General features: G+C 42.1%; 10 protein-coding genes across 22 annotated transcripts; 6 read left to right on the top strand and 4 right to left on the bottom strand.

Moving 5' to 3' along the window:
- Positions 1–1,069: 1,069 nt before the first annotated feature.
- On the bottom strand, positions 1,070–27,005 carry LOC147204847 (dynein axonemal heavy chain 10-like). Its single transcript, XM_086110843.1, has 74 exons — positions 26,888–27,005; positions 26,699–26,817; positions 26,038–26,248; positions 24,764–25,152; positions 24,507–24,697; positions 24,235–24,433; positions 23,938–24,132; positions 23,641–23,811; positions 23,275–23,451; positions 23,015–23,167; positions 22,735–22,904; positions 22,264–22,655; positions 21,979–22,186; positions 21,683–21,839; positions 21,107–21,583; positions 20,842–21,000; positions 20,630–20,746; positions 20,409–20,511; positions 20,132–20,310; positions 19,834–20,045; positions 18,192–18,348; positions 17,873–18,106; positions 17,675–17,797; positions 17,314–17,547; positions 16,999–17,222; positions 16,646–16,915; positions 16,371–16,554; positions 16,168–16,302; positions 15,902–16,054; positions 15,601–15,789; positions 15,319–15,465; positions 14,889–15,080; positions 14,645–14,763; positions 14,404–14,562; positions 14,172–14,307; positions 13,960–14,082; positions 13,743–13,874; positions 13,408–13,624; positions 13,095–13,214; positions 12,581–12,726; positions 12,360–12,512; positions 12,025–12,285; positions 11,769–11,941; positions 11,561–11,654; positions 11,287–11,454; positions 11,027–11,215; positions 9,757–9,928; positions 9,448–9,651; positions 9,276–9,356; positions 8,553–8,750; positions 8,323–8,484; positions 8,057–8,231; positions 7,757–7,938; positions 7,487–7,623; positions 7,202–7,419; positions 6,895–7,116; positions 6,658–6,805; positions 6,273–6,552; positions 5,965–6,194; positions 5,594–5,867; positions 5,413–5,517; positions 5,168–5,322; positions 4,934–5,088; positions 4,657–4,837; positions 4,140–4,340; positions 3,810–4,019; positions 3,638–3,733; positions 3,379–3,550; positions 3,158–3,289; positions 2,859–3,070; positions 2,618–2,785; positions 2,354–2,534; positions 1,321–1,466; positions 1,070–1,225 (listed from the first exon to the last, which is right to left on the bottom strand). The coding sequence occupies exons 1-74, from the start codon at positions 27,003–27,005 to the stop codon at positions 1,079–1,081; spliced, it is 13,473 nt and encodes a 4,490-aa protein (XP_085966969.1). The 3' UTR covers positions 1,070–1,078.
- Positions 27,006–28,881: 1,876 nt separating this feature from the next.
- On the bottom strand, positions 28,882–34,437 carry tctn2 (tectonic family member 2). The gene is made up of 18 exons (XM_086112506.1): positions 34,042–34,437; positions 33,817–33,930; positions 33,660–33,730; positions 33,320–33,515; positions 33,128–33,228; positions 32,839–33,035; positions 32,628–32,745; positions 32,374–32,527; positions 32,217–32,294; positions 32,021–32,143; positions 31,845–31,919; positions 31,659–31,754; positions 31,430–31,547; positions 31,258–31,361; positions 30,996–31,137; positions 30,766–30,909; positions 29,523–29,611; positions 28,882–29,339 (listed from the first exon to the last, which is right to left on the bottom strand). The coding sequence occupies exons 1-18, from the start codon at positions 34,103–34,105 to the stop codon at positions 29,200–29,202; spliced, it is 2,124 nt and encodes a 707-aa protein (XP_085968632.1). The 5' UTR covers positions 34,106–34,437; the 3' UTR covers positions 28,882–29,199.
- A 714-nt stretch (positions 34,438–35,151) lies between these two features.
- atp6v0a2b (ATPase H+ transporting V0 subunit a2b) lies at positions 35,152–44,976 on the top strand. Its single transcript, XM_086111774.1, has 20 exons — positions 35,152–35,674; positions 35,855–35,933; positions 36,341–36,438; positions 36,516–36,653; positions 36,814–36,911; positions 37,277–37,403; positions 37,867–37,949; positions 38,034–38,127; positions 38,924–39,136; positions 39,788–39,938; positions 40,125–40,264; positions 40,346–40,503; positions 40,608–40,698; positions 41,034–41,152; positions 41,239–41,449; positions 41,840–41,959; positions 42,048–42,167; positions 42,251–42,368; positions 43,739–43,910; positions 43,999–44,976. The coding sequence occupies exons 1-20, from the start codon at positions 35,558–35,560 to the stop codon at positions 44,099–44,101; spliced, it is 2,550 nt and encodes an 849-aa protein (XP_085967900.1). The 5' UTR covers positions 35,152–35,557; the 3' UTR covers positions 44,102–44,976.
- A 1,868-nt stretch (positions 44,977–46,844) lies between these two features.
- LOC147204844 (dynein axonemal heavy chain 10-like) lies at positions 46,845–70,877 on the top strand. Of its 2 annotated transcripts, none has more exons than XM_086111410.1 (77): positions 46,845–47,070; positions 47,154–47,242; positions 47,321–47,426; positions 47,499–47,614; positions 47,712–47,922; positions 48,237–48,625; positions 48,750–48,940; positions 49,017–49,215; positions 49,294–49,488; positions 49,584–49,754; positions 50,438–50,614; positions 50,715–50,873; positions 50,958–51,127; positions 51,203–51,354; positions 51,452–51,616; positions 51,708–51,915; positions 51,997–52,153; positions 52,255–52,731; positions 52,833–52,991; positions 53,103–53,219; positions 53,346–53,448; positions 53,538–53,716; positions 53,812–54,023; positions 54,321–54,477; positions 54,565–54,798; positions 54,876–54,998; positions 55,070–55,303; positions 55,403–55,626; positions 55,710–55,979; positions 56,082–56,265; positions 56,334–56,468; positions 56,582–56,734; positions 56,832–57,020; positions 57,148–57,294; positions 57,647–57,838; positions 57,976–58,094; positions 58,186–58,344; positions 58,473–58,608; positions 58,698–58,820; positions 58,906–59,037; positions 59,156–59,372; positions 59,507–59,626; positions 59,715–59,860; positions 59,937–60,089; positions 60,191–60,451; positions 60,532–60,704; positions 60,801–60,894; positions 61,075–61,242; positions 61,327–61,515; positions 61,935–62,106; positions 62,208–62,411; positions 62,486–62,566; positions 63,440–63,637; positions 63,701–63,862; positions 63,934–64,108; positions 64,247–64,428; positions 64,526–64,662; positions 64,745–64,962; positions 65,049–65,270; positions 65,360–65,507; positions 65,613–65,892; positions 65,971–66,200; positions 66,298–66,571; positions 66,644–66,748; positions 66,827–66,981; positions 67,061–67,215; positions 67,326–67,506; positions 68,229–68,429; positions 68,556–68,765; positions 68,842–68,937; positions 69,006–69,177; positions 69,253–69,384; positions 69,472–69,683; positions 69,757–69,924; positions 70,005–70,185; positions 70,263–70,408; positions 70,488–70,877. In XM_086111410.1, the coding sequence occupies exons 1-77, from the start codon at positions 46,845–46,847 to the stop codon at positions 70,632–70,634; spliced, it is 13,704 nt and encodes a 4,567-aa protein (XP_085967536.1). In that variant the 3' UTR covers positions 70,635–70,877. The 2 variants fall into 2 exon arrangements, with proteins under 2 accessions (XP_085967536.1, XP_085967535.1); XM_086111409.1 differs by having other exon boundaries at positions 47,145–47,242.
- A 405-nt stretch (positions 70,878–71,282) lies between these two features.
- Positions 71,283–86,536, top strand: LOC147204843 (tRNA (32-2'-O)-methyltransferase regulator THADA). 7 transcript variants are annotated; one of them, XR_015101024.1, is made up of 32 exons: positions 71,283–71,491; positions 71,571–71,742; positions 71,821–71,907; positions 71,991–72,018; positions 72,376–72,524; positions 72,607–72,729; positions 73,152–73,272; positions 73,446–73,591; positions 73,676–73,760; positions 73,837–73,973; positions 74,611–74,808; positions 74,878–75,595; positions 76,097–76,249; positions 77,277–77,386; positions 77,460–77,620; positions 78,243–78,406; positions 78,487–78,642; positions 78,728–78,879; positions 78,967–79,104; positions 79,395–79,499; positions 79,638–79,838; positions 79,946–80,096; positions 80,173–80,419; positions 81,707–81,943; positions 82,021–82,225; positions 83,086–83,274; positions 83,477–83,706; positions 83,804–83,962; positions 84,045–84,314; positions 84,392–84,594; positions 84,742–84,854; positions 84,948–85,095. XR_015101024.1 is itself a non-coding variant. In XM_086112336.1 (32 exons), exons 1-32 carry the CDS (start codon positions 71,298–71,300, stop codon positions 86,430–86,432), a joined length of 5,622 nt encoding a protein of 1,873 aa, XP_085968462.1. In that variant the 5' UTR covers positions 71,283–71,297; the 3' UTR covers positions 86,433–86,536. The 7 variants fall into 7 exon arrangements, 6 of the variants coding, with proteins under 6 accessions (XP_085968462.1, XP_085968463.1, XP_085968464.1 ...); XM_086112336.1 differs by lacking the exon at positions 84,742–84,854 and adding an exon at positions 86,377–86,536 and having other exon boundaries at positions 84,948–85,124; XM_086112337.1 differs by lacking the exon at positions 84,742–84,854 and having other exon boundaries at positions 71,571–71,631; positions 71,698–71,742; positions 84,948–85,572.
- A 1,983-nt stretch (positions 86,537–88,519) lies between these two features.
- pik3ip1 (phosphoinositide-3-kinase interacting protein 1) lies at positions 88,520–97,387 on the top strand. Its single transcript, XM_086110977.1, has 6 exons — positions 88,520–89,162; positions 89,321–89,431; positions 90,766–90,882; positions 92,206–92,394; positions 92,474–92,552; positions 96,143–97,387. Exons 1-6 carry the CDS (start codon positions 89,060–89,062, stop codon positions 96,357–96,359), a joined length of 816 nt encoding a protein of 271 aa, XP_085967103.1. The 5' UTR covers positions 88,520–89,059; the 3' UTR covers positions 96,360–97,387.
- On the bottom strand, positions 97,378–116,482 carry limk2 (LIM domain kinase 2). 3 transcript variants are annotated; one of them, XR_015100899.1, is made up of 17 exons: positions 116,291–116,482; positions 116,096–116,192; positions 108,098–108,233; positions 105,309–105,418; positions 104,615–104,800; positions 104,277–104,451; positions 102,910–103,121; positions 102,621–102,807; positions 102,450–102,536; positions 102,079–102,210; positions 101,257–101,313; positions 100,919–100,984; positions 100,669–100,843; positions 100,531–100,586; positions 100,282–100,439; positions 98,868–99,153; positions 97,378–98,600 (listed from the first exon to the last, which is right to left on the bottom strand). XR_015100899.1 is itself a non-coding variant. In XM_086110975.1 (16 exons), exons 1-16 carry the CDS (start codon positions 116,304–116,306, stop codon positions 98,937–98,939), a joined length of 2,067 nt encoding a protein of 688 aa, XP_085967101.1. In that variant the 5' UTR covers positions 116,307–116,482; the 3' UTR covers positions 97,378–98,936. The 3 variants fall into 3 exon arrangements, 2 of the variants coding, with proteins under 2 accessions (XP_085967101.1, XP_085967102.1); XM_086110975.1 differs by having other exon boundaries at positions 97,378–99,153; XM_086110976.1 differs by having other exon boundaries at positions 97,378–99,153; positions 104,277–104,382; positions 116,291–116,481.
- A 6,368-nt stretch (positions 116,483–122,850) lies between these two features.
- LOC147204840 (sodium- and chloride-dependent GABA transporter ine) lies at positions 122,851–138,565 on the top strand. Its single transcript, XM_086111621.1, has 13 exons — positions 122,851–123,218; positions 125,044–125,178; positions 128,700–128,910; positions 130,531–130,663; positions 130,862–130,996; positions 131,476–131,579; positions 131,878–132,002; positions 132,242–132,354; positions 132,647–132,787; positions 132,900–132,999; positions 133,142–133,242; positions 133,923–134,090; positions 134,926–138,565. Exons 1-13 carry the CDS (start codon positions 123,038–123,040, stop codon positions 135,046–135,048), a joined length of 1,770 nt encoding a protein of 589 aa, XP_085967747.1. The 5' UTR covers positions 122,851–123,037; the 3' UTR covers positions 135,049–138,565.
- Positions 138,566–154,644: 16,079 nt separating this feature from the next.
- Positions 154,645–204,474, top strand: wscd2 (WSC domain sialate O sulfotransferase 2). 4 transcript variants are annotated; one of them, XM_086111864.1, is made up of 10 exons: positions 154,645–155,155; positions 185,628–185,697; positions 185,843–186,419; positions 189,861–189,975; positions 191,680–191,864; positions 193,696–193,817; positions 193,883–194,057; positions 196,280–196,444; positions 196,550–196,750; positions 202,852–204,474. In XM_086111864.1, exons 3-10 carry the CDS (start codon positions 186,038–186,040, stop codon positions 203,202–203,204), a joined length of 1,698 nt encoding a protein of 565 aa, XP_085967990.1. In that variant the 5' UTR covers positions 154,645–155,155; positions 185,628–185,697; positions 185,843–186,037; the 3' UTR covers positions 203,205–204,474. The 4 variants fall into 4 exon arrangements, with proteins under 4 accessions (XP_085967990.1, XP_085967986.1, XP_085967988.1 ...); XM_086111860.1 differs by having other exon boundaries at positions 185,520–185,697; XM_086111862.1 differs by having other exon boundaries at positions 185,520–185,697; positions 185,769–186,419.
- A 3,485-nt stretch (positions 204,475–207,959) lies between these two features.
- cmklr1 (chemokine-like receptor 1) lies at positions 207,960–210,639 on the bottom strand. The gene is made up of 2 exons (XM_086112368.1): positions 210,519–210,639; positions 207,960–210,433 (listed from the first exon to the last, which is right to left on the bottom strand). The coding sequence occupies exon 2, from the start codon at positions 210,404–210,406 to the stop codon at positions 209,369–209,371; it is 1,038 nt and encodes a 345-aa protein (XP_085968494.1). The 5' UTR covers positions 210,407–210,433; positions 210,519–210,639; the 3' UTR covers positions 207,960–209,368.
- Positions 210,640–226,995: the final 16,356 nt, after the last annotated feature.

Here is a 226,995-nt window from a genome sequence, read left to right as displayed (position 1 = left end):
TTTACTGCTCAGGTGTCACGAAACAGTCATACATGCTGATGTGGCATCGATTATTCCTGATTTGTACAATTTGGTTATTGATTGAGATAAATTAAATGTTTAGACACTCAGAAGTACTTAGTGAAGAGGGGGTGGGGGGGGGCAGATAAGGCATTCAGTGAACGCACCTGCTCTCACACAACTATAAAGGAAGTTGGTTAGGCTGATGGATGGATTGTGATCTGTGTGAATGTGTTCTTTAAATTTCAGAGCAACTTGGGCATTTTATGAGGACAGTCCATGCAAGCAGTGGCACAAATCAGGAAATGGAACAGTTTCGAGTTAAGGTCAATCCCTCCAGTCACAAGCAGCTGAAAATAATTTTGTCCTATGCGGAGAGAGATGGGGTCGACTCCGTTGAGAGAATTTTTTCCCCCCCATGTCTGTCTTGAGTAGTTGCTCTCTTGCTTTCTTAATTCCCTACTGTGCAAACACATTATCTATTGTCTGTGTAGTTGTGCATGGATGAAAGAATTGACGCAATGTAGGAACTGAGCATTCTTAAGACAAAATATTAATTTCCTTTTTATTCAGACGTCTGAATACGCACAATGTTCAAATCCTTATAGGTTCTTGTTTGATGTCCGTATAATGTCAGCGTGGGAACAAAGATAAATATATCTATTTGCATACTTAAAATCAGAAGTAAACTCATTATGTTTGGTTGTATGTATTTTTATTTACTGATGACAGCTGCTTACTGATGATGAAAATAAAATGTAAGTGTGGAGCAAATTACAACTGCTTTCCAAATGGATTGAATGCTTCAATCATTCTTATTCAAAATGGCAATTGAAAGCAACATAAACAAAAGTTGAAGTGATGCTGAAAACCAAATATAATGGTGATGCACCCAGATAGGATCAGTTTTAATTGGAGTCTGTGGTCCACTGAAACAGACCCTCCTGGTTCCTGCATCTGAGGGAGGAGCTGCCATCTAGTGAGCACAGAATGAAACAGCTTATGAATTGGACGTGTTCTGATGCACTTCACTCAAAACGCTCATTGGCTGTGTGTCACGAACCATCGAAGGCTGTCTTTAGTCAGTATTGAGGGATAAACAGACACCCTGAAGTACCCAATGGGAGAGGTGCTCGGTGGTGAATAGATCAGCCTCAAAAACCAAACCTACACCCATTGCATTCCTCCGTAACGATGTCGTGTAGACCGGAGTCCGCAATGTTTTCTGAGGAGGAGCACATCACATACAACCATTGCCAAAAACTGTTGCCGATACACAATAAAATAGTTGATGCACACAACATGGATGGTGATCCACACCTGTAACCTGAGGCGGCGGGTCTCGATAGGGATGACTCTGAGAATGGGCAGCTGAACCTCCAGAACTTTTGGTTTACTCTTCACCAGGCAGCCGACATCCATGTCCCAGTCTGCTCCCTCCAGGTACAAACCAGACACAAAACAGCCTGCAAGCAATGACTCATATGAAACAGCCTCCGGAGTTTAATGAGTGACACTCTTGTCCTCGGGTGTCAAAACCTTTTCTTCCAATACAGAAGATTCAAAGGATGTGAGGGCCACTATGATATTCTTCACCTTTAATTTATTGAACAAGCTAAAACTAATCTATCTGTTAAACTCAAGATATGCAGTATAATGATCAATCAAAGCTTATGTAGCTCTTTTCATACATTCTATTTTATCATTAGGAGAAGTCAGGTGGATGCAACCAATGTAGTACTGTTTCATGCAGGTTTACAATAGAGGCTTACATTTTTTCGGGAATCCTGCTGGATTCCCACAGAATGAGATTCAACTTTACCTTTAATCATGGGATTGGGAAGGTTTAGGATGAAAAGTTTACAGAGCAGATGGGAGCGGGAGAAAGAGTCCATGAGGAGAAAGGGGCTGACAAAATGAGTAAATGGCAATTATAGTTTATTTTGTTATTTAAATTTTTTTTATTTATTATTATTATTATTTTTTGTAGTTTACCTCCAAAATGGGAGCGGTAAAGGAGTGGCATTCATTCTGAAAAGAAGGATGGGTCGGAAGTCGTTTATTAATTTATTGTTTTGTTGTTGTTGTTGTTTTTTTCAAGACACTATGACAGTATGGTCTCAGACTGGGACAGGATGGGACTTTTTTCTGTGGGAGTTGGATAAGATGGAAGTGAAAATCCACTCCTGTGTCATCCTCTAGTGTACGACACAGGCCCCGTCTATTATTAATTTTCGTAAAATACAATACAATACAATATGTCTTGATATCTTGGGCCGCTAGAAAATGGATATTGTGCAAAAAGGGCCCACAGTTAGCATATCGTTGTTTTCAAATAGTTTCAGTTCATTACCTTGCGCAGGTCTGTCACTGACTTCCTCCTCTTCACGGAAGCGGGTCACCTCAGTGTAAAGTGTGGAAAGATCTAGAGGCCAACCATTTTTTCTGCATGCGGCTTGAACGAGGGCAGTCAGGTAAGATTCTGGGATGTGGAGCCCTGATAACCACATGACCTTTGGCTCTGCTGAATCCACCTTTTGACAAACAAAATTGTAAAAAAAAAAAAAAAAGGGTGTATAACACAAATGTACATTATGTCATGCACAACATTCCTCACCCATGATTTATATTGTTCAAATCGCCTCTTGAAATGTATCATCCAGTTGCCCAGGGACTTGAGGGTGTCAGGTGCTAACTTCTTCCAAATAGCAGGGATCTGACCATTAAAAAGGGCCCGGGCAACTTCATCCAGCTCACTGCTCATGCCCACCTCACCGGCCAAGGCCTACACACACCGGACAATAAAAACCAAAGTAAGTCAATGAAAGACACAACAACGCTGTGTCCCTCTTTCTCACCCTTTGCAGCTCAGCCAGAGACCGCTTCATGCGGACCACTAGCTTGTTGAAGCGCTCCAGTTCTTGAAGGAGCACCACTGATGTAGGGGAGATATCCGTGCCAAATTGCTTGCGGATAACATCCAGGTCAAATAATGCTGGCAGCTTGCTTTGAATGTCCTGAGCAACCTGAGTGATGTACTCATCCCTGCTGATGCCTCCACCAGACTCTCCTGAAGCAGAGGAAAGTGGTTGTGAAGCGGCAAAGCACCACAGAAAACAGCTGAGGCAAATGGAAGAAGACAACCGCGACAACATACCCGTCTGTGGTTGGAGGTCGATGAGATGCAACCACATGTCTTTAGCTGCTTGTGTGTAGTATCCTATCTCTGCATTGGAATGAAGACCCATCACCTCGGGGGTGTTTGCCAATGGCAGAGACTCAATCTCATCTGAAACAAGCCAGGCACACAAGTCGTGAATGTTGACCGCCCAACGATTAACTGTAAGCTAATCTAAAACAATGCAAATAACAACTGACCAATATATACTGTCTTAGGTCCGTTTGCTGGAACCTTGTAGTCCACATCGTTGTTTTTGAAGAAGTGAAAGCGGCAAAAGTCATAAAAGAGGAAGTCTCCAAAATACTCATCCATGTAGACATTCAGGATCCTGCGGTCAAAACTATCTATGACTCGTCCACCATACATCACCTGTGGAATGTGTGGATGTGAATTTACAGCACAATTAATGTCTATGAAAAAAGGAATACAGTATGATGTATTCAAGCTTTGCCTAACCTCGCCTACAAGGTACTTAATACTCCCCCAGGGGATGTTGATCTCTTTTTGGTTATGAGCTTTGGTCAGGTAGGTGTTCAAGATCTCCAAACACACCTGTTGAGCACAGTTGCAATTCAGAGGGAACTCGACCCAGTCCAGATGGGTCCAAAGACTTCTCCGTACCACTTACCAAGAAGTCTGATTCGCTAAAGTCATAAGGGACATTCCATCCAATTTTGCCATACTTGCGCCTCTCTTGCACCACGGCATGGAAGAAAGACAGCACGTAGACCAGGCTGCGGAAGGCAGAGTGTGGGCATCCAGTCATAGTCTCGTGGGAGATTTTCGAGTAGGTGGCTCTCATGTTGAGCTTGAGACCATTTGGAGCCTCAGTGACAACCTGCAGCGCATGGCAACAGAAAGAATCACTGAAGAGCAACCAAGTAGGAAGTAGGAAAGGACCATTGAAGCCAGTTTGTGTTTCAGATATTACGAAAAGTATAGACAGCGGGAATGCCACCTTAAGAGATTTTTGAAGAATGCCAATGGGAAAGTCATCAATCGGGTTGGTGGTCAACCAAAGGCGAAAATTGGGGTGAGGTTTGGTGACCCTCTCGATGCACTTCTCCAAATCTTTCAGCCATTTCACCAGCAGGTGGCAGTTCTGGAGCATCAGCCACTGACCGCGAGCCGCTGCCAGCTCCAGAAGGTGTAATGCAACCTTGATAAAGAAAAAATGAACGTTACATTCAATCACTTAATTAACTTCTTGAATCTAAATAGTTGACATAATTTCCTGACACAGTAAATAAAGTACAAGTTCTTCATCAGCCATTGGCGAGAAATAGCAAGATTTATTTTTATGGCACTCATTTAAAGATGATGATCATTCCGAAAGAGTTCAACACAGGTGGGTAAATTCACAATGAAGCACCAAGTGGTCTTATATTCATGAATTGATTGCCCTTCCTCGACTGATATTTTGACATAAGGCCCTTTCAGAATGACTTGAAGTACAGGAACTAAAACCATGGTACCTTCTCCTGCCCCTGGCCCATTGCAAGGAACTTGAACTTGCTCCCAAAGCCATTCCTGTCCGCGAGTTTCATAAGGTCAGCGCCAGGGTCAGAGCCAGGGCTCAGGATGAAGACAATAGGGGAGAACTGTGTGCTCTGCTCATAAATAACATCAAAACTGATCACAGGAGGTTGAACATATCTGTGAAGAAAGATTTGAAAAATGTATCTAAGAGCATGTTCCCCTATTTCTGCAATGAAATACACTTTTGTCAAATCGGTTGGACAAATGAAATACCTCTCGCCCATGGTGAGAGTGACATAGTCGGTGATGGCTCTGTAGACTCTGTCAACACGGAAACAGCGCAGCAGGAGCAGCTTCTGAAAGTCTGTCAGCTTGTCATCATATTTCATTGGCAGCGGAGCCTGTTCCGGCGCATCAAGGTCATACCACTGGGAAGAAACACAAAGACAGTCAAGTAGTTGAAAGGCAGCTTGTGAATATTATCATAAATAAGTAGCCACAACTTACTGACTGCCACTCTAATGAATTTCTGCAAACATCATCAGGCAAAGACTCAAACTGCCCAGGAAAAAGCTCAGATAGTTTCACGATATCTTCCCAGGCAGAATCAGGAAGCCAGCTACAAGTCTTTTTGCGTGAGCTCTTTTCCAGGGACAGATTACCTAGCAGAAGTGAAAGACAATCTGCTGTGAGTGCTGATGCTCACTGTGAAGTAGAGCGACCTCAGGAAAACATTTAATTATCTATATGACCTTTGATGAAAAACTCCAGTTCTTCCTGGGGGACTCGATCTTCTGCCTGCTCAATCTTGATGGTCATGTTGAATGAGAAGAGAAGCTTGTGTTTCTCAAACAGACCTGTGAAGAACAGAATCATCCCCGGTTAAGATGTGGAATTGAAAGAAAAAGTTCATGTTAAACAGATGTGGTTTACCTGTGCAGCCATAATTATAGACATTGTATGTCAGACTGTTCCTGATGTTTTTCAGTCTTTTTGGCAGAGCTGCATTTGGTGGAGACTTACGCAGGGAAAAGTCAAACACTTCCAGATAAGAGGCGAGAGAATACTGGTACATGCTGTTTACCAGAGCCATTTCTGTCAATGCAAAGAATAAGATTGCACCGCGCTTGGCAGCTGGTCGGTAGCCGTTTCGGAGCACGTCAATGTCCACGGATGTCGTCACAGCCAACTTAAGCTTCTCAAACACCTGATGATCACATAAGTAGAAAGTAGAATAAGACTCACTTGAAACGTGACATTCAAAGTGTTGTTCTCCACCCACACTTGGCGTTTGGCAAACTGACCTCACTGGATTTTGACTTTGTTTCCTCCAAAGTGTAGACCAGCTCTGTGTTATCCAACATGTTGCCGGTGGACGTGGCCAGCTCCCTTAACAGGGTGTCACCGAGGTTCTTCAGCAGCTTCTTATTGTCGCTCGTCTCCTGGATCAAAAACTCCCGCTGCTCTTCCAGCTCCTTCTTCTCAAAGCCCATGATAACACTGAGCAATTGGTCCTCCAGGCCCTTAAGGGTCACTGCGTGTAATATGATGGGTGAGAAAAGTTCATTTCTCAGGACAGAACGCACAGGAAAACGCCAGCAAACGGTCTTACCGGTATAATTGATAACCATGGCTTTTCCAAACACAGAGGGGGAAAATTTGGGGTTTCCCAGTTTAGTGTTGAGGTAAAGTCGGAAGTTGGGATCAAAGTCCACCTCTTTGTCACCTAGCATGACAACCTGCCTGCCCTCTGCTCCTTTCAAATTCTTCTCCAGGACATTGTCAATCACGGGGTCAATGTACTCATCGACATCTTGGAAAAGGAACGGGAACCCGTATTTAATGGCCATCTCAAGGTGTTTCAGGAAGTCTGGATCATTGAAGGAGGAGATCTGTGGACAAAAGAGCTTAAACTGTCATCATCTTGGGGGCTTTCTGTGCAAATTATAAAAAGGAACAATGCACCACATGTCACAGTATGAGACTTTTTCTTGTACCTTGAGGTTATTGCTTGCCTCCTTCTTCTTAATCCAGTTCAGGGCTTGTTGTTGAGGGTCAATACACATGGGGAAACGGCTGCCTCTTGTTGTAAGGATTCCATTCTGCACTGACAACTCATCTGGAGGCAAACCCTCTGACCCCCACCTGGAAATTCCCATGTGGTCAGTGGGATGGCCAGCCAACATGAAGACCACAACAGGTAGTTCTTTTCAACCATGTTCGTGGCTTCTCACCTGCTGATTTCCACCTCATCAGTTAGTAAGTTGTCCACTTTAAAAGGCTGGCTCAAGGGAATGCCTCTCTCCTTTACGTTGTCAACCCAGGTTTGGTACACCATCTCATTCCTGAAGTCCCAGCTGAAGGCTCCCTCGTAGCTCAAGAAGGCAGCAGAGAGTAGACAGTCTCCGAGGAGACGCACACGCCGTCGTTTCAACTCCTCTAAATCGTGTGTCCACCTGAAAACAGAAACCACATCAAAGAAAAAAAACGAGCGTGCATCACTCATGGAGTGTTGTTTAGTTGTCCCAATTGTCATCTCACCTCACATTCTCAGAGCTCAGGCCCGAGATAAGTTTGTCAGCAGCTATGAGTCTTCTCTCCATCAGCTCAGCCTCCTCTTGTAGTTTCTGTTTCTCCGCAATCGCAGTTTGATATTTGTCGCCAAGAGCCTTCAGTTCTCTCTGGATATTACTGAGCTCACTTTGAATGAACTCCAGCTCCTTCTTGCTCTGAAAGAAATTTCTTTCGAGACGTGCCACCTGCAAAATACAAGTCACGTTACTGTCCATTCTGTCAACCTAATTGTCTTCATTCGTTTGACATTACTTTGTCCCTTTTGGGCTTTATCTCCCTGGCAACTTCACAGTAACCGACAACAGCCTCCACAAATTTGAACATTCCTGAACCGGCTTTGCTGATGGCTTGCATTTCCTCAAGGCTGGTCCCAAGGTTCTTCAGGAAACCTAAGAAGCAGAATGCTCATAGGAAATCATTGCAACAGACAACATAGTGTACTTTGCAATGCAAATTTACCAACACGTACACGAGTATTTTTAATTCATTACCGCACTCTTCTTGATCACGAAGTTGACTGACCTTTGACAGTCTTGACCTGGTTGGGACCGATGGCATCACAGTCCATTTCCATCAGTGAACGCAAAAAGCCAGGATCTGACATCATCGCTTTCGCAGCTTGCCAGCTAATTTCCTTTTTTTTACACAGCACCAGGATGCACTCACACACCACCTGCACCTGCTTGGGTGGCTTTGCAAAGGATCTAAATGAAGCAACAACAGGAAAGAAGTCCATGGCAGGATGGAAAGCTTTAGAATGAGTGTTGACCGGTTTACAGTAGTTGGACAAGTCATTCTGTAAGTCAGCAAGAGAGAGTTTACCTGATCTCAGTGACATCAGATTTATCAAGGTCTTGTAAGGCAATGCGAGCTGCTTCTAATGCTGGCAGGGCTTCAGCCAGGGATGTTTCTGCTTCTAACTTTTCAACAGCAATCACTTTGTTTTGCTCTTCAATCTCTTTGGCTTTGTCTTCTGCAAGTGTCTTTTTCTCCTCGGCTAGAGGAAAAAGATTCACCAAACGAGTTGAAGTACAGTAGTATGCTGTTTTTCAGCCGTAACAATACTAGTTTTGCAGGTTTTCACTGACCCACTGTGGTGTTTGAGGCAATCTCTACCAGCATTGTCTCACAGGCTGCAGACTTCTCCGCGAGAACCACCTTCTGCTCTGCCAGTTTGATGTTCAGCTCATCCAGTTGAACACTGGCTTCCTTCAGCTTATCCAACCCCCCTTCAAGATGTTTACACTGCGCTGGAACGCATAACTTATTGTCACTTCTCCAATGCAAACTTCTATTTCATTATTTTCCACCCGCTTACCCAGAATATACTGGTCTTTTTCCTGCAGAAGGCTCGAATATGTGCTGATGAAGTCCAAGTAATTCTTTGGGGTGACAAAGTTAGAACGTCGAAGTTTTTGGAGGAACACAATGCTGTATTCTCCAACAGATTTATGGACCATGCAGACATGCTCGATAACAGCCGGAGCGTGTTCCTTCGGAATCATTTCACTTTCGCCTGTGCAATTGACATAAGTACATCAACGCTATTAAGATCATGTAGAACCAACAACTAAACAAGCCGTGGCACGAGAAATCAATCGACCACAATACCATATCGCCGGTCTCGACTCTCATAGTCGCCTCTACGTAGAACTAATAAGTTCAAAACAGAGGCAAACATTCATTTGTGTTCCAAAAACCCATGTTCCATTTCTCATGTTGCAACTGAAAATGGATGGATGCCTCTTGTATCATATGGAATAACAGAAATATAAAATCTGAAATCATGGTTTCAAAAAAATCTGTTGGGTGTTCCCATTTACTTTGAACAGTTTTGTGTCATACCATTATGACACTGCATACGTTTTTTGGGGCGGTAACTCATGTGATTGATTTGGTGTGAAGAACCAAAAAAAAATCATGGCTCTGTCTATTCGGAAAAAAATAATAAAATAAAATAAAATCTTGAACCCGTAGAAAGAGAAAGATTTGACAATTGGCATAAAAGCAGTGAAGGGTATAAATGTGTGACAATTCTAACCGAGAAAAGACTCAGCGACAGCAAGTAGCGCCTGCGGAGGCCATGGCAAGAACCAATCTATTACAGTGTTGTTCATCAGTCCTGGAGAAGAATCAGAACAGGTGACAATTTATTATCAACACTCTCACAGTGTGTTGAAAAAAAAAGAGACATTTTCTTCCCCCCATTTTACCTGGAAAGTTTCTGCAGCGTGTTCTCAAGGTATCTCCGACAGGAGACATGCCTAAAACTATGTGGAGGTTGCTGGCACTTTTATTGACAAAATACTGCCACACACTGTCTTTAGTAGGACCTGATCCCATTTTGAGGGCTTCTTCTCGAAGCTGGTTGAGGACCGCTTCTTTCTCATCATCGGGAAACAATGCAGGAACGATACCTATAAGAGGACAGACATCATGATCGCAGGATGACATCTCACTTTTTTTCATGAAAGAATGAAATGTAGTACAGTATGAACCCGGACGTTAAGAATATATCCAACCTGACGTAAGCATGTTGTTGATGAGTTCCAAAAAACCTTCCTCAGCAACATGAGCATCAGTGAAGAGAAACACGATCTTCTTGTTTTCAATGCCAAGTTTCAAATACAAGATTTTCAAGTCTTCACGAAAGGTTGATTCGCAATATCCTCTACTGAGTGTTATCTCAAAAACCTGAGGAAATCATGAAAAAAGACGGCTATTAGATCTTGAAAGGCCGATCCATGCATCCAGCCTCCACTTTGGGATTCGAGACAACTGCCACTGCGGGCAATGACCACCTAATTTCCACACCACAGCCAGCTGGCCCTATTTTCGCATCCAGCCAATCTCTAGTGCAAAGTGCAGACTAACTGTGCACACGAGTGGAGTTTCCCTTGTTTTGATATTTTTGTCGACAGGAGCAGATATGAAGCGGTGTTTGCGCTGTTGTGGGAGTGAACACAGCCAACTTACTTCATGGCCCATGAAAGTGGCTCCACTCATTTCCTTTCAATTCACTGCAGCAGAGGCACGGACAATTTTGTAGAAGCAGAAACAGACTCACTGGAGTCCATGCCGACGATGGAAGTGTGCAAAATACATTCATTAGGAAATGAAAGCCGACCTCCACTTTCGAATGATGTAAAAATGGCCAGGACAATCAAAGCACATCGCTCTGAAGTGGTCACTCCGTGTGTGGCCTCATCCACCAAATATAATAATTATCATGACAATAATGATACGTTCATTGATTCAGAGGGTTCACTCATGATGTTATACTTCTGAATGAAATATAAAGACCGCCACCACAGATATGACCGTAGGATTCAGGGGAGTGGGGCAGGTGATTCTGCTGTTTAAGAGGGAGGAAATTTCATCCGTGACATTTGACAATAAAGTTGTACTTGATACTTGACTTGATACTTGATAGTTGTGGTAAAAGAAAGTGCTCCCGGACGATATGGTACAGGGCGGTCTGCGAGTCAATTACATCTTGTCAGAGCCTCTTGACCTTGTACACCGGCTGAGGCTGCTTTCCTGACAGAAAGGTGATGTTTTACATCCAAGGGTCTCGCTTGTTCAACCAAAGACTAGACAGCCAGGGTCACGGCCTTTGACCATGACCCGGATCACCCGACCCCTTGTCCCTGTATCACATGTGGTGAGTCCACAGGAAATTTGAAAGGTGCCATTACAAATGGATTCTAGTAGCCATTATTGTTTACTTTGGCAACCATTCAAAAGCAAGACGTCACAAAATTTGTATTTAAAACAAAACAGTTTTACAACCTCACAGTCAGCAGTGAAGGCAGCAAGCTTGGTGATGGACTGTTTGCCTGAGCCTCCCACACCCACAAGCAGAGCATGACCTCGATCAATGCGGATGATGCGGTGCACTCGAGTCAGATGTTCCAGGGCGTCATCAAACAGTACCAGATTCATCCTCGACATTCTATCATTGTATTCCTCTAGAATCTCCTGCAGGATACAAAAATGGTCTTTCCAAGTCTTTTCAACTTTGGTTATTTGAAGTGATGCCACCATCATACCTGAAACAGAACTTTTGAAGCTTCATAGTCCTGTAAGTCCTCGTAGACTCTTGGTTCTGTCTCACTCAAGGCTGTCCTGTAGTCTCCGAAAAGAACTGGGTCTCTCATAACATCGTCTATGTTTGCCTTAAAATGCTCTTCAACTAAGGCCTTTATAAGACCTTGAACCTGTTGGGAAAAGGTGTAAAGATAAGCGCATAGATGTTACTTTTTAATGTCGATTAATTCCGCCATACATATAATTCACATTATTGTGATGAATTAATGAATTTACCAGGTTTTTGTCCTTTTCATCAATGAGTCTATCGTGAAAAATCCTCAGACACTCATTTCGCCAAACCCGTACAAATATACTGACGGTCGAAAATCTGTTATAGTGACAAAAAAGGTTAAACAAACAAGTACACACATAACGACACAACGTACAACACAACACTGTGCAACTCAAGACCCGTGGAGAGAATTCATTGTCTTTAACAGACCTTTCAGGCTCTGTGAGTGTTAGTCCATTATACACCCTTGATAGGTCTCGCAGATTGAAGATGTAGTGAAACTTTGCTGGAGTTGGCGGCAGATCTTTGACAAGGCTATTGTACAGTTCCAGTGTGCAGAAGGTGACTTTATCACAAACCTTCTGTACCACATCCTCAAAGAGCTAAAATAATCAATCAAATGCATTACACATGACATGAGGTGTATTGAGACCAGCAATGGCCTTCATGATATGATGCTACTCACTTTGGTGTGACCTTTGATAATGGATGAATAGATCAGATGGAGAGACTCCATTGCAGGGAAAGGGATACTGAAGACACTGAAGAGTGAAACAAAACGGGTATCCACCTCGTTCCTCCCACCTCCTGCTATTCCCATGGCAGCAATGAAGCCAAGGTCTTTGAGGGTTTTGTAGGTGAGCTCCTTTCCTCGGTCATAGATGCCTCCTCTGTCCAATAAGAGCTTCAACAGTGCAATTGGCTGCTGTGTGCCATAGCTATCCACCTGGACAGGAAGAAAGAATATGGCCGAATAAGAGACATTCACTTGAAACCCTGTGGTCAAAGTCGATTGAAGACCTTTGGCATATTCATGTCATCTATATAGACCAACAGTCTCTTTCCCATTGGAGGACCATATATTTCTTTGGTCCTTTTCTCTACATTGGCCTCCAGGTTCCTCTGGAGGTCCATTGATGTTGTCCTGGATGAAAGGTTGATGGTCAAAGTAATCTGGCGGCAAACATACACATCAAAAACAGCTAGAGCAGTGAATGCTGAAACCTGTCTGACTGACTTACATTTGAATCTCCACTTAGGTGTTTCAGAAAGTTACTAATGGTCGCGGTTTTGGACGTTCCAGAGTCCCCAACCAAAAGAACGGACCTCTTTATCTTCACCATCTGTTCCAATATCCAGCTGGTTCTCGTGGTATCCACAGTTGGGACTGAGGCAAATGTAGTATATCAGAGAGTCAAGGAGAAACAAAATTGGTCCACAAGCCCAGTTTAAAAAAAAAAAAAAAAAGCACTAAAAATGTGTTTATGTTTCTGTTGTAAAGGTTAGAATATCTGACCCATCAAGCCTAATTTTTCAGGGCCTTTAAAAAATAAAAACAAACTGCAGACTGTTGATTGATTGACAGAGAATTATTACAAAAACTAAAATGAAAGGAATGAGCATCGTGAACAAAGAACTGAACTGTGGCTGTCTTGTATCATTTGGTGGAAATATGAGTAAAAGTCTCCAAAGTATATACATTTGTAATTAACATACTTGGTTATCCTCAACAATTAGCTTAAAGTAAAACCTTACCAAGAATATCCGAAAACTTCATTTCAGGGTTGTGGATGTATTTGGTAACCAGGGAAGTCCAGGGAACCCACTTTTGCTTTGCGTTATCAAAATGGAAATCATACAGAGTTGGCTGCTGCCCTGTATGAATGACATCTATTAAAATTCACTGGAACCTAATCAATTACAAACAAAAAATACAAACAATTCCTGGCACAATAATGCTTCCATTATGTTTAATAATGAATGCACAGTACTATCCGCTGCAAGTGTCTGAGTGAAACTTTATAACAAATATGAAGGCACCATCATCAAGTCGAAATTTGTCTCTTACCTGGGATCTCTCCAGGTCCAGCCATTTTATTTTCATCGCACACAGTGGTTAAGCTAGAAATCCTTTTGATTAAATCATCAAATTTTTCTCTTCCATAATCCACCAGTGTTGCCCCAAGAGAGCAGTACAGCGCTTCCAAGAAGTAACACTCCAACACATCTGCACTTTGGTTCTCATTTTCCAGTAGGGCATCAAGGGTCATGCAGAGCTGGGACACCTGAACATATCACCAACGCAATATGAATCACCATCAGCTGTCTGGATCACAGATGATCCTCACTTTCTTGCATAAGTTAAGCAACAAATGTTTCAGGAGAAAACGTCACACATCCTACCATATTTAGATCAGTCTGCGGGACAACAGTCTTCAGTTTCTGCCCTTGTTTCCCATCAACAATACCTTCCACAATCATGTCAATCAAGGTGTGCACGTACTTTTCAAAAAGTTTATCGAGTTCTTCTTGTTCCTAAAAAGAAAAAAAAAGGATTCAAGTTACAAAAGACGACAACAAGTGCGCAGACTACATTTCCGATTCAATGAGGATGCTCTACTTTGACGGGTCTGGTTTTCAACCATTTCTGCCAGTATGGGGTGTAACGCAAGTTTTTGGGGTCCACAAAAACCATTCCACAGCGGGACACAGTAGCAGGGGAAGCATACTGCAAATCTCCAACCTGCAATCATGAGAAACACCCCCCAAAACATTGCATGGTATTAAAAAATAGAGCATATGTATCAATGACATCCGTAAATACATACAGACCTCAAACAGCAGCGCACAGTGACCTTGTAAACGAATTCGTTCTCCATTAGCCAGAGTAAGGAGCTTGTTGTCGTCCATTACCGAATTCATGTTCTCAACCCAGAGAGCATCCACATCCCCATCAAAAAGGATATATCTGTGAGTTCATATTTTCATGTTCGGAATTTATATCAACACTGAGAACAGTAGAAGTGACATGTTATTTAATGTCTAGCAAATGTTTTGGTCTTACCTCCTCTCTTGTTTGTCGGTCGGCTTGTTGATGTCTCGGAAGATGTTGGATAAGACCCCATCAGTCCAGTCTCGAGTGTCAGGATCCAGAATACCATACAGTTCAATGACACTCACAGCTTTAGGGTTCAGGGGATATAATTTGGTGTGAAATCCCAATCTGTTGGTGAGATATTGATGACTGGAACACATATACACGACAAAGGAACCTGACAAAAGTTTGAAGTGTCTGAAACACTGACTTGGTTTGAGCTTGACATAATGTGCTGATTACAACCGATTTCCCACCACCTGTTGGGCCCACTATCATCGTTGTGTGTCGTGTCATCATTGTTTCATACATTTGCACCACTTTATCCACCTGAAAACATTAAATGTGGAAAGGGTTTCAGAAGACTCAAATGGAAATCCATTATTTGTTGCCCTTCAGCTGCAGAAAGTGGAAGCCCGGGAACTAAACAATTCAACACAATGAATAACATGAACCTGGATAGGCAGTAAGATATATTTGTTGTCTTGCAGGTTTTCTTCTACAGCATCATTGAAGTTGGGATAACGAACACGGGGGCATTCCAGCCCCGGAAACAGGTCTGAGATCAGCCCAAGAAACAGAGGCACATCCTCAAATATAAACTTTGGAAGATTCATATCCCTCAGGGCTCGCATCAATACAACATCCTAAAGAAAAAGAGGGAACCTCTTAAAAAGCTGTTGTTGCATAAAATGCTCATCTTTCGTTTGGAAAAAAAATGTGACCCATGCATAAAATGCTAATAATACAGGAATCAATGAAAACAGAACAGAACGACAATATTTCATGTCATCCTCTAGAGGAAGTTGCCATGTAAGACAAATTATTCAGAAATATCGTATACAAACAAACACACACACACACACACACACACGACGATTATACCTCAGTGATGTCTGGTGAGCCCCTCTTCAGTTCTCCTGCCATCACAAGGACAGATTTCAAAGCGCGCAGGCCAAAGTCATAATGAGACTGCTTGGACAGCTGCTCTCGAGCCAATTTATAGAGCACAGTCATCTTTTTTGCAAGAACCTGAATGAAACAAAAGCAGACGGATGCATTCAGCTCATGAAAAGGCAAACGTGTTTAGTCAATGTTGGGGAGTGTTAAGTTGTTGTCTGGATACAAATGTCAACAGTGGGACAGAAAGGTGGGTACATTTCTCACCTTGGCCAAGAGGAATCCCTCAGAAAAGAGCATGATCTCACAAATTTGTTGCAAGTCAGGCACAATCACCACCACAGGCCTGAAGAGAGCTTTGACAGATTCTGGCAGCTCTGTGCGCCCTGCGTAGCCCGGGTTCATGGTGATGAAAATCCCAATTCGGCTGTCCAGTGTAATCTCATGACCTTCAAACTGATTTTCAAAATGATATGATGAAAGTTAGCTCGAGTTCATCAAATAGGCAACAATCAAGTGATCAAAAAAAAAGAACTTGATATGATAATATCACACTTCAAAGACTTACATTAAATATTTTAAGGTACAGAATGAGAGCATTGCGAATGGTTTGGATTTGGGAAGAGATAACTGAAAGCACTGAGGCATCAATGCGGTTGAATTCATCAAAGCAGCCCCAAGCTCCACATTGGGCCAAGCCAGAGAGGATCTTGCCCACAGCCTACACAACAAGGAAGATAATGATTCAGGAATACACACCAAAAAAGTCTCAGTGCGTGCAATTCGATTTATGAAGAGAATACAATCGTCACTATTGTTTGCCAGATTAGCTACCATGTAGTCCATGCCTTCCCCACAGTTGGTAACCACACAGAGCAGGCCCAAAGCTTTGGCCAGATCTTTGGTTGACTCTGTCTTTCCAGTACCGGCTGGCCCAGCAGGAGCTCCACCCAGGAACATGGAGAGAGCCTTCACCGCAAACACAAGCCACATCAACAACTGTGTACTTGTTTCAAGAGTTGTAAGTATTCACAAACCTGTGTGATCGTGAGGTAGATTCGGTCTGTCAGGGGAGTTATAACCAAGCGACCGTTCAACCCCATGTATTCGTAGCCGTAGCTAAAAGTTGCACTGCACTGACATACAACAAGATTGTCATCTTCTTGGACCCAGTAGAATCTTAATTGACTTTCCCACTCAAACTCCTTTGCATCTGTAATACTGCAGAGACGATCATGGGACCAATTCGGCTTAACACACAAGTAAAAAGGTTCCAACCGTTGATCGAAGCAGGGCCCGAAATAAGCTGTACCTGTTCAAGACAAAGTTGTCCACAATGTCTCTTGCGTGGACATCGATGATCAGAACAGTATTGATCTTCCGCCTGTCATTTTTCTTCATAGGCTGTGTTGAACGTGTTACCAACTCATCAATCTGCTGGTGCATTTTCGTTGCATAGTTCTTTAGAGCGTATTTATCTCCTTTTTTCAAGTTGCAAAAAACATCCTCCACCTCCCATGTCCACCACACTTGATTTGTAGCCAGTACCACCATGCCTTGGAACAGCAACATCCAGTCCACCCTGAGTGGCAAGGAGACTCATGGTGGGAAACTTTTTACTCACAGACAGAGAGAGATAAACATGCTTGCAATCCACACACACACCTGCCTCTGTCTTCACAGTAGCGAAAGATCGCCTCCTTGGTGATGAGTCGATTAGTTCTCCTCATCTCGTGTAAGACTCCTGTCATCCATTCCTCCACCCTTCCTTTGATCTGGACGGGCTTTTGAAACTCCATCACTTCACCCTCAGCAGACACCATAGCTCCTGCTGAAGTTTCCCCACTGCTTTCCGAGTCAAACCGGAGAGATGCGATGTTGTCATACATCTTGCAGAATAAGGTAGAAAAAGGGTGGACCGATTTCACACACGTTCAACAAACAATATCGGCTACAACACTCTTATAATAACACTCTTACCTTTATCATATGTTCCTGCACACAGTCGTGATGACTACTTCCCAAAATGCTGAGCAGTTCATCATCAGAGATGAAGAAGAAGCGTGGGAATGCATCCCGCTTCGAATCTAGGTAGTCATTGAGACTTTTCTGACATCTCTCTAGGTTCTCACTGAGAGTCTGCAGGTCCATTAGCCGGTTTGGAATCACGCAACAACGCTTAATGTTTGGGTTGCCCTGTGCATCATTCATTATCTACACACACACGCACATGCCCACACCCAAACCCAAACCCAAACCCACGCACACACACACACACAAAAGAATTGTACATCCTTTACAGTTTCGTCATTAACTCTCTTAATGTCTGAACAACACTCACCTCTTTAAACTTTTTGTCAATGATATCAAATTTTTTGGCTTCCTCTGGTAACTGTGAGGAAATATCACCACCAATGAATATGCTCTCCAAGTACATCCATTTCCGCTGCACCAGCAACCAAACCTGTGTGAAATATTTTGGGTTCACTTTTAAAATTTAACTCAAAAGTTGGTGGGGGATTTAGCCAAACTGTCTGACCTCTATCGTCTCACTGATAAGAGACAGGTCTTTCTCCCATTGTTGGATGGTGTTCAAGAAAGGTCCAACAAAACGACTCCCTGCCATGCTCTGCAAATTCATGGCATCGTTGTCCACAATCAAAAGGATCTCATCCACTGCGCCCAAAACGGCACACTGTTGATGGGCACCCTTACTGTAGGATTGTATAATGAATTGCATGTTCCCCCAAGTTTCTACTACCTCTTTCACACCCTGCAACACAAATACCAATATTATTTATAGACAATCCATTTTATTCTTACGACAATTATCTTCTGGTATCGAGAGAAGGGCTTACCTTTTCAATACCAAGCTCTTTCGAGGCTGAAGTAACAATCTCACCTATGACATCAGCATATTTATGAAGCTCCATTGCAAACATGTTCTCTAGCGTGAAGGTGGTCGGGTTCATCTCAAAGCTTGTACCAGTTCGATCCATCAATTCTTTCCAGTGTCTATTGGAAGAAATATTTGAATTTGTGTGTGTTTTTTTAATTCCCTCTCATTGTGTGCATTTAATGTCATGCGTCCTTTTCCATTTGAGTTTTGCTCTATTTTCTGTCAGTTGGCTCTTAACGCTCAGAAATACTGTTTCTAGTTTGACCACCGTGTTTAAGTCGAAGGATAATCATTGGTATATTTGGTAAGAGAAGACCTTAAACCAGGGGTGTCAAACTCATTTCACATTGTGGGCCACATACGGACTTGGTAGATGTCAAGTGGGCCGAACCATTAACATGATATCATACTGTGCTATGAATCACCAAAATCTCATCTCTTTCCTTTGTTTTGATCTCAAGAAGCATTGATTGGCGCGTTCATATCATTTGCTGCGTTGGGTCTATCTCGGTGACAGACTGAGACTGCTGTTTTTCCCCCCGATCAAAACAATGTTGTCTTCTACTGTGATCAAAGGTGTGCCCCCTAGCGGATAATCCAGGAATTGCATTTCATTTAAAATATTCATTCTGTGTCTTTAATGCATTTTTTGTTTGGCTGGATCGAACCTCCTTGGGGGCCGGTTCCGGCCCGCGGGCCGTATGTTTGACACTCTGCCTTAAACCACATAGGTGAAAAGAGACCTTTTGGGATGCCTTGGTGGAACAATCAACATCAGACAAAGATATGAAGGGTGGTAAGAATATATTGTCTTGGATGGCCACAAATAAATTGTGGTAAACCTCAATTTGTATATTGTTGTAATTCTGATTAAGCGGTGGAATAAACCCTGAGATACTCCGAAATCCCACACAAATGTCATCTGCCCATGCAGGAACCAGTGAGTAATGCCAAAATCCCCTCCAGGGAAATGAGAATGTTAATGTCTTCCCTTACCAATCAATTTATCAATGACACTCCACCATTCGGAAAGGGCTTTCGGAAATTACTCAAGGCAAAATGAGATAATGGATGCATGGATATTAGAAGCAGCTGAAGTAAGTGTCCTTTGCATGGTGGCTGGCCATAACTTTCAGTGGCTTAACAAATTTGAAAATCCATCAGAAGTTGAAGTACTGCTACTTCACATTGAGAAGAATCAGCGAATGTGGCTGATGCGCTTGATAAAAATGAAAAGACCCCCACAGCCCGCATTAAACAAGAAATGCTGAAATGCTTCTATTGGATATAGCCAAGGAACACAAGAAATTCCAGGAAAAGCGCTGTTGGTGTGCTGCCACTACAACTAAACTCAGAATAAGTGATGAAAAAATGAATGGCTGTCAGTCGTTTGATTTACTTAATTAATCACGTAATGGCACTTCACTCTGGCATGTTTGTGGCAAAATAAAAACAAAATAAATTACATCCAGCAGAGTGTAAGATAAAGTTCACCTCCAGAGATGATAATAAATACAAATGAAAAAGAACACTGTTAAAATAAAAGATGTATAGCTGTCATTTTTACCTCCTTCAAAACGTAGAGCAATTTGCACACTCACCTTTCTCTAAGGGCTTCATTCTTAAGGTCCAACAAAAGAGGAAGCGAATCTCTAAATTCCTTCATTCTGCCCTCTAGGAAGAAGGCCATTGGTAGTGACCGCACATCTTTGGGCAACTTTTTCAAATCTTTGATAAATCCTTCAGTACCCTCCTGGAGCAAGTGGATATTTAAGTCTGCCCATAAGGTCTGAGACCATTTGTGCTTTGCAGCCTGTGAAACAACATCAGGATCAAAAGACTAAACAGTATGAGGTGTGCCTGATTTTACCGTGTGTTTTTTTTTTCCAAGAGCGTGACCTTTTGCTCTTGATAGATGTCATATATCAACCTGTAGCCATTCATATCTTTTTGGATGCTGACAATCTCTGGATAAACAGTGATGGGAAGGTCCAACAGCTTCTCTGCATTAGCTAAGTCCTGCCGCCCCTCCACTGCCTTGGCAAGCTCTGCTTCATAGTGTTCCATTTTTGATAGGCCTGGAAGGAGTGGGGGGTGGAGAGTAACTGATAAAATGTCCTTGAAGAATACCCAAAACAATGTATTGTCATGCTGGTTATAGAATGTTTTCAAATACCTAGATCTAAATCATCACCGACAGCTCCAGGGCCATCCGTATTAAAGCTTCCAACAAAGATGGACAAATTCTGCTGAAACTCTTCAGTCATCCCCTTGGTAGTCTTTGTGCGGAGCAGAATGACAATAAAATTGTAGATGTAAAAAACAACATCAAAACGATTAATGTACAATGTTTGGTCACGGTTGAGATGAAAATGTGCAATTGCTATAGGTTTTAACCTCTTTAAATGACATCTTGACATTTGTTAAACTCCGATCTACTCGTTTGGATTCTGCAAACAGGTCACTCCATATCTGGTTAATATTTTCCATTAGTTCCTTTTCCTCCTGTACAACCTACACATTGGGATGAAACTCAGGAAATGCAAAAATCGTAAAAAATATTGACGAAATTAAATTTATAGGATTAACAAAGCCTTGGACGACATTACCTCCACTTTGTACATAGCTAGTGTTCTGTATCTTTCCTGAATATCGGTGATGCTCAGTCTCACATTAAGAGACATGTCTCTAATGTCTGAGATTGTCCCGAGGACATTCTTCAAGTTGTCAAAAGTATCAGGACTCTGTTTAAGTTTCTCTGAGAGTTGCTGTTGAATACACAACATGAAGATAATAATTTTACCAAGACCACTAAGTCAGTAACAAAATTTGCCAAATGAATCATATTCAGTGAAATATACACACACACATTACCATGAGTTCTTCTTTCAAGTTGAAGAGTTCTTCTTTCGCCGATTTGTTGAGCAAACTCCCCAGTGAAGTGATCCAGGACTCTGCAGTCTCCTGCACAGTGCGGGCCAGTGGCTCCAGGTTTAGTTGAATGATCTGTACATTCTTAAAAAGAGACTCAACTACCACCCTCTGATTTATTTGAGCATAGAATTGCAGCCTCTGGTCATACATAGCACACGATGGATTTTTATCAGCAAACTTTTCACAAACTGTGGCATTGTCTTTTTCCCATAAAGGCTGGTATTGTTTCCAGTGGCTAAGGTGCTGGTCTACAGAAAGCATCAACTGCTGAATGTTCTGGGACACAGCAAAGGCACTTTCATTAATTTGAGGAAGATGACACACGTCCTCAAAGAAGTTAAAAGTCACAAATTCATCACCATCTACATGCTGTGGTGGGCACTCAATGCAGGTTCCACTCATCCAACGCACAAATTCCTGGAAGACAAACATGGAGGTGGACAGATTTCACACACCGATGCACATTTCCAGCCAAAAATCTGCAAAGGCTCACAGAAGAGGAAATAACGGTCCTACTTTCGTGCTATCGACACACTCTCTGATACACTGTATAAGTGTCCGGGAAATCTCATTTGTCTTTGGCTGCAACAAAATTTTGGGTGGGGAAAGGATGGCATCAACACGGAAGAGAGGGATGTTCCCCATCAGCACAACATTGAAAGCCTTGATGTTCCTAACAACAACAATCAACCGAATATTTGTTACAAAGAATCAGGCACCAGTCACACACTTGTTCCAATATAAAGACTGAAACAAGAATGTAAACCATTCAAGTATTGTTCTCATATTTGTTACAGTTCACTGAATATTACCTCTGCACCATGCTAATGAGAGCCTCGTGCACCTTGCGTTCCCAGAATGCATAATAACTTGACATACTGGTGCACTTGCCAGTGTTTGTTTCCATGATCAAGTGTTCCACCTTTGAGATAACAGGTCCAATGTCAGCGTATTTGCTTCTCAACATATTCACTGTTTTGATCCGTTCTCGATCAATACATTCAAAAAACTCCCTGACACCTGAGAAATAAAATGAGTATGACTGAAATCCCGATGAGTGAGGACATTTGATTAAAATGTTGTTTTAATCAACATACTTGGTAAAATGTCAATCTTATCTGGCGCTGGGCATTTTAGGAGATCTGCCATCATTATGGATTGCAACTTGCTTTCAATATCAAGCTCATTGTTCTGTATTTGATTGACAACTGTCTCAAACTTTGACAGCTCCGGGTTGCCATTGTTGATGAAATCCGCAATCGCTAAACGTAAACATAGAAACAGCTCCCATGTAGAATTCATATGGATGAAATCATAGAAACATGACAGCACCATACCCAAGGAATTCCAGTTCAGTCTTTTGCATCCTGGAAATAACACTGTTTCTACCCTTTTTATGTTTTGAGACAACATGGTGATCTTTGAATCACTCAGACTATCGATTGTAGAGTTGTAGCGGTTGACAAGCTTGCGCAGGTCATCATTGTACCTAAATCCAATGGGAAATGCAAAGGTTAAAGTGATGCATGTTTTTGTGGCGTGTTCGAATCCTTGGTGAGTGTGACTACCTGATAAAGTTGGACTCCTGAAGAGTCACGTTTCGAGCTACCTCAGGCATGGAGAAGGACATTGAAATCAAGTTTTTAACCTCTGCAATTATTGTCATGATCTCTGGTGGAAAGTTAACACGGTATCGCCTATCTTTCTGTCCCTTGATGTCAGGTTTGGCTGGGACGGCCTCAACATTTGGAAGAAAAAAAAAAAAAAAAAAACGTAACTAATTCAGAAAAAATCTGTACAATTTGCCATGTTTTGTGATAAAATACGATCAATGGAATACATACATACCAGCTCTCGTTGGGTTTCCTTTGAAATTATGACCAAGACAGGTTTTCTCAATAAAATTGGCAAGTTGCGTTCAGTTTCAGCAATCCAGGACTTATACTTCTTAACTCCATACTCGCTTATTTTTTTGGCCATTTCCAAATATTTGCTCTTTGCCTTAGTAAAATTCACAGAAGTACAAAGAAAAGACAGTTTTCAAAATGTCCCACTGACCTTCAGGTAATTCTTGTACATGTTGTCAAAAAAAAAGTACAGTTCCTCACCAGTAGGCCCATTTCACTTTCCAGTAAATTTGGCATTCTCAGGAGAGGAAGCATGCCACCTTTTATGCGTTGAAAAAGGGAATGTGTCCACCTCACGCCTCCTGCCATGGGAGGCTCATTTTTATTAATTTGTGGTTTATCTCTCTTTTCCTCAAATATTTCATTTACACTATCCACCTGTAACAAAGATAAGTGATGTTCGTTACTATTTAAAAACAAAATAAAGCAAAAACAAACATTTTGACACCGGTTGAGATCATATACAAAAATGGCAAATTGTTTTGCCCTCCGAAAGGGGTTTTCAGCAGTGTGACAAAATACATGCACCACTTTTCAAGTGAACCTTGACAGTGACCTCAGACTAACCTCTTTGCAATATTGAGCCAAAACATCATTTGTCTTTTTCATTAAATGATTATTGATGGCTGGTCTAGATCGAATGTCTTTGTACTTGACAAGCATTTCAAAGGCAGCAGTTGAAGAGCGCAGTGTCTTGAAGGACTGGTCAATGAAGGCAATGACATCCCTCTCAATGGCCTAATCAAACACGGTAAAGATAAAATATCAACAAGTACACTGATAATGATCTTTAGGTTGAACTTAGAATGCTTCTGATTCCTTCGATCGTAGGAGGAATCAAGTCAAAATGCATCCTGAACTTACATAAACCGCACTGTTGAAGTTTTGCATAATGATTTTCCAGCTGCTAATCTTACAACTACTGAAAGGATCAAAATTGGCTTCTTCAAAAGGTAAGATAAGGTTGTCCACTTTGGCCTGCATTTCATCAAAACGTTTTGGGTCCCAAGTCACACTTTTTAACTCTGGACAGAAGATCCTGTAGAACTCTTCCAAATTCTGCAGAAAACAAAACAAGTCAACATCAACACCAAGCTTGTTTATGTGATAACCCCCCATGCAGCAGGTGCTGATGAGTGTGAATGGGTAAAAAACACTGACATGCAAAACGTTAGACAGGTCCTGGCAGATGGTGGCCATGTAATCTGTTTTCTCAAAAAGCTTTCTCCTGTCAAACTCCCAACGTTTACCAGTGCCTCCTTTTTGAATTTCTGCACGCACTTCAAAGTAAGAGGACTTCCACAATTCCAGAACTTGCTTGGCATCATCCACCTTGGATTTGGCCAACTCTCTCTTATCTCTATAAGAGACGCACAATCAGACTCTCATGACGGGGAACGGGCAACACTTACATTTCGGTTTCATTGACCTACTTGAACAGCACGTGGATATCAATGACTTGAGCCACACGCTCTGACAGTTGCCAAACAATGCGCTCCATCAAGGGGACCATGCGATCATTCCTGTTATAGTGGCAGGAGATTAACCACACAACTTGTAGGCTGTTCATCAGAGGTGGGATGGTCTCTATAATCACACTAAAGTGTGCTCCAGTAGCCAGATTCTAGAAGGGAAAACATTTGGTTTGGAGATGGACATTTACCAAACTTGGGTCAAACATATTACTCACCTTGAAATGCCTTTCCAGTGTTTTGAGGAAGCCTATATTTTCATCTGCCTCCAAACTGTATTTAACAAGTTTAGCCACCGTGGTCTCCATAGGAGTAATCACATCCGATTGCGCTTTGGTCAATACTAGCAAAATCTTCTTTACCACAGGTTGATTCAGCTTTGCTGTCAGAGCACTCAGGATGGAAGAACGCTCCTGCCAAAAAATGATTTCTGCCATCGGACGGGGTGTGTCTGGCTTCTTGCGATCTTGCTCCTCAATAACAGTAAGAAGCTGACTCTGCCAGTTTGTCACACACTGCTCCAGCTCCTCTACCAGCTCTAAATTGCCGATCAGTGTATTGACATCTGCCTCCATGTCTATCTCTGGGATGTGTAGTGCAATCTCATCTGCAATAAAATGGTTATTTGTATGATCGAAAGAGTAAGAGTTCAGTCAGCGGGCAGAAGCCAGACGGTTCACTCAACAAGGAAATCGAATTTTTGCATTGGCTTTCCATCATTTCTAATTTACCCTCAAATCAGATGCCAGCAAAAGCTGATGCTGGACAGCTTTCATGGGCTTTACCTCATTGGGGTGGAACAAAAAACGATTTGACTTGGCAAATCTGCTTTAATTCAATCGATGTGAGGACAACACATCCAACTGAATTGAATCTTTCCCCTTTAAAATATATCGAGATCAAAAGGATGGAGAAAGTGAATTTTTTCTTTACAACTCACTGACAGTCATCAACATTAACAAAGTCCCTATTTTTTTTAATCATATTGGACTGCAACTGTGCTTTAACAATAAATAACAATGTATAATTTGATGCTAATCTACAAAAAGAATAGCAATTAATAACATATAATGATAAATCAGCAAATTTACTGGTTGCGCTGGCACGAATCGACGAAAATTGTAGCTGTGCTGTTTCAAATTTTAGGAGCGAAACGCTACCATTTAGGGGCAGGCTGGAGCTCCAGTTTGAATGCACAGCCTTTAGACACAATTTACATCAATTAAATGAGGACATAGAATTTCTCTAAACATTTTCCCTCCTCAAATCCTTGATGGAATCTCTGGCGATGAGATCATATGTCAGCAGAGTACCAAGAAGGTTGGAAATACAAGATTTATCGAAATGTACTATAAAATCTTCCCATTTTCTCCATGGTGATTGGTGAATGTATAAAAATCAATTACGATGCACACATACTGGTTTCAAAACATTCAACCAAGATACAGTTACAAAGAGTGATTGGTACAGTATACATTTGTGTTGAACAAACCTTGAGCTTTAAGTTGTTGAATAGTTGTATTAACCACTCCCAAGAACTTGTGCGTGCTGTTAAGTAACTCATTGCGAATGGGTGCTTGATCACTTGGTTTGGTTGGAGACTCCTTTTCATTTTTGGACTCTTCATGAAGAGAAACTTCTTTAGCCTGATAGTTGACTTTAATTTTCTTCATCTGATGGGCAGTCATTAATGGAAGATAGATCTAAAAAGAGATACAATGGCAACCTCAATTGAGTTTTTTTTCTTGGTAAGTTTAATACCTGCACAAGAGCTTCATGGCTTTGGCTATGTTCACAGGATAGCATTAAAAAAACAACTAGTAACTAACTCATTACATTTTGTGGGTGGTTAGATAATCACTCAAGGGATATCCATGGTTAGAATACTCTGTAGGAGTTTGTTAAAAGGACTAGGTAAATCCTAAAGGGCTCAGCCTAAATTTAAGAGATCTCCTTGGCATGAGGGAAAGAAGAATCATTTAACTTTTGACGTGCATCTCGATAAAACAGTAGATCCAGGACCTGTTTATATTTTTTTCATTAAAAAAAAATCTAAAATAGACCGCTTTGGTCCCGGTCGAGTTCTATACTGCAATTCTATAGTCAGCAAAAACAAAATTCAACAGTCAGACTTGCTGGGAATGTCAACCTACATGAACAAGTTTTTTCTGCAGTAACCTCAGGATGTATTCGTTGCTCCTGACAATCTCCACGGGAGTAGGCGACAGGTATTCCTCCTCTTCAGGTTCAGGTGACGACTCATCTTTAATTTCTAAACACAGTGATCTTAGACATAAGATATCGAAGTTTATCATTTGCATAGACGATGAAATGAAACACACCTATTTCATCTGAGAGGATTTGAGAGCCCGACTCGTCTGGATACTCCTGAGGATCCGAATTCGTCACTTCTTCTTCTTGTCCTTGTTCTTGTTCTTGTCCTTGTTCTAGTTCTTCCATTTTCAACACACGTCCGCGATGCCGCTAGAATTTCATGATTTAATCGTGGGTTCTATAATGTACGACCCACCATTTTATTAGAAACGCTGACATGTAAAAACAAACTTAACATTTAAAAATTAACTTAAAATAGACCAAAGTGAATTCTGTGGATAGACGTCGACACACGAACCAAAAATATCTACGCTAGCATTACGTTGAACACTGACGTCAGACGACGTACGTGAGAGGTGACGCAAAAAGGATCCAGTTAACCTTTTTTTACTCCAACTAACCGTATTTAACACAATTTAACCCTGGAGAACCCACGGGGTCAAATTTGGCCCCTATAAATTCTGCTACTCAAATGCTACCCTTAAATCCAAAAGGGTCAAATTTGGCACTAATCCTAAATTGGGATTAAAGCATTGAATATTTGAAAAAACATATTTTGGTGTTCAGTGGACATATAGCAGTCATTTAATGTAAAATTCATCATTTTCCAAAGAAGAAAAGGGTTCTTGGGTTCTCCGGGGTTAAAGACCATCCATGCATCCATTTTCCGATCTGCTTTATCCTAACAAGGGTCGTCGGAGGTGCTGGAGCCTTTCCCAGCTGTCTTCAGGCAGGAGGCAGGGGACACCTTGAACCAGTTGCCAGCCAATCGCAAGGCCCACAGAGACGAACAACCATCCGCACTCACACTTTGGGACAATTTAGAGTGGTCAATCAGCATGCTATGCATGTTTTTTGGAATGTGGGAGGAAAACCGGAGTACCTGGAGAAAACCCACGCAGGGATGGGGAAAACATGCAAACTCCACGCAATAAGGCCAGAGCCGGGATCAAACCCAGAACCTCTGCATTGTGAGGTTGACGAGCTAACCAGTCAACCACTGGGCCGCCCAATTTAAGGACCAATAAATATCAAACGAATTAACCATAAACAAATAAACTACAACAATCAAACGCAATTATGTTTGTATAGAAGGCTCCATCTGACCTTTTTTAAAAATTCCATCCATTTTCATCACCGTTTATCTTGAAGTGGTCGTGGGGGGTGCTGGAGCCTACCCCAGCTAACTTTGGGCGAAAGGGCGGATTACCCCCTGAACTGGTCGGCAGTCAGTCGCAAAGCACATATAGAGATGAACAACCATACACACCCACATTCTCACTGTCACTGAGTGTGAACCGATCCCACGCGGCCTGCACAAGTCAGGCGAGTGTACCGCGATGCGCCACCAGCAACTTTTCTTATATTCCAACTGCCCATATTGTAAAATATATTTTTTATCAGAGATAAAACGAATGAAACTAACTTAATAGACTACTTCCGAACATTCAAACGAATGTGATTATTTTTGTACAATACAAACATGTAAGTAAACCAAAGTGTTAAATAACAGAGCAGCACATCGTATAATTGGTTAGCACATCTATATATCTATATTGCATTCTATACTGTGTACAGTTCTTTTTCTGAAACATTTATTTGTGCATGCAACACTCTTTTTTTTTCTTTTCTCAGCCGCGACCCTCGTGAGGATTAATCGGTTTCGGATGATGAATAGATAACAATACTGTAATACAAAAATAGGTTTTTGTTGGCTTGACTCAGATTGTGGAACTGTTGTCTTGAAGGGAGTAGGTCTGTATGTTTCATCCACAATTTTCACATGAAGAATACTTTACCCTTCTGATGTGCTCTGACTGTTGCAATGAACAGTCTGGTAATGACATTGTAGGAATTGGATACAAAATCCAGTCAGTCGGATGGTCATGCATGTATGCTTCTTGTTACATTAATTAAACTTGTGAGGAGAGAAATATACCCTCTACCCATTGTGAAAGGTTTGAGCCCCAGAAAATAACATTCAGGTTGGAGCCCCAGAAAATAACATTCAACTCATTTTTTATTTCATAACAAAATGTCGCACCTGCCACTATACACAATATAAACATGAACCAACAGCACAAAGAACTTTACAGTCCAAGTAAGGAAATGGGGACTGGTTGCTGGAGAACTGACCGTTCACCTCAAGCACTCTGCTATATGATAGCTCTCTAATGGTGAACGTTGACATGATTTGCTTGCACGCACGTGAATCTCTGGTCTGTGTGAACATAGCATGTTCTAGATAACACATCTAAAGAGTAAACCTACACCCAGTGTAAGAACTGTTCTTACATAACTGTATCACACAAGCATCTCTTCAGTAATCCCGTATTACAGCACGAGAAGAACTATTCCATGCCTGCCGGATTTGCCTCCAGGGAGTCCCAAGAAGTGAGGCGGCGATGAAAAAGAAGAGCAAGATTAGGCCTTTTGCCAAAGCCTGAGAATGTGGTTCACCTAATAAAAAAGAAAACGTGAATAAAAAGTGCATTGAAATTGGAATACAATGATTTTAACACTAACACTACTTTTTTTTTTAAACTGAATGTAACCGATTCTTTAACTTAGTACGCGGTCAAATATAGTGGTCAAATATTGCTTATGTAAGAAATCCAGAAACCATTGTGAGATGAGACTTACCAGTGTAATATTTGGTCAAGGGGAAGGCAAGATGAGGCCAGCATACATCATTTTTGTTACAATCATACTCTGTGAAGTTTATCTGGAACCTGAGAAACAAAAAGAGTACAGTACTGCAGTTCAGCTCACCCTTACATATCAGTGCATCACTTGCACACAAAATCACTGTATCCAAACAACAACACTGAAAAAAATACTCTACTTTTTAAGAAACTTCAAGAAATTTAGTATGGAAACCGTCTTGAGCAATTTCAATGGAGATTTGTCAGTACTAGTTCCATCATTGTGCGGTTTGGAAATTGCACAATGCAGCAGAGAAATGTGCTGCAGCCTGTGATTAAAAACTGCAGAGGACATCTGCGGTGCAACTTCCTCGTCTCGACAGGACATTTACAACAGTTGAGTCTGGATGTGGGACGGAATCCCACCACACGAACCATCTGAGGGCCAAGAATATTAGTAAGGAGCAGACACATCCTCCAAATTCACAAAATTTACATTTCTCCCCTCGGGGAGCCGCTACCGCAGTGTCAGGTCACAATGTGGCTCACAAAGTTTTTTTTCACGCAAGCCGTAAAACTTTTAAATAATCCGTGACTCTTAACAGATGCAATTGTTTAAATCAGGCGTGTCCAAAGTCCGGCCCGCAGCTCACATTGGAGCGGTCCCAGATTGATACTGTGGAGAACTCCTTTGAGTGAGCCACATGTCATTTTGGCTCTTGTCATGTTTGCTTCTGGCATAAAATTAATAATGTGTGGCCCAACAGCACTGTTGACCGCAGTAGACGTGTACAAAAAAAGCTGTTTTATATTTCGCCAGAAGATGGAAGCAGACCGAAGCAGACCTGTGGGTCTGCTTCCATCTTCTGTGCTCTCGGCGCATTCGAAAATACGTTCTGAGCACACTCCGCCTATTCAGACACGCCACTTTCCGAATCGTGTTGGGAAAAGTGAATTTGCGAACACACCCTTCGCTGCATGACTCATACGTAATTATCTTCCAGCCCATTTCTAAAATGGACGTGTAGCGATAAATACAAAGTGAAAATTGGCTTTTTTTCTCACTGAAATACAAAATCACCGTGTCTGCCTATTTGCCAAGAGATTAGCTGTTTTCAAGGAATTCACTTTTGTAGCCATAAGAACAGGATGATTGAGACCATGACCTGACCGATCATTTTAAAATGAATTGCTTCAACTAGTATCAATATTTGCAAGGGGGGGTTTGCCGTTTTAATGACCTGGTTTTTGGAGGTCCATGATGGATCGGAATCTCAATAAAGGTAACTGACGAAGTCACATGAAACATCTGGGTCTCTGTAGGATCTGCACATGGAGACAAATCCCCTCCTCCGCAGTCTAATGTCCATGTGGAGAGTGTGGACCTAAAAATAGTCCAAAAAAAGAAGAATTAGTCTTGAATTACTGTTATTTACAGTATGCAGCATGATTTGGACTTCTATACACATACCGAACTTGTATAGCTTGGATATTGCTTTGAGCAGTTCCTTCAGTCGTCTCAGTAACTAGACTCCAAATGGAGATATGGATGTGGGACGGAATCCCACCACACGAACCATCTCCATCTTCCAAAGAAGTGCTTGAGTTCATATCTAAAAATCAGTTCACACGACAGTAAAGCAGAAATGCACAGCAGTTCATTCCATGAGCTCATTAGTCATCTATACATCAAACACATGTGACTAAAAAATACATTCATCATGTGTACTTACAGCTTATTTTGACCCAGTCTGCCTCTTTTTCAGAATTTGGGTTTCCCTTGTTTGCAACATATGTGGCTGTGATCAAGTTTGTCTGCAAAGAACCAACAGTGGCTCTGGAGGAGAGAAGACATTTTACTTTGCTTGAGCACATGTACTACATTTTATATTATGAGAATCTTACCTGAGGAGATCACACTGGGTCAGGTTTTGGAGGCTGACATGTAAATGACATCCTGATGTTGAATTCATAGCGAACAGAACTGGCTGTTTCTCAGCAGTGAAACATAGCCCATCGCGCACTTTAAAGCAGAATGATGAATAGGTTCTTTGTTAATTGATTTTAGTACAAAGAACGCTAGCATTCAATTGGTGACAATCGATGATCAACCAAACAACTGTCATCGTATCACCTGGTTTCCAGAGATTGATTGATGCCCTCTGCACAGAGAAAGTAGTGTCTTGTGTGCGCTCAATTCCGGCAATGACGGGCTTTCCCACTTGATAACCTGTCATTCCAGATGCTGGTGTGTTAAGCAGGTATTTCATATTTGACTGAAACAAATCTCACAAATTTTCTCAGGATAAACTGCTCTCACCTGGATTCCCCGAGTTGGACTCTCCCACATAATCTCTCGTCAGGAAAACAGCAGAATACCTCGTAGTTAACTCCACTGCAAAGACAAACTGATTAGAGAGCAAAGCCGCCCCCCCCCCGCCTAATTTTTTTTTTTAATGATATGGATTATATAAGGGATGTGTAATGGCCTTGTACCGCTTCCTTTGAAAATGACTGTTCCGACAGAGCGTATCAGGATGACTTTTGTGATGTGATTTCTTTTCCAGTAGAATGTGTAATCCAACGCCAAGGTGACCTTGTCACAGACCAGGCTCTGATCTGAAGGGAAATAAATTCATCAGGCACAGAGGACACAAATCTGCGTGACGATGGTATGTTGTAATATTTGTACCTGGATTAACAACTGCATTTGACAGGAATTGACTCAAATCCCCTATCAATTCATCTCTAACTATGACTGTGACATCACCTAGAGGAAAGAGAAATTATTTAACCAAACCAAAATGTTTACAGGCAGTGTTTACAGTTATCTAAGTCTAAATACATACCTCCTTGTCCATTGTTCACTCGAACTCTTAAATCTGATGCAAGTGTTCGTAAAGGGAAAGCAGTTGGACAAGAGTTCAGCAGGTTTACACATTTGTGACTAAAATTCTCCAAAAAGGCTACAGGAGCATTGTCAACACAGTGTCCAATTGCCATCTGTGTACAAAACACAGCCAATGTTTTGGTTATCTTTGGCAAAATGAACACAAAAAAGACAAACCATGCCATTGTTACTCATAAATCAAACATTACTAACCTGGGGAATAGTGAACAATTGATCATCCAAAGTAAAAATGGGATTTCCTTGTCTGTAGGTATTAAAAACTGGTTCAGACAAAACAGGGATTTGGAAGGAGGGGCGAGGCTTTGGTATTCTAAACAAATCAAATGACAAAAATACAACGCATAAAGAATTTTGGCAATGAATAACATAAGAAATCCAACAAAACAACAAAATAACATTTTACATTTTGTCTCCATTGTAGAAGAGTCCCAGATATGGGTTGTTTTCAGGTGGGGAGATGACACACAGAAAGGGAAACCAATCTGGGGAGTTGTCTCTTCGCGCAGAGCAGTGATAGTCTGGAACTGGAGGGAGCTGCCCACCAAAGGGTCCTGGGTGACAGTGCGACTGGAACAGCTTCAACTCTTCAGGCGAACAGTCCTGTTGAAGCAAAGGCAAACATGACATAGAGGATAAATAGACAATATTATTATTATTATTATTGTGATACTGGTCCGTTTTCTTGCAGGTACCTTGTCACAACAACAGCGGATATCACAGGTCCTAGCAGTGAGGTCACATGGACAGGAGCCCAGAGGTTCATACACTTGGTTTGGAATGACCGTTTGATTGTCTAGAAAGGACAGGAGATTAACATTTACTGAAAATTATGACGCTCTTGTAATTCAAGTTAGAGTATAGCATAGCAGATTCAGTATAACTACCTGTTCTAGGAAAAGCAGAAATCAAATGAGCATGAATCTTGGCCTGGATCAGCAATGATGCCTGAACCGCGTTGCCCACACAGGCAGATACCTGCAGGCTCTCGAGGACACACAACGGCTTTGGACAGCAGTCGGTTTCGTTATCACCACACAAATGAAGGGTTTTATTTAACTGCAGATTAACCCGGAGTGCATTCTGTGGAATCACAAATCAAACAAAGGAGGACCATTGCATGTCAAATGAGTGCACTCGGTCATTGTTGTGTGGTTTTACATTTTTTTCGGTTTCATCTATGCATGTCGTGACGAAGTATAACGCTTTGGAAGTTGACGTTCCTACCGTTCCAACCAGTTCCTTTGTGACAATCCACAACGTTTCGTCAGCTGCACACGATGGAGGGTCAATGCTTCCTGTCAATAAACCAACAACCGACAATAGTTAGCACGTGCCTTACCCCCCTCAATTAAAAATGATAAGGAGTTCTTGTTGTATGTACCTGTTACATTAGATGGAAATACTGTGCGTACATTCAGAGAGACGTCTTTTATGTTTCCAAGTAAAAATGCTGTGATTCTCGGTCCAGTGGCAATAATGAACGATGGCTGGAAAACTGATGACAAGGACATGTATGTCTGAACACATAGCCTACTGGTCGTAGATTTATAACATTAAACTGTCGCATTTAAATGTACTAACTCAACTCAGAAATACCATTACTTACCAAGGTTTGTGCTATCTGCCCAACAAAACAGTAGGAAAGACAGGACAACCACCACTTTGACCATTTTATCCGAAGGAGCTTGCGGAGACTTTTTAAGTCATTGATCATGGAGTCAAATCCTGATTCACCAAACACATGTCTAACAGATTATGTGGTTAAAAATCACAGTAACATTCAAGATTGAAGCTTCAAGATACTTTTGAGTTACGCGTTACTTAGCGACAAACACGAAAACACACGGTGACGTAGTTATTACGCGACTTTGGCATGTTGGTGCGCCGCTAAAACGAGTTATCTTTTATTATTCTTGGTCGTTGCAAAACATTAAATATATATTTCAGAAAAAAATCTGCACACATTACAACCGTATATGGAGAATTAACAGTATCGCCACTTCCCAAAGGCAAAGTACTGTTGGATAACAAACATAGCGCGATGAAATATACGTACATCCGGTTCTCAACATCTCCCACCGTTTTAAAGTGGCGCTTAAAAAAATGGATCGAGTTAATTTCATGCGACTATTAAATTTCAAGAACAGGAAATCTTTAAGTCGGCACTTTTTACGTATCTTAAGGCGTCTAGATGTGAGTTTATTTAGACACTGCAGTTTCTTTCTGAGAAATACCAAAACGAAATTCTAAATTATGATATTGTAATAATTAACAAACAAATACATAATTAAATCTATAAATAAATAATTATGAATTAATTGGAATGAAAAACACCCCAGAAGTAGTACTTATTTCAAGATTTTTTTTGTTTAAAAATAAATAAATACACAATAAAACTACATCTAATCAGTAGATGTTTGTATAGAGTTTTAAAAGTTCTGTATTTTATCCATAACAAAACAAAAATAGTTTTATTTTGTGAAAGTGTTCTTCTAGGACATTTTTTATCGTGTTTTTAATCATTAGCTTGATTTACAATTTAAGACATTAATTAATTTTTTAATCCACAGATCCTCATTTGAATTATGTATTTCATAGCAGTCATATTTTTGCCCAAAAATAAAACTCCATTCGCATAAATTATTTTGTGTACAATTCGCCCGATCACGTGTAGCACACAATCAAGCGTAAGGGGCTCACTGCGCAGACTCCAAAACAGAGTGACGTGGAGAATAAACCAGCGACCTCCTGCTAAAACTTTATGAACTATGAAAAAATTGCATATCAAGTTGTTTGCTGGTTGATGGTGACCCTACTATTTGAGGACTTATCGTATCTATTTGATCTTTGGAAGGAGCTTTATTTTCAGCCAAGCGAAGAGCGATATAGCCTTATATATAGCTGGTACAACGATAGAAAGAACCTGTGTATGGATAGCGTTAGGACGTGAAGCAAGTCAAGTGTATTTGTACCACAGGATTCACAATATGACGCTGGATGAACTCGACGCAACTTGCGGGACACTGGCTGAAATTTAATGAACGTTATCTATCTTCGACCAGCTTGTTAGCTTGCTAACAACAGCAGTCACTCAGCAGAGAAGAAGGGATCAGCAAGCTAAAATGGGCTCTTTGCTGCGGGGTGAAGAAATGTGCTTGGCCCAACTGTTCCTTCAGTCCGGGTCAGCATACGACTGCATCGGTGATCTAGGAGAATTGGGCATTGTAGAGTTCAGAGATGTAAGTTCTGATGCAGTTTACATTTTCTTGTAGAAAATGTCTCTCACAAATGCTTTCATGACCGTTGTTACCATTCTTCGCTGAGGTTTCTAAATTAAAAAACGAAATGAAAAGTGTCGCGTTAAATTTCATTTTGCCGTGCAACAGCTGTTGACGTTTTTATGTGGCTTCCTGTTTCAGCTTAATCCCAGTGTTAATGCATTTCAACGAAAATATGTCAATGAAATCAAAAGATGTGAAGAGATGGAGAGGATCCTTGGTATGTATTTTTTGATCTGAAACAGAATACCAATGGGTTTGAGTGAAAGCCAATATGATAGGATTGTGATTAATGAATTTATGTGCGTAATTGTGTAAATTGAAAGTATGAATGCAGTGACTTAGTTCAAGGCCTGGAGAAAGCTATAATTGCATAGAGTAGTAATACAATAATGAACAGAGCGTCTTCTCATTGAATTCAATTGAAAGTCAGTGACTGTTGTTATGAGAATGCCATCCTGTGTTCATTGAGTTGAATGTGAGGGCTTTCACTCAACTGAACTTTTTTATTCAGTCAAGACGAGAGAATAACCCCCTAATGCGGTTTGAAAGGCTGGTAATAAGATTTGTTTAAAATACACAATAGCTTCATGCAGAGTTTTAAACTGCCCCATGTGCTGTCCACAGGCTATCTGTTGAGAGAAATCAAGAAAGCTGACATTTCTTTGCCAGACGGCGATGTTAATCCTGTGGCTCCTTTACCAAAACACGTGATGGGTATAATGGTATGTCCACAGCCTTTATTACACATTTTGACTCCTGGTTAGCAGCCCAGTGGTTGTGTATGCATGTGTTTGTGCAGGAGCAACTACAGAGGCTGGAAGTGGAGTTAGGGGAGGTCATGAGGAATAAGGAGAGATTGCAGAAGAATCTGTTGGAGCTCACAGAGTACACACACATGCTGCGCATCACTTGCAACTTTGTGCAGAGAAGCGCTGAGGTAAGTGAGTCATACTGTAGTAGCTGGCATTTCTTGTTGTGCATGTAACACTGAAAACGATGTGTTAACACCCAGCCTGATAATACATGAAGAGTGGAATCTGCTGTTTCATACATTTTCTTCTCTCCCGTCCCTTGATTATGTATCGCTTTCCCTCCAGAGAGAGCCGTTGCAAGTTGCATATGAGGAGTTTCCTTTCCTAGAAAAAGACACAATGATGGATTATAGCAGTATGCAGAGGCTTGGAGCCAAACTAGGGTAAAATGAAAACTCTGTTTGTTGTATGACATACAATATATCAAAGCTGAGCAACATTTGAATGGGCAATATTTGCGAATGTTTGCGAAGGTTGCGAATGTTTTTCTTGCGACAAGAAAAAAAACATTTAAACTGTTGGCAAGCATCCGAAGAACATTGGGCGAACGCTTGCAACCTTGAATGATCCCTGACGAGAACACAACATTCGCTACGTTTGCCATCACTCGCATACGTCCGCCCCTCAGTGGGATACCGGCTTTTGGGACCAGCTCTAGTCCAGTGCCAAATGGTTGGATGGATTGATAGATGAGTAAAATACATGCATGGTTGTGCTGTTTGTGAATCTTGTTTTCATTCTTTCGCAGTTTTATTTCTGGGCTCATCCAGAGGGCAAAGATCGAGGCCTTTGAGCGAATGCTGTGGAGAGTGTGTAAAGGCTTCACTATTCTCAGCTATGCTGAAATTGAGGAGTATCTCGAAGATCCTGACACTGTAGGTCTTTAAATTGGCTCTGGTTTGCCGCGTTACCTGCACATTTTGATTAGATAAATTTAAGCTATGAGTGACCCTAACATCCCAAATAACATAATCATCATTTTATTGTGGCTTTTTAAAAACTAATAACATTGGTTTGGTGACTGATTTTTGTGTGTGTTGGTGGATGGGTGGAGGGGGTATTTGTCACAGTTTACTTTGGGCATGTCAGGTAAACAGTGGTATGAGATACACCGTCTTACCATGTTACCATAACGCAGATTGCTAAAATGTTGTGTGAAAATAATACCATGTGGATGTGCTTAAAATTATGTTTTGGAATCTCTTTCTTGGCATCACGGCAGCTAAATTGTTAACACGTCTGCCTCGCAGTTGTTCATAAAAATCAATGGAATCTTTTTTTCGTCTTCATGTTGTGATGCTAATATTCTTAAATGAAGCCATTATGCCTTTTTTATAGGGTGAGCCCACCAAAAGTGTTGTGTTTCTCATCTCCTACTGGGGAGAACAAATTGGCCAGAAAGTGAAGAAGATCTGTGACTGGTAATATTCCACACTACTATATTGTATTGCTATGGAAAAGAAAGAGTCACCTTCAAGTGATATCTGTTTTCTTTCCACCCCTAGCTACCACTGTCATCTGTATCCATATCCCAGTAACAATGAGGAGAGGAACGATGTTGTGCAAGGACTAAGTACTCGCATTCAGGACCTGCACACTGTATGTCCTCTTTTTTGTTGTTGTTTTTTTTTCTTGCACTGGTTGAATTGGTGACAGAATGCAAGTTTGGTGTGTTTGTCATTGACTAACAGATATTCCTTGTAAATGTGTTTACTGTCATATTGTTAAAATGTGATATACGGAGGTTAAATATCAAAAGTGAGGCAACACAGTTAATAGCAAACCGTAGATGCACTGAAAATGTTAAGACGTAAAAAAAAGGATTTAGGCCGCATTCCAAATAATTTTAAACCATTTTAAAAACCTCTAAATAGATTATCTCCATTTCAGTTCAAGATAATATGCAAATAGATTTCAAGAAATGGATGTCATATTTGGATTTTTTTTTTTTTAACTGATGTACTGCATCCAGATCACGTGCAAATTAAGACACGTGCATACATATCCATTATCACATCATGTAACACCACAGTACAGATTGAAAAGTAGCCACAAAGAGGCTCTCCTAAATGTGTAACCAATTTCTTCTGCGTTAGCGAGCGAGGAAAGTTTCTCGACGGGTCACTGCCTCGTAAATCGTTTGTTAACTTTAACACACTGTGATTGAAAAATCCAATTGCTCTTCTTGTAGCACATGATCAGCATAAGATCCCGGCAATCTTTTTCTAAATACGGTACACCTACTTGAATTCTATCCCTTCTGAATGTGTTCTTTCAATCTCAAGTATTTGGAAATATCCACTTTGTGTTTATATCTGCATCATAAAAATACAGACCACATGTAGTATGTCGTGCTGGTAATTCTATGTAACCAATTTGTTGCTGTTGTTTGCAGGTACTTCATCGAACTGAAGATTACCTGAAGCAGGTCCTGATCAAGGCCTCTGAATCGGTCTACACTTGGGTCATCCAGGTCAAAAAGATGAAAGCTATCTACTACATTCTCAACCAGTGTAGTTTTGACGTCACCAACAAGTGTCTTATTGCTGAGGTCTGGTGTCCTGTCGATGAGCTTCCCACTCTGAGAAGAGCACTCGAAGAAGGATCGGTAAAGAAACTCTTCCACCACGACCGACTTTGTCATTAGTTTGTGAAACGAGGAAGATAATTTATTTTTCTGCCAGTTTCAGATTTTGTTTTAATGGCCATTAAAGGTTCGAAATACTCAACTTTGACATAGAGAAGCACTTTTATTGTATACGTTCTTTCCTTTAATTTTGGTTATGGGGGGGTAAAATAGTAATGTCTGTACTTCAGTTCAAACGCTGCTTTCCCTGCAAATTTAACTGGGCTCGCCATTCCCGTTTCTTTTTTTCAGTGCTCATAACTCCATACTTGTGTGAGCCAGTTGGGTCTGCATCTGCCCAACTCTCTTCCTTCTGATTGGCTTACAATGAAATTTGACTCTACCCCGCCAATCATCACTACATATGCACAAAGTAAAAGAAAAACAAAGCAAGCAAAAAAAAAACCTCCGACCTCTTAGTTTAGAGGTCCCGCTTGTCCAATGAAAACTCTTTCAGTGATTTACGAATTAAAATAATGTTGCGCTGTTTTTTTTTTTGGCAACAACAGTACCAGCGTTGAATGAAAAAGTAATTACTGTATATTCCGTATCACTGAAAGAAACATTATTCCCAATGCCGTTACTCCCATCAATGTTCATGTTGATTCTGGTGACGTGTATTTTGTTTGGCAGAGGAAAAGTGGATCAACAGTTCCATCCTTTGTCAATCGCATACCCACCAATGACACTCCCCCTACCCTGATAAGGTCCAACAAGTTCACTGTTGGCTTCCAGAACATTGTGGATGCCTATGGAGTGGGGGCATACAGAGAAGTCAACCCTGGTAAGCGGGGTATCTTTTTACTTTTTGCTGTGACCGTTTTTGTTGTAGAAATAGATGCATTTGACAATATATTTATTTATATGCTTGGAGACCTACCTCGTACATTATAATTACTGCCCCACCGTTTGGGAAATATTACAGCTCATATTGCTGTTGTTCCTCTATCTTCCCCACTCTTTATTGTAGCTCCTTTCACAATTATTACATTCCCCTTCCTGTTTGCCGTGATGTTTGGAGACATGGGTCATGGTCTTCTTATGGCTGCCTTTGCTTTTTGGATGGTGTTGTGTGAGAACAACCGCAAGCTTAAGAATACCAGGAATGAGGTAAATTGCTTTACAGCGTGTTATCGAAGTGTACCTGTTTCCTGATAAGGCTGACTTGTAACTGGATAATTTGCTGTCCAGATCTGGAACACTTTTTTTGAAGGTCGTTACATCATCCTAATGATGGGCCTTTTCTCTGTTTATACCGGCCTGATATACAATGACTGTTTCTCCAAATCCATGAACATCTTTGGTTCCGGATGGAGCGTCAAAGCCATGTTCACAGCTAATGCGTGGAAGTAAGTGTGTCCCAAAGACAAACACAAAACATCCAGGAAAGCTTGTGAAAGAGTCAAATATTCTGCTTTCAACTCACTATGGTGGTTTAATCCTCTCCAAATAGTGTTCAGGATGTCAGAGGGAATGGCTTTCTTACTCTGGATCCAAATGTCACTGGAGTGTTCAAAGGACCATACCCTCTTGGAATTGACCCAGTGAGTGGACGGTGTTGAAGTCTCGTCACATGTAAAATCACAATAAAATAACCTCTTATGATGTTTAAGGATTTGGTAATAGAGTATGTACAGTATATAATAATCCAGTCATTGCCATCTCAATGAAAACATTGTCATGCTATACAGCTTTTGTCATGCATTTGCTTAGACTGCCGCTATGGTTGACGTAGCTGAAATGTGCCTTCAATTTATAATACAAAACATGTTTTGTCCTTGATTTGTAAAACTTGAATGCATATTTCCATTAGTTCTTTAACGGCTTTGTGCTGCCTGCTATTTTTGGATAATACATGATTGTGTTTGTCTTATTCAAGATTTGGAACTTGGCTTCCAACCGTCTTACGTTTCTGAACTCCTATAAGATGAAAATGTCAGTCATATTGGGCATCGTTCACATGAGCTTTGGGGTGATCCTCAGCACTTTTAATCACTTGTAAGTATTTGATTTTTCATGGTAACATGAGATGAACGCAAACGATAGGACTTGATTGTTTATCTCACTTTTATTCATGAAAACAGGCACTTCAGGAGGAAGCACAATTTGTACTTGGTATTTCTCCCCGAGATCTTGTTCTTGCTATGCCTCTTTGGATACCTGGTCTTCATGATACTCTACAAGTGGCTCTTCTTCTCTGCCAAGAACTCCAGACAGGCTCCTAGCATCCTCATTCACTTTATAAACATGTTCCTCATGCAGGGGGACTCGGTGCAGCCCCTTTACCCTGGACAGGTGAGGAACTAAAGTGTCCCGCTTCCTACCAAATATTTGGCCCGCTGGGTAACCGTAACTGATTCTGCTGAGACTGATTTTGTTGTTTATAAAAGTCTCTGTCTGACACATGAACGGTTGTTAAACTACAGCACTTCAAAATGAGCATTGACAAACACACCCTTGGAAAAGAGACCTTGGTCTAATTTTTTGGGGGGGTCAGATGGATGGATGGATAAAGTTTTTCACTGAGTATTATGCACCTGTAAAATGAAAAGCGATCATTCTAAATTATTTAGCTCTTCTGTAATTTTAGTAGATTGTTCGTAGATATAGTAACGTTTATTTATGCGGGGGAGCGGGGGGATCACTCTGTAAATGAAGCTGGATTTTTTTTGTTTCCATTTCCAGAGCGGCTTGCAGATGTTTCTGGTAGTCATCGCTGTGCTCTCAGTGCCTGTACTGTTCCTTGGGAAACCACTCTACCTCTATTGGCTTCACCGTGGAAGTCATCGGCTTAGTTTGTACAGGGTGAGTAGAGTACTTATTTGCCAGTCAAAATGTCTCCAAGTACCGGTATGTTTAAGCAAATCTGAGTTGATGTCATATGTATTCTCAGGGTTATGAGCGTGTGCGTCATAGCAGTGAAGAGGAGCTCTTCTTGTTACGGACTCATGACATGGAGGAGGGCAGCAGTCACAGTGAGCTCTCCTCGAGTGGGGAGCAGCACACTGAGGAGGTCAGCATTGTCAGTTACTGCACTCCAGCAACATCTTGACAAAACCAATAAGCTACTTTCTTTTTTGTTTTTGTTTCTAACAGTTTGACTTTGCTGATGAGTTCCTGCACCAGGCCATCCACACTATAGAATACTGCCTAGGGTGCATATCCAATACAGCTTCTTACCTCAGGCTCTGGGCTCTGAGCCTGGCACATGCCCGTAAGTATGAAGCCTTCTTGTCCAGCCAGTGCAGGTTACCAACAACTCCTTGATGCCTGTGCAGCTTCACGGTGTAGTGGAACAAACTAGATTACCTCCGGGTAATTAAAATAAGGTTCATTTAGAAAACGACTTAAATAGCTTCTATTCTTGTTCTTTTGGTCATGACCCACACCTTGTGACCTTAGATATGGGTGGGAACCTACATCGACCGGTTAACCATTAGCTTTGCCTTTCAGTTCAGCCTCATACCACCATAATCAGATGCAGTCTATCACTGAGGAGGGTTTCAAATTATTCTCCCCACCGACTTATAACCTCTCAGTTAAGGTCGCCACCTCCCCCTCTCCACCATACACAATGTACATGGTGCATTGTGCTTTCCCTTCCTGAGGTGGACCAGAATTTCCTCGAAGAGTTCCGAAAGTTCTCTTTTGTCTCACCAAACCCCTCCCTTGGTCAAGTTTTTGCCTGAGTCACCACCAAAGTTGCATTCCAGTCGGCTCACTGGGGTCTCACATGCCAAAAAGACCCATTATGTCTCCTTCAGCTCAACAGCATCGCTCACTGTTGGTGCCTACCTGAAGTGGGCTTCTATGAACCCTGATCCAAATCTTAGTGAATGTCTGTGGAAGGAATAGAAACATTCGGTCAGTTCATGTTTCAGTGAAAGTTTCAAACAATATTTCATTGCAGTGATTGTCTCAAAAGGTTGTGAAACAAAATAACTTATTGTTTCACAAGTTTTGTTTTTAAAAATAATCCCATCTCACCACAATTCCAAAGCTACGTTTGATTTTCATTGTTAGTTTTCATAAAAATATGATGTATCATTACTTATGACAGAGTCAAGTTATTTTTGCGATCACGATGGGTTTTTCTTTCATTAGTAATGGGGTGCCATGAATTTGGTCACTCGAAATCAATTTGAATGGAAGAGCATTGCTTAGTGTATCAAATTGTATAATTCAGTTAAAATGCAGTTCAGTAAGAATAATTATTTACAAAGTGTAATTCATTAATTCATTTGTATTTTCATTTAATCCCACAAGTGTTGTCATTACACTCACCTCACATACTCACAGATCGGAACCTGCGAATTTGTATCTTGCAAATTTGTTTGTTTGGGGGCGGCGTCCCTTATTTCCCCCCCAATTTCCTCTCCACAAAACGTATATTGAATGCTTAGTGGTGCTTTTTGAATAATATGTTTTTGGTTGACATTTTTGTTTTCCTAAATGCATTTCAATGGGTATCACTCATACGGATATTCTGTATTCGCGTGATGGCTCGGTCTGTGTACCCTCATAACAGGTGTTAAATGTACACGTCATCACACTTTGTATAAGGAGGCATTTTTCTGCACACAGAGCTATCTGAAGTACTTTGGGCCATGGTGATGCGAGTAGGACTGCGAATGGAATCGATTCTTGGGGTTTTATTCTTAGTGCCGGTGTTTGGCCTGTTTGCCGTTCTCACCGTGTCCATCCTGCTGGTAATGGAGGGCCTGTCTGCTTTCCTCCACGCCCTTCGACTGCACTGGTAAGATGCCTACATAGGTGCACAAACTGCCACGGACTTTATTGAATCTTTTTGATTTAAAAAAAAAAATCTATTTTTCCTCCCTCAGGGTGGAGTTTCAGAATAAATTCTACAGTGGGACTGGAGTCAAGTTTTACCCGTTTTCCTTCTCTCTCCTGCCCTCCAGCTTTGAACAGGAAGGGTTGCTGTGAAGTAATGGACATTCGCTTGGATGATTTAAAAAGCCAAAATGTGATTATTCCAGTGATTTCATCATCGAGTTTGATTTTTTTGTGTGTGTGTGTGTGTGTGTGTGTGTGTGTGTGTTTCTGTGTGTGTGTGTCACCGCTTTACCCATTTTCCTTAGTGAGTTGAACTTTTAAGAGGACCACAACACCCTACAGCATGTAAGAACACTGCCAGTTTGAGATGTACCAAAAATGCAGATGTTATGAGAGTTTGTACAGTAAATATTGTAGGCTATTTTGTACCATAGACAGTATATGTTTCACTTTAGGGTACAGATGATGTAGTTTGTAATTTCAATTTTATCATTAGGCCCAACTTGATGTCAAGTATTACGAAGCACTTCCGCCAAGTTGGGAATTTGATAAAGTGAAGTACGTTCATGTGCACACAAACCTTGTTAGATTGGATTTGGTTATCTCTAAGGTTTTTGTTATTTATAAAAGAACCGTCTTTTCATTTTCCACCCACACATTTCTTATTTGTGCACATTACCTAATTATCCAAAACATAATTCGCCGACTTCATCTTTTTTACTTTTTCCCCCAAGTTTCAGTTTTGGCACATTTGGTTTCCGTACACTTGGTAGAAAGCAAGCCTTCATTTAATAGCTCAGCCTTTGGTTGCTTGCCTTAATACAATGAATGAACACCATAAATGCCTTCTGTTAGCCTCGCCTTCTTAATTTATGATACCAAAACACAACGTATGATCTGGTATCTTTTTATGTTTGTAAATAAAAAGTGTAAGTCAGGAAGGTGTGAGATGACATATTACTGCTTTAACAGGATTTTTTTTTCCACTTATAAAATCCTGCAGAATTAAAGATGAACGCACATTTGTTGTTTTCGTATTGTCATCTTTGTATCTGCCAGTTACTGCACGATCTTGCATTCTATGCATGGATAAGTCAATTCAGTGATTGCTGGTTAGCTGCTTACTGCATCTTCAATGAGTGATCAACAGTCACAGCACAGGTCTTTATCGAGTGTGATTATACGGTAAAGTCTGGCATCAGCGGTATGTTAAACTTGAGGTGATTATGACTGGCATCAGGAATTACTGAGGGCTAATTTTGTTTATTTTACCCTTGATTGTTGTCCCATGTTCTCTGGCAGAACAGTCATTGATGATAAGATACCACATAGTTTTGACAAGTTTTCATTCATACCAGTTGTATTGTTTAAGGCAACGCCGTTTTAACCATTAATACCAGGTTTGCTTTGCCATTTGTGGTAATATTGTGTATATGTCAACACTCCAATTTTCTCAAAATTCTTAATTGCTTGCTTATTTTGTGTCAGACTGCCACTTTTACTTTATGTAATATAAAATGTTTGGAGATGGCTGATTTCATTTAAATAATTTGTTGAGAAAGATTTAATAAAATTATTTTTGCACCCATTATAATAACAGTGTGGCTCTTTGCTAATGTATAAATCGATGTTCTGTACATCTTCTCAATAAATCAAGTTTGATATATGAGGTAAAATCTCTGGTGATGTTTGAACCAATATCTCCGTGGGAACAAGAACAAATGCCATTGTTTTATTTGCAACATACTCAACAATTGTGATATAACAACCGGACACTTGAACAGTTGGGTTTCAATAATGAAGAAACTGAATCCAATTAATAAGCCAAATGTATAGTTTGAATGCATCTATTTCTATTTACAGTACACTGAGAAAATACTTTCTACCCTCCTTCAAAGAAAGAACCACCCACAGTGGTCCCTGAGGTAACACAACTGGAACTTGACAAATGTCACAGAAAACAGCTTGAATAAAATGTTATTTACAATTTACAATTAAGGAAGTTATGAAATTTTAAAGACTTCAGAAAATAGGCAAAAATGACCTCTTGTTTCAAACTCAAAACAGCAGATTGGCCTGTAATCATTATTAATAAAAAGACATTGTCAAGCGACTGGAGCAGGGAAGGGTAAAAAGTGAAATGTGCACAGAAAGACGCCATCCTGGAAAATTCAGAATGATCAAAAGTTTATCAACCTTTTTTCCGACACGGACAGTTACATGGTCTGACTGATATTTCATGGATCGGCAACCATCTGTTCCATTTCTACCCTGGTGATATTGTACATTTGGGGCGTATATACTCTGCTGCAGGATTTTTACTTTTCAATGTATCTGTGCGGCCTAGTACAGAGTGCCGACAAACCGATACCAGGCCGCAAGCCATTGTTTGAACACCACTATTGTTGTGGGCCTGGGCTCCAGTAGAGATTTATTCCTAACAACGCCCCTGGAAACACCCTTGCATCCTGTACAGGGTACCTTGAATCTATGTAGGCAATTATGAAATGTCAAGGCTATGAAGACATTCTGGAGCGATATGTGCCTCTTAATGTCAGGAAAAAAAATTGCCATTCGCAATTTGTCCATCCATGCATGGGTCCACCAACAGGACAGAGAACCAAAACATTGAATTATATTCTGGCGAAACCTGTTACTGTGAAATGCGAGTTGACCAATGTAGGGTATTTTATGGAACATACAGTAATATGCACAGTTTTCAAAAGAAAGAAGCAGTAAGCTTTTCCGACCGCTGCGCCTTTCTCTTGTCTTGAAGCAGGAAGTCCTTCAGTTTGTTGGTTGCTGGGACGACGATTTACATGGCACTCATCCACTGCGTACGCGTACCAGAACTTGCCAAATTTACAATGTTAAGAAACATTCATTTGTAGTCATGGCTCACTACGATATACGCGTGGAATGGATACGACAACAAGTTCGTGCGCGTTTCAATTTAAGCGATAACAAATGTTTTGACGAACTTCTGAGTAGGAGAGATGGAAAAGAGGAGGAGGAACTTATTCGCTATTTAAATGTCGTTTCTGAAGAAAACACTGTGTCGTGTCTTCTCTTTATAAAAACTGTCCGACAGGAGGAGATTGATGTTCAAATTCCACAGGGTGAGTTACATTTTTTTTCATTACATTTGAATGTTTTCTTAAATATCCTCAATCTAATGTTACCATTGCACCAGTAACTTCAGAAAAGAGCAACTCCAGTGACTCTTTGGATCATGAAAAGGAATCGGTGATTCAAAGAGGAAATAAGACTCCTGAACAACCCATCAGACATGTGAGATTTAATAAAAACACATTTTTAAAAAAGCTGGTAAACATGATGCAATAAATAAATAAACCTGTGTGTTTTCAGACGATTCACAAACTAGTTTATCACACTGGGCTTCACATGGCTATAAACCAAGTTCCAGAGAGATTTGCCAAATCTCGAGTTTTATATTTCCTCAGGACCACAAAGAGTAAGAGCAATGTCAAGATGATTAAAATTGTATTGGGGAAACCAATGCATTGTTATCCGTGTTCCATTTCAGAGACCATTGTAGAACCACTTGACATAATTGAAGCCAATCAGCTGATGCCCAAGTTCTTCGAAATCAGTTTGCATAATGGACACAACCTGCAGACACTGCAGAAAAAACTTGTACATGTAAGTGAGACCCACAGTCACAGCCGTCAGCAACAAGATGACGGGGACTTGGAACAAATCTACCAAGACAAATGACAATTTATGTACTTTTTTTTAGATCTATATTCCATTAATGACTGCTCATCAGCTGAAGAAAACTAAGGCTGGCTGTCTGGCTGAAGCCGCTTCTCCATGTGAAGAATTCAGTGGTGGCAAAGAAAGCCTGACCAAGACAAGCGACGAAGCACCCATTCGTAATGAGTTACTCAACAGCACGCACACGTTTTTGGCTTTGGTCAATTCAACTATTCAACAGCTTAAAACTCAAGGTTTGTTTCGCACATTCTGTATGTCAATTTGCAGCTTTTACATTTTGGAGGGGTTGTTTTTATTTTCCCAATGAAAAAAACAACAACATTTCTCTTGGAGGTAATTATCAATACTATTAGAACGGAATTTTCCCAGACGGATTATTATAGGATAGGTCATTCTTTCTCAAATGGCAACAGATGTACTAAAAAGCAGTGTTCTGCAAATTTGAGACTGGTTCACAAAAGATTGAAAATATGAAACAATGAAAGCATACCATTTCCATGTCAGTGTTCTTCTTGACTAAAATGTGTCTGTTCCATTTTTATCGCAGATGACATTGCACTGAGCATTCCAGAGCTAGATCTGAAGCCAGATGTCAGTAACCTGCTGACCAATCCAGCAGTCGTAGAGAAGTTGGAGCAGTGTGTGATGAATTGGCAGACTCAGCTTACTGTCGTTATTGAGGAGCAAGAAAAAAAGAAGCCACAGACACCTAGTCCAATGGCAGAAATAGTTTTTTGGCAGGACCGCGTCTCCATCCTGACTGCTCTGAGAATGAGGCTTCATCAACCTGTGGTAAAAAAGATTCTGCTGGTACTGACCAAAGCAAAATCAGGTGTGATTCCCACGATGGAGGCGACAGAGGCTCAACTTGTTAAATACTGCCTGGAGGCAGACGAAAATGTATGTTTCCTCCAAACACTGGAAAGGCATTTCAAGGTGAGTTACCGGTATAATGTGTTATCAAAATTTCGGGAAATATTTATGTGTTCAGAAAAGCAGGGGAAAAAATTATTGACACGAAGAATATTAGAACTAACTCACCAAGGGTTTTCTGTCGTAGAATCTGGCCACAGGCGCAAATTTTAATGTGGTTCGGGAGACCATCCCATCACTTATGAACAGCCTACAAATTGTGTGGTTAATATCCAGCCACTATAACAAGAATGAACGCATGGTCCCTCTGATGGAGCGCATCGTTTGGCAACTGTCTGAGCGTGTGGCTCAAGTCATTGACATCCACGTGCTGTTCAAGTATGTGGATTTTATTGATACATGACGTAACTATTCTGTTTTCTGTCATGAGATTCTGATTGTGTCACTTGGACAGAGATGAAAGAAAGGTGGCAAAATCCAAGGTGAATGATGCGAAGCAAGTTCTGGATTTGTGGAAGTCGTCCTACTTTGAAGTGCGTGCCGAAATTGAACAACGAGGCACTGGTAAACGTTGGGAGTTTGACAGGAGAAAGCTCTTTGAGAAAACTGATTACATGGCTTCCATCTGCCAGGACTTGTACAATGTTTTGCAGGTCAGCGTTCATATTCTTGTGTGAGTAAGGAACATGTAACAACAGCTCCATATTTAATATTTGTATTGGTTAATGCAGAATTTGGACGAGTATTTCAACATCTTCAGCCCAGAGTTAAAAAGTGTGACTTTGGATCCAAAACGTTTTGATGAAATGCAGGCCAAAGTGGACAACCTTATCTTACCTTTTGAGGGAGTAACTTTTGATCCTTTCAATGTCTGCAAGATGAGCAGCTGGAAAATCATCATGCAAAACTTCAACAGCAGTGTTTTTGTAAGTTTGAAATTCACAGGCATTGTCAACACAGGCTATACATGTTCATTTGGATTAATGCTGTTGTTCTGTACCTTGTATTTGTTTTTGATCAGGCAATGGAAAGGGAGGTGATTGCCTTTATTGACAAGTCTTTCATGTCACTGCGCTCTTCGACTGCTGCTTTTGGAATGCTTGTGAAGTACAAAGATATTCGGTCTAGACCAGCCATCAATAATCATTTGCTGAAGAAGACTAATGACCTTCTGGCTCAGTATTGCAAAGAGGTTTGTTAATGATCACTGGTCTTGCATATGTTTAGTAGCCATACTTAAAACATTGTAAGCAAGGCAAATTAGTAGACTACCAGTTCATGTTTATGTTTTTCAGTATAGTGTGTGAAGCAAGCATCCACTGTCTAACACTCATCTGGGGTTGTGGGTCATGGGGGCAGCATCTCAAGCAGGGAAGCCCAGACTTCCTTGTCCCCAGCCACTTCGTCCAACTCTTCTCGGTCGGGGGGGAGGGGGGGGGGGGGGTCGTCAATGCTTTCCTGTGCCATTTGGGAGACATAATCTCTTCAGCTTGTCCTCGGTCAACCCTGGGCTTCCTCCCAGTGGGACATGCCCGGACCAACTCACCAGGGAGAGGTGTCCAAGACGCACTCTCATCAGGTGCCTGCACCACCTCTGGGTCTGAGTCCCTCCCAAATGACCAAGCTTCTCACCCCGTCTCTTAGGGAGAGTCTGGACACCCTGTGGAACAAACTCATTTCCGCCACTTGTATCCATGATCTTGTTCTTTTGGTCACAACTCAGAGCTCAAATGTACAGTACAGCTGCCGAGGCTTTAATCCTCCCAGATTTGAGATTCAATTTCCCGACGCAGCCTCTTTTCCAGCGCCCATGATAGACCTTATTAGTGAGCCTGAGGTGTGTGATCCCTGTATTAAGCATGATATTTTCTGTAGGTGGACATTGTGAATGAAATCTTTGAGGACAATAAAAACAAACCAAAAATAAATAAGAATGAGCCCCCTGTGGCAGGCAGCATCAGATGGACACATTCCCTTTTTCACCATGTAAAAGAAGGAATGCTTCTTCTCCTGACAATGCCGGGTTTGTTGGAGAGTGAAATGGGAAAACTGGTGAGTTATTCAATTTTTGCACAGCTGTAGTGAGCCTGGCACTTAATATTCAATTTTGACAGAATTGAAGAATCATTCAAAACTCTCATACGACTCTTAGGCAAAAAACAAATACTTGGAAATGGCAAGAAAAATGAACGAGTATGCTGTTAAAAAGTATCGGTCATGGGTGTCTGATACTGAACGCAACTTGCCATTGTTACTGAAGACACCCATTTTGGCCATCAGTGTGAATGAAAGCCATGTCCAGAACGAGCTGGTACGTATCATCGTAATAACCTCGCAGTGGTGCGACATTACTGTGTTGTATTTCTTGAGATTTATTTTGAAATGTATCATTTAGGTCATCCCTGCAAAGTCTGAAATCCATTTACAAAAGTATCGGCGATATTGTGCAAACTTTCCACCGGAGATCATGACAATAATTTCAGAGACAAAAAACTTGATTTCAATGTCCTTCTCTATGCCTGAGGTTGCTCAAAACGTGACTCTACAGGAGCTCAACTTCATAAGGTAGTCATACTCACCAAGGCCTAGAAAATACCACAAAAAACACACTTTAAATTCTGCTTTTCATATTCGACACAGCTACAGTAATGAGCTACACAAGCTTGTCAGCAGCTACAACTCTACAGTTGATAGTCTGAGTGATGCAAAGATCGCCATGTTGTCTCAAATCATCAAAAGGGTTGAAACGCTGTTGTTGTCAGGATGCAAGAGACTTAACTGGAATTCCTTAGGTATGGTGCTAAAATTATGCTTTGACATCTTGTTCCGGAAAAAATAAAAATAATAATCTCTGTGAAATGAAAGTAATGCCTTCATGTTTAAATTTAGCAATTGCAGATTTCATCAATGAGGCCAATCAGGAGCTCTCAAAGTTTGAGTCAATTGTCAGTCAAATAGAGAACAATGAGATCGATATTGAAGCCAAGTTGCAATCCATCACGATGGCAGACCTCCTGAAATGCCGTGCTCCAGACAAGATGGACCTTTTACCAAGTATATTCAACAAAAATGCTCACATTTGTAATCAAATGTCATACATCGCACCAATGACAATTTTATTGTATCTTTTTTTGTTTTATCTCAGGTGTCAGGGAGTTTTGTGAATGTGTTGATAGAGAGCAGTTCAAGACAGTGAATTTGTTGAAAAGCAAATACGCTGACATTGGACCTGTCATCTCAAAGGTGGAACACTTGATCATGGAAACAAACACTGGCAAGTGCACCAGTATGTCAAGTTATTATGCATTCTGGGAGCGCAAGGTGCACAATTCCCTCATACACATGCTTCTGAGGTAATGTCCTGTAAAGCAGGAACAATTATCAACCACAAGGACCAGCTCTTGAAGAAGGATTGTGTTGATTGCCACATTCAGGAACATCAAGGCTTTCAATGCTGCGCTGATGGGGAGCGACCCTCTCTTCCGTATCGATGCCATCCTCTCTGCCCCCAAGATTTTGTTGCAGCCTAAAATAAACGAGATCTACCAGTTACTTATGCAGCGTATCCGAGACTGTGTCGAGTCCACCAAAGTAGGACAGTTATTTCCTCTTCTGTGAGCCGTCACAGATTTTAGGCCGGGGATGTGCATCGGTGTGTGTGAAATCTGTTCACCTCCATGTTTGTGTTCCAGGAATTTGTGCGCTGGATGAATGGAACCTGCATTGAGTGCCCACCACAGCATGTAGATGGTGATGACTTGGTGACTTTTAGCTTCTATGAAGAAGTGTGTCATCATCCTCAAATCAATGAAAGTGCACTTGCAGTATCCGAGAACATTCAGCGGTTGTTGCTTTCTGTCGACCAGCACCTTAACCATTGGAAACAGTACCAGGCTCTATGGGAAAGGGACAAAGCCACAGTGTGTGAAAAGTTTGCTGCCAAAAATCCATCATGTGTCATGTATGATAAGAGGCTTCAGTTTTATGATCACATACATCAAAAGGTGGTTGTAGAGCCTTTGTTTAAGAATGTACACATTGTCCAACTAAACCTGGAGCCACTGTGCCGGACTGTGCAGGAGATGTCAGGGTACTGGATCACTTCACTGGGGAGATTGCTCAACAAATCTGCCAAAGATGAACTCTTCAACTTAAAAGATGACCTCATGGTAACATGCATGCGTGCATGCATGCCTATACATGAGTCAGAAATGTGAACAACTTTTTTTAACCAATTTTAATCATCCTTTTGATAATTTGTGTTCCGTAGCAACTTGCTGAGAAGCTGAAACAGAGTCCTGACACTTTTGAGAACTTGAAGAATGTCCTTGGGACTGTGTCAAACATTCGAGACATGTCTCTTAATGTCGAGTTGTGCATCACCGATATCCAGGAAAGATACCGAACACTGGCGATGTACAAAGTGGAGGTATTGTTGTTCAGCTTTTAATTTGTGTTGGTGTTTTTTTTCTTGTGTGTGAAATAACACATTCGGTCAATATTTTTCAGAACATTTGAGACTTTTTTTTTTTATGTGTAGGTTGAACAAGCCGAACTGGAACTGATAGAAAATATTAACCAGATTTGGAGTGACCTTTTTGCAGAATCCAGACAAGTGGATCTGAGTCTGACAGATGTAAAGATATCATTCAAAGAGGTGAGAACAACATCAGAGCGTTAACTACACTTCACGTCACATAGAACAACAACAAAAAATAAAGTCATAACATTAGAGATGTACTGCTTCAGTTCTATCTTTCCCAATCACCTGTTGTACATAAAGACTACCAAGAAGATGGCAGAAGACTTTCAAGAGGAGTTGTCCCTCTTTTTTGAAAGTTTTAACATGCATGGTCCCGGAGCTGTTGGAAATGATCTAGATAAAGGTATTTAGTCTTTTGAAATCCGTAACCAGAAAATTATGACCAATATTATTGAATGGCAGTGCATTGAACCATCTCGTTTTTCGTTGTAGGACTATCACTAATGGACTCATATGAAGCAGAGCTTGCCAAGATGGTGGCCGGACGGCAGGAGCTAGCTAATGCTGAGAAGCTATTGGACCTTCCCGTCCTTGCGTATCCAGAGATTGTCAGCATACAAAAAGACATGAATGGTTTAAGGCAGATTTATGATATCTTCCGTGATCAAAAGGTCAGGTTTAAATCACAAAAATACTATGACACATCAGATTCTTTTTTGAGAGGGGGGGACTCATCATATCTTTGGATGCTGATATTGTTTCTCAGGTTGCAAAGACCAAGTGGTCTCAGACTTTGTGGGTGGATTTAGATATCCACTTGCTTCAGGAAGGTGTTGAATTTTTTGTCCAAAATTTGAGGAAGCTGCCCAAAGATGTGCGAGCCTTGCCTGTGGCCTGCTTTGTTGAGGGCAGAATGATGGAATTCAGAGATTCTCTTCCTTTTCTACTGGACCTGAAGAATGAAGCCCTCAGAGAAAGGTCTGTCCTCAATTGACCCCCAAAAAAATTTCTCCTTCATTTTGTGATGTGATTCATCATGTAGCGACGCATCACACAGAGTACTTTTATCCGTTCATTTCCTGTCACTTATGCTGTGTAAAGCTAGAGCTTCCCATTCCCATGGTGAATGCTGATCAGGTTTCAGTTCTACCCCTCTCTTCGTGTCAAATTGTCTTTTTTAATATTCTCATTTTCTCTTTCTTTATATGACCAATTGAAAATGTTTATGTGTGTTTTTACTTGATATACTGTATATGTTTATACTTGGTGCAACAGACACTGGAAACAATTGATGAAAAGGACTGGCACAAGCTTTGAGATGAACAGATGCAGCTTTACTCTGGAGAACATGTTTGCCATGGATCTTCATAAGCATGCTGATGTGATCAATGACATTGTCACTTCGGCTGTCAAAGAGCTTGGTATTGAAAAGGTGAGCCTTTGGTCTTGATAAATCATCTTGAATTCGAGGTAGATGAAACAAATACCGTAGGTAAGAATGTCTGTGTGTGCCTCTAAGGGTGTGAAGGAGGTGGTGGAAACCTGGGAAAACATGAAATTCATTGTCCAACCCTACAGCAAAGGCACCCAGCAACAGTGTTGCATCTTGGGTGCAGTGGATGAGATCTTGTCTAATGTGGACAACGACGCCATGAATTTGCAGAGCATGGCAGGGAGCCGTTTTGTTGGACCTTTCTTAAGTACCATACAACAATGGGAGAAAGACCTGTCTCTTATCAGTGAGACGATAGAGGTCAGACAATGAGGTCAATGCTTGAACGCTTGAGCCGAATTTGAACATAATAAAGAAAAAAAAATGTTTTTGCACAGATTTGGTTGCTGGTACAACGGAAATGGATGTACTTGGAGAGCATTTTCATTGGCGGTGATATTTCCTCACAGCTACCAGAGGAAGCCAAGAAATTTGGCATCATTGACAAAAGGTTTAAAGAAGTAAGTGTTGTTCAAACATTAAGATAATTGATAACTGAAATGTAAATGATATTATATTAATGATTGTGTAGATAATGAATGAAGCACAGAGCAACCCAAACATAAAGCACTGTTGCCTGGTTCCTAACCGGCTAATGGACCTGCAGACCCTCAGTGACAACCTAGAAAGGTGCCAGAAAAGTCTCAATGACTACCTGGATTCGAAGCGGGATGCATTCCCACGCTTCTTCTTCATCTCTGATGATGAACTGCTCAGCATTTTGGGGAGTAGTCACCATGACTGTGTGCAGGAACATATGATAAAGGTAAGAGTGTTATTATAACCCAAAGCGTGTACTTTGTCAAGGTCTGTCAAATCAGATATGTCAAACGTGTTTGACACTATTTTGCCTTTGTTCCACTAGATGTACGACAATATCGCATCCCTGCGTTTTGATGCGGAGAGTAGTGGGGAGACATCAGCAGGTGCTATGGTGACTGCTGAGGGTGAAGTGATGGAGTTTCAAAAGCCCGTCCAGATCAAAGGAAGGGTGGAGGAATGGATGACTGGAGTCTTACACGAAATGAGGAGAACTAATCGACTCATCACCAAGGAGGCGATCTTTCGCTACTGTGAAGACAGAGGCAGGTGTGTGTGTGGATTGCAAGCATGTTTATCTCTCTCTGTCTGTGAGTAAAAAGTTTCCCACCATGAGTCTCCTTGCCACTCAGGGTGGACTGGATGTTGCTGTTCCAAGGCATGGTGGTACTGGCTGCAAATCAAGTGTGGTGGACATGGGAGGTGGAGGATGTTTTTTGCAACTTGAAAAAAGGAGATAAATGCGCTCTAAAGAACTGTGCGAAGAAAATGCACCAACAGATTGATGAGTTAGTGTCACGAATAACGCAGCCTATGGAGAAAAATGACAGACGGAAGATCAACACTGTCCTTATCATAGATGTCCATGCAAGAGACATTGTAGACGGCATTCTCTTGAATAGGTACAGCTCTCATAGTTTTGAGCTTCGCTACTGTCAAACATTGTAGCCTCTGGAACGCACAGGATGTGTGAAGGTGACCAAGTTGTGTTACTGTCCCTGCAGTGTAACCAATGCTGAAGAGTTTGCGTGGGAAAGCCAATTGAGATTCTACTGGGTCCAAGGGGAAGACAATCTCGTTGTACGTCAGTGCAGTGCATCTTTTTTTTATGGCTACGAATACATGGGGTTGAATGGTCGCTTGGTTATAACTCCCCTGACAGACCGGATCTACCTCACGATCACACAGGTTTGTGAATACTTACAACTCTTGAAACAAGTACACAGTTGTTGATGTGGCTTGTGTTTGCGGTGAAGGCTCTCTCCATGTTCCTGGGTGGAGCTCCTGCTGGGCCAGCCGGTACTGGAAAGACAGAGTCAACCAAAGATCTGGCCAAAGCTTTGGGCCTGCTCTGTGTGGTTACCAACTGTGGGGAAGGCATGGACTACATGGTAGCTAATCTGGCAAACAATAGTGACGATTGTATTCTCTTCATAAATCGAATTGCACGCACTGAGACTTTTTTGGTGTGTATTCCTGAATCATTATCTTCCTTGTTGTGTAGGCTGTGGGCAAGATCCTCTCTGGCTTGGCCCAATGTGGAGCTTGGGGCTGCTTTGATGAATTCAACCGCATTGATGCCTCAGTGCTTTCAGTTATCTCTTCCCAAATCCAAACCATCCGCAATGCTCTCATTCTGCATCTTAAAATATTTAACGTAAGTCTTTGCTGCATTATTATGCATGCTCAGTTCTATTTCATATGATTGTTCCCTTGGACTTTCGCTGCCTACCACCATGTCATTTTTGCATCAGTTTGAAGGTCATGAGATTACGCTGGATAGCCGAATTGGGATTTTCATCACCATGAACCCGGGCTACGCAGGGCGCACAGAGCTGCCAGAATCAGTCAAAGCTCTCTTCAGGCCTGTGGTGGTGATTGTGCCTGACTTGCAACAAATTTGTGAGATCATGCTCTTTTCTGAGGGATTCCTCATGGCCAAGGCGAGTAGTTGACCCAGATGTGGGCCTCGGTATTAATAACAAGACTACAAATTTCAACTGCAACGCATTTAATTCCACATATTCTCTTGGACAGCTGAAAACTTCTCTCAACCCTTGTCTCATTCAGATCCTTGCAAAGAAGATGACTGTGCTCTACAAATTGGCCCGAGAACAGCTGTCCAAGCAGTCTCATTATGACTTTGGCCTGCGAGCTTTGAAATCTGTCCTCGTGATGGCAGGAGAACTGAAGAGGGGCTCACCAGACATCACTGAGGTAAAATCATCAGGTGTAATCATGACAAAGAAGAACAAATTAATTATTTCTGAAGAATGTGTATCTTCAATGACAACCTCGTCCACTAGTGTGTAAATGTGAATGGTAGCTACAGTGCAGTTTATGAATACACTGCATTAACTCGAACACACCAGATGTTACATTACATTACAATTACACACACTTAAAAATTGTGTTTTAAGATTACCTAAAATAATTTACCGGTAATTAAGTTTTCCTCCCTGCAACATTGTTGGTAGTTTTTATGCAGTCATGCACTTTGGGCACCATTTGGTGTAGATAAAGCACTACTGGATACTCCATTTACCATTTATCTTTCTATTTTTTGAAGGATGTGGTATTGATGCGAACCTTGAGGGACATGAATCTACCAAAGTTTGTGTTTGAGGATGTGCCCCTGTTCCTTGGGCTGATCTCAGACCTGTTTCCGGGTCTGGAATGCCCTCGCGTTGGTTATCCTAACTTCACTGATGCTGTCGAAGAGGTCCTGCAAGAGAACAAGTACATGGTGTTGCCTGTCCAGGTATGTCGCGTTATTCACAGTGTCATATTATTCTGGGTTTGTATGCAGCTGAAACACGTCTCATTTTCAGCAACAGATAATAAATTTTAGTTGAGTCTTCTAAAACCTCATACACACTGATGCGTCTGTGCTTCCAGGTGGATAAAGTGCTGCAGATGTACGAAACAATGATGGTACGACATACAACTATGTTAGTGGGCCCAACAAGTGGAGGGAAATCGGTTGTAATCAGCACATTATGCCAAGCACAAACCAAGTCAGTGTCACTTCAGATAAGCAAATTTGAATCTGCTGTTCGGTTGTTGCATGGACTGTATGTGATCCTGTGATTGGTCGCTCACCACCAGACTGGGATTGCACACCCAATTATATCCCCTGAACCCCAAAGCTGTGAGTGTCATTGAACTTTATGGTATTCTGGATCCTGACACTCGAGACTGGACTGATGGGGTCTTATCCAACATCTTCCGTGACATCAACAAGCCGACTGACAAACAAGAGAGGAGGTAAGACCGAAACTGTTTACATACACTTAAGGTAATAAAGTACAATCCACTAAAATATACCAAATATTAGACAAAAGAAATACTCATGTACGTTTGTGCACAATGAACATATTCACTTCAACTCACAGATATGTAGTGCTTGATGGGGATGTGGATGCTCTCTGGGTTGAGAACATGAATTCGGTAATGGACGACAACAAGCTCCTTACTCTGGCTAATGGAGAACGAATTCGTTTACAAGGTCACTGTGCGCTGCTGTTTGAGGTCTGTATGTATTTACGGATGTCATTGATACATATGCTCTATTTTTTAATACCATGCAATGTTTTGGGGGGTGTTTCTCATGATTGCAGGTTGGAGATTTGCAGTATGCTTCCCCTGCTACTGTCTCCCGCTGTGGAATGGTTTTTGTGGACCCCAAAAACTTGCGTTACACCCCATACTGGCAGAAATGGTTGAAAACCAGACCCGTCAAAGTAGAGCATCCTCATTGAATCGGAAATGTCATCTTCACACTTGTTGTCGTCTTTTGTAACTTGAATCCTTTTTTTTTCTTTTTAGGAACAAGAAGAACTCGATAAACTTTTTGAAAAGTACGTGCACACCTTGATTGACATGATTGTGGAAGGTATTGTTGATGGGAAACAAGGGCAGAAACTGAAGACTGTTGTCCCGCAGACTGATCTAAATATGGTAGGATGTGTGACGTGTTCTCCTGAAACATTTGTTGCTTAACTTATGCAAGAAAGTGAGGATCATCTGTGATCCAGACAGCTGATGGTGATTCATATTGCGTTGGTGATATGTTCAGGTGTCCCAGCTCTGCATGACCCTTGATGCCCTACTGGAAAATGAGAACCAAAGTGCAGATGTGTTGGAGTGTTACTTCTTGGAAGCGCTGTACTGCTCTCTTGGGGCAACACTGGTGGATGACGGAAGAGAAAAATTTGATGATTTAACCAAAAGGATTTCTAGCTTAACCACTGTGTGCGATGAAAAAAAAATGGCTGGACCTGGAGAGATCCCAGGTAAACGAATTTGGACGTACCTTTTTTAATAATTGCTATTTGCTTATTTTAAACAAGTTCAGAACAAGTAAACTAGCTTTTGCATGGAATCAAATCCATTGTCAATATAGATGATGATTATATCATTTCTTCAGGGTACTTGCCCACTCTCTTTGATTTCCATTTCTGTGGAACACAGCTGAAGTGGGTTCCCTGGAGTTATCTGGTCCCGAAATACATTCATAATCATGAAATTAAATTTACTGACATTCTGGGTAAGACCGTCATGTATAATTAACTGCATTGAAGTGATTTTAACCAACCAAGCTTTCTCCTGTTTATATTTCAAATGTTTGGCCTCAGTCCCAACTGTGGACACCACAAAAACGAGCTGGATCCTGGAACAGATGGTGAAGGTAAAGAGGTCTGTTCTTTTGGTTGGAAACCCCGGAACCTCTAAAACAGCCACTGTTCATAACTTTTTGAAGAACCAAAATGGAGAAAAAAATGTGAGTTCCCCAGCCAGGCATTGTAACATTTATAACTGCCTTAGCCGATTTGCATGTTGTTAATATTTTCCAACAGATTTCTTTGACCATCAACCTTTCATCAAGGACAACATCAATGGACCTCCAGAAAAATTTAGAGGCTAATATAGAGAAAAGGACCAAAGATATATATGGTCCTCCAGTGGGCAAAAGACTGTTGATCTATATAGATGACATGAATATGCCAAAGGTATCTGCAGCACATCTGGATTTGGATACATTTTTACTTGACTGTTATCAGTTTAAATTTCATGAGTATGGCCTTTGGTTGTATTTTTTCATCTTGTCCAGGTGGATAGCTATGGCACACAGCAGCCAATTGCACTGCTGAAGCTCTTATTGGACAGAGGGGGCCTTTATGACAGAGGAAAGGAGCTCACCTACAAAACCCTCAAAGACCTTGGCTTCATTGCTGCCATGGGGAAGGCCGGAGGTGGGAGGAACGAGGTGGATCCCCGCTTCCTTTCCCTCTTCAGTGTCTTCAGTATTCCTTTCCCTGCTGTAGAGTCTCTCCACTTGATCTACTCCTCCATTATCAAAGGCCACACCAAAGTAAATATCTTTTCAGAACAGCTATTGCTGGTCTCCATGCATGTCGTGTCATGTATAATTCATTTGACTTACTATTTTAGCACTTTGAGGATGCGGTACAGAACGTTTGTGATAAAGTCACCTTGTGCACACTGGGACTATACAACAGCCTTGTCAAAGAACTTCCACCGACTCCAGCAAAATTCCACTACATCTTTAACCTGCGAGACCTATCGAGGGTCTACAATGGCCTCACCCTCACTCAGCCTGACAGGTTTGATCAAGTCAATTGATTCTCTTGACAGATATTACACTGTGCTTTGTATGTGTGTGCACTTAATATATGCTTGACCTCATTCCACCAAAACAGATTTTTGACGGTCTCTCTATTTGTACGGGTATGGCGAAATGAGTGTTTGAGGATCTTCCACGACAGACTCATTGATGAAAAAGACAAAAAAATGGTAAAAACTCAGTTTCAGTTGTGTTCACTATCATAATATGAATAAAGTGTGTGTGTGTGTACACCCACACTGACAGTACATTTACTGCACAGGTGCTTTCATCTGTTAACCAAGCTACAATTTCTGAAATAATATTGCTTTCAAGATTTAATTACACCAATGGATTTATTTGTTCCTCAGGTTCAAAGTCTTATAAAGAGCTTAGTTGAGGTGCATTTCAAGGCAAGCCAAGAGTATGTTATGAGAGACCCAGTTCTTTTTGGAGACTACAGGGCAGCTCTGAGCAAGACAGAACCAAGAGTATATGAGGACTTGCTGGATTATGAAGCTTCGAAAGCCCTATTTCAGGTATAGTGATGTTATGATCAATCGAGTGCTCTTTTTGCTTAGAAATTGAACAGAAGTTGGAAAGACCATTTCTGTATCCTGCAGGAGATTCTAGAGGAATACAATGATAGAATGTCGAGGATGAATCTTGTGCTGTTTGATGACGCCCTCGAACATCTGACTCGAGTGCACCGCATCATCCGCATTGATCGAGGTCATGCTCTGCTTGTGGGTGTGGGAGGCTCAGGCAAACAGTCCATCACCAAGCTTGCTGCCTTCGCTGCTGACTGTGAGGTCGTAAAACAAAGTTACATTACATTCTACCATTTATAGACTTGAAGCGGTTGCCAAAATAACCAAAATCTATTCAAGATCTACAAATTCAGATTCCAATGAATTTGGGATGTCGGGTAAAATGTTAATAAAAAGAGTATACAATGATTTGAATTTTTTTTTCCCACTACTCTTAAAAAAATGGTGTGTTGAATTTCCTCAATTTTATTACATGAAGTGATTACACAAAATAAAATGATCTGGATCCAGATACATTTTTAAGGTACAGTAGCTGTTTCGTCTACTTTAACAATGTACCCGGATCCAGATGATGCATGATACAACCACTTGTCTCAAATTCATTGAAATTGTGGTTTGTATTTTAAATGACATCTTAAAATCCTAATAGCAGGCTTTTTTTGTCATTGATGACCCCTCAGGTGTTTGAAATAACCCTCAGCAGAGGATATTGCGAATCAAACTTTTATGAAGATTTGAAAAAATTATATTTGAAGCTGGGCATCGAAAACAAGAAGACTGTGTTTCTCTTTACTGATGCTGATGTTGCCGAAGAAGGTTTTTTGGAACTCATAAACAACATGCTTACCTCAGGTTGGACAAACTGCAACTCGTGATTTCCTTCTTGATACTAAATTTAGTTCCCAAATGAAAGAAGTGACCTGTTGTCCTGGAATCATCCTGTCTTCTGCCAGGTATTGTTCCTGCACTGTTTCCTGATGATGAGAAAGAAGCGGTCCTCAACCAGCTTCGTGAAGAGGCTCTCAAAATGGGAGCCGGTCCTTCGAAAGACAGTGTGTGGCAGTATTTTGTCAATAAAAGTGCCAGCAACCTCCACATAGTTTTAGGCATGTCTCCTGTTGGAGATACCCTGAGAGCACGCTGCAGAAACTTTCCAGGTAGAAGTGAAACATTTTCAGTTTGGTTTTATTTTGTATTTAATATCATATAATTTCCTTCATGTATTTTTCAGGACTGATGAACAACACTGTGATTGACTGGTACTTATCATGGCCTCCACAAGCATTACGTGCTGTAGCTGAGTTTTTCCTAGGTTCGTAGCGCACATATTCATACCGGTACATTATGGAATCTGTTTGTCTCAGAAACCGAACATGCTTAAATTGAGCTCCTGACTCAATTCCATGTTTGGAATTGTATCTTCCTTCAGTGGCCACACCATAACTTTTTCTCCCCTTCTATCCATAGTTTCTAAAAAGCACCAATGACATGCCGCATTGTCTTGAGACTAATTAAGAAAAATGAGAATAATTTTACTGTGGAACAGATTTTTTTTTTAACCATACCAGGGAATGGTCCGTTAGAAACTCCACACATTTTCCTGAGGTTATTTTTATTTTTCTACAGGGTTAAGGGGGGGCGACCATCTAATTTCTCAAAACATAACTTAGCCACCTCCGAGTTGCGCAACCTCCCACAACCACATCCATCTGGGCCATCCAAATTAGTCAGCTTTTTCACAGCAGCTTTTTTAATATAGAACAGCCACCCTTCCTTAATACCGGAACTGACCCGTTTGGTCTCCTAGTCAGTCATCACACGCAAAATGTTGAGAAGTACGAATGATTTTCTTAAATTTATTCTGCATAGAAAAATGAATTGCTGAATAATATAGAGCAGCTTTGTTAGATATTTTTTGTTAATTAGGCTTTACTGTGAAATCGCTCTAATATTTACATCAGATAGTAGAAACTAATATTTCATTTCAATTCTACAGTACATGCATAATAATTTGGACAGTGTTGAATATTTGAGAGAATGACTTTGCATCAATAAGAATATTTAATCAGAATCCTTCATAATGAATGGCTTCGGACAAGTCTATTTGCCCCACACTAGATTGTATTGTGATGTGTGCGTGATTATCATATTGCAGCTGCGATGTTGTGCTTTGTCATTTGTGCAGGTGAAAGTGAAATGATTCCAAGGGAACATGCTCAAGCTGTGACAGAGCACGTCTGCTTGGTCCATAAGTCGGTTGGCAACTACAGTACGCTGTTCCAGCAAAAACTTAGACGTTCTAACTATGTCACCCCAAAGAACTATTTGGACTTCATTAACACATATTCGAGACTCCTGCAGGAAAAGGACCAGTATATTCTTGGTAAGAGGATGGAAAACATTTTCACAGTGGAAAGGTGACAACAAATTTGTTTATGGGTTCCAGCGCAGTGCAAACATCTTGAGGGGGGGTTGGACAAGCTAAAGGAAGCCAGTGTACAACTGGATGAGCTAAACATCAAACTGGCAGAGCAGAAAGTGGTTCTCGCGGAGAAGTCTGCAGCCTGTGAGACCATGCTGGTAGAGATTGCCTCGAGCACCACAGTAGGTCAGTGAAAACCTGCAACTCAGTACTTACATACTAATGTACTGTTGGTAACAGTGGACTTTCCCTTTTAGCCGAGGAGAAAAAGACACTAGCAGAAGACAAAGCCAAAGAAATTGAAGAGCAAAATAAAGTGATTGCTGTTGAAAAGTTAGAAGCTGAAACATCCCTGGCTGAAGCTCTGCCAGCATTAGAAGCAGCTCGCATTGCCTTACAAGACCTTGATAAATCTGATGTCACTGAGATCAGGTAAACTTTTTTTCATTCTGACTTGCAGGATTACTTGTTGTCCAAATAAACAATTGATCGACATTCTAATAATAGACTTTACCTGAATGGCAAGCTTATCCAGCTATATGGGTTTTTTTCTGGTCCTTCTTCATGCAGATCCTTTGCAAAACCACCCAAGCAGGTGCAGGTGGTGTGTGAATGTATCATGGTGCTGTGTAAAAAAAAGGAAATTAGCTGGCAAGCTGCGAAGGCGATGATGTCAGAACCTGGCTTTCTGCGTTCACTGATGGAGATGGACTGTGATGCCATCGGTGCCAACCAGGTCAAGACTGTCAAGGGTAGGTTGAGTACAGTATCAGTTACAAGAATGAAAAAATTTGCACTGCTGAGTATGCTGTCTGCTGCTTTGATTTCCTTGTGTGCTCCATTTCGCAGGCTTCCTGAAGAACCTTGGAACCAGCCTTGAGGAAATGCAAGCCATCAGCAAAGCCGGTTCAGGAATGTTCAAATTTGTGGAGGCTGTCGTTGGTTACTGTGAAGTTGCCAGGGAGATAAAGCCCAAAAGGGACAAAGTAATGTGAAGCAAGTGAAGAGAATTGTGGTGGTGTGTTTTCTTAGAAGCAAGGCAGAAACGATTGTGGCTGGTGTTTACAGGTCGCGCTCCTTGAAAGGAACTTCTTTGAGAGTAAGAGGGAGCTGGAGCTCATTCAAAGTGAACTCAGTGATATCCAGAGAGAGCTGATGGCTCTCAGAGACAAATATCAAATTGCTATTGGGGAGAAACAGAAACTACAAGAGGAGGCTGAGCTGATGGAGAGAAGACTCATAGCTGCTGACAAACTTATCTCGGGCCTGAGCTCTGAGAATGTGAGGTGAGATGACAATTGGGACAACGAAACAGAACTCCATGAGTGATGCACGCTTGTTTTTTATTCATTGATGTGGTTTCTGTTTTCAGGTGGGCACACGATTTAGAGGAGTTAAAGCGACGGCGTGTGCGTCTCCTCGGAGACTGTCTACTCTCTGCTGCCTTCTTGAGCTACGAGGGAGCCTTCAGCTGGGACTTCAGGAATGAGATGGTGTACCAAACCTGGGTTGACGACGTAAAGGAGAGAGGCATTCCCTTGAGCCAGCCTTTTAAAGTGGACAACTTACTAACTGATGAGGTGGAAATCAGCAGGTGAGAAGGCACCAACATGGTTGAAAAGAACTACCTGTTGTGGTCTTCATGTTGGCTGGCCATCCCACTGACCACATGGGAATTTCCAGGTGGGGGTCAGAGGGTTTGCCTCCAGATGAGTTGTCAGTGCAGAATGGAATCCTTACAACAAGAGGCAGCCGTTTCCCCATGTGTATTGACCCTCAACAACAAGCCCTGAACTGGATTAAGAAGAAGGAGGCAAGCAATAACCTCAAGGTACAAGAAAAAGTCTCATACTGTGACATGTGGTGCATTGTTCCTTTTTATAATTTGCACAGAAAGCCCCCAAGATGATGACAGTTTAAGCTCTTTTGTCCACAGATCTCCTCCTTCAATGATCCAGACTTCCTGAAACACCTTGAGATGGCCATTAAATACGGGTTCCCGTTCCTTTTCCAAGATGTCGATGAGTACATTGACCCCGTGATTGACAATGTCCTGGAGAAGAATTTGAAAGGAGCAGAGGGCAGGCAGGTTGTCATGCTAGGTGACAAAGAGGTGGACTTTGATCCCAACTTCCGACTTTACCTCAACACTAAACTGGGAAACCCCAAATTTTCCCCCTCTGTGTTTGGAAAAGCCATGGTTATCAATTATACCGGTAAGACCGTTTGCTGGCGTTTTCCTGTGCGTTCTGTCCTGAGAAATGAACTTTTCTCACCCATCATATTACACGCAGTGACCCTTAAGGGCCTGGAGGACCAATTGCTCAGTGTTATCATGGGCTTTGAGAAGAAGGAGCTGGAAGAGCAGCGGGAGTTTTTGATCCAGGAGACGAGCGACAATAAGAAGCTGCTGAAGAACCTCGGTGACACCCTGTTAAGGGAGCTGGCCACGTCCACCGGCAACATGTTGGATAACACAGAGCTGGTCTACACTTTGGAGGAAACAAAGTCAAAATCCAGTGAGGTCAGTTTGCCAAACGCCAAGTGTGGGTGGAGAACAACACTTTGAATGTCACGTTTCAAGTGAGTCTTATTCTACTTTCTACTTATGTGATCATCAGGTGTTTGAGAAGCTTACGTTGGCTGTGACGACATCCGTGGACATTGACGTGCTCCGAAACGGCTACCGACCAGCTGCCAAGCGCGGTGCAATCTTATTCTTTGCATTGACAGAAATGGCTCTGGTAAATAGCATGTACCAGTATTCTCTCGCCTCTTATTTGGAAGTGTTTGACTTTTCCCTGCGTAAGTCTCCACAAAGTCCTGCTCTGCCCTCAAGACTGAATAACATCATGAACAGTCTGACATATAACATATATAAGTATGGCTGCACCGGTAAGCCACATCTGTTTCACATTAACTCTTTTGAAAAATTCATACAATAATCAGGGATGATTCTTTTCACAGGTCTGTTTGAGAAACACAAGCTTCTCTTCTCATTCATCATCACCATCAAGATTGAGCAGGCAGAAGGTCGAGTACCTCAGGAGGAACTGGAGTTTTTCATCATAGGTGACGTACATAATAAACATAAGGTTGCAGTACTTCACAGTGAGCACTCACGGCAGACTGTCTTTCTCTTGTGCAAAGGTAATCTGTCCCTGGAAAAGAGCTCACGCAAAAAGACTTGTAGCTGGCTTCCTGATTCTGGATGGGAAGATGTCGTGAAACTATCTGAACTTTTTCCTGAGAGGTTTGAATCTTTGCCTGATGATATGAGTAGAAATTCATCAGACTGGCAATCAGTAAGTTGTGGCTCTTAATAGATGACATAAATCACGAGCTGTCATTCAACTACTCGACTGTCTTTGTGTTTCTTCCCAGTGGTATGACCTTGATGCGCCGGAACAGGCTCGGCTGCCAATGAAATATGATGACAAGCTGACAGACTTTCAGAAGCTGCTCCTGCTGCGCTGTTTTCGTGTTGACAGAATTTACAGAGGCATCACCGACTACGTCACTCTCACCATGGGCGAGAGGTGTCTATCTGTTTTATTTCTTCAAAAAAATTCAACCCGACTGTATTTATGCTGTTTCAACCGAAGTGACATTCTTGTTCATGAAATATGTTTCAAATCTTTCTTCACAGATATGTTCAACCTCCTGTGATCAGTTTTGATGTTATTTATGAGCAGAGCACACAGTTCTCCCCTATTGTCTTCATCCTGAGCCCTGGTTCTGACCCTGGCGCTGACCTCATGAAACTGGCTGACAGGACTGGCTTTCGGGGCAAGTTCAAGTTCCTTGCTATGGGCCAAGGCCAAGAAAAGGTAACATGGTTGTCTTTTCTATTCTTTTTATCAGTCAGGGAAGGCCTTACTGTACATGAAATGGGTGAGGGGTAGAATGGCCATCTCACAATGCAAAACATAATATGAAATTTTATGGTTGGACCTCTTTTACCTCCCAGATCATCCTTTCCAGTCCTTGTGTAAGACATTTGACGATCAGCTGGTTCCGAGATTATGAACCTCCTGTGTTATCCCTGTAAATCAGGCTGTTTCCAAGAGCATCGTGTCAATATAAGAATACGACAGAACATGTCAGAAAACACGTCTTTACCAAAATAAAGACCAAATAACAAACAAATCCGACAGCGGTTAGACTTGAAGCAGTGTAAATGGGTACAGGAAATAGGGAGGGGAAACAAAGAAAAGGCTCGAACAACCGAGACGAACCAAGTCACTATCACCAAAATAAAATAACATAACCGTTAAAATTGCGAACCAAACACACGGCATGAAGTGATGGAGATCCCAATCTATATTGGAACTAATAAGGGATCGGGAATCATGAAGATGATTACTCTTCATTCTCAGCAAATATTAAATAATCGAACATGCACCTTATTTCCAGTTTTTGGCCACAGTGTCATGTCAGCAATAGAACTCTTCAATTTTAAACTCGAGAGGTAAAAAAAGCATGTGAAAGGTAATGCTATCCCCTCTCAAACCTCCCACCAACCCCATCCCCTCCCGCCCCACCCTACAAGGTTGCATTACACCTTCTGGAGCTGGCAGCGGCTCGCGGTCAGTGGCTGATGCTCCAGAACTGCCACGTGCTGGTGAAATGGCTGAAAGATTTGGAGAAGTGCATCGAGAGGGTCACCAAACCTCACCCCAATTTTCGCCTTTGGTTGACCACCAACCCGATTGATGACTTTCCCATTGGCATTCTTCAAAAATCTCTTAAGGTGGCATTCCCGCTGTCTATACTTTTCGTAATACAGTATCTGAAACACAAACTGGCTTCAATGGTCTTTTCCCACTTCCTACTTGGTTGCACTTTAGTGATGCCTTTCTGTTGCCATGCGCTGCAGGTTGTCACTGAGGCTACAAATGGTCTGAAGCTCAACATGAGAGCCACCTACTCGAAAATCTCCCACGAGACTATGACTGGATGCCCACACTCAGCCTTCCGCAGCCTGGTCTACGTGCTGTCTTTCTTCCATGCCGTGGTGCAAGAGAGGCGCAAGTATGGCAAAATTGGATGGAATGTCCCTTATGACTTTAGCGAATCAGACTTCTTGGTAAGTATTACGAAGAAGTCTTTGGACCCATCTGGTCTGTGTCAAGTTACCTCTGTGCTGCAACTGTGCTCAACAGGTGTGTTTGGAGATCTTGAACACCTACCTGACCAAAGCTCACAACCAAAAAGAGAGCAACATCCCCTGGGAGAGTATTAAGTACCTTGTAGGCGAGGTTAGTTTGTGAGATTAAAACACATCATAGAGTCGTGCTGCAATTTCAATTCTCTACACATCTCACAGGTGATGTATGGTGGACGAGTCATAGATAGTTTTGACCGCAGGATCCTGACTGTCTACATGGATGAGTACTTTGGAGACTTCCTCTTTTATGACTTTTGCCATTTCCACTTTTTCAAAAACAATGAGGTAGACTACAGGATTCCTCTAAATGGACCCACAGATGTTTATATTGGTCAGTTTTTAATTACCTGTTTACCTTCCTATAAATAGTTTACTGTTATCCTTCATAACTTGGCATTGGTTACAGATGAGATTGAGTCTCTGCCATTGGCAAACACCCCCGAGGTGATGGGTCTTCATTCCAATGCAGAGATAGGATACTACACACAAGCAGCTAAAGACATGTGGTTGCATCTCATCGACCTCCAACCACAGACGGGTATGTAGTCACGGTTGTCTTCTTCCATTTGCCTCAGCTGTTTTCTGTGGTGCTTTGCCGCTTCACAACCACTTTCCTCTGCTTCAGGAGAGTCTGGTGGAGGCATCAGCAGGGATGAGTACATCACTCAGGTTGCTCAGGACATTCAAAGCAAGCTGCCAGCATTATTTGACCTGGATGTTATCCGCAAGCAATTTGGCACGGATATCTCCCCTACATCAGTGGTGCTCCTTCAAGAACTGGAGCGCTTCAACAAGCTAGTGGTCCGCATGAAGCGGTCTCTGGCTGAGCTGCAGAGGGTGAGAAAGAGGGACACAGCGTTGTTGTGTCTTTTATTGACTTACTTTGGTTTTTATTGTCCGGTGTGTGTAGGCCTTGGCCGGTGAGGTGGGCATGAGCAGTGAGCTGGATGAAGTTGCCCGGGCCCTTTTTAATGGTCAGATCCCTGCTATTTGGAAGAAGTTAGCACCTGACACCCTCAAGTCCCTGGGCAACTGGATGATCCATTTCAAGAGGCGATTTGAGCAATATGAATCATGGGTGAGGAATGTTGTGCATGACTTAATGTACATTTGTGTTATACACCTTTTTTTTTTTTTTACAATTTTGTTTGTCAAAAGGTGGATACAGCAGAGCCAAAGGTCATGTGGTTGTCAGGACTCCACATCCCAGAATCCTACCTGACTGCCCTCGTTCAAGCTGCATGCAGAAAAAATGGTTGGCCTCTCGATCTTTCCACACTTTACACTGAGGTGACCCGCTACCTTGAAGTGGAAGAAGTCAGTGACAGACCTGCGCAGGGTAATGAACTCAAACCATTTGGATCGAGTGCCCCTCATCAAATTGTTGAGGCTCATTCTTAGGAGTTTTACTTGCAGGTTTCTTTGTGTCTGGTTTGTACCTGGAAGGAGCAGACTGGGACATGGAAATGGGCTGCCTGGTGAAGAGTAAACCAAAAGTTCTTGCAGTTCAACTGCCTATTCTCAGAGTCATACCCATAGAGACCCAACGTCTCAGGTTACAGGTATGGACCACAGTCCATGTTGTGTGTGTCAATTCATTTGTTTTTTTCCCACCAAATGTTTGTGTGTTTTTCTTCACAGAATACATTGCGGACACCGGTGTATACTACATCATTACGGAGAAATGCAATGGGTGTGGGTTTGGTTTTTGAGGCTAATTTGTTCACCAATGAGCACCTCTCCCACTGGGTGCTTCAGGGTGTCTGTTTATCCCTCAATACTGACTAAAAACGATTATCATCATCAATATTCCCTCGAAGCTGTGCGTGTGAGCAAACCTCTCTCACTCTCTCAGCGCCCATGGTGACGCTGGTGCACACCGTGCACACACATTACATTTCTACACTCATTCCTTTGTTTCCACCCCTGTTTAATCTTCAAACAGAACACCTCTCCTTTCCCACTTACCTTACAGTTTTAGTCATGTGACCGGAGGTACACTCAGTTATTCTGTTCTAGAATAACGAGGTCGAATGCAAAATAAAAACGTTCTGCCTAAAAAAACATAATTTGCAGTTTTGCTTGAGACTCTCAAATTTAAAAGCACTTCATGAAGAAAATCTTTCTCGTTTCAGTTGCATACCTTTTCTGTTTCAGTTGAAGTTTGTAGTTCGATCTATATACTGTACTGCACAGTATTGTGGCGTATTTAAATAAGAGGCTGATACACGCGTTTCATGTTTTGTCTTACAAATCGGGAGTTGCATACATATCAAACCTAAGAGGGAACGGTAACGCGATTACAAAGTATGAATCCAAACAGTATACAAATAATCACAGTGGTTAATACACCACATGTATCGACCATTCTATCCCTGTTCCGGCTTGGTTCATGTAAGAGAACCTGCACACTCCGTCCACCAGGTGGCAGTAAGTCACTGCAAAACCAGAATGACAGCTTTCGAACTGGTAGTAGACGTACTGAGACTAAACCAGCCTCACGGTTGTCAATGCCCCATGTGTGCTGCGAATGTGACAGTTGAAATGATGTCTTTTGATGAACTTCTGACAAGTCTGCAAAACTGTGTCATCGCCGAGGACCCAAAGCTCGAGCGCGTTTTCGATAAACTTTCGGAGTGCTCCAGGTTAGTTTTTTCCTGTCGAGACTATTCGCAGACTTGGAGATGGCATTAATTGTACCCCCGATATACCCAATATGAACAGGAGCGACGTTAAAAGGACCAAGGAGCGCATTTTGGACGAGGCTGCCCAACTGTTGAAGACGGTGAATCTACATGTACTGGCGCGTGATCACCTTGAGCTTGTAGTCAGACTTCTCGTCTGCTTGCAGCTTCAGATGGTGCACATATCTACAGCCTGCAGAAAAGTGGACCAGGTCGACTCTCGCAGTATGCAGTCTGCTTGCTGTTGAAATGGAAATGTTATCTCACTCATGTTTCCTGCTTCTCTACAGATGTTGCAGTGTCTGGCGATGGTGGATCATCAGTTGGTGTTTGGAGAGATCCACGCCTGTTTGAGTTCTATAGTTCACTCAGAGCAGGTACACGCCAACATTTTCCGTTCAAACTTTGCTGACATTTCCAAAAGCTGCACAGGTTAATGCTGACCGTTCTGTTTTTCCAGATATTCTCTCATGAACACCTTCAGAGAGGTTTGTGTTCACTATGTTGATACATTTGCCTGCCATTTTATATGCAGTAGTAGTAGTGGTGGTACATAGTTTTTTTTCCATATGTAGGGATTATCAACAGAAGTTTGTCTAAAAGAAAAATCACAAATGAAGTTACCTGTGCGCTGATATATAAAGTATTTGTATTTTGTTCCTTCTCATCACTGATTCTGATCACAGAAGTTGCATCATACTGAGAGCTGTTGTTCATGTAGTCACTCAAGCTAAAATTGAACATTCTTAACAGTATCTTAGTTGAGACAGAATAATTAATAAAATTCTTCAATATCTTTAGATTGAACAAGTTGTTGTAATGTTATCATTTATTTACACTTTTAGCTTGTATGTTCCTGGAGGTTAGCTCTGTGGGCCGTGATGTGTGGCGGGAGCTTTGTCCTGCCTTTCTGGACAAATTGGCGAAGTTCTTCCCTTTAATAGTGCAACAAGAGCCACTGCGAGATGGGCAGCTATGTTACATGGCTGTCAAGGTTAGTATACTTTCGGAAATGCACAGAATCCATGACATCCATCACAGCTCGTCATCTTGTCCCCAATTTGTGATCTCCGCAGGTTTGCCTCCAGATATTTCAGCTTTTGTCTAGAGAAGTGTCTTTTGCGGGATGGGGAAAAATGGAGAGGAGCCCAGCCATGAAGAAAATCTTGCAGGTTCTCGCAGAAATAATATTTGGACAGGTTTGTGATTACCGGTAATTAATTTTGCCGTCAATTATTTAAAGCCTGAATTCACTCACTATAATGTCATTTTCTTCTTCCTTGACCCATCTTTAGTTTTGTCAAAATCTGTTATTTTTATTAGGTTTTCATTCTTGTATTTGTGGTTTGCTGTGGTGTAGCATTCATGCTAATTAGCCACATGTGAGGGGTCTTGTGTTCGAAACATTACTCAGTGGGATGCAGTCCAATTATACACCACTACAAACTTGCACCCCAGTAACAAATGGCTTGATCAAGGAATTCCTCTCTGAGTGTCAGTAAAATTGAATTAATGCAGCACTTGTTTTGGATCTCATTCGACAATGCAAGTGAAAACTAATGAAGGGTCCAATCAGTGTCCTGGTTCTTTTTCTTCCCTCCTTGTCATTACTGTCCCGCAGAGCTGCAACAGAGACACTCGTCTTTTGGCCGGGACCGCCATGGCCATGCTCATCAACACGGCATCAGAGAGCAGCGCAGGTGCAGCAGCTGCTTGGAGTCTTTTCCAGAGCTCTCATTTAGGTACGGTATCTCTGCTGACCAGCCATATCCTGTTTGGAGTAGCTGTGTAGTCTGTGAAGAGATGCTGTAAAATTCACTCCTATTTATTTTATTTTTGTATAAATCTCATCTTGAAATTCTACACCTCCATGCTCAGCGGTTTCTAACAATGTTTCAATGTTTTCTTTCCCAAGAGCCCTGGCTGCTGACTGTGGGCACCCTTCAGGTGCAGTGTTGCCCCACATCAGGAGGCGCACTGGGTCAGCTGGCAATGAGCAGGGGCCTCCTCACATGCTGTCAACCTCACATATTGCTCAGTTCCTGTGCAGAGGGCGCAGAGGTAAATCTGTAGGCCAGCATAATTCACCTAAGCCGAGAGACATGTTGACTTTATGTACCTAACGATGCTTAGTTGTCTTTGCAGGGCAGTTTACTGCTGGATGCTTTGTTTCCTCTACTTTATGATTTGTGTGAAGAGAAGCTGAATTGCCACTACCTTGCGTTTGACGGTGAGTCATAGCAAGACATTTTATTCACGTGCTTCCATGCAAAGATCACCTGTTCAAACATGACACGTGGTTGCAGTGTTCACACTGTGGCTGAAGAAGGTCAAAGAATGTATGCCTGATATCTGGAAGATGACGGGTGGCCGTTTTCTGCCCGATGACAGCAACCTGCAGCAAAAGCTCATTTCTGTTATTTGGACCAGTGCTGAAAGTCCAGTGAGTTCAACTACTTTATTGGTATAGTTTTACATTATTTGTAGTGTGCATTATGTATTTAATTTGAGTGATTACCGGTAGATGAATATTTCTTTGCTACACAAATCTATAAAATCAAGTATTTATTTATTCATTCATTCATTCATGCAGGCGCGCTAAAATCCCACAAGAAATGTACTGTGTTTGAAATGAGTACATTTGAAGCCAAACCCAATAGTCAGTCTCAGTGTATCCTACAAATAGACCCAAATTCACACACATGTACTCACTGGGTCACAACATTAGGTACTCCTGCAAAATCTAATGAGACCCAAGAACTATATCCACTGTTTTCATGCTCAACTTTGATTGACACTAGCATAAAAGTATTCTTTGTTTATAACTGTAGTTAACGTTTAGTGGTGTAGAACTGAACTGCATCATATAGATATACACTATGATATAATCTATGTCGTGACGATATTAAGCAGTAGTTCTCAAACTTTTTACACCAACTACCACCTCAAAAAACATCCACGTTTAGTCCAACGTGCTCATATGGGATCGCTGATGAAGAAGTGTGTCTGTGTATACACATTCAGGATTGTAACATATAATTTTTTTTCTTATAGACGCTTGTCTTGATGTGCCCTGATAGGTGGAAGGCGTGTCCGACTGTGCCCGTGTTACCTTTAGCTTGTTGCTGGACCTCTACGACATGGACTGTGAGCAGTTTGGTGACACGAAGAAGCCTCTTTATTTGACTCTGCTGCATCGAATTATCCAACTCCCGTGGGAATCCAAAGCCAAGTACCATCGCCTCTGCGCTCTCCTTCCGTATTTGGGGACTGACACGGTGAGCTCGAATGCTTTTCCATTGGAAACATCGCGCTGGCCTTTAATGCACAACCCTTTTATCAAGCAGGTGCTGGATCACTATGCTGAAATACCAAATCACCTCCTGAAGTGCATGTCAAACGATCACCTGTCTCCCTGCGGGTCGGAACTTTACAAGTGTCTGATCCAGCAGCAGAGAAAAGAGCTTTCTGGCGACACTCTAAAGTCACCGTCAGAGTCAGATCTGGGCAATAAGTGGGCAGAACGATGGCTTCCTGTCCTTCTTGAGGCCCTGACCTCAAATATAGATATTCTTCAAAACAACAGCTCAACGCACTTACTCCCTTGCACCTTCCAAGTCTTCCCGTCTGCTGTGGAGCGTCTGCTGGCCTCCCTGGACCCGTTCTCACCAGGCCACCTCTGTGCCTGGGCATTCATCATGAGTAGCTACCGGGCTGTGACTGGGAGTTCTCCCTGGGTTCTGCAGGGGAGCTCTACCCTGAAAATCCTCCAACTCGCCCTGGGCTCTGCTGATGACAACATTCGACTTGCCGCCCTCAACTTACTGTGTTGCAGCCTCAAGACCAAAGAGATTCCAACACCAGATGAACTGTCAATAATGAGAACCTTCATTCCTCAGAACTTAAATTCAGAGTCTTCACTTTTCCGACAACATTTTCAAGCAGCGGTGAGGAGATTTTTGGTTCGGATCAGAGATGGCTGCTTGGCGCACATCAAACAACAAAAGGGCAAAGGGAATAGCAGCCAGATGGAAAGCTCACAGGAAATACTCGCCTTGGGAATAGGTGAGATGTTTGTTGTTTGTAAGATGATGCTTAGCAGCCCAGCAATTTATACTAAGTTGCCTCGAGACTCCTTTTGACAAAGATTAACAATGTTATACTTTGGTTGAAACGTTTTAATCTTTTGGATTTTTGTCGAGTTTGATTTTACACTTTCAAAGACACTTAAGACAAATCCGGCAAAGAATATTGCGAAGACGAGATCAGAAGTCAAAAATACTGACGTCTGCCATCGAATAACAAAAATCAAAAGCTTTCATGGTCACATGAGAGTTTGATTTGAATTGTATCAATTAATTTCATTAATAATAGGAATACAAATATCTGTCACTTAAATTCCTGCAAAGTCTTGGCAAACTGACATGAATGTACCACAGTTTTAAAAGCATTTGAATGCAAATCTTACATTGTTTTGCCACAGGTCTGCCTGATCACAAAATCTCAGCGCGTTTACAATCTATCCCTTGGATTTAAACATTTTTTATTTGTTTATATTTGTCATAGGTTTTGTGGACTGGTTGAGCCAACTGGTATGCTGCAACTTGACACCAAATCACAGTTACCAGAGGAAGAAAACTGTCTTACTGTTACTGTCTGCACTGCTGGAGACCTGCACTGACACTTGGAGCCCTGACAAGAAAAAGGGACAGCCACCCGGTCAGTAATGGGCACTGTGATGTATCAATTTTATGAAATATTATTTCCCTCGCGGGATCAATAAGGTATCCATGCCGATCGATCCTTCTATCTATCGATCTGTGGTATCTGTCTGTCTGTCTAACGGCAGTACAGGGCAGTGCTCTCTCTTTCTTTCTTTCTTTCTTTTTTCCTTTCTTTCCCCCTCCCACACCCACGAGACTTAAGGGTTAAGTAATTCCCCGCTTCCCATCCACTGCAGAAATTAGTGAATACAGACTCCGTGTGTGATATTCTCTGTGAATCTATTAAGGCTACAAATTAGTTATTTTTGATAATCCATGAATGTGTTGATTAATTTTTCAATGAATCAGATAAAAAAAGATTTTAATTTCCATCCCTATGTTCTAAAACAGGACATTATTTTGAAATGATTTATGAAATTAAATTAAATTAAATTGATTAAGATTTAGTTCCTGCTTTGGTCACATGTCTGATGTCTCATATTGTTCTTCAAAGTAATGGATGGAATAATCGACAGGGGAATCGAGTACAAAAAGATTAGTGTGTCACAGCCCTAGTAGGTATCACACACAGATAGGCATAACCCGGTCCAGGGAGTCCCTCACACTTGATTGCACCCTTATTCACTACTTAGCTTGAGATAAAAGAGACAGTGCGCACAACAAAAGTAAAGATAATTCAAATGGAGTTTGCATGTTCTCCTCGTGCCTGTGTGGGTTTTCTACGGGTTTCCTCCGGTTTCCTCCCACATTCCCAAAACATGCATGGCAAGTTAATGGAATACTCTAAATTGTCCCTAGGTTTGAGTGTGAGCGCGGATGATTGTTTGTCTATGTGTGCCCTTCCATTGGCTGTCAACCAGTTCAGGGTGTACCCTGCCTCCTACCTGAAGACAGCTGGGATGGGCTCGTGAAGATGAGATCCACGGATAATGGGTGGATGAATACTAGCTGTTTAAAATGTTATTTTGGTTTATTGGGAAACTGAGTGCTTTCATCCCTATTCCTTGATTTGTTTTCTCCAGTGGACATGGGATCTCTCTTCACCTGCGCCACGTCAAGAGCACAGTGGGACTTCTTCTCCAGAGAAAAACTGCTGGTCCTCATCAGCTGTTTGGAAGATTCCACGAATGAAGTAGAGCTGCACAAGCCTCATTTGTATTCTCTTTCTCAGATTAAGAGAAGTCAATAAATGTTTCCTTTTTCAGATTCGGGAACTTTCCGCAGGATTATTGGTGAGATTTTTCCCTTCTGTTTTGCCTGCCGATGTCGCTGCGGCTCTGCTCGTTCGTACCAAGCAGCTTCTGTGCAGTCCTCGGGTCCAGCAGGCTCAGATGGGGGCGCTGATGATGAAGGTCCTGCATCACAAGTAAGCCATACCACCCAAAGGATTATTACGTAGTCCCGGTCCGTATAATGACATCCGACACAGGATATGTACCTAAATTCTGGCTGTGTAGAACTGTGCTGCATCATTATTTCGACAATGTTACCTTGCCATATCGCCAAGTACGGTGACAAAACTTCCCCAAAGGTGTCTTCTTGCGACACATAGTCCTGCTAAATGGACTTTTATGCTGTTCTAGTTAACATGTTCTAGCACACGCGTGTGTCATTTTTTTTCCTTTCCCTTCTTGGGGTGGGTTAAATCAGGGGATGACTTTAGTATTTTTCCACTGTGGGCCTCTAATGACCTTTGAGACTCATTTGCTGCTCAGGGCTTTGTAAATAAATCTGCCTGGACGTCACAATAATATTAATATTACATTGCAGTAGAGTTCCACACAGCTGCTCCAACTACAATCATAAACATAGTATAATCTGAAGTATAATTTATAAATCTCTTGTATTGGATGTTATTAGTTGGTGCAGGTTTACTGAATGTACCTCATGAGTGTGCATACCAGGTGTGCTTTTGCTTGTCCCTCCCTCAGAATGTGTAAAGCACTGAAGATACTTGGTTGGTAGTTATCAGCTCTTTTGTTTTTTAGATGGCAAGGCCTTCCTGAATGCAAAATAAACAGTGCTGGTGCCAGCAGCGTACTTAACATCAAGGCCTCCAGCTTTGCTAGATTCCTTGTGAATGAGCTGAAGGATCACTACCTCACAGCCAAAGCAGATGTAATGCTCTCTGCCAGAACCAAGCCTATGCACGGTCAGTCTAAATGTAAAAGTTGAACACCATTTCATTTGTTTTTCTTTTTTTATTTCAATCCGTCTTGACTTCGGTTTCAGGAGTTCTGAGCGCCCTGCAGAAATGTTTGTTGGATGACAGATGCAGCATCTCTGATTCACTTGGTTCTACACTAATCACTGATCTGCTGAGCCTGCTGAAGAACATTTCGCTGCTTCTGCTTGGCATGTTGCACGGACAGCAGGAAACGGAAAGTGGTAATCTTCAATTAAAAAAAGCAGGTTTGAGTTTTCACTTAACGGACAAGGCGCACTGCACAATCTGAAATGATTTCTCCTTTAGATGCTCCCCCTTCTTTCTGTGATATGGGGAATGCCATCAGCTCTCTGATAGCCCACGCATCTGAAGGAAATCTCGTAGATGGCGGCGAGGAGTGTGTCTTGTTGTCTGAAGAACACAGCCTTGTTCTCACCTGCTGCTGGGTGTCACTTAAGGTACCAACACAACCTCGTGGTAATTTAGCATGTTAATACCGTACTTCTTTTAAATGCTCATGCGTTTATTTCTGTTCTTCTCATTAGGAAACAGGGATCCTTTTAGGATCACTTGTGGAGAAAATTCTCTCTGAATCCAAGCCCGACACCTGCTTTCTCACAAAGCAACAACTAGAAACAGCATCAGCTATTTTTAGACTTATTCTCCTCAAATGCCGTCACTGGGTATGTTCAAGTGTCTCTCAAGAGCTCCTTGCGTTTTGCATGTTCTTTTCCGCAGTTGCAATCAAAATTCTTTGATTCACCCCCAAATTATTTGTTTGCACTCCAGCCATGAATTTCTCAACACAACCAATCTTTCTGTACAAACAGAAGTCTTCATCTTTGCAATGAAAATTTTAAAAAATCAATTCATAAGAAATTTGCATTGGGGTGTGAAATGTTTTTATTGTATTTATTTATTGCATGTTTAAATACCGATGTGAATTGAAGTACATCTTCTCTTTCGTTACTAGGGGGCAGTAGAGGGATGTTCTGTCGGCTTCACCAGATACTGTTCAGCTCTACTCAGCAGTAGTGAACCTGAGCTCAGGGATATACCATCTCAGATGCTCCAACAAGTGAATTGTTTGCACATTCTCACATTTCTGAATGAATGTAGAAGATGCTATCTTACACATGGGATGTGTCTCGCTCTCTCTATGGCTATCTCCCTGTCTCCCCTTTTCTCTCCCTCACACTCGCCGTAATGTCCTCAGGCGTTACAAGTTGTGCAGTCTCCCAGTTGTACTTCTGTAACCCGCCGGGCTGCAGGATTACCGATGCTCATCCTGTGCGTCGTGTCTGCAGAGGAGCCCAGTACGGCACGGCCACTCTTGGCACATAGCATGCAAACCTTACTGGACACGTCTAGAATCCCACTTCCTGAGAACTGGGACCAGACACTGGACCTCCCACAGGTGCATGGGCAGAAGTGCAACAATACTGTTTTCTGACTGAAAAGACAAATCATTTGTGAGATCCGAATGCGTTCAGATGTGTGTAACGCACCATTTGTCCATCACAGGTGTGTGCTGTTCACACGCTCCAGGCTCTGGTACGTGGCTCAAGCTTGGGTGTCGCCATTCTTCAGTTTGCACCCAGTGTAGCCATTTTGGCTCTCACTCTGCTTAGTTCTCCCTGCTGGGCCATGAGGAATGCAGCTTTGCAGCTTTTCAGTAGGATACAAGCATATTACTCTTCATCTGGATGGTGCGTGACTGTAGGCCTACTCATGCGAGATGTGTTCACCAGGTTCTCTTTGCTCACGGATGCTCGGTCAGAGGCCCAGCAGTGAGGGTGGGACTAAATATGGCATGTCCCCCCACGCCTTCTTCCACCATTACTCCACGCTCCAACTCTTCCTCCTCGAGGAGCTCCGAGAGGCAGCTAGTGACCTTCAGTGTCCACCTGAGGAGGCGAGGCTCCGCCTTCAGCCGTCACTCTTCCCGATTCTTACTCTTTTATCCCAACTCCAACCTGGCGTACAGGACTCAACAGAGTAAGGTTATACGAGCCAACATCAAAGTCTATGGCAGGCTTAGTTGTCCACTCACTGTCCGCTTCATAAGATGAACTTCCATAACCTAATGCACAAATGGGAACAAGTAGAAATCCCACCTAACATAAATACCATATAGTGATGCACCGTTTTGATTCACAGTCTTACAGAAATGTCAATTCGATTGTGTTTATTGTGGTTATAGTTGTTAGTGGTGTATGTAGAACTGCACTGAATTATACTTAGAACTCTTACGGTACTATTTTTCACCCCACTTATGCAACTAAGGTTACGTTCACATTACGGGGTGTGATGCCCAATTCAGATTTTTTTGTTAAATTAAAATTTTTGCATTTAACTCATTCACTCCCAAAGACGTTTTTAAACGTCTTTTCAGACTTGGTCCAGAATTGGCTGGTACTGAATGAGTTAATGTACTTGTTCATATTACACAAAATGAATGCGTCTATAATGTGACGCCCATGCGCACACAGCAAGACATTGAGTGGCACACGTCCCAAAAAACAACGTCACATGGCACAGTGTTTACAGAAGAAAATAAGGTCCCATTTGTAGGGGTTCATTTTATAATCTCATATCAACAGAGGACCAAGGCAGGAGAAGGTACAAGGGGATAGGTCATACTGTGTGAGTTGATGCTCCTCATTTCATGGAGGTGTCAACCAAAGATTACATCACGCCATTGCCACACGTAACTCATGAAGACTCTCTGAAGATGAATCACTACTATCACCCCAAGCATTCCTAGGGTGGATCATATTAAAGTCAAATATAAAAGCATGGACCGTTACGAAAACCCATTTACAAATGATTGTCAGTACTCTCACAAGCATTCTTCACCACCTCCGCTGTGCACATATTTGGCTTTTCTTGGCGTCTACATCGGATGTGTGGATGAGAGTTCATACAGTGGACACATCGGATACAGATACAATTCATATCCACTACTGAAAGACGACCAGGTCAGATTTGGAAAATAAAAAATGGTACTGTTCACACTGCATGAAAAAAAAATCAGACACATGCTGCATATTGGCAAAAAAAATAATAATCAAACATGAGCTGCAGTGTTCTACACCAATGTAATTTCAATATCATATCAAATGTGGCTTCGCAATTGAAATTGGTATCTTTTCTCCACCAAAAGTTTTTAAAATAGTGTTACTTTAGGCTTCACTCGCTGTGTTTGAATTGATTCGGTCAACACAAATCTTAAACATTATTTTGTGAGGCAACTTACTGTTTTCTCTCATTTTATGTGTTCAGAACCTTGGCGGACTTCCTGCCTCCTTTACTCCAGCTCTCTGCCAGTCCTATTTACAGTGTGAGAGTGATGGCCTCCAAGGCACTGGTCGCCATGACTCCCCCGTCAGAGTATGTGAACATCCTCATCAATCTGACGGCCCGGTTGCCCCGCACACCGGAGCGCTGCTGTCACAACTGGCTTCACGGGCAACTGCTGCACATTCAAGCTGTGCTGGACAGAACTCTCGGCAAAGACTGGTGAGTCATTAAATTCGGCCTGATTCATTGACCAGACCCTCCAGGCTTTGACTTGCTGGCTCGTCTTGTCTTTGCAGTGTGCCCACAGCAGAGCTTCATGCAGCGGTGAGCGCTGTGGAGGCATCGCTGTGGCTTGCCACAGATATTCAGCGCTGCCCGCTGGTGAGAGCAGCATATGTTAACGTTGTGGAGTCACTGAGAAGATTTTGCTGCGAGACTTTTCTCTCCTCGCTCTTTGACGTTCTCATACGTGAGCTTCGCACACCCAAGCAGGGGCTTCAGGTGTGTGATACCGTGGTGATGTGTTTTTAAACACACATTATGGATGATGTTGTCATGTGTTTGGAGTTTATTGCTAGCTTGCTGCTGTAGAATAGACCATCATAGATGAGTCGTTCAGAACGTAAAATGTAAATAAATAATGTGCTACAGTTTAGCCACAAAAGGTTTGCGCGGGTGCAAACCATCATGTGTGCAGGATGTCAAGCAAATCTCGAGGCTTCAGCTCAAATTGAAATTGTGTTGATAATTAGTATATGTTGAGTTATTACGTAAAATAAAACGGCTACATTTATATAAAAGCTTGGTTTATTTTAGGAATATCGGTTATCATTGAGTTGTGTACACGAAATCAATTAACCAGTTATTTAGTAAGACAATCGAATAGAATATAAATAAAGATTACATGCATTTGAAACTAAACCATTTTAAGAAAAAAAACTATGTAAATGCTTCCTGGCGTCATACCTGATTTACGGTGGCCATTAAAGTGCTTTGGGAGGGAATTTTTTATTTTTATTTTTTTAACCTCATAATTCTTCATAAAATGCTGATATGTATCCAGTACACGTTTTCCTCAAAGAATAGTGGGGAGCTAAAGGAGGGGGGGGGGGGGAGAAAAAAATGGGAACAACCAACCCCTACCACACCTTTGAAAATAAATCAGGGAAATTGCAAATTTACCGGTGTCCAACTGCAAGTATGCGAGGGTCGACTGTACTCCCAAAATGGCACGAATTCTTCTGAAAAAGACCCCAATACACACACACACACATACCCAAAAGGTTGGTGAGGAATATTTATACAGTACATAAACAAGATCTATTCACCAGTGACACTGACGGTTGTTTCCTTCATTTCAGGTTGGCTTGTTTTCCTTTCACCAACGAGCCATCCAGTTACTCGGTACCGACCCCAAGTGGGCGCCTGACCTTTTGGAAACTTTTAGAACGGCGAGCTGTGATTTGAGGCTGACATTGATCACATGGGTGGTGCAGGACCATGCTTCATTGAACACCCACTTTAAAGAATTGATCCAGAGTGTGCTGCAGGTGAGTTACAGGCTGAAAACCGTTCAAAGTCTATCTTGCCTCATAATGTGTAGTGAAGAGCACCTCCCCCGGGACCTGCAAAAGCTCTAAATATATATAACGAAAAGTGTACACACAAACACATCTTATTTTTGTACCATTCAAGCATAAAGCATATTTGACCAGATGAAGCCTGGTTTCATTCGGTGCTCTTTATTTGCAGTCCGGTCTGAGGGAGGCACTGTTGAGCCCCATTGCGGAGTACCGCAGGGCCCACGTTGCAGCCTTCGTCGGAGTGATGGCCACCGAGGATCCTCCTCCACAAGTCCCCCTTGAGGAGTCTGTTCTTTTGGAGTGTCTGGATTTGTTATTGAGAGACCTTGAGGATCAGAGAGGCGGGTCAGAGTTCTTGTCCCAAGCTCTGCATGGTGCAAGCCTCCTGCTTTCCCAGTGGTGAGAATCCAATTTTACGTCTTTCATCGTCTCCCTGCTTAGCTCTCACTTCATTCTCCAATCTTTATAAATTTCTTTTTTTTTTCCCCAAAACAAGTTCTCAGGATTCTTTAATCCAACGCTGGTGTGGTGTAATGAAGACTCACCGGTCCCCCGATGCTGCTGAAGTTCTGAGACTATCTTGTGCTGAAGCGCTGTGTGTGGCTGGCCTTCCTCTAACGAGCCACAATCTCATTCCTCCGACTCTCTTGATCAAGTGCGGTTCGAAAATGCCCACACAGTCTTTCACAAATACGAAAATGCTGCTTTGAAGCAAATGGTAACTGTATCTCTTGCAGATTGCTGAGCACAGGCCTGTACTTGCTGCAGGACCAAAGCCAACAGGTGAGGACGAAAGCCGCCCGCTTCATCTCCATGCTACATCACGCCAGAGGAGGAGGAGGAGCGCAGAGGAGGCTCTACCTCATGCAGGTCAACCTGGCTATACCGCTGCTGCTGGAATTGTTGTTGGAAGAGTGCTGGGACATACCGGGTACACTGCAGGTGCTTCTGTGCCATGTGCCCCACTCTGACCTGAGATCTGTGCTAAGTGAAATCACAGACAGTGGGTGGGTCACTTCGCTGATTCGGTATCAGAAAACACTTGACCGGGAGGTTGCTCAGCATTATGTGTCGTCTTCCTCAGGTGCGGAAGCCTCTATGAGCAGGATGACGCCAACGTGTTTGCTGAGCCTTCAGTGATGTCTGAATATGTGTTGCCTTACCTGCTGCTTATGGCTGAAAAGTACTCTGAATCTTCAGCCATGGCACAGCGCCTCAGCACATGGGCGGAAGAGAACGCTGCTCCGCTGCTCGACAACCTCACATTGTGCAAAAGCCTCCAGCCAGGTAGCACACTTGTGTGTCTAGATACAAACAGTGTTGGGCAAGTTTCTCGCAAAATGGATTATGTTTTAATATTTGTATCGATCATTTGAAGGTCATTTGTTCTATAACCGTACTATATTGTGGTGTGTTTGTGATTATTTTCATCAGCACAACTCGAAATAGGCTAGCTATGCTAAAAGATAGCATTTAACAAGACGACACTCAGCAACTCAAAACAATGCCAACATTTCAAATGCTCATCCTAATATGGCAGTATTACGGTAAATTAAACATCTGTATTTTTATTTCGCCAAGTCAAAAACCACAGTATTGGTCTTTGTAATTAACTCTGAGTTACGATGTTGTCTTTCTAGCTGAGATGCTGACACTTCTCACGGACCCCCGGTTTCACAACACCCTTAGCGGCTTGCTAACGAGAGCCACCTTCCTTCTCCACCTTTCCAAAACTTGTGACCGTCTGCAACACCTTTGTGATCCTTCAGCCCTCCAGATGACTTTAAAGGATATTTGCACTCATCTAAGTGAGCAAGGTGTGCACTTGAGATCTCCTCTAGCATCTGCAGTGGCTGGAGACCTCAGACTATCATACCACGGACTTTCGATACTAAGCAAAGATAGATGAGGCAATTTAGCGTGAATGTTTGAGGCAGGCCTCAATGTTGTATGATGCTGCTATCCACCATGTCGACATTCAGCTAATGGACTAAAAGATCACGAAAGCAGATGCGACACCTTAGGAGTATGTGATATACTATTGTTTTAGCAAAATGTAAATATAGACTTATCTAACCTTAGCTACAACACCCTGCTACTGTACGAATTTCATTCCATCCATCCATCCAGGGTCATGGATAAACTGGAGCCTCTCCCAGCTAACTTTTTACAGGAGGTAGAGGTAAACAATTGAGTGCCCAATGCACCTTACATGCATGTTTTTGGAATGTGTACGATTTAACGAATATACTGCATTCCAAACTTCTGAAAGGTTTTTCTGTCAATTACTATTTCCCTATGATGGAGCGGATATATTAAACTTGACAACATTCACCTGCACACACAATATGATAACAAAAAAAAAATGCTTGTCTTCATGGAACTGAAAACAAGTTTAAGAACAGACAAACAAAAACAGGTTTCTTAAATTGAAAATTTACCGATAAAGACAGGGTGGAGGACAAGTTCAAAGGCACATGCAAAATGTTCAATACGATTATCCAAGCAGAATATACATGATCACAATGACTCATTTACGCCCCCCCCTTAAAAAAAATAAATAAAATAAAAACTTGTGGACAGTAAAGTCATGTTAAAAAAAATAAATCAAACCAAGACAAAACATTATTTACTGGTAACCACTTACTTACACACAGTTAGCAGAGCACTGTGTGGGACGTGTAAAATGCATGTCCATCCATTGAAACAAACACAAATATCTATATATTTTTTCTTATACTTATCAATGTCCTAGTATGTGTGCAGCTTTTTGTCACTTTTATAAGACCTCATGAGTTTCCTTATTTGCTACATTTTCAAGGTGAGGGCATAAAAAGGGATTTCATTGTGATGTTGATACAATGTTACCTTCATTCCGCATCACAATGCATTGTGTTTGGTATTTATGGAAGTCTTGAAGACTTAGTCTTCAATTTGCCGGATGGTTTTAGTAGTGTACATACCAGTGCTTGCAATTTGTGAGCATCTTCAGTATCTGCAGTACGTCGGGAGAGGCTGACTACTCAGTGCCAAGCTGGGAAATACTGTGTTCTTTATGTGCTCCATTAGAGGCCTTGTGCCCGCATAAGTGGCCATTTCCCCAACCGCATGAGAGTGCAAGATGATGGACTGGCTCTGAATTGGCAGAGGATGGGTGCTCGCTTGCTGACAGCCCACACACTAGCTGAGTCTTACATCATCAAATTGCCTCCCGCTTCTTCTTGAGGTGGGTGTGATAAATGAGTCACTGACAGATACAGGCGGGTTGTTTTGTTGTTTTTTTGGGGGGGGGGTTTTCTCAAATGACATGCTATTTTTTTGACAATGACGCATAGTGATGAATCTGAATATTTTCTTTCCGGCTTTGTAAAAGTGAGTCATTCCATTTAGGAGGATTCATTATTTTTACTCCCACAACCAAAATTTAACTCGGAAGAACAATTGCAAATGATGGTTTCAACTTTGCTCCACAAGTAGGGAAGAACAAAGGAACTCAATGCGAGCGTTCACCTGTTCCTGTTGTTTGTTTTGCAGAAATGCAAAACAAATTGGCAACACTAATTCATTATTCAGCCAACAGGTTGTGTTTATGCCTACACAGTTGTGAAACTTGCAACTAGTTGAGATTCCAAAATGTCTTTGCTAAATGTGATTCTCGGACCTCTGCAACCTGCCTGCTTCCTGTTTAATTCAGAAACCGACGATGGCAACGTGGAACAATGCCAAGTAGGTGCTTGTATTGGGCTCGTGTGCACACATTGAAGCGCATGTTTACCATCTGGAATGGGAACAGAGGGAGTGTTTTTCCATTTTGTCACCAATTATCCTTCCTCTCAGGACTCCATATGCAATTACTGTACAATGCAAATTGTTTTGGAATTGTCAGGGAACTGCTGAGGTGCTATTTCTGCAAGTGACCACCGTTACTTTGTCGACACTTTGGGTGTCTAAAAATATATAGAGTATAACAATATTTTCACTGAAGGCAGAAGCAGTGGAAGTTGTATGACAGATCGAACACAATGTGTTTGACTACAGTGGTCCAAATCTGATTTGTTCCGATATAGAAACCCAAACAAGTACACTCAGATGTGCAGTGTGTAGCATCGTGTATGTACTTGATTTCCGCGGGTTGTTTGTGTTGATGGTGACATCGTTTTTCCACTGCACGTGCAGGGAAAGGGTCCAAAGACCCTCACCCCGCCAAACGGAGAGCAAACAGATGCTGCTGTGTTTGCACAACCCTGTGCCGAAAAATGTGCCTGGCTTCTGTGGCCTGATGAATTCTTGAGTGTGTCACGAGTTGGCTGCTCTCTTTTTGCGCACTGCCAACAATGCGCACCGACGAAGAAAGGGAACATACCGGTATGCACTGGAGCTGCCAGTTCTGGGACTCTGCGGGGTGCACTTTCTGGCTGAGTGGAAAAACAGCGCTCGTGAGTTGGAGGGGAAGAACACGGGACACGTGCGTGCGTACTTAGGGCCAGATAGGACTCCACTGGGATTATAAATGGAAAGCCACGAGTCAATGTGGGCCAGATGGGAAGCTATGTATAGACATGAAAAGTCATCGTACAGTTCGAATGTAATAAATGTAAACACGCAGGTTTAAGTGGCATACCCGACTGACGATTGTTTGTCAGACTGCATGTTGCTAAACGCGTGCTCGTAGATGCGTTCATGTATGCATTTAATGGTTCTCGGTTTACGACGGAGTCTGAAGCCATGCACAAATTAAAACGTATTCCATTCTTTACCAAATCTTATCGGAACTTAACGCACAAGTAAAGTCATGCCTATGGTAGATCTTTGTAGACCATAAATATAAAACAATCAGATTTGAAAACCACCACGCGCTTTTTTTCGCCTCTGCACATAGTTAATTTCGAGCAAATTCGTATACTCGAAATATTGTATTTACAGTAAATATTGATTAAAAAACTATTCCAAGCAAAACATTATAATACGTAGAAATATAATTGGTGCAAATGACGTTAGGAACACTTCCAGTTCATACGTTTAAGACTCATCCATCCATTTTCTGATATAAAATGATACACAGCAAGTATGGGGTAGGAAATTTGCGTGCTTCGTGTTAGGTGTAGTTCACTGCACGCCATTTGTATTAACCACTATATGTCAAATTTGAGTACATATCGTTTGAAACCCAAATATAGGCCATAAATATAAAACAATAACACGGAAAACATTAAGTTTGGCTGTAACTGAGCGTGTTTCTTGTGCCGCGTGACGTCCCATTGTTAGTCCGCTGCGCAAACTAGTTCTGTAGACACGTTTTGTAACCTCGAAATGTCATGATTACAATAAATAACACGGAAACACTTCTAGACCATGAAAATTTGTAATTAAAATGAAAAACAGCTGGTTTGACAGTAATCGATTCTGAGCGTGTCCTCTTCTGCTGCATGACAATATATTCGTCCGCAGCTGCGCTAAAGTGGCTCATTGCCACCGTTTGTAATCTGGAAACCGCGTATGTCGGGTAAATCGCGTGAACGTATTTGTGAACGCAGTAAAGGCTTTAGGACCTGGAGGTGTGGTTTTTTTCTGCTGCTGTTGCTGCTCGCTCCTCACGCGGCTCCTCCTCCAGCCGAAGGCTGTTTACGAAGAAAGGGGAGCTCGTCTTTTTGGCAAAAACAAGGGCTGAGACTTTCATCGAGAGGAGCAGTGTGTCTGTTGCCCTCAGCACAGGCTCTTTCTCTTTAGGCTCATAAAAAAACTATCTAGAGAAATGGATTCAGTTCGTCATCCCTGCAAGATGTTTCTTTCTTTGCACATTGTTTTCCTCAGCGCAGCCTTCGTGGACGGCAGCTTTTTAAATGCAGACCAAAAAGGTAAATAGTCGACACGTTGTTGTTTTTTTTGACACTGTTGACATTGTCTTTCATTTCTTTTTTTTCTTTTAAATCCAAATACCATTCAATCTCAGCCCAAAGCTTCTTTCCCAGCCCGTTTCAATTATAATGTCTGCCTGTTTTTTGTTATTCTGCAGAGTGCATTGATTCCAATGGAGTGAGTTACAGAGGAGATAAGGCGAGTTCCTCCTCAGGCCTGACTTGTCTAAATTGGACCGACACGTCCACACAGTATGATCCTCACACAGGTAAACGTATCTAATGTTTAATTTGGTTAAATAGATTACATGAAAATAATGCATCTGATTTTAAAGTGTTATTACCAAGACTGAAATCAGTCTGTATGCAATGCAAAGTGCATGGAGAGCCGTTTTGGCATTTATTCGATATTCTTGATCGTCATCTTAGTACATGCTAGTTTATACGACCATTCGGTGCAGTGCACCAGTAGCACGGAAAGTACAGTGTAACAACTGTGTCTCAATTGATACATGTACAGTATGTACTCGGATGTTTTCCCTCCCCACAACTGTATAACATTTCTTAACCCTAGTTGAACAACTTTGCTCTCCTACATTTGTTGTAAATCGATTCTGTTAATAGTCTGTTCCTAAACATTACTGGAAGAAGAGACCGTATACCGGGGGTCAGCAACACGCGGCTCCAGAGCCGCATGCGGCTCTTTAGCGACATCTAGTGGCTCCCTGGAGCTTTATAAAAATGTTTGAAAATGGAAAAATATTTTGATAGTAGGCTAATATAGCTCAAATAGATATAGATACATGTTGCAGCCCCGAAAAAGGAGAGCTGTGATGTTCGTTTTTTAAAACGTACACTTTATTTATGCTTTTAACAGTCTCGATAAACACAGACACGTCTGCGTCCGTCTCTCTTCTCATTCAACTCAAGAGCCGTTCAAAGACAGCCTCTGAAAAAACGGAAATTAATGATCACTTCGCTGACACTAAGAAAAGCGAAAAACAATGCACCAAAGCAAAAAATCAAGCGAGTAAATCACAAAATAAATTATATCGGGGTGTTTGTGAACACACAACAAAGAAATTAATAACAGAAACAATTCTGAGACAGTCCAGTCTCCTACATGCATACAGCATGTGTTTCCTTCATTGTACGTTTTATAGAAGGCTTTTATTTTTTTGCCGCTCCAGACATACAGGTATTTGTTTTTCGTTTTTTTTTTTTTTTTTTTTTTTTTTTTGTCCTATATGGCTCTTCCAACATTTTGGGTTGCCAACTCCTGCCGTATACTAATACATGAACCTTAAGATGGGTATCGAATAAATGCTAGAATGGCTGTCCATAACAGTATGTTTATGATTTTGCTTCTTCTTGTCTTTGTCCCCATGGCGGCTTGCTCATTGTTGTGTGATGAAGTTGTGTGAATGATTAATGAGTCCAGTGCTGGGCAGCCACAGCTGGACAAGTGTGTGTGTGTGTGTGTGTGTGTGTGTGTGTGTGTGTGTGTGTGTGTGTGTGTGTGTGTGTGTGTGTGTGTGTGTGTGTCGGTTCAAATGAGGGCCTCAGTAAGAGACCTGCGCTGTTTTACTCCTTCCTAATATAGGTGTGGGAGATCACAATTACTGCAGAAATCCGGACTCCTCAGAGCGGCCTTGGTGCTACATTGCGGCCCCTGATGGGATCGTTCAGAAGCAGTTCTGTTCCATCGAGCAATGCCAAGGTGACTTCTAACCTCCTTTCCTTGAGAACTGGAAATCATGGAAAATTCCCTAAAAACAAAAACAAAACATCAGCAACATAAAAAAAGCTTGCTCGATTTGCAAACGTGCTTCAAAGTGAGTTATGTTCTGGAGAAGCAAGATGACATTTTTGCGCAGCTCCCAAAACATTTTTGTTTGTCAGCCCAGAAAAATTGGCAGTGTGGGTTAAAACTTTGATGGATCGCTGGTTCTCGTTCCAAATAATCCAAGTGCAAGAAAATAAGATTTCCCTCCGCCCTCCTCAGTAGTAGGTCACTTGGTTAAATCTCCGTTGAGTCTAATTTACCCTTTATTTTCTTCCTGGCTCAGATAAACAATAACACAGCGACCACAGGTTTGTGTTAAAAAAGCCCACTTGCTCGACTCGTTTTCTTTTTTTTTTTTTTTTTTTCTTTGCCATGCCTCACACTGTCCCTCATTGGTAGACGGTGGCCTTCTCACCTTGGAGACAGAACCGTATAGGCTGCTCCACTTGATGATATCATACACTTCTAAAAGTCAACTTTGTAAACAGCTGACTTGTGCTTGCAAAGGAAATGGGTGATGTGGGAAAATAATGAAGCGCAGACGTGGAGGCCAAACCTTCTGTTGCTTATGAGCATGCGGAGCAGTTTTATGATCGCTGCTTCCTTTCAAAAGATCATTTTCCACATGTTTTGCCGTTGTTGCGCTCAACAAGAGCAGGATCTCTTTCTGCCCTGGCATCTGTGGTCTCAATATTGGAACAACAGTAACCAAAAAAAACACGCACATTATGATATGGCGTAACCCTCAATTCAAATTTCACACAAAGTGCCTCATTTTTCTCTACACATTATACAACAATATCAAGATGTAAACTTAAACAGTGAAGCCCAGTTTATCACAGAGGACATGTTCCAGACATATGCATAATAGGTGAGCATCTTTTTTTTTGTGGCTGTGAACAATGAACTGTGATACATTGGAGATGACAAAACTATATTTACAAAATACGAATGATACTATACGTCCTTGATACTTTTCACGTGATGATATTAGGGCAAAAAACATTTAGTGTTATGTGGGAGAAATCAAATTCTGTAAAGGCAGTCCTTGGTTCCACGGTACTTGCTTGATAATGAATTCGACAGAGCATATTCAATAAAACCCATTAAGCTGTCTCCATAAATTAACGAGATGTACCTTTCCTAACAATCTCACAAAGCAATCCCGACTGACTGTTTTGGCTAATGTGATGATACGTTGGCAAAGCTCCAAGCTTTAAAAGTCATTAACAGTGATGCTGCTTCATTGTGTTCCAGAGCTCACGTCCACCAACGCACCAGAGTCGGAGTCGGACGGCCCAACAGGGGCCACTCTTGACCCAAATACCGATCTCCCGTCAAAGACGCGCTCATCTTTGGGAGAAGCCGCCGGCGTGCAGCCAGTGATGGGAATCAGCCAGCGGGTCCACACCGGACCCAAAAAGAAAAAGGATCTGGGGACGCTTGGTATGTATATAGCCTCCTGAAAATATGCACGATGACTTTTATAGACTCTAACTTGCCGTTCGCTTGATGCGCTTTTTAGGCTACGCCCTCGGCATCATCATGATGGTGGTTATCATCGTTCTTGGGGCGGGCATCACGTTTGGCTACTTCTACAAAAGGTCAGTGCATGAACAAGCGCATCAAAAAAAAAAAAAAAAACAAGAACAGAGAGGTGGCAAAAGTACTTGCGTTCTGTACTGAAGTAGAAGTACAGATACTCAAACCAAAAAAAAAAGTGTAATCGACCGAGGAGGAAACGCCAACACTGCTGACTTTCAGTTCAAGAGTGTTGCTGTTGCGCTGTTTGCCGAGACTGAGGTCTTTCTCTGTCTCCGTTGTTGAGCGACAGAGAGCTGTAGTGAGCATGCTGTCCCTTTTGGGTGTGCGCTCTGGAATGAGATACATCTCTGGTTTCAGTAGAGCCGTAGCGACCATGACAACGGTTAGTGACTGGTAACAGGTAGTCTTATTGGGCACTCAGTATTTCGTACTTGCTCCATTGCCTGCCAGCAGAAACAGAAAATATGCGGACGAAAAAAAAAACTTCAGTCGGAGTTCAGCTTGATGAAAATACTGTGTTTATACAGCAGAGCTCTGACTTTTCATGAATTTTTTTTTAGCGAGTGTTTTGCACCCGGGCTAGCCAACTTTAGCAGTGCCACAGGTGCTAGCATGGACGTTGGACTCTCCAACCCATCAGCGTCTCATTAGTCAATTGGCCGCGTTCCATCGTTCTGATTTACTTTGTAAATGTTAACATCCAAGTGAGATCTCTTCATAGTCGTTCTTTTGAACCTCTCTATTTGGGTGAATGTTGTGAATTGATTTGCTGAGCTTAATTTTTTTTTGTTGTTTTTTATTTTCGGAGCCAATTTGGTAACATTGAAGCAATCTGTTTAAATGTACAAAATATAAGGTACAATTTTAGAAACTAACACTTCTCCAAAGCTGTGTGTGTGTGTGTGTGTGTGTGTGTGTGTGTGTGTGTGTGTGTGTGTGTGTGTGTTGTGATAACTTGACTTGTACTGTAACAGATGAAAGAGCCCTGGAAAAGTTCCCCAAAAAAGAGTGGATGCCCTGTAAATGTTGTTTAGCTGGTTTATAAAATGAAACCACTGTTCAGATGTTGGAGGTGTCACAACAGTAAAAGAAAATGTTGGCATCAATGGATTTTTCTTTTCACAAAAAGCAAAATTGCTTCGACTTTTGGGAGAAATGACTGCATGTTATCAAATCTACAGAAAAAAGTATTTTGTCGACCCCCCCCCCCCCCCCCCCCCGGTGAAAGAAGAGTGTTAAGTGTTTCATTTGTGCGTGTGTGCACATGTGAGAGTGTATTTCATTGCTAGAGGCAACAGTTCAAGTTACAGAAGTAAAATGGCTTTTTTCTTTTCTTTTTTTTTTTCAGCTTTCAGCTTTGCATTGGTCAGCGTCCATTACATTGCACACTCGCTTTAATGGTGGTGTGTGTTGCGGGGCATCATGTGTTCTTGCACATTCCACTCTAATTGTCTGTGTTGTTGCACATTTGCACGCCATTCCAGAAAGAACATGTTGCGGGGAGATGGCAGGAAATGAAATTTCTTTTTTTTTAAAGCTTTTTCATTTCAGCTTCTTAGTAAAGATGGTAATGTGGAGGAGACGTTTGTTGCCGTGAAGTCTAGAGCACAACGTGTTGCTTGTCGGATAAGCTGTGTATTTCTTTTCTAAGAGGGTGATTAATTAGGAGAAGAATGTTACATCTTGGGTTTTATGTGCAAGAACAGCATGACCCTTGTCTTTCTGATGTCACAGACACAGTGCAAATAACTCAACAACCAAGCAGGGTTGCATGCGTCTCACAGTCAAAAGTCCTGTGCAGTCTTTTTTCGCGGGTTTTCTCCTGGTACAACGGCTTCCATTTCCAATGCATGCATGTTAAGTTCATTGAACATTGAGGAGTCCACAGTTGTAAATGATTGTTTGGTTCTGCTCTGCGATTGGCTGGCGACCAGTCCAGGGTGTACCCATCCTCTTACTCAAAAGCCAGCTGGTAGAAAATGAATGGCCAGAAGAGAAACAAGTTGAGTATAACAGTACCTGTCTCGTTTTGCTATTGATCAGTACAAACATGGCTCAGTCTCAAAATAGACGACTCATGCCAGCTTGTCCCGTTCACCATCTGCCACTGTTTCCGCTCAAGCCACATCACAGCAGTTTATCTGAGGCTCACAAATAGACACATGTCTGCCTTGCCTTGGGCTGTACAGTATTTAAATGAAGCCCTTTAAAACTATCACTAATTTATATATATATATATATATATATATATACAGTATATATATATACCGTATATATACCTGTGTATATATATATATATTTTTTTTTTGCACTAATGTACAGACCAACTTTGCCCTGAGCAAGGCGGGATTTCTGGTGAGAGTTTGCAATTAAAAACAGCATAATTACTGTATGTATCAGGCGATCTACGTGCACCCCCTCCGTCTCTCTCTCTCTCTTTTCTCATACAGAGTTGTGCGGATAGCTTGGAGGCAAATTCCTCAGCTCAGACGTTTCCAACTTGTCTCTAAATCATTCCTTTTGCGAATCGTCTTTCGCAGGATTCAGCGCGATTGATTCTGCAGTGCAAACCATCGGACTTTGTCGTCATATGGCAAACAGTGTAATACGGCTCCGCCCATGGTTTGTCCATCTTTGCAGGAATTGAAGTTGCTCCTCTTTTAAAGATAGTCATAAAAACCGTTAGAAAAGTTGTGAACTTGGCAACACGGACTGCAGTTATTGTACACTAGATCCATTTTGTACACTAACATCTTGAAAAACTAGCTCAACTGGAGTGCAATTTGAACTACGTGTTTTGAAGCTGCGAAAAAGAACTACTGTACAGCGGGGCTTTGAGATATGATCATACTTCTAACTCAAAACACTCAAATGTCAGAATAATCTTTCCCTATTGAAATGAATCGAAATGCCATCAATCCTTTCCAGCTTCCTACCCCCAAAAAAATCCAACAATTAAATTTTTTTTTTTATTGGAACAATAGCACTGTACTAATAAAAAATACATTAAACCACAACCATACAGTCATGACAAATTAAAAAAAAAATTAAGATGTTTTTTGTTTTTGCTTCAATTCAGTGGAAATGGTGCTGCTCCTTCTGGTGTGTGAACTTTGTCAACTAGGGGGCAGTGTAACACAGACATACTGATCCACAGCACATGGAGGTGAATCTCAGCTCTGTTGTAAGCTGCTGCAATATTAGGTCTTCTTTGAAGAGGATGAATAATATATGCAGTATTTTTATCTTGTCAATGTGTTCCTCCACAGATTGTGTTCAAAAGCCGTTGCCTAAGTGTTATAACACCGCAACACAGGTGCTACTTGTTAGCCTATCTTTGGCATTTCCCTTCTTAGCACTAACCTGATCTATTGATGTGATTGTTTTAAATACACAATGTGTAATTCTGTTTTATATTTAGTTTGACAGTCACGTTCAGCTGAGAGTAGCAATATAACGTGTTCACTTTCTGCCAAACCGCTGCTTGTTGTGAAGTTAGTTGTGTTCAGTGCCACCAAATAGCACTTGTATGTCCATGCACCACTCAATTTGAAACAAGAACAAATGTCCTGAAAACTTGAATCGTTATCCTTGCTGTTTGAAGAAAACGGATCAAGTCAATATAATGACACTCTGTGTGCTTGTCCAGGGGCCGAGACCTGAAGAAGCAGCACGAGCAGCGAGTGTACGAGCGTGAGATGCAGAGGATCACCCTCCCCCTGTCAGCCTTCTCCAACCCCACGTGCGAGCTGGTCGACGAGAACACCATTGTGGTGACGGCCGAGCACGAGACCACCCCGGTCCAGGGGGAGGCGGAGGGCGAGGATCTCCTCATGGGCCAGCAAGCGGGCACTCCCGGTGCGTGAATCAGGATTTATGAATAATCTAGTGGACCAAAATGACCCTCATGACCGTTTGGTGTCCAGAAGCAGTTTGATCTGAAGACTGATGCCACGTCCCGTTTCCTTTTATTTTTGCCTACGTGAGACAAATAAGGACATAAGGCGAGGGAGCCGTTTGATGTGTATTTTGATATATTTGAAAGCCAAAAAATAAGCTGGTTGCCTGCCCTCTTAATTAGGAGTACCAGAGACTTTGTCAGTGTTATAACTGTGTGAGATGAGGCCGTTGACAGGAAGCATGGGCATCATTTGTAACCTTTTGTACATACTATGCGGAGAAAGTGGACTCTCTCCTGATGAATATGTGATGAATTGCAATGTGCTTTGACCCGCTGGCTGTGCCGAGGGAGAACCCTACATATAATGTATATAGATTTGTACAAACGTTGGGCATGCGTGTAAAAATAAGCATCCCCCTCAAAAGGTAGGATGAGTGGAGCAAAAAAAAAAAAAAAAAAAAAGCCCACAGAAAACAAAAAGTCTTTCCCACCCAGAAATGCCTTAGCACTCTACCTGGCGAATGCACTTTGAGAGAGAAAGATGTGCTTTAGTTCCACAGGTTAAGGAGTGGCAGGAAATACGTTTCTCTCAGGAAGCATGTGTGGCATTTGAGTTGGTCCTCTGGATGGCATAACACTGCCCGCAGCGCACGCAGCGGGCACCGGCAGAACACAAAGTCCCGCCCTTGTAAGCTCACGGCTGCTGCAGGGGCCTGCTGACATTGTACTCACATGCCGTTTGTGACATCAACACCGTCCATTCAACGTGCTCTCCCAGATGCGTGTTTGCATCATAAATACAATTCATCAACACGCCCTGTCTGCAGCATCACAGGAGTCTTTGATTACTGCTGTTCAATTGTTTTGTGTCCTGACTTATTGTCTTCACCAAACAGACATACTAAATGCAGTTGCATTGACATTAAGTGCTTGTATTTGTAAGAGTGTTTGCTTTTCAGTGAGACTGAAATAAAAAACAAAGGTGGAAACTGGTATGTTTAATTTCATTCATGGAAATTCATACAGATTGAACGATTACTCAACATGGAAACCTTGAACTCCCCCTGCTGGTCATTCTATACTAACTACACATTTGAGCCGCCCGCGAAGTCATCGCTTTTGGAGTAATCTTTTCTTTAAATTGGTAAAAAGATATGTGAAAATTTAGTACAAACACATTTATCAACAAATATACAATCATCAGAAGAATCTAGAACCACTGCAGATATTCGCCAACAAAACAGTCATTTAGTGAAACATTTCCTCATTGGTAAAGATAAATAAATACACAACTTTAGGAATGGAAACGAGTCAGCGGTCATCCCAAGTATCGCATTTAAAACTATCAATAACGACCAACACCACTGAACTAATAGGAATGTCTGATTTTTTGTGTACTCCAACATGTATAAAGCTCGAGACACAAAGAACATCACAGTATTTGCGAGTTAAATATAAAAATAGTAACACGGGTGTTAGTGTCCACATAACTTATCCAAGTCTCAAAATGTGTGTGAACACATCGTCATCGTGAGTGTTTGGGGCTCTTGTAAGAACGTTTTTATTTTGCTCATTAAAAAACACTGACTACAATGAGCTAAAATTCAATCGTCAAACTAGCGAATAGCTAAAATAATCTGTTGCGTGAGTGTTTACTTCGGAACCCCTTTTGATTCTTAAATATCAGTGGTAAAAATTAGTTGTCAGTACCTTGACGCTACTAGAACAGTTAACTAGAAAGCAAATCAACATCCACAGTGAATTGAAATGTCTAAAATCTAAAAGTTTCCTTTATAAAAAAAAAAAGACCTCTCATTGAGCAATATGTACAATATCTACATATTATTCAAATGGATGTGAAAAATTACAAAGCAATCCAGTTCTTCTGTAGAAAAACAGGTTTTTAAGATCAGTGTGTTTCAACAAGCCCTTTTTGAAAAGCAAAAGCAGCAGGTGTATGGAGAACATGACAAGGGTGAGAATTTGACAACACAAAACATGAACGCAACTTGTGAGAAATTGCTACAAAAAGGTTAAAAAGTGCAAATATCTAGCAACAACCTTGCATGTAACGTGAATGAGTAGTGAAATCAAAACAGTCCTCCTGGTCGAGGAATTCAACTGTTGCTGCCGCACCCTTTGGTCCTGCTTGCTGTTTGTTTCCTCAAGACAGGGAAAGACAGCATCAGTGGAACGAGGACGCCCTCTGCTGGGCAAACATCGAATTTTACACAATGGCAGAAAAAACAGGTATGGTTTCAACCTGACGCGAGAACCAAGGCGGAATTTCCGTTTGGAAACAGACCAAAGGAACATGTATTTAGCATTTCTGCACCGTACACATTACAAGGAGACCCGTGTGCATTAAAAAGTAAAAGGTAATAGCTGTTGAAAGGCAGCCTCCACTTGCACACTGAAACGAGAGCAGCCCAGCACGCTTTCTGGGTCCTCACGTGGCTGCGGCACAGCTTACCTCTCGCTGTTTCGTGTTATTGGTGCAGCAGGTCAGAGGGGTTACATGGCTCGAAAAAGAGGGCGGGTACTAAGTGCCATTGTCTGATGTCCCAGAGCAGTCTGGGGAGGCCACTTTGGGGGATTGCGGCTCATCTGGGCTTGGCGCTGGGGAGGAACCATCTTTGGGCCAGTGGAGTCGACTCAGACTTTGATGGAGTTCGTCTAATTCGGATGGGAGAGGGATGCCCAGCTCCTGGTTGAGGGACAGAGCTTTGAAGCAGTCCTCCAGCTTCTGGAACGGTGGACTACAAAGGGAAGCGCAAAGGGGTTAGAGGTGAAAAAGTCCAACTCGATCATATGAACAGCTCTGCTCTTTTAAAATTTCACATCGATCACATTCTCTGCTCTAGTCCACAACTAAGGTCATGATAGTTAACAAAATCGAATGAAATAACTAAAAGTACTTGTGCAATTGGGAAAAAAAAAAATTCATTCAAGAATTAAAATAAACATCAATGGTTAAAAACTAGTCCTTAAAAAATATAACTACCAATAACTGAAACTATACTTTATGTTTATAAAAGTAAAACTAACTGGTGTATAATTTTTAGTAAAAACATCATTTGTTTTGAACTTTGTCAATGAGTTTCATCAATAATTTTAAATGTTTTCATTTTGGAAATACTATTTGACGATACAGAAGAAAGAACTTTCAAACACCCAAGAGGAAATTGCAACTTACTTTACTTTTATGACACAACACAGTGATCTTTTTAATAGACCCAATTTTCCGCACTATGAGCCGTTTCAGAGTATAAGGTGCGCCTTCAACGAATGACCTACTGTATTTTAAGAGTTTTCATCTTTAGGGCGCGCCACATTCTAAGGCGCATAGAATAGTTGCTGTGGTTGCATTATGCATCCACTAGATGGAGCTACTTTAAAGGAATACAATACAATTACAACACAGCTTTGTTTATACAGAGCTTTCACAACCACTCAAGTTGGAACAAATTGCTTCCCAGAACATTTAAAATACTACGTCCATGAAATCAGAATATATTGATCCGTATATAAGGCACATCTGATTATAAGGTGCGCTGTCAGCTTTTGAAAAAATGGAATGCTATTCCGTCCGCCTTCTAGTGCGGAATATAATGTACGTAAATTGATGAATTGGTGTATTGCTCTTGCTCTCTCACTCTCTCTGTATTTTTTAGTGTTTAGAGACGTCTAGTGTTTAGAGAGTGTAAGGAAGTCTTGTAAATGCTATAAAAAACACGCGTATTAAGTAATTAAATTGGAGATTTCAGTCTTGCAGGTTACACTTATTGCGAAGGTGGTCGTAACATAACCCCCAGTGATAGAGGAGGACTATTGTATGTACTCTGTTCTTTTTGGCTGAGCATTTCAAATCACCAAAAGGGTCTCACCGGTTGTCTGGTGTGAGATCGCAGCAAGCCACAGCCAGCGGAAAGAACGCTGGCGGACAGTCTTCAGGGAGGAACTTCTCCACAAACTTTCCCACGTTCAGACCGAAGTCCAGAGTTCTGGGGAGACATTCTGGATCTGCGTAGACCTTTCCGATGATCTGGATCATAGGATATCGGAGTGAGGGTCCATAATTGACAAGTATCACAGCTTTAGGATTCTTCACTTAAACCTCAAAGTTCAATTCTTACCTCACAAAGAACAATTCCATAGGAGAAAATGTCCACCTTTTCATCATAGCGTTTACCTGAAAACCAATCAAACACGAGACTGAGCAACATCGCTTGCGCTTTCCAGACATCAGGTCAGTAGTTTGTTGCACAACGCACCATTTAGCATCTCTGGGGCCATCCAGTAGGGGTTTCCAACCACGGTATACCTTTTTTTCCGGTCGGAACGTCGGAACACCCTCTTCTTGGTGGAGTTTTTTTCAGGTGATGGCTTCACTTTCTCTTCTACGATGAGTCGCGACAGTCCAAAGTCGGCAACGACCACGGTGTTGTCCTATTGACAGATTCATTTGGAGCCAAATGCTGTGAATTTGTCACTGGAGGGTGCTTACGACACTTTGCCACTTACCAGTTTAACCAGGCAGTTGTGAGAGTTGAGGTCTCGGTGTATGATGCTCATAGAGTGAAGATAGGACTGAGACCAAGACATTTTTGGAGGGGGGGGGGGGGTCAATGAAATAACTTAAAATGTGCATATCAAGGATGTTTCTATTAAACATACAAAATGGACATGTTGAAGTAAGTTTACAATGTGTTTCAAGAATCAGTGGTTTTTATTGGCAACAGAGCTAATGGCAATGAAATGATCGCAGTGTAGTTTTAAGCGCATGGTACATTTGCATTACAATTAAGGCCTGCAAATGGTTCACTCATATCATCAGTCTGTGTAATCAGCCTACTACTCACCATGCCAGACGCGATGCTCTTTGCAAAGCTCACTCTTTGCTCCCATGGAAACGGATCCTGGTAGGACAAAAAGCAAGATCAATCAAAATACAATTACAAGGGTCGAAGATAGGCATGAACATCATCAAACTGACATTTGGACCAGAACACTAAACTCTTAAAAAATAAAAAAAATAAAAATACTGTTTTCCTCATCCAGGCCAGCCCTCTAGGGCCCATTCAAGCTTCTGACAGTTTACTTCAGGTCAGCACCCCCAACTGTTTCACTTCCTTGTTTCCGCTCTTCTACATGTTCTGAAGTGAATCAGAGCTTAAAACGAGTGCTGAACTACAATCTCAGATTTATTCTGCATAAACGTTCTGGTCTGATAGGTTAGGCATATGCTCAAAAGAAGACAAGTGAACTATTAATCAAAAGAGAGTTTATGTATTGACTTCAATTAGAATAGTCAACTCGCTAAAGACTTTGGCTTGCCAGCTTTTAAGCATTCACCACAACGACATTCTACCAAACAAGTGTGGCGGGAATCCATCAATGACAAATCAGGCCGTAACAATAATGCAAACAATTTATCACTTCAACTTTTCATGAAAACACGTGGACTGCACTTCTCAAGCACGAACTTATCTCGACACTAAATAGAGAAATAAATATACACATTTTATATGTATAACAAAAGTCCGCCAACCGACCAAAGTGAATCAGAGGTTCTTGCTTTTCTTCCCCCCGCCAAATTGCAGCCGTTGCAATGAGAACATTGAATTCTATTGCGTTGCGATCTTGATTTGAATTTGAAGTCTTCAACCCTACTTCAAACCCACAGTGTCTCTGATGAAGTCCTTCAGGGTGCCTCCCTCGATGAACTCCGTAATCAAATTGAGTCTCTTGTCCTTGTACAGTACACCGATGAACTTCAGGACGTGAGGATGCTCCAGGCTCCGCATGACTTTGACCTAAAGGTGATGATGGATCATGCGTCGTCGGTCAGCTAATGGTAAAATGTGCCCGACGAGAAAATAAACATGAAATTCCCGAACCAACACAACCGTGGATAAAGTTCTGCACACGGCAACGAAAACAAAGAGATCATTGTTGAAACATGTGGAGCTCTTTCCGCAGAAGAATAAATTACAGGTCGGCACAGTGCACCGCTTTGAACGTGAGGAAGCGCAGGCCTACTGCAACTCATTACCTCCTTGAGGAATGTTTTCTGGGTCTCCTCGTCACAGCGAAGCAGCTCTTTCATCACCATCACCTCTCCTGTGGCTTTATGAGTCACCTGCCCACCCAACAAAAGAAAAAGAGCACTTGAAACTTCATGATAGGTGGGGGTCGTTCATTCAGAGAGAGAGAGAGGCGGGACCTTGATAGCCTGTCCAAAGAAGCCTTTTCCCAAAACCTCGCCGTGGATGAGGTCACATGGCCTGAAGATGCGATGAGAGCAGCTACTGGACGACCTCAAAGATTCAGAGCGACCAATGTCTCGGGTAATGAAAAGGTGCTCGTTGGGGGAATTGGGTCCAGGGGACTTGCATATGCTGTTACTGCGCCTGAAAACGGACAAGGTGGACCAGTTCCATAAGATCTACGCGACAGCGGCGAGCTGCACACTCGTGGCTGTTTTTTTTTTTTTTTTCCTGGCCAAGACGAACCTCAAAGATCTCCTCTTCAGTGTGCCGTCTTCCACCTCAGTTCTCTCCAGGACCGCGTTTGATGGCGAGGACAGGCGCATGCGGGAGGTCGCCGGCACTCCCAGCGTGTTCCTGGACGTTTCCAGTCGGAGCCGGTCCAAACGTTGCCTCACCGGGTCATATTCGATAAGCAGCTGTAATGTTTGACTGGTGCGATGAATGAGGTCATCCACCTATATCAATCAAAAGGCTGTTCAACATTTTTGACTTTATCGATACCGGACAATGTCAGTGTGTTGGGTTATCACAATCAGAGAGGTTTTTAATTTAACTGGTGCCAGAGTAGAACCAGCAAGTTCAGCGAAATATGAGAGCCACCGTATCGTCAGCCTCTTAAAATAATGACCAAAGTCAAATTTTGGCCATTTTTTCAAAAATCCTTCAAGATTTCCTCATGACGCTAAAATCGGCTGCAACCCGAGTTAAAAAGATCACTCAGTTCTAGGCCTGAAATGAAATTATTAACATATGGAATATAATCAGAATTTGGCTTATTTTATCATGTTCTGAAAAAATAAACGACAGGTACTTATTTTAAGAAGGTGACAATATGAAAGAGTGCACATTTGCAGCAATGCAAATTACAGACTCAATAATAAACAAACAGGACTCCTCGGTTTACAATGCTCTGGAGTAAAGTCATAATTAAAGTACTTACGGTATATATTTGTATGAAAAACACTACTAGGCCAAAAACATAAAACAGGGCTGAGCGATTATTCCAATTCAAATCGACAATGCAATGCAATTTTCAAATCACAAAGTCTGCAATTTGGGGAAGAAAAAAATGCCGTCATATTGGTTGGCAAGTATGTATTAATTATTATCTAGTAATTCTGTTTTAATGGTTGTTTATTGATGTACGGGCACTTCCAACTTGAATGTATTATTATTATTATTATTATTATCATTATCATCATTATTATTACGTAATGGCAGAATTTTTCAGAAATGTTCTTGTATTGGATGTGATGGTGTGCATGTCCTGCAGATGTCTGTCAAGTGTCGAAAGAGAGCGCAGCGGAAGGAGTTGTCTGCACAGGCGGCGAGAGAAATGTTTTGATGTGACAATAATGATGCGAGAGTGAGGCTGTGAGAACTCAAAGACTCCCAAGTACTGCATTCATTTCTCATAGAATCCTCTCCCTGCTGAAGAATGCATTAATGATGGTGGAATGAATGGAATGGCAAAATTCCCAGCTGCTGTTGATGCACGAAAACAACAAAGGGAAATTCTGTGGCGGTGAGGTGGAACTCATACGTAATTAGAATTTACAGACCGCGCCTCTGACTGAACATTTTTGGGATGGGAAGATGTGCAAAATCACCTCTTCCTCCAGCAGCGTCCCCACCGGAACACCATTAATCTCAAGGATCCTGTCTCCAACGTGGATGGCATTCCGCACCTCGGGACTAATGAGCATCCCTCTGACCCTGCTCGTAAAACAACACCACATACAGGGACATGTGTTCATCACGGTGGAAATGAGCATCCCTCTGACCCTGCTGGAAACATTGTGTATGTTGATACTAGTGTAAGGCTGAGACATTATGAAGAGCGCAGATGCAAATTAAAAACAACAAAGAAATGCTGATCAGAAAGTCTGTGGAAAAACTCCCCCCAGCAGGAAGCACACAACATGCACCCAACCGGAGGGTCACTCACTCTGTGACTTGGACACTCGCCACGCCACTGACGTCACGCAGCACCGAAACGGACAGGCCTCTCTTGCCGTTGGCCGCGGAGGGCATTGAGATGAGCGTCACCGTGTGGGGGAGGGAGTCCAGGACGGAGTCATGCGAGCGCTTTTCCAACATGGGGGTGAGGATCAGCTGCTTGTAGCACTTCCCGCTGCAGACAAAAGCAGACGGGGCGAGATGACACGTGCCGACAGGCTGCTGTTTGAAGTTGCAGCACTCGGGAGCGGCGCTGAAGGAGTCATGGAAAATGACTAATAATGACGGCGAAGTCGCCTTTGAATAGAATCAATTGTTCGCAAAACATTACGAGATTACGAAATACTGCATTGTGGCACAATCCAAATGACGGCTTACGGCTTGCTGTCTCTGTGACCCAAACTTGGAGAAATGGACGATGGATGGATGGAATCCGAATTCTATTGTGCTTTTGGTGAAGGAGAACCTTCCCTTACACTCTTCTTTTAAAACTGACAGTGACATATGCACGAGGATCATTTGATATATTCATTTACCAAAATCTTTATCATTGCAGCCAAATTCGTTAGATTAGTTCAACAAAGGCAATTCACTGAAATATCCCCAATGAAAACACACAGCAAAGCAAGCATGCCAAATCACAAATATTGAGAATTTGTATGACGCGGTGGACATCGGCTTACCAGAAGAGTTTAGAGCGCTCCACTAAGGCGTACGTATCCCGGTCCTCAATCACCACCTTGCAGCTGAGACACACAAAGCACTCGGGATGATACTTGTGTTCTCCAGCCACCTAGAAACACAAACGGTGTTGTTGAATTTCTTGCTGCGTTGTATTCGTATTTCCTTTTCCTCCCTCCCAATCGAAGAAGTGTTCTCCGTCACGTCTTGGTTGAACTTCCAAGCCGGCAGTGCTGACACAGGCACAACACCTGCTTCGGTTTCAGCCAGTCTGGAATCTGCTATGATGTCACCGACACGTCGACAACTGAGATGCTCCGTCTCGTTTTCAAGCCCCCGAAAGCGATCGCTCACGTGCACGATCTTGTTCACGTTGTTATCTTTCTGGAATTGAGGCTGCGCCCTTCGGTGTTCATTGCTCTCGGGCGAGATGAACAAATGCATCTGTGTTCACTTCAAAAGGACGATCATCGCATACTCGAGCGTTTGGAAGTACGCTTTCTTGTCAAAATAGGAAATATGGTTGCGAGACGGTCATGTCAAGAGTCGCTCAGTGAAAAGTTTGCGGCTGCTTTGGAACACAACAAAACAAAGCAGCATGGGGAAGAAATTGCGTTTACAGTGAGGAAAAAAAACCCAGACTCTATACCGCTGAAGCTCAAGGCAATCTGTCCATAAAGACTAGCAAGTTTCTGCATGAAGCAGGTCTTTTTTTTTTCTTCATATGACCAGGATTTAACTTTTTCATTTTTTTTTTTTACTTAACAAGCAACAAATGCAGAAAGTAGCTTTTCATTTCATCTTTAGTTTTTCCAACCTTAAGGAGCAGCAGGCAGCAACGGGTTAATACTTTTTAATGTAGAAGACACAACACTGCAAGTGCAAAATGAAGTTTAAAGTTATGGACGTGGAAGTGCTCGTGGGGGATAAACGTGTCAGTGAGTTTTAGAAAAGAAAAGCCATATTCTGGCATGACTCCTTCTTGTGACTGGCTACAAATCACATTTAAGAAGATTATTTTTGTTTGGAGCATGTCAAAAATGTTGACCTGAGCAGTACTGTCACCTCTCATCTCGCTTGCACCTCCTTGTGATTATGCAGATCATTGCCGATTGAACCTGCCTTTCAGACACGCTATTGAAAGACACAAAATCGCAATTTGTCTTGGGTGCGATTAATCACACTGCAAGTGCGACATTAATCCATTTGCATATTGTATACTCCTCCCCAGACTGTGCAAAATAAACCGCACAGCAATTTTGGCACAAGCAATGCTGGGTGTGCGCGCGTCATAGATCGGCTTCCATTCCACCTGTTTGTATGAGCAATCAAGTTTGCGCCTGCCCTACAGGATTATTTTTTTTAACCACAGCCATTTGTTTTCCCGCTACGTATTAAAATAAAAACACCTTTTTAAAAACTACAGATGTAAGTACAGCTGTGAGTCAGTGCTGAGAGGATGATGTCGGCGTGACGAGTGTGACACAACTCTTCTTCTATATTTAACAACATAACGGAATATACGGTAATTAACACGAAAAATGTATCTAGCCAGGTGTGACGCTTATTCTTAACCAGCATACTGTACTTCCTCAAACAGTTACCTCTGCTCTATTAGACGCTGCTGTTTTCCACTAAACGCTGAACCTCAAATTGGTGTCTCCTTCCAGCCCCACATTAAAAAAAAAACCCCAAAAAAACAGGGTGGTTTCATGTAAAGCTGGAAGCGCGCTCACCACTACATCAGACACTCATGCAATGCAAAATCTTTTTTTTCCTTTGTCATTATTCATGTTTGTCAATAATTCAGTGCATGCCATTTTTCTCCAATGGAATTACTTGTATATGCAGAAATAGAGCATTGTATTACCTACAGTTGAGTAAACATGCATGGCCAATATAAATACAGGAACAGTACACTACACGAACTTTCCAAACACGGTAGTTAACAACAAACAAAAAAAGCTCACAAATGCTTTTTTTGTTGACTCTACCGTGCCGCTTCACTACAGGAGACTGAACATGAGGTGGGCCCCCAAACCACGATCTGTGTTCTGGAGTAGGTCAACCGTGGAGAACTTTGGTGCAGAATGAGGCCTCAAGGGGGAAACTTAGTTGGCCAATGGGTTTGGATGGCTGCCATGTTCAGCTGCAAACCTATGTAAAAGTATCACTGGTCTGTAAACGGAATCACCGCGAAAAGCGTACACTCTCCCGCCTTGTAATGTGTGTTCGCATTCATCCAAAGTAGAAGGGAGAAAGTGGAACATAGAGCGCTTTGACACGCTCTGTGGGCGTTCAGGTATTATCTAATTAGAGGGGGGGGGTGGGGGGGGGGATTTGTTGGCTCGTGGGTTGATGGTGGCCAAGCGCACTGTAAGGGGCACTAGATTGGTCTTACAGTTTGATTTGTACACTTAACACAAAATAGGTACCGTAGCGGAGGAGGGGAAAAAGACTACAGCTCATACAAACAAGGCAATTGAAGTTAGTCCCTTATTACGCAACTCGGTTTCTAAAGCACTTTAACTGCTGCTGTGATAAAATGTTGTACACACGAGATGAAAATAATACAATCAGTCGAATGTATGTCAGCGTCATGATACTGATGTGCAAAATAAGTGGACATCATAGCGGCACGTCGGGGTAGGGCACAATAAATAAATACTGCGAGTATGAAGAGTAGATGATGACAGCTTGTCGAAAAGCTTACATGCATTGGATACGATATGAGCTGCACAGTAAATCAGGTGGATGTCAGAATACAGTCTGGCGATTGTGGCAGATTTACCATTGCAGGTCCGGTCATGAGCAGAGAGCATCCGTGACACAGCTCTCCAAACCTCTCCCAGTAGTGTTTGCGACAGTACAACTTCCCATCCTTCTCATAGTACCAGTTAGTCAGGTGGTCGCAGCACACAGAGCACCTGGGAGGACAAAAACAGGTCTGGTCAGCCTTTTGCTTTTGTCTGAAATGTATTTGAAAAGCCTCTTGAAACCAAGTTGTTTTTTATGAAACAAGGAAAGTGCGATGGCCGATGGAGCCACTGCACCCTGGCGCCTTCAAACTTTGCTGCTCGAGAGAGTGACGCGCCAATGTTTTTGTAGAGAGTAAGTTATTAAGTGGTAGTTGTTAAGGAGGTCTGCAGTTGTTGACATGAGAGAGATTTCGGTGAAACCGAGGGTTTGTTTACAGAGCGCATCTTTATCTGGGCCACCACATTAGCCTTTTGGTCAAAGGTGCAAATCTTTTGTAATCCAAGCCTTGGTCGAAGTGCTCCGGTATCGCAACCCCCGGCTTCAAATAAAGAAAGGAAGGCCGCATTAACTGGCAGATGTTGAAAAATCTAAGCAAATTCAGGTGTGGAAGTTGAAAATTCCAGTTAATAATTGGAGCCATTTGTGACCTGGAGCGACGTCGGCTGAAGTAAGAGGACATTTATAATCGCAAACTTCGAGGCCAAATGTGTGAAATGCAGAATGGGGCAGACTGAGAAGCAGCTGCAGACTGTGAACATTTTGTTCAACAAGATTTACTGGTTAAGCAGAACTGGGCAGCAACTTTGGATGCCGAAGAACAATTGACTATAGAGCGCTCTGATTAGTTTACCAAAAGGCTGCCTACGTTGTTTCAACATTGCACATCTTCAAAAAGTTCTTGAAACGATAAGATTTGCAATTAGAATAATTGCTCAACTCGACCTAAACTTTTTCTACTTCTTCAACTGATTTTGAAACGGATCTCTGATTTGCTAATCCGAGTCCTGTGAAACCATTCCAAGTATGCAGTGTGACATGATAAATCAGAGGGAGACCGCTGACGGCGTACTCAAAGCTTCCCTTCCTGGCCTCGTGCCTCTTGCTCCAGGACAACGTAAATGATTCATGTTAACTGACATTGGCACAGACTGATTTCAGTGTTTTTTGGGCATAACTTCAAGGGGAAAATGTGTACTTTTTAATGACTTGCATACAGATAATTGGGTCTTCGGGCAACCTGTCCACCCATCAAACTTGACATTAAAGTTATTTATGTCTTTCGTCATCCGCCATTCTCTGATTCTGTCTGAGCGAGTTATTCTATGTTTGCCGCCCCACCGTGATACAACTGCGAAATCATGAACATAATAAGAACCCCAACACAAAGCTTCTCCACCCCAAGACAAAAGCAATGGTTAAACTACAAATATTTTGTGCGCAAAGGGGTGAGAGGCTACCATGTCAATGCCAGGAAAGTAATCAAAGCTGCACGGAAGGCCTTCTTGAACACATGACAAATGTCAAGTATGACTGCATCTGCCTTGTTGAGACAAATGTGGAGAGGCGACGCTCGATGATGGGGAAAACCTCGCAAAGCCTACCCATCATGTTTTAGCTTGATTTGTAAAATTATTTTAAGCAGGCCAAAAAAAAAATTCGATTTTCTACAGCAATTATTTCAACAATGGAAAATGAAATACTTCATAGCACAAGTAACATTTTGCTCAATTAGTCAAGCCACCCATCCAAACATTTCAAGATGAGCATGATGTATTACATGTACGCTGATCAGGAAAAAAAACCCAGCATAGAAAGCAAAGAATACTTTTTTAAGCTAGAAATAAAACTCTGATTAATCTGCTATTGTCACTTTGAGCACCTCCTAGGTGGAGAAAATTCCAGAAAAAAACCCCCCCTAATGATCATTCATTAAATTTGTATTACATAACACGACGTTATGAAACTGCACCGAAAGGTCCTTGAAGCCGTACTGATAACAGGGAGGTGCTCAGAACAAACTCAGGTGGGTTTCCGGCGAACAATGCAACAGTCCAGCCGGCAAAAACACTGCAAAGTAAACATTCCTGATTTCCTTGAGCCGCATTCCTGCTGAGTGTATTCTTTTGTTTGAAGGACGGCGTGGTAGGTAGCGCGACCTTTAGTTGTGACATTGAGGACTTTGGGAGGAAGTGTTTCACCTTTCATGGGATCCTTATCTCAGCGTGTGGGATTGTTGCAAACGTTCTCCAAAACGATTTTTCTCCTGTGCGTGATGAGTGATTAAACCGTGTTTCCATTCATACGACAGGAAACGCCTGTGTGTAATTCAGTTCAGTCTAGTGGACATAGGAACAGTGCAAGTGACCTTTGATTGCAATATATGACAAAAAATATGTGACATGAAAAAGGTCGTTCAACTATAACTTATAGTTGAACAACCTTTTAAATGTCTGCCTCTGGCTTATATAAGCCAGAGGCAGACAGAAGGATTCCAGTTGTCAATAATTGAAATTAATATGACTAAGTTCAGAAGCAAGGAATAGAAAAATGGGGGCAAAATGTAATGTATTACTTGGCTGTTGTCAGTCAAGGTGTTGTTGATTCACCGGTTTGTGGTTTGAGGATTAGAACATGAGCTATGGGAAGTTATATCAACAACCGCTCTTGTGGTAATAAACTCACAACATAGTCAAACAAGCAAATTTAGTCAAATGCCCATTTCGAATAATTAGGTCCTTTGGGAATTCATTCTTTTTTATTCCCCTCGAGGAGAAGTGAAGAGCGGGGGGGCTTTTTGATTTTATTTTTTCTGACTTGACTGCCAGTGTTTGGCCCAGGGCTTTGGGCTGCTGTGGCCGCTGTAGAGTGCCTCATTGTCACCCATGAATGTGTGCATGTCATTCGGAGAATGCAAAAAAAAAAGCAAGGTAAAATACTGTACATTTTTAGAAAACTGACCGACATGAAAGCCAGCGTGTGGACAGGGGGCTTTGTGCTGGTGTGGCCGCTATGTAGCACAACATTGCAGCAGCCATACCATGAGCCGGTGGGATATATTTCAACCACTGGAGGCTTAAAGTAGATATATTTTCACGGCTCCAAAATGTAGCACACTCTTCTCTGGGGTGTCAAATGTAGAAGACCTTTTTATTTTCACTTTAAGAGATTATTTTTTTTCTTCCTGTTATGCAGTCCAAACAAGAAAGAGTCCCATTTTGTCCACAACACGAAATTTCAATTTTAAGGGGCCCTAACATTAAAAATGCACTTGAAAATAGCTTGTACACAAATAGTACAAGCATAGCAAGTAAGGAAATGTGTGTTCGGTAGATTATTTTTTGGTTTGGACAATGCTTCTTGGCACCAGATCTTATACTGGGCAGTTGGGAATCTAATTATTTCCACTCAATGGTCCCACATTTGTAAGAAACATACATTTGCGGGATGAGCAGCAGAGGTCAGACTGTGAGTTGCCCGCATGACAATGTAGCAAAATCCCCGACAATGCCAAACTACCATGAACTCGTGTTTGGTGTATTGCATGATGAATGTTTGAGAATAAAAAGACATTTTGGCAATTTTTTTTTTTTTTTGGCAACGTGTTTGTCACAAGTCAGCCAATGTGGTTGCGTTAGCCACTCTGGCACGAACAGCATGCGCAAACTGATACCAAGTTTTCAATGGGGTTGAGATCAGGACGTCCGTGACAAACTCCGCTCTGTGGCGGCAAGCGTTGTGGACAGACTTGGGTCCCAGACTGCGAAAACATGGATGGCGATTTGCTTGGAGATTTGGCAAATTATTCCTCGGTGTAAAAAGAACAGACTCAGCTCTGCTGCTCATCTCACAAATGCACGACCATTTAAAAGGGGAATAAATGGGCTTTCCAGTGATCGATGATTTATCGCCGAGCTCAGTTACAACCAAGAAATAATCTACCAAACAAAAATGTCCTTACTTTTTGTGCTCCGTTGAGTCACGTCTCGGGAGTGTGGTTACACAATTTATATTCACAAGGCTCTAATCCTAAAATGAAGTTGGAAAGATTCTAGCTTTGAAAGGACTTTGTGTAAACTCAAACACTATGGTCAGGCCAGACCAAGCTCTGTCTGCTACTTGAAGGCTGGAATCAGGAAGACCTGCACTTCAGGGCTAATTCCCTGTCTTCCCTCCACTGCAGGAATGAGTGGACACAAACTCTGGCTGCGGCTTTCGCTGTAGATCCACATTCTTGATTGTTTACGTGCACACATATGGGTACACTTAGGATGAGCCGGCGGTAAAAATCAGCTCGCGGCGGCTCTGTACAAGCGTGATTTATTTGTAGTATGTGTCTGCAGCTTGCCCCCTTTAAAGGGTGCTGAGCACGCACAGCACAAAACTTTGAAAGAGAATTCAAACTTGAAACGTAAATACTGTACTCGATTTTGTTCGCGTGTTCAATGAATGTAAATAGTCATAATGGATATGTGTCACTTGGAATATACATCTAAATCAGGGGTGTCAAACTCAATATTCCCACAGGCCACCGGCGTAGCTTTGGTTTCCCCCAGAGGGCCGTTATGACTATGAAACCGCATAAATGTACTATCATCGCTTGATCATTAGCGTATTTTCTGGACTATGAGTCGCAGTTTTCATAGTTTGGCTGGGGGGTGCGATTTATACTCTGGAGCGATTTATGGGTGAAATTATTAACACATTATTACAGTATATCATTTCACATGTTATTTTCACATTAAACCGCAAGAGGCCGCTCTAGACCTGTATTGATAAAACCACGATGAGTCTGACGTAAGAGACGTAGAAGAGGAAGCGCTGCATCTTCTACCTCCGGAGTTGGTGGAGTTGCTTTAAAGTGATACAGAGGATAAAGATTCCATTGGATTTAGTGATTTGGAGTGACATTGATGGTTTGGTGAACTTGTTAGCAAGATAGTAGTAAGTTATCTGAATAACTCCCAATATGTTACTTGAACATACCAGGCACATTCTGGGTTCGTCGTTTATGCGTCATGTAACGTTAGCATATCGTACACTTATTCAGCGTGTTGTTTGCTATTTTAGTTTAATTTAAATTGCCTTTCAAGATGGCATGTATGTTTTTGGTGTTGGATTTTATCAAATAAATGTCCCCCCAAAATGTGACTTTATGGTTGGTGCGAGCTATACTCTGGAGCGATTTATAATCCAGAAAATACAGTAATTATTATATACAGTATAACCAAAAAAAGTGATGGATAATATAGTTTGAAATCAGAAGCACAGGAAAATACAAAATGAACTTTGTTCTATTCAATTAAAAAGGGATTTAGTAACAGGAAATGCTTACAGCACCACTACATTAGAGTGAAAACAATTTGCAATTTTGGTACCAATTTTAACAGAGCAACATGAAACAGATGAGACACATGATTTGCTTTGACAGGTTAATTAAATTTCATGTGTGCTGTAAATAAAATGGAGGAGTACAAGGAAAGACACAAGCAAAGGAAGATGATCTCAAAAATGCCCAAATCTGAACCATGTAGGTTCATCCTGGCTGAGTGCTTATTCTGGGCCAGACATTTGATTTCTTTTAAAGGAATGTGAATGCTCTAAAAATCCGACACTTATGTTGCCATGCCAGTGTTGCTTTGAGCAAAATAATCCTGCCAACTAGGATTGTGTAGTGGAGGTCTGGTGTCAATTACAGTAGCTCAACTTCCCACAGCTGAAGTCACGTCACTCATATTTAGATCGCAATCTACTTGAGACTTTATCAACACTGTCCCTGTTTTCTAGCAACGAGTTAGTGACATCAATTTTTCCTCACTTGCTCAATGACCAATCAGTTTCACATGAAAGAATATTTGAGAAATTGATTTGGCTGAATTTAGGCAGGATGATTTATGCCGTGACCGCTGTGTGGGTTGTCTCTCAAATAGTTTCTCCAGACTAATCGTGCTCCAATGGATTAGCCTCCAATCGTGATCGGCCAATTTCAGAACAAAAGAATGCGATTGGCATCTTTCAATCAATGGCTTTCTTTGCCAAATATATATATATATATATATATATATATATATATATATATATATCACCTGCGGCGCGTACTTTGCAGCCTGCAGTCAACTAGAGATCAACCTGTGTGCAGTATGGCGTCCCCTCCCCCCCTTTCCTCAACACTGCACATTGCGCAGACCAAACCAGTAAATAATCCATAATATTTGAAAACTGGAAATTACACACAAACAAACGAACAAACGTGCATCTACGAAAACAAAACCTTCTTGTTTGGCGGAAGCAAAAACCACGACAAAAAGTATTCCACCCATTCCCAATGAGGCACAAAAGAACAGGCAAAGCTTCCTTTGCAGCAAACAAACAAAAGGTTTCATGAGCTGAATTTTGAGACAGCAGACTCCCATCTCTGAATCGCTGGTGAGGAATGCAGACATAGCGCGGGAGGGTGCTACTACATATAGGCCTCAACACTGCCAGGTTGACTGGAACAAAAGTGACATCAGCGCATAAGAATGTTATACAAGGTGGAGGTGGTCCGTTGGCAGCGTCATCAGGCAAAGGATGTTTGGCTTGCTTTGCTCTGGCAATCTGATTACTCTGTAGTTTACAAATTTAGAATAAAGTGTGTCATTCGAATGATGCCATTCTTACACTTAAATGCAACGCTGCACATTTAGCTACGTGACACTACAGCCGCCACACAAACGTGCATCTAATATCTCGCAATAGTGTATAAATAGAAACAGTGGAGAAGTTACAGACAACTTGACATCATGATTTAGAAAGTAATGCAGCAGCAGGAGGAGCGTCTCAATGGTGAGAGGAACACGGCCTCTGAAACAAGGACAGGGTTGTGTATGATCTTGAAGAGGCAAAGTTTGGCAGGACTAAAATCTGAGGTTGTTTCAGGACAGTGTGCAGTGTTTAGAGATATCATTCACTTTGACGATTTGGAAAATCCAGATGTCTTCAAAAGCCAAAGACAGGGGTTGAAAGTGTAAAAAAACCAAATAAAACCCCATATAGATTGCAAAGATTTGTATGATTTGAAATTCAATCAAATCTTTTTTAAAGACTTTTAACCGCCAAACAAAAACTTGGTTGCGCAAAGACATCATGGGGTGGCGGGCTGGGGTGCGGGGGTTCCAAAAGAAAAACTATGTCTGTAGGAGATCTGTGTGTAGCCGGCGCACGCAATGGGCACATCGCCAAACACGATTCAGTCAAATAGGAAACGCAAACGATTTTCTTGGTTGTTTAGTTTCACATTGCCTCTCACCCAAAGTGAGCCAGGCTAGACTCAAGCTTACGGGCCACCCAAGTGAGACTAAGAAGGACAGAAATGGACGGATGGGTCAGAAGGCAACTCACATGTCCATGAGCAATTAAAAAGCCCATTTTTAATAATAGTATTATGTATATGGTGTCAAGAATGGTAAAATGTTACTTTGAAGTGTTTGTACTTTAACTTGAGCTTAATTCTCACACTCCAATTTGGCAGGCAAGTGTCATCACTTTCTGATGATCAGAGGCAATCTTATGGCACAGTGGGAACCTACTTGCTGTTTGCAAACTGCTTATGTTGGCATGTACAGGATGAGCAAAGGCTAACTGGTATGCCTACATGTTGTATCTCCTCATGGAACAGTAACCTGTTAAACCCGCAACTCCCACTTCAACTCCACTTTGTCAGTCATTAAGGTAAAATCTGCTGCTAAACAGTCTTGATTCAATTGCTTGCTGCACAAGTGCAGATGTCATCCACCACTGGGCGCTACGTGTTAACAGCAAAGCCAGTTCATACTTTCACCATTCCTGTTTAGTCTGTGATACAGAAGCTTCTGCGATTATCCTGAAGGCCGATTGTGACGAAACCAAAACAGTGACATGTTGACCAAGAGCAGCGCCACTGTCAATGCAAAACAAAGCGTTCATTTCATGCCAACCCACTTTGGGATCCATCCCCGCACAGCTCAGTTGTGCCTTGTGAGACATGTATGGGGTTTTGATCTGAGAGACTTACTGGAAGCAGGCGTAGTGCCAAATGTCCTGCAAGACCTTCATGCGGAACGGCTCGTGGACTCTTGTTCCACAGCCCGCACAGTAACACTCTTCTGTACCTGCAACAAGCAAAACAACAGTGCTGCGACTTAACTTCGTGCTAAAGTAGCAACAATATATCACCCCTTGGCATCTTGAAGCTGAACTAATTCCTCACCTTCTGTGTCTCCCATCTGCTCAATTAGGCGAGCGTCGTTTTTAACCTTTTACACGCGTTGCATACTGCGAGAAACGGCGTCCGTGTGGAATTGCACTCCGCGACTCGTCGCTCCCGGTGAAAAATAACACCGAAATGCAGGATGAGTGACGTCGTACTGGCTGCGAATTCCTGTGCCTGAAAGCGGAAGTGCTGAACAGCAGCACCTGAAAACAGGAGAATGCCAAGTGTCCAACAAAACAACAGTAGCGCCCCATGCTGCCCAAATGTGTAAACTACATTAAAGTGAAATCAGATCTATCAGTGAATCTATCCATCCAATCATGATCCGAGACGCTTTCCTCACGTGGGTCGCAGGCGTGCTGGAACCTATCCCAGCTGTCTTCGGGCAATATCCATTTTCTATACTATTTTCCATAGAAATTAGTATCACTAGGCGTCAGTAAAATAGCGATAATAAACCAGTATTCTTTGAGGGAATTTTACGTTTTTTTAAAATAAATTTTTCATTTTCCGTTGCTGGTTTTCCTTTGGAATGACCTTCCGTCAAATGTGAGGCAATCCCCTTCGCAATTTTAAAAACTTGCCCTGAAACACATTTTTAGATGGCTTTTGACTCAGCATTAAACTCGTTATTATTTTAGTGTTTTTTGGTGTCTGTGTATTTATGTTATTAATTTATTTGTTTACCGTCTTTGTTGTTGGATGACTGATTTTTACTCCATGTACAGCATTTTGTATGCACCAATGGCTGTTTTAAAGTGCTTTATAAAGTTGAATTGAGGAATGTAAATGTGTAATGTATAATCTAATAAACTGTCTGTCTGTCTGTCTACATGCCGTCCGCCGTTCTATCTATCTATCTATCTATCTGTGCATTCTATTCTGAATACGGAAACAGGGTGGGGTGAACCTTCTTAAAAAATCTCGTTTTTCCACAAAAATCTGATTTCCAATTTTACCTTTTTTTAAAAAATATCTTTGCTCACAGAAAAAGCAAATGACAGTTTCTCTTTTTTTTCTCCTGACACTAAACAAGCTTAAAAATGCCCACCCCGAGCATTAACTTGCAACTTCCAAATAAAAAAATATTGCTTATGTACAGATAATGAGAAAATACATGTTTACTTATGGATTTTGTTGTGGGTTCGGGGGGGGGGTGTCTATCTATTTGTCTGTCTAAATATCAATCTATCTCTACACTCAGTGGATAGAGGGCAGAGATCCATCCATTTTTTTTTCAATCCGCTCATCCTCAAAAGGGTCACAGGCGTGCTGGAACCTCAAGAGTCTTTGGGCAGGAGGTGGGGTACACCCCAAACTGGTTGCCAGCCAATTGCAAGGCACACAGATGAACAACCATCCACACTCACACTCACACCTAAGGACAATTTAGAGCAGGGGTGTCAAACATACGGCCCGCGGGTCGGAACCGGCCCCCAAGGAGGTTCGATCAGGCCCGCAGTGGAAAAAATGCATAAAAGACATGGAATTAATATTTTTAATTCGCTGCAATTCATGGATTATCTGCTAGGGGGCGCACTCTTTCCATCAGAGTAGAAGACAAGCCGCATCACTGAGACAGACTAAAAATGTCATGGTGGTGGACCCCAAAAAGCAGGCAGGAGGGAGGAGCAGGGTGTATTTGACGAACTGTATTTAATAAAACAGAGAAAACTGAATCCAAAACAAACAAAGTGCTAACAACCAAAACGAATCCAAAGTAGCAAAACAAAACCATGACTGTGGTAAAAAACTAACCGGAACAGAACCATGACAGAAACAAACAGCAACAAACAAACATGACAGTAGCAAAGGCAACACACATGACAGTAGCAAGAGCCACTTGAATGCTTGAACACTGAATGTTCGGGCTGGGAGTCCTTTTAAACAACTAATTACCAAATGACCAACAGGTGTGCAGCTGCCGGGTGAGCCCTACAGTGCCACCTGTTGGTCCCTGAACCAAATCATGACAAAAAACAGCAGATGGTATCAATGGGCCATCTGCTGCTTGTTACGACGTTGTTAATACCTTGGTCTCTACCTCTCCGCTACACCCTCATTAGCCAAAATGTCGTTATCCAAACTGAGAAAAGTAGATAAGGAGTGTAGAATTTTCAAAGAAAAATGGACCACGTCCTATTTATTTACAGAGATGCACGGAAAACCTTCGTGCTTGGTGTGTTAGCAACAAGTTTCGGTATTGAAGGAATATAATATTCGACGCCACTACGAAACTCATCACAGCGAAAAATATGACGGCTTGCAAGGACAACTGAGAAGAGATAAGATTAACGAATTGCTGGCGGGTCTGAGGAAACAGCAGTCAACTTTCATCCAGAGCCGAGAAGTCAGTGAAGCAGCGGTAAAAGCCAGCTACCTAATTGCTAGCGAAATAGCATTAGCATCGAAGCCGTATTCCGACGGTGACTTTGTTAAACGATGCATGATGAAGGCGGCTGAACTTGTATGTCCCGAGAAGCGACAAGCTTTTGCCAATATTAGCCTGACAAGGAATACTATAGCAGAGAGGATTTCGGAACTATCGGCAGATTTAGACAGTCAATTGAAACGGAGAGTCAAGTCATTTATTGCATTTTCCGTGGCAATTGACGAGAGCACTGACATCACAGACGTGGCCCAACTGGCCATATTTATTCGAGGAGTTGATGAGACATTGACTGTTACTGAAGAGTTTCTTGAGTTGGTGCCAATGATGGACACCACAACAGCCGAGGACATTTTCGGCTCCGTCGTTGCTGCATTGGACAGAGTTGGAGTGGACTGGTCCCGCGCTGTCAGCCTGGCTACAGACGGCGCGCCATCCATGGTCGGAAAGAAAGCAGGTGTCGCGACAAAGTTCAAAGACAAAGTACAAGCCCTTAATGGAGGAGATAGTTTCTGGACATTTCACTGTATTTTGCACCAGGAGGCATTGTTTGCAAGTCGCTGAAAATGGACCACGTCATGGAGGTGGTTGTTTGCACTGTAAATCTCATCCGGTCCAGAGGTCTGAACCATCGTCAGTTTGACAAACTTCTCAGCGACAGCAACATTACCCACAGCCTGCCATACCACACTGAAGTGAGATGGTTAAGCCGAGGCGCTGTGCTGAGGCATTTCTTTGATCTACGAGAGGAAATCGGACAGTTCATGGAGAAAAAAGGAAAACCGGTGTTGGAATTACAATCTCAGGAATGGCTACGGGACCTTGCATTCTTGGTTGATATTACTGAACACTTGAACAATCTGAACAAAATGTTGCAAGGCCGCAAAAAAGTTGTCACAGTTTTCTGACAACATACCGGTACATGCATTTAAGTTGAAGCTGACTTTGTGGGAGATGCAACTGGCAAATGGCAACCCTGCTCATTTCCCCTGTCTGAGAGATGTGTGTGTGACCAGACCTGATGCGGACATGAAATGGTACAAAGACAAAATTGCAGGACTACTGCGGGAGTTTGAGAAACGTTTTCAGGTATTTGGTGAACTTGAGAGAATTTTCAGTTTTTCGCTCACCTTTCACAGTTAAAGCTTCTGATCTGCCGGTCGAAATTCAGCTAGAGATAATTGATTTGCAGTGTGATGCAGATTTGAAGAGCAAATTTGCCTCTGTAGGTCTGGACAGATTTTATCAGTATCTACTACCAGGGTACCCCAAATTAACAGCCCTGGCTGCTAAAATTTTGTGCATGTTTGGGACAACCTACCTTTGTGAACAAATTTTCTCAGTGATGAATATCAATAAAACAAAAATGCGTTCAAGGCTCACAAACAAGCACTTAAATGACATTCTGAAAGTGAGAGCTAGTCAGGACATGACACCTGGTGTTGATGCACTTGTACAGGCCAAAAGATGCCAAGTTTCAGGAACAAATACAAGTCCAGACTAGACTAACACCTTTAAAATGCTGCCTTAGATACTGTTTGATTTGAAAGAATACAGCTCTGTGAAGATGAATCCTTACTGTGGTGATTTAAAAAATGTGCACTTTAATGTTAGTCAGCAGCCTCAAAACAAAAGTTGTGTGATGGAATTCTACTGTTCATACAACTCTATAAATTTTCAGTATGTATTGTATGACGTTTACAGATTTACAGGACAGGCGAACACTTTCTTCATTACACATTTAAAATCACTCTCCTTAGTTTGTGTCACGTTGCGTGGTGGACCCCAAAAAGCAGGCAGGAGGGAGGAGCAGGGTGTATTTGAAGAATTGTATTTAAAACAAAGAAAACTAAATCCAAAACAAACAAAGTGCTAACAACCAAAACTAATCCAAAGTAGCAAAACAAAACCATGACAAAAAACTAACAGGAACAGAACCATGACAGAAACAAACATGACAGTTGCAAGCAAACAGCAACACACATGACAGTAGCAAGAAGCAAACAATGACCCGACACTGAATGTTCGAGCTGGGAGTCCTTTTAAACAACTAATTACCAAATGACCAACAGGTGTGCAGCTGCCGGGGGAGCCCTACAGTGCCACCTGTTGGTCCCTAAACCGAATCATGACAGTTTGTAAGGTGTACGCAGGGATTACATTTAGATTTTATATGCGTATGTGTAAGTGGTTTAAAAATTCCTTTCTTTAAAAGTCTCATTTAATCTTAAAGTGCATTACTATATTTTTCAGTACCAATTAAAGTTTTGTGCCTTTGTACAATCAGTGGGATCAGTTGCAATGCATATTTGTGAATGATAAAAGTAAATTGCACATTTGTCTAAGGAAATATGAGGTGTTTCATGAAATGTTTTGTAAAAGGATAGTTCATTAAATTTCAATATTTTCCTAATGTTCTTGTGCTTCTTTACACCAAAACAAAGGAAAGACATGATATTTTGGTTATTTATAGCAGAGTATGGTATAATTTTAATGGTCCGGCCCACTTGACATCTCCCTAGGCCGTATGTGGCCCACGATGCGAAATGAGTTTGACACCCCTGATTTAGAGTGTTCCATTAGCTTACCATGCACAGTTTTGGAATGTGGGAGGAAACCGGAGTATCCGGAGAAAACCCACGCAGGCACGGGGAGGCTTGAGCCGGAATCGAACCCTGCACCTCTGCACTGTGAGGTTGATGTGCTAACCAGTTAATCACTGTACCACCCTGGCAGAGATCCAATTTCAATCAAAATAACAATCATTATTTTGGAAGGGGGGGGGGGGGTCATGGGCACATACCCCTTTGCCTCTAGATGCCCAAAGTGCCCCTTCAATTGTTTTTTTCAGTTTCTGAGTAAGGTTGTTGTTTCTGAGTTAATGATTGTGCTATCTTAGAACAACATTCCCGAGTTTACATTGACAAGTGTCCCTTCGCCGCACATGACCAATTTTCAGTTGATGATCAAAGTTTGTTCTGCACAGTATCCAAAAAATGAACTCTTTGTTATTGAATGTCTGACAGAACGCAGATGACAGGTACCGGTAATCAATCTTTGTGTTCTAAGTACGGGTGTAACCAAAAAAACAAAAAACAAAAACCCAATTCTTGATTTGAAGAGCCCCCCCCCCCCCCCCCAAATCACTACATTTAGACACGTATTGAATTGTCTTTTATGACAGATGTACAGCAGATATAAATTGGTTTGGCGTTGCTGATGATTTCTTCTTACTTTGAATTTAATTAACATGGACAGTATAGCTTTGGATACCATTTACGTGTTGTTGCATATTACAGTTTTTTTCTCAGTTGCTTTGATACATTTCTCATATCAGAATTTACTTTCTCAAAACAACTTATTTTTTATATTTTACAATTTTCACATCATTGTGTCACTTATGCACTCATAAAACAGTTTCTCATTTCTTTGAACAAGTTACAAATGTTTTGCTACATCCACGTAAATCATTTTGTACAATCCTGTTTATTCTTACATTATCAATTGTTTATGTCGCGTTGATCAAAATGTATTATAGAATGCTGTAAAAAATGTGATATTTGGGTTTTCCGAATACATGCAATAACGTTTACAGAGAACGGCTTTTGACGAATGGCTTTTAATTCAGTATATGTACATCAGTTTGAAAACAGGAGAAATAAGGACAGTGACTGGAGACGGAAAAGCTAAAAAGCCTCTCCTTCCAACTGCTTTTATTTTTAGGAAAGTACCTGTTGTATGAGTTAAAAGTTTGTCAAAAGACAACAATGAGAGCGCTACAGTTACTTCAGCGAATTCTCAATAAGAGCCAAAACAAAATCAGCTAATTAAATTCTATTCACAAATTGATGTTGTAATGGCTAAATTCCGAATACATACACAAAGCAGGAAAATAAACGCGTTTCGATGATCACGTCGCTTTTACACATCCAATATGCCAGTGTATTCAACATACGCTCGACTGCTCAAAGCATTATATCTATTACTTCGCTCCCCATTGTCACGAAGTTAACAAGCTTTGATTGAAAGTTAGCAAAGGAAAGTATAATTTAAAACGTTTGTGTTTCCAGAACAAAACCGCTAACCGCAAGGCAATGTAATCTTTTATTTTGAAATTAGGATTGACCGCAACTCCCTAACTTGACAACGCTGTCATCATTACCAAACGCATACGTTTACATTTCACTTGGCCTGTAACGACCGTATCCCATTCATATACCCGTTTCACTCTTTGTATGTGACCGGATGAATCTTTTGACGGGGAGGAGTCGTGGATATAACAGTTGAGTAACGCACAATAATTCGTTCTCATCAACTCAGCACTGGGCGGCGATCCCACCAGCGGTCAACCGATCATGGGTGACGAGAAAACGAGCGCTTTGTTAACCTCGATTGGACAAGTAACCGGCGGAAAGAAGGATGTGGCGAGACCCACATGGAGCGGGCGGATGGAGTTCATTCTGGCCACGGTGGGCTATGCGGTCGGGCTTGGCAATGTCTGGAGATTCCCCTACCTGTGCTACAGTAGCGGTGGAGGTACATAATGCCTGATGATATAATTTCTCCATACCGTAGAGTACATCGACAATCTTTTGCACACTGATGGGAGGAATTGTCAATATTCATACATTTTGCTGTAAAACACACTTTAAAGTTCTGCTAATGCTCTATGAACCACCGAATGCTTTAGTTTTTGAATAATTGAAGCTATGTGTGGCCGCTTGAGTTTGTCTGGGGTGGTGCCCTAGTACAACATTTCATCTCCTCTTTTTCTTAAAATTGGCTGTTCATGTCACCAACCTTTCTCTTCACGGCAGGTTTTGGAAAAGACATAACTCAGTTTGGGCCACAGGATATCTTTCCAAATCTAACCACAGTGTCCTTGCGTCAACCAGGGCAAAACTTTCCAGTGTTTTCGCCAGTAAAAAGGCCTATCAGGGTTTATTAGAACTTACATTTTGATAAGCTAAAAGACAGGATATTATGTCATCGATTTTACTTCTGGCGTGGTCTACAGCAGGGGTCCCCAACCCCCGGGCCGCGGACCGGTACCCGTCCATCGGTCATTTGGTACCGGGCGGCACAGACAGAATGGAGGACTTGCATTACTTCCGTTTAATTTATTTCGGAATCTGAAAAATATTTTATTTTGAAAAGTTAGCAGATTCTCTGTAACATCAGTCTACGGTGTGTTACTCTTGACGCAAATCAAGGAGCGCTTCTCGGTCACGTGATCGGTTACCGCTAACTCGGACAGTTAACAAAAGCTCGACGCAGGAACAGATCGACTTTCACTCCCGGCATGTTCTTGCCTGTTTTAAAGTTTTATTATAAGATTTAAATTGTTCTCACAATATCTCATCATGAACTGCGAGTTTACGATTTCTCCATCTCTTCTCTGTACTGCTGCATTTTCTTTTTTGAGTTATTGATTGCATCATTTCTCCAAGGGCGTCCAGTCTTAAATTTTTATAGTTTCAGTTAAAAGTGGAGCCACGGTATCAAATGTTCATTTAAAATTGCTGTTAAAATGATAATCTATAAAATCACAACATGCAGGTAAAATGTCAGCAGGAGTGCTCTTGAAAATCTCGATAAAATTTGCAGCCACCTCAGAAATTAGGTTGTGTCACCTTTCTCACGGGGCCTCCTGATGATCAAAACTGGCGATGTGAAAATATCCACGCATAATCCATAACTTTCCACCTGGCATCAAATAGGGTTTACATACCCTAAGTGTTCAAAAGAAAAGGGCCCCATTGCAGCAAAAAAACGTGGTGACCATACTAACATCAAACTTTGATGTCAAGTAGGGGATTGTGATATATAATCATGCAGGCCCCAAATGGCCCCTGGCTGTGAGTATGATACCCCTGCATGAAAGAAATGCTTATGGTACATAAACACAGAAAGGGTCTGAGGTCGGCATACTTTTCAATTAGTAAAGCCCAGAATTCAACGCAAACACGGTGACGCAGCATTTAGCTGTTATGTATCACGCAAATGGGCGAAGCAAAAGTAAAATCAGCTCCAAGTTTGATTGCTTTTGGATCCACAGAAACGTTGCTTCCCCCATACCGATGATTGAGGCGCTTAAAGGCATTTTCAAAGTCAATTTTCCCAAATCTTTTTCTTGCACTATACATTCTTTCAATAATTTTAGAAAGCTACTTTTTATTCCTTTATTCTGTTTTACAATGTTTTCATTTCTCTCGTTTGTAAATGCTTTTAAGAGCGTAAGTGGTATTATGTGTCATTAAGTCAACCGGCATTAAGTTCAATATCTTCACACTATACATAGAACTCATTCCTGACTGAAGCATCATCCATAAAGACTATCTCTTCTTTCCATTTGCTCCAGGAGCTTTTTTGGTGCCCTACCTCCTGATGGTATTCTTGTGTGGCATCCCGCTGCTTCTTATGGAGTTTGCGATTGGCCAGTTCACTAATCTAGGGCCAGTGCACGCCCTAGCCAAAGTCTGTCCTCTGTTAAAAGGTGAGTTACTTATTTGATTTCAGTCCGAGAGTTGTTCCCCCCCCCCCCCCCCCCCTTCAGATTTCTTCTGACATGAACATTTTCCTCAGTGTTAAAATCCATCCAGATATTTATGACACTGCTCATTCTGTGATCCCAATCCATTGCTGTTACCAAACAATGAGAACCTTGTTGGGAGGTGACATTGGGATTGGGTTGCACTAATTAAGTATCATGTTCAGGAGCTGACCAATGCTAAAGACCTGCCACCCACTAATTTAATCTCAGCCCTTTGTTGAACTAATGTACTGTTCCCTTTGAATTTGGTCTACTCATTCATTCTGAGTCAGTGTGTTAGATCAGATTGTCTTCTGATCTGCAAAGTGCGTATGTCAACATTTGGCAAAGCATTCTCCTTGAGAAAACCCTGCATGTTTCAATAACTACATTTACATTAGACTTATTAAAAAAGGGAGCTATTTCATGACGCACATTTAAATGGGACACACTGTGAGAAAAATAGTTGCCAACCTTGGGTTCCTTTTGTGACTGTCGACACAAGTGGGGATGAGAACTTGCTTGGCTAGTTATAATTTTCACAGAGGTTATTGACCTCAATTTGATTTAATAAATAAAAATAATACACAGTATGGGCTCGAATGATTAATTGCGTGTGTGATGTGATTTGATAAAACACAATTTTATTATCGCAAAGACTGCGATCTGACTGGTCATTATATTGAGGGTGCAGTTCAGAACAGGCAGAGAAGGCAAAGTTGTAAAAGTGCCGCGCTAGCTTTCTCCGAGTTTTTCGTCTCACGAGACACTGAAGGCGAGTATCTAAAATTCTTCTTTTTTAATTTTATTTTTTATTTTTAATGTGCTTATCCATTATTGAAAATGAAAGATGTCACGGTACATCATAAACAGACATAACCTAAAGTTATCCTACACATTAGCATGTGCGAGGTTATTAGCTGGAGATCGTGAATGTTACTTTTTGACACGTTTTATTTATTTAACGGTCTATATATGATAAGTGCAGTGGTTAAGAAGTGCAGTCCACCTTTACATATCGTGTTTCATAACATGAAGTGACATGTAGGAAGACATCTGTGTGACATAATTATCATAGTTACCAAACCTGCATGTGAAAGTATTTAGTAAGTTTATAGATGAATTGTTTGTTGAAAAATACATTCGAAAGGGACATTGAAAAAAAATCGGGAATGAAATCGCAATTTTTCGGAGGAAAAAAAAATCACAATTTGATTATTTCCAAAATCGTTCAGCCCTAATACAGTATGAGGTCATCATTTGCCAGATGGATAACAGTATTGTGCAATGAAGCATTTACCACATTTATGATGTTGTGAAACAGTGTTGCCAACTTCAATCATGCAGTAGCCTAGCCATCAATCATCTGTCAAAAGTCTTTTCAATGATTCATGAATTATGCTGTCTTCATTGTTCTAACTGGATTTTCTCCATAGTTTCTCTTTAAAGACAGAGATTATCTACCCGATCAAAACATGGGCCCTTCACTTGTTTTAGCACTCCTTTCTCCCACGTTTATGCTCTGTGATAAACAGAGGCCAGAAATCAGGTAGTTTTTTTCTGTACACTCTTTTGAATGATTTTCACATGCAACTCTGTGCAATTTGCCATGTTGTTGACCCCCAATCAGTGATTTCAATGGAAATTGTTGAATCAGGACCCACGCTCGAGTCGAATGAATGGCAGCATGTCAGTGTTTCCACCTTTGCCACTTGGGGGACGTGTCTCCTGCCGGGCTAATAAAATGACGGAAAAAGAGAAGTGAAGCAGTAACTGCTCCAAGGGGTTCTTTTTTGACAGTGATATGGTTTGATGCACTGGTGGGGGAGTCCAGTCTGTAAACTGCATACTGGTTTTGTGGTAGGCAATCTAACGGGACAAAGAAAAAAGGCGTCAGACAAGTTGATTGTATACGACAATATTAATTCCGTAATTTCTGCACTGCTGCATTTGCAGTGTCTCATGAGTTTATCCCCACAGGGCAGAATAATTGTGGCTTTGTTCTATAGGTGTATAGCTAGGATATTAGCTGTTTAAGTAAGTCATTATCCAAAACTTGCCAAACTGAAAAACCGTTTGATAGCGACACACTAGATTAAAAAAATCGACACACCCCAACTTGCCAAGTTTTTAAAAAAAATATAAACAGTGTGGGCAAGATACATTTTTTAGACCTTTTCCATAATTTAATGTGACCTATAACCAAAACAATAATACATTTAATCATTTTATAATGACATACATTATGAGGAATTCAGTCACAACAAATGGTCTTAAATTGTTGACAGTTGGGGCGGGGGGGGGCGGGGGGAAGCACATTAGCTCATCAGAGATTACATAGAAAACCGTTCTTGTTGTTGGATTTGGAATTTTTTATGCAGGCATAGATAACCACTCATGGCATAACCGTTCTTTTTCATAGTCTGCAAAATAAATGAAGATTCCTATTATGCTTCAAAAAAAACGTTGCTTTTCTTCAGGCCCTTGGAGAGAGGCGTTCTTGTCATGTGACTGCCTGGCTCGGTTTGATTGTTAAACCGGAGGTCAAGTATTACTGGCGGTTATTTTATTTGGTGAAACCGAGTCGTGCGACATCACCCGAGGTGCAAGTCTCACTGTCGCGCTCGGACAAATAGATGGCGCAAGCAGTAATAGATGGATACAAAGAAAAAGTAGCGAGTGGAATATAGCTCCATGTAATGGGATAAATTAACACATCTCAGCAGAAATATTCAGTGAGGAGTAGGAGTTCCCCAAAGAGTTACCCAAGTAAAGGTTCCGCAGTAAGATAAGTGTGTCTTTGTAAGATAAGGCTGTCTTGCCACTCCAGCCTCGGCTCAGACAAACAGCCACTACTTTCTTGCAATGTTACCTTTGGCCGCTTTGCAGTCTTCCTGCCCAGTTTGCTTTGAGTCGTTTCAGCAATGTTAAGGGTATGTCAAGGTCTTTGTAATGTGGTGCCATATTTTCTCCACTTGATAGTGACTTTCTTCCTTTTTCTCTGTATATTTAATGCCTCGAATCTTTTTTTTTTGAACTCTTCTGTAGACTGAAACCTTTGAACGACGAGATCCAAGTGATGCTGTGGAACCTCAGTGCGGCGCATGGCTTGTGTTAGATCTGACTACAAAAAAGTCAAGAAAAGCATACTAGAACACCTGAACTTTATTTACCTCCTAGCCGAATGCCCGATTAAGAGAAGGATTGCACACTTGCAACCACATTCCCTTGAGATGGTTTAATTATTTTTTTTTACAGTTGACATACAAAGGTTACAGGTCACAGTCATGTTAGGAGACATTTTGAAATAATTTGACTCATGATAGGCATGGGATTTTAACAGGGGTGTGTCGATTTTATTTTTTTATGTCCAGCGCACATTACAGACTGAGACAAGTGGATGTTTGTCTTTCACTGAAAAGTTTTGTCAGGTGTTATGATACTGTCTCGCACAGTGATGTCTGACGACTAATCTTTCATCGCAGGTGTTGGCCTTGCCACTGTGGTTATATCCTACGTCTTCTGCACCTACTACAATGTGCTCATGAGCTGGGCTCTTTTCTATTTGTTTCACTCCTTTGGAGCAACACCTCCTTGGAAGACTTGCAACAACAGCTGGAATGTCTTTGAGAACTGTTCCAGTGGTTTCCCCGGCAATGCCACAGATATGCAGTCGGCGAGTCAACAGTTCTTTGAGTGAGCAGCCTTAATTGCATTTTCATTTCACTTTTGATGGTTTGATCCTTACCGACAGTGCTTTGCATTTTCCACATTTTGCCATGTCGCAGCCTTACTCCAAAATGGAATACATTCATTGTATTTTTCAAAATTCTACGCACAATATCCCAAAATAACACCACAAAAGATGTTTCTGGGATTTTTTTTTCAATCCTGCTAATACATTACAAATAACAAAAATAAAAATCTAAGAAATCACATGCATAAAATATTCACGGCCTTTGCTTAGTATAATCCCAAAATAACACCGCAAAAGATGTTTCTGGGATTTTTTTTCAATCTTGCAAATACATTACAAATAACAAAAAAAACTCCTAAGAAATCACATGTGCATAAAATATTCACAGCCATTGCTTAGTACTTTTTTGATGCACCTTTATCAGTAGTTCAAGCCCCAAGTAAGACTTTTAGAATCCAATACCATAAGCTTGGCGCACCTATAGTATCTTGTTTCTTGTTTTATGTTGACAGTAAAGTTGTATCCAATCCAATCCAATCTTTCAACAGTCTTGCTCATTCATCTTTAAGGGAGGCGGTTTGGATGGGGTGTGTTGGTGCACAGCTGTTGGCCCGTCTTTCCTTAGATGTCCCGTTGCATTCGAGTCTCTGCTCGGTTGGATCACTCGAGGACATTCACTGAGTTGTCCTCAAGCCAGTCCTTTTTTTACCCTGGCAGTGTACTTACATTCGCTGTCCTGCTGAAAGATGAACCTTTGCCCCAGCTTGAAGTCAAGTTCATGCGTCTGTGTCTTCATCCACAATATCACTGTACATTTTTGCATCCATCTTTCCCCCAGTCCTTTTATTTCCCACGATCTCCCAGTTTCTGCCCCTCAGTATCATCCTCACAGCATGAAGCTGCTTCCCACCAGGCCTTACTGGCTAGGTGATAAGCGGTGCAAGGTTTACTCCCAGCATGGTGGGAGCATCTCTCTTGTTGCGGCAAAGACGGTTCTCCTGATGGAAGGATCTCCTCTTTCCACAGAGGAATGCTGAAGCCGTGACATAGCGACAATGCGTTTCTTGACGGCGGCAAAATCCTGTCTCTGAGCTCTTCAGATAATTGCTGTTGATTTCGTGTTTAGTGTTTGCTTGAACACACACTGTTAATTGTGAAACTTCATAGACGGGCATGTGCCTTGGCAAATAATGTCAGCCAGCTGAATGTATCACGGTTGGACCACACAGTAATAAAGGTGCAGAAACATCTCAAGGATCAAAGGATGACCTGTGGAAACAGCTTCATGACCAAAGATATGATTGCTGATGCACGACATGACAAAATCAGGAAAATATAAAGCACTGTGAATTTTGCTTTCCACGTGTATGAAGTTACATACATTAGCCACAACAAGAATGAACAAGCCCCCATTCTACACTCCCTAAACCAAAAAAATGTACGCTATGTTATTTTAAAAAAATGCCCGTTGTTTGTAAACTGACACCTTTTGTCCTCTTTGGAGTGCAATAATCAGCCTTCTGTGATATGGTTTTACTGTATGGAGTCCCCTGTTGTTGTGGTACATGTTCATGAATTAATGAATCTTTTGTGTTTTTTTTTTAATTTTGGATTTTCAGTCGCAGGCTCCTGGAGAAAACCAGTGGCATCGAAGATGTTGGTGGCCTTCAGTGGGAACTCTTTGGCTGTCTCTTACTTGCCTGGGGCTTTGTGTATTTATGCATTTTTAAAGGAGTCAAATCATCTGGCAAGGTCAGAATAGACAAGATAGACTTGTTGTTTTGCATTGCTGGAATGTTTATCTTTATCTGATCTTTGCATCAAAGTTCAAAGACACTGTATTCTCAGAACCGGTGAAGACTAAAAAAATTAATAAATCTGAATTTCAAACATTTAAAACCTTTCTATAGATTTTTTTTTGATGTATGTCCTATTGATTCTCTCCTACAGGTTGTTTATTTCACTGCTACATTCCCATACTTCATCTTGTTCGCCCTGCTCATCAACAATATGCAGCTACCCGGCGCCAAGGAGGGTGTCCTGTACTTCGTGACTCCTGTCTGGAACAAACTTTTTGAAGTCAAGGTGAAATCATCTGTAAATAAATGTAACCGTATCGTTAATTTGGTTTCAAACGTTTCGATTTTTAATTATTATAAGTGACTTTCTGCCTCGAATTTGGCTGTGCGGGATGAGTATGCATGTGCAAATAATTGTCCAAGAGAAATAAAATGGTGACGATAATCTCTGGCTGTAAAACGAATGGTCAGTAGGGATACAAGTTCGCAGTAATGTTTGGGAATAATAACATAATTTGTGCAACAGAGTTTTGGGAGAAAAAAAAGGTTGTCACTGAAGAAGATTTGACACACACACACACACGCACGCACACACACACTGGTGAAACTTCTGAATTACGAGTAATAATTCCTCAATCCGTGTAACATACAAACAGTAATATTAATTAATAAGGACAATTTAAAACATGTCTTACCCAGTTTAATTAAGAGATGTGTACTCTTTTTGTTTATTCGTCTGCCTATTTTGCATTGCCTCGCTCGCAGGTTTGGGTTAATGCTGCAGCCCAAGTGTTCAATTCCCTGGGAGTTGCTTTTGGTTCCATGATTTCACTGGCAAGTTACAATAAGTTCAACAACAACATCATGAGGTACAGTAATATAAAAGGCCTGAGTCATGTTTTTCCTCAAATTGTATTCCTTTACTTTCTGTTACATCACCTTATTAGTGATATATTCTAAGCTTGTTATTGAGGTACCATGAGTCTAGGGTGGTAATTTAGGGCAAAAAATAAAATAAAAACTCCAGCAAGGCCAGTCCAAGGATGTTTGTCTTTTGATACTTTAGACACACTTTTGTTCAGACACAAACAATGGGATTGCAGTCTTCTTGTTGTTCTTCTTCTTCTCATTATTCTTATTATTTATTTGACACCTCTTCTCTTCCAGAGATGTTTTGATTGTATCATTCATCAACTCCTTCACAAGCATTCTGGCTGGCTTTGTGATCTTCTCAGCTATTGGCTACATGGCACACACTCATAATCTCCCCGTGGACAACATATCAACAGACGGTAGGCAACAAGGAAACAGTTCTGAAAGCCATCGGCGCATACAAGTCAGATTTTGTGTCTCGAAAACTTCTTTTCAATCTAGCCAGTAATCTTAAACTGCTCTTGAGGTAACCCTAACATTGAATGCTTCTGGTCCACTTGATGGCATAAATCATTAAATGTCTTGCATTTGTATTTCTAATACAAATAACCAATATTCTAACTGGGATTTTTAAATTTTAATTTAATCTTTTTTTAAGGTCCCGGTCTTGTGTTTGTTGTGTACCCTGAAGCCCTCTCCACTATGCCGGCCTTTCAGCTGTGGGCTCCTCTCTTTTTCTTTATGCTGCTCTGTCTTGGTCTGGACAGCCAGGTAAACATCCCCACTCTTACAATGATAGTTCATCTGCTCATTATGTTATTGGCCTGTTATTGCCCACTTTACAATTTCCACTTGATGTATTAGTATCATGGTAATAGCAGTACCATTTATCGTTTCAATGAGGGATGTTATACTTTTCAGCGGTCTTTTGATTTGTCATTCATTTCGAAGATTCATAAATGACTCTAAAATGTTTGCAAGTTGATTGCATAATATTGTTATCACAGGACAATCCCCACCCCACTCCCGAACAAAGTAAGATCATGTTTCCTTTCTTCTGCAGTTTGCCACACTTGAGGTGGCTTTGACGTTCATAAAAGACGAATTTAGAACACAAATTCTGCACTTTCTCAAGAGGGAAGAGCTAGTGGCCCTGCTTGTTTGTGTTGTCACCTTTCTTTTTGGACTTCCACATGTTACAAAGGTAATGCAGATGTGTTTGAACTATGCCATTTGTTCAATTTCTCATCTCTTCAGCTGCTACGCCACAAATGTATCACCAGTGATGATTTCTTTTCTTTTTTTTTTTTCCACAGGGTGGTATATACGTGTTTCAATTGATGGACCACTACACTGCTGTGGTGTCCCTCATGTTCTTGGCTTTCTTTGAGGTTATTGCAGTCTGCTGGTTGTTCGGTAAGATCCTCATTTGATGTGGTGCCGTGTCTGTTAAATTGTAAGGCTGTTGTGGGAGCCGCATTCACTGCCAAGCTGCCAGAACCAGTTGAGATGTATTGGTTTGTGTTTTATCTCATAAGAACTTGTCATATTCCATTAGGGGTCCGCCGCATCTCGTATATGATTGAGAAGATGCTCGGAAAGCCTGCGAACATCTACTTTCGCGTGTGCTGGTTCCTTATCTGTCCTTTGCTGGTGCTGGTGAGGCTCTCTTCGAACACGATTACATTCTTCTCTATCTATCTGTCTATCCGTCTGTCTGTCTGTCTAAAACTGCTCTGCAAGAAAAAGAAATATTTTGAGCCTTGATCGTGAATCACTTTTCAGCCACACATGAATGTGATGCTGTTGAAAAATGTTGGTGGCGATACCTTAAGTGCACCCAAGAAAATAAGTTGGGTGCATCAATCCAAAAAGTTAGTTGTGATCCCTGCATAAACATATACACACACATACGTACACATTCATGTACAAATAGGGTGGAAGGATAGGGACCAGGCTGGCCAGTGAATAGCGAAAATCCGTGTATAATTAATGCTATTTATAAATGCTCTGGAAAAAAAACTAGTTCCCCCAGTCATGGGTGTACTGGAGCCTATCCCAGCTGTCTTCGGGCAGTAGGCGGGGGACACCCTGAACAGGTTGCCAGCCAATCGCAGGGCACACAAGACGAACAACCATTTACAATCACAGGAAGGCCAGAGCATAGATTCAAACTCTGGACCTCTGTACAAAAAAAAAAAAAAAAAAAGCCAAAATATTGCGAATAGGTGACTCCAAGAATGCTGAACCGTGAGTAAGCGGTGGTCCACCGCATATAAAAACAAAACAAGCATGATCGCCTGCACCGTAACACCTAACTTGATGTTTTCTTTTTGTAGGGCATACTGGTCTCCAGCATCATCCAGTACACTCCTGTTCAGTATGGGACATATAAGTACCCGTTGTGGGCTGAAGTGGTGGGCTGGGGCGTCTCACTGGTCTCTCTGATCTGGATTCCCATTGGAGCCATTCATGAGATCTATAACAACAAAGGCTCTTTTCTCTCGGTGAGTAGAGGACGGATGTATGGGATCATGACTGTGCAAAATACTTTGTGCCTCTGACTGTTTTCTTTTCAGTGCAAGCACGCCTGCTAAACTCATTCTGTAACCCTTTCACTGATACTAAAGCTTTCTTTTCAGCAGCCCATACACATTTACATGTTCATGTGATGTTTTGTGTTCAGTTTTTTTATCCTCTATGAATCCTCATTCATCAGAATGGGATTTTATGATTTCCCATAGTATTCGTTTACTGTACTTGCTTACATCAGCTTTATTCATACATTGATGTCCCAAACAATGAGACCCACAAGGCCATATCCAGTTTAGTCTACTGGATGAAGAGCTGTTCTGTACACATAACATCATGTGCCAAGATAACAAGAATTTGAACGTTGGAACTTCACTAGGTCTGGATAGAATGTTGTCTTTGGATCAGAACAGTATTTCACGAGCGCAGTGGTTTTCTGTTATGCTTTGCTCCTCACAACAACAGACAGTCATCCATCCATCCATCCATTTTCCGAACCGCTTTATCCTCACTAGGGTTGCAGGGGGTGCTGGAGACTATCTCAGCTGTCTTCGGGCAGTAGGCGGGGGACACCCCAAGTTGGTTGCTAGCCAATCGCGGGGCACACAGAGACGAACAACCATGCACACCCTCACTCGCACCTTGGGACAATTTTTGAGTGATAAATCAGCCTGCCATGCATGTTTTTGGAATGTGGGAGGGAACCGGAGTACCCGGAGAAAACCTGTCTGGGGAGTGTGTACTGTGAGTGTTGAAGCTGCAGCCTCATTTTAAGTATTGGTTTTAAATCTTCCCCTTTCTTCATTTTAGAGACTGAAAACAGCTGTGACTACCACAGTAGAGCTGGCTGTTGATGATCCTCTACCTGAAAAACAAAAACTTGGCAGCTCGGCGGCAGAAACAGCAAGAGAACACATTGACACAGTACTTTGATATGGGAGGGGTATGGTCTTTTTTTTTTTTTTTTTTTTTTGTGTATAATGGAAAAGAATTAACTGAGAAAAAAAAATCTCAGTATACTGTGCATAAGTCATTCACTCCCAAAGACGTCTTTAAACGTCTTTTCAGACTAGGTCCAGAATTGGCTGGTACTGAATGAGTTAAAATAAATCAATTTAATTGCAGTTGGAAATAAACCATTTCAGTTTTTAATTTGACACACTTGAAATGTCTAACCAGACATATCAAAGTGTCAGAGCCCTTGTTTTTAAATCCAAAGTGTCTTACTGGGCCTGAGTAGAAAGTGAGTGCTTGTGAATGCAGATGTTTTTGCACTTGATTTTCATAACTTTGCATTTCTGGCAATCCATTCGCATACTTTGCCTGGCAGATCTGAACGGGAATTCACATCATTCATTCATCTTCCGAACCGCTTGATCCTCACTAGGGTCGCGGCGCAAAATCAAAATCATTAACTCATCAAAATCTGATTATACTCTCATTGTGTGCAATGGGCTGCACATATACGGTATAAGTCCTATACCTGAAAGCCAAACTGCAAGTCTCAGTTTAACATAAATTTGCCTTAAAATCTTTTTTAATTTTTTATTTTTTATTTTCTTGACGGGTTGGGAGGAGGGTGGCTGAATTACATGTGTTGCTATGTGTACAATCATAATCTAAAATGACACATGCACAGGCTTTTACAGCTAATATAATTTATTTGAACACATGAACTCAAAACTAAATGAATGTACATGCTGAAAAGCTTTAAACAGATTATAAAACTTCAAATGGCATAGCTTTGTTTCACAACAATCATGAATGTATTTAATGGATTTTTTAAAATTCTATGCCTTACTGTAATGTTAATGCATATTTTTAATTTCACTTCTCTATGACAAATCAGTCAAATTGTCATATATAAAGCATGTGTGAAAAAAAGTCAACATACTCCTGTTCAAATGCCTGTTTTTTTTCTAAAATGAAAATGATGAACCCAAGATAGATTATTGCAAAGCTTTTCCCTCTGTACAACTCAATTGACAAAAGGGGAAAAAAACTTTTAGAGAGGAGAAATAAAGATCTTAGATGTTGTGCTTGTGTGAGTGTGCACAGCCTGTGAACTAACCTAATTAACTAATAGCTGGGGGTGTTTCTGTCTTCAGGAACAATCAGTTACATTTAAACGCATGTTACATGGGAGTCAGCACTTATTCGTCACTCTTTAAAGCGCCCCGATTAATCCCAAATAACGTTCAGATGTTGTAGTACAGGGTTTTCCCAATATTTTAGTAGTAACAACTTAAACGCAAACCCTTTGTCCCCAGAGACCTTCCACAGCATTGGTATCAGTTCAGGAGGCCATGAAATACCATGAAACACAGTAAATGTTTATTATTGAGTGGAGAAAATATGGTGCAATGGAAACCAAGGACCGGAAAGGATGAAAACTGGACAGGGAGCCTGCAAAATTTCGACAACAAGTGAAGGAGCTCCACGAATTTCTGCCAGACGCTGGTTGTTTAGCATGTAGAACAAGAATCCTCTTATATCTTATTATTTATGTGTCTTGGCAATGATGTATGGTGACAAGACAGACATGTGTCCAAGAAAAACACAAACACATACTTGGAAGTCTTCCACATGTATGTGAAAAAACGTGTCATGGTGTGAGGAAACTTTTCATCCAGAAACTCTGCTCATCACCGCAAGAACATCACTGTGAGCACCAAACCTTCAGATATCTGCTGAAAAGCAAAAACATATCAGGAAAAGCATACAAGACAATCTGAACCTTATTCAGGGTTTATTAAAGCCACTTTTAATGGTGTCAGGTGTGTACTCCTGACTCACATTTTATCATGAGTTTGAATGTCATTGGTTAATGCTGAACAGCCACATCTCCAGTTATAAGAGGGTGTGCAACCACATTATCTCGGTTTTCACTTCAATTTTTTTTCCAATTAAGTTGTACAGTGTACGAGGTCACATTAGTGGATAGATTTAAGAAATGATTTATCTTTTTTTTTTTATGCATCAACAAAACCAGTATCTGTATGATGGTGTGTCGATTTCTATATACTGTGTGTGTGTAACAATATGTCCGAAAGAATATATACAGATACACAGTTGTGCTCATACGTTTGCATTTTTCCACAACAAATTAATTAAAATAAAATAAAATAGTCATATGTTTCACTGCACATAGAACGGTGAATGTGGTGACGAAAAAGGGAGGAAATGAAGTGGCTTGGGGATAGGTTCTGAATGACGCGACTTGGAAAAAGCAGGATTACGGGAGGAACCAGACCCTTTACGTGGTCGCCTACATTGGTCACGCATTGGAGGTCCGAGATAAATGGCCAACCAGGTGCCCATGAAAGTATCAGAAGTGAAGGGGTCTGGGGTGGACACTGAGGGATCATCAACAGAAAAACGTTACAAAAATTGACGAGGTCTTGAATGACGACTGGGGAAGGGACCACGAAAACCAAAGTCAGTGTCAAAATTGTCATCGGAATCAGAAAGGAGGTTAACAAAATTGGGGCCTTATTCACAATACGAAAAATCGGACTCTAAAAACAAAACATGGGGGTAGTAAAATAGAAGCTGGCACATGAAAAACTGGGGCAAGTAGAAGGCACAGGTGAAAGAGACGTGGAGGAAAAGACAGTTTACAGGAAGGGTGTGGGGGGGGGTGGTTGGCAGACTGAGGATGATAGCAGCCAGTCAGGGGCTTGTGACATCCTATGCGACCCATCGAGGAGGAGCGACATGAGGGGTTGGCGCTGAAAAGGCCTGTGAGACGATCACTCCCTGATTGGAGGTGGAGGAATGGGTAGTTGGTAGCAGTTAGTGACGTTTGTGGCTCGATGGATTGTGTTTGAGTATGCTGGGTTCATGACTGGTCAGCATGTACTGTCACGTGAGGAGCGGAATTTGGACCCAGAAGCAGATGTGATGCAGAAGTTGAAAAGTCTTTATCTACCAACATCCAAAGTCAAGGCACAGTGCTGGATGCAGAAGACAAGGAAGACCTATAGTCACATGCTAGGTAACTGGGCCCTGCCAATTCTGGATTTCGATTATTTTGATGTGCTTCGCTTGGATTTGTTTTGCAAAATTTGAAATATATTTATTCCCTTGTCGATTTGTAAATTTTGGGTCAATTTATAGATGGTGCATGAGTAACTTGTACGGGAAACAATTACTTGGCACCATGCCGTAGCACAAATAACGTGATGTGTATTCATTTTTTTTCTCTTACTGTCTTGCCTTCTTGCATTCTTTATGATCATATGCAACAAAAAATGCCTTTTACTACATATATGCCATTTCCACATTGACCTCAACATGCAAATTCACTTTTATGGCAACTCTTATATGAAATCATTTATTTTATATTGTTATCCATATCACTATTTTTGTCGTGCTGAAATTGGATGTGTGCTGTTATCAGCATGTATTGTATTGTATCTTGGTCAATAAACAGTTGAAGTTGCTCTCATGCCTTTTGTTTCCTTGACCGTCACTTGGTGGCAGTATAGCAGCAGATTTGAACTCTCCTGGGGGTTTTTTCGGGGGGGGGGGGGGGGGGGTTCTGCATGATTGAGCCTGCCTCTCTGCAAGTGTGTGTGTGTGTGTGTGTGTGCGCGCGCGCGCGCGCGCGCGCGAGTGTCTTTCGAGACACATATCTGATACTCTGTGTAGGGCAACCACACATGCCCACTCACACCCAATAGTATAACTCAATTTGGGTTTGAGGAAATCACCACTGGCACATGCTATTGAGAATCAATTGGTATGCATTGTAGGGGTGTGGGTGGATGATTTCACTACATTGGCTGTATTGTCAGAGTGGATGATCCAGCTGGGGCACGAAGGAGAGCAGAGTCAGGGCAAATGTGAATGCGATACTCATGAGGTTTGAAAATGAATTAGGTGAATTGTCATAGAGGAGTGCGGCGCTCATAGCAGAGCTGTGTGTTAATCAATAGTCCCTTCCCCCTTCCTGTTTGGCTCGTGGCAAACCGTATCATGGCCTCTAAATCAGAGCATGGAGCACTGTCGGATCAATAGTCACAGACAGTGAAGGCCAGAAGGCAGTAAATAAATGGTTATGCATGGCGGAGGGAAAGTGATTGTGAGTTTGAATGGGCAATTGACGGGCTTATATGATTGTATGGGTCACTGACTCTCGTGTTATGGTGTGAAAATGTTCAGCTTGTCTGTTTTTCCTGTGGGTGCCCTGTGTGATTTATCTCCTCTAAAGCAAATGTAATCACATTTAATTATCGCAGGCGTTCGTGTGTGCGTGTGTGCGCGAAGATTATTACAAGTGTCAAATCGCAGCTTTGGTGCTGCGAATAATACGAAGTGCTTTGAGTTTGACTCATGTTGACTCTCACGCGACGACTCCATCCTGACGACCCCACTGCAACACTTTGTCGAGCAGGGAACATAAAGCCTCTTGTAATGTCTCAGAGCGAGCAGGTATCCTCGTGAAGCAAAAATCCCCACGGATTTTCCAGATGTCAGGTGAGCCCCGATGATTGCGGTTCATTGCTGGCTCCCCTGCTACATCGTGGCCTTTTAAGCGCAACGCAGCACCACATTTTGCCCGTTCAAATATTCGTTGTTCTCATAGAACAGAGAGAATATATTCTCTGAATATTGTATACTAGGTTTATGAGCTGTAGCAGTTATTCAAAGGTTTAAAATGACAGTAAAACATCTATGCTAATTTCACTTTGTCTGTCAATGCCATTTCGCATTTACATGTTAGCATTAAGGTATCCGAATTATACGGTTTGTTTGAACATTTCTGCGTTTACAGGTACAGTGTGTAGAATTCACTGCTATGTCGTGGCGAACTAATAGAATGCAATGACCTGAGCTCGAAAAGTGCAAGCACGTGCACTACGGTGTCTTAGAGAGACCACACTTTGCAAGGCTATGGTGATAGACTTGTAAATGTCTTCAGCAGAGGTGCAAGCAATATATCATCTCAAAAGACTTTTCATATTGCCTCGCAGTAAGTGCATGGAATTTGTTACACTTGCTACTAGGCTCGCTAAATTTGTCTCCTCCGGGTATCTGTAGCAGAAAGATGGCGGCCAAACATGGCAGCCTCCTGTACGGGAGGTACGTCTAATTACGTAATAAGCCATTACTTCGTCTGCAGTGACATTACGTTGTCATAGAACATATTATTTGAATTAATTGTGGGTTTTTGAAAGGATGCACTTCGAAAAATTAACACATTTTTACACTCGACCCGTTTGATTGTCTTTTGTTTTGTGTGATGAAATGTATGATTTTGATGATATAACTGAAATAATATTTAATATACAATATAAGTTCGAAGATGCCTGATCATTTTAAAATCACTTTAAAAGGCAAAAACATCTGAACACCCTGCTCCCTCGATGACATGTAGCAGCGCATCTGGTGACACTGGACTACAACTTCTTTGAACGTCTGCTTACTTCATGTAACTTGTGGAAGATCTTGCGTTGTCACGTTCTTCTCGGAACCGCTCCGGTTGAGACTGGTCTGGCTGTCAACATCAGTGTTGCTGAGCTTCCATGAGATCCGCGGAGGTCTTAAGTGACATCACGTGTGACGATGGGTTAAAAGGCACAACTTTAGGGGTATTCAACTGTGAACGTTGCACTGTGGTGGTGAAATGACTCAAGCTGTAACGGTGTTGATTTTCCAAAATTACGGTGAGGGTAACTGGGAAAGAGACATGATTAGACCTTTATGAAAGAAGAGCTTAACCTTCAACTGGGAAAATAGAAAAATATAAATAAAAAGCATTGTAAACTTTTAGGTGACCATAAAAAACATCCTTATGGGGCCGCACTACTGATCTTCTGTTATGCGGTGCCATGAAGCAGTGAATCAGTAAGAAATAATAAAAATAAAACTCTTGAGTATTTTTTTGGTAATGAGAGTGACACAGATTGGTGACACATTAACATATTAGCAATCACAGTTGATACTGGATTATTCAGTCAAAGGCATCTGTCTTTTTTTTCCCTTTCCTGCTCACGCTGTGCAATGTCACTTCTGTGATAAATGCCGAATCGTGTTTCCCTGGGGGTTGCTGACTTGCTTGAAGCATGTGTTCACTGTGCAGACAATCTATAAGATGAATCTGTTGTTGTTAAATGCATGTGCAACTTTCTGTCTTTATCTGTAGTTGATCTTGCGATTCAGTCTTCAGGCCGAATTGATACATTGCCCCGGTCTGCTGCATGGCAACAACCTATGGCCAGGTAAACAGATGTTTGTATTTGCATCGCAAAAGGCAGTGTGATAGCCCAAACTCATATTGTGTGCCGGTGAAAACATTTAACATGATTGTCTTTATGTTGACTCCATGCAGGATTTGTCTGGAATGTCTGGGTAAACACATCTATTTACTTGAGCTTTTCACTTGAGTGGAATGCTAATGAGCATGTCTTGCTAACAATTCATATGCAGATGAGCGCTTTTGATGCTGGGATGCCACAGTGTGCTCGTGCTGCACGCTTGCCTTTGTTTAATAAGGATTCTTTGGAGCTTGCTTTAAGGCTGCCGGGGATGTGCATACAGAAGAGGTCGGTCCCTATAACACGTCCTTCTGGTAATGAGACTTCAGCTCTAAGCATCACTTAGCCTTTCTCCCAAATGTAGTAATATGCTTAAGGTGAGTCAGTGCTCATATGGCCAGTTAATGTGACAGTACAAAGGTTTCCTTGGAGTCCTGCGACCCGAATGGAAGCTCATTATGATTTGATTGAAGTGGGAGCAATCTTCAAAGCGCAAATGTGTTTTATCTTTTGCAACTGCAACTAGTATCATACTGGTGGATGCAGCCGTTTGGGGCTGTCTTATTTATGTACATACAGATGCCGCAGATGCAGTAGGAGTGTGAAAGCTGCCATGACTGAGCAGAGCTGAAGGCTGAATATGAGATTTTGGAGTCGTGTGGTGATATCCTAGCACAACTACATTTGCATGAACCCTGCGGTTAACAAAAAGCCCCCCCCCCCCCCCCCCCCCCAAAAAAAATTGACCTCCACATTGTGTGAACGTCTTTCAATCCGGATCTTGGAAAATGAGAAAAGGCAAAATCAGAAAATGGCAACTTTGGCACTCCTTCCTCTGTGAAACCGCCTATGAAGAATCATATTGCAGCCTGGATTAGGTTGGAATTGACGTAGGTGTGGGTGTGTAGGCAAAGAACGTCTGATATGTTCTCTGCACAACATAAATCTCTGGATTTTGGAGTGAACTGATTCTGCTTGCAGACTAAATGAGGTTGCTCTGAAATAGCAATATGTCATGTCTGCTCTCATAAGGAAAGTAGGAAATTGAATTTGACCCAAGGATGGTGACTATTATGCATCTTTTTTGACTCTCTCTGTCACGCGTTTACACCTTCCTTTGCCATCAGGATCCTTCCATCTCTGCCCAAATCTAATTTTTAATAGAGTCCTCTTGCTCTGTCCTTGGGCAGCAGTGTTTTTCTCGGAAAATTTACTTGTCTCCGTGTTGACGCAACAGCTTTTTATTTACTTGAACCCCCCCCCCCCCCCCACACACACACACACAGACCTCTTCTTATTTCCTGTCCATTATGTAGCACACATTTTGACATTTGATTTCCAGCTTTTAGTGCAGAAAAATACAAAAAAACATTTCACATCAGCCACGCACGACTGCAGCAGTTACGGATTTTTATGAATATGCTCGTTTTATGAGACCAAGGTTTGACCAAGGTTTCTCGCCTTCATAAAAATACAACACACAAGACTGAGCAGTACTTTTGATACAAACTTGGCACACGAAAAGGTCTTCATAATGAAATTGCTTGGACAATCAATCAGTCATCCATTCATCATTTTCTACACCACTTATTCCTTTGAGCCCAGTCCAGCAGATTTAGGGCAAGGGGGTGGGCTACACCCCGGACGGGTCAGCAACCAATCGCAGAGCAGATGGAGGAAAAACAACCATTGACACTCACATCCGCACTGAAGGACAAGAGTCTCCAATTAACCTCCATGTAGGTTTGTGGAAGGAACCCAGAGAACTCGGAGAAACGGAGGCAAGGACAGGGAGAACATGCCCCAGAGTGTGAGCCGGATGTCTCAACTACTCATCCCCACCAGGCCGCCGCCTCAGTCCTGTTTATTAAAATATATGAAAAAAGTGCTATGCTTTTTTTTTTTTCAGAGAATATGTGCAAAAGTCTTGGGAAACACTTGTTAATGAATCAGTGGGAGGTTCATCTTTCAGTAAAAATATTCATTTGTTATTTTACCATAATGGACAACGATTTGGTTCCAACATGGAAACGGTATGGGGAAAGTCTATTTTCTGTTCCACCATGACTGTCACCCAGTGCGCAAATCAAAATCCCAAAGGCATGACTGGACACGTTTTTTTTTTTTTTTTGTGGAACAATTTTCACACAACCCTGATTTCGACAAATGTATTTTTCCTTATTCAATTTGAACTTCGTGTTTTGATGGTCTGACATCCCAACAATCTGAATTCAAAAAGGAGTTTCTCCAAATTGGGTTCTTACCAATAGATATTTCCTCACAATACTCAAAAGTGTGTTTTTCATTGTATTTTGAATCGCGACTGCACCGATTTGAGGTTGGAAGAAAAAATAGCAGATAATTGTAATATTATTAGTTACAGTCATTTTATTTGTCGGTGCCTTTCTGTGCACTGTAGGACACCGTACACAATATGAATAACAAAAAGGAAGAATACAATACACCAACCTAGACAGAGTCTTTCAAGGATTGGTCTTTGGAATTCATCCTGAAATGGAGGCTGAGGTTTCATAAAAAATGTTTGTGCTCATTTGGTCTTTCATCTAAATGTTCAAAAGGGACATTTCAGAGCCATGAGTATTTTCACCGAGTCAGTTACGCAGGCGAGTCTATAGCTATATGACCCGTACAAAACACAACGTTAAGCCGAATCCACTTGATCCACGCTGAAGGTAATTGTATTTGAGTGAAATCAACATTGACGAGACACCAAAGTTGACTCTTGCTTCTGTTCAAGGTCATCTGAAGTAATTTGTGATGACTGGCAGGATAAAACAGACGTGAAGGAGAATGTCACTGAGACAAATTGTATCAGAAAGTGGGTCAACTCTCCTGGGCATGCTCAATGAGAGCAGTGTCACAACGGAGGTGCCATTTGACAGCTGCGTGGAAATCTATATTATTTCATTCCGTTTAAAAATAAATAAATAAATAAATAAAAAGGGAAGGCAGGCGTGCAGTCATGGAAAGTGGAGCCTGACGTGATGCCGCATTTTGTCCCCTTAGGCTCCGTTGTAACATGTTGTCCCAACATGTCCCAATTTAACATCTTGAAAATTATGTTGGCAAATGATATGCTGGCAATTATTCACCTAAATTTTCCTCTCATGTGTATGAGGGTCTAGTTTGCATGTGGGTGTGCGCGATCATGTGAATGTCTCCCATTGATGTATTATTAGCACCGCAGGGCTGGTGTTGTTGGCAGTGCTTTAAAAACAATTTGATACCCTGCAATTTCCTGTTGACACAAACCCCAATTACCAGATTGAGTTTTTTTCCCCCTGCTTGCTCAATAATAAACAAACACTTCAGTGAGCACACAAAATACAGGAGGTCATTTTGCTGTTACACGCATGGAATAGCAAATGCATTGACTATATTTCTTTTGGGTATAAAAAATATCAGAATAATTCATTTTCCTCAGACAAGCATAAAAATTGACATGGATATTATTATTATTATTATTATTACACAAAGCTGTTGTGATCCCCATGGTTCGCTTTTGGGCGCTAAATCACTTCAAATATTGTCATGGCAATATTTCAACCTTGATTTCTAACAGCAGGGGGGAAAAAAGACATTAAGTTGACCTGCCAATTGCATTGATTGGATTTTTAGTGTAGCAGCTGCAATCTTCTGGTTAAGATGTGTAAAGACACTTAAGGTAGTGTAGTTGAGCCTGCTGATTAAAAATACATGGACAAGCCTTTCTTAATCCTATTGAGATGCAAATCCTAATCTTCAAATGATAATAATGTTGACTGTAGCCGAAATAAATTGAAGCCCAAGACCAGATTTCTGTCTTGGGTTGTTGTTCTTTATTTTATTTTTTTAAACACATCGGCAAAAAAAAACAAAAAAAAAACACCTCCCAAAAAAATCAAGCATAGTATTGATTTCTAATCACTTTTCTATGCTGCAGAGAAAATGGCTTCATTTTTCGCTTTTGTTTGAGGGAACAAAAACAAACAAACCAAAAAAATCGAGCACGTTTATTCATGATTTCATTTGCTGCAGTTGTTCAGCAGTTGAATGGGATTATAGTGGTTTTCAGAGATGGCGATGCAAATTTGTCTGTCATCTGCATAATTAATGTAGCATATTTTGTTGTTTTCCATAATCTGAGCTAGCGGGAGCGTGCGGATGCGTTGACGAACTGAGCCCTCGGGATCTACAGTGTGTGTGACATTTTTTTTGTCCTCTTAGATGTTAGAAAGACAGTTTGGAAAGATGAACAATGGACATACAGTACATCGATGTGGCGTCTTCTTGAGTGTCTCGACAAATGCCTCAATTCTCCCAAATTGTGGGAATCCACCACATATTGGTTTATTGGGCAGTTTGAGTGGTGTTTTCACAACAACACCCCTCCTCTGTTGCAAAAAGCCACACACACGCACACACACATATGAGCACGCACACACCACAATCTTTCTTTGTCTCTGTTGTCAGTCATCATTCACACTGCAGGCATTAATAATACAAAAGCAGGCAGAGGAGAAGAGGAGGAGCACTCAGACAGTTTGGCAGCTATGAGGGATTGGAAGAAAGCCACTTGAAAGAATGCGTCTCATGTCTGTAATTCTTTTAGCCATTTTTAATGCTTCTGGCCTTCACAGCGAGGACAGCTTCATTGTGCCGCGCTGGACAAAGAGCCTGCGACTGGACTGCAGGAGAAATACGGATTGCGTCCAGGCAGCTCAAGTTTCCCCACTTGTCCGAAGACCACGACTATATGAAACGAGGCTGCAGAACCAAAGCATCCTCCACTGTGTCGGATCAGTCTGTTGAGGAACAACAGTCGGCAGAGTCAAAGGGATCAAATGAAACGCTGTGAACGAATCATTATTTTTTCATAGTGACCGAAAGATGTAGGTCTCCGGTAATACTAGCCCCGGCAGCGGCGGCAGTGACACTGAGACACTTCCGGAATAACAATTACAGCGAAGGTTGAATATCACCGTCTCAGTCAGCCACTGTACGAAAATCTACATAAGAGCATGTTTGTCAATTGATTAGTAGTGCGCAAGTGCCCGGGATCCAAGTCGAACACTAAAGGATAATCTCATTAATTATGGATATTTCGAATTAACGCATTGCACCCGTTAAATTATTGAGAATCTATTTTGTGGTAGTTTTCAAAGAGACTGCTGAATTATTAATACCTGCAGCCATGACTGGGTTTCTTAGATGAGGACTGCCCCTACCTTCTTCAATTCTGTTCCACCTGCTCTTTCCTCATGCAGCCGCTTGGCTTTTATTAAAAGCAAACCTGTTTTTTTTTTCTTTCTTTCTTTCCACTCCCTTGACCAGCACAGTAAGAGTATCTGAGGACATTTCATTACTGTTTGTTATACTAGAAGCCCGTATGTCACACTGCTGCCATGTGCTGCTTGAAAGAAGCCTAATCAGGTTTCACAGTAAAGGCCAGAGTCCAAAAGCGAGGGCTCTCACATATAAGACCAGGACAAAGCGCCCTCGCATAACTATGACTTGCTGATTTCGGCTGAATGTTAATGCCAAACAGTCTGACTCTTTTTTTTCCCTTCTCCTCCTGTATGTTAATGGAGCCGAGGGACGCTTATCAATCCAACGCTCGTCCCTCCGCACGGCTTCTCGGAAGGTCACACGGAAAATACGTCAGGGTCACTGGCTGTCACCGGATCTTGATTTGCAACACCTTTTAACACACAGCATTTCCATTTATCCAGACGCTTCTTATCACCTCCAAAATAAAAATGATGCAGCAGTGAATAATAAACTCGATAAATCAACTCCTGATACTACTTTTAATACTGCGTCACTAAAAGGACATGACAAATATCCAGTGACTTCAGCGAACCTGGTGAGTGTGTGTCTTCGAATGATAATGAGGGATGATGATGATGATGATGATGATGAAATTGCAACCCTCACAAGATAACTGTTGGTTTCAGCGCCTCAAGAGATGATTCATAAAGTTGAAGTTTTGTGCAACTGTGACACAACAAGATGCATTCTCATGTTTGCATGACGAATATGACGGATGAGGACCATTGAGATGACCTGCAGAAAACAAACTGCCGCATACCGCAAACGCAGCAGTAAGACCAAGCTTTTAATGTGACTCCACAGGCTTATTGATTAACTATCAGTGTTGTTGCCCCAAGGAGCAGTGATGCAACCATCCATGTAAATTACAGTTGCTTCAGTGGGACTGGAAGCCAAGGTTATTTTATTTTATTTATTTTTTTCCTAATAATCAGTTGCTACGAATGAAGTCGTTAAAACTTGAGTTTATGTGAGCTGAATAAACTTCGGTCACCTTCTTACTTGAACATTTCTGAAATGACACAGCAATCAGGCTTTTTGTTGCTTTTTATCCTTGATCCTAAATCGCTTGTCATTTTATTATTATAATTTTTTTTGCCTATGAAATAACCGTGGAAGAGTTGGAGAGCATTTTATGGCTCTTTGTGCGTTTCTCCGTACTCGGGGGAGAGAAATCAAAAACCGCAGCAATACATTTCCCATTAGCGTTCAAAAAAAGAAATACACACCAGAATCACATTGTATAGCTCTTGAACAAAGCAACATTGTGTCAAAGTACATACATTGTACTCTCAGTTCGCAGAAAACGTCTCGAGCTCGCAATCAGCAGTGGTCATGAATGTCCTTGAGTTGCACTCAAGAAAAATAATGAAAGACTGCAGCCTCCTTTTTTTCCTCTGTAACATTTAGAGGTCTACTTACTGTGCAGCTGTTATTATTATTGACACATTTTATGTGTCCATAATTCTAGCCAAATTATATCATTTGCCATCGGTGAGATCTGCATTTTTATTAGCCTGATTTCATGCTTTGCATGCTTCCAGACATTGGTGATTGGGCCCCTTGGGGTGTATGCGAGGGGATGGGGGGGTGGATAATGAATCAATACAGAGGTCAATGAACATGACACGTAATAATCAAGTGTTTGACACGAGAAAGTAACTTGTTAGCAATATCATCGAAGTAAATGAGAAAGTGGATGTCCAATCAATGGTGGCAGTTGCTTTTGAAAACAGGCCAGTTGTATTGATGCAAGTCAACCAAGTGCGGATCAGCATGGCAATGGAAAACAGTTCAGCGCTGTCAGGCAAATATGAAAAATGCATTTGCACACTTTCTATGCAGTCACTGTATGTCATTTGCAACAGGTAGTTTACTTGTAGTGGTTCGTTCATTTAATAGATACAATTGGTGGTATGAGACAGCACATTCCAACAGCTCTGCAAAGTACAACCACAACAACACACATATTGTTCCGTGAATTCCTCTGCTTGTGTCAATAAAAAGTGAGCGTGATTATTTTTTTTTGTAGAGATTTTTTTCTTCTTCTGCCAATGTTGTGATTTCAATTCTCATTTAGCACTGACTTAGTTTAAAAACTCCATGACATGAGGGCACGGCAATCCTCACGTGTTTTTGAGTGTAATCTGTGTGCTGGTTATAAATTAGAATCCAAGCACCGCCTTGTGTTTTCCTGGCTCTTCACTCGTAGTCAACTGGTTGCGTTTCAGCTCTGATGGCGGTATACAGGAGGCAACGTTGACTTTCCCGGGAGCATTTTTCTGATCTCACGTGACAATTAATCATGGCCTGTCACTTCAAAGCATGTCTTAAGCGGACAAAAAAAGCTGACTGACTCATGTGTTGACAAAACTTGTGAGTATTTAAGAAACCTGAAACCGGTCAATGACGACATGGCCTCCTGACATCACTGCAATATCTTTCTTTCACAGCAAAAAGAAAAAAATGTGTCTGAATTTAAAGAATATCATGTTGTATGTTTGGGTTTGTGACCAACAGGTGGCACTGTAGGGCTCTCCCTGCAGCTGCACACCTGTTGGTCGTTATGTCGTTAGCTGTATAAAAGGACTCCCACCCGACCACTCATCGCCGAGTCATTGTTTGCCCCTGTCATTGTTTGTTGCTGTCACAATTTCTGTTGGTTTGTGTTTATCACTTTGTTTTTTGCTTATGCCCTGGTTTTGTTTGCTACTTTGGATTTTGTTTTCCAGACTTTGTGTGTTCTGGATTTCGTTTCCTTAGTATTTTAATACACTTCTTCAAGTACACCCTGCTCCTCCCTCCTGCCTGCTTTTTGGGGTCCACCACCACCTTGCAACGTGACACCTTTGTTGCGATGCAAAAAACATGTGACAACCTCATTTCTCACGCAAACCCGTTGCTGCACAGGCTGCACTGTCCCGTCGGATTTCTCACGAGGCTTTGTGAGCGGCACCAGCGCATCACTGCTCCCTTGGGTGGAACCTCCTTCAAGAATACAAACAGGTGATCTATGGGATTGTGCATACAAGTCCCACTATTAATAGATTGTCCTCGTGCATGTGCTCAACAGATATGATCCTGCAAATGTTGAGATTATAAAAGATAAAGAGGAGATCCAAGGGTAACACCCTCCCCCCCCCACTCATACTCCAGCAGCTTCATACCTCCGCCAACGTGTTCCCCCGAGAGAAGAGATTTTGCACAATGAGCCCATTATCATCTATTTAGATGCCTTTGCATCTGCGTGGGGGATAACCCAGAAGCGATATGACACAGGCCAACGCAGAATGACGCTAACTTGTGATGGAGATATATGAGAGTCTGCCTCCATATTGGTTGGGCCTCAATTTGATCCCCCGCGTGATTGAACCTCCACTTTTGACCTCGAATAATGCATACATTTGTCTCTGAGCGGGGCGTAATAACACAGGGGATGCTTTGCATTTATTTGCAAATGCAGGGATGCGAGGCCTTTCCATGTGCTGTCTGTGCGAATAAGGCAACAAATCCTTTTACCCCCCCTTGAACATATACATTTTAGGATGCTATTGTTTGGCTGTGGTCCCGCCCTGTCTGCTTTATTCAGCGTGAGTAATATCGCCACTTGCGCACTGGCGATTTTTAAAGTGCCTCTCTAAGTTGGAGACCATCTCTGAGTCACCATGCAGAGAAGAGTAATTGTAGGTGACAGCACTACGGGCGACGGCACAGACAACAACCAAACCATGAATTAATGCTGCTGGAGTATGCAGAGTCATCTCTGTTGTGTCAGCACGAGATCCCTTAAGGACAGGCCAACATTTAATGGCCTACTCAATCAGCTGATAATCCATGTGGCATCCGCTCACCTCACGGGCGGGGCGACATTTTTTTCATTAACTCTTCTTTGCGTAAAATTGATTGACGAGTATGCTAGTGTCCTCTTGAATATCCTCACGTGCATATCTTGTGTGCGCTGGCTGCTTGCATGCGAATTGTCCCTGCGTGTAAATGCTCTTTAAAGAGCTGCCCAGTACAGTCCCTCTAAGACATTGATTTAATTGCAGAGGCTGTCAAGGATGAGAGTGATGGGCCTGATTGAAGAGACACAGTTTACACACAAGGAGATTTGCCCCGGAACAGACTGGATGATCAACGCAATCCCACTCCAGAAATCGTGCGTGCAGCTGCAACAGCAGCAGCTGAACATCTGGAAGTGGGTTTGACTGAGGTGAGGCCGACGAAGATGTCAGGATTAAAAGCCAAATTCACAGCAGGCAAAAATAAAACCTCGCCGTCATTGAATTATTTGCAGGAAAATGTTTGAATTTGCGCATATGTGAACATACATGCTCTCAAAAAGACCATTTGATTTAAAACACGCAAACAAACAAAAAAAGACACAGGTTAAATGTCACCAACTGTTACAACTGACCGCCATCTGCCCACACGAACACAGACACTTGTTTGTCTCTTACTCTAAACTGTACCTAACCCCAATTCACACGCGCGAACAACGGTACACACGCATACACACATACAAGCGCACACAAGTCAAAGTGGGCTTGATATATGAGCTCAGGAAGCGGATGAATCCGCACAATGGGACCAGAAACTTATGCAATTGGTTATGATTATCAAACAAACACCAACGTCCTTAAATGTTCCCCCCCCCCCCCACTTACTCACCACAAGAGCAGAAAATAATTTCTGACTGAAGTGGTGTTGAATTGCAGTGTCATAATCATTACGCTGCATCACACTGTGACAAGTTTATAATTTAGGGGTAACATAATTTCAGGAGGAGGATAAAATATTGGGCACACTTCCCATTGTAATGCTGTAAACCACCATAACCGACAATATCAAACCACCAAAATGGAGCAATATTATATAAGGCAGAGATTTTGAAACGGCTGTCGTGGGTTCGATTGTGCAACTATACCAAAGGGAAGTGTTAAAACGTGCAAGTGTAGTGTGTAAAAAAAAAAAATTAAATAAAACGTGCGCTCTCAAAGACAAACCGGTCAGCCAGCCCCAATTCCAGCAGTCTAAACAAACAAACCCCCCCCCCCCCCCCCAAAAAAGTGCTGCTCAATGTCATTGGGTCTGATGTTATCTCTTCTATTGCCATGTTCCATTTTTACAGTGAGGCAGTCAGGAGCTCCCAACAGACATTCACATTAACTGCGCCGGCAGGAGAGCTATTTCTTATCGCGCTATAATTTCCTTTTCAAATAGGTGAACTCTTTTGGGTAAGTTGCGCGTGAAAATGGTCTATAAACTGCAAAGGATTATTTTCAAGCTCACGTGTGCAAAACTCACTTCAGTTTAAATCCTCCCCGTGTTTTCAATCTTGAAACCTTCGCAAAAAATGAATACTGTACGTAGACCAATAAAAAAAAATACTTTGGGTCTTTTGTAAAACTCAAGTGCAGTCAAAATGTAAGATTGTTCAACACGACAAAAGTGCAAGTGGAAGACGTTGACTGTGCATTTGAAAAATGATGTCAAAAGGAGGCAGATGCTGCCTTGCTCAGAGGCACTTTGCTACTGCTTACTCCAGTAACCCAGTTCTTTACTTGCCAAACTCAGTCCTTCCAGATTGATCTTTGTATTTATGGTTCAGTTTCTATTTGGGATATTTTATCCAACGCTAAGCTGCTCTATAACCTTGAACACGAAAGCGTACAACATATTTTGTAAACGATAAGATGGCTGAGGGACCTCGAATGCAGTGTGTGGAAAAAGAATCCACAGCTACACCAGCAGAGTGTGATAAATAGATTTCAGCTTTTCTGTCAGAATAAGAATTATATCGTCAAATAGAAGTAAAAAATGTGTGTACTGTACCGATGTACATTTTCCAGGCGCAGGTGTTAAAAAAAAACAAAACGTTTAGGTTACACATTGACGAGGTTCATGATTGCTGAGGTGCTGACTTCACTAGAGTCGGTTATCAAATTATGATTCCATAATAGTAACTGAACCTGTATTTAAATTTTGACCTAACTGAATCATATTTTGTCGTAGCTTGTAATTATGCTTCAATCACACTGTTCAACAATGTTATTAATATAAGGTCAAGATGATTGCTTATCTTTTTTTTTTGCTCTCTTTTTTTCAAATTAAAAAAGCATTTGGTTTTACCTTTTTATATTTAATATGATATAAAAGCAGAGACTGATCCCCACGTCTGGTATCAGAATTGCATGTCTGATGGTTTTTGGAAAGCGGGGCGAACATTGAAACTCCGCCCAGATTGTTTTTCGGAAACTACAGGACTGCCAGGCTGTTGGTCTGTACATTTAAAAACCATACTCTTCATCATACCTACCAACGATGCAGTAATTGTAACTTGTTCAAGCAAGTACAATAGCCTTTGTCCGTTAAGTATAGTTCAGTTGTATTCAACTTTGAAGTACAATACATTTGGATTCAATCTTTTACAACCGTTGCTTTTCAAGTATTTATCCATCCATCTATTTTCGAAACTGCTTATTCTATCCCAGCTGACTTCAGGCAAAAAATCGGATTATACTCTGAGACCGGTCATCAGTCGGTTGGACGGCACACATAGAGACGGACTATCATTCAGTCACACATTCACAATGTTGCTGAGTGGGGACTGAACATGCTGCCCGCACAGAAGTCGGTCAATTCCACCTCTACTACACCATCTGTGACCACCACACCATATCTTTTTAGGTACACATTTTATTTGACCTTTATGCGCAATACATTTTAATTGAGGCATTACGGCAGTGGTGAATGAATGTGCGTGAATGTGTGAATATGTGGCTTTGTAAAGCGCATATTGGGCACCATATGGTGCAGATCAGAGAGTCAACGGTCTTTTGAAAGTAAGAGCTACTTAATCGATATTTCTGAAATTTGCTAAAATTACCTTTAACCTCGTGTGGGGTTAAGATCAGTGGATGTCATCACTATGTGTCAACTGTGAGCTTGTGAAGCCTGCTGTGATTTCAGGCTTTGATATTGATCTTTATGAAGACAAGTGTTCACATTTTTAAATGATCACTTCGGAAACTTTTTAACAGCACTGCTATTTGCTGAAGCTGAACAATGTTCCCAGTAACTACAACGACACCCGAGTTTCTGGCGATTTGAATGGTACCCAACATTCTTACTGTATGGGAGAAATATTGATAATGATAATTTTTGAATATCTCAAAAAGAGACCAAAACTATGCTGATCCTCAAATTGTTCAAGAACAGCTACAAATTGACTTTGGGGGGCACCTTTCTAGAGCCGTTTTTGGCAAAGTTGCCCTCGGTTTAAGGCAGGGGTGTCAAACTCAGATCCTGGAGGGCCGCTGCTGTCCTGCATGGTTTCCAAGTCTCCCTGTTGCAACACACCCGATTCAAATGATCAGATCATCAGCAAGCTCTGCAGAAGCCTGACATTGAACCTGTTCATTTCAATCAGGTGTGTTGCAACAGGGAGACTTGGAAAACATGCAGGACAGCGGCCCTCCAGGATCTGAGTTTGACAGCCCTGGTTTAAGGGGTTGAGAACCACAATGTTTGAGAATTATACAGTATTCGTGCACGTCAGCGAGGGGCATTGCTTTGGTCCGACTTGGAGGAGTGAAATCTGGCTATGGCGGTTTGAAACGGCAACTTTGCTTTCAGTAATATCTAAGCTACATTTCAAGACTGAAACCGTTGCCGAGTAGATGAACACTTGGGCCACCTACGCTCCCGTATTTTAATGTCGTCCATTATGCTGATATGATGACAGTAAAGTACTTTTTGAGGCGCTGCAGTTTTCAAACCCCTGATGGAATATAGTGTATCGTCTGTTTCCTTGTCATCTCCGATGTGTGTGAGGCACATTTCCCCCCATTTGCACATGGATGGTCCCAACCAAATAAGTGCGCGTTGTCCTCAAACGTGTCCCAGAAAGACCGTTCCCAAAAGAGTCGGAGCGGCGCACTAGCGCCCCGCCGTGATGTTGTGTCTCTTTAAGTGCACCAGGCAGTGCTGTTGGTCCGCATATGGAGCGATCCGTGCGGGGCTGGCTCTCCGCAGAGTTCGAGCGCCGTCCTTCAGCTCGGGCGGCCGACTGAGGCGAGAAAACTGTTCCCCCACAGCCCGCGTCGCAAATCACGCCGCGGCCGGAGCAGATGCCAGAGGTCGGGGAAGCGCGGGGTGGTGGGTGGTCTGCCTGGAGCGGACGGGTGAGCACGCGGGGGCCACAATAGTTGGTGTCGCCCTCTCAGAGTCTGGAAGCAGCGTGTCGCGGCACATCTGCGGTGCTGTAGATTATTCAAGAGCACTCAGACGGTGTTGGAGCTGATGGGATTGAACAGAGAAACTACAGACATTGCGAGCTGCCTGCTTCTCAGAGAAACATGTTGAGGTCCCCCCCAGTTGACGAGGAGATAAAACAAAACATCTCGCTGCAGCAAACCATCTTCCGCAGCCTTTTCCCGACTCAGGTAACATCTTTTCAAACCTTTTTTCTCATCGAAATCTGAGCGCGAATGAGTTCAATGCGCACAAATAGAGATGTTACAGAAGTGTGAAAATCTTTCAGGTCACTGCTGCTGAACAGACCATAATAGCTGAGACAGCAAGGGCATATTTTACTGTGGAGTTTTTTTTTATGTGCTGCAACTTGTTAAAGAAAATCATGATTAGGAATATGCTTTGTCTGATTTAGGTCGACTTGTAGTATAAGAAAATACCTCTGATGAACTTGTGGTCTTCTTGTTCCTTACATGGCCACATTTGATTTATTTCAGATGTATTCACCACTGATTTAAGTCCTTTATGACAGATATTTAGGTGACCCTTTGCGTCACCAGTGGCTAAATTCAGTGATTGTTAACCAGCGTGCCATGACGGATGATCAGGCATGTCAGGGAAATTGTCCAATTTCACCTAATTTGTCCTTAAATCATGATCAATTACGCATATATTTTTGTCATCTATCTACTGTATGTAGCGACGCGTAGTGACAGGCAGGACAATTAAATGCTCTTCCATAAGATGTCTCTGAAAGTCGAATAATCCTGTAGGCCCACCTGTTGCATTTCATGTAACAGAATAAGTCATAGCTTCTTTGTGTTCAAATAAGCAGGCCCAGGTCTCACAATGCTAATGAAAATGTGTGAGATTTTTCTCAAGGAAAACGGGTGCCTTGCCTCAATAAATGTTGGGAAACACTGGGTTAAGATGCACACAGGAGCTTGGACAGCAATCATTTACTCCCAAGTGTGAAGCAACCCGACTTCCTTTCGAGTGGTAATTTTTAACTAGTGGCACAATTATGATGCAGAACACATCCCGGTACTAAACCCACATCACCGCCTTTCATTCGGATATGTAGTTTAGAAGGTTAGCCATCACATTAAACATTGGTGTGCCTTGTACTGGATGTGTACACTTGGTCAGCTCAATGGCCCCAATATTAGATATTTAAATGAGCTAGACCCGTTGTGAGAGTCGTTCCAAAGATTTTGATGGACAATATTAGGGAGATACCATTTTAATAATTTATGTTTTATTGTAATTGTTTCCATAAATTTATAATGGCTCTATCACATTAAGAGGTATTCCTTATGCTCTGCTCCTTTTAAATCACTGATGAACTATCAATTTCCTCTGAGTAGGATGTGTTGCAATTCTCAACCACTGCAAACTACAACCATGGGTCCAGAAATCGTTTTTAATTTAATACATCTCTGCTAATACCTGTCAAAACAGTGTGGCAGTAGAGGTCATTTGTTCTAGGCTCGCTACGCACAAAAAAGGAAAATACATGCATCAATAAATGAATGAATAAAATTGCAAATGGTTGTTGGAAAGATGCCAGTCTGTTTGCTGGCTTCTGTCGAGGTGCCTTTGAGCAAGACATCACCCCCACTCCCTCACAGTTCCATTTGTCAAGCAGTGTTTGCACTCCTTACTCACTCTGAGTCTCTGCTTGCATGCCAGCATATCTGTGATCTGGTGCGCCATGTTTGCGACACAAAATTCACAGCAGAGTGTGAGTTAAATTTCCCGTTGAGGGATCATCTTGATGATCGATGATACAAACCCCGCTGTTAAAAACCAAAAGAAAAACATGAACGATTTACAAATCCTTTGCAACCAACTTGATATTCAAAAACTTTATTTATTTCTTCAACACGTTCCAAAAAAAAGCTGGGACAGGGGTATGTTTACCGATGGGTTACATCAACTTTCCTTTTAACAACAAAAAGCATTTGGGAATGGACGACACTATTGGTTGTAGCTTTGTAGCTGGAATTTTTTGACATTGTTGCTTACTGGACAGCATAAGTTGCCATGCCCACGTCCAATAGTGAAGTGCATTTTGTGTATCTGTTAAATCCAGAAATAGCACCCATAACTCACACTGCGCCTCTGAATACAGTGTGCCGTATGGTTGTGAAAATACAGTCAGTGATATCTTACCAGCTCACGCGTGTTTGAAAAATGAGTAGGGAGAAGTAGAAACTTATCTAGTCGCGTTTTTCGGGATCAAAGGTCACGGGTATGCAAGCTTGGTTTTCGACCTTGCTGCTTACAGCCAGATATTTTTTCAGATTCTCTGAATCTTTTCATGTACCATAGATGATGACATCCCTAAATTCATAGTAACTGTTCATTAGGAAATGTTCTTAGACTGTTGGACTATTTGTTCCTAAAGTGGTGAACCGCATTCCATGCTTGCTTGTGAACAACTGAGCCTTTCGGTCATGCTCCTGTTTCCAATTGTCCTGTAGAATGTTCCAAACAGGTGATTTTTGAGCATTCCTCATTTTATTGTGTTAACCCCATCAAGTCAAGTCAAGCACAACTTTATTGTCAAATGTGCTGTATGTGCAACATACTGTACAATTTCATTGAAGAAATTTCATCCGCGCTGTATGTGCAACATACAGCACAAATGAAATTTCTTCCCTCTCAAGACAACATAAAACGAGAGGAGCCGCTGCGGGTGCCCGCGCTGCCATCAAAAGAAAAGTTAACATAAAATGACAAAATAATACAAGACAACACATTAGACACAGACTATCATGCAATCTTCACCACTTTCCTGCATACACTTTGTTGTCTGAAGCAGGTATAGATGAAAGAGGACCGAATCAAAGTGTCCTTTTCACCAGTGGATCAAAGACGTCATGCTGCAATGTGCACACGTCTGCCACAAGCTAAGCTTGAACGCAACAAGAAGCTGTAGCATCCATTAACGAAAAAGAGAGATTGGCTCTCTTCTCCTGTCCCATGTAAATCCGCTTCAATTCCAAGCCGCGACTCCCAGTTCCACATACGCATCGGCGCTCTGCGCTGACGCTCCTTTCTTCTCATCGTCGGCTCCTCAAGCCATGCATCCATCCAGCCGCAGACTATCCATCAGCACCGACCTTTCCGCTGAACAAAGCGGGGCTGTGAAAATGCTGCCTAGTTCAGGCGCAAGACACAAGCGCCCTGGGGCTGTCCAGCAACGACAGTCAAATGGCACAGACATTCCTCCCAATCAAAATCAGTGCTGGTACACGCGTGCCGACGAGAAGGCGCAACCACCAAGCACAGATTCTTCTTCTTTGACGAATGTCGTGGCCAAAAATGCTGAAAACCGTCCACATCAGGTCCACACGACAAAACAACAAACACCATGTGACAAAACAAAAGACAAAAACAACAAAAAAACGCAAGGCTCTTGAAGAGCACTTGCCGACGGCTGCCTACTCGGGCATCCAAGCTTTTTGCGAGCATGTTACAGGGATCAAATTCCAAATCTTTTCTTTGATGTCTGTTTAGTCAAATAGGTTGATTTTAATTAGCATTTTACACAACGCCCCAACTTCATTGGGGTTTTTTTTCATTAAAAAAATAAAATAAAATATACAGAATACACATCTTGAATGGCATCTTGTTGTGAAGTTGTTTCATATGTCATGGAGTGGGTGTCCCATTCATTCTATTTCACCTAACCCGATGCCAACTCTTCTGAAATGTAGATCTTGTGCTTTATTGACTGTCTTATGTCCGTCATCCAAATATTTGCGTTCTTCACAATGTTGACAGCGACACGTTGACATGACTTCAAAATCACCTCGGCAAAAAGGCAACGCCACACAGAATCAGGTTCACGATTTTAACGAGTGAATTCCTGCACACTCAGCTGCATGTACCCACCTTCCCGCTCATTGTTTCAAATGGCCTCGGTATACTGTAGATCACCATATCGAACGATGCACTCAGCGCTTTGTGCAAAACGCAAGAAGCGAGGTTTATGGTGGCCCAAAGAAATATCGCAGTACTATTGAAATCGGCTGATGAATGGCAACTAATTGGTCATGCTGCTGCTCTTTCAGCATTGGGCATGCCAGTAAATAAGAAGCATAGAGCACGACAGAGCCCTAGTTATACCGGCGGCGACACAGCGCTCAGTTCATCACTTCCACGTCCAGGCCGAGCCGAATTGATCAATAGCAGGAGTGTCTCTCTTTCACAGAAATTATAGCTACCCTCCCTGTTGCTCAGTCCTGTAACACCCTGCTAATGGAACTTTGAATCCCATTATAGCATTATTAAGGTGCGCAAATGTGCGGGCACTCATTAGAAAAAATAAAATCACATGAATTGCAGTGCTGGCAGGGTCTGTGTCACCCTGCCGGCTCGGTCCTCCCCCGAGGCAGAGGTGAACAGAGAAATATGCCAACTCAAAGCAATTCATATTTGTGCGCCGAAGAAAGAGAGCGTGCTGTTCCCACTGCCGCTGTGAATAATCATGGTCAAAGTCACAGCTTTTTGCGCCACCAGGAGCTCCCCTCTCCGCGATCGCAGCAAAAAAGAGCTTCGGCCTCAACGATTATACGGCACATTTGGTGTTGAATTCGAGGGGAGTTCAAGCTTGGCTTCTGCCGCAGAGGAGAAGCCGAGACACATTCCTCACAGACCTGAAGTCTTGTGTTGTGACGGGTCGGCTGGCAGCGGAGTGTGAAGGCTGAATTCCTCCCGAGCTTATCTTTTCATCCTCTCAGCGACCTCTCGGGGACGTGCTTGCGGATCCTATCCAATGGCCGCGGGCTTTCAAGATGGCCGGAGGAGCTGACAAGAATTAGACTTTGCTTTTTTGTGCTTGCCATTGCGCGGACACGACAAAGGTGTCCTTTGAGTTGTGTGCCTGCTGGACATCGCACTCACTCCTGATCCAGTATATCAGCATCAAGAAAAGGATGTCAAGATCCTCATTAGAGAGCGAGTCCAGAAATAGCCTGGCATTAAATACTCTGCTTTCACAGCTCGTGACGCATGGAACCTCTCCTGCTCTTGATAATGTCAGCTGTGCAAAAAGCAGAATATCACATTAGTCAGCTGAATTAAGGATTCAACTCTCACTTGTTTTCCTAAAAAAAAACTGGACCTTTCTGGAAAGAGGATAATCTTTCAAACACAGTTATCTCTGCCCAGATCCAAGGAAGGGGTCAACCTTGCTGTATGAACATCTCAGACGGATTATCGGCTTATGGAAGAATTATTCACAACACTAGACCTTTTTTTTTTCTTCTTCTTTTGTTACAGAGAACACTTCCAGGTAATCACTGCCTTCACAGGTGGTGGTGAAATACCAAATATTTTGTGGTGAGATAATTGTCCTTGGCATGTATGTGTCTAGCATGGCAAAAAAAAAAAATTACATAACAGGGGCGGCCCGGTGATCCAGTGGTTAGCGCATCGACCTCACAGTGCAGAAGTACCGGGTTCAATTCCAGCTGCGGCCTCCCTGTGTGGAGTTTGCATGTTCTCCCCGGGCCTGCGTAGGTTTTCTCCGGGTACTCCGGTTTCCTCCGACATTCCAAAAACATGCATGGCAGGCTGATTGAACACTCAAAATTGTCCCCAGGTGTGATTGTGAGCGCGGATGGTTGTTCGTCTCTGTGTGCCCTGCGATTGGCTGACAACCGGTTCAGGGTGTCCCCCGCCTACTGCCCGAAGACGGCTGGCATAGGCTCCAGCACCCTCCGCAACCCTTGTGAGGATAAAGTGGATCGGAAAATGGATGGATGGATGGATTTACATCTGTCCATATACCAGTATTTGTCAATAAATAAATCAATTCCCTTCTTTTGATAATGATTATCCTTATCCTGAGGGTACACCCTGGCCAGTCAATCACAGAGACGTCCATGAAGCCAGTTTAGAGTCATTTGTTCAGCTGCATGTTTTTGCAAAGTGGAACGTTGAGAACCTGGAGTAAAAATATGGAAGCAATTGTTGATTTGTTGTTTATTGAAGAAGTGGCAAAATGCAGCCTGGATGATTGCAACCATCAGTGGCTATTTTCATTCAGTCTGAACTTGTTTACCGGCTAAAGAAGTACAAAAACGCAACAACAATGGGAAGTTGAGCTACAGTCACTTACGTCCACGATGACTCAACATCTTTAGACATACAGGATTTTGCTTCAAACAACACCGGTAATGAAATAGAAGTTCAAAAAATGTAGTCACATTCTGCCATTCCATTAAAAAAATAAAAATACACATTTTCACTCAAGAAATGTAGGGGCGTTTTGCAGAAGATGGTTTCTAAGAAAACCTGTGCAATTTGGCCACTTGTCATTCCTTTAACTCAACACAAATATACACCAAGTAGAGTATTAAAAATACACTTGGATGAGAAATAGAGGACACGCAGTTAGTGGCTGTGCACATGGTACGGGTACAGTATTCAAATTGCATCGGGTGTTTTCCTTGTGAATGAGGATTGATTGAGAAATGTTGATGCCATTATGCAAACCCCCCCCCCCCCCCCCCCCAAAAAGCTACTCTTTTGCATTGTCCTTGTGTAAACAAACCCTTCGTCAAACCCCCATCCCAAATTCCAATGGTCTTTTTATTTTCATAGAAGTATGTATTTTTTTTTCTCTGGCTCCCCCAGCATGAAATATGAAATACAATCTAATTTAAATCATTACTCATTAATCCTAATTTCTGTTTCCTTGATGATTTATGTAAAGCTAGTTGGTATTGAAAATAATGTAACAACATACTTTTCAATATCGTGGATCGAGCAAGAAAATGGAACACATTTCATGAAACTGGCAGTGTTTGGATCCTCCTGTAGGGTTTCACATTTAGTCAGCAGTAATGACTGAATGTCTAAATGGCTACCACAGGTGAAGCTTTCAGGCGTAGAATTGCATCCTGCTGAGGGCACAGATGTTGTCTTATTCTGTCAGATCTGATATGAGGAGAGGATGTGTGTGAATGTGTGTGTGTGTGGGGGGGGGGGGCTGAAGCAACATCCTGTTCATCTTTCTTTTCAAGCCATGCAAGGGAACAAATATTGCAATAATGGTGCAACGTAATCGTCTTTTGTATGTCAGGTGTCAAAGAATGAAATTCATTGACCTCGTGCTGTGTGTTTTATCCCACATTACTTTCTTGGAATTGAGTAATTTTAACAAAGTTCCTTATGCGTGGCTTACACCCACTATACAGTGGATCGTGTCATTTTTGTCATTTTCCTTTTTTGGTCACCTTATTTACCTACTATTGACACCTTGAATTATGTTGGAGTGTGGTTATCCAGCCTTGCAATCTACAAACAGACTAAAAATTACATTCTTAAATTAATTCCTCTCTGGAAACATTGACCAACACTGCAGACAAACAACCGTGATGTGAAGCATTAACAAATGGGCAAACAAGCGATATCAGTACATGCTGTAATGTGATATCTGATCTGCTAAGCTAAGTAATTGAATAAAAACCAAGTAGCAGGTTAAATTCAGGCTGTGTTGTGGATCAATTCAAACAGCATTGTCATTTTTATAAAGAGAAAATGTTTCCAGAGCTCTCGTACCGAATTGATTTAGCTTTAACTTGCATATCTGTTGTGTCTATAAAAGATATCTAAAATATATATATTTTTAAAAACACTCAGATAGCTAGACCAAGTTCAGCAAAAGGTTGATCACGTCCCAGATGTGTCATCGGTTCTCGCCTATTTTTCTTCCTCATTCAAGTCGGCAGTGGTCCAGTAGAGCTGAATTTGTCTCTTTGTGTGAGAACAAGGTGACAGAAGGAGGTGTGATAGTAATTGAGCAAATGGAATAAGGTGCCAAAGAAAAGTGGGCAACCCAGTGCATGTAAAGTGACACAGACGCTGTGTTCAGCAGATGACCTTGAGACGATGCCAGTTGCTCAGATTAGCACATCACACTGTAATTGCCTACCACGAGAAGCAGACCCCCGTTGTCCTTTCTTCAATGGGATCCCCGCTTGACTAAAAGGCCTTTGTTGGTGTGAAACAGCTGGGCTGGCTGTGCTCTGTTCTGTGTACCTGCTGCTCCAACCTGGCAAATTCCTTGATCGAAAAATTGGTTTTCGCAACTCCCCTGTCAGAAACTAGGGGCACCGAATGCTGCCAGTTAGTTCAAGACTCATTTGTCTTTTGGCTAATGGGCTTTCTCCGAAAATGTTGGCCAAACATCGTTACGCTGGAAATGACAGTTAGCGAGTTGAAATGCTGAAGAAAAGAAAGAGGGAGGGAGTGACTTAAGATGCATTTATAATGCATCACATTTCATAGCCGTCCCCAGATAGCATGGAAATATGCCACCTGTGGGCTATGAGGAGCACATGGCTAACAACGGAGCTTATTACTTACACCTTATGAGGTGATTTGATGTCATGAACTTGTCGCCGTCATGGCTTTTTTTCACTTTTGTCATTGGGGAAAAAAAGTGCAGTGTTTTGGAACAGATAAGTGTTGGGGTTTAGAAAAGTAATACCTAACCTCTTCCAAATGAGGCGCGCATTTAGTTCTTTGATTAAATTTGAATCCAGTGAGAAATGCTGCTGCTTCTAAGCGCGATGAACACGAGTAGAGGAATTAAAGAGGAGACGCAGTTTTTGATGCACATAAGATGTAAATGCTGATCTCGGAGAATTCATTGAACCAGATGACAGGCCAATGAGATGAAATCTAAACTAATTTCTACAGAATTTTAGAATGCTTCTTGAGGGAGCGCTAAATATTAATCCAGTTAACAGTGCATGTAGTGGATAAAAAAAAATATATATATATTTTTTTTTCTGTATCTGTCAGGCAGTTAGAGCCTGTGAGAGCGTCCATATTAGGGAGGAGCCAAGCAGTGCTTCCTCAGCTTTGAGACCACTACTTGCTCCGGGTGGCGACAGTTGATCTATGAAAACAGATCTATCCGTATTTAGACAGCACTGAGAGGAAAACGACATGCTTTTGCACAAAAGAGGATGGCAGGAGATGTTGACAAGGCCTGTCTTAACAGTACAGCAGTACAGCAGAAGGATCCCCCAGTGTGACAAAGAATCAGATGGCACGAATCACCAGAACAGCCCCCCCTCCCCACCCCACCCCCACCCCGTAGTCCACCACTACCCACCCACCTCTGCGTCTGTCAGTTCCAGCTTCAGATCTCCCTTCAGTCTTCTGGGCCCTAATTGGGCTGTCACACTCGCTGGAGAAATTTGTCAGGTTGCTGTGAAATGGACAACTTGGCTAAATCAAGATGTATATCTGCACCCCCCCTACCACCCTCAAACTAGAAAATTTGATTATCGGTGCCTTCGCACATTTTAGCCCTTCATCTCTCAAAAAAAAAACATGACAACCGAAGGTGTTCAAAATGAACCCTGTATGCCTCACTATGAGAAGTCCACTATTTCTCTTGTCAAATCAGTAAATGCATTGATAATAATGAAGTCTGTCGTGAAATCTTGATGTAAAGTAATAGTGCGGACCCTTGCGAGTTTATCACCGTTTGTCTGCTTGACTTTTTCATTTGTTTGGTTTTAAATAAATGATTGTCATCGGAAACAAAAGGAGAATTATTTGATTATTTCCCCTTTTCCCGCCGTTTTTTGTGGGGTAAAAAAAAAAAAAAGGTCAGTTGCCCATCCCTGCTGTACCATAATACTCTAATAAATAACAACAGAGTAATGCTGTAATGCAAATAAAAACATAATAACAGTCAAAGTGCAGAAAACCTGACTGTAAATGAGCAATAATAGAAATAATCAGCTAATAATCAAACTGTCCTCCTAGAAACCTTTAATAACTCGTTTTGGATCAGATCATATAGACAGCAAGCAGAAAATGAAGTCCACTCTAACATTAACATGCTGTTGTTTGTAACCTCACCACCTGGACTTTGCAGTCTTTTCAGCCTCCCAATCTTCACAATGCTCACTCATCCCTGTCGGTACTGGCAGTCAACTCTTGGCTTTATGTTGCATCAGTTCTGGTCAGAATGACACTTGAAATACTTTGACACCTATGAAGCACGGACAAAAAGGACACTGTACAGCGATAACTATTAACCAAGGTGACTTGTGCAGCAAAAATGACTACATGTGAACAGACAGACTGGGCTGGGGGTGGGGGGGGCATTGAAGGTGGGGGCACCCCACAAGACTCCTCCCCTCCCCTTCCCGTGGAGGACTTTGCACAAGCTGCTTTGACAAAAAATGGATCGGTGATCTATAGTGGAGGATTTTTGCACAGTGCTATTGCACCAAATGCATTTTCATCAGTTGTTAATCTTGCTATTTTTGTCCATTCTATGACTTGGATGAACACACTGCCGTGTTTTTCACCAGTGGTGTCAAGTTTTGAATTTGTGTGCTTCCCTGAAAGTGTCAGTTCTCCTCAAACTATTCCAGTTCTGAGGCTTCTCTTTGTAACGCTTATTATAAATCATTGGAATGGGCGCCAGCGGCTCAGTTTGTGTATTACTTGAGGAACGGAGGGCGGCGGGTTCACAACCCCCTTGGGGATAGACAACGGAACTCGTTGGTGGAGAGAGCCAGGTTTAACTGCCTTCGTTCTGCGTAGGTGAGCAAGGCACCAATCCCCTGTCTGATATCACGGAAAGAAATGCCACCTCAAGGATCATAAACGTATTAAAATGCAGTTTAAAGAAGAAGCAAAGTCAGTAAACACTCCTATACTTACCAGTGGCGTTGTGCGTATCCAAAGTAAAATACAGTCCGGGCTGAGAACTGTCCACTGGGTTTTAATTTGCAAAGGTGAGCAACAGAAATAGAGGCCTTTATTTATATTCACTTAAAGTAAGGGCTCGTTACGCTTAGCTTTAGCATGACATGTTGCTCGATTAATTTCCGACACCGGCAGCATCAAGCAGGATGAGCGCCGAAAGTCTATCCCTTTATCAGCTACTTTTGTGGATCTGCTTGTAAGCACAGCACACGCATGAGCTCCTCCGCCGCCTTAACATTCTCCATCTGTCAGTTAAACTGCTCGGGCTGGTGCTGATGTTTGGAACATGTAGTAAATGAAGCACACCTGGTCAGCCAAGAGCACATTGCCACATTGTCAGCTCTCATCGCCTCGGCTGTCTGGGTGAGCGAGCAGATGTCTTCCCCGGGCTGCTGGCGGCGATGGCTGAGCTCAAGCTCGGTGCTCATCACTTCACTGACCCCCAAGTCAACCCTCTCCTCACTCAGCCGCCGGAGCTGTACAGTTACACCGAGGCCAAAATGCACACTGTTGTTTGCCTTGTCTCATGTGGCTTTACAGACCTTCATGTAACGCATCGCTAGGTTGCAGTCGCGGTTCTTTTGACGACCCATTAACGCCATCATGGAATTCTGCTCTTGTCTTTTTTTTCATGATTTGTTTTCTTCCCAAGACCATTGCAGCTGTCAGTCATTTCTCGCTTAATGGTACTTTGTCTATTTTCTGCCCGCTTGTTGCCTTTTTTGACTATGTTGGGCGTCAGCCAATCCTCCATTAAGCGTCTCCAGCTGGTCCAGAATGCTGCTGCACGCCTCCTAACTGGAGCACATAACTCCTACTCGAGCATCCCTTCACTGGCTCCCGATACATTTTAGAGTTCTTTTTAAGATCCTATTATTTGTTTTCACATCTTTAAATGGCCTCGCGCCACCTTACCTGTCCGGCGCCTCAGGTCTGCGGACCAGATTTGATTAGAAGTACATAGAACTAAGCGGAGGCTCAGAGGGGCTCGAGCCTTTTTCGTTGCCGGTCCCTCTCTCTGGAATGACCTCCCACTGAACATTTGGCAAGCCCCCTCGCTGCCCATCTTTAAAACTCATCTCAAAACTCATTTGTATTTTACGGCATGACTCGGACTTGATCTTAGTCTTACTGTTTGATGCTTACTACCGTCTGTGTTATTAATTTGTTGTTTTAATGGTGTATATATGATATTTGCTCCATGTACAGCACTTATTATACAGCGATGGTTGTTTTAAAGTGATCTATAAATACAAGTGAGTTGAGTTGAGTTATTTCATCTACAGTCAACTCACCGGCCTCAAAAATCCAGTCAGACTTCTGCCTTTCACAGATAACAAGTACGCTCAAAAACACAAACCTCAGCCAACGCTTCACTCGAGTCACCCGCAAAATCAATATGTGAACTGCTTTGCCTCTCGAAAAATTTTTAGGTCAGGATGAATACCTTCCTGCATGTTTTCTTTTCGCTCTTCCCATAAGTTGTCACAAGCGCGACCAATTACAGCTTGATATGCTGACATTTGAGAGTGATACGAAATGGGAAAAGGGATATTTCATGTCGCGTCAGACGAATTCTGGATTTAAACTTGGTTTAACGTTACGGCATATAACCAGACATACATAGACCAGCTAATTTTGTTCAAAACAGACAAACGCCCATATATTTTAAAGTTTGCTTTTTATTGTTTGAATTTGATCATTGACATCAGGAATCACACCAATAATTTAATAGGAAGATCCTAGGACGAAAACCTCCGCATCATCAAAATCCAAGCACCTGTTTATGCAGACAGGATGGTGCGTACTGCTAAGTACCTCGATGACGGCGTCAGTCAGAACTAGTGACGGCAATCTGCAGCCACCTCATAATTGGATTGGATGAAGAGTCAGAGGGCTGTCTGTGTAGATTCTCAGTCATCCAGGTCATGGTAATCCGCTGAGGTTGACTCGAGGCAACTGGGTTTCTGGTTCTTAATTCTGACAGCGACAACAATGCACTTTTGTTGACCACGCCCAGGGGACGCACCCGCCGAGGCATAAATTGGAAAACTCCCCCACCTAAAAATGAAGTGAAGAAGCGTTTTGGAATAAAGGTGAAACATCTTCAACAAACAAGGACGAGTCCAGCAGCCTCAAAGCAACTTTTGCAGAGTCAGAGGACTACGGTTGAATTTATGACCAACAACAAAGCATGTCCGTGTATCTTGCAGGTTCCTACTGTTCTTGCGGACATCGACGACTGCTATTTCTAAAACTGTATGTTGTGAGCATAGTCGGGACAACCAAGTCATATTGTTTGGTTCCAAAATATTTCATTTTATTTTTTTTATATTTTTGGTCACACGACTTGTTTTACTTAACTCTTTCATTCCACAAGACGTACTTGTACGTCTTTTTAAAATTAGACCCCGCCCACCAAGGACGTACTTGTACGTCTAAGTCTTTTTTTTTTTTTTTTGCGTCATAGAGAGGAGGAGGGTCTGATGTAATCGGTGAATGAGAATAAGCAGTTTTCATTGTAAATCATAAGAAAAAAGCGACCAGTAGGTGGCAGTGGTGCCCCACATGCTTGAAATGCATGCTTTTACAAAAAGCTAATTTTCTCCGTTTTTTGCCCAGGAATCGCCATTTTCATGAAACTTAGCCATTTTGTAATGCCGATTGCTGAAGAATGGAAAAAGGCATTTGGCTTCTTTCTGCTGAAAGAAGAGAGTCCAAAGTTTATTTTGGTAGGCTCCATGTTTATATAGCATTAGAACCAAATATTCTGTGGGCCTTGCAAGGTCAGTCAAAATCCAGTAAAACACTGGGATTGAGGTGGTTGCTCCAGTGAAAATGGCTGGGATTGAATGAGTTAATAAATAATTCTTGATGTCAGTCAGAATAATTGACATCTGTAAACAATCGCTCTGGGTTTTTTTCTTCCGGTCCGTGTCAGGACTCTGCAGCATTTCTGGGGTTTTTTTGTATGTTTAAGTCGAGCTCTTGTAATGCATGCAACAAAAATGTGCACTTGTCCCTAATGTTGTGACCAGTTAACGTTCATAGCGTGCATTTGTTCATAAAGGGGCATTTTTGTTTTTGCATTACCACCAGTACTATAGCTTAATGTTCATCGTCAGATAGTGAAAATGTGCAGTCACGTTGGAAATATCTACCTGATGAATTTGACATATAACGTTGTAAGTAAGGTTTCATGTTCTTCAGTGATATAGTGCAATATTTTTGATGAGTTACTTGGGGTCACGGTCACTGTATAGTTGCTTTCACTTGGATTTGTTTTGCAGCAGCAAGCTTGTGGTAGCGTATAAATCGACGAGGCTTGGCTCGGAAAAAGGAGCACCTTCATGTTTGAGGGTTGGAGAATTGGCAGTAGCAAGCCACTTTCTATTTTCAGAGCTTTTATCTTCTCTAAGATTTAGAAAAAAATCAACAGTCGCACTTTCCTCTAACAAAATTGCACAGTGGGAAAAATCAACAGAGAAGCGTTTTCTTGGATGTCTTCTTTTAAAAAGTCAAGTTTTCACTCTGTTGTCACGATTGTCTTCATCCATACGATCAATCTTTAACAGCTTCTCTATCTCGCAAACACACTCACGCGTCTCTCTCTGTTTTTTTTTTGTTTGCTTTTGAGATGTTGTTCCGTGTTGCATCAGAGCAACGGTGTGCTGCCACTGTGTGTGCTCGTCATATTTTATTCATCATAGCAGTGGCTGCGGCATCGAGGCTTGCTCCTTCCTGCCAGCTCAAAGTAGGCAGCTGTCAGAGAGCCCAAATCCCCAGATGCTTTGCCCATTTTACCTCAACATCATACAAAGGCACATTTCATTGGATGCACCTCTGCCACCAAGCGCTTTCCATCATTGCAGAAGCGACCCTTTCTCCATTTCCTTTCACTCTTTGGCCGCATGTGGTAACTTTTTTTTTTACGTTTTGAGGTCAGATTCTCCATCCTACCGCACCTAAATAAGGTCTTCCCGCAAGAGCTGACTCGCAGATCTTGCGATAAGGGGAAAAATGGCTTAAAAAAATAGGCTTGGGCCAAAAGTCCACCTTTCATCCACTTTCTGTTTCACGTAGAGTGGCGTTGCTGATTTTGTCATTTGATGACAAAAGATAACGCTGCTGCACTGAATGACAACGGCAACTCGCGAACTAGCACATCATCGCTTGACTAAAAATAGGAGAAACGTGCAACGAGGGCTTCTAATGATCATCATTTTTAATTGGAAAAGATATGTTGACAACTGGCCTCTGGTGCTGCTCGACCTTCACGAGCAGATTTGCGTGATGCTGATGAGGCCGCATGCTTCAGTACACATTTTGCGCGGCATGTGAACACACACTCGCACATGTTCCTCAAACAAATGCATCCAGACTGCTGCACCGTTCCCTGCGCCGTCATGCACAGTGAGCTTCGCAAACAGCACGCCGGCGTGTGCGCGGCGCTGAGTGACAGACGAGCTGGCAGCTCCCATGCTAGGCTTTCTCTCTGCTTATTAAAAAGAAATAATAGCAGCATCTTTGCTAGTCATATTGGTATTTGCTATTGTGCTGCTCAACTTTTCCTTCTGTTCAACAGTTTTGGTCGTACTTTAAATGTGAAGTTAGTCGTGCTCATGCGTATAGAAATATATCCATGCATCCATCCATTTTCTGATCTGCTTATCCTCTGCTGGAGCCTATCCCAGCTGTCTTCGGGCAGTGGGTGGGGGACACCCTGAAGCGGTTGCCAGCCAATCGCAGGGCACACATCCACGAACAACCATTGGCGCTCACCAAGGGACAATATAGAGTGTCTCATTAACTTATCGTGCATGTTTTTGGAATGCGGGAGGAAACCAGAGTACCCGGAGAAAACCCACGCAGGCACGGGAAGAACGTGCAAAATCCACACAGGAAGGCCTTAGGCGGAATTGAACACTGCACCTCTGCACTGTGAGGCCGCCAATAGAGATATCTATCTTTTTTATTTATTGATGACTCAAACTTTAGTTGGCATGTAGCCTGACACACGATTGTAGTGTCTGAAAGAAAAGAATGAGATCTTCATATATTTTATTCATACATTCAACCTTTGTGATAAAGCTCATATTGAAACGGGGCTGGTATTTCCTCAGTGTAATATGCAAACGTTACAAAAGCAAACAACAAGTTGCACCTCAGGCCAGTGCATTTATGCAAGCGCTAAAAGTGTTTAAAATTTGATTATTCTGTTTTCAGGCTTTCTTCCGCACCTCGCTCACGCTCTGCTTTTTAGATCCCCACAAACAAGGAAAGTCAACAAAGAGTTAGGCAAGAGTGCAACATTCAACAGGTCCTCGACAAAATCGTTGTTTCCTCGAAAACAAAGACTACTCAACTGTTTAATTAAAGCCAACTGTTAAGTGTGCTTCATGCAGAGAAAACAGCCTGCTGTTTAATGATCTTCTATTGTCTGTAGTGATCCTAGCATGTGGTGTTTAGGATTAACCCCCCCCCCCCCCCCCACACACACACACACACACACACACTCCCTTCACTCGAGACATCATCTTTATTAATGACTTGAATTTCCTTCTTAATCAATGTGGCATTATCCGATTCCCAAATGATGCCCGCTGGTCAAAACCCTCAACAAATAAGTGGTTGTCAAACCGCACTAGCTCAGAAAAGCAAAAAGGCCATTTGCCGTGATTTTTATTTTTTAATTTATCTTGTTGGAAATTGATTCAGCTGTTTAAGAGGAGGTTCTGCACTCACAGTGGTGCTTACTAAACAGATAGAGAAACGTCCCTTGCAAGCGACAAGAGAGGTTCAGTCAATACGAATCACTTCTACTGCAACGAGCTTTGTCTAGGCACCTTTTCATTTCACCACGATTGTCTCCGGTACTTGTACGGCACTTTACCTCCCGCTCATCTATCCGAAATGATGGGAGCTTTTTAAGACATACGCACAATATTTGTTTCATTCCTCTCCAAGTATGGAAAGTCTAAATGCAAGTAGCGGGCTGACCGCAAAACAATCGCGCTTGAAGATTCGGCCACCTTCTTAAAGACTCTCGAGCCGAGTGGATACTCGATCACCGAGGAGCTCGAGCCATCCGAGAGTAGAGGGCCTACTTTCTGTCTCCTTGCACCGAGGAGCATGATGCTGTTTTTTTTCCCTTCGCACACTAGCCAAACTGAAAAGAGGAGGTCATGTGATACATCTCCCTCTGAGAATTCTTTCCCCCTGCAAAACATTGAGGCCACTCGATTGTAACAATCTGCTTCTCAGTGAATATTCTCTCTGTTATGGGATAGAACAAGAATGTTTGTTCGCCGTTGCTCAAGTTTAGGGAGGGATTTCATGGAATCTGTGCACAATCAGACACCTGTCCTTGATGGTAGTTAGACGAGTACACAATGCACTGTGATATCTGTAAACATGCTCTCTCTCTCTCTTTCTCTGCCCCTTCAATACTCTTTCCAGAATACAAAATATGTCTCTGCCAGCCAAAAACTGAGCTCAATCTTACAGAATGTCCGTTTATGTTTTGGAAAAAAAAGCGCTCTTGTGAAAATGATGACATAATCTGGTCTACAAGGTTTGGCTTTGTGCACCAGTGAACTTGCAATAGTTTGGCAGCTGTTTGTCAGTGAGCAGGAGGGTTGTTCGAACACATCTTGAACTTGTGCTGCATTCAAACAAGAGCACAGAAGTTTAAAGTAATAGTCTACTTTTTGCCTCAAAACACTTCAACAACTCTTCCCAAACCTTCTTGTTGTTTTTACATGTGTTTCAGCATGAAAAATGGGGTCACTTTTTTCAATGCGGAGGTTGTTGTTTGGAAAGAAATTGCATAATTCACCCATTGGACTGAGGCAAGTAATTTTGTCATTGCATATCTTTACTAAAACCTGGATTTGTCTCTACATGACCTAAGTCTATTTGTTGTTTGAATTTGGCTGTACTGTACAGTTTAACTTGATGATGTGGAGTTGAAACATACCTCAACAAAATAGTTCCACCAAGAGTCATTTCCTTTCTTTCCAACTCTTTCCTTGTCTGCCTGACCAAACAAACATTTGCTCAGACCCTCTGCAATCCCCTCTAAGTCCACTCGAGCAGAGAGGCCTGCTATTTGCAGCATAACTGAGCTTGGAGAATTTGCTTTTAATTAAAGCCGAGATCCAGCACCCTTAGTTCAGGTGGGAGAGGAGAAGGGCCAAAAGGTCTCTGGATAAAACTGCTAATATTCAGCCAGGCCATGAACGAGGGAGGAGCTTTGTTCATGGTGAATAGTGGAAGATATCAGTTGATCTCCCACTGATGGAGCCTCGGCTGCAGAATAATTGCTTCTTTATAAAGCCGTTTAAGAGGCTCGATTCAAGTGATTGTTTGTCAAATGGGCATCTATGTGGACCGAGGGGCGGGGGTGTGTGGCACCAACCTAAGGGGCATGAAACTCAAATCTATTTTTGGTTTCTCTTGCTGCTTTGTGTGTCATTAGGATATTTCCAGCAATTCTCCTCATGATGCAGATTTTTGGGAACTGACAAACTTTTTTTTGCCCTTTTCTCTGTGGCCTCAATGAACTTTGTGCCCGCGGCCACCATGGAGCTATTATATTGTCTGTGCGTCTTTTGTCTATGTTACAAATGACTGTTTAATGGAGAGGCATCCTGACCGTCAATCACTCTCTTACAAAGCCACAGCTAAATGCTTCTGTGCAGCGGTCAAAGAGGAGGATTACATTATTTTTAGAGCCTTTAACTTACCTCTTTCAATGTAAAAGGTCACCACCGATCTTAATGGACCATTGAGTATTACCAGGATTACAATGAGCTGTTCTCCTTGCCATCCCGGGTTTAATTTTTAAGCTTCATATGCGGAGTTTAAATCGTCTTTCTGTGATTTTTTTTTTCATCCACTTCAATGACAAAATGTACTGGTATTTGAGTTACCCTTAGGCTTTGCTTGGCTGCAACGTGGGTTCAACACTGGAGTCATTGTAGGCCCACAAGGGAGTTTCTATAAGAATTTATGAAGCGTTCATGGGTGTCGCTTCCAAAATTTGCAAAAGAAAACAGTTATGAGAACTGTTCATCTGTTGCCTTATTATTGCATGAGAAAATTGGCAGACATACGCAGCGTCGGTAAGCAGTAAAGAAAAGCCTTTGGTTTTTTTCTCCATATATCTTTAAGACCCAACTTTGCTTGCAGGCTCTTTGCCACACTTGCATGGATAAAAATGGCACTGGGGAGACATGACCCCCCCCGCCCCCTCACCCACACACCCCTCCCCCCACCCACCCACCCACACACACACACACACACACACACACACACACAATTCATGACGACTGCATCATCATCCCCTCCCATTTCATTTCAAAATGCAGTGGCAGATGTGTGCCACGGCCACGAGCACATGAAATTGAGATTTGGGCGCAAAAACTTTTTAAGTGAAGTCATGCTAATTTTGATCTTGAAAGATTGACTGGCCAGATATTTTTGCAGCTGACTTTAAACACAAGTCAAACTCAGTCATGACGCTAAATTATAAACACTAACAGTGAGTGAACAATAATTCAATATAAGGGGTGAATGAACACGTCTATTACTACTACAAGGGAAATACAGTATTAACATCTAACATTAACATTAAAAACGTAATTATAGCTTCTGACTATTTACATAATGCCGCTTGGCATGCTGGGAAATCCAACATTAGTTTTCGCCTACGCTAGACATTTTGACTGCACAAGAATGTGTGTGTGTTTTTTTTGAAAGACTTCAGAATGATATTTTGTGGGGTTTTTTCCTTCTTCTTTTTCCTCTCTGTGCTCATTGCTCCGAACTTGCTTGCATTCCAAACTGATTGTCACCATACATAGATAGAGCTACATGAACATTAGATATGACCTCTTTTGAGCTGCGTGTACTTCCATATTACATTTGATGAAGCCGGGACTTGGAGCGACGTGCAGACTGGCCGCCATCTTGAACCGGGAGTCCTGCGACGGTCCCGCCCCTCCACATCCTTTATTTCTTTTTGAGACCATGGGGGATGAGCACAATTCAAAAACTCATAACTCGCTGAATCTTTCAGCAATTTTCATGCGGTTTATCTGTTGAAAACGTCTGAAGTGGCGACAATACAAAAACGATCTGTGTGCATTGGAAATTGTTCTTCACTCAAAAACCTTTCTTTTAAAGGAAATAGCAAGCTGTATGTGATTGTGTGCAAGTCTAGGGAGTGCAATGTATATATATACTTTTTTATATTTTTATATTTCACGATACACTTGGGGGTGGAGGCTCCTGCAAAATCTCATTGTAACAAGTGTGCAATGACAATAAAGTATTCATTCATTCATTGAAAAATAGACACCAGATAGATGCGATGAGACTCACATGTATCCAATCTTAATATGAAATATACAGTCTTTAATAAATGTAGCACAGTATACCACAAATGAAAAATAGAAAAATCCCATCTGCGCCCAATACACAACACGTCAGTTGAGCCACTTTTGAGTTTAGCACCGTGGTGTCGACACGAGACACCAAAATGTTGCATTTTGCTTGTTTGTTGGTTTATGGTTTCCGTGTATGCACACCCATTTTAAGCTGCCTCTCCAGAATTGGCTCCACGGCTGCTAAAGAAGTTATTGGAATATTTTTAGGAGTCTTGATGAAAGGATTTGGATCAGAAAACCATTTCAGAAACTCCTGGGACTTGAACATCTCTATGTTTTGTGATGTAGGCTTTCAACTCCATTGTTGAGTCCTTGTGGAAAATATGTAAATATGTGCTATTTTGCTCATGGATCGGGCTATTTTTCTTTATTGTCCTTCTGGAGCAGAACTGTCAGAATCAACCAGTTCAACTCAAGTGTTACAGTACAGTACAGTACGCACACACACACACACACACACACACACACACACACACACACACACACACACACACACACACACACACACACACACACTGTGGAGGATGGCGGATGCTTCATCTCAAATAACTCCAAATTGCAAAACGGTACACTTCAAATATCGACCCATTTAATTCCCAGTAATCAAGCCATTTAGTGAGTGGTAATGTGACAAACAAAACCATTTATGTCTTTGTTCGAGAAGATGATAGGGATATTCTACTGATGAATAACAATTAGCATGACCGACTCTGAAGTGGAGGTGAATGCCGTCTGCCGCAAACATCTTCATCTTCAATTTGGGAGTCAGATCTAATAAATACATTTAAAAGCCCTTCAAAGCTTAAAAAAGAAAATAAAAAGCTTGTTACAACGTGACACAATATAGAAATTCTTACAAAAATTGTTGACTGATGTGTTTCCTTTTGAGTGGCCACCAGTAATTAAGCATATCAGGCATCAAGCCAAACACTAATGCAGGCGCGCACTGAGATCAACCATTTGTTTAATTAAAATGGCTTACGTGAATAAGGCGAGCCAAAAATGTAGCTCGACTGTCTGTACCTTGCTGATGCAGAAAGAATGACTACGTTAGCTTTGTGATCCTGTTGTTGTGGGCAACAGCCATGTCCCCACTCCCGGTTTCAGGGGTCTTGCACTCGGTCGAGCAAACATCTGCGCTCAGCGAGCCACTTGAGTCTGCTGTGCACACGCTTGGCATCCAGCTGTCTGCTCGCCTTTCATTTTGACATATGCAACTGCTGTCCGTTTTTGGATCGCAAAGTGCTTTGTCTTACTGGAACCGTAGTTAAGATTTATATTGCTTGGCTCTGACAGCAAGTTAGTGTTCTCTGCTCGCAGTGTCAGAAATACTTCATCATATGAGTTTAATTAAACTAAATCATGTGTGGTGCTTTTAATGAAGAATCCATTTGCTGCATTTTTGTCATTTGAATGTGAAGAAGATGGCCATAAACATAACTGTTAGGACATTTGCTGTTTCGGAAGGAGCAAAGTGATTGATTTTCATTTTGATTTGATTTGAAAAAAAAAAAGTTTCTAATGTGCATTGGCTGGCCTAATATACGAGTAGAATGGAGAGACGCTCCCTGGGGTGTGGAGGAGGCTCAGGATTTTGGGAACTACGCTCTTAACTGTTGTGCTCCTGGGCTGCTGAAGACGTCCTATGTGCCACAGTCATTCATCTCCTCCCTGTGTCTTGCCGCCTGTCCAGCTGATATCTATCGCCCGAAAAGATTGCTATGTTACCAGCGTAACCCTGCGGGTTGACCTACTGATGAATTGAAAAGAAGAACGTAACACAGTATGCAAAGTGCTGATTACTCCATCCATCCATTTTTCGAGCCGCTTTCTCCTCACAAGGGTCGCAGGGGGTGATGGAGCCTATTCCAGCTGTCTTCGGGACAACCCGGTTGCCAGCCAATCGCAGGACACAGTGGTGATTACTATCACCTGAATATAATTTACAGTTGAAATAGAAGCAATTGTGAAGCTGAGTGAAGATCAGCTATGAATACAAGCCATTGGCCAAACATTGGCTATATTACACCCTTTTTACCTGAAGAAGAAAGAAACCGCTGATATACTGAGTAACAGATGTGAAATGCATAGACGAAGGAAAACCAAAGCAGTCGTTTTGAGAGCTGTAAAGTAAAACCACTGTCAGAAAGAACCTCCATGAAAATGAGCAAAAGTACCGATGCGTCACTACAAGATGCCAACCACTCATTAGGCAGAAGAATATGACTAGAGTGTCTATTCAGATACTTTTGCTTCCATAAAATGTTGTGCAAATAATTCTCTAAAGTTGTGTATCCGATTCAGACACATACACCGGGGAATAAAAGTTGAAACGCTGATCTCGTGTGTCATCCTCATCTTTTGATGTTAAACCCCAAATAAAGGAATTGGCCTCACTGTTAATATATTTTTGGAGGAGAGTGGAGATGCTCCCAAGAGGTCTTGCAACTTCAACAAAATCTGAAATGTTTTAAAGTAGAGCGAATCATCTGGCATCATATCTGCACAGGGGTGGGTCTTGGCGCATATGAAAAATTCCTTTTTCACCAAAAAAAAAGAAAAAATGGTGAGTTGGGAATTGACAACATCTGTCGATACTTATCTAGCTGGATAGTTAACTAGAGTGATAGCTAAATAGATCTACCTATGAATAACAAATTAAGAATTATAATTATTAATTCATAACTTCTAATTTGATGATATTAGTCCGATGACAAAAAAAAAACAATCTGCAACTGCTCTAGATTCAACTTTTCTGTTAAAAATGAAATGAATTTTCCAGGGTAAATGAAAATCTGTAGATACTTAACTAGCTAGACAGCTAGCTAGAGAGTTGACACTCTCTAGATAACTAGAGAGATAGCTAGAAAGACAGACTTATAAATTAACTTCTAATTGCCTACATTAGTCCAATGATTAAAAATCTGCAACTGCTACATGTTCAGGTTTTCTGTTTAAAATGAAATGAGTTTTCCAAGGTCAATGAAAATGTTCACGAGAGGCTATTGTCTCCAAAAATTACTTTCGCCGTTAACACATATTCATCGTGCCCTATTTCCATCATTGCATTGTATTCTCTCGTATCTCCGTGTTAAACGCTCAGATGTCAGAAATTGCAGACACAAAATGACATTTTGATAGCTTTTTATTGAGATGCCGTCAGTCACACAAGTGATATTGTGTTCCCGTGAACACCAGATGAGGTGTTGATCTGTAGTGCTATCTTGCTCAACTCCAGTCTCCATTCAACAATGAGTCCCGAGATGAATACGAATAATATTTATGGGTTGACTTGTGGCACCATTTGCCTGGAGCATGAGCTGAGCTGGCTGTCAGCCCGCTCACCAAAGATGAACTTTGACGTTAGCTCCCATAAATCCTCTATGATTAAATATTTGCTGGCTCATTTAATATGAATGTGAATAAATGGTCAGGCGGTGGGTTCATGTCCGTTCTGCTGCAGTAATTGCCATGATTTGACAAAAAGACCTCCATGGCACATCGTCTCTTTCATTTCCTCCCTCTCGCTCTTCCAGAGATGCGGTCAAGTCGTGACTTATTTTTCGTTGCTGCTTTTCTGGACTAATTGAATGCAATTTATATGTGACATGTTCATAGAGAATATGCATCTAGGAGCACATTTGAAATACCGTACTTTGTATGGGGCGCTGTTAAAAAAAGGGGTCTGTACATGCACAGGGGGCTAATTCCATGATTCATCATGTCCTTGACGATTCCCTGCGTTCTTCGTCATTGACAAAGCTAAGAAACTATTAGAATACATTAAAGTGTCTCACAGTATTCCTGGAGGATACTGTGGTTTTACCTTGAGTAAGGCTGAATTTTTCAAGCTGGGGCAGTGTTATGATGTTCAAACGTCACTCTAAAATGTGCATGCTTCCCTTCGGACGTTATCATTTCCACTTATTCTAAAAGTTAAACAAGCACACAAAGAAGTCCTAATTGTGACTGTGGATAACTCGTAAACATAAAGACAAAAAATATCTTGTAGTATTTATTAGCATTGGTTAAGTTAGGTGTTTTAAATAATATATCTTCAAATGATTCGGATTTTGGTTTCAAGTTTGAATTATCTATTGTTTAGCGTATCCAAGAAGTGTACCACCGTCATTGTTTTATGGCAGCAGCAAATACAGAAAGAAGAAGAAAAGAGGGGCGGGGGGGTCATAAAAGGGGCAATAACAAAGAAGAAGATGGCAGATGCATTACGGTGCTTATGAAACTTGACACAAGATAACCCAAATGACGGCAGCATTTTTTTCACACGGAATCAAACCTACGCAAGGCGTAAAACACCATACCCCAGAAAAGTCACAGTGATTCCGAGGTTTAACAGGATGGTCAAACAAACCCGACTGCAAGAACACTGGCAACAGGAAACTAGCACCAGACCAGGACACACATACGCTGGGACGGTGGCGCTCGGCGATGAATTTGATACGGTGTCTTCCTGTGGTTTCAGCTGCACATAAATAGCCAGCAGAGAGTAATCAGAAACAGGTGCACCAACGCTCACCACGGAAACTGGAGATATACAATCACGACCACTACATGTAGGCATAAATAGATATTTAAATAAAAGAAATGTATCCTATGCCTGAGAATGTATTTTAAAAAGTCACCTGGTTGGGAGCAACATATCAAATCAAAATTCTACATAAACACCCCAATTCAACATCAAGTCTGTTTGCATTACGTTTCATTAATCATTAAATTTTGTAGGGGTGTTACATATGTGATAATATAGTTGGGCTGTTGCTGTTAACAATTTCAGCTTTGTCAAGAGTTTGGTTGCTTGTTCGTTGCATATTGTTGGATTTAAAATGACACTTGTTGCAAGGCTTTAAGTGTGCCTCTTCACCGCAGTATTTCCGATCACTGTAATTCTATGAAATTTTCATACCATTTCATCTTTAATTGGGTGTGAAGGAGAGTTAATGTTGAGTATAGAAATCATAACCAATGGCAATCATATGGCTGAGGGAATTCAGTCCATCGAGGAACCACCAAGAACTCCGTTACTGAACCCTGAGGGACACCAGCATTGAAGCTGCAAGGTATGCAGGGGGATACAGAAATCCCCAGTTGAGAAAGGATGGAGTAGAGATGATTTATTGTATCAAAAACTGCTACTCCTTATGATATTTTCCCAGCCACCACCAAATAGCCAAAGATGGTAACCACTGTGATAACGCATCACACTCTCAACGAAAATGCACTTTTGCGTTCAAACTGGCCAGACGAAGTGTCAAATTACACAAAACTGACTTACAGCAGCAGTCTCATCTGAAGTTAAATTAGATTTTTCAATGTGGGTGATTTTGAAATCTTACCAGTAATGTAACTGCGTGTGTGGCCTTGTTATACAATGTGAGCGGCAAAGTGAATAGCAATGCTGTCTCCACGATTCTTCATCTCTTTTCATCCGACATGGACCTTATGACCAAAGCTCTTCCTCCTCATTCAGCTATATCTGGCTAATGAAAGCTAAAACATGAAACTAAATTCTTGTCCTGCAAGCTGCTGTAAATGTCTAAATAGTGTTTCCGATGATGAAGTGCAATGTTTGTTCGCATGTTTCATTCATGGCAACTGTAGGGTCCCACGCTGAGCTGTGATTCACTTTTCTCCAAGACAAACAAATTACAGGATTTGCGACAACGGCTTACTGTTGAGCCAGTTAGTCTTGCAATATGAATCATTTGTACACTCAGTGGGCAAAGTACTGACACAGGGCTGAAAAACTGCCATGGTTACAGAAAGAGTGTGGGAGTTCGTTTGCAAACTATTTATACAGCTGTATTCTATATGTAAATTCATCTCATCTTCATTGTTTTGGGATTCATTGCCTCATAGGCTGTTTGCGTGGAAGGGATACATAAACCTTTCAGATAACAATAATTCCAAGGATGATATACTGTTTTTATTCATTTAATGGCAGGGTGCGCGATAAGATCAATACTTCGCATGTCTGCTGAATACATCTTAAGCCGGCTGCAAGACAAAGTTTGCACCAGGCCATTGTAGTCATTGTAGCCATTATACCTTTTTTTGTTGTTTGTTTTGTTTTTTTAACCCTCAGTCCTTGCAGGGTTTAAACCATACAGCACAATAATTAATGAGAGGTGAAAGATAGCTCTTTCACAGTGTTAGCCGGCTGCGTCTAAAGCTACGTTGGATAGAAAGTGGTTGAAGCTAGTTGTAGTCATAAAATAGTTTCATTATTTTAATAAAATTGTAGACACACTTGGCACAACATCAGAGGTAGTTTTTTTTTGTTTGTTTTCTGTAATGCCAACAAGCCATGAACCGTATTTTCCACACTAAAAGGTGCACTGGATTATGAGGCGCACCTTCAATGAATGGCCTATTTTGTAATTTTTTTCATATATTGGAGGCACCGCATTATAAGACGCAATCTACAATGCATCCGTTACATGGAGCTACACTCAAGTAAATGCCAACAGAACGATCAGACGTCAGTAAATCGTATTTAACAAGGCAGCGACACAGTTCACTGAACCAACAGCAAGTTATAACATTGACTCGTTAACATTGAACTCTCTTGCCGCTGCTCTATTTCCTTGTTCAACTGCGTAACCCGATCGCCTTAAGTTTGAACTCTGTGTTGTAAGCACGTCTCTAGCACGGAACCATTTTGGGGTTGACATATTACCATAATAACCATACACAAGGCGCATCGGATTTTAAGGCGCGCTGTGAGCTTTTAAGAAAATGGAAGGCTTTTAGGTGCGCCTTTTAGTGCGGAAAATACGATATTTATACTTCTTTGATTAACAGTGGTGGTCCCCACATGATCCACCCACCTGTAGGCTCGAACACACGGTGCCACCATCCTCACACTTTGAGAGCTGTGTGCATTATCACTCAACTAAAGCCCGGACTACCACTGTCAGCCAGCTAGTGATGATTTGGGGTGCCATGCCATCTGCTGCTTTGAGTACATTGTGTTTTCAAAAGTCCATACTCAACGCAGTCATCTACCATGAAATTCTAGAACACTTCATCCTTCCCTCTGCTGACAAGCTATTTGGAGATACTGATTTTATTTTCCAGCAGGACCTGGCGCCTGTACGCACTGCCAAAGGTACTAAAAGCTGGGGTTCAATGACCAGGGTATTGGTTGTGCTTAACTGGTCAGCTGAGCTAAAGCCGATCTCAAGGGTGCTGTCAAGAAGAAGATGAGAGACGCCAGACCCAACAATGCAGATGACCTTAAGGCAGCCTTCAAAGCAACCCCGGCTTCCATTGCACCATTGCTACATCTGATCACTTCCTTTCCACCTCATCTTGATGCAGCATTTCATACAAAAGGAGACCCAACTAATTATCGAGTGCAAAGAAATGAATATACATCTCAGAAGCCTAATATTTGTGCTTAGAATGGGCTTATTTTATTGGTCTTAAGTGACATTCCAATTTTGTGAGGCACTGAATTTCGGGTTATCATAACCTGTAGGTTAGAAGCTAATGTTTACATGCAGAGGTGTTTTTCTCCCCTTTCGCTGTTCAAATTGTGAACATCCCATCACATCACATACCATGTAACTGCTTTAAAAATCGTCATCCTATGACAGATTGCTTTTTTGGGGGGGTTCTGAATGTAGAAATGGGATTTGGCCGCTGTTCACTGCAGGGCCTGATATTTTCTGATGGGATACAGGATCTCGACCACCTCAAAATCCATTTTTATTTATTTGCCTTATAAAAATCTGTTCAGGTAGCAGCCCCTCCAGAAAAAAACACTGTAATAAATAAACACGATGCAATTACTTAATTGACTGATTTGGCTGTGCTTGATTAATTTTTAAAAAAATTGCAAGTGGTCCTTCGATTTTTCAGAATGTGGCCCTCGGAGGAAAAAGTTTGGACAGCCCTGCCATAGAGTCTCAAATTAAGCACTGACAGCGCATTTCTTTGCCATTTTTTTTCCTTTCAAATGAACAAATGAGACTCTAATGGACATTTTAAATCCCGCTGGCCTGACCCCATTAAAGTGATTTAGTGATGCAGTGACCTGTGACACTCATCATTTTTAAGTTCAACATTTAGTGTTTGGCATTTTGGAAATGAATTTGACCCTGGAAAAGATATTTGGTCACAGTGAACCCAATTAAAATGCAGACATTAGTAATCAAAACCCTTTTAGATGTATGAAAGTTATTCGTAAGGACACACAAGTAAAGTTTAGCCATTTAGCAGTCAAACAGGGCGAGGGGTGTCTTTGCAGAACGCTGCCCAGCAGACGGTAAAATAGCTGTGCGGATGGGGGTGCCGGTGGGCCAATGACAGTGAGGTCTCAGGTGACAAGCACTCTGCAGATTTGTCCCGGTGGCAGACAAGAGTCACTAAGTTGAGTGTCCCCTTGAATACCCTGGAAAATTCTCAGTGGAGCGTTGTGTTACACCTACCAATTATCGCCTCCCGGACTCTTCTCAGAACAGGCAACTTCTTCGAGGGAGGCTGCAGGACTCCCACACAAATGCACCAATATGCCTATGATAGATTATACGCGCATAAGATAACCTTTATATCTTTTACTTTATACTTATTTTTGAAACGATAAAACAGTAAATAATTATGGGCAGCTGGATGGATAAACGGGCTTTCACTTGTTAGGCACTTTTTCGCCTACAAGGCACTCAAAGGACTTCACACTAACTCCTCCTTCACCTACACAAGCTTCAGGAGCAACTGGGGGTTCTGTATCTTACTCAAGAACACTTCAGCATGGTCACGGGCTGGGGATCAAAGCCGATTGAAAGACAACCACTCTTCCACTCAGCCATGCCAGCCGACCTAGCGAGCTAGCTAGCTATCGGTGGGCTAGCTAGCGAGAGAGGGAGAGAGAGAGAGAAAGAGAGAGTTTAACCCTTTCGGGGACAACGGTTACTACAGTGGACAGCTTATCATGTTATCAGGTTCCAGAGTGCATGAAAGGGTTAAACTCAACAGAATTTTCCAGAGCAAATGGAAACGTTCACAGGCCATTGTTTCTACAAAGTACTTTCTTGGTTATGAAATTTATTGTACCGTATTTTAGTGTGTACTGTGTCATTAACTGTGTGAGGCACAGTCTTGAGACTGATTCTAAGGTACATTTGGCTCCATATGAATCAAGATGTGCCATCCGTGTTTGTGACAAACACAGATGAAGTATAACGAAAGATCACTCGCAAATAACTAGCATATTCTATGTCAAAAGGTTTCAATTCCTGAATGGTGAATGATTTATTGTGAAACCTCTTGAATTAAAAATTTGGTCGTGGCTGTAGCTCATCCAGAAGGGCTTGTGCTTTGCTCTTTCGAGTCCCGCTGCGCAAAAATGCTGTTCTGCATCCTCACTACTGTCGGGGTGCCCTTGAGCTGGGCTCAGAGGCACAGTCACCTTTTGTGCATCCCATCACTCTCGCATTTCTCTTTGCATGTGTGTGGTCTGGTTCTCTACGCGCTGTGCAACAAAAATATATGCAGCAAGGAGAATTTATCCTGAAGGGATCGTAATATCCATTCATCCATTTTTTTTGTATCCTTTATCCTGTTGAGGGTTGTGTGGGGGGGGGGGGGGCTTAACCCTCCTGAATAGGGGTAGTCAGCTTCTTGCCAGTCAATCACAGACAAACAGAGTAAATGACCATACCATTACCAACTGTAATGGTGACCTTGCCCTGTTGATTATTTCGTTCGAAATCCATTGTGGTGCTGTGTAAAATGCGCCGGGCAAAATCATAAAAACTCACAGATATAATTGTGAATAACGTGCTTTTGACTTCACGCAGATACTTGCAGTCAAAATATGTTGTTATATCACATTATTTTGCCGAATCTCATCTTTGAATTGAACACTTGCAGCGTTTCACTTGTAAAGAGCTTTTTAACATTGCTGTCGAGTCTCTCAAATGTTGTAAATGCCTCTTCAGTCTCTAAACATTATCATCACCTCGTCATCTTGACTGAGAATGTTTTTAATTTCTGCGCAGTCCCACTCCCAAAAGATATTAGCGAAAGTGCCAAAGGGTAGAGTTTTGTTTTTGTTTTTTTCCCTTCCGGCTTAACCCAGTTTATGAAAGACAACGTACTTGTACAACTTCAGCTCCTTGAAGTGAAGCTTTCCGCCTTTTTGAATAATAACACTTTCACTGTTTTTTTTTTTTTTAATTGCCTGGATTGCTTTCTTTTTTTATTTTTTTTTTACTGCGTTTGCCACGCTGTTTCAGAGGTTGGCGGAAGTCATTTGGTGTTGCTCATGCGAAAAAGCCCACTCCGCTCCACTTATTCCTCAATTTTTGTGTCCTTTCTGCAGATGGTTAGTCACGCCATGACTCCCTTGGATTCCCGTGAAGAACCGTCCACTCAAAGGTGAAAGGATTTCAACCCGGCCACTAAATAAAACCCTCTTCTTGTCGCACAGTGTGGGAGAAAGTGCCGCAGCGGTGCCGGGATGGCATTTCTGTAGGCTGATAACTATCGTGGAAGCGGTGGTGAGTGATCATCTTTCACTCTTTTCATTCTGGATGTGCGGAGCAAGCACTCTGAGCTTTGCTGTCAACAGGAACCAGCAGACAATTCCACTCGCATGAATATAAGAACCTGACAGGTTCAAGTTTGTTTTTTTTTCCTCTCGAGACTCAAGACGCACACGGAGGAGGATTCTTCATGCCGTCGTTTGGATGACCTTCGTACCAGATTAACACCTCCCAACGGTTTACATTTTTATGAAGATTTTCGGCCGCTGGGAAGCAGGGGGAACTGTTCCGAAGTCTTCTGCTTTATGAGTGTTGGTCACCGGGCCGACGCGCTCCAGTGGCAGGCTGAGCCAGCATGGCCAAACCTCTGCTGAAGATCCAGCGTTATTTCCGCAGGAAACCGATCCGCTTCTTCACCCTCAGCTTGCTCTACCTGACAGCCGGAAGCCTCGTCTTCCTGCACGCCGGCATTGGCGGCGACAGCTGTTGCGGAAAGCGAGAGATGCGTATATACACCGTGGTGGCTTCTGAGATGGGCAGCCAGATCACATCGTCAGACAGTGGAGGGCTGGGAATCGTGAGAGTATTTAAGGAGACTCGCAGGCATGGACGGGGTTACGCCCCCATGTGGAAAAAAAAGGCAGGGCAGATAAAAGAAGGCAAAGCTGGAGACCACACCAACAAGTGGAGCCCTGCGGCGAAAGCCCGCAACGCGAAAGAGACGGACGACGCAAGAGGTGGGTTGCACTCCAACAGATTGTAGTCACGTACATAAGCAGTGAAGTTTGCATATTTCGCTCGCCGTGTATACTGTCTTGCAGGCAAAATTAATGAACAGGAATCAAACTAATACCGCGCCTCTTCACAACAGAGACCATAAATCACATTTTCTCCCTCACCGGCCCACTTTGAAAAAGGAGAATCATCACCATGTGCTAATTAATCTGTGGAAATTCTTGTAATCAAGCAACTAATTGTAACCATTTCAATAATAATTCCATCTTGTGTTTGTGAAGTGCCTAATTACATTTTCCAACAAATTATCAGATGATTCGGCATTTTTAATGTTCTTATACATTATACATACCCTGGCAGCGTTTTCAACCGCTGTATGTTAATGCAACATCGATCCAAAGTCATCTCTGATTACAAACCACACAAAATGATCATGATTAAACATTTGTAGCCGTGTTGTAAGTCGGGCGAGCACCATGACGACGATTAAGATCTCATTTGCGAAAACCTCTTGAGAGTTCTGCTCCGCCGTGCTTCCTTCAGCTGTGCTGCGGCGCTGCTACTCAGACAGCTGAAGAATCACAACATCTAAATAACTTAATAGCAAGGTTCACGGCATCTTCATAAACTTGGTGGCTGCAAATTTCCCTCACTGCGGCGCTTCATAAAACTTGCTCTAAGAGGCTTATTTTAGGAGGCAAGTGTCTGTTCAGGCTCCGTAACTGACATTTAATAACATCAATATCCCGGCAAAGCTTGTGAGTGTCGAATTTAACTTAACCGTTGGTTAATTTAGCTGATTGTAGTCATTCACTTTTGGCAATTTTAGATATTTGTCCTCTTTTCTGTCCATCTCACTCACGTCTGCCGGGTCAAAATTAAACATTGTGTGCTGCAGCAGATTGCGTAAATATTTATTAATGGGCCCTTCGCAATGTAGCGCTTCCGGCCCTGCCGTCCATGCAGCTGGATACGTTAGTGCTTTCCAACCTTCACTTAACTATAGCACATATTTTTTATTTGAAATATCTTGCGGCACAACACCAATCAAAACTGTCATCCACGGCTTAATTGCACCGCCGTGCAGCTAATGGAAGAGCATTTCGCCATCTTGCCTGCCACTAGATGCTGCTGAAAAGGAAACATTAGGTGAAGAAATAAGAAATAGTTCTGACCGATGAAGTAAATTTGGATATTTTCCTGATAATTACTCAATTAGTACTTTATGTTTCACTGCACAGTGGGTGGAAATCACTGGAATAAATGGCATCAAAAATGCATGGATATTATTATTCTTATTATTGTTATTATTATTACAAAAACGGCTGCATACGAACTTATATCATGTGGGATTAGAAAAATCGTCCTTTTTAATGGTCTTATCTTACATTTGGTCATAGGCATAACATTTTCCAATAACAATTAAAAAACAAAACGCACACGATTCCTCTCTGAAATGAAGTCATTTCAAAGCACACTCAACAGGATGACAAATTGGGCTAACCTGAGTGACAAGATGAACAATAAATACAATCTGACATGATGTCCTTCTTTTTCCGTCTCCGCAAGTGTTCTAAGATTGCTCATGAGAAGTGTCCGAATTCTTAATGAAGCACCTCAGGTCCCTTCCATCACTGTTGCTAAAAGTGTGCAGGCACGCCAAAGCACTGCGGTGGCGCCATTAGCATTCAGCAAGGCGACTAACCTCTCCAGCTGAAAGTCATTTTGTGTAGGACAATGAGAAAATGGCTGTATTTTGTATTGTATAATGTGCATGCTCGTTTTATCACTTCAAGTCACTCTAGACTCCCCTCAACTTCCACTGAGGGGGAGATAACACGTTCGCTTTGTGTATTTTTATTCATTCATTCATAGCATCTCTAAAATAGATATCAAAAAGCACGGATTGCCCCCGCGCGCGCCATTGTGGTGCGCGGCTTTCACGTTTGCCCCGATTAACAGCGCAGGCAGACGTTCCGTTATTATGATTGAATAACATGGCAGAATTCAAACAGACAAATGGTGGCAGTCTAAAATGTGGCGGCTGTTTTGTTGAGGTGAGACGTGCGTGAGACCTTTGTGAGGCAGGGGAGGATCAGTCTGCTGGAGGACATAAAAATGTTATTCCACTACAAAAGCTTTGCTCATTTTAGTAAGCCGGCACTCAGACGATATATCATTATTTCATATGCCGGCAAGGAAGGAAGGTGTTTTTCTCCACAGGAAGGCCTTGGAAGCCAACATGTTTACTCTGTACACCGAAGCGCCAGGTTATCTGATTAAACCAAGGTCTTTTCGATCCCCCCCCCCCCCCCCTGCCCGTCCCCTTTTCCCCGCAAATTTCAAACCTCGTAGCACTGCAGCGGAACGTGATGATAGAGTACTTAGCAGCTTGAATGCATTGGCATTGCTCTCGTCGTTTTACATCCAGGCCCTCTCATTACTCCGTAACCATCTTCAGAATCCTGTTATGGAGGAGTTAAGAGACTTTTAGCCTCCTCTCACTCCGACTGCACCCATTCTCACTGGCTCGGAATCTCATTTGGAGGGGAATATTACGGCTCAGGCTATCGCCGCAGCACACATGAACACGTTCGCGCTGCGCGGCGCAATCGCACGGGATGTAGTGCGGAAATAGGAATCGGGTGACATGGTGAGAGGCGGAAGGGAAGGCTGAATAAAGCTGAATTACGGCGACATTCGAAGAGAGGAGCCGGTAGAGTGGAGGAAAGGATGAACTGTGGGATGAGTTATAATATCAGCTTGCAGCCTGACGCAATTTGAGGAATTTGGTGAACGACAGTTTTCTCTATCCTATAATCTGCATTTGATGTATTGAATTTTTTTCCCCATCTGAACAGTAGTTACTAGGAAGATTATAGACCCTTGGCACCGCATGCGGCTTAAATAAGAAGCTTAAAACCACAACAATTAAACTAATGCGGGGACCAAGACAATGCTGAGCCATTTAGCTATTAGCGGCGGCTTAGAGGGGTAATGGCACAGCACAGATGGCAAAAGGATTGGTTGCTGAAGGTTCAGCCCAGCTCTGCCGGTCTGGTCGTTGAAGAAGAAGCCACAAGTTCAATGAAGCTCCAGCCCCCACCCTGCCACACACACACACGCACACACACACACACACACACCTTCCAAAAAAGGTAGAGAGGGGCCACTACACTTTCTGGCCACTAGAAGGGGGTGTGTGTCTTTATAAATAAATAAAGATCCTGCCCCAGTTTGAACTCCTCACTTAATACATGAATGTGAAGTGAGACAAAAGGGTCTGTTTTGCAGAGCTGGAATTCATTCTTATGCCAGGGATACACTGCACAATGTATATACTGTTTATATACGTCCGCGCATTCATTGAACCTGTCTGTCTTACTGCACATTTAGCTCACTGATTTAACCTTTTGTCTTTTTTCTTTTTTTTTTATCCACAGCAAAGTATATTGGCTGCTACGTCGATTCAACACAAAAGAGGGCCTTAAAAGGAGTTTCGTTTTTTGATTACAAAAAAATGACTGTATTCCGTTGCCAAGACAACTGCGCCGAAAGGTATGAAAATCCTCCCCAAAAATAAAGGAAAAAAACCCCCACTCATCCAAGTACTCCTTGTCAGGCCAAGATATGAATTCAAATGGATTGTCCAGATGAGCTGATGTAAATTCAGAGAGGCTGATTAAAAGGCTCTCCCTCATTAGAGGTGCTGGATATATGCTTGTAAACACCACCCACTGAAAAACACGGCCACGTGTCTGAGGACACTACTGTACTTCTGAGCAGCTTCTACCTCCTTTACTGTGCTGTGTAGCAAGTCATCATATCATAAAAAAAACATTACTTGCAATCTAATGAGCTTCAGAGCTGTATTATTAGCCAAGTTGAACACTGCGGATTATTATTAACGAGGTTACTTTATGTACTGTAGAGTCATGATGCCTCTCAGATTAGAGTCGTGCATTTCTCCAGCGGGAAAAGGCCGTACAGCGGTACCGAATGAAAAGGGCCTCGTGAGTGAGCGTATATATCGTTAAGCACCTGCTTTCAAACCTTCACTCTCGTACTTGTGTTTGTGTGCCTGGTGGCGGAAAGTCTTTTTGTTTATGAGAGGCCTGAGAGCCAGTGTGCACAATGCTCGGCGAAGAAATGTTTTTTCTGACTTTTGCTGTCGATGAAATCGACTCGCCGGGCCTGAACCTCACCCTCCATCACCTTTGTGATAATTTAGTCGGCCGACTGCGGGCTAGAACTGAACACATCTCTCTGAACTGGGAAAATACCTGCAGCCAGGTTTCGTGAGAACATTAAATGTTGCCCTGTTGGCCGTGTTTCTTTTATTTATTTTTTAACATATATACAGCACTTGTGTCACTCTCTACAGTCAAGTCGAGTATTCACCTCCATTCAGGAGTCGATGCTACATTTGGCTTTGACAATCTGCATAAAGGTCCACTATTAGAAGAGCTGTGCCTTTTCCTTCCAGTCATTCCAATCAGTTTAATCAGTGCTCATTGTTTCCCTTTGAGCTCTGCTCTCTCTCCTCCATTTCTCCGCTCACTTCCTGCCTTCTCTTCTCCTCCGCCGTCTTTCTCTCGCCTCTCTTCCTCCCCCGAGGAATAGCGGGGACGGCTCTATCGAATGCACTGAATTACACCCATCGCTGATTCGCCGAGTGCAGAATAGGTGCAGCGAGCCGCTCGTTTTCAGATGCTTTTCTCCTCACGCTGGCTTTCTGCAGCCGGCCGGCCCACCCGCTATTTCTAGAGCGCGGTTTTAATAAAAGGAGACAAACAAATGAGAAGCGGCGGCATATAATGGCGTACAGAGGTTCGGGTTTGATTGGCAGGGCTGGAGGGTGTGGGGCTATCCTGTGTGAAGGGTTTCTAATTGCATCCGAAAGGCCTCTTGGGACTCAAGTCGACAGAGGGAAGGGCCACAGGAGCAAAGCTTTTTAAAGACTACCGCAATCATTTATAATTGGCCTTGGCTCCAAACCTCTTAGCATGTATAACGGCGTTCATCTTCAGTCGGCAAAAGAGAGAGAGAGATGTTCCAAAATAAAGTCTGGACGTGTTCTTATGTGTACTTCAACACCCTCTGTGGATGATCATTTATTTGCTTTTATTGACTACAGTTGCTCTCAATATGAGTCGACATTAACCAGGGAAGGATTAAGATGTAATGAATGCTCAGGTCATTAACGCTCTCCTCTTCGACTTTACTAATGACGGTAGATCGTTCTTCCTTGTCTGCGTGCAGAGGTTACATGTTCGCAGGTTTGGAGTTTGGAGCAGAGTGCTACTGCGGTCACAAGATTCAGACGGCCAACGCTTCGGAGAGTGAATGCAACATGGAGTGCAAAGGCGAAAAGAGCAACATGTGCGGAGGAGCCAACCGGCTATCCATCTACAGGCTGGAGCTGAGCCAGGACTCGACACGGCGCCGTGAGAAAATCCCCTTCATTGCAGCCACGTGCGGCTCGATATACTCGCGGGGCTCTCCACTATCAAGGGAGGAATGGCATTTTGGAGATGAGAACGATTATCTTAACCGCTTTCTTCATTATTACCTATAGCACTATGCATCTGTCTCGCCTCCTCTACCCGAGCAACAGAGGGAAGCAATAAAAATCTCTCCCTAAGAAATCAGATCCACGTTCATTTCAACAGTTTTACCCGGCCGAGGATGAGCTAACAATAACTCGCCGTGACCGCAGAGATGTAATGTGGCTCCTGAAATGTAACACAATGGCCCGTTTTAAGGGGAAATATTTGTTTTAGTGGATGTTAATGCCACATTTGGGAGCCGGCTGCCCTGTCGTGTTTACTTCTTCCCTGGGAGAGATGTGCAACCTGCCTCCCCCAGCATGCCGTGGTCTGCATCCTAAACACTCGCCGCCTGCTGTTTTACAACCGAGGTGATGGCAGTAAAGGCTGATTATCGGAAATAGGGACGGAACCTTGTTTCTTCTTTCAGAGTGTGGGCTGTGTGTGGAGAAGTTGCTTTGTTGGAGATTCCTTCAAATTCCAGCGGCAGGAAGCGCTTCATGCAGTTGAATGTAATATTAGAAGAGCAAATGTAACACACTGCAGGGTGGCATCTTGCTGCAAGGACATTTCAAACACCTCAATCGTGATTATTGCAACCATCCTTTCGCATATAAAGCTCTTTGTTTATTATTTTCGTTTCTGCTTTTTTTTCTCGTTGCTTAGTCAGCGCGACACGTCGTCACCTCCGACCCTTCTCTGTCATGTGAGCCACGGTGAAAACAAAAATCAAGAGGAAATAATATTGTTGCGCTAGCCGCTTGACAAAGCCATGAAACGAACAGGATTTTTTTTTTTATTCTCACAGTCAAAATGGATAAATTGAACATACAGCATACCGCGTCGTTTGACTTCTTTCATTTTGTTTTCGAGGCAGCGCGGTAGAAGGCGTCCTCATCCATGAACAGTATTTGCATTATTGGTCTATTATTCATCCCCGAAGATTGTGTTTGTGTGACATTTTTTGCATGCCGCACGTATGCTCAAGGCAACAGTGCACGAAAAATCCATTTCAATAGGATTTAAAATGTATATAAGGACAAAGATGGGTGACAAAGAGAAATATACTATGGGGGGGGGGGGGGGAAGCAGAAACATGGCCATGGCATTAAAAATGTAGCTTCGGCGAGATAAAAAGGTTAAAGATTAATAAAACATTAGATTGAGTCACATGACCAGAGCTAAAAAATACTATTTTCAAACCTTATCGGAGACAATATAGTTTATGCTGTAATCGTGCCTGCATAGCAGTGTTCAAAAAATAATATCAACGCTTCTTACTTGAATATTATTGTTGAAAAATCTGTTTATGTGAACAGACTGCATGTCAGCAAAACATTTTCATTTTCACCCTTCGGGTTTTTTCACTGTTAAGAGGTACGACGGGACAATTTTTCAGTTGTTGAAAGTGAGTGAAGGAACAAATGTGATTACATTTAGAGAGAAAAGAGAAGCAGCTCTGCTCTGCTGTTTTTCGGTCCAACCATTAGATCAGAATGAGGTTGTGGGGTTAAAGGGCATCAACACGCTGCGAAAATGGAAGCAGTAATGGAGAGAAGCAGGGCAGGGCCTCAATAGAATGGAGGCGAGATCCCAGCGGGTGCTCTTCATCGGGGGTCAGTGAATGGAGGTCGCAAGTGGAGGCTGCGCTCGGGAACCATAAAACTGAAGGAAATATTGTTTTGTTTTGTTTTTTCCCGTCGGTAAGCTGCTCTTTTTGACTTTTCAGACGGCAGCGCCATTTTCAAGGGGTGTTTCCACAGACCAGACAATGTCACCTTAGCTCTCCCTTTCAGAGTCAGCATCCAAAACATGTCTGTCGACAAATGTGTCGACACTTGCACGGAGAAGGTGAGGCGGTTCCCGCGTCGTGCATGACAGCCCGCCCGCCGTCTTTAACGGCCGCCGTATTTCAGGAGAAATCGCTTGCCGTCCTGGCCGGGGATCGATGCCACTGCGGCTTCCCGACCTCCCTCTTCTCCCTTCATGAGCCCGAGGACGAGAGCATGTGTCTCCACCGCTGCCCCGGCGAGGAGTTTGAGAGCTGCGGGAATGACGAGTACTTTGTGGTGTACCAGACGCAGGTTCAAGGTAAAGTATCTTGTAAAGTTGCCTTGATCTGCCAAGGCGTGAAGCGCGCCGGTACATGCGGAAAGTGCGACAGTCGCTTGCTGTGTTTTCACTAAATAACAGACAAGCAAGGGCGCAGCGGTGCATTAAGGGGGAACAAGTCAAACTGCTGAGTGCACCACTCTGTTTAATGCATGCACCTTCACGTTCCAGAAACGGGCTGGCGGATATTAAAAAAAAAATAAATTCTGTCGGTGCGTTACGTAAAAACTACATAATATAATTCCCAAAACTTTGCAAAGAGACTGCATTGGCTGAGGCAGTGCACATTTTTTGGATGGAGGTAGGATACTTCATTTTTCACAGAATAACGCATGAATGCTCACGAGAAACATAGGCGATGGGTGTACAAATTGGCGTTGGTCCTAATTAGGATTGTTCTGCCTTGGTGGAGGTCTGTGCTCTTATGTGTGTCGAATTTGTTCTGTTTTCATATCTAAATGTGCAAGAGATTCATTTCGTGTTATTCCAACATCGCAGTTGGCCTCAAGTGTCAGCCCGTATGCGCCTTTGTGGGCGATGTTTCCTTAGGGCAAAAGACAGCAGTGGCTTGGCTCGGCAAAAATAAGCAGCCTGGAAGAAAAAAAGAAAAAGAAAAAACACGCACACGCCTTGCAATCAAGCGGCAGTGTGAGAACAACTTGAAGAGAATGCTTTGTGAACTCGAGACTCGATCTTGTCTTTGAATTTGGGAATTTTCCACAGACTTTAATGAAAGAAGAAGCTCTCAAGTCGCCCACCATAACAACCCAAAACATTTGTGCGTTGACCTTTTCTCTGGAGGACTTCACTTCCTCTTTCGCTAATCACTTGAAAAGTCTCTCACACCATTCCAACATTGTGTCATTTTCGAAAATCTTTCTTCAGCCGATGAGCAAGATGGAAAATAACCATTTATCCATCAGTCGATTTTCTACTGCGCTTCTCAAATCAGGTCGGGGCTGTGACGTAACCCATCTCAGCTGATTTAGGTTTCTGTACTGTACAGTCATTAACAACCATTCCCACCTATGGGCAATTTAAAGGCTTCAATTAAGCAAACATGCATGTTTTTTGGAATGTGTGAGGTAGTCTGCATAAAACATGCAAACTCCATTCAGGGTGGCCTGAGCAGAGATTGTGGCCCCTGCTGTGCTATATCTACCGGAGGCTTTATTGTGTGCTTGTTAAATATTTCTGGTGTCGAGCTGAAACCTCCTATGTCACAATTTGTTACATTTCATAATTTTTCCTCAAATCTATACTATTGCTCAGTCTAGGTGGGGGTGTTAATTTTGCAAAGATTGACCAATCTTAAGTGTTGAAAATGTCTTGCATGCACCATTAATGCAGTTTTGGGCATCTCGTGCACAGTGATGATTTTGGAGTTATGAGGATTACACCCGCCGCCAGTGAATGTTACTTGTGCGTTGCCTTCCAAAAATACAAATACCCCTCTCACATTCCAAAAACATGCATGCCAGGTGAATGGAACACTCTAAATTGTTCCGAGGTGTGAGTGTGAGCGCGGATGGTTGTTCGTCTCTGTGTGCCCGGCGATTGGCTGGCTACCGGTTCAGGGTGTACCCCCGCCTACGACCCCAAGACATCTGGGATAGATTCCGGCACGCCCCACGACCCTTGTGAGGATAAGCAGATCAGAAAAAGGATGAATGGTTGGATTTATTTAACAATACAGTTCACAGCTGCTATTTGCGGCGGATACGGACGGGGCTGACTGAACAGGGAAAATCCATGTATTGTTGACGGACATTATAAATGCAATGAAAACAACCCCAAACATTTTGGCGGGGGAAATGGAGATATACCTTGGGGGGGCTCCTGGGAAAGAAATAATTGGAAAAATATTGGAAAAGATTCATAAATAGCTGAATCCATGGGTGCCGAACTACAAGTATTCAGGGGTCTACTGTCTATTTACTGCACTGCAACATGCTGGGAGGTATTTTTATTTTAAACTAGGAAAGACCACATTGGCTAAAAAATGGCAACCAGATGACTATGATTAACATTCTTAGCTTTGGAAAGGCAGATGTTTTCATAAAACTCTTGTCAGAGATATCAGATTTTTTGGGGGTGTACTTAACGTTGTGGCACTGTGACATACTATAATATGAGTCTGTCACCATGTCATCTGTCACAAGAAAATATTTCTATCATAGCTTGTCTTATCTTGCATCCAGACAACCGTTGCATGGACAGACACTTCCTTCCTACTCGTGTCAATCATCTGGTCGCCCTAGCCAGTTTCCCCGGATCTGGCAACACCTGGTGTCGCCACCTCATCGAGCTGGCCACCGGTTTCTATAGCGGCAGCTATTATTTTGATGCTTCACTCTACAATAAAGGTATGAGAGGACTTGCTTTTATCGGTCAATATACACCACATTTTCACTCGTCTCGGTGCCTTTAAGTAAGCAATCCATTTGTTATGTGCTCTCATCTTTTCACAGGTTTTAAAGGTGAGCGAGACCACTGGCGGAGCGGAAGGACCATCTGCATAAAGACGCATGAGAGTGGTAAAAAGGACATTGAGGCCTTTGACGCCAGTATCCTCATAATCCGGAACCCGTATAAGGCTCTCATGGCGGAATTTAACCGCTTATATGGCGGGCACATTGGATTCGCCTCCCAAGCCAACTGGAAAGGGAAAGGTGAGTCTCAGAAGATGGAGCTAATGTATTTCACATGTTATGAGCTGCCATGTTGTTGAAATATTCAAGAAAGTAGGAATACTTTGAGGTGGACGGGCACGAAGTAAAGTGGGTTGGGACAGGCAAATGACAACCCCAAATAGAACAACGTACAATTGCATGAGAAGAAAGACCCAAAGAAAATTCCCCAACTGATGAACTGGAATCCTCAGTTCCGAAAGGATTGTGGGTAATATCCTTATGCAAAGGGGGTTTATAGGTTGCATTCAGGCACCTTTCCTAAACAGTTGTAGGATTCCAATGACTCTGTCCTCTTCTCACTTCCAGTTAATCTCGCTCGGATAGAATAGGAAATTTCCAAGTTAATTAATAGTTTACGATTAATCACATAAAGCATCAGTCACATAAAGCTTCAAAAATGTAAAAGGCACATTCACACACACACACAAACAAATTGAGACAAGTGGCGCAGAAACAATGCTTCCAATGCGTTTTACCAGTCTTCACTGTCAGATATTTGAGATTCCTCAATGCTTTTTTTTCCTGTCATTCGTCCTTCAGATATGAGCTCAAGTGAAGCGACTCTCACTACACTGAACAGACATGACAAAGACTACCTCTTCCCATTCTGCTTGTTTGCCACGCATCAGGGTTCACGTGATAGCATTCACACGTGACCGAATGAACCACATATCAGCCACCGTTACATTTGAATCAAACGTGACAAATGTCAACCTCACTAAGGAAGATGAAGCATTCCATTTCTCTCAACTATTCAGCTAATCATGATCAACCGAGCCGTTTGCGTTGTACTTATTCCGGGTCACAGAAAGCTGGTGCCAATCCTGACTTCGGATGAAAGCACCTAGTCACCAGTAGATCGCAGGGCACACACCGTAGAGCGCAGGTCCCAAACTCAAGGCCCGGGGGCCAGATATGGCCCGCCACCTCATTTTATGTGGCCCGCGAAAGAAAATCATGTGCGTCAACTTGCATGAGCCTCGCGAAAATCTGTACCGAAATGTCAAATTGTCACGTGTCTTAAATAATAATATTTATGATGAAATCACTGATATTAGATTTTTATTTTAACTCTTCACATGCAGGGGAGGGGAAACAGAAGCTTGCCTCTCCTGCTTTCTCTGAGCACATCCCTGCCTCGTCCACACATGTCCGCGGAGATCAGAATATGTCTGCCTTACCTTGATCAAATCTACCTGCGCCACCACTTTGACCCGCTTGCGGGATGGGCTTAAGTTTAGTCTCCATTTAGTCACCAAATTGTCAGGGGCACTTGGGGGAGTGGGAAAACACAATGCCTTCGGTCTACCAGACCACCAAGCATGGCGCTGCGCGGTCTGCCAAATTCTCCAAAACACTAAAGGGTGTTGGTACCTGCAATAAAATCTAAATGTGCCAATTTTGCACTATGTGACATCATAATGTGATTTCTTGATACATTTTGGGGGGAAAAGATGCAAATGGGAAATGTATGTAAATTAGAACCAGGAAATTGAATGTGCGCAAAAAGACCGAAGAAAAAATTTTCTTAAATCTTCCTGCCTTCAGCAAGACACACTTGCTTCTTGTCAAGCGAGCACTGTTTGGTTGATAGCCAAATGGCTTGTATTTACCGGAATGTGAGTGACAAAATTGTACTCAGACTTCAGATCATGTTCTATCATATCTGATTAGAAGCTATGATTTCCACAATATCTCTAAAAATGAAATCATTAAGAATATAGTCATTTAAGTGAAGCCTTTAGGAAACTTGGCTCAATTTATTAAGGGACGGATACTTGCTCGATCCAGTGAGCAGCAATAGCAAACCGCATTTCCCTGAGAATTATATTCACTGGCTTGAGGTCACTGTACTTTATGGGCTATGGGTGTTCTGTCTGTTTTTTATTGGCTTTTATGATTTGCCATTGTGTTGTGCACTTGCCAGCCACCGTGCACATACATTTACTTGCTGCTGGCAAGAAGAGCAGAGTAAGGAGGAATTAACGAGTGGGAGCATTTAGCGAGAGAGAAACTGAATCCTCGGGTTTCCTGTGCATGCCAGTGCATGTGTGCGTGTGTCCGTCGCAGTGTACTGAGATTAAGATGAGGCAAAACATGTTGCGCAATGCCACCACGAAGACAAAAAGAACATCCTCTTGCTTTTGAATATTTCTTGAGTTACTTTGATTGCATTGCACAGTTGCACTTGTTTGAATAAATATTCACTGATGTGGAACAATCAGGAAGGAGAGGAAATGACCACCGATCTGAGGGTTGACATGGTTGTGACCTTTCTTGACCCGATGCGGCAATGTTTTTCAATATCAAGGGAAATTATCAGGCTGCAGTGACGGCGTCTGTTTTCGGAAACGAGAAATGAAACAAGGCCTTAGTCACGCTGCTTGATGGCATGATGAGTCATGTCAACCGTGTACAACCAGCTCGTTCCTCGGGCGCCCGTGCCAAACTTAATTAGAGAGTACGCGTGCATCCGTTTATACTTGGGCACACGTTCATGATAATTAGACGTGTTTGTAAGCTGCTGGGAGGTGTTATGTTGTTGTTTTCCCTGATGCAAAGGGCATTCATCTCAAAGTGCACTGACAGACTAGGGATTGCCATTTTCTTCGAAATAGCATTTGAAAAGACGCTGCGGCTAAAATGTCAATTACAAGTAATGTAAAGGACTCCACACATTGGTTGTCACTTGTTACATCACAGCATAGTCGATCAATGCCACAGATATCCATGCAACTTTGCCTCCAATGGATGATGAGCAGCAGCATGTACTGTATATATTATTTACTATTCATCACACGATAGCGGGCCTCATAATTTTGGGCAGGTTTGGAATCATATGAAGAACAAACATAGGACCTCAATAGTATTAAAAATTTGAGTGAGTTAATTATTTTTGGGAGAAAAAAAAAAGAAGAGTTCTTGCACTTAATATTGGTTTGCTGCTCAGCGGTTTTGTGGCATCTTTGAATGGTCATTTTTATCCAAGACACCCCCTTGTGCTGGGGGAGAAAAAAATTACAATAAGTGATGAGTTTGATGGGGGGTTTTCAGACCCTTTGTTTGTGGGCTAGAATAGTGGATATTATATACATGCATTGAAAAATGTATCATGAAAAATGAAATCTATTAAGGGAACATATTTTGTCTATATTGAAAGTGGCATACATCTGGTTCAGAACTGATCATTCATTCATTCATCCACTGGCATGGAGCACCCATCCCCAGCTATGTAGTGGTTGTTTTTGTTTTTGTTTTTTGTCATATTGTTGGAGTGGTCTTGCCAAACCCATAAATTACTGTTGGGTGTAATTAACTGATTACATGTTAAAGTGCAATTACAGACTGCTCTGAGCTCTCCAGGTCTCGCTTACTTTGTGTCATAAAATAATTACTAAATTTCTTGTCTTCATTCTGTTATTGGCCTAATTGAGTGGAAATTGGAATATCTTTCTCCGTGTAAACGTAATGAGTATTTTCTTTGCATTAATGAGTTAGCGGTGGAACTTTTTTAATTGAATCATGTCTCGTTTCAGTTTTGCGAAGACTAAATGGGCTTCGGTAAGAACTGTCTTTTTCTTCGTATCATCCAAGCGAAGATGTTTAAGTGCTGGGTAATGCCATGAGGGCAGATTATGTGGCCCTTGCTGGCCTTTATACGTTTCATACATATTCCCCTTCCCCCCAGTATATCCATTGAGGTATGTCTTTGTAACTATGGCAACTGGTTTTGTCTGGTCCACGTATCTTCTCTGTGGAGAAATCGATTTTCCAGAGGCTGGTGAGTTGCCGACCCGGCAGTTATATCTCTTTGTGAAGACATCAGCACATTCGGTCTGCCATTTCCAATGAACGCTCCCCTCTTTGTGTTGGTGGGGGAAATGATGTGATGACATCAGTAAGCGAAAGACCTTTTGACAGCTGCCACCTCGCATACGGGGGGTAAGCTGCGAGTTTGAGAGTTAGCCTGACAGCGCGTTCGGGGAGCCGCATCGACTGTATCATTTGACGCACTCACCTCTGCATATGATGCTTCTGACACGGATGCCTTCCATTGGGATCCTTCAAATCCACTTGGGGTAAAGTGGAATTAAATTTAAAGAACTGTCACTGCCCTCTGCTTTTACACATTCATATGGCATTTGCGGCCTCCGTTTATGAAATTAATTGGTTCTGGTAGAGACACGTTTTCCATGTAAATGCCCTACTCCGTTCCAAGCCCCCCCCAAAATTCAGACATAAATGTTTTATAAAGCATTAAAAATGCATCAAAATATGTGCCAAATACATGTTACAATTAGATTACTGCACAATGTAAAAAACCAAAAATAGGAAAGAATAAAAATGACGGCCATTTAACATTTAACTGCGTTCTCATCATTTTTTTTTTTGCCCTCTTTACTTTATGCTCTCAATAGTAGCCAATGGCAGAGCAGCTATAAGAACGTTGCGTTCAGGAAACTCAGAGCTGCGAGCAGCAGTCCACACTGCATTTTTACCTTACGTATCTTGAAATTTCTTTCGTAACAAGAGGCAATATTGTTACCGTTGAGGCGTTTCGTAACTTGACAATTTCGTCTGAAGGAACGTTCCTAAGTCGAGGTACCACTGTAATACAAGCAATCCACAACTGAGCAAAACAAGATGTGTGTTTAATTTGGTTGTGTGTGAATTTTTTTTTTGTCAAGAAAAAGGGTACTCGTTTTGACAAAATGACACCTCCTCTGCATTTTTGGTCATATGGCGAGATAGATGCTACGATAAGGTCTGCTGTGATCTAACCGCTGCCAGTCCTGATGTTTTTGAGACATCAACACAAGACTCCCAAAGCCTTGCTAAATACCCAAAATGCACGGAAGAACATCAGATGTCAACCTGTGTTTCTCAAACTTTTACCAGACAAAGAAACACGAAACAAATCTTCAGAAAGACAAACCAAACCGATTCAGTTTTACACTTGCCGTTGTTAACTCACTTATTGCACGCCTCATTTACCTTGTCAATGGCTGGAAGACTGCTGTAATGCGGAGAGAAGTTTCTTAAAATTCCTGATTTGATAGAATTGCAATTTTGCAAGGCATTTTCTCTGCGCATGGGCTGTCTTATATTATAATTAGGTGATGGGAAATATTTGTTACGGAAAAGACAACCAGTTGATGAGTGAACCACACCCGACAAATGATGCAATTTCAATTTCTGTCAACAGACACAAATGTATGTCGAATCACTCAACTTCTCCTATTTACACAATATGACCTTCAGTAAATTCGACTTGATACGTTTATGCTCGTTATATTTTCCTCATGAATTTATTGTCGTCATTCTGTTACTTTTTCTGTACCATTTCAAATCATTTCAATTAAAGACTTTTTTTAAGTTATTGCACACCCATAAAATGTGACATGGCCAGACAGCTTGAGGGTTCCCAGGCAGTACCAGTGGCCCGTAGCCCCATACCACACCACAAAGACCGTCTTAAAAAGGATTTCTCAGTGCCATTAGCAGAACAACCTTGTCTGAAGTTACTAGACTTGGCTGTTTCTTAACCTCACGCATCAGTGTCTAGCCATCATGAGTGTCGAGCATGACTTCTCATCCGTGTTGATTGCCCCTTGGTTTAATTTGGTTGTGCAATATATTTTTACAGGTCGGTTTTGGGGGGGGGGGGGGTTTATTGGCTTGATGTACTTTTTCTAAATCCGTCACCAAAGTCATAAAGAAAACGTGATTGGATTTAGTCTGGACGTTGACTTTAAGAGATCACACAAGAGTCTTAAAATTGGTCCGGTGCAATTTTTGCTGGAGATGAGATTTTCCATCCCTTAATGAGAGAACTAAATAAGAATGCAGCATTTTGTTTGCATTCAATTTTCATCCATAATTTTAGTCTGAGTTGTGATTTCCCTAATGCACCCCAAGTGCGCTGCTTTCCTGCTTCAGTGTAATTATTTTCCCCACCTCAAAACAATGAATAACACACAGTGAAAGTATTTGGAGAGCACTTTATTGGCTCTTCATTCTTGTGGGTAGCCTTGGCTTTTCATGTCTCAAACTCCTCCGTATGCTTGCTTTTCTTGCAGAGTGGCCCGAGTTTGTGAAGAGCCATGCCCCTTGGTGGGGGTCCCACATCATGGACTGGCTCCATTATGGGAAGAACGTCCATGTGGTCCACTATGAGGCCCTGAAGAGAGACTTGTTCTCGCACCTCAAGGGAATGGTTGAGTTTTTGGGCCTGAAGGTTTCCGAGGAGCGTCTGCTCTGCATGGAAGGCCAGAAGGATGGCAACTTCAAGAGATCGGGCCTTCGCAAACTCAAATATGACCCCTACACTCCCGAAATGCGAGCCAACATCAGTGAACTGATAAGAAAAGTCGACGCTGCCTTAAAGAAAAAGAACATGTCTGGTGTTCCAGATGAATACATGCCAAGATAATACATGTGATCCCCTCTTCTTTTTTTTTTCCGTTTGAACGAGAAGTCTTTTATTTTTCTCCAAAAAACAGACATGTTTCCCCATCTCATCCTGTGTGTAACCAGACATTAACAACGGAAGGAATTTACTTTTAAAGAGCACTTGTTGTCCTCTTCCGTGCACATGCTCTGTTGGCATGTGCACACGCCTTAACACAAAGAGGCGACGCGAGAGAGCTGTGAGCGCACGTGGCGTGTTTCATCCAAAACGATTTAATACTCTTTGGTATGTTGATCTTATTTTGTGAAAACAAGGTGAAAGATTTCCTGCTGCTCCTTTAGTTAGGAAACATTTTAGATGAAGTTGTGATGAAAAAAAAAAAGCTCCTTTTCTGAGGGATAAATGCAATATGCAGGCTCTACCTACCTGACAATGATACTGTGTGATTCAAAATGTATTATTTTTTTTTTTTGTAAGCTAGTGAACTTACTATTTGCAAGAAGAATTATGTTGTTGATGATAAAGTTCTCAGTTCCTTGCTTTGAAGAAGGCACTGTGCTAAAAGAGTGATGAGGATGCATCCTGACAGCATTTATTTATCTCTGGTGTGCAGGGCGCACGTGTCTGCTTGTGAATATGTTCTCTTGACACTGGATTCAATGCCGAAACCCAAAAAGCACTTGACAGTGCCACACTCGCCCCAAAGATATCGGACGATACACACACACACACACACACACACACACACACACACACACACTGTATGCTTTAGGTCAGATTAGTTCAGTTCTTTTGGGCTCCTTTTAGGACAGTTAATGGCACTCGAAACCTTTTTGTAATTGCCTTTGTGTGATAAGGGCAATGAAATAGATGAACTCAAGGATGAAAAAAAAATAAAAATAAAAACTCTCCACAGACTGCAAAAATTCTGCTCTTGACATTGGTATGTTTCATAAGTGCTATGCCTCGTGCTTTGAACAAAACAAGCATGTACAGTACATTATATGAGTATAAAGCGAAAAAAAAATGCGAAGAGGCAGAATACAATAACTGACTTCCATTTTCAGGATGCTACTGTATATCTCTATTTTTGTAATGTGTGCCGACACATCCAAATATTTGTACTACAGGCAAACAAATTATAGAAACGGTTTCTATTTTTAACATACTTTCAACTTGATTGGCTCTTGCTGTCATTGACGAGCAGGCACTTGAACAAAGATGGTTTGAATGTATCGCCAATGGAACGAATGTACTGTGATGAAGCCCAATAAATAAGTCAACTGGATAATCCGTTCGTGTTCTCCGGTTTGTCAAACGGCACCGATAGGATGAGCTCATTGTCATGTTTTTCTTTTACTTTCGCGTCACCACACATCGAGTTGAAAAACAAGCCGCGCCGTTTCTGATTTCCGACGCCGTGTTTAACACAACATGCGATTAAAAGAAGAGTTCGTGCCGTTTCTTTTCTTGTCTCGTCTTGATTATCGGCACGTGACGTACCCGTTGGATAGTTCAGTTCGTTTTATTCATACGTGGAACAGACTTTTTGTTTTTATCCGCAGTCAACAATAACGATCCAGGGGGTTTCAAGTTCTAATAGATTGTGTAAATCAGGCAGCGTTTAGATGGAGGACTTTCTGGCAAGATGCGTCAGAAAATAAGGAGACAAAGACGAATGCACCTTTTGGACTGTTTTTAAACCAAAGCCCATTTCAGCTGTGTGAAAGACAAAAGATCAAGATAGATATGTTTTGTTACGGGCAAAAACACCTCCACAAAATAGGCTGCAGGAAATTAATCTGCAATGCTCAAAAGGGCCGGCGCGTTGAAACGCGGTTAGCGCAGAGTGTCTCCCAGTCAAAAGTGGAGCGTGAATTGTTGTCTGTGTGCATGTGCCCCGCATGTGGTTGTAAATGAAAGTAGTCCACTGTGTACCTGCCTCTCCCCCGCAAGGTCGTGCGGGATAGACAGATAGCTCACCCGTAACCTTGAACAGGCTAAGCGATAGAAAATGAGTAGATGTCAGAGGCGTAATGATGAATCACTATTTTGGTGTCAAAGTTAGAGGTTCCAAATTCTTTGACTTGAATTTATTCGTTTTTGTTCAAGTGACATGAGGCCATTTTTTTAAGACCACAATTTAAACAGATATGCGTTTGGTCGAGAGTAAGAGTAATATTACGCGGGTTTTCCCCCCTTAATTTAAATACGTTTCGCCTTCTTGTGAACAAAAGTATTGACAGAAGTACTACGAACCACATTTTCATTCGCCAGTGTTTATTAACAACCCTCTCAGCTTGTCAAAGCAACATTTTTCTCTCCCCCTCTTGTCTGTTCACTGCAGAGGGCATGTCTGAGTTCTAGGTAATTCAAATGTGAGTCATTTGCATTTAAATGAGACTCACTCTGCTTTAGATGTCATGGACAGAAAAGGTCTACAGTACGTGGACAAATGGGTCAAGTAAGAACTGGATTGTGTTCACTTCTTGTTTGCATCAACAAGGAAACAAAGGAGCAACTGCAATAGAAAGAGTAGACAGCTTTTTCCAAGCCATTGAACTTGGTTATACAGTAAATGTATTGAGATTGATTAACTGCGATGAAAACATACACAATGGCAATCGTACCGGTTTAAGATCCGCTGTGGGAATCGAAAAAGCCCATCATGCTACTGTTCCATCACACCCATTTCCCCACTATCGATATGAATGGTTTTATTTTTGGAGTTGACAGACGTGTTCTGCTGCTGCATACATATGGATGCCCCGTGGGTCGTTCTCAGATGTCAGCGCCATAAAGCATGACCTACCAAACTGTAATGTCAGCACTTATCCGCAAATGTTCACAGCTGACTTTGGAAACTGTGACATTCACCAGCTGCTCACATCCGAACGCTGGGCCTGAAGCAGCAAGGTTAAAATGATAGCGATAGGTGAGAGCGATGTGTGTGTGTGTGTGGGGGGGGGGGGGGGGGGGGGGGGTTCAGATGACCTTCGCCCAGGAAGTCAAACCAAGGAATAGAAAGTGGGGAAGAAATAAAAATCGACATATGGTTGAGGTGGGAAGAGAGTGTAAGCACAAGAACACATGGTCTGCTGTAGGATGATGGCTGATGTGTGGAGCACAGTGAACTTCTTTTACTTTGGAACTTATTGGACATTGTTGCTTACACACTGAGAAATCCTTCCAAATAAACATCTCTCCTGGCTTCTTTGGACACACAATCAGTCCATCACCATTCAAATGTGAACTGCTTGGCGGCCGTTTTTGATCCAACAAACAAACAATTAAACAGGCTAACGGTTTTGTTTTTTGTTATTTTATTGGTTATCATTGGCTTCATTGATATCATTGTGTGTTGTTGACCACACTAACCGAGACCAACACATCAAGACGACCGAGTATTGAGACTAAGACAAGACCAATACATTTGGAAGTCGAGACCGAGATTAGACTAAGACTGTATATGCCCACCCCCCCAAAAAAATAATAACCAAAATTAAAAAGAATAAAACGGCCTGTATCTTTTTTTTTTTTGTTATGTCGGCAAAATGTCGTTTTTTTCGGCTAAAAACGCCTTACTATACATGGTCGTTTTTTTCTGCCTTTTTTTTCAGCTAAAAACGCCGTACTATACATGGTCGTTTTTAGCCGAAAAAAACGACCATGTATAGTAAGGCGTTTTTAGCCGAAAAAAACGACCATGTATAGTAAGGCGTTTTTTGCCGAAAAAAACGACCATGTATAGTAAGGCGTTTTTAGTCGAAAAAAAAGGCCGAAAAAAACGACCATGTATAGTAAGGCGTTTTTAGCCGAAAAAAACGACCATGTATAGTACGGCGTTTTTAGCTGAAAAAAAGGCAGAAAAAAACGACCATGTATAGTAAGGCGTTTTTAGCCGGAAAAAAACGACCATGTATAGTAAGGCGTTTTTAGCCGAAAAAAAGAACAAGTACAGTAAGGCGTTTTTAGCCGAAAAAAACGACCATGTATAGTGAGGCGTTTTTAGCCGAAAAAAACGACCATGTATAGTAAGGCGTTTTTAGCCGAAAAAAACGACCATGTATAGTAAGGCTAAATAGTAGTACAGTCTAAACTGCGCCGGTGCAGTTCACGTGTCAATCACGTGACGTAATGAAGCAGCACATGCACCGACACGTGGTTTGCTTTGTGAGCCCGGCGCATGCGTCAACGCATCGGTGTCGCTGGACCCATCACTATTCTGTGGGTTACTGCTTCATTTCAAACGGCACATGTGGTCTGCTTGTTAGGATACTGAAATTGTTTTTTGTAGCCTCGATATTGGCTCAGTGATGTAACCATGTAGGGTGGCTCCTCTCTATTTTGACATCAAAAGGAGCGGGTTTGTCACTCTTTTGATAGAATGATTTCTGCTGTGGGAAGTAAGTGACTGCAAAACCCATTTTCAAGGTCAACGGTGCACATTCATCTCATTTTTGTGCGCGGAGGATCTGTTCTTTTTATCATAAAGCATGCTGCACCCTTTTGAAAACAAATAATCCACCACCATTAATCAAGATTTCAATTCTTTTTTTTAATAGTTTGACCACATTATGAGCTGCGATTACATCACTGTAATCGACAGTGTTTAGATCTGAAATAATAATGACATCCGTTTCATGTCATCTGTGTTTTTTAATTTAACACCACGCGTAACTAATGACTATTTATTCTATCTTGCTCAATTCTATTGATGGCATGATATTTTGTAAATATTACTTAAAGAAAAAAAGAGAGAAAGCAGTCCGCCAATGAGGTAAAAGCCTTATTTAACTCTTTATTTACAAAAATGAAAAGTGAATGTAAAAAAAAAAAAACACACACACACACACACACTGGCATGCAAGAACAGCATTGTACAACTCTCATTCATTAAAATGACAAAACGCACTGGTCCATTCAACCAGCTGGTTGCTGACTGGGGAGAACAGTCGGACGTATTGTATATGAATTGTAGCATGATTGATGAACGTTATCTTTCCAAGATATCTATTCATCATCTAATAATCTCCTTGTCCAAAATCAATTATAGCGTGCGGGGCAGTGGACTGAATGAAGATGTTCATTTCCTATTGTCATTAGGCAAGGCCATCATGTGAGAGCTAACTGCACCAGGTCTCAAAAAAGACATCTATTCAGTCATTCATCACAAGGATGTGCACTACGGTAAATAAACACTGCCACACAAACACAATTACAGATCTATTTTGGGGCAGGTGAAGGACCAGTAGAATTATTATTATTTTTTTTTTTTATCAGCACAGAAATGACAAAACAATTCTTGCATCTCTTCCCTTCTCCAAAGACTTTCCCATTAGCCCGAGATGATCACAAATTGCACAAACTTTGAGTTTATCTTTTTGCATCGGTGGTAAACTTGCACCCTGTGGTTCACAAATGAAAAATATCAATCAGCAAACATTCACATGTATAAACTGATTCAACACAACTAGTCCGCTATAGAAGAAAAGCAGAAAGTCTTCTGTGCTTTCTTTTAAAATGACCCCCAATTTGGTCTTTTTCACAAGAAAGGAGAAACGTTTTAGATATAGTATTGGTTCAATGTTTTCAATCAGAAACTATATTACAGTCATTTCCAGCCCATCTATTTACATCTTGTTCTTCTCAGTCCTGCACTTTTTATCCCGACCTCTTTTTTTTTTTTAAGTGATTAACACGACACGCACATCAACACATTATTCCCTGCTGTTGTTTTTGACACTGCCTCGCACAGAACATGAACATGACATATTTTCTTTCTTTTATTATTATTATTTTTTTAGGAATGATGATTTTATTTTTATTATGTTTTTTTTATTGGCTCGTGCAACGATGCAGAGTATGCGCTCAGACACTCATGAATGCCATCGCTGCCACTGTGAATTGTTTGGATGTGAAAAATGCAAGTAATTTGCATTTTCATGATTTATTCGTCACACGCCTGAAGTGTGTGTGAGTGTGTGTGTGGGCGGGGGGGGGGGGGCTTTGCTGAGGTCATCCCTCAATGAAATCGCACGTCAAGTTAACGTCAGGGTTGCTGATTGCATGTTGTAGTGCACACGAACGCACAACTGAGGCTCAAACTACTTGCAGTGTTTTCCCGATAGAGTGTTGCTGTGCGAGACAACTGTCATCACAGCTTTGTGTGTGTTGGAGGACTTTTAAATGTGTGTGGACACCCTGCCGTCCATAGAGCTGGACCTGGACAGATACCGGCTGGTGGTGCGACCATCATCCCCCATGGCATTCTCCATCTTTGACAGCAAGGAGGTCTTACACCTTTGCTGGAAGTCGTTACCCATAAAGACATAGAGCACCGGGTTGAGGAAACTGTTGGCCGCCGCCAGGCAGGTTCCGACCTGCGTTCCGACAGTTAAGATGTAATGGTTGTGGTGTTGCTGATTGACTTCAAGCAGAATGAACACGTGGTAGGGCAGCCAGCAGATGAAGAAAGTAGCGATGAGCGCCGTCATGACTTTAAAAGGTTTGGACGATTTAGTCATCCTGTTGGTCCGAAGTTTCAGGATGATGACCGAGTAGCAAACGCTGATGACCATGAAAGGCACCGCAAAGCCTCCCACAAAGCGGCTGACTCCGATGATTTCGTGACTGTGTTGGTGGAAGGTGTAGTTGTTGTAGCAAATGCTCCTGCCCATTTGATGCTTAATGTCGCGAAAAACCGCAGAGGGAAGACTGAGTCCGATGGCAAGAACCCAGGCCAGGATAACAATGACCGATGCCTTTCGTACCGTGCGGTGGTTCTGGGCCCAGACGGGAAAGATGACGGACACGCAGCGGTCGACGCTAATGACGACCAGGAGGAAGATGCTGCTGAACATGTTGAGGAACAAGACGGACGAGGTAAACTTGCACAAGAAGAGTCCGAAGATCCACCTCCCCATGGCCATGTTGGCGATGAGGAACGGAAGAAAGATGCAGAAGACAAAGTCCGAGATGGCCAGGCTCAGGTACCACGTAGTGTTGACCGTCTTCTTCATTTTGAAGCCAGAGATCCAGATGACCAACGCATTGCCGCAGGAGCCCAGCAGAAAAATGGCTGTGGTGATCACCAGCAGAGAAACACAAAGGGCATCTCCCGTGCAGGTGGATTTGTGCTGAAACACCGACTCCTCGTGTGGCATGAGGTCGTCCTCATAGTACGTGTAGTTGCCGAAATCTTCATAAGTAAAATCTTCCATTTTCTCTCGACAGAAGAGAGAAGATTACTGCGGGGAAAAAAGAAGCGGGGGAAGCACATGAGGAAATCCAATCTGACAGCTGAGTACGTTATGTTAGAGTCTCGGTACAAACCTGCCGCTACTGTTGACTTGATGCTGCCCAGAGACGAATGTCGGCAGAGCTGCGCTGGTTCCTTCATGTCATAAAGTGCTGAGCAGTCAGCTGACCGGAAGGTTTCTCAACACGGCCATCGCCAGCGCCTCAACACTTTCAGTACTGCTATTTGAGTTTTTCAACTATGCACTGAAATGTAGAAGTCTATTAAAGGAGTGGCCCGGACATTTATATATAGTTCAAGCAGTTCGTCATAATACGCCCCCTTTCTGAGAATAAAGAAATGCCATAAACTGAACTATTGTTACCAAAGGAAGAAAAAAAAAAGGTGAAGCAATCATGTCCTTTTTCTGTCTTGTGAACATGAAATGTATAAAATATTCACCCGTGCGGTTGTCAGAGTTTTGGGAGATGGCTCTGATGTTTAGGGAATTGGATGCTTCTGTGTTGTGTGCCAGAGGCCTCTTGTCAGCCACATGTGTTTGTTCAAAGCTGACAGAAGAAGACTGCACATGGGAGCGCAGTGCTCAGAAAGCCGTCAAGCATCGAGCGGCTTGAAAGCAAACGGCGCTTTTAACCACATTAACGCACGTGGACAAAACTCTTGTCCTCTTGTGTTAGTAATCCATCCATCCGATTTCTATTTCTATCCCGATGGCGTGTGTGCTGGAACCTATCGCCCGGCTGACTTGACATCCTGGATTGGTCACCAGCCAGTCAGTCGGCGTCATTGGGGCATTGGTTGGCAATGCGCCACAAATCATACTGTGCCCCCCCCCCCGCCACCGCTTTTTCATGCCACACAATTAGTATGTTCAATGGATACATCTTTTGAAGTCACCTACAGTAAGATGATGATAAAAATACAATACAAATGAGGAAAAAAGGTGTTGCCATTGCATATGTTGCAGTAGCAGCTGATCAATGAAGGAAGGTGCTAGGGCACCTCCCCACCACGCACATACAGTGGTCACATTACTTTTTTTGAAGAGTAGAAGTTCATTAGTTAAAAAATAAAAGATATCTTAAAATATATGTACTGTCGATTAGAATTTCTTTCCAAATGAGCAGGACAAATAGTAAGGAGTTCATTGCGTGTGCTGTCTGATTAATGACACATTTCCGGTGTGGGGCACACTAATTTTTATCTATTGACTGTTGTTAAAGGTTTGACATGCACAGTAGTTCTTCTTCAATCCAATGGGTAGGACCGAGGCACAATATTTTTATGACAAATTTATTCAGAAGTCTTTCGTGATGTCGCAATTTGCAATTTTAAGGTACGTTTGTTCCCAGCGGTTGCTAGCCTTCCATCATGCTGACTCAGAACAGACAAATGAAGGCATCACTATCGCTCTGAAAATAATGACAAAACATTTTTAAATATGACGAAAATGTTAATAATGGCATCACACTCCGGAGAAAACTCCACCAGCTAGTATTAAAGCTAATATGATCGGCAGAATGTGTTGACTTAATGCTGCCCAGCTACATGTGCTCCGCTGCCGAAACGGAAGCAGGTGAAATATGAAATCTGGAGATGGCACCCTTCAATCCTTCAAGGAATAGGCCAAAATACCTGTCATCAAGTCTACGGAAGTTATAACAATCCTTTGATTGCAGCGATATCCTCTAAAAGTTGTGTCACGAGATATTCAGTTGAGAGGACCATCACTTTAGCGCAGGGGTGGGCAAACTTTTTGGCTCGGGGGCCGCATTGACTTTTAAAATTTGACAGAAGGGCCAGGTCAGCACGAGCTATGGTACATTAAAAAAAAAAAAACTGCATTTGTTGACAGTCCATATCAAACATCAACAGAACAAAAGCATGAACGTACTGTATTAATATACTTTTTTAAAACGACGACAGTGGTGTTGATGACCTATTTTAGCCTGTGCATTTCTGCAGATGGGTTGTGATCAGACCAGTAGAAGTAGAGCGATACAGAGGTCCTAGGTGGTCGAAAAGATCCCGCCCCCCCCTCCCTGTGTTCTGCAACTTCAAGTCAATGCGCCACCTGGCGGTGAAATGCCTGTCATTACAAGTCCAATTGAAATGAATGCAATCATTCACATCGAACCTTAATTGTAGACCGACCTTCGGCGGGCCGGATTAAAAAGACCAACGGGCCGGATTCGGCCCACTGGCCGTAGTTTGCCCACCTCTGCTTTAGCGCATCCAACTTTATTTGTCTTCGAACATTTGTCAGTGTCAAGTTATTTCAGTGAGCACTGTGAGTTTAAATTCTTCAACGGAGGACATACCAATTATTTTATCCAGGCAGGTGTTAAGTCTGGAAATCAGCCAAAACATTTCTGAAAATATATTTTTTGTCATATATAACGAGCCTTCGTCGTTAATAGGGAAATTGCGTCTAAAGTGTCTTCTACTCTTATTGACGTCTTTGATCCTGAAGGCAACGGGGAATCCGGGGACTTGCAAATAAACTATAATGTTAAGTGGTGGAACATAATTAAGATAACGCGCTCCTTTTTCTTTCTTCTACATGCCACTCTACAAGGCCGGTTTCTGATAGCATAGACCACTAAAGATGGTGCACAGGGTTGTCATGGCAATAACTGAGAAACTATTCTCTTTATTACGAGCCACCCTCTCAATGATTCAGGGGTTGTTATTCTAAGGGAGAATTGCAGCTCTTTCTCCAAACTTTTTACTCGACTCTACCTTTGTATTTTCTCGGAATAATTCGCTTTTAGAATTCACAATATAGCACTAATTGCAGTTGGAGAGCTTATATATAAAATACTCGTATTATACCACTATTTTTCGATCCACGATCATTTTGACTTTTCTTTCTTTCTTTTACATTTATAAATGCTGGCTTCAAAAGCATTCTATTGTTCCTGTACTGCTCTGTAATTGTACAAATGTCAGTAAATCTCACAACACTGATGTTATTGTCTTTGAAGCTACATGTATACCGGTAATATATATTGTCTGCATATGCATTTCAACTCAAACTGCATCCCACTTACAATCATAACACAATGTGTTTTTACATATGTATACAGTTGATACAGTTGCAAGAAAAAAAAATCCGAACGCTTTGAAATTATCTGGATTTCTGCATCAAGTGGTCATAAAATGTGATCTGGTCTTCATCTAAGTCACAACACTAAAAAACACAGTCTGCTTTAAATACTAGGAGGATTTCATAGTTTTATTGGGCACACCATGGAAACTTTAACAGCGCAGGGGGGGAAAAGTATTTGAACCCCGGCCTAGGCTAATGATTTATCCAAGATCTAAGTGAAGTCCGGAGTCAGCCAAACTCGAGTCCATTCGATGGGACCTGTTTGGAGGTGTTGATTGCTCAGCACTATAAACACACACCATATTTTCAACATTCTCAAGAAACATTGCCCGATGTGAACCGCACAAAAGGCCTCTCAGATTTACCAACTATTGGAAATTGTTAAAGACTCACAAAAAGTATCTTTATGTTCATCAGCTCTTAGTAAAACAGATTGTCGATAAAAACCCAATGCCAACGGCAAGTATAGAAAAGGTGGCATCATGGGCGGGTGAATGCTTTGCTACCTCAGGGTCTGAATGCATTTCATCATCAACCACAAAAAAGGAAGCCCCAAGTTTTGCAAGCCATTTTGCAACTTAAGACCATCTGTTTGCTCCATGAATATGGAAGATGCTAAAAGACAGAAGTCAATGAATGAACTTAAATATAACTTCAACAGAAGAAATATACACAAAGACCATTAGTTGTTCTACTTCTTCCTTTCATAACTTTGCTGCTGTGAATTGGGAATTTCTCCATTGCGAGACTAATAAAGGTTTTCTTATCTTATCTTATCTTAAATATTAAATCCAAGAGTCACATACATTTTCCAACCTGCACTGTGACCTTGACATATCGTGTTCATTAAAAACATGTAAACATTTTCTTGTGCGGTATTAGTGTAAGGAAACCGCGTTTGGTTATTGCCGCGAATTTTGATGCAGATCAGATCGGATTTTACAATGCATTTTTGATGCACATATCCAGATCATTTCAGATGTTTCACATAGTGAACACTTTCTTGCAATTGTGTATACAATCAATCATTTTAGAAAAGTAATTATCCAATTACACCCTCTTTACACTCACTTATATTAGGTGTACATAATCATCTGTCCACTGAGTGTCTTGCGCGTAATCAACACGTCATGTTAGTAACATTGACACTGGACTGTTAAGTCTTTTTTTTCCTTATGCTTGAACCTCAACTAAGTGAATCCTCTTTCTTCATTTCTTCACCTGCCACTCTTTCTTTCTCCCACTACACTGGTTCACCACGCTTCCGTCGTGAACAAATCCTATTCACAGGCACCCCAGGGGGCAAAAGTGACCTTCGATTTGATCATAATGAGATGACTTGGTGGCGAGAACTGACAAAATTAGAATCGTGGTCTCCTAGGAAACTGATGACGCGCCTAATGGAATTGATGTTGACAAATCCTGACGGCATGAATGCTTTCTTGGCGTCCTTTTTCATAAAAGAAATTGACAGAATCACTTCTTGCCACTGTTACAGTGAGTGTAGTTGCCCTTGCAACATGCTCTTTTGGAGCTTGTTTCTCTGCTGGGATAGTGATTATTTTATTTCTGCTTGAATCACAGAGGTTCTGTGGTTCTACCGAGTCGTAATTGTTCAGACGGATTCAGCCATCCACACTGTTTGTGGCTTCTCCCGAACACGAGAATTTTCGCAGTAAGCACATCCGCTTGAAGAAGAAGCACAGATGACAAAGTTCTGCCATTTCCAAAAGGTTGTGATGAGTGAAGACGACTGCAACGCGTACTGACGGTTGGTTCCTTATCCCTCCCCTTTTTCCAGCCCTCCCCGTGATGAATAAAAGAGATGGATTAACATCAAGAGATTTTCAAGTGAAGATAACATGATGGATGGGGAAACAACATTTCCACAAACATTAAGTCAAGAACATAAACCCCAAAGCTCTCATCTGCTCAATAATTTAGATTACCAGGCTGAGAATACAAGATCTAATATAGATAAATGAGAAAAAAAGGCTATTCTAATAGAATCTATTTATCTTATTGCTGACATTTCTACGCTCCACAAAAGTGTACTTTTATTGGCGTGTGTATATGTGTGTGCGCTTGCATATTCATAATTTATCCTCAGTCCAAATGTGATAAACATTTTATGAAAACTTTTTTTTTGCATAGAAAAGGTATTTTCACACTCCATACAATTCATGCTTGATGTGTTTCTTCAGCTACCGCAGAAATGAGTCTATCCTTTCCCATGCATGCCCCACCATCCTGCATCGTTACGACTTCTACAAAAGCGCGCTTGGGTGCTAGCGTTCAAAACGAGTAAAACGGTTGAGTGATTAAACAGAAATATAGGGACAACATGGAATCTTCACTTGTGACTGTGGGAATTTTTTTTCCACCCAGAAGAAAATTTGCGAGGTAGAGACCCACAATCAGTAGGGGTGTTCACATGGCAAGATTTGGTCCGGTGCTACGCCGGGGCTGCCCCAGTAGAGCGTTCACACGTGCAAATTAGCTCCGGCGTAGCCCCGGAAAACAGCTTACACCGGACCAAATTTGATCCACCTCAGGGAGGTGGTTTAAAAATTTGCTCCGGAGCAAATGCTTGTTAGCGAAGCAGCACCGGTGTAAATTTGCACGTGTGAACGCAACAGGGTTAAATTTGCTCCAGAGCAAATGCTTGTGAAGAGTTTACGTACGGCGAGAATGCGTTGCTTTCGCGCTCTGTCGGACTTCCGTCATGTGTTTGTTTAATAACGACACAAGACTTGGCTGGTAACATCTTTCCTTTTGTAGGAGACTGGACTGTCTCGGAGTTGTTTGTGTAGTTTGTTCCTTTCTTATGTGTTCACAAACCCCCGCGCCCCATATAATTTATTTTGTGATTTCCTCTCTTGATTTTCAGTTTGGCGCATTACGTATTTGCTTTTCTGAGTGTCATTGAAGTCATCGTTGATTTACGTTTTCGGGGGCGGTCACTCTCGAGCAGAAGGCACGGAGACCGAGAAGGAGAAGGACGTGCCTGTCCAGTAGTCGCTTGAGTTGTGTATACGTTTTAAAAAGAACCAACACGACAGCTCATTTGTTTTCTGTCGTTTTGCTCCGCTGCAGAAACTGCCGTGTGAACGCAAGTGGGGCTGCACCGACGCTGTGCCGGTGCAGACACGCTCAGCGGCTTTGTACGTGTGAACGCTCCACACAATTTGCTGCGGTGCAAAATATATCGCAACAAAATACATCGGTGCAGCGCCGGAGCAAATGTGTGCCGTGTGAACACCCCTACTGTTGGGGCTTATACCAAAGGTGTTAAACGTGTTGAAGTTGAACTGTCTTTGTTGGTGATGAGTGGACATCGAAATGTTTCCACGTCTAGATGAAATACCATTGAAGAAGCGCCATTCAGAATTCTGCGATGGATGAGGTTCACTGGGGCCATTTTTAAATAGACACATTGCAGGGACAACACAAGCAACGTGTTTAAATGAGGGAGAAAAAAAGGAGGCAGTAAATCAAACATAATCAAATAAGCAAAAATAATTGTTGCTGGATGTCAGTGTAGTAAACAAACATTACTCCTTCATGCCAGACTTTGTTTTTTTAGCATGCAATATGCAGTCAAGGAGTTTATGTGCTTGGAGAATCAAGTTGAGTGGTTTGGCTGCGGCGAGGATGTGTGAGTGCCTGGCCCGCAGATCAATGCGCAATAACAAAGTCATGTAAATATAAAACCACATGTCTCTGGGGGGTGTCATAATAACGAAATATCTGTTACAAGGGCTGTGCACTTGGAATTGTACCTCATATTTGTACTCTTCTTTTGAAGTGAGACCTTACACCGAGAAAAAGACACTTTTCAGCCTTTGTGAGTGGGCCTGAGGACAATATGGTAAACGCAGCCGGGCGAGGGATATGAACACTTCTGACGATCCTCCAGCTTGATGGCTGAAGCAGCCAGAATACTATTACCTCCGCCAAGGAATTATTGTATCATCTGAGAAGCGCGATATTGTCCAAGGAGAAAACGATGAAATATTGGTGCGGATCTGGATGGAGGCGCAGATCCACTACTAACTTCATTGTGACAGCTTACCAGGTAGCTGAAACAAAGTCAGCACCGCACCGCCTCCGTTTAGTTTTGGGGTGACTTAATCAATACTTTCTTCATGTTTTCCTTCCATAATGTGAAGATGCAAAACTCTTGCAGTTCACTTGGCGTCAACAAGAAATACGTTGCGCTCATGTGGGTTTGCCTTGCTATGATGGAGAGGCAATTTCAGTTCCCATCATGCATGTAAATGGCGGGCTGCGGTCCATGCAGCTCTGTGGTAAATTGGGAAATATTTACTTGTATTCGACGTGCCTACTTGACCCACTTAGATAAATTTCAACTAAATCACTTTCACTGCAGAGACCTGCCGGTGCCCCGCAGATTAGATTTGCTAATGAAGATTGAGGTTATAAATAACCAACATAACCAGGCCTCTCTCTGGGAAATGCTGTGCAGTCCCTCAGAGGGAATGTCGATTCCTTTGTTATGTTTGAGAAGATGCTCCCCGCTGCGGTAAAGAATAATGCTTTGCTTCCTATTTTTCTTGAAAGCACTCAACAAGCTTTAACGGCGAGGGCAGACATTTGTGTATCGAGAGTGTGCGTCCATCGGGTCTCGCGCGAAGCCGTGTTTGCTCGGTTCGCTGTCTTGAGCAACGGAATGGAGAATCACATTGATCCTTGATCAATCCCGTCTTGACATTCATGAAGAGCCTGAAGTCCGGCGCCCCTCGAACCGGATGAATGCTTCAGAAACATCCGCGTTTTCCCTCGACGGACAATTTCACAATCCCGCTTAAGTGCCCCAACGGCAGCGGATTTGCACCGTGCTGTGGTTTGAAGTCCAACCGTTGGATTTGTAAGGAATCATGACATATCAAATGTTCCTCCAATGTTATTCTCCTTCTGTTGGTTCTGCTGAGTAAAGTGGGATTGACTGGATCACGCATGAAGTTGTTTGAGGTTTAATTCATTTTCCCGCGGCACAGAAAACAATCTGTGCAGCGAGATTAATTTCATCAGAATCAAAATGCAACAAGCTGAATCTGCAATTAGTTTGCAGCAGCAAACCTTTCATCAGTCAGTTTTTCTTTGACCAAAACCCGCTTTGGGCTTTCACTGTTCTCCAGAGGCGATTGTTTCCCAATTTTCTCAACTTTGAAATACGACAAACATGTACGGTAAATGATCCCAAAACATTTTACGATTCAGCAAATCAAGTTAAACACGAAAAACATTTTGTGGACGATAACAAGTGCATTAAATCGGAACCGAAGCTCAGTTGCATTTTATACGGCTTGTTAATTCCACTTAGACTGCTGTCTATTCTCCTTTCGAGGCATGAAGCCAATGAAAGGTCTCTTCCACTGAACAATGATTCTCTTGTTCACTGACTCTTAAAATGGAACATTTGATGGGGAAGCAAATTGACAATGTTTTCTCTCGGTGGTCGGCCACCCTGAAAAGTGCTCATCCAACTTGCTCCCGTGCAAGTGACCCTCCAATCCTTCACACGTTGTGCTCATTTACAGGCTGTGACGCAGTTAAACTGTCCATGTCGATTATATGGGCATCTGAGAGTGATGTAGCACTAAAACTGGATGCTTTGTCCTCCCAGAACAGCTCCGCGGTTCCCTTTCAAGAGTCAAACGCTGAGTGTCAGCTTGAGACATTTTCAGGAATTGAAAGTATTGTTTTGGGGGGGTTGACGTGGTAACTGGATCCGAATGCTGGTTCTGTGGCAACTCCGTGGTCATGCTTGACAGTCATAATATTACTAATCCAGTTACTCAGCTACTCAACTTGGGTGTTCACCGCTCACAAATAGCACAACTCATCCATGTGCTGACTTCACACTTCAAACAACATCTCCTCGAGCTTCCAGTCAGAGCACAGAATAACTGCATAACTGATTTCAAAACGTGTCCTCGTTTCGGAAACTTCCCCAGAGGAAAAAAAGAAACATCTACAGGCCAATCAGCGAGTGTGTTTTTCAGGCTTTTAAAGCTGCCATCAACTGGCGGCTAGTCGCATGGACGGTAGCGGCTGCAATCAGGACGACGCTGAGGTCCTTTGTCGTCTTGGGTTCCGCTCTTGCCAAGCCGGTGTGCCGTTGAAATTGAATTTCGAGCAACATGAGCGCCATCGCGGCATTTACATGACGTCATCTGCTCGGGACCCATTTGATAGATTACAGAGTTGCAGGGATGTGCCAGTCAAAGCGATAATCTGCTTACCTAAACCCCACCTCTGCGATACTGATTAAAATGGAGCGAGGTTTTTAAATCACAGTCTCGGGAACGGATGACATGCGTTTGATGTGTTGAACCGCAGAACACGGCAGCCATTAGAATGTGGTTTGACCTCAATCTCACTAACTAACCGCAGGGTATTGTTTTGAAAAGTCCCGTCGTTGATTGACAGCCAAGCGAGCATTTATCCGCCCTCTGAAAGAAATGTATTTGCATGCTCACGTGGTTGCACTCATGTCTGAATGTCTAATTAGAATCTTTCATCAACAAGCAAGTAGAAAAGTCAATGCTTGATCCCCCCTGACTGCGCAAATATTGATTTCCTCTGAGTGTGACGTGAGTGAAATCCTGCTAATTTGCGGTGGAAATATTAGCCGGCCAATAATCATTGGCCTCAAACTGTTGCCTCCGTGGCTGTAATAAAATTGAGGAGATGATCTTCTTGATATGGTTGGAAATGATTTCTCCTGTGCGTCTGGAACAGAAACGGCAACCGCTCTCAAGATTCAGAAAGGTGTTGTTTTCATTCATATCTGATATTTGGAACAGCAATTTGAGCGGACCTGTGAAAGACAAGATCAAATAAAAGAATCATTTCTTGATCCTCAGAGATGAGGTATTTAGATTTAGTAATATTGTACCCCCTTTAGTGACTCTGTTTCCCAAATCCCGACCTGCAACCAATAGTAAAACTTTTTCTGATGCTAATCAGGGTACACAGATACTGATAGGGCATCATTTGAGCATTTTTGCCTTGTTTCAATCATAGCCGGCTGTCAACTGGGTCTCCAAGGTCATTTGCTGCAATCAATATGACGAGGAGAAGAATTTTCATCCATCCATTTTCCGATCCGCTTATCCTCACAAGGGGACCGGGGGGTGCCGGAGCCTATCCCAGCCGTCTTCGGGCAGTAGGTGGGGGACACCCCGAACAGGTTGCCAGCCAATCGCAGGGCACACAGAGACGAACAACCATCCACACTCACACTGAGTGTTCAATCAGCCTGTCATGCATGCTTTTGGAACGTGGGAGGAAACCGGAGTACCCGGAGAAACCCCACGCAGGCACGGGTAGAACATGCAAACTCATACTCAATACTTAGCAAATGAGATAATCATTTCTTTTACTGGAAATTGAGAGATAATACCCATCCGCTCCGGTTCAGGGTTACGAAAGGGGTGGGGGGGGGGGGGGTGCAAGTCAAACGGCGGCCACATAATGTAGAGATCAATCTAACATGCACATTTGTCATTGTGGGAGAAAACTGGAGTATCAGGACAAAACCCACACAAGCACGGGAAGAACAAACACTACGTAAAAAGGGACAGTGCCAATATTGAAATCAAGAACCATGGCGATCCACAAATAATCATAATAGAATTTAGATAAAAGGCAACAAGCTACAGTCATTTTTTTATTTGTACTTTTTGCACGACATATTGGGCAACGGCGGCCAAAAAAGCCACACAATCTAACAGGATTAACGCTGGCTGCCTGCCAGCTTTAATATTTGGACCAGCATGACTTCATTTGAAACTTTTCTCATTCACAGACTCTGATTCCTCCAAAGACAGAATGGCAGAGGTGGTGTCTAAACATGGATCGGTTGTTTAATGCCGCTCAGGACTACGCCGCTGTTTTTTCAATTTGGATTTGTCTTCGAACTATGGCAACCGTGTCAACCAAGAAATTGGAGAGATATCAGGGTTACTGGATGAGGGCTGTACAGTGAGAAATGGCGGTTTTATGAGCTTGAAAGCACCGATGGCGGTCAGCAGGATACGAACCATATCACTTGACAAACTACGAGCTGAGAGGAAAAGACATTGAAGTAAAATTTAGAGCTTTCAAGGTAGCCCGTTACTTTCACTGAGCTGCCCCTGGTGACCTTTTTTCAAGAAGAAGCCAACTCGAAAATGACATTGGGGCCGCACTGGGCCCACTATACTTCTGGAATCCCCCACTGATAAATTTAAAATAAAATAAAAAAGAAAGAAGGAAGAAAAGGAAAAGGATCTGCAGAATAACAAACACGCGGTCGTGTTCCCATTCTTATTAAAAATTCCTTTGAAATTTGGCTTGCATTGTATTTTGGAAATGTTGCTTTGGGAATTGAGCAATACAAATACGCCAATTGCTGTGGAAAAATCTTCATAGAGATGTTATCTTTTGACACAACGTAATGTATTCTTCACTCATCCAGCAGGCAGAAGATGACATTTGATTTCATTATCACAGCATGTACACTTAGAACACCGGTGTGTATCAAACTCAAGGCCCGGGGGCCAGATGTGGCCCACCACATCATTTTAAGTGGCCCGCGAAAGCAAATCAAAGATGACAACTTCCACGATGCTTGCTAAAATCTGTACCTAAACTTCAAATTATCATATGTAATTAATCGGTGACATATTGTAAGCATTTTCTTGTGACTAAATGCCTCATTACAGTTACTGGTACCTAAACAATAATTGAATAAAACGTTATTCTTGACTTCTTTATATAGTTTCAGTCATAATGGCCCTCCAAGGGAAACGGTAATTATAACGTGTCCTGCGACAAAAATGAGTTTGAACACCCCTGACCTAGAGGATAAACATCTGTTATTTGCCCAATTGCCATGATACCGACAGTAACAACGAGTGCGCAGACTCGCACCCAAAATCTGCATTTGCTATTCGAGTTCACGTTCACGACCGAATACCGAATGATCTGAAAAACACTTCAAATCCAAATTTGTTCTCAAAGCCTGATTCATACACTTATTTGAAGATGTAGGTATTGAACTGTGCGTTGGCCAATGGTAAACCGACGAAAAGGTTTCCTTTTTTAAATGCTTTCATTGTGCGAGCTATAATTAGCTCTTCACGTGAAAGATTTTTGGTTCTTAATTTGACTACACGGCATCTACTGTTGCATACTGTACGTTGCGATGAGAAGTGTTTGGTCTGGTCTGTGCCTGTGAATGCGTGCGGTTCTGTGAGAGAGAGACATTAATGAAGCTCTGGCACCTACTATTTGTCATGGCACGGCACAGCAGAACTTACAAATGCAACCCCGAGGGAAACGAAAGCTGCCACAGGCTATTTGTTTTTGTTTTATAGGTTGAAGTGCAGCCTCCAGATGGGATCTTTGGATAATTACCATATGGGCTCACAATATTTGATCAGATGTTGCTGGCATTTGATGCTTCCGAAGCGCAAATCAGCAAGTGGCAGCCATGTAAGCGTGTCTGTGCCGTACATTGAAACTTGTCAACTGTGACACTATGATTACAATCGAACTCGGTTTGGGCTTACGTTGTTGACGGGAATCAGGATGGAGCGCGAGGTGTGGAAGCTGTCTAATTAAGTCATGCATGGATGCTGTGTGTGGTGTAAAAATGGGAATGACGGAAAAGACAGAGAAGCAGGAGCACAAGCCACTTTGTGGTCGGCGTTGTGCTGATGTTTTGAACTCCTGTCACAAAGAGTACGGCTTTGATTTTTTTGTAAATCTTCCGCACGTTACCAAAGAAACCAAACAAATGGTCCAAAGAGTCATCATTTGGTAGGTGAGGAAAATAACGAGACGCCTGGTGTTGCTGAATCATCGCTGTGTGCTGGAATTGGTTCATTTGACAGAGCTGGCGGCTTGCACGCCCACTCCAATGGAAGGCAGTGAGATAATAAGTGAAACAGCAAGAAGTGTCTGAGGGAGGATCCTGCTAATGGTATGCCTCCTATGTGGAGACCTAATTATCGCTGTCTCGCCCTTTTCTCCACATTATTTGCTCACCCGTTGGCCCTTCTTGGGGCCTCGGGCATGTAACCGCCCGGTGGCACCTGACAGAGAACTTGAAACAGGCCCTGCAGGTGAGATTGCCTTTAATGTGACTTATGCTCCATCTGAAAAACAAGTAAATGTTTCAACACATAAGGAAAACGTCAGCACGGCCTGAACATGACAATTTCTGCTTCTCTTTTGTAGCACTGCAAATTAAATATTTCCCTGAGACGCACACGCACTCACACACACACAAATCCTCTTCTTTGTTCAAACATTCAGAATTGGTGAAATGTCTCCCTTTGGGGGGGCCTGCAATGATGAGAGTGAGGCGGCGGACAGAAAGCGGCATAAAGTGAATTAATCATGTGCAGTTCCTCCAGGCCGTAGGCGAGAAGTCACAAGGAGAAAAAAAAAAAAAAGAGGCACTCAATGCAATCTCAATCCCAGCACAACCTTCCAGTAAAATTAATCATCCATAATCCTCTTTGTTTTTTTATTGCTGCCTTTTGCTGACTCGCTGTACATTGAGGAATACAGCAAAGGTGTGTGCCTCTCAGCACCAATGAAGCTCCTTGACAACAAGTCACGTGAGCAAGTGTTTGGAGCCAAACTTTGGAATACTTGCTATTTAATGTATGCTTTGCGATGTTGAACAGCGTGTCATGTCGCACTCCCAAGGAACTCTACATGTGACTCAAGATTCTGTAGAGATGCATTTACGATAAGGTAAACAAGTCTTGTGAAGTCTGTTAACAAGAGAATAAATGAATAACTTCATTTATTCATTTACCACAATATCAGGTCCGCAAGCAGAACCCAATGTGTCCCAAAACAAGAGATTTTCTTTCTTCTTTCTACCCACAATCTTGCTGCTGTAGACTGTAAATTTCCCCAGTGTGGGACAAATAAAGGATATCTTAATCTTAATGTATCATCTTTCGAAAAAAAACTGATACTGTACCTCCAAAGTCATCACTTTCAGGAGACCTCCAAAACAGTGTGTTTGTTGAACCACTACCATTGCATTGTGAAAGAGAGAGAAAGCCATTTTCAGCACATTAGATTGGTCGATCATTTGTAAAAATAATACCCATGTGTGTGGACTGACCAATTATAATGATTTGTGGAAAAAAAATATGAAAATGACCAAATTGTGATGTAAAAGTTGTCAATCCATCTCCAGGAATAAATGCACCATGTACCAATAAGTACACAAAGAAATTAATAAGAATGACTGTTTAATAAACATTATTGACATTGAATTTTAATTATCCGATTTAGGGTCTCGGGTGAGTGGGAGCCTATTCCGGATGACATTGAGCAAGAGGTGGGCCACACCGGATAAGTGCAAAATCCATCCATCCGTCCATTTTCCGATCCACTTTATCCTCATGAGGGTCGCGGGCGCGCTGGAGCCTACCCCAGCTGTCTTCGGGCAGCAGGTGGGATACGCCCTGAACAACCATCCGCGCTCACACTCACACCGAGGGACAATCTAGAGGAGTGTTCAGTCAGCCTGCTTTGCATGTTTTTGGAATGTGGGAGGAAAATGGCGTACCCGAAGAAAACCCACGCGGGCACGAGGAGAATATGCTAACTCCACACAGGAAGTCTGGAGCCAGAATCGAAACGTGCACCTCGACACTGTGAGGCCCCAATGCTAATCACTTTTCCACCGTGTCACCCAAGTGGAAAACAAACACCATTGCAGTTATAAAATGACTAGTTAAAAATGTATATAATTTTTTGTTTTGGAGTGAGGATAACAAAGAAGAGAATGTTCCTCTCTGACAGTATGTTATGAGACAGCAAGATGTCTGTGGCACTTGTTCATGTGTGTATATGAACTATATGACCTCGCCGAAAGGAGAAATAGGCAGACGCCTTTTAGAGGAGCCACCAAGGTCGAATCGAACTCCTTGGGTAAAATTGTATTTTTCCTTATTCTCAAAGTGCTTGCCTTTCCGATCTACTCGGGACATGTTCCCTAGACAAGGTTTGTTTTTTAACAAGTAGGGGTAAGCCAAAATACCCCAAGAGCATGCACTCCACCCAGTGCCCAAGATCCAAACGCAGCACCTCTCAATTGTGTGACAGACATGCTAACGCCAATACCATTGTGTTGAAGATAGCAGCAGGGGTAGCAGATGGAAGAAATTAAAATAATACATAAACAGCTGAGTCCTTAAAGGTATCATTTGTCTCATGCAGGCTTTTCCCAAGAGCCAAGAGAAACAGTGTTACCATCGCACCGTGTCGTGTCTGCGTGTAGTAAAGCCTTTGGGGGGGGGGAGTACCAGTTCCAGTAATCACCTGGTTCACACCTGAGGCCTCCACGTCACTTTACTTTACCCATTGCCACTGCCCAGAGGGGGGACTCAGCCATTAAGTACTTTGGCTTTGGGACTGGAGACTTCTTTCCTTGACTGCAGTTCTATAGGATTCTATTATTTGTGTGCATCTGTACAAGTGTAAATTGAATTTCCTCTCTCGTCTTGAGGCTGTGTGTGTGTGTGTGTGTGTGTGTGTGTGTGTGTGTGTGTGTGTGTGTGTGTGTGTGTGTGTGTGAGAGAGAATGAGTTTCTTTGTGTTTCACCAACTGCAAATTGTAACATATTCGCCTGCTCTTTTTCTAACTTTTTCTCATATATAGATAAAGTTTTGTATTGTTTTTTTTCCTGCCCCATTTTGGTTTGAGTGTTTCTGCAGTCGCTGTTTGCAAAGCACAGTAGCATCCATCCATTCATTCTTCTATCGCACAATTGCCCTCATTAAGTGTCTCGGTTGAGCTGGAACCTATCCCAACTGACTTTGGATAGATAGATAGATAGATAGATAGATAGATAGATAGATAGATAGATAGATAGATAGATAGATAGATAGATAGATAGATAGATAGATAGATAGATAGATAGATAGATAGATAGATAGATAGATAGATAGATAGATAGATAGATAGATAGATAGATAGATAGATAGATAGATAGATAGATAGATAGATAGATAGGGCAGACAGACAGACTAGATAGGAAGGAACTACATTAAATATGGGTTCTGAGTCAAAGACAAGTGTACATGAACTTGCATGCTCTATCCTTCTACTTCTTCTAGACAGCTCTTGGTTGAGAGGGAAACAAAAGAAGTCAGAGATAAGTGTGAAGCAAACGTGGGACCAATAAAACGTTTTCTAATCTAGGTGTTCTTGTGTAAACTGAGGCATCCGTGGACAGGCAGGGGGTAAATCACACCTTTGCCTGAGCATGTTCCACGGGAGGAGGGGGAAAAAAAAAAAATTTTCTTGACCTCCCAAATCGTCTCGTAACAGCTGTTGTCAGTCTGCCAACAAGTGTGGATCTTGACATTTAGGAGCAGCTTCTTGCTTTAAG

Source organism: Hippocampus guttulatus, chromosome 5 (genome assembly GCF_054856545.1).
Source record: "Hippocampus guttulatus isolate MCC_2025c chromosome 5, RoL_Hgut_1.0, whole genome shotgun sequence".
Lineage (NCBI taxonomy): Eukaryota > Metazoa > Chordata > Actinopteri > Syngnathiformes > Syngnathidae > Hippocampus > Hippocampus guttulatus.
This window is presented reverse-complemented; position numbering and strand designations above follow the sequence as displayed.

Excerpts from the sequence above, each read along its gene's own strand:
- atp6v0a2b (XM_086111774.1), top strand. The coding sequence starts at position 35,558 with ATGGGCTCTTTGCTGCGGGGTGAAGAAATGTGCTTGGCCCAACTGTTC. Across the intron at positions 40,699-41,033 it reads ACCCTCTTGGAATTGACCCA|ATTTGGAACTTGGCTTCCAA; the intron begins GTGAGTGGACGG and ends GTCTTATTCAAG. Across the intron at positions 42,168-42,250 it reads GGGAGCAGCACACTGAGGAG|TTTGACTTTGCTGATGAGTT; the intron begins GTCAGCATTGTC and ends TGTTTCTAACAG.
- limk2 (XM_086110975.1), bottom strand. Across the intron at positions 104,452-104,614 it reads GCGAGTGTCCAAGTCACAGA|GGTCAGAGGGATGCTCATTT; the intron begins GTGAGTGACCCT and ends TGTTTCCAGCAG. Across the intron at positions 100,985-101,256 it reads AGAGCATCGCGTCTGGCATG|TCCTATCTTCACTCTATGAG; the intron begins GTGAGTAGTAGG and ends TCTTGGTCTCAG.
- LOC147204843 (XM_086112335.1), top strand. The coding sequence starts at position 71,298 with ATGACAGCTTTCGAACTGGTAGTAGACGTACTGAGACTAAACCAGCCT. Across the intron at positions 73,592-73,675 it reads CCTGTGCAGAGGGCGCAGAG|GGCAGTTTACTGCTGGATGC; the intron begins GTAAATCTGTAG and ends TTGTCTTTGCAG. Across the intron at positions 84,315-84,391 it reads AGTGAAATCACAGACAGTGG|GTGCGGAAGCCTCTATGAGC; the intron begins GTGGGTCACTTC and ends CGTCTTCCTCAG.
- LOC147204840 (XM_086111621.1), top strand. The coding sequence starts at position 123,038 with ATGGGTGACGAGAAAACGAGCGCTTTGTTAACCTCGATTGGACAAGTA. Across the intron at positions 133,243-133,922 it reads TCTGTCCTTTGCTGGTGCTG|GGCATACTGGTCTCCAGCAT; the intron begins GTGAGGCTCTCT and ends TTCTTTTTGTAG. Across the intron at positions 134,091-134,925 it reads ACAAAGGCTCTTTTCTCTCG|AGACTGAAAACAGCTGTGAC; the intron begins GTGAGTAGAGGA and ends TCTTCATTTTAG.
- pik3ip1 (XM_086110977.1), top strand. The coding sequence starts at position 89,060 with ATGGATTCAGTTCGTCATCCCTGCAAGATGTTTCTTTCTTTGCACATT. Across the intron at positions 92,395-92,473 it reads AAAGGATCTGGGGACGCTTG|GCTACGCCCTCGGCATCATC; the intron begins GTATGTATATAG and ends TGCGCTTTTTAG. Across the intron at positions 92,553-96,142 it reads TTTGGCTACTTCTACAAAAG|GGGCCGAGACCTGAAGAAGC; the intron begins GTCAGTGCATGA and ends GTGCTTGTCCAG.
- LOC147204844 (XM_086111409.1), top strand. The coding sequence starts at position 46,845 with ATGGCTCACTACGATATACGCGTGGAATGGATACGACAACAAGTTCGT. Across the intron at positions 54,478-54,564 it reads AAGAGCTTGGTATTGAAAAG|GGTGTGAAGGAGGTGGTGGA; the intron begins GTGAGCCTTTGG and ends TGTGCCTCTAAG. Across the intron at positions 68,430-68,555 it reads TTCTTCAAAAATCTCTTAAG|GTTGTCACTGAGGCTACAAA; the intron begins GTGGCATTCCCG and ends CATGCGCTGCAG.
- cmklr1 (XM_086112368.1), bottom strand. The coding sequence starts at position 210,406 with ATGGAAGATTTTACTTATGAAGATTTCGGCAACTACACGTACTATGAG.
- tctn2 (XM_086112506.1), bottom strand. The coding sequence starts at position 34,105 with ATGGTCAAAGTGGTGGTTGTCCTGTCTTTCCTACTGTTTTGTTGGGCA. Across the intron at positions 32,295-32,373 it reads AGTGAACAATGGACAAGGAG|GTGATGTCACAGTCATAGTT; the intron begins GTATGTATTTAG and ends TCTTTCCTCTAG. Across the intron at positions 31,755-31,844 it reads GTCCAACTCGGGGAATCCAG|GTTATCAAGTGGGAAAGCCC; the intron begins GTGAGAGCAGTT and ends CTGGAATGACAG.
- wscd2 (XM_086111864.1), top strand. The coding sequence starts at position 186,038 with ATGGCCAAACCTCTGCTGAAGATCCAGCGTTATTTCCGCAGGAAACCG. Across the intron at positions 193,818-193,882 it reads TCGACACTTGCACGGAGAAG|GAGAAATCGCTTGCCGTCCT; the intron begins GTGAGGCGGTTC and ends GCCGTATTTCAG. Across the intron at positions 194,058-196,279 it reads GTACCAGACGCAGGTTCAAG|ACAACCGTTGCATGGACAGA; the intron begins GTAAAGTATCTT and ends TCTTGCATCCAG.
- LOC147204847 (XM_086110843.1), bottom strand. The coding sequence starts at position 27,005 with ATGGAAGAACTAGAACAAGGACAAGAACAAGAACAAGGACAAGAAGAA. Across the intron at positions 11,216-11,286 it reads CTTCAAAAGTTCTGTTTCAG|GAGATTCTAGAGGAATACAA; the intron begins GTATGATGGTGG and ends TGTATCCTGCAG. Across the intron at positions 4,341-4,656 it reads TGGGCCAGGGGCAGGAGAAG|GTTGCATTACACCTTCTGGA; the intron begins GTACCATGGTTT and ends TTCTTTATCAAG.